Below are 288358 nucleotides of genomic sequence, written 5' to 3'. Positions count from 1 at the left end.
AAATTAAAACTGGTATGTTGTAGGGGATTTAAGTGGCAAGGTTTTGGTAGTGGGGTGGCCATAAGGGTAGCTTCTGTGAGAAGAATCCAGAAGCTGCCCCATGTTAGATAAGGGCCCAGAGCCGAGCCAATAAGTGATGTTTTTTTCCTTTTGGGAGCATATTCAAGAAATGGAAAAACAAACAAGCAAACAAACAAACAAACAAAAAACTGTTTGGGAACAGCAGCTGGGAGAGAAGGAGGGCCTGTGGTGAGGACCCATGGTGAAGCAGGCTGTCCCCCTGCAGCCCATGGTGTACCACGGTGGAGCAGGGTTCCACACTGCAGCCCATGGAGGAGACCGCAGTGGAACAGGTGGACCTGCAGTAAAGGAGGTTGTGGCTTCTGGAGGACTGCTGCTGGAGCAGGCCCCAAGCCGGAGTTGCGGCCTGTGGAGAGAGGCCCAGGCAGGAGCAGGGGATCTAGGGGGAGCTGCTGCCTGTGGGGGACCCACGTTGGAGCAGTTTGCTCCTGATGGATGGACCCCGTGGCACGGCCCCATATCTGCAGCAGTTCTTGAAGAGCTGCTGCCTGTGGGAAGCCTACATAGGATGAGTTCAGGAAGGACGGCATCCCGTGGGAGGGACCCCACTTTGGAGCAGGGGAGGAGACTGACTGAGAAGGAGACGAAGTGCGGTAAACTGACTATAACCCCCATTCCCTCGTTCCCCTGTGCCGCTCAGGGGGAGGAGGTGGAAGAGGGCAGATGGAAGGAAGGCGTTTTTGGTTTCTTTCCTTTGTTTCTCACTTCTCTATCTTGTTAGCAATAGGCAATAAATCTTAGTATCTCCCTGCTCTGAGTCAATTTTGCCAGTCACGATAATTGCTGAATGATCTCCCCATCCTTATCTCAACCCTTGAGCCCTTTGTATCATATTTTCTCCCCCTTCCCCTTTGAGGAGGGAGAGTGAGAGAGCGGCTGTGGTGGAATTCGGCTGCCCGCCCGAGTAATGCCACCATGTGTCTATAATATCGAGCATATTTTTCTGAAGACACAATCAATGACATTTGTTTATTGGCCTTATAATACTAAGTGATTCTTTTTTTTTTTTTTTTTTTTTTTTTCCTAGGGTTTAACAAATTAAAGGGGAACTTCTCTAGTTGACAAAAATATTAACTCCCTTGAGAAATTCCACTTCAAAATTTCATTTCATGGCTTAAAGACCAAATCACAGGTTCTATGTTTATTTTTGTGCCAAATACCCTCTTATAGTATTGTGGATGGGTTTTTGTTGTTGTTGTTTTGTTGTTGTTGTTGTTTGTTTGTTTGCTTGTTTTTCTCCTGGAAGTCCATCAGTAGCTTCAGAAAAAGAGAATTACGTGAATAGAATGAAAAACTTTGGTCCTTCCTGAACAAAGACTTTAAAGTTCCAGGGGCCTCATGTTTCCAATCTGCTAATGCTCCCTTCATGATTTTTTTCACGCTTCAAGGACTTTTCAGCTTCTCATGCTGCCCTGCCAGTGAGGAGGCTGGAGGTGCATTAGAAGCTGAGAGGGGGCAGAACCGGGACAGCTGACCCAAACTGACCAAAGGGATATTCCATGCCATGTGGTGTCATGCTGAACAATAAAAGTGGGGGGAGATGGCCAGGAGGACAGGGCTGCTGCTGCTGCTGGGCATTGGTCAGCAGGTTGTGAGAAATTGCATTGTACATCACTTGCTTTGGATATTCTTTTATAAATATTATTATCATTATTCCTTCCCTTTGTGTCCTATTAAACTGTCTTTACTCATGAGTTTTACATTTTATTCTGATTCTTTTCCTTATCCCACTGTGGGGGAGTGAGAAAACAGCTATGAGGTGCTTAGCTGCTTGCTGGGTTAAAACACACCAGTCCTTTTTGGTGCCCAGCATAGGGCATGAAGGGTTGAGATAATGACAGACCTGACCATAGTGTGCTAAAACAAATTTACTATAAACATTATACTAGTTTAATAGTTCCTGGTCACAGTGGATTTTTTTTTTATTATTTTTCTCTCAGATTTGTTGTGCTTGTTCTCAGATCTGTGTCATATAAGGCCTTACTTACTGTCTATGCTCTGTTTTGTGTTACTGGTCATCTTTGGGAGCTGGTTTAAGGTTATGTTGTGGTTTAGCCCGGCTGGCAGCTAAACACCACACAGCCGTTCGCTCACCCTCCCCCCTCCCTCTCTGGGATGGGGGAGAGAAATGGGAAAGTGAAGCCTGTGAGTTGAGATAAAGACAGTTTATTAAGACAGGAAAATAATAATAATAATAATAATAATAATAATAACAATGATAATAGTATTACTAATAATAATGTGTACGAAATAAGTGATGCACAATGCAATTGCTCACCACCCGTTGACCGATGCCCAGCCTATCCCCGAGCAGCCGGCTCCCCCATGCTGGCTAGCCACCCCTACATATTGTTTAGTATTACGTCAGATGGTATGGAATACCCCTTTGGCCAGTTTGGGTCAGCTGTCCTGGGTCTGTCCCCTCCCAGCTCCTGCTGCATCCCTAGCCTGCTCGCTAGCAGGACAGAGCGAGAAGCTGAAAAGTCCTTGGCTTGGTGTAAGCACTGCTCTACAACAATTAAAACATCAGCATGTTATCAGCGCTCTTCTCATTCTAATCCAAAACATAGCACCCGGCCAGCTACTAGGAGGAAAATTAACTCTGTCCTACCTGAAACCAGGACAGATATCCACCCCTTATTCCATACCATTTAAGGTATGCTCAGGTTACACTCTTTCCAATACATTCTAATTAATCACCATTTTCATCTATGATATATAGCAATCATGGTAGTGATGACATACAGTATTATATGATAATTAACATACTACAATTCAACTCATGGGCTATTCTCACCCAGTATTAAATCCCCTTGAGGTACACACCGGACCTCCCCATTCTTTTGCATTACCCACCAAGTGCATCCAGGTCCCTGAGCAAAAGCAATCCCACGAATGGGTTTGCCTTTTCCTGAGGCAGGAGTAGCCCAGACTGTTTTACCCAGCATGTTTCTTATGTGCACTACAGGAACTTTATCCCCTTCTACAGTGCGTAACAGGTTTGATTGGGCAGGTCCAGCTTGGTTGGCAGATCCCCTAGTATTGACTAACCAAGTGGCCTTTGCCAAATGTGTATCCCAATTTTTGAATGTCCCACCACCCATTGCTTTCAGTGTAGTCTTTAACAGTCCATTGTATTGTTCAGCTTTCCCGGAGGCTGGTGCATGATAGGGGATGTGATACACCCACTCAATACCATGTTCTTTGGCCCAAGTGTCTATAAGGTTGTTTCGGAAATGAGTCCCATTGTCTGACTCAATTCTTTCTGGGGTGCCATGTTGCCATAGGACTTGCTTTTCAAGGCCCAGGATAGTGTTCTGGGCGGTGGCATGGGGCACAGGGTATGTTTCCAGCCATCTGGTGGTTGCTTCCACCATTGTAAGTACGTGGCGCTTGCCATTGCGGGTTTGAGGGAGTGTGATGTAATCAATCTGCCAGGCCTCTTCATATTTGTATTTCAGCCATCGTCCTCCATACCAAAGAGGCTTTGACTGTTTGGCTTGCTTGATTGCAGCACATGTTTCACAATCATGAATAACCTGTGCTATAGTGTCCATGGTCAAGTCCACCCTTCGATCACGAGCCCATCTGTATGTTGCACCTGTACCTTGATGGCCTGAGGTGTCATGGGCCCATAGGGCTATAAATAATTCACCCTTATGTTGCCAGTCCAGGTCCACCTGAGCCACTTCAATCTTAGCAGCCTGATCCACCTGCTGGTTGTTTTGATGTTCTTCAGTAGCCCGATTCTTGGGCACATGAGCATCTACATGGCATACCTTTACAACCAGGTTCTCTACCCGGGCAGCAATATCTTGCCACAATGCAGCAGCCCAGATGGGTTTGCCCCTGCGTTCCCAGTTGTTCTGCTTCCATTGCTGTAACCACCCCCACAGGGCATTTGCTACCATCCATGAATCAATATAGAGATAGAGAACTGGCCACTTTTCTCGTTCAGCAATATCTAAGGCCAGCTGAATGGCTTTCACTTCTGCAAACTGACTCGATTCACCTTCTCCCTCAGCAGCTTCTGCAACTCGTCGTGTAGGACTCCATACAGCAGCTTTCCATCTCCGATGCTTTCCCACAATACGACAGGACCCATCAGTGAACAGGGCATATTTCTTCTCATTTTCTGGTAGCTCATTGTATAGTGGTGCTTCTTCAGCACAGACCACCTCCTCCTCTGATGATATCCCAAAGTACTTGCCTTCTGGCCAGTCCATAATCACTTCCAAGATTCCTGGGTGACTGGGGTTTCCTATTCGAGCCCGCTGAGTAATCAGTGCAACCCACTTGCTCCATGTAGCATCAGTTGCATGATGTGTAGACGGGACCCTTCCTTTGAACATCCAGCCTAGTACCAGCAGTCGGGGTGCCAGGAGGAGCTGCGCTTCAGTACCGACCACTTCCGAAGCAGATCGAACTCCTTCATATGCTGCCAATATCTCCTTTTCAGTTGGAGTATAGCGGGCCTCAGATCCTCTGTTTCCCCACTCCAAAACCCCAGGGGTCGACCTTGAGTTTCCCCAGGTTCTTTCTGCCAGAGGCTCCAGGTGGGACCATTCTCCCCAGCTGCGGTGTAGAGCACATTCTTTACATCTGGTCCTGTCCGGACTGGCCCAAGGGCTACTGCATGAACTATTTCCTGCTTAATTTGTTCAAAGGCTTGTCGTTGCTCAGGGCCCCATTCAAAAGCATTCTTCTTACGAGTTACTTGGTAGAGCAGGTTTACAATCAGACTGTAATTTGGAATATGCATTCTCCAAAACCCCATGACACCTAGGAAAGTTTGTGTTTCCTTTTTGCTAGTTGGTGGAGACATAGCTGTTATTTTGTTGATCACATCCATTGGGATTTGACGACGTCCATCTTGCCATTTTATTCCTAAAAACTGGATCTCTCGTGCAGGTCCTTTGACTTTATTTTGTTTTATGGCAAAACCGGCCTTCAGAAGGATTTGGACTATTTTCTTTCCTTTCTCGAAAACTTCCTCTGCAGTGTCACCCCACACAATGATGTCATCGATGTACTGCAGGTGTTCAGGAGCTTCCCCCTGCTCCAGCGCAGACTGGATCAGTCCATGGCAAATGGTAGGGCTGTGTTTCCACCCCTGGGGCAGCCGATTCCACGTATATTGGACTCCTCTCCAAGTGAAAGCAAACTGTGGCCTGCACTCTTCTGCTAGAGGGATGGAGAAAAATGCATTAGCGATATCAATTGTGGCATACCACTTGGCTGCCTTTGATTCCAGTTCGTACTGGAGTTCTAGCATGTCCGGCACTGCAGCACTCAGTGGTGGCGTGACTTCGTTCAGGCCACGATAGTCCACTGTTAGTCTCCACTCACCATTAGACTTTCGCACTGGCCATATGGGACTATTAAAAGGTGAATGAGTCTTGCTGATCACCAACGGAGACTCCCTGATTCCCATGCATAAGCTAATTCGTCAACTGGAGAGCCAAGGATTGATAGCACCTTACCAGCTACTAGGAGAAAAATTAAATCTGTCCTAACTGAAACCAGGACAGGTTATCATTCTGCTGTACTGTGTGACATTGTTTTACGATATGATAAAATTATATGATAAAATTACCAGTCGTGAGACTAACCTGGTATTTGTACTCAACATCGCTGTCATGTTCATACTTCAGGAACTGTCTCTCAGAAACTATTAATTATTACACTCTTTATCTTTTTTCCTTGGAAGCCAATACATGGGCTAGACAAGGCAGGACACCTCCTTCCCCCCCTCTCCCCCTCACCCCACCCATTTCCTTTACCTTCCCTTTTCCTTCAGGCTAGTTACAATAGCTCTTGAGAATTTTGAATATTCTTGGGATTTTCAAAGCAGCATGTTCCTATTGATTTGTCATCTGAATGTGTTTCTTTTTTTTATTTTATTTTATTTTTTATTTTTAAGTTAAATAACTATTTAACAAGATCAATATTACCCAGAGATCTGACCCAGGTCTGGAAGATGGAGGGGGACAAATTGTGGATGAATGTGCTGACCAACACAAGTAATATGAAGAAAATCTCCCTTGCTCCCTACAGGCCTATGTTGTGGCTGTAGAGAAACTTTCCTGGGAGTTCCAGCAAATTCAAAGAGGAAACCTGAATGTTTCTATGATTCTGTGTTTTTAAATAAAGCCTATTGGAAGAGGCTGAAAGGTGTAATTTTCCTTGATAAAAGGAAATAAAGCAAGCTTTTTTTTTTTTTATTTTGTAAGATGTCATATTTAATCACATAAGTTAACCTTACATAAATCTATGGATGACTGATTCATGGGCTTAACTATTTCATTTTGTCTTCTACAATATAAGATAGATTACACTATCTGCCAATGGGTAAACATCAGCCGATGGGAGAACAATTGGCTGACAGGTAGGGCTCAAAGGGTTATGGTAAACGGGGCCACATCAGGCTGGCAGACGGTCACCAGTGGGGTCCCCCAGGGCTCCATTTCAGGGCCAGTTCTTTTCAATGTTTTCATAAACGATTTGGGTGTAGGACTAGAAGGTGTTTTGAGTAAATTTGCTGATGATACTAAACTGGGAGGAACTGTTGACACTGTTGAGGGTGGAAAAGCCTTGCAGAGAGGTCTGGACAGATTGGAAAACTGGGCAATCACCATCCATATGAAGTTCAACAAGAGCAAGTGCTGGGTTCTGCACCTGGGAAGAGGCAACCCTGGCTATACAAACAGACTGGGGGACAAGACGCTGAAGAGCAGCCCCACAGAGAAGGATCTGGGGGTTGTGGTTGATAGCAAGTTGAATATAAGCCAGCAATGTGCCCTGGCAGCCAGGAGGGCTAACAGTATCCAGGGGTGCATCATACATGGCATAGCTACTCGGTCAAAGGAAGTGATTGTCCCGCTCTACTCTGCGCTGGTGCGGCCTCACCTCAAGTACTGTGTGCAGTTCTGAGCACCACAGCACAAAAAGGACGTGAATCTGTTGGAGAGTGTCCAGATAAGGGCAACAAAGATGGTAAAGGGCCTAGAAAGGAAGACATATGAGGAGCAGCTGAGGTCACTTGGTCTGTTCAGCCTGGAAACGAGGAGGCTGAGGGGAGACCTCATTGTGGTCTACAGCTTCCTCATGAGGGGGGTGGAGGGGCAGGTGCCAATGTATTCTCTTTAGTGACCAGTGATAGGACCTGAGGGAATGGAGTCAAGCTGTGACGAGGGAGGTTCAGGCTGGATATCAGGAAAAGGTTCTTCACCAAGAGGGTGGTCGTGCCTTGGAATAGGCTCCCCAGGAATGTAGTCGTGGCACCAAGCCTGTCAGAGTTTAAGAAGCATTCAGACTATGCTCTCAGTCACATGGTCTGAATTTTTGGGTAGACCTGTATGGTGCCAGGAGTTGGACTCGATGATCCTTGTGGGTCCCTTCCAATTCGGGATATTCTATGATTCTATGATTCTACTACCTAAATGCACATAGTTATCCTAAGCTCTAGCACTGTTAAATGAACCTTCATAATTGATTTACTATGATTTTTATCTGATCTAACAGTCCAGAATGAAACAACTGAACATAATATATCAACTATGATTTCAGTTCTCTCTCTTTTTCTTAAGAATAAGGCATTTTAGGGAATGTTGATAAGAGGAAGCCCGGAAAAGAATTTGTTTTTACAGTAACCAAAGACCAAAAAGAAAGATTAAGAAATTAAAAGAAAAAAAAAAAAAAAAGAGAAAAAAAAAGAAAAAAAGAATGTATTTGTTCATGTGATGTAGGTGTACTGAAGCAATACATGAATCTGTGAGAGTTCACTAGTCCAGAGAACTCCTTAAGTTTTCCTTCTATTATTTTATTCTGTAGAGTGAGTCCTGGGGAAAAAAAAAAAAAAAAAAAGTGAGATTTTGAGTGATATTATTGAGATACAGCTATCCCTCCACGTGTATCCCGTCGTTACTTCAAGAACGGGAGAACCCACAGGCTGTATAAAATGATAGATTAAATTACCAGTGAAAATAGTCAGGAAGATATTTAGTATGTTTTTTTCTTCCATACCAATTGCTATTTTTGTTTCAGCTTCTTGAATATGCTGACTGATAATACAGATGAATTTTCAGGATTTTATGCAACAAAAAAATTGGAAAAAAAAAAAAAAAACACACAAAAAACCCACACTTTTCCTGTAGCCATTTGCTCCTCTTCTGATGTTTCTTAAATAGGACTTGGTATGTTGCATTTGTGACAGTAAATCAACATGGTCAGATTTAGGTTAACTATTTTCTTTATTACATTGATGTATATATTGATATATGAAAGACAAAAATAATTATCACCGATACAAAAGCATGTGCAAAATGCACTGGTTTGCCCTGTACACACACACAAAAACAACTATAGATGACTGTGATTTCCCTTCCAAAATCATTGCCATGATTCTTCCATTTTAGGTATCATTCCATATTTAGAAATCTTGAAGTTCAAGATATGTAAATAAAATGCATCTAGCAGAGGAATATAATTATGAATTGCTAAATAAATGTTGTTTTGTTCCTTATATGCTAAAAAAGGGTTATTTACTCTTGAAAAAAAAATTAAATACTGACATAACTCTAATTAGCTATAGGCCAAAAGTGTTCAAGAGTGGGGCAGAGGCAGAAAATGTGTAACACATTTCACTTGAGTAAGTGTAGAGAAACACAGTAAATTTAAAAATTCATAAATGAAAATAGTTATGTTGGGATTTAGTGTCTTTGTATAATATTTAGTATCTGTGTTCTGTTAAAGAATAACACTTCACTTCAACACCAATACGGAGCTTATACTGTAAGATCACAGTGCATGATTTTCCAATGTGATCCTCATGGGAAGGGAGGAGAAATAAAGTGATCATGTTTCCCTGGCAAACCTGACTGAAAGCAATAGTTCAACATGGGTGCAATAAAGATTCTAGACAGGGAAGAAGTATAAGGCTGTATGTCATTGTGAAATTAAAATCCAACCAAAATGAAGAAACTGAAAATATTTATTCTGATATTAGGAACTGTAGCAGCATACAGTAACCCATCAAATATTTAATTCATAAGCAAATAAATTAAATTTAATTCTGATCTTCCTTAGTGCAAAGAACAATAGGGAATTAGGTGAAGTTTTCTTCCTTATATTATAATTCCAGAATTTTTGTATGACTAGTTACATAGAATATATTTCATGCAAAACAAATTATTTTATTGCATTGATTTATCTGTTGTATTTCTCAGTTAAATGCATTTTATAAGATTATATGTATGTATACAAACACTTGAAACAAGTAATCTGTTAATATGTTATTTATTCTCTCTGCGTATAGATCCTGTATGGATATCTACCTTCTTTGTTCTCATATATTTATTTCTGCATAGGAAAAAAACAATATATATATATATATAGTGGTTATTATGTGTTTTTATTTATTTATTTTCAGATGATAACTGAAATATTTTTAAAAAGAATTTGGAAACAGGGATGGATTCATTTTTGTAAATAAGTTTTGAGTATCTCATATACATAACATGGAATACAAAACAAACTGTAAGCTGGTGAAGTGAGTGAAAGTGACAGATACTCAGTATCTAGGTTGATTTACACCGAGGTCCTATTTTATTCTTTGTCATTGTCTGTGTTTGTAACATGTCTCAATCTAACATTATCTGTTCCATTAATGTGATATTTAAACTCCTTTCTAAATTATTAATGAAGATGTCAGATAAATAAGAACATTGAAACCTGCTAAACTAGTATGCCCCTAGACATCTCTCTCTACCTGATCAGTTGTCGTTCATCATTAACTATTGTTTATGGTTATTAAACTACTTTTCATGCTATATCATATGGTTCATAGCCAAGGAAATTTGATTTTTCAGAGTAATACTTCATGAGACACTTTACCAAATGCTTTGCTAAAATGTAGATTTGTTATGTTTGCAGAACTACATTCCCCTCAGTTACCAGTTATGTTATTCCCCCAAAAAATAAATTAATCATGCTTTGCCTACATTAAATAAATAAATTAATTAATAATAATAATAATAAATGTTTATTAGCCAACACTGTATATTTTTCATGATTTCATTGTTCTCACTTCAATACTGAAGTCATGCAACTGCAAAAATTTTAAAATGCCTCATGCCTATAATTCACTTTAAAATTGATTAATAATTCTTTATAATATCATTTTCTCCTGATCTAACTAAAGAGACTCATCCTATTAAAAATAAATTGGGATATTTATTCCATTTACAGGATATCAGAAATATATTTTAGTAGTCCTCTAGTACTGAATTTGTTTATGCAGCTGTTTATTTTTATATAAGCTCTACAGATAACTTCAGGACACTGTCAAATTTCTTTACGGATACACTGTGTAATGACACTTCAATTAAATATATGACCATGTGGTCTCATTCTGCTCTTTTCTTTGTGTCCCTCTCAAATGACCTCTTGAGACAATCCTTGTTTTCATTTACATTATTCAAAAATCAGCACTAACTTGTTTTATAGACACTAAAATTTTTATCAAGGCCATAATACTGTTAAAAGTGAATGCTGAGGAAATACTGTCAGATTTTTCTCCTTGTGCTATTTTTCAAATAGTAGTTAGTTTTGTTTCATTTTAATCTAGTATAGTTAATTTCTCTGTGAAATCTACAAGAGGAAACAGTATATATTATATAAAAATTAAAAAGAATAACAAAATTTTATTATCTTATTGCAACACTGGTACTTCTATTTGCCAGTTCAAACATGATATTAACAAGGAGATCCAGTTATTCCTGCTTAGTGTTAGACTTAACATCTAAATTAGGAGCTGAGTCAGCTTAAATTCCCTCTCTAGTCAAAGGAAATAGGTACAGAAGGCCTTTCCAGAAGGTACTTTTATGTCACATGCTGTCTGAACTGCTTCTTCAACATGCTTATCTCTCCCCATTGACAGGAAAGCATGTCTAAACTGACTAGACAGCACAGTTAGTTTCTGCATTTAGGCAGGAATATTTTGTGGGCTATGTTTTTTTATTCTGAATTATTCACAGGCTTTTAAGAGGAGCTCCTGGAGTCAGTGCAGTGACAATGCTTGGTGAAAGTAGCACAATAATTCTGGTTGCTGACCTATCTCTTTGATTCCGACTTTGGGCTGTTTGGGACTTCAGAGCACCTCAGATTTGGACTGGTAGATATCCTCTTCATGGGCTGCACCACTTGGCCACTCGAGCTATGTTTCTGTCCTTTCTGTCATTTTATTTGTTCTACATGCCTAATACTCAGATTACAGTAGGGTATTTTTATGGTCCATGTGCTGCCTGAGGACCTCTTCAGATCCTGGTCAATTCCTGGTCCAAGAGATGCCAAGGCTCAGGATAAGAAATTATAATATATTAATAGGAGCATGTATAATGCCAAGGTAGCCAGGGTCCTGAGGACCTTCACAGCAATACTTGTTTCCTTTGTCTTTTTTTGTTTGTTTGTTTGTTTGTTTATTTGTTTTGTTTTGGATTCCCCACTCCTGTGACAGACCACCTTTCCTTTGGCACATTGTGTGGTGGCAGGGAAGTTAATAGCTGTGAAGAAAAAGTTGAGCATGGGTACTGTTGCGTTCAAAAGTGCTTTTGAAATGAGTGCATAGCAGCTGAACCTCACAGCTTGTTGGTTTTTGATAACTTGTTTAGGGGGCTACTGTGGATAAAGAAAAAAAAAAAAAAGGCAACATAGAGAGCAGGAAAGTGGTAATAACGGCAGTTTTTCTTCTCATTTCCAGTTGTGGAGAGGCACTTATGATAATTACCAGCAAAGTGGAAAACCCAGCTGGAATTCTGAGTGATTTCTTTTTTCTGTACTTTATTAAATTGTTTTATTTCCACTAGGTTTTAGCTTGCATTAGACATAACAAGAGAGTGCAAAAAAGACAGAAGTGAAAATTGTCACAGTGGGATGCCAAAAGTAGTGTTCCTTAATCTCTATCTGGGCACACAAGTAAAAGCAGACCAGTGTTGAAAGAAGTTGAGAATCTTTAAACTCTGAGTTGTCTGATATAAGTTTAATAAATCAGAAGTACTCCTGAAAGTCATACGGTTAGGTTTACTTGTCTTTAAAATGTGCTATAGTATACTAACTTCCAATACCTAGATTTATGCCTTGGCTATCAGCTCTTTTGATTCCTTGTACTTATCCTAGATTTTGCTTAATTTCCTTTTCTTAACACTGATCTTTTACTACAACAGGTAAAGTTCAGGGCACAGGTCAACATCACTATACTGTGCATAATGAATGTTTTTAAAGTGTTTTTTTTTTTTTTCTTCTTTTTCTTTTTTCCTGGTTTGTCAAAAATTTTACTTTTAACAATTATAACTTGTCTTTCATAATTGGCATCCACTTGCTTAGTTTTTGCTGTTTATACCATTCAGTTGAATAAATTAATTTGTAATATGCATACATTAATCATAATCACTTAAGCGACACATATGTTTTTCTTTTGTGACATAACTTTAGAGTTAATAGTCTAGTTACAAACAGCTTTTCAAAGGTCTTGAGGTGCTCTTGACACCCAAACTAGGAGAATATGACTTCATAAAATGTCTTGGGGTGTCTTACACTAACTGAGAGATCCATTCAGCTATTTGTGTATTCACAAAAAGCAGATATTTAACTATACCTCTGAAACTGTATCATACTACTAATATTGGAATATACATATTTTCTGTGATGTATGAATCTACATGATTGTGTTTTTATTCAATCCCCAAAGTGCAAAACAGTAGGATTGAAGAATGTTACATGAAGATCAACTAACAGGTTCTTTAGATAAATTTATATTTACAACGACTGCTGAGAGATTGTAAAGCCCATCCACCAAGTTGGCTGGTAGCTTGAGGCTCCAACAGAAAGTGATGTTAAAAGACCTTGTCCTCCATGCAGTTGGCTATTCTTCCAAGTGAAGGGCCTTACAAGTGTTTTTGTGGTTTAGAATGAGTTCTGAAACCTCCAGAGTTTACTGCAATTTAGGCTGAACCAATTAGAAGAGGAGGATCTCCACTGTTGATATTAGAAACATCAGACTTGGATGGGAGGGTGGGGCATTTATAAATGAAGCTTTGAAGTGGTGTTTTGTGTGTGTGTGTGTGTTCCAGCCCCCTCCCCACTCCTGGTCGAGTGTGAGGTGTCCCTGCCCATTGCAGCGGGGTTGGAAATAGATGATCTCTAAGGTCTCTTCCAACCCAAGCCAGTCTATGATTCTATGATTCTATCAAAACATATTTGTTGTTAAGGGTATTCTGAGATGTTGAAAGACTAGGCAATCAAAAAATAAATAAATAAAATAAAAAATCTGTGTAATGTCTATTCAAAGGAAGATCAAATTTCAGATGAACTGATGGTACACATGATGAGTCGAATCTCGGTGTTGAAGTATAAACTGAACAGACCCAGTTGTTACAAGGGAAAAAATGACTTTTTTTTTTCCTTGGGAAAAAAACCACACACACACACACAAAAACAAACACAAAAACACCCACAGACAAAATCACAAACCTGTAATGTTAGAATAAATTCTCCAGATTATTAACTGCAATAAAATCAAACCAGCAGAATCTTATGGGTACTAAACTTGCTGCAGAGCATGACAGCTTGAGCTCATCTTATACTCAGTGAACACTGCAAAAATGTTGCTAATATCCCAGAAGCATTCAGCTGTTACTATTTTCCCAAGAATCAATTTTTTACATTTTTGGTAATTCCAAACAAAGGATGTATAAGGGAATTCTCATCTGTTATGTGAAAGAAACAAAAATACTTGGTTACCATTCAGTATGAGGGGACTCATACCGCTCATGAGGAGAAAGGACATGTGAACTCGTTAAGTTAACTTGTTAACTTAACTTGAAAATTATATTTCAGTTTTACAGCAGGTCTCATCTTGTGAGAAACATTTCTCTCCCCTCCCCTCCCCTCCCCTCCCCTCCCCTCCCCTCCCCTCCCCTCCCCTCCCCTCCCCTTCCCTCCCCTCCCCTCCCCTCCCCTCCCCTTCCCTTCCCTCCCCTTCCCTTCCCTTCCCTTCCCTTCCCTTCCCTTCCCTTCCCTTCCCTTCCCTTCCCTTCCCTTCCCTTCCCTTCCCTTCCCTTCCCTTCCCTTCCCTTCCCTTCCCTTCCCTTCCCTTCCCTTCCCTTCCCTTCCCTTCCCTTCCCTTCCCTTCCCTTCCCTTCCCTTCCCTTCCCTTCCCTTCCCTTCCCTTCCCTTCCCTTCCCTTCCCTTCCCTTCCCTTCCCTTCCCTTCCCTTCCCTTCCCTTCCCTTCCCTTCCCTTCCCTTCCCTTCCCTTCCCTTCCCTTCCCTTCCACTCCCTCCCCTTCCACTCCCTTCCCTTCCCTTCCCTTCCCTTCCCTTCCCTTCCCTTCCCTTCCCTTCCCTTCCCTTCCCTTCCCTTCCCTTCCCTTCCCTTCCCTTCCCTTCCCTTCCCTTCCCTTCCCTTCCCTTCCCTTCCCTTCCCTTCCCTTCCCTTCCCTTCCCTTCCCTTCCCTTCCCTTCCCTTCCCTTCCACTCCCTTCCCTTCCACTCCCTTCCCTTCCACTCCCTTCCCTTCCCTTCCCTTCCACTCCCTTCCCTTCCACTCCCTTCCACTCCCTTCCCTTCCACTCCCTTCCACTCCCTTCCACTCCCTTCCTTTCCTTTCCCTGCCCTGCCCTGCCCTGCCCTTCTCTTCCCTTCCCTGCCCTGCCCTCCCCTGCTCTCCCCTTCCCTTCCCTTCCCTTCCCTTCCCTTCCCTTCCCTTCCCTTCCCTTCTCTTCCCTTCCCTTCCCTGCCCTGCCCTGCCCTCCCCTGCTCTCCCCTGCCCTGCCCTGCCCTGCCCTGCCCTTCTCTGCCCTGCCCTCCCCTCCCCTCGCCTCCCCTCCCCTCCCCTCCCCTCCCCTCCCCTCCTCTCCCCTCCCCTACCTTCCCCTCTCTCCTCTCCTCTCCTCTCCTCTCCTCTCCTCTCCTCTCCTCTCCTCTCCTCTCCTCTCCTCTCCTCTCCTCTCCTCTCCTCTCTCCTCTCCTGTCCCTTTCCCTTTCCCTTTCCCTTTCCCTTTCCCTTTCCCTTTCCCTTTCCCTTTCCCTTTCCCTTTCCCTTTCCCTTTCCCTTTCCCTTTTCCATCTTCCCTTTCATCTTCCTTTTCATCTTCCTTTTCCATTTCCTTTTCTGCTTCCTTTTCCACTCTATTTTCACTTTCCTCTTCCTCTTCTTCTTCCCTTTCCCTTTCCCTTTCCCTTTCCCTTTCCCTTTCCCTTTCCCTTTCCCTTTCCCTTTCCCTTTCCCTTTCCCTTTCCCTTTCCCTTTCCCTTTCCCTTTCCCTTTCCCTTTCCCTTTCCCTTTCCCTTTCCCTTTCCCTTTCCCTTTCCCTTTCCCTTTCCCTTTCCCTTTCCCTTTCGTTCTTGTTAGCATTAAACTGTGATTCCAGTATTACAAGGCTTATCAGCCTTTTCTCTTTGATTTGCCTGGAGGAAAGATTATCCTTTTAAGAAGATCATTAGTGAACAAAACCTTTCTGAGTTGTCAGCTTCTCCTCACTGAATGCACATATAGCCTGGAATGATCATATTCTAGCCATAAGTACTTTACTTATATAACTAGATTTATGAGAAGTAAAGTCTAGTCCTGTAGTTCATCAGCACTGTCCAGTTGTCTCACTCTCTTCCTCCCTTTTTGCTGGTTTATCGCTTCTGCACATTTCTTATACATTCGTTCACACCCCTCCAGAATAAAGCAGAAGTTTCCTGCTGTGAAGCAGATCATAGTCCACTTTAGGACTACAATTACAGCATATTTTTCAGAAAAATCTAGAGCACTTGACTGTCATGCCCATTATGTCTGCTCCATTAGCTCCAATAGGAGTTGTATGTTATATATTCACATGCAGACACACAGACTTGGATGCCTTCCTCTTCAACTCACTCCACCTCAGCTACCCACATCCTAGCATGGTGTGACATGTAAGAAGCAACCCTGAAGATCCTTGGAAAAAAGCTCTTTGGTTCCTATATAAGTTGTCTGGCTTTCATTCCATATATGCAAGTGTCTTAAAATTTGATGCTATGTGTTGCTGTTGATTTTCTGCTATTGAGTTCAGGGGCAGGGGTTGTTTTTGGAGTGAACAGAAAAGTAGGGATATGTATACAGGCTTAGGTTGGCTCAAAAGTATTATTTGCTTCAGAATGCAGTAGTAATCTTCTGCAAACAACTTCTGCATAATTGAATGGATATGTGGTTTGTCTACACTGCCTCTATTTTGCTTGCATACTCTTTCCTCAAGGCCAAAGTCTCTGAGTCTGTAATTCAGAAAAGTCAAGCTGCGCATGAAGGATAATGATTTATTAAATTTTCAAAATTGATTCCACGTGTAACGGACCTGCTAGAAATAGTGAGATCAGTTGTTTGAAGTAAGGATCTTGCTTGTCTGGTTCAGTCATGACAATGACACACAATTGCTTCATCTATTGGCCAGTATGGATTATTGACTGGATTAGTAGAGTGGGTGCAAATTAAGGAACTCTTTTCTTTCAATATTTCTGTAAAATGATTGTAGTTGTTTATTTTTATTATTATTAATAATAATAATATAAAAGATAAATAAAAATAAGATTGTTGCTGTCCCTGAACAGAAAAGCCCAATGACATTCACATCTGGAGAAGCTTCACTAAATCCAAGCAACAAATTGAGAAAAATGAACTAATGGTAGAGTTAAAACAATAAATTGGATTTAAGTCATCTCCCACACTTTGACAATTTGGAATTAGAAAACTTTTGTATCACTTCAGTATATTTTATTTATTTGGCATTAAGCATAATTGCATTGTTTCAGGAATTTTTATTATTTATTTGTTTACTTATTTATTTATTGTTGTGGAGGGTTAAAAACTCCATTTCTCTGTCTCAGAAGGCATAAAAGCGGGAACGTATATTATTTAGCTATTCCCTCAACTTGTCATCTGCCATCATTCTTGACAGTAGAATCAATGAATGTTAATTCAACTTTTTATTTTGTTTATTTTGTTTTGTTTTCCAGTGAATGGATATATTTGAAACAGAATGAACACCACTGGATTTTCTTATTTCAGCATTAAAATAAAAAAGAAATACCCTCCAAAATAGTGCAGAGATTACCTGACAGGTACAGCTTGACAAGTAAATACTCAGTTATGAAACTCATTGCATTTGCCACATAAAAGGAAAAGAAGAAATGAATTATCTGTAATGCTATAGCAAATTCATTTATGTTCATCACTAAAAAAACATTACATTCACCTAAATTTTTACCATGGTAGTTGAGTATCTGAGCACCTTCACAGTAGTATGACTAATAACATCCTTTTTCAGACACTTCTTATACAAGGTACTTAAGACTTATTTTTATGTTTATGCTTTTCTCCTTTTCCTTACCTATTTCCTTTTACTTTTAAACATTCAGTCATCACATACAATTGTAAGGTTTGTTTAGAAAATATTAGGAAAATACATTCCAGATATTTGTAACGTATGATCTAAAGAACATTTTAATTCATTAGAAGAATTAATAATGAAATAATCATTATTTGAAATTTAATTATCCATAAATAGAACTAATAAGCTATTGAAATATAAAGGAAAGGTAGATAAATTTGAATATCAGAAGAAAAATGATAACATCTATAGTACATATTATACTTAAGATTTTGTGAGTACACAGAATTACTCTTACTAGCAACATGAACAGTAGATATGACCCAGACCAGAGGGACTATGGTCCCAGAGGGATCTAGACAAGATCTGCAGTGATTCTGTAAAGAATATTCCTAAAAGATAAGCCTTTGATTGCAATTAACGGCTCTGAATAGAATTCTGAAAAAAAAAAAAAAAAGAAAAAAAAAACACCACACACACCACAAAACAAAACAGAACAAAACCACCAACAACAACAACAATAAAAACTAACAAACTATTAATCTTTGGTGATTAAAAACAGGTTTTACAAAAGCTTATCTATTGAGTAGAACCCTGAGTGCTACCCACTTGTCATTGGAAAAATCCCATCTATAAGGTCATTGGGTTTTTGGGAACTTCCATGTATTCCAAGCTTAAAAATAGCTTCAGCTGCAAGTGGTAAAACTATTTAATGTGGCAGTTTTACATTTACCATCTTTCTCATTTTCCCAGAAAATATCTAACCACTTCACAGAATGAAATTATTTCTGTAGGAACCATTCATATTGTCTTATGGCAGCTAGAATATCCTAAAATCTAGTTGCTGAATGTGATAAAAATTGTATTAAATTAAAATGGCAGAGAGATCTGAACTAATTCTTGCTATATTTGGATGTTTACTTATCTCTTGATGTGATAGTTAAGATGCATAGAGTGATTGTTTAGGAGAGTACCTTTTGTTCCCTGAATATCTTCTAGAAGAAGCCCTGTAGATAGACTTGGGCTGACACTGCTGATGAAAAAGGTGTAAACAGGAGAAAGACAAAAGCATAGTTAACTGGAGCTCTTCAAGGGGCTTGATATATCACATACTTGTAGACACTGTAAACAGGTCATCACTTCTAGCCCTTAGATGCAAAGAGGATTGTACAGGCAGAGGGTTACAAGTACAGGCAAACAGATCTGATTTTTAGATAGGTTTATCATCTTTAAATGCAGCTAAAAGGCCAAATCAAGCCTAACTAAATCTAATTCTGTGAAGCTTTTCACAGAAGAAACATTAGGCTTTTCGATTATGCTTCTCTCCTTATGATGATCCTTTCTTATGATGTCTTCTCTCCTTATATATGTTCCAGTGTTTAAGCGTATTTACAACATTCCATGTAAGAGACAGAAATAAGCACGTGTGTTTTAGAACCACTTGTGGACAAATTCTGAAGCACTTCATTTGCCAGTTTTACCACTAAATTCTAGTTCCAGCAAAATTATAATAAACTATAAAAGATCACATTTTATTATACATTTCAGTGTTGAATAATATTCTTTGCCTTGTAGAAAAGTGGGTACAATAATATTTTAAGTACTGGAACATGACACATGAAAGAATGAAATTTGGTTCAAAATAATTTAAAATATTATATTCATTCTAAATTTCAATTTCCAGGATCAATGTTTAAGGAAGTGTTCTTTGAAGGGGAGTCTCTAGATTCCTTCCTTTTCCTGATTCTTTTTTAACCTTTCCTCTTTATATTAAAACAGCTCTTCAGCTGAATCAGAACTTTCTGCTGTCATGTCTTGCAGTATGTTCTCTCAGGATTTTTTTTTCTAGTTACAGTGGAGCACATTGTTATGACATATTTCTGAGTGTCAGGTAGTTTACACATAACCGGAGTGGGTGTCACAGAACCATTTTCTGTGTTCATGCTCCCTGGTTCCAGATTTGCTTCAGCTGCAGCCAACCTGAATGTTTCCATCACCATGCTATATACTTTCATGACATTGAGATGTCATGTATGTGAGAGGAAAAGTGATTGGATATAAACAATAGAACAGCTTGAGCTGGCTGCAGGTGAGTCACCACCAGTTTCAGGGCTCAAAGTCAGTGCATTATTCCCCCAAATGTTTTCCCAGAGGAAACAATTAAAGGCAGAGCATACAGCTGGTTTCTCCACAGAAAACATACTTCTGTCATCACAAATATGGTCATTACTAGGTTAGCCTACATGTTTTAAGCCATGTTGCTCTTTTTCCATTTTTGATTAAACATAGGTTAAAAAAAAAAAAAAACAACAACAACAACAAAAGATATAGACAGAACTGAACAAGGAAAACAAACAAAAACCAACAGCAGCAACAACAAAAAACCTTCCAAAACAAAGAAATCACAGCAAGATTCCAAGCACTTGTAGTCATGAAGAAATTGTTGGTTTCCTTAGTAACTGAATGCAGTTCTATATTGAGGACAAGAAAGTAATTAACCCTTTAATGTGAGATTATGCTGGAAACACGTTTAAGACTGCATGAAGTTTTGCCTATTGCTCTAGCATATTAACATTTTTAATGATAGAAACGAAACTCTGTATAGCCATCCTTTCAAGACAACTTCAAAATTCTCTAGAAACAGTGTCATATGTCATGAATGGAATACATCTAGACTTCAGGTTGTATTTGACTGTTCTGATAGAAATAGCTGTGCAGTCCTGTAATTTGATTACACTATAAGGTGACTTTCTCTCTAGTGGATGCAGCTGTTATATGTCTTAATAGTTTTTTGGAGTTATATATTATTATATTCTTTGTTTTAGTCTGCTATCATTTTTTCCTTATCTTCCATTGTGATGTTAGAGGAGTCATAAGGAGTTTGGAAATGCATTTGTGTATGAATATGCTCCTGTTTTATTAAGATTCTTCAACTGGGATTGAGAAATACATGCTTTTACACATATAATGTGATTCAGCAGTATATTTACGAATGCCACTAATTTTAAGAACCAAAACATTTTGCCAGCTTCTCAGTTACCACCTGTCATGTTGTGCTGAATGTCTGACCACATGATTTCACCATTAAAGTATAAAATTTTGAAAGCTTAGAGGTGATTGTGGTATATCACTTGTTTCAAAAATTGTTCTTATTTGTATAGGTGCTTAATTTTGGTGCAAAATTTGAACTTTTGATACTGTATTGCAAAATATTGATAAAAGATTTATGTAAATTATTGCAATATATACTAATCTCCTTAAAGGTTCTCATTCTATTTCACTGCAAACATACAAATTAAGGCTTAGTGACTGCTAAATACAATTAGATGATATTGCAGTAATGCATGTTAATTTAAATTCATGTTTAGTAGAGAAATGGTCATGTGTAATCTCTGAAAAACAAAATTAACTATTATTCAGGAGTGGACAAGTGAGTTGTGTATCATGTTATGAACTTTCTCTTTTGTTGTTGCTGTTGTTGTTCTTTATTTTTTTTAATAACAAGTAAAACTAGTTTACTTCAGCAAGGCTTGGGTAACCCAATGGACTTTCCTGGGATTTTCTTAACATTACCAAAAGATAGGATTTCACCTTCCAGACTAATATTTCCTGGTGTAGCTTTATTGACTTTATAAGTGTTTCATACCAAGGGTACAGCTGCCCCTTTTTTCTTTCATAGTTCTGTGCCAAGACTTATTAGAAGTAAAGTCAGACTCTGCTTCTGAAGCAAAGTCAGGAGGCATAACATTGCAATGTACTCTCCACTGTGAGAATCTCTCAAAAAACTTTGATCAGGCTGGTTCTAAGTCACTATATATTCATATTTCTAAACTGCAACTAACTGTCAAGATCACTGAGGTTACATATTAGGTATAGTCACACTTCTTCCCTGTCTGGCTGATGAAATCTTATCAAGGTGTAGCTCTTCAATTGTTCTATTATTTTTTGTTATTTTTATTTTGTAGTTGTTGTTGTTGAAGAAGAAAAATGTATTACAAAGGTATGCACAACTTTTTGCAAACAAATAGAATTCTAGACATTTTTTCCTATAGTCACAGACAGGATCATCTCTCAAAGTTTTATTCCTTTCCTCATATTTGAAAAAAATATCATTTGTAGTTTACATATGTTTTTTGATGTGTATGAATATGTAGGTGAAAGTCTATATGCACATCTTTTTGTTTGTTTGTTTTGTTTATTGTCTTCTAGAAAGCAATCATTTAGCACTAATGAAAAACAATTCACCTCAGAATTCTTAATTCTTACAATCTTTACAGTCAGACTGCAACAAGTGTAAAAATCTCTTCTAATTTTCAATGGAAAAGTTTGTAGTTTTATTTTGTGAGAGCACTGTAAAAATATAGCCTTCTCACTTTTATATATACAGAAATGCTTTTAGAAGACCACCTAGCTGATCCTATGATCAACTGATCATAGGAAACCCAAATTTGTACATACAAGTTTCACCTGAGGTAGCTGAATCACTTGTTCTGTGCCATGCAGAACTGGTTTAAGTTTTCTTTCATGCAGTTACCTTTTAAAGGCAAAAATGCTCACTTAGTATTTGCCCTGTTATAAAGGACTATGACTGTCATCAGCTATCTGAGTCACAGAAGGACAACCAGTGGTAACCTTATAAACTTCTTCTCTACAGTAAGTAGTGTAGTCTAAAGTAGTTAGTGGCTAAGACCATAAAAAATTCCATTGAAATAACAAATATGCCTTTCCTGTTGCGACTGGATGTCCAAGTGAAACATAGTTAATCATCTATTGGGACAGCAGGCTCATAGATAACTGCCGTGAAAACATAAACTGTACTAATGTCTGCTTCATTTAATATCCAATGGACCTCTACATCTAGAATTTCAATCTCTTCATTTACTGGATGACAGAATGTTTTACACAGCACTGTGTTTTTGCTGTTGTTGTCATTGTTTTTTTGATTTGTTTTTAATTTCATCCCCAGAACACTTCCTGGCTTCCTTTTGTATGATGTCATTTTGGTTATTTATAACTCATTGCTCCTCTCTGACAGCAGACATTAAAAAATCCCCGCTGTGGGCACCGTCATTCTCACCTATCATATTTCTCAGTTGCTGGAACCAACACACATCAGTCTGCTCGTCTCAGAGAAGCAATTCTTTTCTCTGCTGAGTCCTCTATACTTCCTAAAGTTTCTTTTCCTCTAGAGTTGAAGAAAAGGTGGAACCAGAGACTCTTGCATAATGATTAACAGAGACCACTGCCATAGGCCTACTTTCTATGAGGCTGAACTCAGACTCTCAGCCAGATCTCCTTCTGATTGTGAGAATATAGATTGCTTGGATCTCAACAAAGAAGGACATGAGAAAAGAAATATGAAGTTGTTTGTGTCCATGAAAACTAAATAAAAACAATCATTCAATCGTTTTCATGAATAAAGTTTCAAAGAAGCACATAATTTACAATATCTTTCTTAAAAAATAATAAAAACATTTTAAAAAAATAATATTATTGTCTAAAGATACTCTCTTTAGAGTACCTTAAAGATACATAGCTTGGCATGTGTTTATGTATATATGTTGTTCTGTGTGTGCAGATGGCAGGATGGATGGGGAATAGATGTACTGAGATGAGATGTACTGTGATGAGATGTACTCATCTGTACTGAGATCAGTATCATTCACTGAATGATCAATTGTAGTCAGAATTTGGATGTCAGGATTTAACTAAGGTGAATGTATTTTTAAGCAAATGCTTTTGAAGTTGTAGGCTGAAAACCTAACTGAATTCAGACATAGACAGTAAAGCAGATTCCATGATTTTACTGAGAAATAAAGATGGTACAGTTCTGGTGCCTAGTATTGACACAGTAGAGCCACTGCAGCATCTGCATCAATTACTTGACATTTTCAGAGGAGGGATTCATAGGTTTTTAAAATGTCTCCATGATGTATTACCTTCATAATGTATCAGAACATATCAGAAGGTTCCTGAAGAGAAGCAATGAAGTAAAAGGAGTATTTGAAATTTATGGTAAATCGTCTTTGATCTGAGCTAATGTCCAAGCCTGAACTTTTCAGCTTAGATTTTTGATAATTTAGCAATTACATTTATATTCAAATTACAGTTTTGAGCCAACTATGATGTACTTTCAAGTCTATCTGCACTGTGACCTGTACTGTAACTAACGTGGTGTTCCAGCACCACTCCTGATGGTAGTTTGCATCATAAGTACCTGGAGTTTAATTAGAAAAAACATCAACAATGTGTCAGTTTGGGGGAAGAGTGTGCAACAGAAAATAACAAAACATCTTTAAGCTTTACAGATTGGAACCCTTGGTTTCATAGCCTAGGAAGATGGTCAAATCCTGCCATCAGTAAGAAAATGAGCAAGATAAGGGATCTGTACCTAGAAGAATGATGTGTAAGCATGAGTGAGCCCTTTTCAGAAGTACTTGATTTCTGTAGAACTGTCAATTAATCACTAGAAGAAACAGCCAAAGCTATAAACAACCTTATTTTTTTTTGTAAAAAAATCCTCCTTGTATGTTGGCTTTATTTCCACATAAAGAGAAGGAAGTGCATGGCTCTCAACTGAAATATTACTGTTATTGTCCACTGTACCTTTTTCATTTTGGAAATAAACTTATCCTAATAGCTTTTCACTTTCTGAAGACATTCATACAGTGGACAGAATCATACTTACACATGCTATCTTAAAGCCTGCTATTTGCTAGTAGAGTCCCAAGATTATTTTTGATATCTATGATCATATCTTATTCCAAATGTGAGGCATGACAGAAATATCACAAGCAGTAAAAGTGGTAAATGACAGGTTTGAAAGTGTACCAACTACACCTGCCTTATAAGTAAAAACAAGTATTTTCACCTGTCCCAAATAAGCAACACAATCAGAACAAATAATTGACACTGTTAGAATGCTATTAAAATCTCGTTACCCTAACTGCATGACCCTTTAATATTATTAAAAGTCTATTATCATTTTTTAGCACTGTATCCCCTGGGTTATTATTCAATGCAGTTTCTTACCACATACATGTTAAAATTGTAAATCTATTTCAGACACTTTTCAGTGATGATATAAAATGCATCAAATAATCCAATAATTAAATATTTCAATAACGTGAAACTGTCCTGGTTTCAGTTAGGACGGAGTTAATTTTCCTCCTAGCAGCTGGCAGGGTGCTATGTTTTGGATTAGGATGAGAAGAGCGCTGATAACATGCTGATGTTTTAATTGTTGTAGAGCAGTGCTTACACCAAGCCAAGGACTTTTCAGCTTTTCGCTCCGTCCTGCTAGCGAGCAGGCTAGGGATGCAGCAGGAGCTGGGAGGGGACAGACCCAGGACAGCTGACCCAAACTGGCCAAAGGGGTATTCCATACCATCTGACGTCATGCTGAACAATATATAGGGGTGGCTAGCCGGGGTGGGGGGGGGCCGGCTGCTCGGAGATAGGCTGGGCATCGGTCAACGGGTGGTGAGCAATAGCATTGTGCATCACTTATTTCATACACATTATTATTATTAATACTATTATTATTATTATTATTATTATTGTTGTTGTTGTTGTTGTTGTTGTTGTTGTTGTTGTTGTTATTTTTTCCTGTCTTAATAAACTGTCTTTATCTCAACTCACAGGCTTCACTTTCCCGTTTCTCTCCCCCATCCCGGAGAGGGAGGGGGGAGGGCGAGCGAACGGCTGTGTGGTGTTTGGCTGCCAGCCGGGCTAAACCACAACAGAAACTTTTGTTTCTATGATGTTTATGTTTAATATACTTTTTAACTAAATGTTATTCTTAGGAAAAAAAAAAAAAAAAAAAAAAAGATTTTCTGAGACTATTTGAAATTATCCAACAATGTAGAATATATCAAAAGTAGAGAATATCAGAGGTAGATAAAATAAGACATAATCACAATACAACGAAAATCATGTTATAGTGAAGGACATAATATAGTTAATTCTTGCTTATATGAATGTTAAATATTTTTAAAGTATTTTACATAATTTTAAACCATTACATATCTTTCCTTCTGAAAATCTATCGAAAAGAAAGAGAGTGTATAGTCACCCCAAATGAACCTGATAAACAATCTATATGTAAACAGAGCACTGGATATGTGTCAGCTAGGACTATACATAGTACAAAATAAGAAAATAAAAGAGGAAAACAAAACAAAACAAAACAAAAACCCAACAACATAACAATAGCAACAACAACAAACAGAACTGACATTTGACTTCTAGTGTATTACCACTGAGGATCATGAGGGTATATCTTTTACCAGCAAGTGATAAGCTGACAAAAATATTTGAAGCCTTACGTCTGACATACACACAAAACTCAAATCAAACCACACCAAAACAAAGTTTTTTTTTTTCTTTTATTCTTTCTGACATAAACATTATCTCCTACCTGTTCAAATCTTTTGACAGTACTATGTAAAATAGCAAAAAGAATTCAGTCATTACTTTCTCCAGAAAGTAATACATCCTTTGCACCTTACAGTCATACCTTATTCTGCTATCTTTTTGCCAGCTGTTTGTGGGAGATTAAGCGTCATCATGTTTTAGACTGTCTCATAAAAATTGTCATAAAGGTGCTGGTACTCATACATTATCAATACATGAACATGAGTGCTGAGGAAGCTGGCAAATGGGAGGCCACTCTAAATAATCTTTGATCAATCATAACAATGGAAAGAAGTGCCCGAAGACAGGAGGAAAGCAAATATCACTCCTATCTTCAAGAAGGGCAAGGAGGACCCAGGGAACGACTGACCGGTCAGTCTCGCCACAGTTCCTGGGAAGGTGGTAGAATAGCTAATCCTGGAAACCATTTTATAGCTCATGAAGGACAAAAAAAAGTCATCAAAAGTCACCATGGATTCACCAACAGAAGCCTTGATAAACCTCTATGAATAAACAACTGCCTTGGTAGATGAGGAAAGAGCAGTGGATAGTCTTCAGTATGGCTTTTGACAAGGTCTCTATGATCCTCATAGAGAAACTGTTGAAGTGTGGGCTAGACAAGCGGAAAGTGAGGTGGTTGAAAACTGACAGAACAACCAGTACTGGGTCTCATCCTGTTTAACATCCTCGTTAATTATCTGGATGAAGGAGCAGAGTGTATCCTCTGTTTTCAGATGAAACTTGGAGGAGTGGCTGATACATCATGGTCTTCTGCCATCCAGAAAGACCTGGACAGGCTGGAGAAATGTTCTGATGAGAACCTGAAGTAATGAAGTTTGACAAGTGTAGAGTCCTGAACCTGAGCCTAGGGAGTAAAAACTCCAGGCACCAGTACATGGCCACCCAGCTGGAAAGCAGCTTTGAAGAAAAGGACACAGTGAATACCAAGCTGAACATGAGTCATCAATGTGCCCTTGCCATGAAGGTGGCTACTGTTTTCCTGAGCTTCATTAGGATTGCCATCAGGTTGAAGAAGGTGATCTTTCTACTCTACTCAGCACTGGTGAAGACACACCTGGAATGCTGTGTCCAGTTCTGAGCTTGCCAGTACAAGAGAGACATCGACATGCTGAAAGCATTGATCAAAGGGCCACTAAGATGATTAAAGGACTGGACTATCACACATGTAAATAAAGCTTAAGAGAGCTGGGACTTAAGCCTGGAGAAGAGGAGGATCGGGAGATCTTATCCATACATGCAAATACCTGAAGATAGGTTGTAAAGTTGGAGCCAGGCTGTTTTCAGTGATTCCCAGTGACAAGACTAGAAGTAATGGTCACAAACTGAAACATAATAGGTCTTATCTGAACATCAGGAAACACATTTTCACTGTGAGGGTGATGAGGCACTGGCACAGATTGCCCAGAGAAGCTGTGGATTCTCTTTCCTTTGATATCTTGGAGATACCCAAAAGCTGCCTGGACATGGCCCTTGGCAAGCAGCTCTGGATGGTACAGTTTGAGCATGAGGGGTTGGACCATATGGCCTCCAGAGGTCCCTCACAGTCTCAGTTATGATCAGCTGGGGGAGGAGGGGAGGAATAGGGGGTAGGGGGGTGGGGGCAGGGGGTTGATACTTGAGGCTCTTTTTATTGTACCTGAACAGGTAGGTCTAGACACAACCAAGCAAACTTTAAGAAGGTCAGAACCTTAAAAAGGGATGACTGTTTTTGTCTCATTTCAAGATTTTTGTTCTACAAAAATTACTTTCACAACCAGACTTATGAAGTTGAAAATATCAGTAAATGTCATAGTAAAAACATCAATATCAGAATTTTATTAATTTCTGTGTATTTTACTTAAAGAACTGGCAAGGTAGATCAGATTACATGCTTTATGCTTTCTCTTCTTTTTACTATTTTTGCAAGTTTTCTCTGAATTGCTAGACTGCTCTGTCCTACAGTTTTACAGGCTTCTGTTAAGTGACTAAATAGTTCAGATTTCTTTTTTATATGTATAACACTATCAACACTCAAGGGAAAGTCATACAACATCAGATTAAGATGCTGTATAAAACAGCACAGTGTGAATAGGCTATCTCACACTGCTCCAGTTTCAAATCTTTCATTGCCAGTTATAAGAAGTTAAAGGATACATTTTGCGAGGTCAGACACACATTGATTTGGTCTCGTGATTGTGATAGTATGTTGTCTTGTGTGTGATCTTTGTTAAACAGAAAGATAAAAAAAACGTAACTGACATCAGAAAATCACTGTGGGTGGTTGAAGACAGACACCCTTTCAGAATTATATGAAGTGGGCTCATAGATCATGTTAGGTGTCTGTGCCCATATTTGTAGAAATGTTCATATAACAAATCTATTGCTTTACCTCAAAGTCCTTTTTTTTTTTTTTGGAGGGGTTAAATTGTGTAAACTGGTTACTGTGTTACAAATAAGAGTGTGCAGGAATGTATGCATTGGAGGGGAAAACTTACTGAAAATTCAACCTTTTCCCTCATAACTGAACTCTTTGAAAAATTGTTTGGAAGTGCAAATAAAGAGGGCAATTTGATGCTCATTTTGGAGGAATAAGAAATATTTGGTAGTGGCATTAATTTTCATTGACAAAATTGTATTTTGAGTGAGTGACTCTGTGAAATGTACTTTTCCTGTCCTTCAGACTGCATGTTTGTGGAAGAGCAGTATCAAGGAGCATCCATAAGGGGTCACAGGGAATATTTTCACCTAAGTAACAGGAAGGTGGACTTTAGCACATCTAACCTCTACATATGTTCACATCTAAAGCCACATTTTTTCTAATTTTTATTTTTAATTGTTTTTGCCAAGAGGAAACTTGATATGTCTATTCACTTGATATGTCAGAGAAAGAGATAGCACCTCATCTCATTACATGTAAATCTTCATAATGGTCTTTCTGGTATGATTTCTAACAGTGGTCACAATTATGATTTGGGTTTATCTCATAGGTCTGCCTGTATTCACAAATTAGAAGTTGTTGGTTTTTTTTTGTTTTTTTTTTTTTTTTGGGGGGGTGGGACTTACCTCGTATCTGTAGTTAGTCATGTAGTATGCACTGAGGCAATCACTGGTGTGGTCAAAGGCTGTTCCTCTCCCACTATTACCAAACTAAGTCACATACCAAAACTCCACTTACAGCACACTAGAGAAGAGTGAATGCACACCCCTCCAGCAAGTAGTGTTCTACACATGCACAGGACTTTTTGAACAACAGCAGGATGATCTGGGACAGATGGAAAAAGTTCTGTTTCTTAACACCTGATAGGTATAGAAAGGCTGTAGGTGTCAGGGAAGGGCTAGAGCAGGACTGCTCAATGAGGGCCAGTGAGCTAAGGGCTGAACCATTGTGAAGCAGGACAGTGTTCCTCCTAATGTTCCAGGCGGAGCTGGCCAGGGTCATCAGGACCTGCAGGGGTACTCAGGAGTCCATACTGAGTGCTCATGACTGACATGAAGCTCATTCCTAATATGTGATGTGGTTTTATGGTCCTAGAAATACAAAGCAAAACATTTTAAATCACACCCCAGCCCCTTGTCTTTGTGCCACTATATGGTTGTGGCTGGAATAGTTGTTTTTCTTCATAATAGCTTGTATGGAACTGTATTTTGGGTTTGTAATGTAAAGACAATGTTTTAGTTACTGCTGAGAAGTGCTTAAACAGAGTCAAAATATTTTCTCTTTCACACACTGTGTAGGTGTAATAAAATTTGGGAGGGGACATAACCAGGACAGATGACCCCAACTGACCAGAGAGATATCCCATACCATATGATTTCATGTTCATCAGTAAATGATGGGGAAAAGAGGGGAGGGGAAGAGACATTTGAAGTTATGCTGTTTATCTTCCCAAGTAATTATGAAGTGTAATGAAGCCTTGTGTGCTGGGTCAACCTTGGCTGGTCACCAGAATCTCACCAGGCTGTTCTCTCACTACGCCCCCTCAACAGGACATGGGGAGAAAATTTAATGAAAAGCTCATCCGTTCAGATAAGGACGTGGAGATTTATCACCAATTACTATCACAGGCAAAACACATTCAGTTTGGGGAAGATTAACTTAGTGTATTGCTCATTAATAACAGAGTAGGACATTGCAAAACAAAACAAAACAAAACAAGCTAAAAACGCATTCACCTCATCCCTCTTCTTCAGAGGCTAAACTTCACTCTCAATTCATCCATAACTTCATACCCCTGAATGGCATAGGTCTGTGAAGAATGAGGTTTACAGTCAGTCCATAATGTTTTGTTTATGCCACTCCTTCCTCCCCACATTAGTTTTCCACCCCAGCCTGGGGTTCCTCCCACAGGGTGAAGTCCTTCCAGAAGAGAGCATACATGGGCTTTCCACAGCCTGCAGTTTTTTAAGGGAAGTACTCTACGATGGGTCCTTTCCATGGAGTTAAGTCCTTCAGGAATGGTCTGCTTCAGTGTGGGTCCTTCACAGGCTGCAGCTTCTGCTATACAACCTGTTTCAGTCTGGGTTCCTCTCCACAGGCTGCAGCCTCCTTCAGGCCAGATCCACTTGCTCCACTGTGGTCCTCCCTGGGCTGTAGGGTGACAACCTGCTTCACCATGATCCTCTCCACAGGCTGTAGGAGGATTTCTGCTCTGTCAGCCAGCCTGAAGCATCTTCTCCACTCCTTCTTCACTGATCTTGGTGTCTGTAGGACTGTTTTTCTTTCACATTTTCTCACTCGTCTCTCCCAGCTGCTCTTAAGCAACATTTCTTGCCTTTCTTAATATGCTGTCTCAGAGAAACAACCCACATTAATCATTGGCTGAGCTTTGGCCACTAGCAGGTCACTTTTGGAGCTGGCTGGAACTAACACTGTCTGACAAGAGTATTTTCTGGATTCATCTCAAAAAATGCTACCCCTGCAGTCCTTGTGCTATAGAAACCTTTCCAGGTATAGCCCATATACCCTTATTTCCTGGAAATGGGTGAACATCTGCCTGTCAGTAGGAAGTGTGGAACACATTCCTCATTTTACTTAGCTTGTGTGCACAGCTTTGATTACCTATTAAACCATACTTAACCAACAAGTTTTCTTAATTCTAACCTTCTGATTCTCTCCCCTGTCCTATTGTCGTGAAGTGAGTGAGTGATTGTGTGGGGCTGAGCAGTCTACCGGTGTTAAAGCACAACAGTCACACAAGTCATATGTACTGCAGTAGGAACCATTGTAGGAGAGATGACATGTTTTTCACAGTCCTTACAAAGATCTAAAAACCTTGAGAAAATAAAATTTATTAGGGATCTATGACAAGTTTGACTGAATAACTGAGAAAAACTTTACTACTACTTGGTTAAGATAATATATATATAATATAAATATAAAATAATATATATATAAAATATATATAAAATATTTATATGTAAAATATATAAAATCTTTCCTTTCCTTTCCTTTCCTTTCCTTTCCTTTCCTTTCCTTTCCTTTCCTTTCCTTTCCTTTCCTTTCCTTTCCTTTCCTTTCCTTTCCTTTCCTTTCCTTTCCTTTCCTTTCCTTTCCTTTCCTTTCCTTTCCTTTCCTTTCCTTTCCTTTCCTTTCCTTTCCTTTCCTTTCCTTTCCCTTCCCTTTCCCTTCCCTTTCCCTTTCCCTTTTCCCTTTTCCCTTTTCCCTTTTCCCTTTTCCCTTTCCCTTTCCCTTTCCCTTTCCCTTTCCCTTTCCCTTTCCCTTTCCCTTTCCCTTTTCCGTTCTTGTTCCTGTTCCCTCTGTCATCACTCTGGGAAATGTAGAAAATGATAACTATGAAAAGAGTAGATAACAGAAAAAATACCTTTTTGAATTTGTTTTGTTTTGTACTGTCTATTTGTGAGACACTAGTAACAAAATTAATAGTTCTGAACCTTCCAATTTGAATGTGATGAAATATCAATGGCCTTTTACATTTCAAAATGTGTAGTGTATACCTGTAACTCAGTCATACAATGTTAGTCATTTAGGGTAAGCCCTAGTTCAGGCACAGTTCCAGCTAATATACCAAACATGGCTTCCACTGTCCGGAATCTTCTTGAAGAATTTCCTTTGGCATTGAATAACACTCCCTGTATCTTCACTACAGGTGAATTTCACTTAAGAAAATAGAGACACAAGATAATTTCTGCAGCTCTCTGTTCCTTTTGATATTCATTAATGTGATATTTTCTAATTCCTTACATACTCTTTTGTGTATGAGAAGTAGATTGCTTTATGGACACTATGATAAAAGAGCCCAGAAACATAAGCTTTCAGGGAGAAGGCAGAACTTATCATAAGAACATCCAGACAAAGCCTCAATTTGTGACTAATTTTGTTAATGGGACATCCACAGTCTTCACGGAAAACTGAAGTCACTCCAAAGGTCCTGGACTCAGCAGTACTGAGTTTGTGACTTACTTTTAACAGTTATGCTAATTATTGCCAAAAATGGCATTATTACATAGTTCTCTGCTCCTCTCTATGCCTCCTGTTCTGACCCCAAGAACAGGTCCACCTGCTCCACTGTATTCTTTTCTTCTGTTCTTTCCAAACATATGACGTGGGGGTTACCTCTTTCCTGTGAGGGACTATTGGAACACTCCAGGATAATCACATACCCATTACAAATAGTGATATATTATGGCTGTGTAAAATTTTTACCTTGTGAAGTAATAATGGAGAGATAGAGCTAAGAGCAAACAAGCTTTTTTGTTTTCAGACAGGGAATGTTTTGATGGTTATCAGGTGCAAACAAAAAATATTGTCTGATTTAGAAATGCTGTTGGCAAAGGTATAAGTTCTGAAAAACAACCCACATGTAACAGAGGCTTAGAAAAATTAAAGACAGAAGGAAAACACTTTCAATTAAAGATCAAATCCTCCTTACATGTCCATAAAAGTATGCACTGCAAAAGCATAGTACAAGAAGGACAGGGCTTTCTCACTGAGATTAGCTGAGTTTAGGTATAGTCTTCTTCCACAGCACTGGGAGAAAAAACACTCTTGCTTTCTGGGGCCATCTGGAACTTCTCAAAATTCATTCAGATTAAATGAATGCAGAAGCTTTCTTTAGACTATGGCTTTGGGGCAGATTCCTCAGATGAAGACAGGCAATATAGCTATAAATCGTATTCTGGTTTAACACTTAAAAGCATCTGAGAAATAAAAACTACTTCAGCAGGTATGCTTGGAACAAGAAGTAAAACAGGGCCACCATCTCCTCTTTCCTACTTTGAAAGCTACCATAGAAGTTGTGTGGAAGGTAGTATTGTATTGCTACAAGATTCAAACTTCTTCTCCACAGGGTCAGAATAGTTTTATAATACTTATTTTTTTACATAGCTGAGGACCAAATATCTGTGTACCTAAATGTCCTCCTAACTCTTGCATTGCTGACTACCAACTAGTAAAGCGTCCACACAAAACGTTTGCAAGTGACTTACATCTCTTTGCCAGTTACGAAGTACTACAGAGATGGATTCATCCCAAAGTGTATTTGCTGGAATATTTTGGGGGAGGAAGAAGGACATACAGATAATTTGACTTTGTGTCTTGCTTGCTGGTTAGTTTACAGGTAGAATTTTTTGTCAGTATTGGAATAATTAAAATGGATAATTGAAGTCCTCTGGCTCCCAAAGAAAGTACCCAGAGGAAAGAGCACAGTAAGGCCATTGCCAGTGTCAAAGGACAGAATGTTAACGGGTTTCTCCTGATAGTACCTGAAAAGATACTACTAATGTAAATATGCTACAGCTAGACATTTCCTGAGATATTGGTCACCTACTCAGTCTATAACTGTTTATTTGACTTTTATGCATAACTATTGACTTAGCATGTTTACACAGTTAAATTTCCTACCATAATTTTTCTAAGGCTAATGGACTTAAATCAACAAGAAAAACTGACATCTTCTTTGTATTATGCTTTTATTGATAGAATCATAGATCAGTGTTACATATTCATTTGGAGTAGTAGGTATGCAGTGTACTCATTTAGAAATGTACTTCAAAATAAGTAAATATATTAGTTTTTTATTATTTATTTATTTATTTAGTGATTTGCAATAGTGGAACATTGCACAAATGAACACATTTCGGGGGAAATTTTAGCATAAATTGCCAGTATTTTCAGCAAATGCATCTTGCCATTACAGTTGTGGTATAGCTGAAAAGCAGAAATGTGACAGTTTAATGCAAAAGCAATTATATTCTGTTAGAAGTACTAAAGTGTTTTCCAGTGGAGGAGGCAAGAGTAAAAATCCCAACATTTTAATAAATTTGTTGCTTTTTTCCTTATATTTGAATCAAAAATCACAAGAACCAACCATGTCATTTGGTAGTTTGTAATATGCATGACATACATATAACTCTAGCTTGCAAACCCCTGATTTCTTTTCTTACAAAGATGCAGATTCCAAAGGTAATTTCAAACCTGTTAACAATAGATTTGGTTTTAGTTACCTGTTACTTTAGTTACATGGACCTTTTAAAAAGTACCCTACAGATTCTAAAGACAGCCTGTACAGAAACAAGGTTTCCACACAGGCCAGTTTCAATGTCTCCTGACTTCCTTCACTTCTTTTCACTTATTTTACAAGCTTTATTCTATTTGGTGCTAAGGAACTCATTATCTGATTTCCAAACCTCATCTATTACCATGATAATTCACTATAGTTCAACACTTAAATATCAAAAATATATTTAAGCAATCATAACAGACCACGCTCTACTTCATTTTTTATATAGGCAGAAAGGGTTAAACATTTAGTAACAGAAACTGGCAGAGGAAATTCAAAGAGCAATTAAGCATGTAAGCATCAGCGATTTTACCTGAATGCAAAATGCATTTCTATATTTTTATTCCATTCTTCAGCTCACCCAGTTAAAATAATTAGATACAGGCTTTTCAATTCTGAAGTTTCAGCGGTACTATGTTTTGAGTACATGTATTAAAAAGTACATGTTTTTCTAATTAATTTATTGCTTTTCTTCTAATTTCCCTGCTAATTTCATCTCTGATATCTCATTGCTAAAGGAGTATCTGCAAACTGACAGTCATGATCAAACAGATATGTAACACTCTGTGTTACACAAACAGCCTTATGAGACTGAAATTACTTTGGCAGAATATTTGGTCACATTTAACACATTTCTGTACTTTCACTGTGGCTTTCCAGAAGACAAAGTTTCAAGATAAGTGAATTACAGTAATTACTACTCATTGGAGTATGAAATGCTATTTTCAACCACAACCTCAGTATACTTTAAAATGACCACCATTAAGAAATGATAGAAACAATATTTAGAACTCATAATAGAGTTATCTATATGACAAATCTTTGTTTTTCCTTCATGATTATCAGATTTATTTTGCATGTGTTACTAAGAACAAAAGTCTGAATTGTGTTTGTATTGTGGGGAGGGGTTGGGAGGTCACGTGGTTCTCTTCCAATACAATCCAACAAGATTTCTTATGTTCTTGTTGAGCATTCTGTGATAGACAAGAAAACCTAGTAACTGTTTAATACCTGAACAATCTTTTTTTTTTTTTTTTAATTTTGTTTGTTTGTTTTACTAAGATGTGAATTTTAAGCTCTAATATTGTAAATTGAAATCAATAGTGCAATTAAGTTCATGCAATTAAGTTCAGGTATTTATTTTAAAACAGGGAAAAAAATATTTCATTATATTTATTCACACCATTTTTTTTCTTATGAATATTTAAAATTCAGTGTTCATAACATTATTCATTTGTTTAACATATTTTTATCATTTCTCTATTGTGAGTTCACAGACATTTGGTGTATGTGACAGTGATTAAATCATTATTCTTGGACAATTCTTTTTTGATTAAATTACTGTTTCATAACTGTCCTCATAAACTAATTACAAGTTCCAGATATTATGTGAAGCATTTGGAAACTTAGGCATTATATTATTTGACAGTTTCTGCTCAGCCACCACATGAAATACCTAACTGGTTTGGCCATTATATGAAATTTGTAACATTACTCATGTTTGCAATCTTTATTCCCAATATTACCATACTGAATAGAAGCTTCTTTAAGAAATATTATCCCAACAAAGTCATACTAATCAGAATATAAATAAGTACATATAAATGTTACAAAAAAATATATATATATATTCTCACACTGCCTCTCAGTTCTTGTCAAATAATTGTTACAAGGTTGGAAAAAAAATATTGGAAAAATCTTGGAAAACAAGGTGTCTTCCTTTTTAGACACTTCGTTCTATTCAGATTTTTTTTTTTTGATAAAAATTGATAAAAATTCTTCCTCTTAAAATCCTGTTCCTATTTGCTCATTATTTTCTGTACTTTGATAGAGAGTAATGACTAAACTTTACTTTCAGTATTTCTCTGAATAAAAAGTAGTGTTGAACAATAAGCTAGAACCTATTACAATTTAATTTCCAGCTGGACCAAGTTGTGCTTTTTCTAATCCAACCTGTATGTGCTCAAGGAATAGTATCTAGATATTATATCCTGAATATGGACCAGTAATGATTCATACCAATTGGAATACCCATTTGAGTTATTTTTTTATTATGTAAATTTTAATTCTCAGCCACAACATCAATATATAAACATTATAAACAAATAACAGGAAAAAAAAGTTTCTGAAAAGAACATAAACTTTGTTGGTAAACTCCTTTTCTCAGAACTTGGCATTTAGAAATTTAAAAATATAAAAGTTGAGTAATATGGTGTATCTCGATTTCTTTAGCTTGAGTGTGGTAAAATATTTTTCAATGTCAAAGAGCAAATAAACTGATATAGTGGTAGGTTTAAATTAGCATTGTTTCAGAAAAGACCATATTTAAAAAAATAAAAAAAAATCATACAGGCTATATATTTACAACTGTAATTGCAATATTATTAAGATATCTAAAAAGTTTAGAGTTTTTCTGCATGACCTTAGATGTGGAGCAATGGGTGTTCTTCAAATCAGCAATTGTAAAGGACAAGTGTCAGGTACTTTGTAATTAAACTGATGTTTTCTCATGCCATTACAGATCACTGCACATCCAAGTTTAACTCTTTATGTGATGAGCAGTTCACTTGCTTTGTTCTGGTTTTGGCTAGTATAGAGTTAATTTTCTTCCTAGTAGCTGGTATGGTGCTGTGCTTTGAATTTGTGATGAATATAGTTGTGATAACACACTGGTAATTTACTTGTTGCTGAATAGTGCTTACTTGACAAAAGTCAAGGACTCTTTAGTTTCTCATGCTGACCTGACAGCGAGGAGGCTGAGGGTGCACAAGAAGATGGGTGGGGACACAACCAGGACAACTGACCTCAACTAACCAAAGGGATATTCCGTGCCATATGACATCGTGGTGTTTGTCTTCCCAAATTATGTGTGATGAGCCCTGCTTCCCATAAAATAGTTGAACATCTGCTTGATGACAGGTAGTGAATGACTTCCTTATTTTGCTTCACTTGTACATGCAGCTTTTTCTTTCCCTATTACCTTGTCTTTATCTCAACCCATGAGTTCTCACAGTTTTACCTTGCCGATTCTGTCCCCCATCCCACTAGTGAAGAGTGAGCAAGTTGCTGTACTTCTGAGCTGCTGGGTAATCAGCATTCCTCAGAGAAACCATTCTGGGACAGGTAGTAACATAAAGAACTTCATTTTTTCCATGTGGCTAAGAATTCTGGGTTCCTTGTTGATATTATTATTATTATTATTATTATTTTGCTTGTCTAAAGACACCTTGTAGAGATTTCTTCTGCCTCAAAAAAACACACTGCTTAAAAATGTCTGAATCTGCACATAAAATGCTGAAAAATGAAGGCACAATCTACAATAGGCAATTCAGACTTCTAGGAATATCTTAGACTCATATCTTGTACTTAACATAACATGTCGAATGACCAGAAGGTTGCAGTCTCTCCTTTAACCTTTGTCTACATCCTAGAATCTAAGCAAAACAAATAAAAGTTCCATGAGATAGAGTGCTTGTAATAAGCATTATTGATGTTCTTTGCCAAGAGCCTGTCATTCTTTCCCTAAGTACCTTTTCACTATAGTTACCGCGAGCCATTTACCCCTGTGGGTTTGTGATATTTAGGTCCCATCTAACTGCTGTTCACCCATTAAGTTTTCAGTGAAGAGAGAACGTAAAAAAAAAGAAAAAATAATAATAATAAAAAAAGCTAAAAAGCACCACTGAGCCACAGGGAAATTCAAACTGTTCTGCATGCTGTAGCTTACAGAGCTGCTAAAGCCAAGAGATAACCTTCCAAATGCGATCATTGCAATCATTGCAGTGCAGTCTCCTTCAGAATGTGATTTATTCTGTTTTGTTTTATGGTGATTTGCTTTCTGTTATTTTTCCAAATGTGAATTGTTATAAAAGTAAACTAAGTTTAGAGAATATCAGGGTTTTATGCTAAAGAGAAAGTAAAAGCTGCAATAAAATAAAATTGGAAAGAACACTTTCCAGTTATGTTGCTTTCTATCTGAGCTCTCAAAGTGCATCATTAGGATTTATGATGAACTGATTTTTACAGCAATCTTGATAAGCAGACGCTGTCCCATTTTACATACAAGAACATCATATCAGAAGTCCTACATAAGCCAGAATAAGTAGTGGCTTATGCAGTCTCATTCCTCCTCCTGCTCTACTCGGCAATACCCTTGTGCATCAATAAGGTGCATACCAGACATTAAATGAGCTGGTTCAGAGAGACAAAAAAAAAAAAAAAATCACATTTTGTAAAATAACTTTACAGACAGATAGTTCAGCCAGTTAGAATCATAGAATCATTTAGGTTGGAAAAATCACTGAGATCATCAAGTCCAACCAGTGTCTCCAAGTCCACCAGTAAACCTTGTCCCTAAGCGCCACATTGCCAAGTCTCTTAAATACTTCCAAGAATGGTGACTCCACCCCTTCCCTGGACAGCTTGTTCCCATGTCTAACCACCCTTTTCATGAAGAAATTCATCTTGATGTAAAATCTAAACCCCCTCTGGCACGACTTGAAGTCATTGCCTTGTGTCCCGTCACTTGTCACTAGAGAAAAGAGACTGACACCCACCTTGCTACAACCTCCTTTCAGGTAATTATTGAGAGTGATGAGCTCTGCCTTCAGCCTCCTTTTCTCCAGACTAAACAACCCCAGCTCCCTCAGCTGCTCTACATATATTTTGCTTTCTAGTCCCTTCACCAGTTTCTTTGCTCTTCTCTGCAACATTCCAGCAACTCAGTACCTTTTCTGCAGTGAGGTGCCCAGAACTGAACACAGTACTCAATGTTTTGTTCTCACCAGTGATGAGTACAGAGGAACAATCACTTCTTTAGAACTGCTGGCCTCACCATTTCTTCTACAAGACAGTATGACATTGGCCTCACTGGCCACCTGAGCACATTGCTGGCTTATATTCAGATGGCTATCCCAATGTCCTTTTATACCAGGCAACTTTCCAGTAACTCTCCTCCAAGCCTATACCACTGCATTGCATAGGGTTGTTATGACCCAAGTGCAGCACCCAGCATTTAACCTTCTTGAATGTTAATGTACCCAGCATTTAGCCTTGTTGAATGTCATACAATTAAATACAGCCCATCGATCTAGCTGCCAGTAGAGCCTTCCTACCCTCAAGCAGATCAACACTCCCGCCAGGTTGGTGTCATCTGCAAGCTTAGTGAGGGTAGACTTTGTCCACTCATCAAGATCACTGAAAAAAATGTCAGACAAAACTGATCACAATACTGAGCCATGGGGAACACCACTTGTGACCAGCCACCAACTGTATCTAACTCAGTTCACAATGACCCTTTGGGCCTAGCCATCCAGCCACTTGTTTACCTTGCTACCAGGACATCTGTCCAAACCATGAGCAGCTTGTCTTTCCAAGAGAATGCTGTGAGAAACAGTATCAAATGTTTTGCTAAAATCCAAGTAGACAACCACAGCCTTTCCCTCCTCTACTAAGTGTATCATCTTGTCATAGAAGGAGCTCAGGTTAGTCAAGCACAACCTGTTTATCATAAGCCAGTGCTGACTAGGTCTGATCACCTGGTTGTCTTGCACATGCTGTGTGATGGCAGACACTGCAGTTCTGGCACTGCACTCGTCAGCTTATTGCCAAACCACTGTTAAGGCCCAAAGGAGAGTGGGAAAAGAAGGTAGACCAGGAGTGCAATGACCTTGTCTTATTTCAGTTTAAATTGTCATGGGACTGTACCCTGATGCAAAAAGCTCCATGCTGCAGAATAATAGGACCTTCTCCTTCTGTGTCTGGGCCAGAGAGATTGCATGAATTACACAAATTCAGGATAGAAATCAATCGGGGAGAAGATTCTGTGCCTGCCCTCTACAGTGGCTTGAGACTTCATGCTGGTCCCCAAAAGAAAGCTTCCACACCCAGTTGTCAGTCTCAGCCTCACATCTGTAATTTTTTCATTAACACTAACACTTTTAAAGTCTTTTGGTAGGTGTTATTTAACCCAATTAAAAACTAAGGAAAGTCATCATAAAATCATAGAATGGCTTGGGCTGGAAGGGACCTTAAAGATCATCTACTTCCAACCCCTCTGCCATGGGCAGGGATGCCACCCACTAGATCAGGTTGCCCAGGGCCTCGTCCAACCTGGTCGAGGTTGGACCTCCAAGAGATGGGGCATCCACAACCTCTCAGGCCAACCTGTTCCAGTGGAACATGTCATGTGAGATCTTGACCAGAAAAAAAAAAAAAAAAAAAAGGAAGAGACACCATGGATCGCCGCCCCCCCCCCCTTTTCTTTTTTTTTTCTTTGTGTGTGTGTACATCTACATTTAAATTGTATTAAAACAATTTGTTTATCAGAATCAGGACCCTTAGTTCTGCTTCTGAATCGAAACTGAGGGTATAATAACCAATTAAATATAATTTATATTCTTTAAGCTTTAATGAATCACATTTATCTGTCATGAAGGATAAGCATTTCATCACAATGTAAGGATTTTCCATTACTTTCAGGTCTAATGTTAGACTGCCAATTTGGACTGGGGCTGAGTAGTAGTTAGACCTATCTAACTACTGCCTCCCAGATGGCAAATCCAGCCATGGTCTCCACCAGGCAGAAAACTCTTGCCAAAAAGACTGTGGGAGCCCAGACTGAGTGCCAGCCCAAAAATATGGCTGTTCAGTTCTCTGGCTGCAGGGAGTGCCTGAGCCTGTTGCTGCCAATGGAGAGATAACACCTGTGAGAGGTATGAATATGTGGAGGATATGATCAGCCTGGTGGCAGAGCTCAAGGAGGAGAGGAGGAGGTGGAGAGACAAAGGACCATCAGGGAGTGTGAGCAGGAGTTAGGTTGGTGGAGCAGCTCCCTGCCATGCCTGCGAGAAAGGCACTGGGGTGATAAGCCCCAAATAGTGGTTGACCCCTTGCCCTATAGCTCTTGAGCAGAGGGAGGGGAGTTAAGAGATGGAGAGGAATGGAAACAGGTCAATGCTCAGCATCACAGGCAAGCCGCCTCCCTACCCACCTCACTTCCCCAGCTGCCTTTACATGATAGGTCTGAGGCTCTGGAGCTTGAGGGATGGGTAGGTGAGTATGTGGGGGAAGGTCCACCCAGGAGTTTGTCTAGGGCAAGGAAGTTGACTCCACATCTCAAGACTTCCTCCATCAAGAAGGAAAGAAGGGTAATTGTCATAGGCGACTTCCTTCTGAGGGGAACAGAGGGCCCCATATGTTGGCCAGACCCTACCCATATGGAAGTCTGCTGCCTCCCTGGAGCCCAGGTCAGGGACATTACCAGAAAACGTCCTGGCTTGGTTCACCCCTCTGATTATTATCCTGATTATTATCTGATATTATTACTATCATATTTATTACCCAATTACTACTTTATATTATTACAAAATATATTAACATATATATTATAACTATATATTATATAATATATTTATAATAATTTATATTATTATATTATTATCCAGTTATTATTAAGAGGGCTTTAAACTGGGTACAAAGGGGGATGGGGATGAAATGAGACTTAATAGAGATAAGCCTGGGGAAGCAATGCCAGTGTTGGGGGTGAGGGCAATGGTACAACTGAAATGCATCTATACCAATGCACAAAGCATGGGCAACAAAAAGGAGGAGGTGGAAGCTATTGTGTGGGAGGCAAACTATGACCTAGTTTCTGTCACTGAAACGTTATGGGACCACTCCCATAACTGGAATGCTGCAATGGATGGCTATAAGCTGTTCAGAAGGGACAGGCAACTACAGAGAGGAGGTGGTGTTACTCTCTATATTAGAGAGTGTTTTGATGTTGTTGAGCTCAGGGTTGGGAATGATAAGGTAGAATCCCTATGGATAAAGATCAAGATGTTGGCCAACAAGGCGGACATCCTGATGGGGATCTGTTATAGACCACCAAACCATGCTTAATAGATGGAGGAAGCATCCTATAAGCAGCTGGCAGAAGTTGCTCAATTGCCAGCACTTATTCTCATGGAGGACTTTAACTTCCCAGACATATGCTGGAAAAAACAATACAGCCCTGAGGAAGCATTCTAGGTGATTTTTGGAGTGCATGGAAGATAACTTCCTGACTCAGCAGATTAGTGAGACTACTAGGGGGGTGTCCCGCTAGACCTGCTGTTCACGAACAGAGAAGGACTGGTGAGAGATGTGGTGACTGGGACCTGTCTTTGACAAAGTGACTACAAAATGGTAGAGTTCTCTATCCTTGTTGAAGACAGGAGGGGGCTCAGTAAAACTGCTACCTTGGACTTTCGGAAGGCAGACTGAATTTTCAGGACACTGGTAAGGATGGTCTTTTGGGAGTCAGTCCTGAAGGGCAGAGGAGTCCAGGAAGGCTGGATGCTCCTCAAGAAGAAAGTCTTAAAGGCACAGGAGCAGGCTGTCCCGTGTGCTGTAAGATGAGCCGGAGGAGAATAAGGCCGGTGTGGCTGAACAGGGAACATTTGCCAAGTGTCCAGGAGAAAAAGAGAGTTTCTGTCCAGTGGAAGAAGGGACAGGCAACTCGGGAAGAGTACAAGGAAGGTGCCAGCATATGCAGAGAAAAAATCAGGAAGGCCAAAGTCCAGCATGAGGTCAACCTGGCCACTATGGTTAAAGATAACAAAAAATGTTTTTACAAATATATTAATGGCAAGAGGAGAGCCAAGGAGAATCTCCAGTCTTTACTGGACACAGTGGGAAACATGACTACTGAGGATAAGGAAAAGGCTGAGGTTCTTAATGCCTTCTTTACATCTCTCTTTACTAACCACTTATCCTCGAGGTGCTCAGCCTCCTGACCTGGAAGTCTGGGACAAGGAGCAGAAGAACCCCCGCACACACACACACAGTTCAGGTAGAAACAGTTAAGAGACCTGCTGCTCCACCTGGACTGTCACAAGTCCATGGGGCCAGATGGGATCCACACAAGGGTGCTGAGGGAGCCAGTGGATGTGATTACTGTGCCGTTTTCCATCATCTATCAGCAGTCATGGTCATCCAGGGAGGTCCCAGATGACTGGAGACTTGTTAATGTGATGCCCATCTATAAGAAGGGTCATAAGGAAGACCTGGGGAACTACAGGGCTGTCAGCCTGACCTAGGTGCCAGGAAAGGTGATGGAACAGGTCATCTTGAATGCAATCACACAACGTATGTGGAACAACTCGGGGATCAGGCCCAGTCAGCATGGGTTCATGAAAGACAAGTCCTGCCTGACCAACATCATCTCCTTCTATGACCGGGTAACCCACCTGGTGGATGAGGGAAAAGTTGTTGACATAGTCTACCTAGAATTCAGCAAAGCCTTTGACATGGTCTCCCACAGTATTCTTCTAGAGAAACTGGCAGCCCATGGCTTGGACAGGTATACCCTTTACTGGGATAAAAGCTGTCTGGATGGCCGTGCCCAGAGAGTGGTGGTGAATGGAGTGAAATCCAGCTGGTGACCAGTCATGAGTGGTGTTCCCCAGGGGTCAGTGTTGGGGCCCATCCTCTTTAATATCTTTATTGATGACTTGGATGAGGGAATTGAGTGCACCCTCATTAAGTTTGTAGACAGCACCAAGTTGGGGAGAGAAGATCTACAAAGTTGGTGAAGGGCCTGGAACACAAATCCTATGAGGAGCAACTGATGGAACTAAGGTTGTTTATTCTGGAGAAGAGGAGGTTCAGGGGAGACTTTACAAGTTGCTCTTTACGACTACCTGAAAAGAAGGTGTGGGGAGTTGGGGTTTGCCTCTGCTGGCAGATAACTAGTGATAGGACTAGAGGGAATGGCCTCAAATTGTGCCAGGGGAGGTTTAGGTTGGAAATAGGAGACATTTCTTCTCAGAAAGAGCAGTCAGGCATTGGAACAGGCCCAGTCAGGCCCAGGGAGGCGGTGGAATCACCTTCACTGGGGGTGTTTAAGGAAAGTTTGGATGTGGTACTTAGGGACATGGCTTAGTGGGTGTTATTGGTGGTAGGGGTATGGTTGGACCAGATGATCTTGGAGGTCTTTTCCAACCCTAATGGTGCTATGATTCTATGACTTCCTCAATATGACAGCAAGCTACTATCACCTGCCAGGGACACCCTGTCAACCCTGGTACTCTATCCTTACAGTCTAGTCTCCTTCATTTCAGCAACAGTTAAATAAAGTGCTTCCCAGTCTCAGGCTGGAATTAAGGAAGCCAGTAGAAAACACAGTAGTAAGAAATTTTGTTCTTTTCGTTTTAAGGAATGAGGATGAACTACCACTGAAATTCAGGAGAACCATGATTTTTACATGGAGATCCTTTCTAGAACTTAACAGTATTCATGGACAAAACAGAGGATAAATATAAAGACAGATATTTTTCAAGTAATGCTAACACCTAGCTGATCCTAAGAAGCTCTAGCACACACCTGAATAAATAATAATAATAATAATAATAATATTATACTATTGAACCTACTTGTGAGAGGTACAGATTTGGGGTTATAAACCATCAGTCTCTTTCGAAACACTTAAATTTATTTTTTATTTTTTTTTTTAGTTCTCCTATTTTCTCATTTTTAATTAAAAGCGCTCCAATACTACTACCCTTCCACCCTTCTATTTCGGCAACCACTTCTCTCCATCCCCACTATGTTTTACTTATTTATTGTCATATTTTTAAATGAACAAAGAAGAATATTGTATAGAATTACTCTCTGTCTTTGAAAGGCCCAAGAATGTATAAAAATCTTACATGTACAAAACACAGATTTTCATTATAGAAATATAAAACTAGTTATTCATAATATTGTGTCAATCATTTGAAACACCTGCAGATCCCAATTTGGACTAGATGTCCAATCCTAGGTGCATATAAGTAAACCCAAATTACCTTCAATGATTTAAATAAAGTAACTATGGTTTTCAAGGGATAGAAATGAATTTTGAGTTTTAGGCTCATTAGCATTATGAATGAAAGACACTGTAAAAACAGCCTCCATTTGTTCATTGCTCAAGTTAAACTTGTTAAGAGTCAGTTATAACAGATGGGAAGAATTGAAAACCTTAATAGGTTTTTGCAAGGTTTTAATTACAGTCCTTCTCAGTGGCTGTAATATTAATAAGACAATTACATTTTTGTTGTTAATTTTTGAAAAATAAAATATTGGTAAGCTCTGTAAATGAACATGAGAAAAAATTTATTAATTATCTATATTCCTTGCTTTAGGTTTTAGGACTACCATAAGTTAATAATAGATCTTACCTTTATATATTATATAAAATGCATATTTTCTGTTGTAAATTTTAAGGATATAGATTATACTACACTATTACACTATATTACACTAAATTGTATGTCAATACAGGCTTTCAAGTGAGTAAAACCAATATTGTTACCTATTGAAATGAAAAGGTAGAAAAATAATTTTACAGAAGTTAGTTAGAAAAAGTCCCAAAGTTCTTCTATCATTATTTAAATGGCAATATCATTTTCCTTTCTTGATCAATCAGCAAAACCAAATTCTGGAATTGTCTCCTTTAAGCCAATTGTATTCTGATTTGTTATTATTTTATTTTTTAATTCATATTCTGTGCTGTTAGAAGCCAAAACTTTAACACATTAACACACATTCAGAGAACATTTGAACATATATATTACAAGAAATTTTAATATAATCATGAAATATAGAATAGAAATCACTCTTGGGCAAGCTATTTATCTTCTTACTTACAGTAAAATTTGCAAAAGTTATGATAAAATAGAACATAACATTTGTGTTACCTGATCATATTAAAAAAAAAATTAATTAAAAGTTATTTATGAAATGTAGTAAAAGTAGCAAATCAGAGCTCTAGAATCCTGTTCAATTTTAGGAATTCATGTTACATCTCAGCACTTCATTTAGGCAAAAGGTTGCTTAAATAAGCTCAGTTTTGCATCTGGTCAATAACTATATAGATATATAGATATATCTGTATCTGTATGTCCATAAATGTATATATCAGAGTATCACAGAATCACAGAATGGACAAGGTTGGAAGGGACCTCTGGAGATCATCTAGTCCAACCCCTCTGCCGAGCAGGATCACCTAGAGCACACTGCGCAGGATGGCATCCATGTGGGTTTTGAATATCTTCAGAGAAGGAGACTCCACAACCTCTCTGGGCAACCTGTTCCAGTGCTCTGTCACCCTCACAGTAAAGAAATGCCCTCTCATATTCAGCCAGAACTTCCTGTGCTTCTGTTTTTGCCCATTGCTTCTCATCCTGAGTCAACACATATTTCAAAATTGTGTGTTTTGTTGGTCAAGACTGCTAGTAGCATTTCTGTATATACATTTGTACAGAAATATATTATATATAATGCAATATATATAATATTTCTATTTCTATAATATATATAGAAATATTATATATATATTTAGATGTAGATGTATATATAATATATATATATATATAGAAATATACAATAGGCCTTGTCCACAAAGCGTGGGTGTCTAATCTGGATACCAAAGAAAAAGAATATGTACCATTTTATATATATATGTATATATATATATCAATATAAATATATATATTTAAAATATATTTATATATATATATATTTTTTTTTTTTTTCCCCACAGACAAATGAATCACCTTCAGGGCATATTGAGAAAGAAAAGAACTAACAAAAACATTTTTGTTATGTTCTATGAAGTCTAAGGACAATGAATGCAGACACATTGTCATAGTTTTGAATGTGGCAGAAATTCTGTCAAGGTGAGGCTGTTTGTCATAGAAGTTATCAAATATTCTCAAGGTTCAGCCACTGAAGGAGCGGCTGTGTTGTTAAGACTGTCAGTTTGATGTCAAAATCATTTCAGTGAAAATCTTCAGGCTGTGAGAAAGAAGGACCTGAATCTATGTATAATGGCTTAAAGTTAAACCATTTACATATATTTTTATAAGCTTTTCTTGAGTAAAGAATAGTCTTTGAAAGATGAAAAGTACTAAAAATAAACCAGATTCTTTTAACTGTTGATTTTAAAGCTCTGATGTGGCTCACTAGCAACATAGTGTTGCAAGATCCACTGATATTTTCAGTTTCAGAAAACCGTCACTGCTGTTATGGTTCAGGAAGACAGGCAAGTAATGAATGATATTACCTGCAGCATCTTACTTGCTTTACACTATTGTCTACACTACCACAGAAAATTGGAAGTCAAAGTTCTAACAAATTCAAGACATGAGTGAATACTCATAAATTATGTAAAAGACTTGGTGCAGAAGCTAATAATTTTTGCAGAGCCCAATTAATATTGAAAAGACTGTTACAAAAAATAACATCTCATAGTTTTATAAATTCTGAATATCAAATTAGTCAAGAAGATCCTAAAGTAGCCAAAAAGATCTTAAATACAAAGCAAGTTAAAGCTCACCAGATACTTCCAGTTGCTAAAGAACGTTCTGCAAACAACAGCTTTAGAATTAAAACAGAACAAAACAAAACAACTAAGGAAAAAAAAGTATATATTATTTCTACAGACAAAAATACTATTATAGTTAAAAGCTTATTAAAAGGGGGGAAAAAAAGAAAAAAAGAAAGGATTACTGCCATCAAATTCTTATTATTTGAAAACCAATCATTTTTCCTTTCACATCTTTGGAAATCTAGCTTGCTATAAGTGTTTTCTATGACAATGGTGTTATTATGCTGTTTTGCATTGTAATGATGCTGTGTCGTAATGAATTTTGATGTCATGACAACAAGGGAACAGATGCTGCAATTAAGACCACTAAATGGAATTCAGTCCTTAAAGATCTATATATCCTGTGTAACATTTTTAATAACCTGTGTAGTATTTATGACGTTGCTGGTCAGAATAAGATCAATAATAAAAATTGGACTGGTGTACTGATGCAAGATGAAAATTGTCAGAGAAATTGAATCATCCTTTTCTTCTCTCAGGTTATAAAGCAAACTAGAGCTGATTTGCTTTGCCCAAAAATTTTCATGATGAAAAGTGGATGTGCAGATAAATCAGACTATTAGAATTTTTCTTCCACACATTTCAGATACCAGTGACAAGGTAAGCAGAACAGACAAACAAATGTATTAATTTAAATTATATCCATAACACTACATATACTGTGGAAAAGTTGTTTGTTTATGCTTGTTTGTCCTAAACCAAAGCAATATCACTGGCATAACTATTTGAATATTATTAAAGAACTTTATTTATTTTTATTTTATTATTATTATTTTTTTCCTTCTGGAGCACCCAAAAGTTTGTTAGAATGATTTCAGTTTTTAAAATGCAAAGAAGCTAATTTTCTGTCAAAACACAAAAATAGATCTGTACCAAAATTTCTTTCAATTTTTTGGTCTCCAAGTTGATTTCATAGTTCTTTCTACACAAAGATCACAAAGTTAATGATCCAACTTTGTCTGTTTACCCCACAAAAATTGTATTCATCAATGAACAGTTAAGCTGAAGATGTAAATGTGAAGTGAGATTCTTTAGATCTTATGATTTCAAAACATGGAAATTACATCAAAGTTTTAGATGAGTTTTTAAGGCAATTTAGAATAATTCTAGAATGAATCATTAAATGTTTCTTACTATTTTGTAGATGACTACTGTAAGCAAGCATTATTATGACTGTTACTACACCTACAGGTTTTAATACTTGTAGGATGCAGGGGAGCTTTTGTTAAATACTGATACAAGGAATAACAACTATTATTATTTTATTTTATTTTTATTAACTCCCACCATTAATGGTAAGCTTTCTGTTTAGACAATTACTTCTGTGAGACAAAAATGTCAATTTATCTTGACTGAATTAAAGCTTAATTAACCTTACGTTCCCTCAAGGCCACTGATCTGGAAACAGTAAGTCAGTAATTGAATATTGCAGCTACCACAAGACTCAGTTTCTTAAAACATGTGATTCATTTTCTTGAAATACTATGATAGCATAAGAGCATAACTTTTACTCTTTTTTTTTACTCTTTTACTATAGCTTTCAATCCATAAATAAAAAATAATGATAAAAAAAAAGCACGATGATTTTAACAGGAAAACAGTCTGTTCCTTTGCATAGTAATATCATAGGACAAGTTTATTTTTGTTTTCTATAACCTTAATTACCGGATTTGAATAAATTTTACAATTACATTTGTGTAGATTAAGCACAGATGACAATTTCTGTTCCACTCTGTGTTGATGTGTTGAAAAAGAATTAGCTACATTTATCTCACTTATACTACTTATATATACTTATATATATACTTATACTCACTTATACTACTACACTTATACTACTACATTTCTTCCCTGTAAAGACAACCATTAATATAAAATACACTCTCTGTTCATTAGCCTCCAACTTCTGGGGAGCATCCCACATCTGCAAAATATTATTTAGACTATTTAAACTGTCCATAGATTATGTCCATAAGCCCATTCTGGATGTATAAAAGCAAAAAAAGATATATTCCTATGATATTTCGAAGTAGCATAGTACAATTTTCATCTCTGCAATATTATTCCTTGATTCAATTAAATAGTCTTACACGTGGAATCCTATGTTAACTAGACTTGTTAGTATAAGATGCACATAAAATGTGCATCAATTGATTTCAGAAGATAAACTATGTTTCTATTAATTTAGATATTTTATTTGCCATTGTTATTTAATAAGTACAGAGAAATATAAGCTTCTGTATAACTGAGATTGGCAGTCCTCACTCCTTTTGTAAGAATCTTTGAAGGCTTTTCACTATAGATGAAACCACTTCTCAGTTTTTCAGTATTTTTACAAGTTTTGATTAGTATCAACATAAGGATCTTGACATCTTCTCATAGTGGGGATTTTGTCTTCATATATCCTTCCTTTAAAACTTTCCTGTATACTTTTTCTCACTTGTCCTGAAAAGCAAAGCAACTCCTGATAACTTAAACAGATTTTCTTTGACTCTTCATAGATAGGTTCCTAGATCTCTGTTTGTATAGACCTATACAATCTGAAAGCAATACACAGGTCTTATGCTTCACTGAAGAACTGCACTCTGAATTTCTAATGGACCTCAATGCAATTTCACCAACACCACTATTTATTATTATTATTATTATTATTATTTCCTGCCTAGAAATAGGACCTTTTGTCAGATTACATTTTTGTGATGACTCAGAATAGAGAACTTCCTTGGACAAGAAAGATCAATGTATTTTCCATTTTCTTTCCTGAAGAGCCTTATTCTCCTCATTGAATCATAATTTTAGGAGATCTGTTTTGTTAACTGGTCCTGAAACTAGACAGGATGAGAGACTGCATCTATGTCTATACTGTTAAATATATCCAAGACTAATCTCTGTCCTTGAGGCCAGCAGACATAGACCTTTCCATACCCTCCTGAATATTTATCTCTCTCTCTGTATTGAGTTTACAGGGCAAGGTTTAGGTGGTGCAGGGGTGGCCTCTGTGAGATGAGTCCAGAAGCTGCCCGATGTAAGATAAGAGACAGTTCCAGATGGCTCCTGAATTGACCCACCGATGACCAAAGCTGCGCTAATGTGTGAAGCTGGTTTTGCCACCATGACAGCATATTTAGGAAAGGAAAAATTGCTGTATAACAGCAGCTGGGAGAGAGAAGTGAGAAAATGTGAGAGAAACAACATTGTAGACACCAAAGTCAATGAAGAAGGAGGATGAGGAGGTTCTCTAGGTGCCAGAGCAGATATTCCCCTTAAGCTCCTGGAAAGGACCTTGCAGGCTGTCCCCCTGAAGACCAGGGAGGACCACAGTGGAGCAGGTGGATCTGGCCTGATGGAAGCTGCAGCCTATGGAGAATGCCTGCAGGAGCAGGCTCCTGGATGCAACCCATAGAGAGAAGCCCACACAGGAGCAGGAGGTCTGGCAGAAGGTGCACCTGTGGGGAACCCACATGGAAGCAGTCAATTCCTGAGAACTGCACACCATAGAAAAGACCCGTGCTGGAGTACTTCTTGAAGAACTACAGTCTATGGGAAGCCCATGTAGGATGAGTTCAGGAAAGAATGCATCCCATGGGAGGAACCCCATGCTGGAGCAGGGGAAGAGAGTGACCATGAAGGAGCGTCAGAGACAAAGTGTTCAGGATTGATTGCAACCACCATTCCCATTCCTCTGTGTAGTTCACGCAAAGGACTGTGGCAGTTTTACCTGTGTGGGCAGCCGAGCTCAACCACAGCCACTCTCTCACTCTCCCTCCTCAAAGGGGAAGGGGGACAAAATATGATACAAAGGGCTCAAGGGTTGAGATAAGGATGGGGAGATCATTCAGCAATTATCGCGACGGGTAAAACAGACTCAGAGCAGGGAGATACTAAGATTTATTGCCTATTGCTAACAAGCTAGAGAAGTGAGAAACAAAGGAAAGAAACCAAAAACGCCTTCCCTTCATCTGCCCTCTTCCACCTCCTCCCCCTGAGTGGCACAGGGGAATGAGGGAATGGGTGTTGTGGTCAGTCTATAGCACTTCATCTCAGCCACTCCTTCTCGATCGCTCTCGTCCCCTGCTCCAAGTGGGGTCCCTCCCACGGGATGCCATCCTTCCTGAACTGATCCTGTGTGGGCTTCCAACAGACAGCAGCTCTTCAAGAACTGTTCCAGATAAGGGTTCATACCATGGGGTCCATCCATCAGGAGCAAACTGCTCCAACCTGGGTCCCCCACAGGCAGCAGCTCCTGCCAGGTTACCCACTCCTGCATGGGCTTCTCTCCATGGGCTGCAGCTCCAGCCCAGAATCTGCTCAGCAAGGGTCCTCCACAGGCCACAGCCTCCATCAGTGCAGATCCACCTGCTCCACCAAGGTCTCCTCCAAGGGCTGAAGCATGGAACCCTGCTCCACCATGGTACACCATGGGCTGCAGGGGGACAGCCTGCTTCACCATGGTCCTCAACACAGTGGGGGACTTCTCACAGGGTACTTCTGCTTCGATGCCTGGAGCACCTCTCCCCCTCCTTCTTCACCAACCTTGGCATCTGCAAGGCTGTTTCTCACTCCTCCCTCTCTCCGAGCTGCTGTTCCCCAACAGTATTTTTTTTTTTTTTCCTTTCTTAAATATGGTCTTACAGAAGCACAAACAACATCACTTATTGGCTTGGTTCTGGCCAGCGGTGGGGCTCTTATCTAACATGGGGCAGCTTCTGGATTCTTCTCACAGAAGAATGTCCCCCCCTATGGCCCCCCTGCTACCAAAACCTTGCCATGTAAACCCACTACAAGGACATAGAAGACAGTGAACTGGGGGAAAGTATTTTTAGTTTGCTTTTAGTTTCTCATTGCTCTAATCTGCTATCAATAGGCTATAAATTACATTAAATCTTCTTATGCTGAGTTTGTTTTGCCTGTGATGGTAATTGGTGAGTGATCTCTCTGTCCTTATCTCAACCCAGGAGTTTTTTTCATCTTACTTTTTTCCCCTAGTTCCTTCTGAGAGTGGAGGTGCTTAGCCGCTCATTGGTGTTAAACCACCACACCCTCCTAAACAGATTCCCTGCTTGTAAACTGGATCTTACCTAAGTCTTGAGCTAAGCACTAAGAGTGCTTGGGAACTTGCTCACTGTGAACACCCCAAACTGTCCTAGTATTTTTCTAACTGTATAATACCAAAGACAAAAAGACCAGTACCTGCAAATTTCCTGATGCTGTCTAATTTACTGCAGTAGGTGGCACCTGCACTCAACCATGGCTGAAAGACTCATCACATGAGTCTGTCAGGCCTTCTGCTCCGTACTGCCTTGATGGCCCAATCAGGCTTGCTGGGCTGTCATATCAACATTTATGCTGGGGATGGAGACACTGATAACATTTTTATAAGTCTGCTACTGAACTGCAACAGCAACAACTCTCTTTAATAACTTTCTTGTTTAAATTACAGCAAAAAATGTTCTCTATTCTTTATGACCTTGCAGAAAAATAACTGATTGACAATTTTTGAAGGACTTTTCAATTCAGCAGTTTTGCTGTTGGCAAAGAGATTCTAAAGAAAAGACAGAGTTTTTTGCCAGACTGTAAAATGTTTCTGAATCTATTTAATGCAATTCTATTTTTTTTTTAATTTAAGTATGATTTTGTTCTAAAATAAGAAATATCAAGAGTTATTATAAGCCATTGAGAGTGACTGCATTTAGAAAGTGATTTTGTAATCTATTTTCTAATGTTTTATTTTTTGTAAGCAGTGTTAAAAAAGCATGTCTTTAAAGGCAAGATTTTTCAAACCACTGTATAGATCTGAGGAAAGACAGAACTCTGGGTCTGAAATATATACTAGCTAAAAGTATGGGAATCATAAATCTGTTTAATATTTCATGAGAAATCTAAGAAACTGTTTTCAACACATCAGAGCACAGACTGAGAAGTCATAAATAAATTGTTCCAACAATATTGAAGCTCCAGGCAAAAACTGTGGTATTGTGTCAATACAAGTCTTTGTAGGAATAGAACATCAAAATAAAGGTATCCTGTATCTTAAGTATAGCAACAGGACAGTAAGATGTCGTGCTGACTTTTTAAATAGTGTGATTGAAGACAGCTCTGCTGTCTGAACACAAAGATTTTCTCTTAAGATTTTCTGCCTATGACAGATTTAACATGTAACCAGTGTTAGAGTCCTGTAAAGGCTGTAGTTGACATCAGATAAAATTTAATCTTAAAAACTGACAGTGCTTTCTATTTTGGTTCCAGACTCAAATAAACACACAGTGCCAATTTTCAACAGCTAGATTTTCTGCAAACTTAATTGTTACGGTCAAAATGTTTATCCTGAACTATTTTTCCAACGTGGTTTAAAAACAACCCACATGGGCTGCATTTGCATTCTTATCTGAAGACAGATCTGGCTTCAGCTAGGTCAAATGTTTCTCTCCATTACTTTCACTACCCACAGTATGAATGTGGCATTTCAAGATTCAGGGATTTAAGTGGCAGATGGAATCAGTCCATTATCGTCCAACTTTTATAGGTGGCGTATCAAAGTGTGATATAACAACCTCACTTTCTTCTAAACATAAACAAACTCATAAAACCGAGGCATTTTCAGTAGTTTGGATTTATAAGCTCCTGTCATCTCTGAACCACTCTTACTGGATGCTGGGAAATAATTCATTCCAAAATGTAAGTAGTTTTTAGGAGAAAGTTTATGTAACTGAGATAAAACTATTTTGCCCTTTTCTCCCTTTAATAGTAACAAACATTGTTACTAGGTGTCCTATTGGACGTCTCACAGCCCATCATAAATTAATGTTTAGCCTCTAGTGCATAAAATGTTATAGATGATACTGGTCCCTGTTAGGAAAGCGTCTGCATGAAATGCCTACTAGTCAATTGTGGGTTTGGTTCGTTCTCTGTGAGAATATTTGCTTTAGCCACTGGACTTTTACTTCTGCCAGGATCCTGCTGATGATCTGGCAGAACACTATGATCCATGCTATTGAAAAGCCCTCATAAATCTAATGACATTGGCATGAAAGACTGCGCTCTTGCACAGGGAAGAGAAGATCATAAATAGTAGTAAGTGTACATCAAGGTAATCTTGAGTAAGGAATTACTTCAGTTTGTGTGTATGTCAAAATAACTTCTTCCATGCATGCCAAACTCAATCTCCTTCAATCCCAGTATCTTGTATCAGACTTTGCATACACATTCTCAGATGCTGTGTTGCTATCGAGCAGGTGGCTGACTAATGAAAAGACATTTAGAACAGATGCAGACTGGCATTTACAGATGCAGGCTACAATCCTGGAAAAATCTTTAAAAATAAATTCAGCCTTCTACTTTGCATCATCAAATGTGCAACATGTAGAAGACTTCTTTCTGTCATAGGTGTGAGAGGTGTAGGTGGCCTTAGACTTTCTACACGTAGATGGACATGGTAAGACTGATTCAGCAGACCATTATAGTCAGCTTTTAACTGGAGTGGAGTTTTATTTTTCATTTATCTTTGTATGTAGCAGAAATGTAGTTCTGTTTCTTAACTTTCTGAGAAAATTGAAGAAAATGAATTCACAAAAACTTAGTTTAAACTTTCATTTCTGCTGATACATTTTGCAGCATGGCAATGGACAGCTTCAAACCATTACTTCTTACAAAGCACTTCAGTAAGGATTAATCAGAAACAAAAATAATAGTGTTCAGTGCTATTTTACCTACTCAAAATGAAAATAAAAGAAAGAAAACCTAAAGCCATTCAAATACACATTTAAGGAATGTAAAGACACTAAGCTCCTCAGACTTACGTTCTTTTGAACATATGGGTCCAGTAAGATATACTTGGAAAATTGTTGTATTATTTAAAATTTTTCACTGTTTTAGGGTTTCTATTAAGTTATGTCTCTTTGTTGAAGACTTTTCAAAGGCACTTCTGAGTACAGTTCTTTGGTATATGGTGTGAAAAATACAATTAAAGTAAAACTGCATAACAGGTTAAAACAAAATAAAGTCATCAATAACAACAATTAAAATGTTCCCCCCTCCTTTTTTTTTTTTTTTTATTGCACTGATTGTATAAATATGCTGCATAAGAAATAGGCGCATATTTTCTTAAATATGTGAAACTTACTGGGATTACAGTATATGTATACACATTCATTTAAACAGAGACTTGCTAGATGATTTATCAATTCATAAAGTACAGTAAACACCATTGGAGGACTGACAAGTTATTTAAAGGGGGATTAATTAGTCAGCATTGCAAAGATAGGTCCTGGATTAGGTACAGCGCTAGAATGATAGAGCTGATAGAGACCACAAAACATAGCAGAAAACAGCCTAAAGAAGAAGAATGATGTCTGGGAAAAGTAAAAGGTAAATATAGGGAGAGAAATCGAGACATGTAAAGAAAATCCAAATTATTTCTGAAAGTTCTCTCAACTGACAATGAAGTTTGTATGAATTCATCATTTATATATACGTTCTTAAATGAAAATATATTCTTGTTGAAGAGAAATGTCTAAGCAAATAATAGATATTCATGCTGGTTGCCTCTGTTGGGCTTTGATCAGTAAGGTGGACAGTCAATGTTCTAAGGTTCTATATAATCATATCGTTTCTCTGGTTCTCTTCAAACAGTTCACATTTCACAGTGAAATGTTTTCTGATGTTGACTGCCTAAGTTTACAAACACTTCTATGAAACTTACAGTTTTCACCAGTAAAACCATATGTAGGTTTGGTTTAGTAACAGTGGGGTTCACGGCAAGCTTTTCTATTCACAGCACAGGCTTTCGATCACAGTTCACACGCACAGATTATTTTTTTTTCTGTTTTTCTTTTGTTTTCTGTTTAACTTCTATATCATTTATATAGATTTGTAGCATGTGTCTGTGTCATCTTTCATGCTTTTAGATGTACAGCTACTGGTTCTTTTCTTTGACTTTTAGTAAGTTTTAACTGTTTTAATGGTTTAAGGTTAAATAGCTATGTTAAGACCTAATGGACTCAGATACCAGAACACTTTAATCACAGATATACACAGTTTCACAAATTACACAATTTCCTTATTATGAAAGAGAGGTGATACAATCCAGCAGAAGAGTTGGGCTGATAAGTTCAGTGGTTCCAGACAATGTGCAGTGTGATAGCCTTGGCGTGATAGCCCTGAGCCATCTCTAAATGGGCTACTCTATTTTCATGGCAGAAAGCAATGTAACTCAGGTTACTGTTCTGCTAACTCGGGTCCCAGTGCAGGACTTGAGCTCTTCATGATTTCTTCTTTATTTCTTCATTATTATTATTATTATTGTTGTTATTGTTGTCATCATCTTTGGCTAAACAGTTGCAAATATCATGACAGTTAGAAAGCCTGGCACTTCAACATGGAAATTGAATTGCAGGGTTGCAAGAGAAGGCATTTATGTTGGTGTGATTGCTGTAAAGATAATAGTTCATGGAAAAATGAAAACTGTTTATGGAAAATGGATTTATGAGGTATATAACGAGGAAAACTGCTGTCTCCTGGAGGAAATAAAGAAAGAAAAAGTGGTAGTGAACCAACACCTACAAATTCTATAATTATGTAGCAAGCAATGACAGGAATCTAGCTGAGGAATCATAAGCCTGAGGAGTCATAAGCCTGGCTAGATTTGCTTTGTAATAGCCCATTGACATTACTTTTATTTGTCACTTTTTTACATTACATTTCAAATTAAGATGAAATGTCTTGGTTGCTATAATATTTTTCTTGATTAGTCATTCAGAAAAGACACCAATACTTGAGGAAATATACCCATAGGATTTTTGAAAAACACCCTTTCTAATAGGCAGTCCCTACATTCATCACCAGAAAATCCAGGGAAAGACTATGCAAAGGAGAAAGACTATCTAGATTTTAGAAAACTTCTTTCATCCCTGCACTGCACATTACTGTGTGTCATAGACAGGTTCTTAAACTTGGTTAGTGATAGAAACCTGTTTCATTTCCCAGATATTGAACTGAAAATTGATGTCCCGTCCTCCTGCTCCTCCCCCCACACCCCACCCCACCCCCCAAAAAAAAAAAAAAAGAAAAAACAAAAAAACTTTTCACACAGGACAAGTACATAGTCAGACCTATGAGATTACATAGTTCTGCTGTAAACAGTAGACTGTAGTGGCATATGACATTACAAACTACTCTTTTGGATAAGAGAGGGGTGTTTCCAATGTATCATATCCATGTAACCAATTAACCAGTTGCTATTTCAACAGATGTGTGTCAGCAATGGACAGAATAGGACAATAGTAAGAGCTTGATAACCATTTCCCATGAAAAAAATGTTTACAAACAAAGGAGATTTCAAAGAAAGATGTGTAACAATAATTGTTACTTAATGTTACCTAATGTTACAATAAATACATATAATTGAAGTGTACAAGTACAATGATCATTAAAGAGAGGGGAAAAATACAAGCCAGATGTTTTACATCTTAGTTTTATTCCATCTTGATTTCATCCTGTCTTTTAAACAATATATTTGGGTAATTTCAATCATATCAGAAAAAAATATATAATTTACAAGATAACTTTGAATTACCTTAAGATAGAAAGTGTATTTTCTTTCTTAATTTACATGAAGACATGGATGTTGTGTTAGTGAAACTAATGTAAATGTTGTTCATATAAAAGTAAACTATGTTTTCTACTGGGGAATTTGATTACAAAAATGTGTGAGTGATACTCTCTGGAGGAATGGATTCATCTTGTTCTTAATGCAGAATTAGCAGCATCTTTTCTACCGTTGCATGCTACAGCAGGCACTTTACCTATGTCAGAATGTCCTGCTCTTAATTACATGTTATGCAACTCCACTGATTTGTCAGACACAAAAAATCACTCCACACCTAGTTAAAAAGAAAACTTCAAATTGGCACATGTCCATGTCTTGAACCTCACTAAGCATTAGTCATTTGACAGAATCAGCTTGTTAGTTAAACCACACGGAACTTTCTCCCAAAGTCAAATCTACTAAGCTGCTAGTGTACCCTATGACATAAGTCAGAAGTTACCTGCAAGGCAAAAAACCACTTATTTATTTAGCACTGAGCCAATACAACTGTCATTAACAACCTTTCTTTTTTTTTTTTTCCTTTTTTTTTTTCTTCCCACCATTTTTCCTCTATTTGTAGGCTCTCTGTTAAAACAGATACTTTTTCCTTCTTACCAAAGAATATATATGCAAAAGAAAAAAATCAATATTGAATGCTAGGATATCAAATATTCAAGACACCAGAAGGGCATTAAAATCTAAACTGCATATACATATAACTTCAGAAGAAATTGCCATCCAGGGACTGGTGAAAAGGAAGAGAAGGTATGGATCTTGCTTGCAAAGAAGTGAAATAACCCAGACAGCCATGACTAATGTTGAGATAAAACAGTCATTCAATTAAAAGATTTAAGGAAGGAAAACTCCTTCATATCCTGTACCCCGTCCAAATATTTTCTCTGTCTCTCATGCTCCCCTTGAGATTTCCCTTGTCTAGGAGCCGCTCCAAAGCGGTCTACCCCATGTTAAAAAACGTGGTATTCCCAAAGCAACAGAAAGACTCTCTCTACATTCCTAGCATGGTTAATAAGCAATGTAACCCAGCAACCGTAGAGAGAAATTGTACTGGAGATCATAGCAATGAGGATTCACCTACCTTCAGACATTGACTATTTACACATTGGAAGAAAACAAACAAAAACTTGTATAGCACAGCAGAATTCAATGTTTTGGGCATATAAGTAAATTAGATATTGCTTCATTTTGCATACTCTGTACAGTTTCAAACAGTCAGAGCACTGCCACTTAGCTCCTCTTTCAAACATCAAGTTCATTTTTTTTAATACAACCGTAGGTTAAAATTTAACAGTTAATATTTCTACTTCTTCCTACTAGTGGAAAACCAAACCAAAAACCAACCAACCAACCAACCAACCAACCAATCAATCAAACAAATAAACAAACAAACAAACAAAACAAAACAAAACAAAACCAGAAAAAATGCAAGGAAAACATATAAAATGCTATGTTATTAAATACCTTTTTATTTTTATAAACCATGTTAAATATATTAAATATTTAAATACTATTAGTGTGAATATGTAAAAACAAAGTAAAAATACAGTCATGAAATAACAAAGGAGCCAGATGTCACACTGTAGATATCACATTCTTCAAGTGGTGTTCTGCAGCTACTTGTACAAGTTTTAATCTGTCTGGGGAGATAATATAAATAGAAACCAAGCCCTCAGCCCATCTCTTGCTGACTGATGTTTTGGCATTTACCAGTAGATGGCTGCAATTTCTAGTTGCTGAGATGTCTTACTCAGAAATATTCTGTTTGAGACAACTGCTGGAATTGAACCAACCACTATCCACATCTTGAAGGCTGATGCTGTTGGGCTTGTCCTGGCTATTCAACAGGAATATAAGTACCTGAAAAAATAGAAATTTATAGACTACATCCATGTTCTTTACTACTTGTAGGATTCAGTAGATATTTATATCCTCTGGCTCTCAAAGGCCCCTCTTATTCTCCTCTTATGTTTGTCATAAATTCCTCTAGATATACACAGAACTAAAAAATCTATGCGATACTCTCAAACTCAAGCAATCCACTATGCAGCCTCCTTTTTTTCTGAAAAAAAAAAAAAAAAAAAGAAACAAAAATAGTGTGTTGAAATTGATATTGGAGAGGAAACAATATATTAAATTATTTTGTTTTATCATAACCTTTTAAAATAAGAACAACATTTTAAAATAGTAATAACAATAAAATAACAACAATAACAATAACAACAATAATAATAATAATAAGCACTCCCTTCTGCTAATGTGCCTTATATCCAGTCTTTGAAGCAGCTTTTATTTTAAGGTATTTTTCTCATTTTTATCTGAGTCTGAATTTTCTGAGCTTAGTTTTATTTTAACAGTCTTGGCAGAGAAAAAAAAAAAAAAAGTGTGCTTTACCTGTATCAATGCCTGAGTATCACTCCAGCCGATGCAAAAAAATATATAAGAAAGAATAAATCAAAGAATATATCTTTGACATAACAAAGAATAAATCATGTAACTGAAGAGAGCAAAGACAGAGCTTATTGTGAATACATCTTTTTAAAAATATATAATAAACAAACAAAGAGAATGGGGACAGTGTATATGACTTACCTGAGATTTTACACTACATGTATTATTCTCTTTTCTTGATAAATCATTATACATCCTTCAGGGATATGTCCCATATTATGTGTCCTGCATGTTATCCAAGTGGATGGCTAAACTTTCTAGATGGTAGTTCTTATGGATACTAGAAGTATCTAGAAGATACTACAGCATATGGATGGAATTGAATACACGTGTAGTTTTAAATAGCAAAAACACAATTTCAGTAAGCAGTGCATAGCCACTTCTCATTATTTTTGGAGTTTTGAATGGACGAAAGAAACACTGAAGGAAATAGTGTCTCAAGAACAAAGAGACACTGCATGGCATCCAGGGGAGATATATGTCTATGGGACGTGGATGTGGCCACTAGCTGGACCATGTCAGAGCTGATAGTGAGCAGCCAAACCCCTAGGACTAGGAAAAAGAGGCTGCAGAGCCTGTAGGTGTATGTGGTGCCCTGACAGATTGTTATGTCACAAACAGAGGTCCTCTTCCCTCTTCTCTGACAAACAAGTGAAAAAACAGTTATCAATTCCATTTAATTTTAAAAAGACATTTTAAAATCACAGTCCTTATGACATTGAGCTCACATTCGAGTGTGCTGAAGTAGTTATGAAGAGTATGCCTTACTATCTTCCTTCCTTCCCCGTTTGGGGATTCAGTAATGTATTAAAACTGCACCATGTTCTGCTGATCCATGCCCTTTAGTGAGCATCTTGATGGTTAGCCCACAGGTTTATGTCTGCTTCTAAATTTTGTGGAACAGCTTGCTTTCTCAGAATAGTTGACACTGTGTAGCTCTGGTTCAGTGCTGCTCAAGTAACACTGGTCAGTAGATTCAATAGGTTACAAATTCTATTGTTTTCTACAAAGAGCACTGAAGATGGTGAACAAAATAATTCCAGTACATTCATCTTTTTTATCAGTTCTCTTCAAAAAGGGGTCAGAAAGCAATATAAAGCAAAAAGCTACATTGTATCTACAAAACATAGAAAATTTTAAAAACCATGCTTGCCCAGCATGATCACCTTCTCCCACCTCATATAGTTATTGCAAATGTGCCTTACAGCTCTTTTCCTAGTCTTCTGTTTTTCATGTATGCTCTATGTCATTCGCTCTCTACCAGAGGATTTAACTATAGTACATACACCTATTGAATAGAGAAGCTATGTATTAATACAGAAGTATAGAAAAAGAAATGATGAATGGTGACACAAAATAAGATGACTAATAGGGACACTTGTATCTGTAGTTTAAAACTTCTATGTTATAAAAAGTATTTCTTCCATGTTTCAGGATAGCTAGACTCTAGATATTCTCTGACATAGCTATAACAGTGGATTCAAAAAAAAAAAAAAAAGTGTGTGTGTGTTTGTGTGTGTGTGTGTGCAAGTCTGTGTCTTAAAAAGGGATAGGTTTAGGGATAGAAACCTGCAATATTTCAGATATTTATTTATTTATTTATTTATGAAAAAAAAATAGATTTAATGTTGCTGACATGCTTTTCTTAGCTGAGAAAACAGGAACTGAGAGAAATTTTGTTAAATGCACATCAGTTCTTAATAGTTTAATATAATTCAGAGTATTGATATTCATTTTTGAACTGTTGTAATATTGTCATAGATAGAAATGAGTAGCTGCAGTATACGCTGCTTTGTAAAAATACAAAATGATGCACTGCCATTGTCTATCATAAATGCAAAGTGATAACTGTTTCCAAATGAAAACTAAAGATAATCAAAACCACTCACCCCAGTAAACATAATTATTCATTGATAGCTTTTGCTGAAGAAAGATTATAAGATATAAGAATAATATTTGCTTTGTTTTATTTTATTTTATTTTATTTTATTTTATTTTATTTTATTTTATTTTTTTATTTATTTTATTTTATTTTATTTTATTTATTTTATATTTTATTTATTTTTAATGATGAAAAATAGAAGAATGAGTCCTTTTGAAGTCCCTAGCAGGAGAAAAAATCTCAAAAATAAAAGTAGAATTGTGAAAGTAATTTGCTCATGAATTGAATCTCAACACATTTGCTGTCCTAACTTCTTTAGATGTAAAGGTCAAATTTTAAAAACTGGTGTTTCTTGTCACTGCTGTTAGGATTTACACTATCATCCTCAGATGAAAGTCTCAGTTGACAAAAAAAAAAAAAAAGTAATTTATATATTGTATATTATATATGCATTATATATTCACTCATTTTTGAAATCATGGAACTGTCTCTGAGAAGACTGGACTAAATTTTGCATTCATTTGTAGAGCACACAGTACAGTGGAGTTAGTAACTTTGACTATAACTGATGATGACATAATGCAAATAAATGTCAGTGAAGTTTTTGATAAAATGTAAATTAATAATAAATAAATAAATAAATAAAAAGCACCATATTTGATCTTAGAAGCTTGCCTTTGCTTGTGACTTGTTAAAGTCATTTTCTTCTCTGTCTTGTCTGTAATTCTACTGCTGAAATCATAGAAATATATCAGATCAGGACTTCTTTGATTTAACGAAATGGAATTCTCTGTAGAAGGTTCTTTGTTAACGATTCAACACTTGGAATTAACTGAACCTTCACTTTTGACTTCGGGAGTTAGAAGGCAGTACCTGATACATGAACACAAAATTAAAATACAACAGTATTCTGTGAAACCACAAACAACATCCACTCTCTTTTTTATGCAGGGCAACACTAGCAAACATAAAACGAGACAATATTGTCACCTTTCTAAAAAGAATATGAAATATGAAATGAAGAAATATGACAGAAGAACCCTCTAGAGCTCTCGATTTTTAATCAGAAGATAATAATCTCTGAAACTGGATAAAGTTTTCATTAATCCTATGCATTTTTTTAATGGAATTATTGAGCAAAAAAGGTGATACATGTTCTAACTCATCCCCCACAATCCCACACATCACTTTTCAAAACATGCATATCAATTATTTTACTATGTGTGGAAAAAGTAGTCAGAAACAGTGTTAAATGAACTACATGAAGCCTTGAGACACAGTAGGTGGTTGAAGTGAGAATTAAAAATGCCATGTTCATGAAGCTCACACATTTTTAATATTCCCCTTCAAAGTTAACAATGATGGAAAGATCATTCCAGCCTTATGATATAATTAATTGCTGTAATTTCAGACTTTTCAAAAGTGAACAAGACCTTCATATTATGTTAATGAAAAGGAGTCTGATGGAGATATACATGTTCTGGGCAGTAAGTTGGCTGGGCTTATCAGGAGGGCTTTAAACCAGGTGAGGTGGGGGAAGGGGATGCACCTCTGAGTGAAGAAACCATACCTGAGAACAACATCACTCTAAATGATGGTAGGGAAATACTTGTGAACTGTCCCAGTGCAATCAGGAAGGGTTCTAGAAACATGATATGACCAATTGCCCAGATGAAATGCCTCTACACCAATGCACACAACATGGGAAACAAGCAAGAGGAATTGGAAACCATGGTGCAATTAGACAGATATGATCTGATTGCTATCTTTGAAAATGATGGGATCAATCACATAACTGGAATATTGGAATAGAGGGCTACAAACTATACAGAAGGAGTAGACAGGGAAGGAAAGGGGTGTTGCCCTCTACATTAGGGAAGGGTCTGACTTTGAAAAGTTGCCTCTAAGAAACAGCCATGGACAGGTTGAGGATGAGGGGGGTGGATTTTAAACTAAAAGAGGAGAGATTTAGATTAGAGGTTAGGAGCAGAGGGTGGTGAGGCACTGGAAAAGGTTGCCCAGAGAGGCTGTGAATACCCCATCCCTGGAGGTGTTCAAGACCAGGTTAGATGAGGCCCTGAGCAACCTGACTGAGTGTGTGGCATCTCTGCCTATGGCAGGGGAGGTTGAACTAGATGATCTTTGAGTTCCCTTCTAACCCAGGCCATTCTGTGATTCTGTGATTCTATGATTATGATTCTATGATTTGTTTTCATACAGGTTTGGACAAAATTGTTAGTGATTATGGTGCAGGTTAACTCTACTTCTGATTTTTAAGAGAGACCAAATTTTGATTGTTGGTTACAAAGAACATCAACTATGAGACTATTAATTATTTTAGATAATTCTCACACTGTTCTTCTCCAACAGAACTACTCCAATTTAAATGTTTCTAGTTTTTGTTTCTTTTCAATTTGCCTTCATATAAAAGTTCCTCTTCTACATAAGATGATCTATAATGTCTGTTCACCTAGTCATGCTACTGAATATATATACATATATATATATTTATGACCACTGAAAGTCTAGCCACACCATAGCTTCTCTGAATTTTGTCACTACCCTGCTTGCTTTCTCAAGATTTTTCCTGGAAAATATTGATCACAGAGGACTTGATACTCATTGTTTGAAAATAAAACAACATTTTGGTAAGTTTTATTGTATCATTTGGTCAAAGTTATGATGTACTTTCCATTCCTTGATTGGATAAACATATTTATAAATAGAAACCTTCAAAGAAGTAAAAGAGGATCTTAAACTCTAAGAGAGAAAAAGAGCAGTTTAAGGCTGGTAGAAGATTAGTGACTTCTGGAACATTTTAAGCATTTTTCTTTCTGAACAACTCATGTCTTGGGTGAGGTGTTATTGCTAGAGAAAACAAGCTACTGTAAGATTTACTGGCTGGGTGCACGGTTAAAATTTTATTTTCTCTTGTCACAATCATTCAAGGTAATTATGACGGCAATAGTGGCTTTGAAAAGGTGAGGTCAGATTCTCATCTGGCTCATGTATTTGCCTGTGTGCCAGGACTAAGCCAGAAGTTTGGGGAATGTCGTGTGAAGCAGTACCCCATTCCAAGTAAAATATACCAAGTGCACTGCATTTACTACTCCGTAACTTTCTGTCATCACTGCATCATTAACACAAAGTAACACTTGTTTATACTTGGTCCTGTTCTGAAGGCCTTAGTCATGTACTTGTCTGGTATATTTACTTGCATCCTTGCCAAGGTGTGCAGGAGATGTGGTATTATGAATTTTCTCCTTGCACACACTTTATAATCACAGCAATGATAGTTGACTCCAACTGTCTGTATGTCTGGTAGATAAATCTAGTGATTGCCATAATAATGACAAGCCAAGCTGAAAGGGCTAGACTTATTTGGTTCTCAAGCTAATATTAGAATCCTGGTACCAACATTTTAAGTATGAAGTAGTATTCCTTTCTCTGGCTCTAATGACAGCTCTATTGGTGTTTAGTGTCTTGACAAAAATAAATAAATAAATAAATAAAATCCTGTATTAGAGGTGAGCCTGTTTGTGTGAATTTGTATAAATGTGTAACAGAAGGGAGATATAAGACAACACAACAGAAAACAGGAACAGTAGGCCCACCTCTGACTCAAGGAGGATCAATTTTCCTCTCTGACGGCTACTGTGCAGGCACCCTATACTCCCTATTTCCCTGTGCTGTTCTGATGTTCACCTGTGGTTAATTTGCCTTCAGCACCTTGCATTTACTTTACCTCTATGTTTTATGTCTATCTCGCAGTGTAAGTAAACACCATCAAACTCATATTTTTCCTGTGGTATTTCTGAAAATCAATACAGAACATTTGGCTAAACAAGACTGTGATGATGTTACTAGTAAGTGCATACAAGGTCTAGCCTGCTTTGCAATAACTGACCAGGGGACCTCTCACCTAAGATTAATACACATTAATTTGAAACACAAATCTGTCTTGCAGACACATCAGGCATGGCTTTACACTTCTGATATCTCAGCATTTCAAAGAAGCCCACTATCTGCTCTTAAGTTATTATTCTGAGTTCTAATTGATCCTGTCTTCAGAGATAAAGTGTCTTTGGTATCTTTTTATATGTCCACCTAATATAAAAAGTTAGATAGACCTACCTCAAAGCTTAGGCCAATATGAGGGAACTTGGCAGATAAAAAAAATAAATAAATAAATAAAAAGTGAACAATCTATTTTACAGGAACAATCATTTCACCCTTGATTTAATCATTTTAGAATGTTGAAGTGCTAAACAATCTTAAATGTTTTACATAACACGCAAGAGACAGACATATTTTCATGTCTTGATCAAGAACTAGAATGTTTTTTGTAAGACACAAGCAAACTACACTGTTTGTTCTTAATGTTGTTTAGCCTGTTGTATTTGTATCTGGAATTAACTCCAGCTGAGGATGAGCATCAATTTCCATCTAATGAATTTGGTTTCATTGCAGAGTATTTTGGATTTCTTTTGTTGTTGTTGTTCCCAGATATAATTTAAAGTGCATAGTTTGACTTCTATCTCCACAGGCCACAGCATTTCAGACAGATATAATTTCAATAACAAAATGTCTTGCAACATTTTCAGTAAGAAAATGGGACAAATTTCAGCAAAAAATGTTCAGAATATACCAAGATGATATTTGGATAAGATTTTAAAATTTCAGATCAGCTTTACATTTTACTACAGTGTTGGGGTTTTGTTTGTTTGCTTGCTTGTTTCATTTCTAATGGGAGATTATTAGGAATGCTTAAATTTGTACTGAAGATAGGAAATATTATCCTTCCAATTTCTCAAAACTCAAGAAGAATGTGCTGTAAAAAATTAAATAAAACCAGATATATGAAACAGAGAGAAGGAGAGAAGGAGAAAGAAGAGAGAGAGAGAGAGAGAGGGAAAGAGGGAAAGAGAGAGAGAAGGAAGGAAGGAAAGGAAGGAAGGAAGGAAGGAAGGGAGGGAGGGAGGGAGGGAGGAAAGAAAAAGAAAGAAAGAAAGAAAGAAAGAAAAAGAAAGAAAGAGAAAGAAAGAAAGAAAGAAAGAAAGGAAGGAAGGAAGGAAGGAATATATTTTTCTCTGATTTTTTTTTTTTTTTTACAGACCACATTAGTATTGATGTGTCCGTTTCTGTTAGGTTTACTAGTATTTTTATTTTTTAAACATAATTTTATTGCTATTATTTTGATCTCTGTATTCTCGATAACTTTTTTCTTTCTTTTTCTTTTCAGAGTATGTTCTTAGAATGAGAATAAAGGTGAATTATAAACCAGAATAATAATAATAATAAGAAGAAGAACAACAACAATCTAAATATATTGGAGACAGAGGAAACAAACAAAGGAGTGGAACTATCCCTTTTTCAGAACATGAAATAATAAAGAAGAAATAGAGAGTCTTAAAATTACCAGTAGGCTGTATATAAGGAAGGGGAAAATAATGTTAAAAAAAAAATAATAAAGCAAACCAAAACAAGACACACTCTATACCTACTTTCTTCATCGAGCAATTCTACCAGCATATGTAGCTGAGACCTGTTCTAGCAGGCCTACTGCGCACAAGAAAATGTGGATATATATATATATTTTTTAATCTATGACTGAAAGTTCAAAAGTCTGTGGATAAGGTTATTCTGGGAATTATAGAAAAACACTTGAGAGACAACACAGTCTCTGGTCATAATTAACACAGGTTCACTAGACAAGAGGCTTATTTAACTTACTTAATTTTATTTTATGACAAGGTTACCCATCTAGTTGACTAAGCGAAGCCAGCAGATGCAATCTTTTTGGATTTCAGTGAAGTTTTTGATTCTGTTTCTCACAATATTCTTCTGGACAAAATGTCCAGTGTACAGCAGGAAAGTACATAATACAAGGGGTGAACAAATGGCTGATGATTCAGGCTCAGAGGATCATAGGAAATGGGGTTACATCAGGCTGGCAATCAGTCACTAAAGGGGTTCCCAAGGTCTTCATTTCAGGGCTAGTTCCCTTTAGTGTTTTTATTAGAAATCTGAATGTAGTACTTGAATGCATATTTGGCAAGTTGCAGATGATACTGAGTTAGGAGGGGCTGTTGACTCCCTCAAGGGTAGATAGGCCTTGGAGAGAGATTTTGATGGACTAGAGGGCTGGGCAATCACCAGCCACATGAAATTTAGCAAGAGAAAGTACCAGATTTTGCACCTGGGTCAGACCAATACTGTATATATATACAGACTAAAGGAGAAGAGGCTGGTGAGCAGTACCATGGAAAGGAACCTGGAGGTTTTAGTCAAGGGCAAGTCAAATATGAGTCAACAGTGTGTCCTGGTAGCAAAAAAGGGCCATCTGTATCCTGGGGTGCATCAGGCATGGCATTGCTAGCTGGTTGATGGAAGGTATTGTCACTCTGTACTTTTTGTGTCCTCACCTTGAGTACTGAGTGCAGTTTTGAGCATCACTGTATAAGAAGGATATAAAATTATTAGACAGTATCCAAAGGAGGGCAATGAAGATGATGAAAGATCTAGAGGGAAAAGTAAGATCTAGAGGGAAAGATATATGAGGAGTGGCTGAGTTCACTTGGATTTTTCAGCCTGGAGAAGAGGAGACAGAGGTCAGACCTAATCACAGCCTATAATTTCCTCATGGTGGGAGTGGAGGGTCAGACACTGATCTCTCTGGTGACCAGCAATAGAACCCTAGAAAACCATATAGAGCTGTGATGGGTCAGGTTGGATTTGAGGAAAATATTTTTCATTGAGAGGGTTGTGGGGCACTGGAACAGGCTCCCCAGGAGTGTGGTCACAGCACCAAACATGTTGGAGTTCAAGAAGAGTTTAGACAATGCTCTCAGACAAATGGTTTGATTTTTTGTGGTCCTGTTTGGAGCCAGGAGTTGGATTCTCTGGTCCTTTTTGGTCCCTTCCATCTAAGGATGTTATATTATTCTACGATTCCGTGAGTTACTTAAAAAGTAGAACAAATAAATATCCTTCTAATATTTTTTCCTACTATTAAAAAAATATATATATTCCCTCCAGCGGAGGGCCACAAAGATGATACGGGGACTGGAGCATCTTCCCTATAAGGAAAGGCTGAGAGACCTGGGTCTGTTCAGCCTGGAGAAAAGAAGACTGAGAGGGGATCTTACCAATGTTTCTAGTTAGAAATCTGTGTTTCATGAATCACTGGGCATCTGAACGTTATATACTTCAGTGCTCGACTCTCTTTTCAGATGAACCTACTACACAGTTCCCCATAAAACTACCAAACTATCTAAATAGTCACCTTTCTATTTTATGTGGTAAAACAGATTTTATGTGGCTACTTTGCTCATTTTTATAGAATTCAATAAAACAACAACAATAAAAATGCCAGAAGGTTTTTTTTTTTTTTTTTGTAGAATGTGTAAATAAACAAGAACCAGATTTTGCTGTAGCCTTGGTCTGCTACAAAAACATTACTAATACTACTGATGTGACAGGTTTAGTAACAAATGTATACAGTTTACCAATACTTTCATATACAACTAACTGTATGAAATAACTATCTTACTATTTTCAGTAGTCACTTTTCCATTTTTAGGATATATTTACATTGTCTAACTTTGAGCTTCAAGTTTGAGGAGCTGTAGTAGTAGTCTATACCCTAAGTAAATCAATAAAATCCCTAGAGTGACACATTAATTCAATTAATTTGTTTTAATATGAACATGAATATTTCTTTCTACTGAGCAAGTAGATTTGTTCTGCTATTAAAAAGAATTCACCTGACATTTTTATTATGCTACATATTGTAATAGGGAAGTAGCAGTTTAGCTATTAAGTCTGATTGGAATCAGTATTTTGCTTTACAAAACTTTTGATAAACATAAATTCAGTCTTAACTGAACATCTAAATGGAAATAAGGATGCAGGAAAAAGTATATATAGTCTATTTTGCACTACTTACACACTCGTTTTGTGTAATCAGTAAGCTTACATTTTGAAATTTCTACTTAATAAAAAATATATATATATTTTTACTTACCTAAGTTTTTCTGATAACATATACCATTTTTTTTCTTTTTCTTTTTCTTTTTCTTTTTTTTTCTTTTTCTTTTTCTTCTTAGAATCAAATATGATACTTTGTTTCTATAAAATAAAAGCCAGAGGCTTCGCTTTTTATAAATACATTAACAAACCAGCACTGATATAAGGGAGAAAAATAGAGGGAAGATGATTTTTTATTTAAAGATTTTAGAAAGCATATTTTCAATGTCATTTATGTATACATTTAGTACTTTCATTTTTCTGTCTGTATTCCAGGATATCTTTATGACAGAAGGTGTTTGTCTTATTCTGACTGTGAAGGCAAAAAATAATAAAAATAAAATAAAATGAAGCTTCCTTTATAAGACCTACTTAAGACTTTACCACTTTAAAAATTGCACTGAGGAATAGATGATGTCATTCATGTTCCTCCCATCTGTCCCCCCTCTCTTCTCCCCATCTGCCACACAAGTTCACAGAGTCTATTAAGCATTTATATTTATTAACGTGGCCTTAATTTTCAGTAGTCTGGGTATCCTAAGAACAAATACTAAACACAAATACAGGCTGTTCGCAAATGGATTGAGTGCAACCCTGAGGAGAAGGACCTGGGGGTGTTCATTGATGAGAAGCTCAACATGAGCTGGCAATGTCCGCTTGCAGCCCAGAAAGTCAACCTTATCCTGGGGTGAATCAAAAGAAGCATGGCCAGCAGGTCGAGGGAGGTGATTCTTCCCCTCTACTCTGCTCTCATGAGACTCCAACTAGACTGAACTGTGTTCAGCTCTGGGCCCCCCCCCGCACAAGAAGGTCATGGAAGTGTTAGATTGAGTCCAGAGGAGGGCTACAAAGATGATCAGAAGGCTGGAGCACTTCTCCTATAGAGCACCTAAAACAGGCTGATGGAGTTGGGTTTGTTCAACCTGAAGAAGAGAAGGCTCCATCAAGACTTTATAGCAGCTTTCTACCACCTAAAGGGGGCCTACAGGAAAGCTGGAGAGGGACTCTTTGTGAGGGAGTGTAGTGATAAGACAAGGGGAAATGGTTTCAAACTAAAAAAAAGGGTAGATTCAGGTTAGATATAAGGTGGAAATTCTTTACTCAGAGTGTGGTGAGACATCGGAACAGGTTGTCCAGAGAAATTATAGGTGTCCCATCCCTGGAAGTGTTGAAGGTCAGGTTGGATGGGGCTTTGAGCAGCCTGGTCTACTGGGAGGTGTCCCTGCCTATGGCAGAGGGGTTGGAACTGGATGATCATTAAGGTCCCTTCCAATCCAAACCATTCTATGATTCTATAATTCTATAAGCGTGCTACTGCTGTCTGAGAATTGTTGTGGGATGTGGCCTTGTTTGGACAAAAGAACAGCAGTTCTGTGTATGAGTTCACTGGGTTGAAGATCAGAGGTTGAGCTCTGGATAAACAATCTGTACAGAGATGATTGTTGTCAAATAAGTAATGTAACTGTGGGAATTAAAAATAAATAAAATTAGGAAAGAAATGGTGACACACTCACGTCACATGGAGAGCTACCTAGTAGGTAGAAGTGTCAACCAGATGCCAAAAAGGAACAATTCCAAGAGTTGATAAATAGACAATATACAATAACAACACTTCAAGCCAAACCATTAAGTCTAGTTAACATTTCTTTAAAACTGTGTCCTGTTCAGCTAATTCTTCTGATACAAAACTTTCTTATATTATTACTACAGGAGAATCTCTGCATATATAATTAGGAATAAGATTTAGAAGTAACAAAAGAGTATAGAGAAGTATCCCAACAATAAAAGAATTACTACAAAAGATGTTAGAATAAGTGAAATTAGCATACAGATGTTACATACTTGATATTTTTTTATGAAAATGAAAAATGTAATCAACTTTTATTATACAAACAATTCAGTCTGGGTTCCTGAGTTCTGGGATTTTTTTAGAGCAAAAGGCAGATTTACTGCATTTTATTTGTTTTGTTTACCTGTACTTTAATAGTTATATCAGATAAGAATTTACATTTTCACTAACTTAAATACTGCTCCAGTATTGCTGTAGTCATTTTTTTTTTAATTATTTATTATTATTTATTTTTTTATTATGTATTTATTTATTTTCCAGAAGCAGTAATTCTGATAGATTTTACATAAATAAAAGAGCAATTACATAGCATTTTAAAGTCAGGTCAGCTTTAACATTTTGGGTAGCAGATGGGTAAGGAAAAAAAAAAAAAAAAAAGTAGAAGTTAAAACAAGCAGCCCAGAGCAGTAAAGTCATGGGGGTATGGTGGTCTTACTCAGCTGTGCAGCTCAGCATGAAAAGGGCTCAAGGATTGAGATGAGGACAGGGAGATCACTCAACAATTATAATCACGGGCAAAACAGACTCAGCATAGGGAGATTAATAAAATGTATTGCCTATTACTAACACGCTAAAGCAATGAGAAACAAATAAACAAACAAAAAAACAGCCTCATTCAGGCCACATCTACCTGCTCCACCATGGGCTCCTCCATGGGCTTCAGTCTGGAAACCTGTTCCGCCATGGTACATGGGCTGCAGGGGGACAACCTGCTCCACCATGGGCCTTTCCACAGGCCATGGGGGAACTTCTGCTCTGGCACCTGGAGCCCCTCCTGCCCCTCCCTCTTCACTGGCCTTGGTATCTGCAGGGCTGTTTCTCACTCCTCTCTCCCAGCTGCTGTTATGCAGCATTTTTTTATTTTTATTTTTTTCCATTATATATGATCTCACAAAGGTGCAAACATCGCTTACCGGCTTGGCTCTGGCCAGCAGCAGGTCCCTTTGGAGCTGGTTGAAACTGGCCCTTATCTAACATGGGACGGCTTCTGGATTCTTCTCACAGAGGTCACCCCTGCATCCTCCCACTACCAAAACTTTGCCATGTAAACCCAATACAGGTGGACAGCAAATTTTCTGCCTTAAGTGGAAAAGAAAGGTCTCAGAGAAACATCTGTGGCTATATTGTTATCTCGTTTATTTAGGAAAAGTAAGCAGATTTCCAGGTAGCCTCTGACTTTGCTATAGTCAATTCTTGACATCAGTGGGAAAGGTGAGAGAGATGACAAGTATCTTGGAAGGAAGATGAGAAGAGGATGGAGCTCAAGGCTGATTTTTTTTTTTTTTTTTTTTTTTGGATTTTTAGCTCTGCCCTTTGTGCTGAGATGTAATTCTTCTGCCTGAGCATGTCCCTCAAGCTGAATGCTGGGAGAAGGACTATTAGCTAAAGGAGCAGAACTGTGCCCAGAATATTTATAGAGAAGAAACAAAATGATGTATCAGAATGAAATTTCTGTAAATTTTGCATTAAGGAATGGTTTCTGAATAAACTTTAAATAAATAAATAAATAAATGATAAGATTTTTTTCTGATATCTAGAATCATCTCAGCAAGCAGTTCCAAAACTGGCATGTAGTCTGAATTTAGTTAAGCTAGTATAATGAAATAGTTGTGAAAAGAAGCAAGCAAATAAACAAATATATACCTTATCAAGTTTCATTTATTATGCTATAAATCATTATAGGATGACTACATATGTTTTGAAAACCTGATGGCTTTTCCAAATTAAAACGTATAATGGGGCAATTGAACATATTTTGGTATTCAGCTTTCAAAATCTCATTTTAGTTTTCAGTGATATGCATTGTTATTACTGAACTGTAACTAAGGATGAAACAATATGAATACTGTGAAATTATATTGCAAATGAAGTACATTATTAAAGCTACTTACTCTGACAAAATAAGGGTAATGTGATTGTTATTTACATTTTCATTTTAACAAAGACAAAACAATCTTTTTTTGGCAGGTCCATATACATTTATTTTTTCAATGTATCACAGGTAGATTAAGACTGGGAGAGAGAAATATATTCATTGCAGTGAAAGTAAAGTAGAAATTTCAATTTTTTGCAAAAGATTTTGACCAAACACTTATTTGTAACTTTGATATCAGAATTATAAACTTCTGGAAATACAGAAAATGCTTTCACTAACACTTGCAAACAGATTTCAGAACAACTAAGATGGGTAGAAAACTTAGGAAGAATAAACATATGTCAGTCTAGATTTATCTTTTACTTCAGGTCCCTCTTGATTAATTCCAGAGTTTGTATGTAACTGGTTTCTGCTGTGTAGGAAAGGCAGGAAAGACACTTCCTGGTAATCACTGACTGACACAACTTGTACACTTTTTAATCACTCAATGTTCTTCAAATCCTTAAAGTTCACATCAGGCCCATAAATGAAGCTATATGGGTAACTTTGAGATAGATAAAGTAAATTCAAGAGATTTGGATAGTTCAGATACTGTGTAGTCTCATTTTAAAAAGGAAGAGTAAGGAAGAGATGATTTAATATAATTATTTTTCTTTTGAAAAGATCACAAAGATATACAATTTTCAGGAAATAAAATCAATAAGAGAAATAAGCTCTAAATCCTCTTTTTTTTTTTTTTTTTTTTCCTTTGCAACCAATGTATATATATCAGATTCCTTTTACAGTTTTGTTGACTTTTTTTTTTTTTGAGTCAGATGGAATTCACAGCCAATGTATATATTTTTTCCTCTTAAATAGTTTGAATTATAGAGTTTTCTTTAAGAAATGCTTGAAAATGCTGAAGTTTCCAAGAACACTCATAAATTTATCAGCTATAAAGAAAGGAACTTTTCCTCATAGTGAGTACAACTCACTATTCTAATATCACTTCATATCTGACCTAATTAAATTCCATCATATACTACTCAAGTTATAGCTACATATCCCCTCATGTAAAGTGCTAACATAAAATCTACCCTATGAAATTATAGAATCACAGATGATGTTTACTATTACAGTTGGCTAGAAACTTTAACAGACTTTATTTCAAAGATTGAGAACAAAATGGGAACGTTTTGAAAAAGTGTTGATTTTGCATATTGTAATGTGATGGTTTCTCAGTCCTGAGAAATGACGGAATAAGTTCTCTAACAGACCTCATCTGGGAGATATGAAGAGAAGAATAAGAAAAACAGATTGGGAAATTAAGAGTGAGAGAAATTGTTTTCTCTTACAAGTGGAAAAAATGATCTTTTTACATCATTTTGCCCTACAAAAACATGTAAAATATTTTGTCTTCATTCCAAAGAACAAAAGCAAATGTCTAAGCCATGGAAGTTGTTGACTTTCTGTCAGCTCCAATTGCAGCTCCAGTGTAACAAAGATGCTTAGCAAGGTATACATCTAACATTTTTTTCAGTAGAGATGATAAATGGTTAAAACTGGAGGATATTCCAGAGGTATACTAGATATTGATGTTTATTAAACCTTCCAGCAGAAACTTTGGAAACCTGCAGTTAGTCCTGCCAGCCTGACTATTCTGGAGGTGATGACATCCGGAATATAACAGAAACACGTGTTCATGTGTTACACTTGGTACTTTGAAAGTCTTTGCTCCATTGTTCTCAGGATTGTAAAACTGCTGCTTCACCAAAGAAAAATATCAGCCCTGGAAGTCCAAGACTGAATGTCAAGAGGTTCAAACTTCTCGGTACTTTTCCATATTTAGAGTCATAAAATGGTGATTCTTGATTCTGACCAACCCTAACCTCTGTGGCTGAATAGTATTTTTCAAGCAAATAGAAGACAGGTAATGCACCACAAAATCCAGTCTTACCTGGTGTTTAACAGCTTTTCTAACTGTCTCTGGCTTTGTATCCTTAGTTGATTTTATCCTTATTTAGTTCCAACACAAGAGTGAAGTGAAGCTATCCTATACCATATTACTTTAATTTTAAATTCAACTACTTTGTATTACTTCTAGTCTGGCCATTTGGGCTGAATACCTAATAAGGCCTGGGTGCCTAAATAAACTCCTGGAATGCATCTTTGGGTTTTGCTGTCTTCATAAGAAATTTAGTTCATACACTCCAAGATATCTTCGTCATGTGAATCAAAGATTGCTGTGAATCACAGAGATGACTGGGAGACTGAGTTTCAAAACACATTTTGAGCTAAGCTAAAAGCCTGTCAGAGGTGAACACTAGTTGCCACTAGTCCTAAAGTAGCCAGATGCGTTTGAAAGTTCTAGTAAATATTATTTATAACTTTAATGAAAATATATTTACAAGAGTAGCACTTCATCAGACATTTATAGCTTCACTGAAGACATCCTGGAGATACTAAATAGCTCTACAGTACCCAGTTGTGTTAGAAGGCTAACAAAAAGTACACATGTGGAGTAATATAGATTTGAATTCAGGTCATGATATGGTTGAATGTTATTTACAAAACACATTTCTGTAATATCCAGGGTAAAACACTGAAATACACAAGTTAAGAAGCTGCTATGCCTTTTCATTCTGAATTTGAAGAAAATGTTTGTCCCTCAGCTAGCAAGATCTGTTCCGAATGTTTGCATCCACATTTGTCTGGATGCTTTAAGGTGAAACAATCAATGAGCCCCACCTTAGAGATGCTGGTAATTACAGAGCATTACTGTTCTTAGAAATTAATGGAAACCTAGGACTAAATTCTATTTCAAATAGAATTTCAAGATTTGTTGCAATATTTTTTCTGTTGTTAATTTACCACATTAAAAAAAAAATCCTTACCAACTATTAAAAAACAAAACTCTTTTGTCTCAAATACTGGTCTTGAATAAGAAAAATCAGATGGTGTTTTACTCCATTTAGAAGAAATATATGGTTTTTTTTTTAATTATTGTTTTAAACCAAAAAAAATAATATTCCAGTAAATTATACCCAATTTGTTACTTCATATTATGTATTTTAAAGAATTGAACTTGAATAATTGAAAGAATGTGTTTTTGTAAATACTGACATTTTTCTCATTTCTTCCTATTAATTACATAAAATTATTCTTATTGGAATGATTTTGAAAGTATCTTTCTTTCATTGCTCCCACCTGCTTAGCATTGAATACAGACTGGTTCGTAATAGAATTAAGCTTCACAAAAGATATGTGGAAAAAAATAAAAAAAGGATTTACAATAAAGAAGAGGCTCAGAAGGAAGTAATATACAGTATTGTTTTAAACTTCTCCCATCTTATCTTGTGTGTGCTAGAGAAGAAACCTTGTCTTTATGAGGTAAAATATGCTTCAGTTTGTAGTGTTAATATTAGGTTTTCTTACTTTTGTTGTATAATTTAAGTGCAGAATAGTATGTATTTTTTATATATTTATCTTTATTTTATTAAATATCTAAATAAAATATGCATAATACTACCGTAAAATTAATGTTCGCTATTTCTTTGGATAGCCAATAATAAGTTTAAAGCTTTTTAAATGTCCCATGTACTAGTAATGGTATGCGGGAAGGCATGAAAATATGATTATGTTATACTGTAGCTGTAAATAAAAGGGAATTATGATTTTTGTAAATATATATGAACCAATTAAAGGCCTTGATAATAATTTAACTGCAGCACAGACTGCTGCATACTGTAAAGTGCACTATTTGAGATACTGAAATAACAGATTAAAATTTTACTTCAAATGACAGGACCATTGATGAACACTATAAGCACCTCCACACACTACTTAAAGACTCAATGTCCTCCATCTTTTTTTCACACACATTTCTATTTTTTTTAAGTATCCTAGGAAAGAGTAGACAAAATGGACAATTATCTAGTAATACTTACCATGAATTTTCTCCAAAAGTATCACAGTTTTCAGATTGGGACTTTCCTGGTTCGAGATCATATAAAGACATCTTTGGATTACTTCTTTTCAAGATTTTTCCTGTTACTTTTCCATTTCATGTACATTTTCACAATCTATGTTCTCCTGTAGCAGTAAATTCCACGTGTTCTATTACAAGAATTTCTTTCATCTGTTTTGAATAAATGTTGTTGAATTTGTTTTTCCCTTGTTGAATGGATGGAATATGTTGACCTTGGTAAAGACCAATGATATTAAAGAATCACATTATTTCCTCCTTCATTTGTACCTTTTCCTATTATCTATCCTAAATCCTTTTTATTTATGCTCTTTTGCAGTGATGAAATGAAACTAAGAAACCAGAGTAAAGTACAGATACTGGCATGATTAACATACCCAAATTTCAGTCTGAGAGACAATATGTTCAATCTCTATATAGATGTAATAGGAAATTAAATGACAGAGAGATAAATTTTATACTTAAAAAGAGAGAAAAAAAAAAAAAAGACACCACAAATTATGAACATGAATAGCTGGAAATTAATGTATTAATTAATTAATTAAAAAAAAAAAAAAAAAAAAAGAAAGATTTCTTGCTGTGACATTTTTTGAAAGAATCTTCCCAAAAGAGCAGACAAACAAACAAAAAACTTTTAAGATGAAAAATCGCAATGACTGGGATAATATGATATGTTGCCTAAAAAAAGAAATAAGTTAAACCATTCTAGATGTGTATTACAGTCAACTAAATATTTCAAACTGAGAACTATTTTTCTATATAATTTTGATATAGCCTCCACTAATAGTATTTGTATCAGTGCTGAAAAAAAAAAAAGTGCTATTATTGATACTTCTGTATCAATAAAAATTTGTGATCAATAAAAATTTGTGACCTACTGCAAGTTGAAAACACATCCGTAGAAATATTTAAATTGCAATAAAATAATTGTTCTGTTAGTAAATGGAAGATTTAACCATTCAGGTATGTCAGCCTGGCGTATTTTGGAATTATATTAAACTCAACTATACGGAAAAAAAAAATAAAAATCAGTAAATAAAACATACTGATACATTAACGGTGTTCTTGAGTTTTATGCAAGACACAAAAAAGATCAAAAGTACTTAATGTCTGTATTTTGTTCACTCCAATATCCTCAGATTTAGTCCAAACACATTCTTTAATTTAATTTTATTTTATTTTATTTTTGGGGGGAGGGTGTTGGAGAAGAAAAATCAGTTCTGGTTTATAGCCTTCACTGCCAGCTTTGAGACTGAGGGAAGTTTTTACAGCTGAGTTATAAACTCCTAAATATCAGCACTTATAATGGCAAGGTTGACAAGCCTTTAATTTCAACACTACCCAGTGCCAGTATAATTACTTGAAGAAGATAATAATTTCACTGTATAATTTCAGTGAGGTCAAATCCAAGTTAAAAATGTGTGCCTGGAACTTGCTAGCACACAAGGATACATATATTCTTGATTGTACTCTCACTTAATTTAGAACTGCTTCAAAAAATCAGGTGTTTTAATTTTTAGCTATATCATTATTTTCAAATATTTCCATGTCCTGACATTTTGATATTTTCTGGCCAGACTATTGAGAAAATCATGAATGACAACCCCCACCCTCCCCTTCCCCTCCCTCTTTTTTTTTTTTTTTTTAATATCATCTTAACTGCTTGGTTTTGGACCTCTAACTATTTTTTCTTCTGCTTCCTCCCTGAATAAACAGAGTATATGGTAATTTATTGAGTAATTAGGAGTTACAAAACATGTAAGTCACCCACATTTAATCATAAAAACACCCTCTTCCTTAGTTCATCATATGGCATAATCTTACTGATGTTATTGCCATTTTTTTCTCCTACAACAACCTTCTTGTTTCCCCCTCATTTCATCACCTCCAGGGAAGCTAACTTGAAATAACCTTGAGTAAGGCAACACCCTGTCTGGCTTTTGAATTACAACACCCTTCTGAATATATGCCCTCACAGAAACAACAAATTTCTTACTAATCCTACACCTCTGAGATTCAGATATAACCCTACCCCCTACCTCCACTGTACTGCAAAATCCAGGGAAGATCTCCTAGTTGTTGCTGACCATGAGAAACCTTCTTTCCTGCCTACTAAATCAAGTTTCAGACCTGTTTTCATCTTAGCACATTGTTCTAGAGAATAGCTTACTTTTTAAGCAGTCACAGTGTACTCAATATAAATTGAGTAAAACATAAATTACAATAAACACTTGATTTCCTTGATATTACCTTACTCGGATATGAAAAGGTAAAATGCAGATAAATATTATAAACATCCAAATACACAAAGAAACTTCATATATTTATGAAGGACATGTATAGACATTTGAGTAAATGAAATAAAACCTTGTTTAATCTAGTTATACAAAGATCTTTTCTAAAAAGTATATTCCTCTGCTGGTATTTGGCTGCCTTGTAGACAACTTCCTGGTCTATGTAGTCAAGGACTCTTCCTCTGTCTCACTCTACATTTCAGGCTGAATTTATCAAAAGATGTACATGGTATTTATATCAAGGTATGTCAGAGTGTGAGTTTTATACCACTCGATGTGTATTATCCATAGTGTTTGATTGATGGTTTAAATATTGCATCCATTGGATATTTGCTAGGAAATTGTATACAAAAGAAGTTGGTCCTCTACAGTGTGAACCCACCCACACTCCTTTCACTCTTTTATTTCTCTATGTAGACATAGGCAAAGACATTCTTTCTTAGATAGTTATGTCAGCTGTTATAGCTAATCTCTGTCTCAGGCTATTATACTTTTCTATCCAGTCTTTCTATTGAAACTAATTAAACTTACACCATTTGAAGATTTAGTATTGATAATTTCTCAACATATCTAACCTCACTGAAGATGTGTGTATTGCTTTGGAAGTATAGGTGCATATACTGTACATTGTACATCTATTAAAGACTCCTTGACTCAATAAATTAAAATGTGTAATTTTATGTGAAGTGTCCCTACATATTGCACATTGTGTTTTATATCTGCAAATAATTCAGATAATAATGAGCACCCAGTAGTTCTTGGTTTAGACCAAACACAAAAATCATAATTCATTTTTATATCTAACATCCCTTTGTGACTGATATCCCAAACTCATCTTAATAGAAACCACAGAAGTAAGTATAAACAAGAAATAGAAACACAGTCAAAATGTTGCTGCCCCAAAAGTCAATGACAAAACTTATTTCGATTTCTGTCACAAATTATCTAAGCATTGCTCTTTTTAAAGGAAAAAGATATATTATCTTTGTTATATTTTATGAACAAAGACAATATGAAAGTTAATTTAAAATCTTGGTTCTAACTCCTTTCATTGTTTGTGTTCACTTTGACACATGAAATCACTTGTGTTCTATTAGATAACAGAAGCAACTCTTCAGACCATTAAAATAGATATTAAAAAATATATACGAAACACATAAAACAACCCAAGTTGAAATTTAGAGATGGATACTGTTTAGCTCAAAAACAAATGCCATCTCACACACGGATATCATATGTCTACAGAATAAACACTGGCTATCCAAAGCTAGTACAAATCTGTCTCACAAAGTCAATTGCAAAATCACCACACAAGTGCTTACACACCTGAGAGCTGTTAATCAAAAGCAAACTTGAAAGATAAATAGTTTACACTCTGAAGAACTAAGGCAGAGCAAACACTTGCCATTAACATTAATATTTTTTAAAGAAATCCTAATATTTTTACTTTCTTATGCTATTTTTTTTCTTTTTTTTTCTTTTCTTTTTTTTTTTCCTTTTTTTTTTTTTTGGTGAACTTTATTAATTGGTGATGGTTTAAGTGATGACTGGAATTTCATATTTTTTTAGTATTTTTTCTGTAGTTATAGTATATTGAAGATATTGAAGGGGGAAATTAAAGTTTTTCACTAAGATGATTTAGATGGTTTGGAATAAATCTAGATTTCAATAAAATCAAAAACCTAGAAATAATGTATTAGTATTTGCTTATCCTGATTTGCGTCAGCCATAAGCCATTTTACTCAGCAAAATCTGGAATCGAAAATACTTTTGAGAATATGGCTATGTATCTCTCAGATTGGTTTTATCTCTGTGATTTTTGAAAAAAAGAAAAAAAAAAAAAGTTAGATTCATTTGGTTCAGGACAACCACCTCCATTGTCCACTTGTTTTATGTGAATGATGAAGAAAAAGAACAAATACCTCTGGCATAAACATGAGCATCTCAAATTGATGTACATATGCAAATTTAAGAATAGAATTTGATTCTTAAGGACATCCTCTTTAGTGTTAATTGTGCTTCTACTAATTAAATCAACTGTTATTGAGAATTAATATACATATATATATATATATAATGCAAAAAAAAATGCTGTTCAGGCTAGATTTAAAAGATAATAGAAATATAGATATAGAAATTAATATAAAAGGAGATTATATTATAGCAACGACGTTATTGAGTGAGAATTGTGATCTCAAGCATAAGCCTTATCTGAATAAGCAGATTAGTGAAATCAGATACATATGCTTTTGTCTTAGATTCATGGAGAGTTAAAAATACAGAGATAAGTCATTTTATATTTCAGCATTTTTCAAATTTTTATAACAGAGCTATTTTATGACTAAAAAAGGAGTTTCCCTTTGGAAGATTTCAGGAAGCTTCTCTGTCATTAAAAACTTGTATGTATTGCATATTCTCTGTCTACAGAGCAGATATGCCTGTTCGAACGTTGAATATTTTTAAGTTAAGAGAACTGCCAATAAATAGTAGATTGTGGTTAATGAATCAGTTATTCTTACCTATAATAAATAAATTGATAATTTGGTTTTCTTTTCATTTTCCGTGTAACAGGTACCCATTTAGAAATGTCCTTCCTTCCATCCCTTTCCCATATTCTACTACATTTAGATATATAAACAACAACAACAACAACAACAACAACAACAATAATAATAATACAATATAATACAATAACCAAAACAACAACAAACACACAAACTGATCACAAATGTGTGGGGGTTTTGTTTGTTTGTTTGTTTGTTTTATTTTTGTAAATATGAGGAGACAGGGCTCACCTCTGTTCATTATATATATATATATATATATACACATATATATGTTATTCTTACATCCTTAGTGGATACTGGGCAATTCCTATTTCTGTCAACCTTTCAAAAATACTAAGCACACATTTAGGAAAGTAAAAAAAAAGAAAATAGTCACAAATTGCCTACCGAAAAGAGTAATACAAACCTCTATGCACATTCCCTACAATTTTCAAAGTGCAACATTTTTTTCACACTAAGAGAAATATAGTTTTTAATCTAGAAACAGTGCACAAGCTGTAACTGTTGGTTTGTACTGTCTCCATAACAGTCGTTAATACCTAAATTATTTCTTAAACCATGTATTACCTCTCAACTTTGGGGCACATAGACCTCAATTTCAATTTGAAAAATTAATTTTACATGCTATTTTAATACAGTCATTTTCTAATAAAGAATACTTCATTCGCTTCAATCGTATAAATTAAAATGAAAAGGGAGATTTATGTTTCTTTTTATTTTTTTTCTTCCATTTTTGTAAACAGTTTCACACTGATATGGAAGGATAGACAAAGATGTCTCTAACATAGTCAAGTTAAGACAAACTTCATATACTTAAAGCATAACAGTTTCTATAGACAGTGGCACGTCACAGAATAAAATAAAAAGCATTCGACTTCATCTACTTCACTGTCCAGAGAAAAAAGATGAAAGACCATTTGAAAACGTACTTGGCTGCGATGATATTTTATATTTAGAAAACTGATCCTGACTGGTACTAAGACTCCTTATGTTCACAGAATCACAGAAGGGTTTGGATTGGAAGGGACCGTAAAGATCATCTAGTTCCAACCCCCCTGCCATAAGCAGCGACACCTCCCACTAGACCGGGTTGCTCAAAGCCTCATCCAACCTGGCCTTCAACGCTTCCAGGGATGGGGCATCCACAACCTCTGAGGGCAATTTATTTCAGTGCCTCTCCACACTCTGAGTAAAGAATTCCCACCTTATATCTAACCTGAATCTACCCTCTTCTAGTTTAAAGCCATTACTCCTTGTCCTATCACTACACTCCCTCACAAGGGGTCCCTCCCCAGTTTTCCTGTTGGCCCCCTTTAGGTACTGGAAAGCTGCTATAAAGTCTCGATGGAGCCTTCTGTTCTCCAGGATGAACAACCCCAGCTCTCTCAACCTGTCTTTGCAGGAGAGGTGCTCCAGCCCCTGGTCATCTTTGTGACCCTTCTCTGGACTCATTCTAGTACTGCCATGTCCCTCTTGTGCTGGGGGCCCAAGAGCTGAAGGCAGTACTTCAGGTGGGGTCTCACGAGAGCAGAGGGGGAGGATCACCTCCCATGATCTGTTGGCCACAATTCTTTTGATGCAGCCCAGGATGTGGTTGGCTTTCTGGGCTGTTGGCACACGTTGCAGGCTAATGTCAAGCTGCTCACCAACAAACACCCCTAAATCCTTCTCCTCAGGGCTGCTTTCAATCTTCTGGCCACACAGCCTGTATTTGTGCTTGGGATTACCCCAACCCAGATGCAGGACCTTGCACTTGGCTTTGTTGAACCTCATGAGGGTCACACAGACCCACCTCTCAAGCCTGTCCCACTCCCTCTAGATGGCATCCCTTCCCTCCAGCATGTCAACCACACCACTTAGCTTGGTGTCATCAGCAAACTCTCTGAGGGTGCACTCCATCCCACTGTCCATGTCCCTGACAAAGATGTTAAACAGCGCTGATCCCAATACGGACCCCTGAAGAACACCACTTGTTACTGATCTCCACTCGGACATTGAGCCATTGACTACAACTCTTTGAGTGTGTCCATCCAACCAGTTCCTCACCTATCGAGTGGTCCGTCTGTCAAATCCATGTCAATCCAATTTAGAGATGAGGATATCATGGGGGAAAGTGTCAAATGCTTCGCACTATTCTAGGTAGATGATGCCAGTTGCTCTTCCCCTATCAACCAATGCTGTAACCCTGTTGTAGAAGGCCACCAAATTTGTCAGGCATGATCTGCCCTTAATGAAGCCATGTTGGCTGTTACCAGTCACCTCCTTATTTTCAACATGCCTTAGCATAGTTTCCAGGAGGATTTGCTCCATGATCTTGCCAGGCACAGAGACTGGCCTCTAGTTCCCTGGGTCTTCCCTTCTTTTCCCCTTTTTAAAAATGGGGTTTGTGTTTCCCTTTTCCTGGTAGTGGAAACTCAGCTGGACTGCCACGAGTTATATGGTCAATGTTCACCTTTGTTTCTCTTTACTTATATAGACACAGCTTAAGAAACCTGTAGGTTATTTATTTATTTATTTATTTATTTATTAAATCTGTGTAAAATGGCTTCAAACTAATCTACTGGGAAAACAGATCTTTCATGTATCTAATTATTTTCTGACAATCTTTTAACAAAAATGGCTCTGTTTCCAGGAAATATTTTGTTCATGTCTATTTGGTATGTGAAGTCCAGAAGAACTTCTGACCTTCTAAACTTCTGTTACTTTTATAATTCAGTGCAGATTTCCTGTAAGAGGCAGTAAGCAAGAACACCTCACCCCAGCTAAAACTAGACTCTAATAGGAATTTTTTCCTCTTTTTTGTTCTTTGAAAACAGACTCGGGAATGAAGTGATTAGAGGCAGCTAATCATAAGGGACATATTGGGAAGACTTCCAGAAGACTTGCTAGCTGTGACCTGTCTCCTATTCAAGCTACATGAAAATCCATAGGGAGTGGCCTGAGGTATCCCTGTTATGGGCCCTCAAGAGTTTTGAGACATGCATAGGGGGAAGAGTAATTATGAGGGACTTCAAATCCAAGTGCCCCAAAATCACTGAGAAAGTCTCCATCATTTCTCCTCAGTCCAAATGCATTTTTAACCTGCAGCCTCTGAAAAATAGTGAGCATTTCTTACACTTCCTTTTATTTTTCCAGTAAAAATGTTAAAAACAAACAAACAAACAAAACAACAAACAAACAGAAACAAAGAAGTACAATTGTATTGGACTGTATTGCTTTTAGTTTCTTGCAAAATGTACTAATCTTTCTGGACCACATTTAAAAATAAATAAATAATAAGAAATATATGTATATATATATTTGTGCTGTCATATCTGAAAACAATTGATCAATGAAATCTAAGCTGTGATAGTTAAATATAAAGTTCAAAGAAATGCGTTTGAATTACACATTCAGAATCAGTCCTTAGCTGATGAATCCGATCTTATTTGAACACATAGTATGGTAACAGTATCCCTATTAAATTAATCTATTTATATATCAGTGACCAGTCATTTAAATTCATAGCTGACATACAATTTGATTCAGTAGTCTAAAAATGGTTATTACCAAGTGTCAACCAAAACAATGCAATACTTGTGTCTAGATACTAGATAATTAACTCAAAATGAACATGAGAGAAAACTCTTTTTCATCTGTGTATTGGATTGGTATTGGAATATATTGGATTGGTTCATACTAGGGATTATTCCTATTGTAAGAGATTGTAAAAACTGATGAGAATTAACAAGTCCAATATATAGTTTGTTTATTTAATTCTTTTTGTTTATTCCATATTGTAAAATATTGTTTATTTTAAATAATGTAATATTTAGAATATATTAAAGTTAGTACTATATCTTTACATAAAACCAGAAGGTTTTGAAGCAGGTTTTGCCCAGATTATGATAAAGCAGTAAAGCTAGTTGAAAAAAATATTAGCCTGTTTAATATGTAGTGGAAATTTATGCAGCCACAAGTTGTCTGTAATAAATGTTAATGGATTAGAAATTATATTTTTGGTCTTCTTCCCAGAGATGACAAACTATTAATCTGACTTAAACACATCCAGAATACTGTAGCAATTCTTAGTCAGTAAAAGCCTTAAGGGGAATTTAAATCTATTAGAATAAATGTAATAGTTTTATACACCTTAAGGCATTCAGAAAGGCAGAGAGGGAAAAACAAACAAACAAAAAAAAAAACGCTAAAATGTATTATTTATATTTACTGAATTTTAATAAAAACCTGGTGTGCTTGAATTTGATGTATATGTCTTCATCTTTTTAAAGTGATGAACATATGTGCTGTTTATCATCTTACTAATTCAGAGTTGGTTGCAAGATTTTCTGAAATACTCAGCAATACTCAGCAAAGAAGGAGAGTGGGACATCTCTCCCTTAAAATTTATTAGAACAGTGCAGATGAGAGAGTATTGGTCCCACAAAATATTCCCAGAGGACATAATGGCATGTAGCAACAGCTGCTGTGCACTAGATCTTGAGTGCTGTAAGGAGCTGTCTCCAGAAACAGGAGAAGTGGGAACTAACTTTTGTCTGCAAATTTTGAGGTAAGACCCTTACAGAGGAATCTGAGGGAAACCAAGAAGCCCATTGGTTTTGTCATGAGGAAAGAGCTGAAAATGGAGAGGTATGATGCTATTAACATTAACTTCACTCACTTGTTATGTTGCAGAGAAAAATGAACTGCTGTTCTCTTGTTGATGGCCATCCTGAAAAACCTTCATCACCTTGTTAGAAGGGCAAATGTACTCTCAGGACAGTTTCATTTATTATGCTCACAGACAGTATTTGGGGTCTCACGTATTTCTTGTTGCTCAAGCCATGTTAACAAGAACAGGTCATAGAGACTCCTAAAAATTCATATTCCAGAAAAAAAACTCTTTAGAAAACCTGATGTAAAAAAAAAAATCAATTTTTTCTTTAAAATTAACCAAAAAAATATCAGGAAATGTTATCCTGTTCCCATCTGTCAGATTACTTACGCAGGAAATCAATCTGAGGTCAACATCCTTTATATTATCAGCATTTTCAAATACATCTGTTTTACCTCATAAAAGAATGATTTAATCCTCTCTGTACGTGTTCTTTGGGATGTGGTGGTCAGGATGAAAGGCAAATAAGCTAGCTATAAAAGTCAGCCTACTCTGCTGGAAAAAAAAATAATAATAATTCGAAGAAAAAGTTGCACATGATATTCTTGGCTCTAAATTGGATTGATACTAATTTGACAGATGGACCACTCGGTGGATAAGGAATTGCTTGGATGGCCACATTCAATGTCCAAGTGGAGATCAGTAGTGAGCGGTATTCCTCAGGGGTCTGTATTGGAACCAGGGTTGTTTATCACTTTAACAATTGTTTAACATCTTTCTCAGTGATGTGACACAATCAGCTCCGGGTGGGTGCATTCTGCAGTGGAGTGAATGAGGCACGTAGAGGGGCTTCCTGAGCCAGGGCAGCCCCAAGGGAGCACAGAAACCCACCAGGATCCAGCAGCTCACACGAGAGCAGCTGAAGTGGTGTGGGAAGGGCCAGCAGCAACAGCGGCCACGCCCAACTCCTCCGTAGTTGCTAAGACACTATCCACCATATAACTCGTGGCAGTCCAGCTGAGTTTCCACTACCAGGAAAAGGGAAACACAAACCCCATTTTTAAAAAGGGGAAAAGAAGGGAAGACCCAGGGAACTAGAGGCCAGTCTCTGTGCCTGGCAAGATCATGGAGCAAATCCTCCTGGAAACTATGCTAAGGCATGTTGAAAATAAGGAGGTGACTGGTAACAGCCAACATGGCTTCATTAAGGGCAGATCATGCCTGACAAATTTGGTGGCCTTCTACAACAGGGTTACAGCATTGGTTGATAGGGGAAGAGCAACTGGCATCATCTACCTAGAATAGTGCGAAGCATTTGACACTTTCCCCCATGATATCCTCATCTCTAAATTGGATTGACATGGATTTGACAGACGGACCACTCGATAGGTGAGGAACTGGTTGGATGGACACACTCAAAGAGTTGTAGTCAATGGCTCAATGTCCGAGTGGAGATCAGTAACAAGTGGTGTTCTTCAGGGGTCCGTATTGGGATCAGCGCTGTTTAACATCTTTGTCAGGGACATGGACAGTGGGATGGAGTGCACCCTCAGAGAGTTTGCTGATGACACCAAGCTAAGTGGTGTGGTTGACATGCTGGAGGGAAGGGATGCCATCTAGAGGGAGTGGGACAGGCTTGAGAGGTGGGTCTGTGTGACCCTCATGAGGTTCAACAAAGCCAAGTGCAAGGTCCTGCATCTGGGTTGGGGTAATCCCAAGCACAAATACAGGCTGTGTGGCCAGAAGATTGAAAGCAGCCCTGAGGAGAAGGATTTAGGGGTGTTTGTTGGTGAGCAGCTTGACATTAGCCTGCAACGTGTGCCAACAGCCCAGAAAGCCAACCACATCCTGGGCTGCATCAAAAGAATTGTGGCCAACAGATCATGGGAGGTGATCCTCCCCCTCTGCTCTCGTGAGACCCCACCTGAAGTACTGCCTTCAGCTCTTGGGCCCCCAGCACAAGAGGGACATGGCAGTACTAGAATGAGTCCAGAGAAGGGTCACAAAGATGACCAGGGGCTGGAGCACCTCTCCTGCAAAGACAGGTTGAGAGAGCTGGGGTTGTTCATCCTGGAGAACAGAAGGCTCCATCGAGACTTTATAGCAGCTTTCCAGTACCTAAAGGGGGCCAACAGGAAAACTGGGGAGGGACCCCTTGTGAGGGAGTGTAGTGATAGGACAAGGAGTAATGGCTTTAAACTAGAAGAGGGTAGATTCAGGTTAGATATAAGGTGGGAATTCTTTACTCAGAGTGTGGAGAGGCACTGAAATAAATTGCCCTCAGAGGTTGTGGATGCCCCATCCCTGGAAGCGTTGAAGGCCAGGTTGGATGAGGCTTTGAGCAACCCGGTCTAGTGGGAGGTGTCGCTGCTTATGGCAGGGGGGTTGGAACTAGATGATCTTTACGGTCCCTTCCAATCCAAACCCTTCTGTGATTCTGTGAACATAAGGAGTCTTAGTACCAGTCAGGATCAGTTTTCTAAATATAAAATATCATCGCAGCCAAGTACGTTTTCAAATGGTCTTTCATCTTTTTTCTCTGGACAGTGAAGTAGATGAAGTCGAATGCTTTTTATGTTATTCTGTGACGTGCCACTGTCTATAGAAACTGTTATGCTTTAAGTATATGAAGTTTGTCTTAACTTGACTATGTTAGAGACATCTTTGTCTATCCTTCCATATCAGTGTGAAACTGTTTACAAAAATGGAAGAAAAAAATAAAAAGAAACATAAATCTCCCTTTTCATTTTAATTTATACGATTGAAGCGAATGAAGTATTCTTTATTAGAAAATGACTGTATTAAAATAGCATGTAAAATTAATTTTTCAAATTGAAATTGAGGTCTATGTGCCCCAAAGTTGAGAGGTAATACATGGTTTAAGAAATAATTTAGGTATTAACGACTGTTATGGAGACAGTACAAACCAACAGTTACAGCTTGTGCACTGTTTCTAGATTAAAAACTATATTTCTCTTAGTGTGAAAAAAATGTTGCACTTTGAAAATTGTAGGGAATGTGCATAGAGGTTTGTATTACTCTTTTCGGTAGGCAATTTGTGACTATTTTCTTTTTTTTTACTTTCCTAAATGTGTGCTTAGTATTTTGAAAGGTTGACAGAAATAGGAATTGCCCAGTATCCACTAAGGATGTAAGAATAACATATATATGTGTATATATATATATATATATATAATGAACAGAGGTGAGCCCTGTCTCCTCATATTTACAAAAATAAAACAAACAAACAAACAAACAAAACCCCCACACATTTGTGATCAGTTTGTGTGTTTGTTGTTGTTTTGGTTATTGTATTATATTGTATTATTATTATTGTTGTTGTTGTTGTTGTTGTTGTTGTTGTTTATATATCTAAATGTAGTAGAATATGGGAAAGGGATGGAAGGAAGGACATTTCTAAATGGGTACCTGTTACACGGAAAATGAAAAGAAAACCAAATTATCAATTTATTTATTATAGGTAAGAATAACTGATTCATTAACCACAATCTACTATTTATTGGCAGTTCTCTTAACTTAAAAATATTCAACGTTCGAACAGGCATATCTGCTCTGTAGACAGAGAATATGCAATACATACAAGTTTTTAATGACAGAGAAGCTTCCTGAAATCTTCCAAAGGGAAACTCCTTTTTTAGTCATAAAATAGCTCTGTTATAAAAATTTGAAAAAATGCTGAAATATAAAATGACTTATCTCTGTATTTTTAACTCTCCATGAATCTAAGACAAAAGCATATGTATCTGATTTCACTAATCTGCTTATTCAGATAAGGCTTATGCTTGAGATCACAATTCTCACTCAATAACGTCGTTGCTATAATATAATCTCCTTTTATATTAATTTCTATATCTATATTTCTATTATCTTTTAAATCTAGCCTGAACAGCATTTTTTTTTGCATTATATATATATATATATGTATATTAATTCTCAATAACAGTTGATTTAATTAGTAGAAGCACAATTAACACTAAAGAGGATGTCCTTAAGAATCAAATTCTATTCTTAAATTTGCATATGTACATCAATTTGAGATGCTCATGTTTATGCCAGAGGTATTTGTTCTTTTTCTTCATCATTCACATAAAACAAGTGGACAATGGAGGTGGTTGTCCTGAACCAAATGAATCTAACTTTTTTTTTTTTTCTTTTTTTCAAAAATCACAGAGATAAAACCAATCTGAGAGATACATAGCCATATTCTCAAAAGTATTTTCGATTCCAGATTTTGCTGAGTAAAATGGCTTATGGCTGACGCAAATCAGGATAAGCAAATACTAATACATTATTTCTAGGTTTTTGATTTTATTGAAATCTAGATTTATTCCAAACCATCTAAATCATCTTAGTGAAAAACTTTAATTTCCCCCTTCAATATCTTCAATATACTATAACTACAGAAAAAATACTAAAAAAATATGAAATTCCAGTCATCACTTAAACCATCACCAATTAATAAAGTTCACCAAAAAAAAAAAAAGGAAAAAAAAAAAGAAAAGAAAAAAAAAAGAAAAAAAATAGCATAAGAAAGTAAAAATATTAGGATTTCTTTAAAAAATATTAATGTTAATGGCAAGTGTTTGCTCTGCCTTAGTTCTTCAGAGTGTAAACTATTTATCTTTCAAGTTTGCTTTTGATTAACAGCTCTCAGGTGTGTAAGCACTTGTGTGGTGATTTTGCAATTGACTTTGTGAGACAGATTTGTACTAGCTTTGGATAGCCAGTGTTTATTCTGTAGACATATGATATCCGTGTGTGAGATGGCATTTGTTTTTGAGCTAAACAGTATCCATCTCTAAATTTCAACTTGGGTTGTTTTATGTGTTTCGTATATATTTTTTAATATCTATTTTAATGGTCTGAAGAGTTGCTTCTGTTATCTAATAGAACTTGCTGCCCAGGGAGTTTGTGGATTCTCCTTCTCTGGAGATACTCAAGACCCGTCTGGACACCTACCTGGGCAACCTGCTCAAGGGAACCTGCTTTGGCAGGCGATTTGGACCTAATGATCTCTTGAGGTCCCTTCCAACCCCTACAGTTCTGTGATTCTATGATTAAACATGAATCATTCTGCGTGCCTGCTCAAAGGTAATTAGTGGAATTTAATTAGCATCTAATTAGAATATTCCATATGAAAAATCTTGGCCTGCCAACATGTATCAGGAAGTACCCCACATCTTAAGATGTTCTTCTTTTGGCTAAAGAAGTCACATTCCAGCCTTCAAAAACCATGCTTAATTGGTTGGATTTAAAACTTACTGTTTTCCTTATTTCCTTATTATTTAAGGAATCAATGGGTGATAGCAAGAATCCAAGGTGTTTAAGTAACTAATTACTAGACTAAAGTGATAAGCAGAGTCCTAGCAATTAGAAAAGTAACATGAAGTCAATCGGTGAAACAGAGACCACTCTGCAGGTGTTACTGCAGAGACAGAGCACAGCCTTGTATTACTACATGGTTAAGGGAGGTCCTTTTATGGGATAACTCGATAAGCTGTTGTCCTGGTTTCAGCTAGAATAGAGCTAATTTTCCTCCTAGTAGCTGGTAGGGTGCTGTGTTTGGGATTTAGGATGAGAATAATGTTGATATCACACTGATGTTTTAATTATTGCAGAACAGTGCTTACACTAAGCCAAGGACTTTTCAACTTCTCACCCTGTCCTGACAGCAGGGAGGCTGGGGGTGCAGCAGGAGATGGGAGAGGACAGAACCAGGACACCTGACCCAAACTGGCCAAAGGGGCATTCCATACCATCTGACATCATGCTGAACAATTAATATGGGGTGGCTGGCTGGGTTGGGGGGGCCGGCTGCTCAGGGATAGGCTGGGCATCGGTCAGCGGGTGGTGAACAATTGCATTGTGCATCACTTGTTTTGTACACATTATTATTATTGTTGTTGTTGTTTCTTTTCTGTCCTAATAAACTCTCTCTTTCTCAACCCATGGGCTATCATATTATTATTTTTTTTTCTGATTCTCTCCCCTATCCCAGAGAGGGAGGGGAGAGTGAGCAAACGGCTGTGTGGTGCTTAGCTGCTGGCCGGGTTGAACTACAACATTCATAGGAGTCAACAATAACTAAGAATAAGATTTATCCAGGGAGCATGAAAAACCTCTAAATAAAATGGGATTCTTCAATAGATTTGAGTATTATTTTTTTTCCTTATAAAACAACAATGGTATTGATTTCTTACATGGCTGAAACAAGTTGAATAATTAATAAATCAGATTGAAGGTAGACTCATAGCAAGGGAAAAAGATGAGAACAAACAGAAATGTGGGAAAAAAAAAAAGGAAATAAAAAATTAAACTTATTTTATGATTCCCATTAAATTGAAGTCTTAAGGAACATAGCTTTATAAATGCTCCCTATGTTTATGTATAGGAAAGCAAAGAACATCCAGCTAAAAAGAGTACATTACTACTATATCCTCAGGTAGTAAAGAAATATGATTCTATTAAAGTTCAAATGAAAATATTTTTTTCCACAAACCTACATTTAACTGTATAAATGTCTAGAATCTGGCATCTGGCTGTGGTACCAAGTTTTCATTGCTACTTGGTTGAGAATTTTATTTGCTTGTTTGGGAGGGAAAGACTGTCAGTCAGATGGCAGATTTAATTTGCTGGACTAACAACACTGAAAAAAATCTTGCATGACAATATCAGCATTTATATTTAAATTATATAGCTATCATGAAGTTAACAGTATACATACTGCATATTTTATATACTTAGAAGTTATAAATCATGCATTTTGAAAAAAAAAAAGTTTATTTTTATTATAACTCAAAATTTATGAACCAGTTTACACACTAACGTCTTATGTTACCTTGTTCTGAATAAAAGAGATTTTTCTGTTAAAGGAAAACTAATTACATCACAGAATTAGTACCTACATATCATGTAGGTTTTGTTAGATTAAAATCATAATTAAACAAAATATTTCTTTTTAAACAATCCTCCCCCGTTTGAAGGTAGAAAGAAAAACCCAGGGAACTACAGGCCGGTGAGCCTCACCTTTGTGCCTGACAAGATCATGGAAAATATTCTCCTGAAAGCAAAGTCAAAGCACATGCAAGAGGTGATCTGAAACCGCCAGTACGGCTTCACCAAGGGTAAACTGTGCCTGACCAAGCTGGTGGCTTCCTACAACAGAGTGGCTGCCTCAATTGACAAAGGAAGACTGACCAATGTCATCTACCTGGATTTCTGTAAGGCCTTTGACACAGTCCCACATGATATCCTGGTCTCCAAATATGGATTTGATGGGTGGACCATTCAGTGGATAAGGAGTTGGCTTGAAGGGTGCACCCAGAGTGGTGGTCAATGGCTCTCTGTCCAAGTGGAGGTCAGTGACAAGGTTTGGCCCTCCAGGGTCTGTCCTGGCACTGGTACTGTTTAATATCTTTATCATTGACATAGACAGTGGGATCAAGTACACCCTCAGCAAATTTGCAAATGACACCAAACTGAGTGCTCCAGTTGATATGACAGAAGGAAAGGATGCCATCCAAAGGGACCTGGACAAGTCTGAGACTTGGTCCCACGTGAACCTCATGAGGTTCAACAAGTCCACGTGCAAAGTGCTACACCTGGGTTGGGGCAATCCCAGACGTGATTACAGACTGGGAGAAGAACTCATTGAGAGCAGCCCTGCAGAGAAGGACGTGGGGGTTCTGATGGATGAAATGCTTGACATGAGCCAGAAGTGAGCGCTTGCAGCTCAGGAGCCCAACTGAATCCTGGGCTGCCTCAAAAGAGGTGTGAGTGGCTAGCAGGTTGAGGGAGGTGATAGTCCCTGTCTACTCAGCCCTGGTGAGGCCCTATTTGGAGTACTGCGTCCATATCTGGAGCCCTCAACACAAGAAGGATGTTGATCTGTTAGAGCAAGTCCAGAGGTGGGCCACGAAGATGATCAGGGCCTTGTGATGGTTTCAACCAGCTGAGCAGCTGAGCTCCACCACAACCGCTCTCTTCCTTTCCCTCCTCGAAGGGAAAGGGGGAGAAAGCATAATGAAAAGGGCTCAAGGGTTGAGATAAAGAGATTAAACAACTTTATTACTTATTACTAACAATGATAATGAAAAACAGAGGCGAAGTTTTTTTTTAGAAAAATAAATGGTTAAAAATGAACCATTAAATGAAGTCATAAACTTTCTCATTATTTTTAATGTGATGTTGGTGTGTAGGGAACAGGTAATCAGAACCGTGTTTATCTGTAATTAAAAATATCTGTAATTTAAAATCGTAGCTATATTATTCAAGCCCCTGATAAAGGGGTTTGAAATGGCAAAAATATCCAGTACTAGTAAGGGAAAATCAAACAAACAAAATAAAAATAAAACCACCATAAATATGGGTTTCCAGTAGTCCACTCTTCAAATTCCTATGAATTCTATAGATCAAGAATATTGAAAGAAAATATATATATATATGTATTGCATTGTTGTTTCAGATTTCATATACATACACAAATCTTTTACAGCTAGAAAAAATACAGCTTGGAAGTCAAACTAGGGCAATAAATTGCATCAAAGAAAATAGTTAAGAAACATTAACTTTTTGTTGTTTCACAAATTGCTTATGAGTGGCTTAGAATACGTGAGATTTTTTCCTAATTAGCTCCTGAGTAATACTGGCAAATAATTTCTGGTCTCTAAATCACTTTTAAGTAGCTCATTACAATTAGCTGATATTCAAAACCCAAGATGTACTGGTTAAATTCAATTCCGTATATTAGACAGTTGGTGATTACAGGGCTTGAGAACTTCCATGTTTCACAGAAACGTTTAAGGTTGTAAAGTACCTTTGGAGGTCATCTTGCCCAACCCCTCTGCTGAAGCAGGGACACCTAGAGCAGGTTGCTCAGGACTGTGTTCAGATGACTTTTGAGGATCTCTGAGAAGGAAGACTCCACAACCTTTATGGTCAAACTATGACAATGCCAACACTCACATCATAAAGAAGTATTTCCTGATGCTCAGAGGTAGCTTCCTACGTTCTACTTTGTGCCTACCACCTCTTGTCCTGGCACTGGGCACCAATGAAAAGAGCTGACTCACTCCTCTTTACACCCTCCCTTCAGGTATTTATATACATTCATGAGATGCCCCCTAAGTGTTGTCTTCTCCAGTCTGAACAGTCTCAGCTCTCTCAGCCTCTCTTCATAGGTGCTCCAATCCCTTCATCATCTTGGTGACACTAAGTTGGACTCTTTCCAGCATGTTCTTGTCTCTCTTGTTCTGGGGGCCTCAGCAATGGACACAGTGCTCCAAGTGTGGCCTCACCAATGCTGAGCAAAGAGGAAGGATCACCTTTCTTGACCTGCTGGTGATACTTGGCCTAATGCAACCAAGAATACTGTTAGCAACAAGGGCACATTGCTGACTCATAGTCAGCTTGGGTCTACCGGGCTTCCTAAGTCCTTTTCTGTAGAGCTGCTTTCCAGCATGTACTTTGTGCCTGGAGTTGTTTCTCCCCTGGTGCAGTACTCACGAGATTTTTCTCAGTCCATCTCTCCAGCACGTCAAGGTCCCTCTGGATGGTGGTGCAGCCTTCTAATGAGTCAGCCATTCCACCACACGCCAGCCCTACCTCCCCCCCCCCCCCCCCCCCCCCCCCCCGATTTTCATGCCATCAGTGAATTTTCTGAGAATGTTCTCCACGCCATCATCCAGATCATTAATGAAGAAGTTAAACAGGATTGGACCCAAATTTTCTGTATGCCTCTATCAAAAGCGCCAGAACACAACACTTTTTTTTTTTTTTTTTTCCACCAGAAAAAATCATGAAGGCTCCTATGAAATCACAGCAACTGGATTATAATAAGCGGCCTAAAGTTATGAAAAAAACAAGAATCTTTTAGATCTTTCTGTAGAGTGAGTAAGGCTTCCTCAAAAGGCTATTCTGATCTGGAAATGTTTTATGGGATTGTGAAGGAATTAACATCTTGATGCTCCATCTTTCAACTATGTGAAGTATTATGTATATGTTTGGCAGGGAGACTGAGGAAGGCTGGGACTGAGTGTGAGTACATCTCAGGTGTACTCAAGAAATTGAGATATATTCACTTTTAGAAATGTACAGCCATGATCTCCCAGAATAGTTCTGGGAAATAGGATCTGTGGGAGAATTTCAAGGAAAAAAGGAGGTCATCCCCACCTTCTCTCCCACTTCTCACGTAACTTCAGATCCTGTTTAAGGTAATTAACAGGACATTATGATCTCTGACTTTAAATTAACTATGGGTCTTTTATATGGTTAAATTCTCCCACAAGTATGTTAAATATTAGAATATTTAGAAGAGGAAAACCATTCCTCTGCTAGCTGCAGGAAGAAACGTTATGTATAGAATCTTTTTTTAGGGAAAAAGAAAAAAAAATCTTATCTATAAAGTTAATAATTATTCATTTTAACCAAAACCTTAACGGTCTAGTAAAATAATCATTGTTATTATATATCTAGGTACTTGAAAAAAAAAGGAAGAAAATATAAAGAATGTATTGCTATTACCGAAAAAAAAAATAAAAATTAATCATCACCATTATCGTGTGATGTCCAAAATTATTTCATCTTTGTCAGAGATGAAAATAGACAAACACATATGGAAACAAAACTTCTCTCCAACTATCTTCATAAAAATAAAATACAAGAACATGGATATATAAACATACATATTTTAATAGTGCCCCTTAAAAATATTTACTAGTAAAACTGGATTTTTACTGCAAACAAAGAGTTGTATCTTTAGTCAGTCCTTTGATAACTTAGTACCTCTCGATTTTATAAAACACAGGCTATATCCCTAAGTATTATTCTGACAAAAGGGATCCCCAAAACATGGGAAAGAATTTATAGAGGCTCGCAGAAAGGATGAGTGTTTAAAGATAGAACTTTCTGAGAGCATTAGGAAAACAGAAGGAGAATGTGTGTGTGTGAGAGAGGGGTTCACTTCTTACATGCCTGAAATGAGAAGAACTTTCCTTAAGTTTTGTGGTGAGTGGAGTAAAGGTCCTTGTTGTTGGGTTTGAGCTAGCTTGCTTTTCTTCCCTCCTTATTTTCTTCTACTTTTTTTTTTTTTTCTTCTCTCTTTTGCTATGTGGAGACTTCTTAGTTATATGGAAAACTTACATTAATTCTTACGGAGGCTTTTTATATATACATACACTAATAAAAGGGGACTCAATTTAAAAGATCTGTTTGGGACAACAGTGACAGGGATTAACATTTCTCTTAATTCCATGCTGAGTCAGAGGAGTGGTAGATGGCTGCTTCTCCTGGAAACACAAGACAGGTTGCAGACATTACCTTGGAAATCCCACCCTGAGTAGGATCATCAACAACCAACATCTCTTCATAGCTCTAGTTAGCTGTCCACAGTCCACAGAAGGAGACTGTATTATCATACACAGAAGGGCAATTTCATGACTGTCCCATGCTCATCATAGGGCATGGGATATCTGAGCTGTCATGGGAGAGTGCCCGATTGATTCAGAAACAGTTGATTGCCAATCAAGTCAATTTATTCTTTATAACTACAGCTCCTTCCCAATACATCCTTATGCACTTATCAGTCTTTTCTGCTGCAGCAAATACTTGTAGGTGCCTATATTGGTCTATAAGACCTATTTACTGATTTGGCCATAGTTGGGCCTTTTGGCCTGTTTTATTCTTGGTCCAAAGTTATAGCTGTTTACAGCAGAAGCAGTGAATATTCCACATTTTTTTTCTTTTTTTTTTTTGTTTTTGTTTTTTTCTTTTTCTGCCTGTATGTGCACGAAAACTTCTCTAGTATGTCAAAAGTCTTATTTATGAATGGATAGGAAAAGGGGATTTTTCAAATCTGGTACCCCAGTGGACTAGCAAGGGTCAGCTGAGTTTTCTGAGAGTATTCAAGGAAGCAGAATTACCTTTTCTTTCTTGGCTTTATGTGAACAAAACTAGAAGAAAAATCCTTAAAGTGATCAAAGTGAATCTATTGGAGTTTAGTAAATGTGAACCTTAGGCTTTTTGAATCTCATTGGTCTTAGTCTGTTTTTTCATAATCTAAATCCAAGACACATTGAATTGATTCACTCCGAACTTGCCATTTCATAAGGAGCGCTGTCATTATTATTTGGCTTTGGTTTGGAAAAAAAAAAAAAAAAAAAAGAGACAGTATTTTTTGCCAACATTAAAGCACATTTGAAACAATTGTTTTGGTCAAATTCACTGGAGAGGCATAAATAGAAGAGTGACAGGTCAGCATGCTTGTACCCAGCAGAAGAGATGAAGTGCTGCATTCTCGTCTGGAACAGTAAATATTTCCCAGATTATTTACTGTTGTGAAAATATTTACTAGATTTAAAACAATGTTTTAAGGTAGCAGAGTTAATAGACAATGTCTAGAGAAATTGAGGATAACAGTGAATATGCTGCCACAGATATTTAGGAGTGTTCTTGAAGGTTAACTATCCATGTTCATTCTTTTATTTTTCTGTCTATTTCATATAGACAGTCAAAACTTACTTTTGATATATTCAAAATTCTGTTACAATTTAGTAAATGCCAAGAATTACAAATGTAGGAGTTAACGCAAATTTAGGAAAACCAACATAAATCAATTAATTTTTTATTGTTTGTTTTCATTCACCATAAGTTAAAAAAAAAACAGTATTTGTATAAGTTTCTTAACTAGTAATTCTGACAAATAGAGCTCAAAGATTAATACATTTGAATGGAAAAATTAAATATTTGATTACATTGGCTTATATGACAGAACATCATATGTACATATAGTGACAAAAAACAATTAAACAAAAGTCCAAATTTATGTGAGGATTAGACCATTTTTTTCTATGTGCTGATACTTTTGTTGCTGTATAGATGTATATATGTGTCAAATTATGCTTTGGTAAAATATATCATATTTTGCTTCCTTAATCAGATATTCTTGTGGGTAGTTATTATTCTTGGAGAATAAAAAATAACAAATAAGCAAATAAGTAAATAATGGAAATTGTGCATCAATTAAAAATCTTTAAAAATCTTTTTTTAAAAACTTAAGTGATATATATGTCATTCTGGTTTTTTTTTGTTTTTTGTTTTTTTCCTGATTTTCTTGTATGGATACATTTTCTTCATAATATCAACCTTTTACCAGCAGTTTTTGCTGTCATTAGCGATGCTCTAGGTGATGACTGGAGTCCTGTACAAACAATAACGGACATCTGACATGGCTAACATTCACTGCTAATTAATAGTTTCATTTAAGAAATACAATCTAAATGCATTTTCAAATATCTCTTTTTCCTTTTGTTTCATTTCCTTCCCTTGTCTTGCTTTTTGCTGTTCCTCTCATAACCCTAGCACTGACCTGATTGTCAGTGCATAAAAAATAATTAGCCTGCTATTAGTCTACGTCATTTTTTCAAATACATATTCTTTACTTTTAAAATGTAAATTTGTAACAAAAATAGTCAATGGTTTAACCTGATAAATAGGTTTCTTCTTATATGAGAATGACATTTCTGCATGGATCAAGGAACTTAAGAAATCAGTTTTCAGCATTTGTCATTCTCCAAATAAAAAGTTCTTCAGTGTCTTGTGTCCTGCCACAAGGAAGAGGATGAAGGCTTCTATCTAGAGTAGTACTCCACTTCCAGTAAAATATGGCCTCCCTATAATTTGTCTGCCAAATTTCTTTCTAGTTAGACAGTTTTCATCTTCTCATTTCTCCATCCCTGGTAAAGATTTGTTTACTTTAGTGCAAGGAAAGTTTATACAACAAAAGTACTAATCCTGACCCTAGTTACTTTAGTTACAGGCTATTTTCCTAGTGCAGGGTGAAGCCAGGACTCATGCTGCATTTCTAAGAAAGGTAAAAAATTTTCCAGTGAATTGATGACAAATGACTCAAAGTTTATATGACTTTGAGTTCAATAAGTTGTACTTGGTTTCATTTAAACCCAAAGCTGGAAAAAAAAAAAAAAAAAAAAAAAAAAGCTCCAGGGATGAAAAGATGCATGAGCCAAAAAACTAAACTAAAGAATTTCATTAGATCTTCTGGCATTGTATTAAACCCTGCTAAATATCAAGCAGCTCTAACACTCCCAGCAACTTGCAAATGCCTAAACAGGCTCTCCTCTCCTTTAGTGGGGAAAAAAATTATATAAATAAATCACTCCACAGCTGATGTTTATTACCTTAGAGACAATATTAACAGTCGGGCTACAATAAACTCCTCAATATAAGCAGTATAATCGTTATTGTATCTAAGTGTAATAGTGTGAGTGGTCCAACTATAAGAGAGCAAATGACCTGACAGCTCCTACCTACTGAGCATTACTGCCCATCACCACTTCACCAATAGCAGGCCAAGGGACCAGAAAATTCTCATTCTGCATACAGTGTCCCTTGGGAAAAACACAGTTTTATTAATTTACTGGTGGCAGTGAGAGAACAGTTGTCAAGGTGCCTGGAAGCAGACCAGCAGACTGTTGACTTAATTATGCCAGGCAACAAAGCCAACATTTTAAAGCTGTGAAAGACGGCAATTTTTTCACACTTCACCTTCCCCCCATTTTTTTTTCCTGATAGCCAGACTTAAGCAATTCAAGTTATTCAAAAATATTAAATATTAAATATAGAAATTATCATTGAGCCTCTTCCAAGTGAAAAACAAAATAAATCCACAAAATTAGAATTCAGTTACTAAGCTGTATCTTTTGTGTTAGGATTCAAAGTGAAGACATAATACTACTGCTTAAATTACTATTTTGCAATAAGTTTAAATAATCAATGTACACCATGGCCTTTTTTTTTTTTTTTTTTGATCTTACCCTGTGAGTAATACAGAAATGCAGCCATGGGGTGACAGATACTAAGTTAAAAGTAAAACGTTTACAAGTTCTGATCTCATATTGTTTAGGCTTTTATTTGCATTTATATAAATTTTTAATAATAATTTCTAATGTGCTCATAAGTGTTCATATAAGAACTAAAATGTCTTTTTTTTTTTAAAGTGGACCATATAAGGCTTACTTTTTTTTTTCTTTTTTTTTTTTATCAGAGTGCTGAGTCACCAGACCATACTTCAGATTTACCTGTAGGCCCGAGATATTTTTTTCTGTAAAATGACTGTTTTCATTGTTATGTTTGCATGACTAAAACATTTATAAAACTCATCAATTGAACAGTAGCATACACTTACATCATGTTTTATATCAGCATATCTGAGTTTTTTTTTGTTTTTTTTTTTTTTAACAAAAATATATATCAGTAATTACTATAGGGGAGAAAATAAAATTAAAATGAGTTGCTAGATTTTTTGTTTAATTCCATAAGTCTGTAATCACCTGTATATAAATAGCTGGTAGACATTCTGATCTGATATTTTGTTAGTGAAATATAAAATGTAATATTTAAGCTGTTTAACCTGTCATATAGTATATATATCACTTTTCTGAAGTATACTTCCAAATCAGATTTTCAGTATAAACACAATCATGATTTTCTCCCCATTTATATAAATAAGTCTTTGTTTAAATTTAACTTTTTTTTTTCAATAATCTCAATTTTGTGAAAGCTATTGGCTTATATTTAGAACACTTCCAATACAAAATCAACAGTTGAAATAAGCAGTCTGAATGCAGAGAACCACTTATTAAGTGGGGTTCCCTAGGGCTCCATTTTATGTTCAGTTCTCTTTAATGTTTCAATAAATGACTTGAATGCAGGACTCAAATGAATAATAAGCATATTTGTAAATGATACTGAATTAGGAGGAGCTGTTGATTCCCTCAAGGGCAGAGACACTTTGCAGGAAGATCTAGACAGACAAGAGAGTTGGGCAATCAACAACCACATTCAGTTTAACAAGAGCAAGTGCCAGATTCTGCACTCGGGAAGGGGCAACCCTGGCTCTGTGTACAGACTGGGGGACGAGAGTCTGGAGAACAGCCCTACAGAAAGGAACCTGGAGGCTTTGATCAATGGCATGTTAAGTATGAGTCAACAGTGTGGCCTGGCCAAAACGGCCAACCATGCCCTGGGATGCATCAGGCACAACGCTGCTACCCTGTTGAGGGCAGTGGTTTTCCTGCTCTACTCTGCTCTGGTGCAGCCTCACCTTGAGTGCTGGGTGCAGTTTTGGGTGCCACAATGTAAGAATGACATAAAACCATTAGACAGTATCCAAAGGAGGGCAACAAAATGATAAAGGGTCTAGAGGGGAAGACATATGAGGAGTGGTTGAAGTCATTTGGATTGTTCAGCCTGGAGAAGAGTAGGCTGAGGAGAGACCTTATCATGGCCTACAGTTTCCTCATGAAGGTGAGTGGAGGGGTAGGCACTGACCTCTTCTCTCTGGTGACCAGCAGTTCCCATCTGCAGGCAGGTGTTCAGCCAATTCCGGGAAAAGCAGGGCTCACCACCACGCATAACAGTTTCTTGGGAAGACAAATGACATCACTCCAGATGTTCCTCTTCCTTTCCTTTCTTTATCTCATCTTTTATTGCTGAGCATGACATCATATGTTATAGAATATTTCTTTGGTCAGTTTGGGTCAGCTGTCCTGGCCACATCCCCTCCAAACTTCTTGTGCACTCCCAGCCTTCATGATGACAGGGCATTAATGTTCACATTAATGCCACCAAAAAAGATATGATAGTTAAATGGGAGATCTTTACCAAGTAACTATTGTTTTGATTTTTTTTTTGCTTTGTTTTGTGTTCTGAAGCAACTTACACTGTTACATACTTACAAAGGATGATGGTTCAGACTTGAAATTTCAGGTCACTATTGAGAAAGTAAACCTCTCAAAGTTAAATAGTTAGATGTGAAATTTTACCTGCCTATGTCTGTGGATGTGATACCAGGTAATTGTAGGATAGTACAAAGTAAGAAATAAAACTCATAAATTGCTATTGGATAGGTATAAAGAAATTTAATAAACTTTTAATAATTTAATCTGTTATATTTAATAAAGGCTAATATGTATACCTAATGAAGCTTCTACAGATTTCTGGAAGAGGAAGGATAGAAAAGAAAGGAAAATTGTTTATGTGAATATAAGAAAAGTGAATTACATTTGGTGTATGGCTTGAGATTCCTGGAAAGCTGCAGGTGACTGAAATCTGGATGTTAAGATGTCTGTTAAAATATATGTCAGGATTCTTGCTTGAGAGAGTAGAAGGAGTGGAAAAGGAAACAAAAAACTGAAGAAACACTGTGAGTAATGATAAGTTGTAAATAATCACAATTATAACTCAAAAATATCCTTCCTGCGTGTGCAGATTTGCCTGGCACTTGTTTTAATCATGTTTTTATTCTGTAATATATGTGCTTTTTGAGTTCACTGGTTTTTGTTTGTTTCTTTTTATGTTTTAATTATTTTATTTTATTTTATTTTACTGGATGTCTATGCTGCAACAGAAATAGATTTTCTTTCTTTCTTCCTCTCCACATGATTTTACCAAGAAGAAAATTTTTCCAGTCAGTCATTTGTAGTTTCATGACCTCACATCCAAATTATTACAATGTAATTCTGCGATCCTGCTGTAGCATGGGGCATATAACACCTATCAGCCAGTACTTCTCTCTCTGTGGTGGAACTCTTTCCCACACAAAGATCCAGTACAGAGATTAGACAACACCTACATTTGTTTAACTGTATTCTGAGGACTTAGAGAGGTTTTACACATTTCATAAAACTGTTGCTGTCTGTCTGCACAGGAAGGAAGTTCACAAGGAAAGCATCTGACATCTGTGATCCAGAAATTATACTGCATCATTTAGAATGCTATTCTTGTTTTTAAAGCATGCCACAGTTAGTTGTTTAACATTCTGTATCTCCTGTTGTTTTCATTCAATACCTGAAAATAAGGACATGAGCATTGACAGTATCTGCTATCACAGAATCACAGAATGGTTAAGGTTAGAAGAGTGCTCTGGAGGTTGCCTGGTCCAACATCCCTGCTCGAGCAGGGACACCTAAAGCAGGTTGTCCAGGACTGTGTCCATGTGTCTTTTGAAGATCCCCAAGGAATGAGACTCCACAACCCCTATGGCCAAGCTGTACAACTTCTCAGTCACATGCACAGTAAGGAAGTGATGTCTAGACAGAACCTCCTGTGTTCCATTTTGTGCTTATTGCCTCTTGTCCTGGCACTAGGTACCACTGAAAAGAGCATGGTTCCATTTTCATTTGCATCCTGTCTTCAGGTATTTTCATGTACATATTCAGGTAATTATTAACCACATTCAGGTAATTATTCAGGTACACATTGATAAGATCCCCCTGAGACTTCTCTTCTCCAGGCTGGATATTCCCAACTCTCTCAGACACTCCTTTTAAGGGAGGTGCTCCTGAACCTTGGTCATGTTGATGGCCCTTTTTTGGGGCTTTTTCCAGTATGTCCATGCCTATAGTATGTAGGGCATTGGAAATAATGACCATGTTTGCTTAGCTTTAGAAGCATGTTTTCTAGAAGGGGCATATAGCATGTACACAGAAAGCTAAGATTTAAAGATCGGTGAGGAGCACCACTCTTAAACTGGATTTGAACTGGAGACCTCTTAGGACAGGACACATAACCATAGTTTAATCTGCTCTCAAACAATTTTTTTTTTTTTTTTTTTTTGGGGGGGGGGACGCTGGTCAATGCAAATGAAGCTGAACATTCTTTATTTTAAGAAAATGCTTTCAACATCTATATGTGTTCCCTAATTCTTTCTGAGGCATGAGTGATAGGAGGCAAACTTGAGCCTGCCTGGTCTATTCTACTCATTGAGAGCTGATACAATTTTCTTTCATTATGCTACTAAAAATACACTGTAAGAACATTCAGAAAACTAAAAAGATTACTTTTAATTCCAAATAGTTTGGTGTCAGAATAGTATATAATTGCATATACATTCTTCATTTATCTAATATCTTCATTTATTTCTGTAGAAATTATTGGTAGCTTGTCCTGAGATTTTATATTCACTTTAATTTTTTATTTTATTTTTTTCAGTAACAGAACAGAAATTTGTGGTAGCTGTCAGTTAAACAGCAAAAGGTTTGCTATTGCGTTATTGTAGCAGTTTTTTTCTTGTTTGTTAACTAAGACAAGACATATAGTTTCTGATAAAGGTAAAATGTTTGCAATTAGAACTGTTAACTGGCAGACCCTGAATTGGTATATCATCATGAGTTTTCCCCATCATGAGTTTTCTTTTTTCTTTCTGATCCTTGTAGCCTCAGAATATGAATTCATTAAGAGCTCTAGAACTGAACATAGAACACAGATGTTATTAAAAGTACAGTGGGAGTTCATTATATTTCACAATATCAGTAAGTACAAGAAAAGGTGAAAAAAGCAAGAAGAAAAATCTTATAAACTTTTACTGATACTGAGGTCTAAAGCAAGATCCAGTATTCTGAAGACAAAGACAAACAAAATTAATCTATCAAGTGAGTTTAAGTGAGTAGTGAGAAGCATAAGAAAGGGTCTGCAACTAGTTCAATTACTGAGGCTTAGGCCTATGCAATGGTACTGCAGGTTTTTAGCTTGTTCTCCTGCCGATCCGTAACCTAACCCTAATGTTTATCCAGTTCTTGCACCATCCTTCTGATTCTATTCTGCCACCTTTTCTGCAGTAAGTTTGCAGACGCTTACTGTCACATATTTCCAAATGACAGTTCTCTGGCCTTTCTTGTTGTTGTTGTTGTTGTTGTTGTTGTTGTTGTTGTTCTTCTTCTTCTTCTTCTTCTTCTTCCTCTGTAGCTTCTTCTGCTGCTGTTTCTGCTTCTGCTTCTGCTTCTTCCTTTCAGAGATGTTCAGGTACTGTTTTAAGAATTTACTGAATCTAAAATAGCCTTGAATTATAACAACAACACAAAACAAAACGACGAAAAATAAACAAACAAAAAAGCAAAGCAAACCAAAGAACCAAACAAAGTAACACCAACAAACCAAACAAAACCAAACCAAAATCAAAATCAACAAAAACAACAACAACAAAAACATGTTTATTAATTTCCAATATCAGGTTGCCTAAAAGCTTTCATGATACAGTAAACAATGGTACAAAAAAAAAACAAAATTTTATTAATTGTTTTATTATTCTAGTTTTCTGTAGCATCTTGTACTCTGCTCAAGATGTATTTTCATAATCAAAATATTAATGGGTGATCAACATATATATAGATTATACGGGAATACTGCCTATTAAATAAAATAATCAGTCATGACAGAGATTATGTGGATAGAGATTGCAGCTTTAGAAAAAAAAAATGTATATATATATATATCTGTATATAGCCTCTCAATGCCAAGACCTATAGACCTATATTGACCTACATGACAGAAAAGTTAATTACAAGTTCAGCTTCTCATAACATTTCCTTCTATACTTATGAAGAAATTGTTGTTAGTATACAATCAGAAGGAGCTATTATCTTTGATGAAGCCCAGGATGTGGTTGGCTTTCTGGGCTGCTGCCACATGTTGCAGGTTGATGTTGAGCTTCTCACTAAAAAACACCCCCAGCTCCTTCCCCTCAGTGCTGTTTTCAATCCATTGTCCACCCAGCCTGCATTTGTGCTTGGGATTACCCCAACCCAGATGCAGGACCTTGCACTTGCTTTGTTGAACCTCATGAGGGTCACACAGACCCACCTCTCAAGCCTGTCCCACTCCCTCTAGATGGCATCCCTTCCCTCCAGCATGTCAACCACACCACTTAGCTTGGTGTCATCAGCAAACTCTCTGAGGGTGCACTCCATCCCACTGTCCATGTCCCTGACAAAGATGTTAAACAGCGCTGACCCCAATACGGACCCCTGAAGAACACCACTTGTTACTGATCTCCACTCGGACATTGAGCCATTGACTACAACTCTTTGAGTGTGTCCATCCAACCAGTTCCTCACCTATCGAGTGGTCCGTCTGTCAAATCCATGTCAATCCAATTTAGAGATGAGGATATCATGGGGGAAAGTGTCAAATGCTTCGCACTATTCTAGGTAGATGATGCCAGTTGCTCTTCCCCTATCAACCAATGCTGTAACCCTGTTGTAGAAGGCCACCAAATTTGTCAGGCATGATCTGCCCTTAATGAAGCCATGTTGGCTGTTACCAATCACCTCTTTATTTTCAACGTGCCTTGGCATAATTTCCAGTAGGATCTGCTCCATTTTATACTTTTTAGGGGGAAAGTTAGTTCAACCAAAACCATAGTTAATCGAAGTTCCAAATTCTTGAGTATAATTTTGTAACGTAATTGGAAGCCACTCACCTTAACAGTAGAGATAATATCAGAAAATATGGCCTCTAAACAATACACATAAGTAGATGGCCACAGCTTCCAATGGTGTCTTGGGAAAATAGTGATATTTGTGATTTGTACAGGAAACCTTCACCCTTCAGGAGTAACAAATGAAGTCCACGATAAAGTAGATAGAGCAGGACTGCAGAGTTAATTCTAGAAATGTATGTGGACAACTGGATCAAACCTTTTCTGAGATACTAACACAGATACTAACAGAGATATTAACATCATAAATGCATAAATCTAGCTGTCAAATTATGCATATGAATCCCATCTGCTTTGTTAATACTACAACCAAAAAACAGTGTGATAAATAATAAGTCTGAAGAAAGAGTCTTATGTTTGAGGTTAAAATCTATGATCAGCATGAGACCTTGATACTCAAAATAAAGACCTTGTTCACTGCTTTAAGTAAGTTACTCTGAAGATTATTGTAATGGGAATAACATCTAGGGTCATATATCTATATGTCTGAAATATTTGTTGAAATTTAAAAGATGACATCCATCACATTCATCTGTACTTTGTAAAACAAGCAATGCAAGAGTCATTATGAAAACAGCGTAATTTGTTACTGAGGCAAAATGGCACCAAGGTCCATCTGATCTACAATAGAAAAGGAAATACAGAAAGACCCATAAGGTAGAAAAGAAAATGGACTAATTAAAAAAATGAGACAAAAAATATTTCTTCTCCATTCAGTTCAGTTCGTCTTGATGTCTTTGAAGCTAATAATGTGGTCAATAATTTTATGTCAATAATGTGGTGAAACGATGTACAGCTGCTTGTTTTGTAGTAAAAACATTAATTATATGCAAGAGGGGAACAGAAATAAATAGTAGAAAATTGCATTGTATTTATTTAGTAGATTGCATTAAACTTACTGCTTAGTAGAACAGCTTTTAGAACTTTAAGATGCTTGCCAAGTCCATAGCAAGATGTTCAGGTGAATGAACATAAATTATTATAGGTTCTGACAGCTGACAGAAACTAGAAACTGCTCTGAAGCCTGACAAATTGATGATTTCAAAAATGTTTTAATATCAGATAATCTCTACCAGGCTGAAGTTTCATCATGAAAATTCAAAATTATGGCTGACAGAATTTGAGTGGACATCACGGAAAAATTGTGGAAAATAATTTAGAAAGTAAACCCATGAAATATTAACTCTAGCTACTATTCTCAGAAATTAACAAACTAAAAAGAGGATGTCAAGATGAAATGTCAAATGGAAAATGGTTAACAGTGACACAGTATAGAAAAAATTATTCTGATTCTGATACAGAAAACAAACATTTGAAATGCTCTTGGGTCAAAACAAAACAAAACAAACAAAACAACAAATAACAACAAAAAGTTCTTGAAAACAGAAATAATATTCACCTGTTTCTGATACACAGATGAAGAAAAATGGACAAGAATGTTGTTTCTGTTGACGTAAAAAACTATCTTGAAGCACAGAAAGGTACAAATATATGAGCTGTACCAACTGGCTCTGGTTACGTTGTCAATGCCAGAAACTCAAAGGAGTGTTGAATTGGCATTTTCAGGTTTTCTAACTACAAAGATTCAATATAGATGAGGTAATGTAGGATTATGTTGTGTTAGTAAAACTGAATAATTTTAGAAAATTGTAATAAAAACACTAATAAACATCATTTTCTACAGCATAAAATACATCCATATTTAGTAGAAAATTAGTAGAAATGCTAATGTTATTAATATTAGTTATCTTTTTATGGAGGAAGTGTAATCATTGAGCAAACATGACTGTAGTTCTCATGTTAATAAGAATCATGATGATGTCCAACTAGTTTCTTTTCTGGTTTCTTCAATTGCATGATTTCCCTTTTCACTTATTTCTATTTATTTAGTTTGTGATTTCTGATGTTTTTAGCTAGTAAAAATACTGGTTTTGTAATGTCATTGTAACAGATATTTGAAGCTTTCCAATCCCTTAAATGTTTGTGCTCTTTTTTCAGCTGCAGCATTATAATTGAATAGTCTCAAAGTATTTGACTTGTGATACTTATTCTCAGTTATCACCACTTACTCATGTTAAATGGTAAAAATTAATAATCTAAATTTCTCATATAAGCGTTAGTTACAGAAATATTTTTGATACAACATCAACCATTACTAGTGTCCAAAATATATTACTTTCTGTCAGTGTGAATCAGTAAAAAATGGTGGGGCTGAACTCAGACAGTTACTGTATGTTTCTTGACCCAGTCCAAAATAGCTTTAGTTACAGATGAACTTTAACTTGAAGTCAGCTTAAAAAAAAAAAAAAAAAAAAAGAGTAAACATTAAATAAGCAAAAAAAAAAAACAAAACACTTTTTTTCATCTATTTATAGAAATTCATATTTCTTCTAAATATGTGTGTAGCAATAGTTAAGAAAGAATCAAAACTAAAAGATATAAATTGGTGTAATTGCATGTGTGTTGTATGATGTATGTAGACACTGGGAAATTATAAAGTGGATCTATTTCATTGTTGCATTAATATTTATCATATAAACTTTCTTTGACTGTGTCTGTTCACATACACAGTGATTTTATAGGAGTTGAACATCCATAACTCTGAACACTCTTGACCCCTGGCAAGTTTTTCAAGAATACTAAATTAAAGTTATTACTGCACTAGAAATTAAAATTGTTTAACACTAGTTTCATTTAAAGTAAAACATATTTCTAGGATCGTGTTGCTTAATTTCATGAGCTTAGAATATTTATTTGACTTATATTACAGCTACTTTTTTTTTTTTTTTTTGGCTATAATATAAAGCTTAGGAAAATAGCTTACTGAAAATGTCTGAAATCTGTAGCTAACTCTTACAGTGATGTTATATTGCAATAATTGCAACAATAGAGACAAAACCAACCACACGTATTAACACATAAAGAATAGAAAAGGAAAAAAAAAACAGATATGCATGCAAAACCATACACAATTTAACTGCTAGATTGCAGGGAGCATTTTCCATTTTGCCATTTTTTCTAGTAAATGTAAAAATCTCACTGACTGTTTTTATCTTAGTAATCATTTGCTTATGATTTTCTGGTGTAAAAGAAATAGACTGTTTTAAGAAATAAAAAATATTACTTAAAAATGAAAATCACGAACAGGAATTAAACTGGCTGATCATACTACCTTTAAAAAAAATCCTATATACTATAAAAGATCCCTTCCCATGCTACCCTGCCAGCATCTAATTTATCATAATTAACTGGGAGAGTTGCAAATGTCTCCATTATTTGGATAAAGGAGTGTATATAATATCTGGCTTTATCCTCTAGATAATGTCAAAGAAAGTAGACAGGATCCCTTCTCCAGTGTAATTATTACTTGGAGAAGCAGACTAAGTGTGGGAGCACAGAAATTCAAGTTTGAGCAGAGCAAACTCTTACAGAAAATGAATAAATAAATAAATAAATTCCCAGTCAGGCAATAAGCAAAATCCACATTTATTATTATTATTATTATTATTTATTATTATTAACACACATAAGCAGATTTTGATTTCTGTTGGTGAATGAGTGTGTTTCAGACGATAAACACCCAAGAAGGAAGTAATGAGCAATCTCATAAACACAGCAAGTTGATCATAAGCTTCTGTGGTATGCAAAGTAATTCTTGGGTAGAAATGAAAGAAAGATATGTAACACATGTTATGTTCATGTTGGAGGTCTCAATAACTTTATGGCTTCCCATTTGTTAAAGAAAGCTGATTCCTATTGTATGTGATATAAGGCACCGAAGTATTGAAAAAAAAAAATGGCATTTCTTCTAAAACATACTGAACTTTTTCACTCCTTTCCTTTATATAAACACATCTATACACCCACTGGTTCTGGGATGTATTCCAGCTACAATGAATTCAAAGTGAGAAATATGCACAGTTGGGTAGCTTGTAAGGTGGTTGGTTAAAGATTTAGCAGAGAAGGAAAGAAAAGGAAACAGAAAAGTCAAAAGAAGAGAGAAAAAGCAAAGGAACCCTCAAAAATGATGGAGGAAATGTTTACAAGAAGAGTTGAGAATAAACACTTGCTGACAGCAGAAGGGACAAGACGGATTTGTAATAAATAAATAAAAAGGTGAAAATCTACACCCTCCCACCCCCCCCCCCAAAAAAAAAAAAAAAAGATAAAAAAGATGGAACATAATGAATATAGGTGAAAAATTGTTCCTCTGAACCTACTTCTCTCTATTGAGAGAAGTACTCTATCTCTACTTTTCTTTTGGTTGGTTACCTATGTTTTATTATCTAGTGCCTGAATTATTAAAAACAAACAAACAAACAAAAAAAAACAACAAAAATACAAACTACCTTCTAGGATTATTCTTAAGGATGTGATGGACTTCAGAACTATGATATGACTCAGACTACATCTCTGAGTTCACTTTGAATCATTTTTCCCAGGAGTATAGTTATTCTTTTCTGTGCGTGCTCATGGAAAGTTTTTGACTATAGTGCCACATTTTTCTTATCCCCCATAAATTTTTTAAACTTCAAAAACTAACTGGTTTTAGGTATATTTAATACAATATTGACAAGTTCTCATAAGAACTTAGGAATTTTTCAGCACTCTTTACTAACATGCCAGACAAGACATCTAGCAAAGATATTGAGCTTTTGGATGTTCAAAAAATGCAGAAAAAAACTTTTGACTCTTTCTAGAGATATGTAAAATTTTATCTGTTTCAAATGGCTTGGGTACACATGAAAATGCTTTGCAGCCAAAGACTGACCTTTCAGGTCTACTCACAGGTCTTAGAATAATGAAGAATAGTAAGGGCTGCTGGATGTCAACTTCAGAACTACTGTTTTAGATGAAGACGAAACACTTCTGTTAGAAAAAACATTTCATAGGATTGTCCCATCTCAGCAATTATATATATATATATTAAAAAAAAAAAAAAAAAAAAAAAAAAAAGGAAAAAAGGAGAGTGAAATTTACCAATTAGAAGGTGAAATAAAGAAGAACCATGTCTAAGTAGAATTCATGTGTAACTAGAGCTAATTGTTCAAAGAAAAACTTTATTGGTCTATTTATAGGTATGAGTTTCATTCAAATGTTGTCATGCGACACATAAGTGATGTTATCACTATGGAAAAACTGATGCATCTGTTCTGTCAGGATTTTACTTCTTTTACTGCATGTCTCACCCATGTCAAAAGTGTGGTAGGTGGGAGCTTTAGAAATCCTTTAGAAGAAGCTAAAATATTTCTTCAGATGAGGTTTTTTGTTTGTTTTTTTCCCCTCAGCTATTTCTCAGTGCTAGTGATAGAAACGTTAGCACCTGAGACTGTCTGAAGCATTCTGACATCTGATCCAGTGGAAAAAAATCATGCAAATAACTTTGTTGTTTATAACATGCACGTAGTGGAAGTAAGGACAGATGTAGAAAGTTCAACTCTTAAATTACAGTTTCAGATTAATCAAAAGATGAAATATATACAATGATACATTTCACTTAATTGTAACTCAAGTTCAGGGGTAATATGTGCCTGTGTATATTATACATAAGACACTTCCAAAGCCAAAAGTCATGCATAAATTTATACCTTTGTAGACAATGCAAGAATTATTTCTGTAAATCAACTCTCTGTCTCAGGTAAAAGCTCTTAGTAACTTCTTTGATATTGGATCACAGGCAATGTGTCACAGCAGTATAACAAAAAGCTGATTAGGTTTCTCAATAAGAACATGACAACTATATAAAGTTAAAAACTACCTTGTTATAAGAAGATATGGTCATGCAGCTAACCATTTTGAAAATGTGCAGGATTTTCTAACTAAAGTGATGTCCATAAAACTAAGCAACCCAAGACAGTGCTCATTAAGGAGATATCCTGACTTCACTATTGGTGCTCCTCCTACCAAATCTCTTATTTCCACTGGTATTCTTATTCTAGATTGATACTTTTAGCAATGTTTAAAAGGGAATAATTTGGCAGTCTTCTGGCTGTGATGTCAAAAAGAAGAAATCAGAAAAAATAACCTCAATCAGAAAAAAAAAAAAAAAGTAAAACCAAATCAAACCAAACCACCGCCACCACCACCAACACTTCTGGATGGCAGATTTGTTAAATGAAGCAAAGAAATTTCAAAGTAATTTCTGCAGGGCATACATTGTCTGCCTGCTGTACAGATCTTTAGTGTGAAGACTCATGAACACATGACCACAACATTGTTTTTTTTTTTTCCATTTTAGAACCTGTTATCTAGTTGTCATTGCTTTTAAGAACTAGATATGTGAACTTCATTTTTTTTTTGTTTCTGTCTTCTATGAAATATAAGTTACTTTCTTGTGTAGAACAGGGCTGAAAAAAAAAAAAAAAAAAAAAAAGTCCCATCCAACCTGGCCATGAACACTTCCAGGGACAAGGCATCCAGAGCTTCTGAGGGCAACTTGTTTCAGTGCCTCACCACTCCCTGAGTGAAGAATTTCTTCTTTATATCTAAACTAAATGTAACCTCTTTTAGTTTAACGACATTACTCCTTGTCCTATTACTACACTCCCTCACAAGGAGTCCCTCCCCAGCTTTCCTGTAGGCCCTCTTTAGGTACTGAAAGGCCACTATAAAGACTTGTCGGAACACGTTTAGAGATTGAATTGTCCATTTAGCTTTTCACTTACCCCTGTGTAAATTGCTCATCAGTTTCTAGTTGACCACAAGGGACAAAAAAATAACAAGTGAAAAAGAACAAGTAGCTGTCACAGATCATAAACAGTCAAGAAATGTTGTGCAAACCATCCAAGAGGAACTAAGAATATGATCAACTCTGATAAAATTTGTTTAGTATATTTTATAAACTGTCAAAAAGAAATGAAACCAAATAAACAACAAATAAACAAAACAAGCTAAAGCAAACAAACTAAAACAGACCAGGCTATTGCACTACCTATTAGCTTTTAATTTAAAGAATTCAACACTCTGTTATGATTAGTCTTTTTTTTTTTTTTTTTCTTTTAGCTAGAAATAACAAGTAATTTATAATGGCATGAAGGAATTTGGAAAAGTATGCAATAAACTCATGCGTATCAAGGACCTATACATATATTATATGCAATCTGAATAGAGTTTTGCCATCTTTTAACATGTGGGAAATTTTGGTTCATTTGAAATTGGTGTGTATTTTGGATTTATTTGAGAAAAAAAATAAAAGAATAAATAAAGAAATAAAAAAGAATAAATAAATTGTATAAATAGAAATAATTTTTAATTCTTTATAATGGTTTATGCTTATGAAGGTTGTTAAATGGTTACAGTTAAGTAGTTAAAAGTTGTATGAGGAACTGTAAATAGAGCAGGAGGTAGGGGAAGTCTCCAGACTTGAAAAATATTGCCTGAAAAAAGTTGCAAAGATCACAAGGATTTCTCAGTGTCAGCACATAGGTCTTCTTTTAAGAACCTTAAAACACACAAAAAAAGTTTCTTCCCTCCTTTCCTTCCCTTCATTTATTAAATGAACAGAAAACAAACAAACAAACAACAACAGCAAACAAAAACAAGAATTTTCTAGACAAATTACTTTTATAGCTGAGTACAGCAGAAATACATCAGGGGTTGTTGTCAAAAGTTTGGACTGCAATGTCTGAATGAGCACAGCTTTGCATACACAGGCTGCCTCTTTGGCAAGTGAGGCTGAAGCACTCCTGAGAATCAGCAAAGCCATTCTGGAAAGCATTTTGCTGTCTTATTTTCAGTGATGGAAAAATAGGCCTACAGGTGAAGAATCCAGAGTAAAGCATATCCTTTTCATGATACTTTTGCTCCTCTGTTCTAGCTGATAGAGCCATGATAACCACAACATTTCTGCTCTGTTGTTCATAATGTTCAGGTTGTTTCAGGCCAAACAGTCTCAACTCATGGAATTTTACGTAATTTAATTTACTTTCAACTAACATAAATATTTAATTAGGGATTCATGCATTGAGAAAAGAAGAAAAGCAGTTAAACAAAAAAATTAGGGAAGCAATTTTCCTTCCTGTACTCCAGGCTCAACTTCAGTCCCCAATCTGGCGTGGGTGACCCATGGAGTGCCTTGACCTCAGGAGTGACCTTGCCTCATTGTGGATCATCCATGAACATTGCTCCTTTTCTGCCTGGGAGTACCTCCTTCCATGTCCCCAGTCATGTCTGCAATGACCCCTTCCTTTGGCATATGTCTCTTTTTCTTCCTGTTTCTCCTGTTCTATTTCCTCATCTGGGTCCAGTCCCTCAAAACTGCTACACTTCCTTAAACATGTCTGAGCTGGGACACTGGGGGCTTCCCTTTCAGGCTGCAGTTTTGGTAGTTGCTGGACTGTTCACACTAGTGTCAGACAGGACTGGAATCAGTTGGGACTGGCATAGGCCATTCTGTGGCCTCCTCCACATGGGTCACCCCTGAAGTCTCCCTGATCCCCAATATTTGGCCAAAACAGGGGTAGCCCCAAACTATTTTCCTCCAAACCTGTGGGCAACAAGACACTTCTGAGTACAAAGAGAATTCAAGTTATCATGAGATGTTATATGAAAGGGAAAGGGAACAATGAAGGGATACTCTTTTAGTCATTAAAATGGTGAAATAAATAATTAAATAAAATCGAATTTATGTTAAGACAAAGCAGGAAATCTCTTTCAAAAATAAAAATAAAAAGCCATAAAAATAAATTTAAAAAATGCCATAGATTTAGGAAGACATGGTTAAAGAAACAACATGTTTAGATGAAAAATTAACAAGAAAAAGCACCAAACTATCCATAGCTATAGAACAAGAGCTTACACTACACAGAGATGTGTGAATGCTGTTAAGGTAACACGTTGGCAAATACATGTGTACAATAATTTACTTTCTTTTGCTGCAGGGTTGTTGTCTTATAAAATCAATAAATAAAGAACAAACAAAAATTTGTTTTTTAAGATACATTAAAAAATACCTGGAGCTCAAGAGAAGAACACTTCTATTTGCAGTTATAAATCTAACCAAAACAAAGCAATATATATATATATATATATTTATAGCACTGTTCAGCTGAGTTTCTGTGGTGTGTTTTTATTTCTACCCCCTGGTCCCGTCCCCCCCCGTCCCATCCCCCCCCTTTCCCTTTTAATGCAGAAAAGGCTTTTGTAAAGACTACAGTTCCCTCTGGATCCCTCTTTTATCTGGATCAGATAAAATTCTGTTATGTATTTAGGGGTTCTTTCCTTTTCTGTAGAAGGCATGTACAGGAGAATGTTTCATGTGGATGTATGGAAATTTACAAAAAGTGTTCTCATGAGCACTAATAGAAACATAAATAGCTGTGTGCCAGCTTTCTCTTAACATATTTTAGACCAGTGCTGAATAAACATTCATGTCAAACACTGAGGGAGTTACATCTAGATTCAATAAAGAAGGAGGAAAATGTTTTCCAAGGTAACAGTTTGATTTAGATTAAATTGAACAGTGATGTTAAACCATGCTGTGTAAGTTTAAGCTCAGCATGCCATTTGAAAGGTAAAATACCCTGACCATAAGCAAATCTTATCATTTTAAGTCAGACTTACAGCACTTCATATATAATGTGCTTTATAGAGGTTTGTTGTTTGTCATGTTTTGACTGTTTGCTTGCTAGGTTAGCTGGACCTTCATATGTGCAAACACACACACACACTTTACTTAAAATGTATTTTGTCCTCTATATTCAACTAGATAGATTCACTTAGTGAGAAGTCATTTAAAAAAATGACAAACTGTAAAGGTAGATATTTTTTAGGAAGCAGAAAATTTAACTTTTCTAGTGTCTGGGAAACAGTGTCACCTCCAATAAGACAAAGTGATTGGTGCTGTGTAGGGATTGCAAGTATTTCCTAAGCCACCTTTGCAGTTCTCAGAAAACAAGAGCTCTCCCCTTCCACTTGACACTTCACATCCTGTATGGATTGTTTCACTAAAGGAGAAACAGATTAAATTGCAGCTGCTGTCACTTTTTAGCCAGGTCTGTTGAAGAATGTGGCTTTTGAAAAGTTGTATCAATACTTCTCTTTCATTATTACCAAAGCAGGCTTAACTGTCTTTGATGTTTTCTTACCAGCATCATTACAGTTTTCTAAAACTAGTGAATAGTGGGCTTTATTTAAGGTCACGTTGAAATTCCAAGTTGGAATTGCAGTGCATTGGGGGGCTGGATTGTTCATTGTTTATAATACCTTCCCTTTTGCAGTTTGTATTGAAAACAAGTGAAAGAATGGCTTCAATTTTCTTTCACAAACATAGACCAAGTTATTAACCTGCACCATTAGATTTCATAGGGTGAAAGTCAGCTCAAACATCTGTCTTTTGCTTGTCTGCAGGCTTAGCTTTCCTTGAGAGAGGGAAAAAAAAAAAAAAAAAAAAAAAAAAAGGCAGCAAGCTGATAAACCAGTTATACACATGATGCTTTGGCAGGCAGTATACTACATCTACAACACTTTATACAGGAACTTTTGCCATATCCTATTGATCAACATATCACATATTTTACTGTGTTTAATAGCTAACCAGGTTAAGGTGGTAAAATTCACTCTACACACTGTAAATACATGGACATGAGGTACTACACTCAAATTTGTGTACATTCTTTTGGGAAATCTATCTAATAAAGAGAGTATATTTAATCATCCACCCTTTTGGCACCTGTACAAAATTGCTACTCAGTTATAAATCAGATATATAACTTCTGCTGCTCTACTAATGCTAACAAAATAATAAATTAATAACAACAAAAGTAGCAAAACCCACATACTAATAACAATAAAACTGTTAGTGTAAATTGTTTTCTATATTCCTTCCTGGCTATTTTGCTGGAATAGTTCAGAACATTTCCATGTACAGCACATGAAATCTTGCCTTTTGTAAACCTGTGTGCAATTCTAAACCACATTGTGAATTGAATCAGACTTTTGCTGAGCAGTACAGATCATACTTCACATCCTGTGTCGAGGTACAGCTGTAAGAGAATCAAAATGATACTGAAAAATGGATGACTCTGCCCTAAATGCTGTGTATGCTGAAAAGGTCTGTAGAAAGCCAAAATAAACTGTTTGCCTATAAGGTGATAATAGATATCCCCTAAGAGAAAAGGAAAAAAAAAAAATCAAAATTACGTTTAAAAAGAAACAATCTCTTAGTTTTGATAGCCTCTTAACACTGGGGCTGAACTCTCAAAAGGTCCCCTGGTGAGGAAAAAAATGACTGACTCTCTTCAGGGGAGCTTTGAGACTCTAAAAATAGTGATAAAAAAGATTTCTGAGGATGTGTAGACTGAAAAGCAAATTGGAGGTAGTATTTGTGCAAGTGGATCATCTTGTTAGAGTGTTAATTACCAAGGCACACTAGTAAGGTCCTCTCTAGATCACTTACATTCTACTTAAATTTGGAAGAAGCACTAAACCCAAGGCAGTGATTTTTTTATTATTATTAATTTTTTAAATCTCCCAGAATTTATATTCCTGGTAGATGAAACATATTAGACGACTTTTCCATTTCATTTTCTTTTCATAACAATTAGAATACTTACTCATCAGGATTAAGAACACCATAGAGCGCTATGTGGTGTTTGCTGGGTCTCAGTGTCAGCTGTCTGGAAAGTCTGGTGCCTGGTTCAGAGCTAGTCTGGGCAGTGCTGGGCTGTGTGTCAGTCATTTGGCTGTACACTTCATATTGTCTAAGAAAAGAGAGAAAATTGTCTGCTTCCTGTTAAACTTCCTTCGATTAGAATCATGTAAAATCCTGAACAAAAGCAGAAAAACACTGGGAAACGTTTCAGCAGTTTTGTGACATAAGTGAATAGTTCATAAACTGCAAAATGCTATTGCTCAATTTCAGCATTGTGCAGTTTCATATTTCTAGGCTTCTTTTATATCATTATTTAATTTACATTTGTATTTCCTATATAAAACTGTGAACAAATGTGACTGTGTCCCAAAAAGAAACATAGAAAACAGACTTACAAGGATCACAACTAAAGGACAATCAAAATGAATGAGCAAATGGCTGCTTATACTAATGCTGAAAAATATTATTCTCTTTCTGGTAGTTAAGAGTCCTCAAAATGCTTTAAATAAATAAATGAAACATATTTATGTATACTGTCTTTGTCTAAAAGTTTGCTGGGTTTGGAATTTACTCTCTCAACATAATTCATTATATACCTGGATGTGGGACATCAGCTCTACTTTCAGTAGTGATTGTCAACTTCCTCATCATTGATAGGACAACAAAAAGAGGCTATACAGTGTAAAGGAAGGAGAACATTGAAAAGCTATTTAGTGTGTTATTTCTGAGATGCTTAAGCAAGTGAATTTTAATGCTTGTGTTTTTGAACTTACAGACATTTACAGTATAACTACCTAATTTACCTAAGTAATTTTAGAAACTTCATAAAATTTCTTGTGATTTTATTTTCTTCTTATTGATTGTTCAGCTGTTTGCTTCGAAGATTTTCTGTGTTTTGAACCTTGTATGAATAAAGATACTGTCACAGGTATAGCTAGGTTGTTTCACTAAGAAGGACAACACAGATGTGTATATAAGATCATTGTTAACACACTACTCTCATATATAACAATTCAACTGAGTAATTTATTCTGCTCTACGAAATCTGAAACCTAAAAACTGTTAAGATTTTTGCCTTTAGTGGTTGTTTAACAATGTTACAAATCAGTGCACTGAAAATTCATGACCCTTAAAACTATCTTATTTAAATAAAGTTTGTTTTGTTTTTTTTTTTTTTTTTTTTTTTTTTAATATCCAGAGAGGATGAAAAATAAAAGATGTTTCAGTGTTTTCTGCCTTTCTTCTGGCAGTTTTTGTTGTCTCTTTTATAAGAACTTATAAAAGAGGTGTATTGCAAATATTTTGAGGCATAATGCAAGATTACAAGATTACAAATATTTCATAGAGAAAAATATTAATTTACAGTGAAGGATAACTTATATTAAAGCTATTCCCCAAAAACTTTTTCATTATTTAGTTTCAAAATATAAATTATAGATTAGGATATAGGAATTACAATCATAGAATCATAAAATCATGCAATGCCACCTATTTAAAACATTAATATCTGTAATGTTATTACATAATTAACTTTAGTCTAAACAGGGAAAAATATAATTCTTTTAGCATTTTGGAGGGTAAAATAAAAACAAAACAAAACAAAACAAAACAAAACATAAAAATCTATGAATCTTAGCAGAGAAATCCTAACTAAGATATATTTCTTATGTACTTGAGAATTTTTATATTCAGCTAACCTAGAAACATTATAATATGTTTGGCTTCGTGATAATAACATTGAGTTTTGGAGCTAGATACTAATTTTTTAAACAAGTAAGAACAACAACAACAACAAAGAAAATATCTATACAACAATTTAAATAGTACAAAAAAAATAAAAATCCGGATTTTGAAAACACAGAGACAGTGATGATACTTATTAATAAAGATTACTTTTAGAAAGGTACATTTGCTTACTATTGCAATACTCAACTTGGACTACCAATAAAAAGGTTTTTTATTTTAATTAATAAAACCATACACTTTTAAGTTATTGGGGATTTTTTTTTTTGAAAGGATAATACTGATATTATTTAACTAAACAGCTTATTGATGTTGTTTGTTGGGGTTCATTGGCACTGTTTACAAGTGCATGTATGAAAATATCTTCTCCGTAACTCAGTTTTGCCAGTGGAAAATGGTACAATCTAAGTTCAAGTAGTAAATAATAAAAAATAGAGGTTATTGTAATTTTAGAAGATTAATCAGCATCATAAAGTAAGGTCTGACCACAAGATTAAAATTTAAACTCACAGCATTAATAGAGTTTAAAAGAGAATGTGTTGTAGCAAATTTACATTAATGTTATTGGAAAACAGGGATTTTAGAATTATTGTAGTATTGCCATAGTCATTCTTTTCAAATTGCCAACTACAAAATACCTGTATCCTATTCTATGACACAAAACTTCCCTTAGCATACAATATTTTCCAAATTAGATGAAATCCTAGGTCAAGAATATTTACTGTACTTTTGTGGTACTCGTTCTTATTTTAGCCGTTAAAGATCAGAGATTCAGAGCATGTGTTTATGGTGACTTTGTGAAAGTGATAAAGCTGCAGCCGTGGAAAACCTGAAGGAGTTCCTCATTTCTTTATTTAAGCTTGGTGTAGACATCATTCACCATTTTTCTCCAGGCATCCTTGGTTCAGTATTGCAGAGTAAAGACATTATGCTTCACAACCTTTTGATGGTTTCTTATTGATCAGTAATCTTAATATAACACACACAGCAAATTAATACACATTTGAGCTTGAACAAATTTGTTCAAGCCCTTATGGGTCTTAATATAAAGAATACCTTCAGTTCCAAAACATGAATTTGGACATTCTCAGGAGTCATATTCCTAAATTATGTAGTCTGATATTGAAGGCAAAAGAAAGGACTGTGGCTAATGAGACAATCAGAAATATGAGGAATGAACATGTAGACTGAGGTTAACTGGGAGAGGTAACTTAGATAAGGGCTGAAGTAAGGAAATCAAATGTTGCCAAAAGTAATAGAAAGAAATAACTGGCAGGAAAATACAAAATCTCTGTTAATGTCAGTACACTGTAGTGGAGTGAATGAGTTAAAATAACCATGAAGACTAGAAGACAGTATAATGAGAAGTACTAGTTCAAACAGTGGTAAAACCTGGCACAAGAGACAAAAGAAATTCAAGCCCTTAAAACTTGCCAATTCCAGCTATAAACAAAAAATACAAGAAACAGCATACACATATGTACTGGGGCTGGCTGGGATGTTAACTTTCCCTGCAGCAGCCCATACAGTGCTGTGCTCTGCACTTGTAGCTAGAACAGCATTGGTATCACACCAGTGTTGTGTCTACTGATGAGCAATACTGGCACAGCATCAGGACCCTCTCTGTAACCCTCCCAGAGCCAGCAGGCTTGGGGTAGGCAAAAAGTGAGGAAGGAACATCACCAGGGCAGCTGACCTAAATAAACCAAAGGGATATTTCATACCATATGATGTCACACTCAGCAATAAAAGGTGGAAAAAGGAAGAAGAGGGGAAGGATGGGTTCTTGTTGTGAAAATGTCTGTCCTCCCAAACAATGGCTACGTGTGTTGAGGCCCTGTTTCAAGGACATGATCAAGCATTGCTCGTTTGGGGGAAGTAGAGAGTAATTCCTTTCCTCTGCACTTCCACACAGCTTTTGCTTTTTATCTTATTTTTTTGTTTGTTTGTTCTTTTGTTTCTCCCCTTTCCCCTTCCCTTTATTTTCCCTTTATTTAATATTTTAATTAATAATATTTTTTCCTTAATAATTGCTTTTTCCTTTAATTAAATTATCCTTATCTCAACCCGTGAGATGTTTCTTTCCTTTTCTTCTTCTCCTCCTCTTCTGAGGAGGGGGAGTGAGAGAGCGGTTCTGGTGGAGTTCAGCTGCCCAGCAAAGTAAAACCACCACAACATAACACTCAAGCATAGTCCCCCAGGGACCTGGAAACAGCTTTTGCAGTGTTCTTTGGACACGTTGACTTATTTATTTGTTTGTTTGTTTGTTTGTTTATTTATTTATAATTATGTGCTCAATCAGTAGTTAGGACACAAGAGCAAGAAACTATGACAGACTGTAATCTAGGTTATCTGCAGGACAGAACAGTAAAACTGCAGTCTCGAGGCAGTCTCTTGGAATTTGATCTCCTACAATAGGAGTTTACAGAAAAAGAATAATTGTAAAAACAATGAAATCATGTAAGTGTTGGAATGTGTTTTTTTTTTACATTGTGTATTTTATAGATAACCATCTTGAAGCCAACTTCTGTTAATTTTAAGCTTATTCTTGTTTTTAATAACACAGCAAACGGAAGGATAAATCAGAAATATCTCTGCTTCTAAGGGTCTGGGAATTTGTAACACACCCAAGCACTTTCAAGAAATAGAGGAAAAAATAACACACTAATCTGTATATGATGTGAGATTGATCATGAATAGATTCCAAAAGGAATCTTGCCAGATTTGCCCCAGAGATGCGTTAATCAGACACTGAAAAACAAGTTGAAAATAATACAGGGAGTACAAAAGAGGAGACACATAAATTGAAAGTGATTGATAGAGACTGATTTTTGCTATCAAGTGTCGTACGGTTAGGAATTTCCACCAAATTTCTGTCTTAAAACAATTGTGCTCTTTTCTCTAATTTCATAAGGCCACCAGTTTTTATCTGCTTCTTAAACATCTCACCTCTTGCTCTACTGATAATATGCTGTGTCAGACATCTGCCTGTTGAGTGCCTGCAGCAATGTGTTCTGGAGCTAAATTGCTTTTGTAAATCTTTTTACTAAAATAAAATTAGCATTAGGATGTTTGTCATTTCATCTGCAACAGAATAAATATTTTATCTTCTGTCATTTCATCTGCAACAGAATAAATATTTTATTTTCTTTTCTTAAAAAGCTCATCTGTAACCCCATACATTTCCAAAATAATTTTAAAAGGAAAATAAGTAGTAGTAGTAGTAGTAATAATAATAATAATAATAATAAATCTATTTGACTTTATCTTTAATTACAATATATGCTGTATTGTATTGAGACCTTGAAATGATTTGTGATTGGAGTTTATCTAAATGCATTTATCTAAAATGCTTTCAGCTTGTTTTTATTTACTTTCCTCAAGTAAACTGTCACTTTTTTCAGATGGGTGCACAAAACATACAAAAGCAAAATAAGAATATCTTTGAAAGAATTTTCATCAAAAGAAGCCAAGGTTTTGTAAGAAAGGATTCTTTTTTTTTCCTTTTTCTTAGAGCCTCTCAGAAGCATCAGAATTCAGAATGCAAGTGATAAAACATAAATGAAAAGGCATGAAGAAGCATTTGAAGTGGGGAAAACAATCGCTTCACTTCTCATCAAACATGCAGAGAGTTTAATCTGGTGCCCTTTAATAAAGATAGGCAAGAATTTTATCTAATTATGATGTCCCTCCCAAGTCGTTAGAGAATCACTCAGTGAAGGTCAAGATTCAAGGAGCAGAGCTTTGGGCCACATCTGTTGCTGACCTTGAAAGCTGCAGGGAAACAAGAACACTATTGCTTCACAGGACATTGATTTGCAGCAAATTATTCCCAGTTGTACAAGTTGAGCCAAGCAAAAATGTGTGACCCACCAAAGATCAGTAGAAATAATACAAAAAATGAAGTATAGGTATGATGAGGACAAGCTTGGAAATAATAATAATAAAAGAACAAAGTAGCTTGTTTTATCTTTTATCTAATGGTGACATTTATCAGAAAGATACAATTGAAATGGCAGACTGAAAAGAAAAGTTTTCTTTTGTAATAACTTTTCACATTATTTTTCTTTCATTCAGAAGGAAAATAAATGAACGCAGTTGAAAGGCAAGAGTAACTGGTTTCATTATTGAATAAACTTTGCAACTTTGTACAAGCCTGCAAATAAAGCTTGGCTTAAATAACTCTCATAGGTGAGAATCATAATAAAGACAGAATTTTAATAAACTACAAAAGGGAGAATTTGAAAAAAAAAAAAAAAAAAAAAAAAGAGACCTGCATATAAAGACAAATGAGAAATCCCACTTTATAGCCTTATAATTATAATGTATTTGTATAATGGAATATTTTATGTACATATTTTATATGTATTTGTATAATGGAATATTTTATATCCTGGTATTCATACATTTTTAAATGATTTTAATTGTCTTCTTTGGTTCTGTTTTTTCTTGCCTTGCTTCACCTCGCCTCTCTTTTCCTCTCCTTGCCTTGCTTCCCCTGTCTTGCCCTTCCTTGTTTTTCCTTGCCTTGCCTCTCCTTGCCTTACCTCATCTTCTTCTATTGCTGATGTCAAATAGCACTGATATTTATTGTCTCTAAAATCATGGCTGCTCAAGTGACTGTAGTTCACCTTTTCTGATCATGAAGTTCCTTAGTTCTTTGTACAGATCTGTCTTTGCTGTTTATTTTATATACTCTGCCTGTAGGAAAATTCATCCCAGGTCTGCTTGGCATAAAGTGCTACTATTTACATGTCAGTGTGACAGATGAGGTGGGAGGCCAAATGCTATCCTCATTTATGGTTGTGAGAACAGAATTTTTCTCTCTAATGCCAATGTGGAATGCAAAGAATCACACAGAGTCACAGAATGAAAGAATGTTAAGGATTGGAAAGGACCTTGAAAGATCATCTAGTCCAATCTAGAAAGATCATCTAGTCCAAAAAAGAGAAATTTTTATGCCTCTACAGGAATTCATGGAATAGCTCTGGATAGCAATCACAACTGCACATTATTTTTTAGAAACTAGAGTAGGCCTGCTGGTATACTGTTTGGAAAGAACATAGAATGTCCCCCTAGTTGCACACAGCATATGGTTTCAATCTTTGAGTTTAATATTACCACAGACAAACTGTCTGAAAAGTAGAATCTTCATGTGTATCAAGAGTCTCACAGGTACACACCAGACAAAGTGCTAAAGGAGCAGTCTATATTGATATTAGAGACATAGAAATATATATATATATTAATTTATAAAGTTAATTGTTGAATCTTGATTATTTTGGTTTATGATGTCATGTGAATTACATAGCTTATGTAAGACATGCAAGGAAATTCCCCAAAAAATGACAGAACAAGAGCTTACTTTGGTGCATAGGTCAATGTGGCTCATTCATTACTGGGAAGCCAAAAGTGGTATTCTACTTATTTTTTCTTTCGAAGGAAAAAACTATAGAACCAATTTATTTATTTATTTGTTGGTGGGATAGGGAAGAGGAGAGGGGGAGTTATTTCTTAAATAATTAAAATCCATTTATTCAGATAGTGTTCTATTAAGAAATCGTATCTATCCATTTAATCAAAAAGAGAATATTCTCTCAACTATACATATGTTACGTATATGTATTTGCCACTATTTGACACTACATCTATTTTGTTTGGCAAATATTCTGTATTTATACCAAAATATTCATTTGAATATATACCTTCAGCATTCAGCTTCAATCAAATGTGAATTAAAAGCAATTTTTATACTATCTTGAGTCATAACTTCAGTGCAGTAACTTTTTTACTACAGGAGAAAAATAAGTTAGCTCTTTAAATGTTATTATGAAATTCTCATTAAATATTATCTGTATCTATTTCTTAAACTATTAAAAGAAAAAAAAAGTATTAGGCATACTTTTATGCCTTTAGGCTAATCTCATTCTAGTTAGATTTAAGTATTTAGAAGACATTCAATCTCTACAGCTACTTTATTAGCAGTTAATTTTGCAATATACACTTCACCATGCTAGTCCTGGTAGAATTACAACACTACTTCAAATGCCCCTTAGGTAGCCTGAGGCAAAACTTCTTGCTTTTCCTTATATTGTTGTGGTTCTTTTCCTGTATGTGTCCTACTGTCTTCTACTGAAATGTATCTGACTCCAGGTGTTCCAGTTGTTTGTTCAGACATCATTTAGTAATCCTGTTGTACTGTCAAGACTAGCTATATGAAGCATTAGTCTTCTTTCTTTTACTAGCTAAATGATTGACTTCATTAAGAGCCTAGAATGAAGCTTTATAGCTTGCACTACTTGAAGAAAAGTGGAACAGCTGTTATAACCAGCCATGCCATATTTAGTGTAATGAAATAAAAATCTAGACAGAGAGGGAAAAAATAAGGTAGCTTTTCCTTGTATTACAGCAGACATCATATGATATAATAATCTCTTTAAATGCTTACGGAATTAAGGGAACAAGAAGCTACAAACTGTGGAATTTCTAGCTCTTCTCTCTGAAGTAGTCACATAACTGAAGAAATCAGGCAAGAAAATGCAGTAACGAAAGAGGAGACCTTTTCTTAGCGTATTAAGATATGGAAAAGGAAATCATTTGAAAGTAATTAGAACAATAATGACAGAACACATTTAAACTTCCCATTATTCAGAAGGAGGGAAAGAAAAAAAAAAACTATAATTTTTATCCTACTTGCAAAAATCATCATAAATGCGCACATTTTGAATATGCGCTAAAATGTGGTATAAAAATTAATTTAAATAATTGCTTTTAATTCTACCCACCTCCCTCATCAACCATGGTCTAATACAGGAACAAAACTATACTTTCAGAAAGTAAGTGACAATAAGTGTGTTTTGATTCTGTTGTATCTTTTCAGAAAAAAAAAAAAAATTATAAGATTGTCAGATATTTAATATATATATATTCTGTTACATGAAGTTATTGTGATAATAGAACTCTAATGAAAACAAGTTAGAAAGCACCTTCAGTGCCTTACACTTTGCTTTTGTATATCAATTAAGTCATTCTTAATGTTTTCTGCACCTTTTCCTAAAAACTTACAATACTCAGCACTCTAAGGGATATATTCTAAGTGACACTAAAATCCTTCCATGTAAGTATTTTCTTTTCCACATATCTAATTCATTTGCTTTCCAAATATCTAATATATATCTCCCTCAATCTTGTATAAGTCCATTACTTCTTCTCTTAACCTTGTTGGGCTTGAAAGATGAATTTCCTCTCTCTTTGCAACAAAGATTTGGTTTATAGGTTAGATTTTTAAAACTCTCTCCCCCTTCTGTTAAATTAACCCAGATCTTTCAGACTTCCCTCATACGATAGATTTTGAAATCTCTGATCATTTCTCCTTCCCTGGGTTTTATATTTGCAGTCATCAGAAACATCACCTTGTCCTGGATATGAATATGTATATATTATATGTGATATATATTATATATTATATGTGATATATACATATCACAGAGTCACAGAATGAAAGAATGTTAAGGATTGGAAAGGACCTTGAAAGATCGTCTAGTCCAATCCCCCTGCCAGAGCAGGAGTACCTGAATCACGTCACACAGGAACATGTCCAGGTGGGTTTTGAATGTCTTCAGAGAAAGCGACTCCACAATCTCCCTGGGCAGCCTGTTCCAGTATTCTGTCACCCTCTCTGTGAAAAGGTTTTGTCTCATATTTAAGTGGAAACTCCTATGTTCCAGCTCGTACCCATTACCTCTTGTCCTATCATTAGATGTCACTGAGAAGAGCCTGGCTCCGTCCTCCTGACACTCACCCTTTACATATTTATAAACATTAATAAGGTCACCCCTCAGTCTCTTCTTCTCCAAGCTAAAGAGACCCAGCTCCCTCAGCCTTTCCTCATAAGGGAGATGCTCCACTCCCTCACGGCTCTGCACTGGACTCTCTCAAGCAGTTCCCTGTCCTTCTTGATCTGAGGGGCCCAGAACTGGATGCAATATCCCAGATGTGGTCTCACCAGGGCAGAGTAAAGGGGGAGGAGAACCTCTCTCGACCTACTAACCACACCCCTCCTAATACACCCCTGGATGCCATTGGCCTTCTTGGCCACAAGGGCACAGTGCTGGCTCATAGTCACCCTGTTGTCCACCAGGACCCCCAGGTCCCTCTCCCCTTCACTGCTCTCCAGCAGGGCAGTCCCCAGCCTATACTGGTGTCTGGAGTTGTTCTTGCCCAGATGCAGGACTCTACACTTGCCCTCATTCTATTTCATTAAATTTCTCCCTGACCAATTCTCCAGCCAGTCGAGGTTGTGCTGGATGGCAGCACAGCCTTCCAGCATGTCAGCCACTCCTCCCAGTTTAGTGTCATCAGCAAACTTGCTGACAGTGCCCTCCATTCCCTCCTCCAAGTCATTGATGAATACACTGAACAACACTCGTCCCATTACTGACCCTTGAGGGACTCGACTAGATACAGGACGCCAACTTGACTCAGTGCCATTAACCACAACCCTCTGGCTTCTTCCCTTCAGCCAGTTTACAGTCCATGTCTCTACCCAATCATCCAGACCACACTTCCTCATTTTAGCTGTGAGGATGCTATGGGAGATGGTGTCAGAAGCTTTACTGAAATCAAGATATACCATGTCTACTGCCTTTCCATCATCTATCCAATCTTTTCCTCCACTATTTCCTCATAAAAGACTATCAGGTTGGTCAAGCACGACTTTCCCTTGGTTGACTTGGTTTTCCATGTTGACTGCCCCTAAAGACCATCTTATCCTTGATATTACTAGAGACAATGCCAAGGATAAGCTGTTCCATCACCTTACCAGGTGATACCAGGTGATATCATATGATACCATAATATATATATATATATATAAAAATGTATACATATATGTATATATATTATGAAAAGGATACATCTTTCATATGAGTTTGGTTGAATCCAGGTTCCAAGGATTCTACTGAATCCAGAATTCTTATTAATAAATTTAGCATATTGTAACTGTTCTGTAGCACTAATTCTAGCTGATGCAGAAGGAGCTGTGATAGTAATATTGGATCTTTTTATGCACAAAACAGGGTGATTACTTACAAAGTGCTTTTTGGAAATCATCCCTCACCTCTGTGAGCCTCAGAAACATACACAGAAACTGCTGAATGACAATTAGCAATGGCCAAAACTGTACTACAATAGCTCTAACAGTTTAACAGTGCAATGATCCAGTTTAACAATGAAATGGTCCAGTGACAAGGAATATTCCCTGACATTGTTTAATTTACTAATAAAAATGTGGACTTTCTTTAAGGAATGACCCCAAAATTTCCTCATAAAAATGTATGAGAATATAGCATGGTGTGTTGGGTCTGGCTGGGATGGAGTTAACTTTCCCTGCAGCAGCCCATACAGTGCTGTTCTCTGCATTTGTAGCTAGAACAACATTGGTATCACACCAGTGTTGTGTCTACTGATGAGCAATACTGGCAGAACATCAGGACTCCCTCCAACACCCCCAAGAACGAGTAGGCTGGGTGTAGGTAAGAGGTAAGGAAGGGACTTCACCACAGCAACTGACCTAAACCAACCAAAGGGATATTCCATACCATATGATGTCACACTCAGCAATAAAAGGTGGGAAAAGAGAAGGGTGTGTGTGTGTGTCTTGTTATGAAGGTATCTGTCCTCCCAAACAACCACTATGTGTATTGAAGCCCTGCTTTTCCCTTTAATTAAATATCCTTATCTCAGCCTGTGTTTTTTTTTTTTTTTTTTTCCAGCATACTTTCTTCTTCCCCTCTACTTCTAAGGAGGGGGAGTGAGAGAGCAGTTGTGGAAGAGCTCAGAGTCCCAGCTGAGTAAAACCACACCAGTGCTTTTAGAGGAAAGGAAGAACATGGAATGTATTACATACAACAGGATCACACAGAAAACTATTAACAGCAAGCCAAACATGGTGACTAGCAAGTAAGCTTGTTAGATATAAGTGTTTTAATGAATTCTACTGTTATCTCAACCCTCGAACCCCACTTTGGGTGCCAAAAAGGACTGTGGTGGTTTTACCTTGCTGGGAAGCTGAAGGATAATTTAATTAAAGGGAAAAGGAAGAAAGGAAGAGGGAAACGAAACAAAACAAAACAAAAACACAAGCAAAAGACACACAGAAGCACAGAGAGAAAAGAAATTACTCTCTACTTCCCATCAATGAGCGATGTTCAGCCATGTCCCAGGAAGCAGGGCTTCAATACATGTAGCAGTGGTTTGCGAGGATAGACGTCATCATAACAAGAGCTCCCCCTCTCCTTCCCCTTTCCCACCTTTTATTGCTGTCCTGATTTCAGCTAGAATAGAGCTAATTTTCCTCCTAGTAGCTGGTATGGTGCTGTGTGTGGGATTTAGGATGAGAATAATGTTGATACTATGCTGATGTTTTAGTTGTTGCAGAACAGTGCTTACACTAAGCCAAGGACTTTTCAGCGTCTCACTCTGTCCTGCCAGAAGGCAGGCTGAGGGTGCAGCAGGATCTGGGAGGGGACAGACCCAGGACAGCTGGCCCAAAATGGCCAGAGGGGTATTCCATACCATATGGTGTCATGCTGAACAATTATTAAGGGGTGGCTGCCCGGGGTGGGGGGACCGGCTTCTCGGGGATAGGCTGGGCATCGGTCAGCGGGTGGTGAACAATTGCATTGTACATCACTTGTTTTGTACACATTATTATTATTATCCTTTCTTTTCTGTCCTAATAAACTGTTTCTATCTCAATACACAGGCTTCATTTTTTCTGATTCTCTCCCCCATCCCAGACAGGGAGTGGGGAGGGTGAGCAAATGCCTGTGTGGTGCTTGGCTGCTGGCCGGGTTACTGAGTGTGACACCATTTGGTACAGAATATACTTTTGGTTGGTTCAGGTCAACTGCCATGTTGATGTCCCCTCCCCACCTCTTGCCCACACCCAGCCTGCTGGCTTTTAGAGGGATTGGAGGGAGTCCTGATATTGTGCCAGTATTGCTCAGCAATAGAAAAAACGCTGGTGTGATACCAATGCTACAAGTGCAGAGCACAGCACTGTATGGGCTGCTGCAGGGAAAGTTAACTTCCTCCCAGCCAGACCCGGTAGACATGGATATATATCAAGAAAGCAAATAAACAAAAATTTTAGCCTAAGTGAAATGTTATCTTTAAAAGGATCCTAAGTACTACACATGAAAGATCCTAAGTACTATGGGGATAGTATTTAATAACTCTTAATATGCAAAGGGAAGTTGCAAAGAGGATGGAGCCATAGTATTATCAGTGGTGCCCACTGCCAGGAAAACAGGCAATGGGCAAAAACTGGAACACAAGAGTTTCCATCTGAATATCAGGAAAAGAAAAATCTTTACTGTGAGGGTGATGGAACACTGGCACAGGTTGTTCAGAGATGTTGTACAGTATACCTCCTTGGAGATCTTCAAAAGTCACCTGGGCATGGTCCTGGACAATGTTCTAGGTGTCTCTTCTTGAGGTGGGGGGTGGACCAGTTGACCTCCAGACGTCCTTTCTAACCATCTGTGAAACAGGAACAGAATATGTGACCTTTTGGACTCTTCTGAAGTTCCATCTAACAGATGGACTGACTTTAATCGTCATAGTTATCCCTTCTAGGTCTGTGTTTCTAAATATGCTGTTGATAGTAAGACTTCAAGAAATATCTATTGGGATGCCTCTATCAAACAAGTAAGGATGATTTTTTTATGCATTTTCTGTCCAATTTTCCAGTTTCATCAATTAGAGAGGTAACATGACTTATCACTGAAGATCTTATTTCTCATGCACTAACACAGTGCAGGAGCAACATCAAAACAAACAACAAAAACTTGGTGGTACAGGGGTCCTCTAGGGTTAAGATACAGTGTCAGCTTATATAGGGCCAATGAGTTTTCTGTATCATCTCTTAAGTTTCAGAAATGCGTTTGTTCCTGTGATGTAGGAAAGTATGAATCAAATATTTTCAGTGCTTACTTTTCTCAGTTTCCAAGTTTAAATTCCTAAACCTAAGAGGAAAAGAAACAGCCTACTCTCCCTCAACACCATGCATTTAATTACAATGTAACAAACGATTCTACATTTCTAATGGGCCTGCTACTTCAACCTCACTCTGGTTGTAAAACCATACTGTCAAAATAAACACATGGGTTGCTTTAGAACCTCCCTGTTACAGTTCCTAGTAAGTAACCAACATTTTAAAATTTCCGCTAGAGTATATATTCTTAAGTCCGTATATGGCTAATCTTTTTTTTACGGATAAGATATTTGGGGCAATTGATAACATAGGGGTAATAGGAAGTGTCAAACTAAGTAAGCTTTCCTAAAAAGAGACAGCTGATGTTTTTCTCATTTTTTTTTTTTTTCTTTTTTGGCAATTTTTAATAAGTAAGTGGCAACGTAAGAGAGTCTGTTTATGGTGTTTTAAAATAACTACAATCACCTGTCACTTATCTCAATTGAATGTTATCTGGTTTCAGTAGATCAGCTAGTCATCGTGATCATTAACCTTTAAGAGTACACAGGCTATGGTAATCAATGCCACCATTGGTGTATGCCACCTCATCTAATGAGTCTGTGTAAGACAATGAACTCTTCAACCTCCCAGTAGTGCAGTTTTTCTTCATTAACTTTCTTTGACATTTTGTTTCTTAAAAGAAGATGAGAAAAAGTGACATCTGGCACAAATCATCTTATTAAAAGGAATGCATAACATACAATTGATTGTTGAACATAGAATAAAGGAAGTAATAATTTCCAAAAAGCTCTATGAATCACAGCACAATCTGAAAACAGCTGAAAGTTTTAATAGTCAAAAAAGTGATGGAGAATACTGATCTGTTAAACATAAGAAAAACTCTGCTGTGTCTAAATAGATTATGATACCTATGTGCGATCAAATAATAGACCGTATCATAAATGGACTGCTGAGAAGAGATTTAAGAAATCTATGTCCACCCTTGATGAATTCAGTGCAGAAAACCTTTAAATACAGTTTATGTTTGAGTTTCATGTAAGCCATAAGAGGGTAATATTTTCATTCCTCCAAGGACTGCATAATATAAGAATGCATGTGGAGTTATGAAGTCTATATAAACATATGAATGGAGAATTAATCTCACCTAACAAATGGCTAGAATTAAGTCTCAGGTGCATTTAATAATCAAAGCAGTGAAAGAAACAAAACAAAACAAACAAACAAACAAAAACACTTCCAGGACACTATTCACCTTCTGTATTTTAGTTGGATGAATCACCTTCTGGAAATATCTATTTCTTTCAAGAGATTATTGATTTTATTCAACTCTTTTAATATCAATGCCTATTTTTCTGAGGGCTAAATCTGGGAAGATGAATTCCAGCTAAACATAAACTGATATTCACCTCCACTGAACTGAACATGAGCAGGTAAAAATTGTTAACAGTTTTCATAATGCTAGAGTACTAAAACTCTTTCTCTTTACATCATGGACTGATATTGTTCATTTTATAGTCAGATAGGACTGGATCAGAACATTGCAGCCCTGCCAGGAATAATTCCTGCCTAAAAGTCATATTAGTTGTCATTGTTGATATGGCTGGAATCTGACGGAGTATCAAGAGGTTTATCTACATTCTGAAGCCATGCTATAGTCATGGCACATTTGTCAAAATGATGCAGTTTCTGTATGCAGAAACACCTCTTACCAGAGGACTCCTCTTACACTGAAGAACTAGAGGAAGTAACATACTAAGAATGACATTTGCCTTCACATAAGGCATGTGTTTAACAAAACCTTATATTTAGAATCTATGCAATGAACATTGAGGAAATAGCCATTCATGTGATTCTTAGTATCTTTTGGGGTACTAAAAGGTAATTTGAGGTACACCCATGGTGTATGGATCACAATGCAATAAGTGTTATTATTGCACAACAGTTCTGTGACTGTTCAGGGTCTGGAGCAGTGTTTAGAGAACTAGAATTTAGATTACAGAAGCTTGTCTTGATCTCTGCCTACAACCTCCACTCATCTCTCATCCCATATTACTATATCAGAAAATTATACATTCCAACAACAGCTTTAATTTAAATAAGGAAGCAACCAGCTGCCAATAAGATACTTCTAAGATCCATAATTGGCTACAGACATGATAGAAAAACAGAAGTGAAGTATTGTCTTAATAGCTTCAGTTTGCATGCGAGTACTTGAACCAGGTCTGTCTTCTGATGATATGAAATAAAAGTTTTTGAGATTTTTCTCAATAAGTAAAAATATTATTATGAGTTCTAGAAACATCATTGTTGTATACATAAATACCTGCAGAAAGACCAGGTAAAATGTATCAATTTCCATTGAACATATAATTATATATGGTAGAAGTTTACAGTTCACTTCTAGTTACTATTTTGAAAAACAGTACATGGTTTACAACTGAAATAACGTTTATTATGTGAAAGTAGTTAAACTGGAAAATACTGTTACCTATTAGAAATGCAAATCAGCAAAACATGGCCAATGAAGTAGAAAATTCTCTGATAGCAATCTATGCATAAAGTTTTTTTTGAAGAGGATCATATGTTAACAGAATGAGCAAACAAAACCAAGCTATGGTCTTTGGCCAAACTCTAAACGTAGATATTATGTAACTTTATTTAAATATGTTTTATGGGATGAACATGATAAAGGATAGCGTAAAGTTTATGGAAAGATGTGTAAAAAGTATTACTGTAGAAACCTGTTTGTGAAACCCAGGATCTCTTCTGGAACTCTGACATAAATCATGTAATTCCTGTTACATGAATGCAGATCTTTCACACAAGAACACTAAAAACTACATTAGTATAGAAAAGAAAATGAGTTAAAATTCAAAGAATTAAATGAAGCTCTCCAAGATACAAACTAGACTGTAAGATAACTACCACTATTAAAGATAAACACATCCACAATCTATCCAATGATGCAATGATAGAATTGGTAGTAAAATAAATTGATTTCCATGATCAGTGAAAAACTAAATATTTAAACAAATCCTTTTACAATCCTTAGATGTAAACTAAGGAAAATAAAATGGATTTGCATTTTTCAGTTATCAATCCATGTCTGTGAGGGCTGAAACATTTTAAAACACTGATGTAATTGTAGTAGTGTCTTCACATAAAAAGACATTAAAATATTTAGACACAAATTTGAATGTGAGTGTTGGAGTTACCTTTTATTTTAAATCTGTTTTTCTGGCATATGCTCAGCTTTGTTTTAATTATAATTCCTGGTTCCCTCCTTTCAGGTAAATACTGAAATGACATCTTCCAATAATGATTTTCAAAGGTTCTAAGGCTTGTATGCTCACTCCATGCTTTTGGTAGCAGTACTAAAAGGGAAGTGAAACCAAACACTAAATAAATAAATAAATAAATCACCTTCCTGTAGTTAATTGGGAAATTCTGGGAGAATGTGACCTTCCCCAGGAAGCAAAATGAGAAATTGACAATAATCTTAGCATCTCAATACTTTTTTTTCACATATACCACAAGAAATATTAACTTTTTTTCAAAATGAGTTTCCTTTTTTTTTTTTTAATGTTTATGTTTTTACTTTCCTGTGCTTGTTAAAGATAAAATAATATGGACAATATGGAAAAAAAAATGAAATGCTCAATGTATTGTCTATTCATCTTCATTTCTTAGTTGTTATAATTTTTAAATGAGTAATAAAAGGAGACAGTTTTGACTTCAGACAGGTATCACATAAATGTCTCAAGTCTCTTGGTTTTCTACTGATTAAACATTCATGTCACTATGTTTCATCCTCTCAAAACAGTTTCTAAAGCTTCAGGCTTTCTTTCCAATTCAATCTGATTAATATTTACCATATTTACATATCATCCACTATCTAGTCTGCAGTCTAGACAACGTATCTGTGCCTTCTTCCTGGCAAAGACTATATTTTTAGACTTCATCATCAGCTTCTTAAATCAAAACAAACCAATATATGTAGCTTTGCAGAAATGGGTGAGGCTTTCACACTTATTTACCTACTTTAAAGTCTAGGAATTTTCATTAATTACCCCCTAGCTTTGATAAAAAAACCTTTTCCTGAATCTATGCATCTATTATATTATACATCTCAGTTTAATGGTCTTTGAAGTTTCCATGCTTCCAAAGACTTTCGTCTGTCACAAATGGAAATTAGCCTGAACTGACAGGGCCAGGTTACACTGGCATATCTCCATCAGTGCAGAGTTTGCTCTTTGATATTTGAAATATTGGCAACAGTTATCAACCCCAAAGAGATTTCAAAAGTGTAAAAGAGCTCTTCTATGGGCTCTACGTTTTTCAATGTTTTATCTGAAGAAAAAAATACAGATATTCATTCAAAAAAAATATATTTATTTTTCATTTCAGAGTAAAACAGGTTTTTGCAGGTGTTTTGGGTATTACTACAGCTTACGACAAGGTATTTCAGTGTATCATTAGTGAGTGACTGTTAGGCAAGAAGGCAGTTCAAACAGACAACAAAGTTCAGGAATAATGTAAAACAGGAACTCCACCATTTAAAAGCCTTGTGAAGCTGGGAACCTGCTGCCCATCCCCGTCTAGCTGGTGCTCAATGAGTTCTAAAGACACTTTTAAGAAACTCAGATATGAAATCTCTGAATGTGATATGGATCATATTCATAGAAAGATCATATGAATAATTATTAATCCCTTCATCTTAGATATGAATCACTGAATTGATACAGATCTCAATTAAGAATCTCTTCATTAATGTACTAAACCAACCTATGGTTCAAATCATCCTTAATGCAAAAGAGAGGGAATGTAGTTTTTATGAAACATTACTAAAAAGAACTTTGGTGGTGATTTGTAAACAGCTGTCATGTATTGGTGCAAACAGTGAAAACAAATAGTATAAATATGAATAAACCAGGTATGAACACCTGAAGAGATGAAAGACATGGACTCCTGATGGCTCTTGAACAAGGAGACATTTATTGCCATTTTTCTCCACTACATATACCTTCCCCTTAGCCCCATGTGCTGTCCACGCACCCGAATCTGTCATACAATTGGTTAGAGACCCTCAGACACGTGCCTCAAGCCAGCCAGCAATTGGCCACGCCCAAAGCTCATCTTTAACACTGCAGGCAAGTTATTTATCTCTACCTTGCTCAAGTGTTTGTTTCTACTGCTTATTTCCTCATTATCTCTAATTCAGGGATGTGTGAAACAGCACAAAGCCACCTGCAAATTCCTTTCCCACAAACACCCTTCAGTTTTGTGCAAGGAAGTTGTGCCTTACAGATTTATTAATCTTTAAAGATTGATAAACTTGTGGATAAAGGTGCTTTTAAAAATCTTTCAGGAGAGCCTCAAACCAATTCCTTCTAAAAAGGTAAGACCTAAGAGAGATGATAACCAAAGAATAAAGGGGAAAAAAAAAAAAAAAAAAAAAAAAAAGGAGGAGGATTAAAAATTAACATTCCAATCCTAAAACCCCACCAGAATATCTGCTAAAACTCATAATTACTATAGTCTCAGAAGATAGAAGAAAGTGGTAAAATTTTGAGGGGTAAATTTTGCTTATTTCATACACATTTATTATCACCTGTGGTGGTTTCACACTTATGGGCAACTACACTTTACCATGCCGCTCTCTCAGTCCTCTTTCAGGAGGAGAAAATATAATGGAAAAAAAAAGACTCATTGGCTGAGATAAGGACAGTGAGATTTCTCACCAATTCTTGTCACAGGTAAAACAGATTCATTATAAGGGAAATTAACATAATTTGTTGCTCAGTACTAACAGACTAGAGCAGTGAGAAATGAAAAACAAACTAAAAACACCTTTCCCCCATCCACTCTTATCTACCTCTTCCCCCTAAGTGGCACAAGGAAAGAGGGAATGGAGTTTATGATCAGTCCATAATTTTTCTTCTCTGCTGTTCCTTCATCCTCACTTTCTTCCCCTGCTCCAGTGAGAGGTCCTTTCAACAGGTTGCAGTCCTTCCCCAAATGATCCTGCATAGGCTTCCCACAAACAGCAGTTCTTCAAGAACTGCTCCAATATAGGTCCATATACCATGAGGTCCATCCTTCAGGAACAGACTTCTCTAGCATGGTTCCCCCACAGGCAGCAGCTCCCTCCAGACCTCCTGCTCCACTGTGGGCTCCTCCATGGGATTCAGTGTGGAGATATGCTATGCTGTGGTACACCACAGGCTGCAGGGGTAGAGCCTGCTCCAGCATGGCTGTCTCCACAGGCTGCAGGGGAATTTTTGCTCTGGTGCCTGAGTCATTTCCTCACCCAACTTTCACATTGACCTTGGAGTCTGCAGAGCTGTTTCTCTCACATATTCTGTCTCCACTTTCCCAGTTGTCATTGTGCAGCAGTTTTTTCCTTTCCTAAATATGCTTTCATAGAGGTTCTACCAGTGTCATTCATTGACTCAGCTTTGGCCAGTTGTGGATTGTTTTTTTGAGCTGGAACTGGCTCTTATCTAATATGGGGCAGCTTCTAGACTCTTCTTACAAAGGCCACCGCTGCAGCCACATTACTACTAAACCCTTGCCATGTAAGTCCAACATATTACTAAATTTAAATCTGAGTGCTAAATGCAGGAATATTTCATAATGCTGGGTGATAAAATAGAAGAGGCATTCAGTGTTAATAAATAGATTGATAAGGAGTGGGTAAATAAAAAAGATGATTGATGACATGGAATAGATATGAACCAGGGTACAGCTTTAGTGTGAACATCTCAAGAAAAGACATAGATAGTGAGGGGTATGGGAATTCGAGGTGGGGGGGGGGGGGAGGAGGGCAGGTGTGGAACAGTGTAGAAACTGAATACAAAATGATTATGTACTCTGTCATATGAAAGGAACAACAAAAATGGATGGCTGAAACTATCAAGCAAGAAATTTAGAGGAAAAAAAATCGTTAACTTGTGTATGTTATATAACAATATACTACACTGTGGAGCTCATGTCTAACAATGTTGCAAATGAATTTGTAAAATGTTGCAAAAGAATTGTAAATAGATTTTTAAAAGGATTAGGCAAATTCAGAGAGAACAAGTCTTGGTTATCTATTAAAAACAGAGGTTAGAAGTTAGGTATAAACTCTATTACAAATCATTGATTGTCATAGCTGGAAGAGAGTATCAGTCAAAAGACTTGTGATTACATCAGTCATTGCATAAGTCTGTGATCTATAACTCCTTATTTGCCTTAATACCTTTTTTCTCCTTCAGGCTGCAAGCAAGAACGAATTAACTAGGCGAAATCAAACTTTCTCTTGACACAGGAGAGTAGTGCTTATGCTTTTAGGGAAGAGAAAGGTGGAATAAAAACTGTGAAGCACAGCAATTCCTGTTAATAGAAGAAGAGAATTTAAACTTCGTAACTATAGTATAAATTGGTGATTTCACACTATGAGAAAATTAACGAAAACCTAGACTTCATTTGCATTTTTAATAGAGGCAGAACATGCAAATTTGACTCAAAAGGGGCCCTGAAAACTAACGATCATGAATATGTTACTGCATTGAAGTTTTTCAGGGAAGATGTACAAGTTAAAAAATATGAGAATTGCTATTCATTACAGAAAACTTGGAAAGAAGTTCTAGAAACCCCTACTGGTGTTACAAATTAGCATAATGGTGTTATAAATTATCAATTGACTATCTAATGAAACATACTCAGGTTTGTGATATTAGCTATGAGGGAATTATTTCAGATTCATATTTAAGAATGTAAAGGTAGATCAGATTTGGTATTAGCATTAGAATCTAGACCAAAATCAAGACCAAGGATGAGATAAGGAATGAGACAGAACTGTCTGGGCAGGAAAAAAAAGTACAAATGTAAGTGATACACCAACAACAGGGAAATTATTTTACATGAGTTGTCTAATCATATGCAAGTAAAAATCCATTGTTAGTAAAAAATAAAAGATGATACTGAAGAGTTTGCATGAAAGCATAAAAAACTTTTTTTTTTTTTCCTGTTTTCTTCTCTTTGTTACTGTTTCAACAACTAAGGCAACACATTATTTTATATATAAGATCATTTTGGCTAAATATGAGGTACAAATAAAATTTACCAGTCTTTCAGGATGTTTTAGTACCCTGCACAAGATCAAAAGACAAGTGAAGATGCTGTAAGACCTGTGATTGCTTTAGATAGGTGGCTCAATGATACCCAGAACAAAGGTATCATTGTGTTGCACTAAAAGAAACCCAACAGATAAATCATGTTTCAAAAACTCCCGAGTCCATGAATAAATAAATAAATAAATAAATAAAATGGACTTTGGTTTTTACTGGGCCAAATGTAAATCACACAGAATACCAGCACAGCACTAGAGTGAGAACAGCATGAGGAAGCCAGAAGTGTTTTTGTTGTTGTTGTTGTTGTTTTTTTTTTTTTTTTTTTCTGGCATGCAAGATAATCCATGTCTGACCCTTAGAAGTCGCCCTGAATTTGGATCAGAAAATTGATTATTCCCTTCAGCCTCATTCAGCATTACCTTTGAAATTTTACTGAGTGGAATTTTTAATGCTTTATCCATTTAGACAGCTTTTGTTTTCTATGTGAATTAAACCCAGATAATTGATAGCAATGGAGGTTGGCAGTAAAGAAATATTGATATTCAGGAACAGTGTTTAACTAATAACAATTCTTATGATAATCTCAAGGAAATTTCTATGAAGAGAATTGTATTCTCTTGAAACAGTGCAACTGGAAGGCATGTTCAGGACTAGAATTATAATCACGAGCAAGTTACCGAGAGTACACTTTTAGCCTAAAATCTAGATATTCTAAATCATCGTAGTCCTATATTTTTTTCTAGCAAAGTGTCAAAGACCTTAATGCTTCTGCCCCTGGTTAGTTAACAGCTAAGCTGTGTCAAACCCTGATGAATACAGGAGTAACCATTGCCCACCATCAGTTTGGTGTAATCTAAGCTATGTCATAGATCATAGCCAAGAAAGAGTTATTAATGGATATTTTTTTTTCCCATGTTTAACAAGAAAATCATACAGGCTTTTGACAGTGACAACACACAAAGGAACATTTTCTAGATAATGAAGTAATGATTAAAATCTCATTTAAATGTAAGTGTCCTGACCAGCTTCTGGAGAAGGACCTCATTATTTTGAATCCATGAAAGCACTTTCTAATCCAAAGTTTAGGTACCAAGTTTTCTTTGAAGTGTCGTTGAAGAGTTATTTGAAACTTAAAGTCTCTTCTTTTGGAAGGCTCCTTCTCTAGCTGGAGGGATTAACTGTACTCAAGAACTCCGGTTTTAAGCTAGTACTGCCCAACTTTTGGAAATTAAAGATCATCATGAATTTGTGTCATACAGGAAAGGAAAATTATTCCAACACTCATAGTTAAACTTGCAGTCACTTTTTTACATAAATTCAAATAGTAAATTCTGACCTAAAAGAAAAAAGAAAAAAGAAAAAAAAAAAGTTGTATGAAAAAAATACTTAAAAAATAAGTAAACAGGACAACATTATAAACCACAAAGAGATTTACATTCTTGTTATGGTGCCTCTTACCTTATTGTTCAGCTAGATGAAATCCATCAAACTTTAAAAGATAATTAAAATTGTGTTTATTGTGTAGTTTTAAAAAACAGTTATCAAATATTTCTACATATTCAGTCATAGCTCTTAATTTGAAAGATCTTTTCACCCGACTTCGGAGGAAAGGTAATAATAAGACAAAAATCTAAATTGTGTTCTTGCCCAAATAATGAACTGAATAATTAAATATGTTCTCAGTGCAGCGTCCTTGACTGTCTTTCTTCATATATATATGCAGCTGAATTTTTGGGGGTGTTGTCACTGAGATTTTTTTGTCCTAGTCCTGACATTCCCTTCAACACACCTTTACCCCTCCTCCCCAACAACAAAAAACAACAACAACAACAAAAACAACAATAAAAAAAAGAATAAAATGAAACAAAAGCAAAGTTCTGATGTGTTATTGCTTCACAAAGATCAGGGGGATCAAGCAATTTTCTACTAACCTTCTAGTCCATTCATCCAGTCCACACATCTTCAGTTTGGCTGCAAGGGTTCCAAACAAGACCATGTAAAGGACCCTGTTAAACTCATCATGTACAACATTCATTTTTCTCCTCTCCAGAGGGGAGCAAGGAATCTCATCATAAAAGGCAAAAAAAGTGCTCAGACTTGGTTTGTTCTTTCCAAGGACTTAATTTAGTTTGATGAGCCTATAGCTCTCCAAGTTGCTTTTCTTGTTGTCCTCAAAGACAGACATAGTATTACCCATTATCAGTCATCAGAAACCTCCTCTGATTGTCATGACCTGTCAAAAATTCAGAAAACAGACTAACAATGAGATCAGCCAGCTGCTTTTACACATTCAGGTACATCTTATCTGATATCATAGGCTTGTGTATATTCAATTTGTTTAAGTCATGGATATATATGTATATGACTATCAAGATATTAAAGTATATTCTTAGCTATGTATTGATATACATATTTAGTAATAATCACACACTATCTCTTACATCACTTTGATAATGAGTAATGTAGATTATTTGCTTTCCTGTTAGCTGGAACATTAAGCTGGCACAGAGAAGACAGTTCTACTAAAGACAGTGCTGAATTGCAAGCAGAGTTAATGAAAAACAAAACAAAACAAAATAAAAAACAGTGTGGGGAAGGCCTAACTTTGTGTTCAATTCTAGACTTCCCTAAAGGAAGTACTGAGGGAACCTGTGCCCATTTTTCCGTTTGTTCATATGTCTACAGAGCTGAGCTAAGACAGGTCATAAGCAATTGACTTACGTCTCAGGAAGCAACATTTTTCCTGTTGTTACATTTGCATAGTGTCCAGATGAATTAATCAGTTATTTTTCATCTGAAACCTCCCTGAATTTTAGTAGGTATTGTACTGACAGATATTAACAGCCTAATACTCTACTGTTAAGACCAACTTCCTAGAAAGTTATCAATTTAATATTTTCTCAAGACAAAGCAATGAGGTTAGATTAAATAAAAACAGGTATTCTTATAATAATGTGAGAAGCATAAATAAATAAATAGAAATTAACATCTTAAACATTTAAAATATGACATCTAAAATATGCAAAATATTCTAAGTGCAAGAATTATATGTTTATTGTGCCCTTAGGTCCATGACTAATTACTGATACTCTGAATATCAGAGAGAGGTAAGTAAAATTATAATTATAAAATAAATAAATAAACAAAATGCATTGATCATATCTCTCTTGTTTTCTTGTTATTTGGATTAAGTCAGACATGACATTTAAAAGATTAGACTAATACAATGTTAGATAAAACATTTTGGAATAAGATTACTGCTAAGATAATGAATGCTTTCAATATGGCTGAAACTGTCAGTAGAGATGTAGATGCAGTCAAAAAAAAAAGACAAGTCACTGTCCCCTTGCATTGTACGATTACCAAGAACAAAATGCACCAGGCAACGCCTCCTACGTCAAGTTGCCAGCTTGCTGAACAGCGAAGAACAAAGACATCAGATTCAAAACAAGCCACCTTCAAAGAATCTATTTGTTGGTAAATTTCTTGCCTTTTGCTCTTCTTATGTGTCAGTACCACTTTGATATAAACATCAGAGCATAGCCTCAAGGCCAAGTTCTTCCCCCTTGGACTGAATCTCGGGGGGGGTTGCCAGCCTGTAATGCACTACAGTAACCTTCCTTCTACGTGGAAAGGTACTAATATGGAAAGTAGGTAGGTGAAACTTGAAATGTGCTATAGCACAAGGGTGACAGGTGTACTATGGAGACTACTGTGCCAAATGAGACTTAATGCTCCTGAAAGAAAATGACAATGTCAGTGGGAGTTCAGGAATCATTTTGTGACAGGATCAAACACCAATGGTATATCTCTAAACCATGTATCTCTCTCTAAACTAATGTCATCCTTGAAAAGAATAAGAACTATTAATTAGTTGATAGCATAGAAAATGATCTGTATTCCATGTCTTGAAAGTGTTTGGTGACTGCAAAATACTACATACATTTTTCTATTGTTTTTCTTGTGGATAGAAATTTTGATACTGAGGGTAAGAAAGCTGCAAATAAGTGAATATTTATAAGTAAAAATTCTTTATTTATTTTCAAAATTATTATTTTTTTATGCTTCTCACACCTTAAGATACCTTTCAATATTCTGAAAAAACACTGAATCATAGAATCATAGAAACAATCATAGAATCATAGAAACATAGAATGGTTTGGGTTGGAAGAGACATTACAGAACATCTAATTCCAACCCCCATGCCATAGGCAGGGATATTGTCCACTAGACCAGGTTGCTCCAAGCCCCATCCAACTTGGCCTTCAACGCTTCCAGGTACGGGGCATCCATAGCTTCTTTGGGCAACCTGTCCCAGTACCTCACCACCCTCTGAATGAAGAATTTCTTCCTTATATCTAATCCAAATCTACCTTTTTTAATTTAATGCCATTCCCCCTTGTCCTATCACTAAACTCTCTGACAAAGACTCCCTCCACAGCTTTCCTGTAGGCCTCCTTTAGATATTGGAAAGTTGTTATAAGGTTTCCCTGGAGCCTTCTGTTCTCCAGGCTGAACAACCCCAAATGTGTCAGCCTGTCTTCATAGGAGAGGTGCTCCAGCCCCTGATCACCTTTGTGGCTCTCCTCTGGACTCATTCTAATACTTCTGTGTCCTTCTTTTGCTATCAGGCTGTTCTTTGATGGATTTTTCCTTTAAATTTTAGATGACTAAAGACATATATGTAAATTTTGTAGAAGTGATTTAAATTTTGTCACTGTTTTTCACATGCTTCAATTTGAATCAATGATAAGGTCATTTGTCTCTCTCTCTCTCTCTTTTTTTTTTTTTTAATTTCCTTTCCTTTTTTATTTACTTTTTTTTTTTTATGTTAAGGAACCTATGCATCTGACTTCTTACATTTCGAAGACTCACAAAATACAAAACGTATTGTCTTCTGCTTAAAAATATAGCAGATCATTGGTATTGATCATATATCTATGCACTTACAACTATTTAATTAATTGATTCACCATTGATACTTCAGGTACTAAGTAGATTGAATCCTCAGAGCTAAAGCACAGAAAAATGGGAAGACATATTTAATTTTCTTCAGTTGAATCTGTTATTTTGATCTTTTAGTCCAGTGGTTGAGATAACTAAGGGGGAGGCAGAAAATGGTAATATGGATGAAAAACATGAGAGCAAATGGTGAGTTTGGGAGATAGAAAGAAAGTAGAGTGCTGAAAGTGGGTATTAAGGTGGACCTCTTGCCCTATCTGGTTGTCAGTAGATACTCAGTGGCTTTTAACTTTGTTGGCTGCTGAGAGATGGAGTGGAGAAGTATGAAGGTAAGTAGTATGGAACTGAGTTTTTATTAATATTTTTTTTATTTTTTTATTTTTTTATTTTTTTTACCTTTTACCGGGTTAAACGTTATATCTAAACTTCCAAAAATTGCATTTAAAAATATTGTGTTCCATACTTTATGAAGGTCTCTGCAGTGGAGATTTTGTCATTGCTGATTGTAATACATAGTTTTAGAACAGATCTGCTAGGGAATTCTCAATATCCAAGTTAGCGCCTTGCCTTCCTCTGCAGTGCGTAGGAAGATACACCTGAAAAGAAGATACAGAAAAATGGTGTTAATGAAAAGTTTTCTCTGATGCAGGTGGATAGATTTTTATCCTTGTTGCAGCAGTAGCAGCAGTTCAGTAGAACAAAGAACAATTTCAGGAGTTATGAGAGAGAACCTCTGGTGACTTCTACTGGAATGAATATTGTAAATGACTGTAAAAGTCCAGCACAATGAGTAAGCTACTACACAAAGTAGACAAAGAAGAAAGATGTACTAAACAGACTTAAAATTTTTCTTTGGGTGGCACGTGTGTACTCACTTAGATTCACAGCTCTAAATGTGGTATTGGACAGTTATTTAATAAATTCATTTATAATGTGTGTGTCTATAGTTAAACAGTATTGATGCTTCCTTTGAAAATTTCACTACAATATAGGCTGCTGCTGCTTCTTTCAATGTTTTTAAATTTAGGTTTTAAACTATTATAAGTGTGCTGGCTTTAGCCTCTTCTTCTGCTTGAAGAAATATATCTTTTTCATAAGGCCATGATGTGTTCTGCAACAGTGAGTGGTCTTGAAGGTGTTCCATCTCAGAGGAAATAATTAAGTATATATTAACTAATTGTTGACTTTACAGAAGAGCAAACACTTGTATGAGAGAAAACCTGGATTAAAAACTTTTGCCATACTCCTGCCATTTTGAAGCTATTTTGGTCCCAAGGGAATATCTTCCCATAAAGATTTCTGTGACAACTTATGCATGAGGCATGAGGGAACAAAAGAAAGTCACATTGTTTGTTTTATGGGAAGATGGTAAAGACTAGATGAACAGAAGCTGGAGAATATGAAACACTTTTGAACCTGTTCAGAGCATAACTCCTAAATAACAAAATGAATTTAGTTTATAAATGAAGGACCTCCACTTTTTAACCTCTTCAGAGCTAGACTGTAGTACAGGAAGATGAGTTTTGAATGAGTAAAAGCTGAAGTTGTATGCCAAGAGCAAAAGCTAAATAATCCCCTTTCAAGAACCTTCAAAGAACATTCTATGATCAAGGCATTTTCCTAACCTTTAGTATATTTAATACAACTTAATCTTCAATGTTTACATAAATTAAGAACATTTTCAAATATTTTCCCAATTTTGAACCAAAATCTTTTTTTACCTCCATTTCTCCTTCACAGTTAGGAAGGGTAATATAGGTCCATTTAGCTCAAGTTGGACTGCAAACTCATTATCCATTAATACAGTACTTTTATCTGATGATTCACTTGATCTTTTCTTTTGTTTTGTAAGTATATTTGTCCCTTTCTGTACTGTCTTTGATTTCTGTCTAACTAAAGCTCTATCTTTCATTTGGAGACTTCTTTGTAACTTTTTGAAGTTGAAGACACTTAAATACCAGCAATATGTGATTTTAAACGTTTTGCACATAATTATTACATTATATTATTTATTTATTTATTAATGCGTTTGACCTTAGTTCTATGAGAAACAAAACCCTGTTGTGTTTGAGTGCCAGCAATCATGTAGGTAGTATTTGGAATGATTCCAAACCAACAGTTACAATAGTTTTCAACTTTGTCTTACAATTTTCATCTCCATTATGTGATTCAGGCATAACTGTTTTGGTAAGTGAATACAAAATTTTAATGTAGTTAGACTGACAGAAGAGCTTCATGAGGAAACAAATTTTTCCTTCCATACCGCAAATGTCAAAAAAAAAAAAAATCTTCCCAGACTTGCTGTGGGTATAAAGGACTGAAGAGTTTGGCACGGTTGGTAAGATTTTAGGAACTTCTGGCCTTCCCTTTTGAGACAGCAATTTGAGACAGACTCTTGAAAGCTTGAAAAGTTATTTTGCTAGTGCAAACTCTTGCTGAGTTTGCAATGGATTTGTCTTCAACTAAGATGGCTGACCACAAATGAAATCCATTGGATCATTATGTAATTGGAAAATACAAAACAGAAATCAGGTCAGTGTTCTGTACTTGAGATAAATTCCTATTTTGGCTTAATTAGGAAGTAAGCAAGCAAGCAACAACAACAAAAATAATAAAATAAATGACCTAACAGGACAGGTGAAGTTACTCTGGAAGCCAAAGAAAGCAATCCATAAACTATAAACTAAACTGGGAGGAGTGGCTGACATGCTGGAAGGCTGTGCTGCCATCCAGCACAACCTCGACTGGCTGGAGAATTGGTCAGGGAGAAATTTAATGAAATAGAATGAGGGCAAGTGTAGAGTCCTGCATCTGGGCAAGAACAACTCCAGACACCAGTATAGGCTGGGGACTGCCCTGCTGGAGAGCAGTGAAGGGGAGAGGGACCTGGGGGTCCTGGTGGACAACAGGGTGACTATGAGCCAGCACTGTGCCCTTGTGGCCAAGAAGGCCAATGGCATCCAGGGGTGTATTAGGAGGGGTGTGGTTAGTAGGTCGAGAGAGGTTCTCCTCCCCCTTTACTCTGCCCTGGTGAGACCACATCTGGGATATTGCATCCAGTTCTGGGCCCCTCAGATCAAGAAGGACAGGGAACTGCTTGAGAGAGTCCAGTGCAGAGCCGTGAGGGAGTGGAGCATCTCCCTTATGAGGAAAGGCTGAGGGAGCTGGGTCTCTTTAGCTTGGAGAAGAAGAGACTGAGGGGTGACCTTATTAATGTTTATAAATATGTAAAGGGTGAGTGTCAGGAGGACGGAGCCAGGCTCTTCTCAGTGACATCTAATGATAGGACAAGAGGTAATGGGTACGAGCTGGAACATAGGAGTTTCCACTTAAATATGAGACAAAACCTTTTCACAGAGAGGGTGACAGAATACTGGAACAGGCTGCCCAGGGAGATTGTGGAGTCGCTTTCTCTGAAGACATTCAAAACCCACCTGGACATGTTCCTGTGTGACGTGATTCAGGTACTCCTGCTCTGGCAGGGGGATTGGACTAGACGATCTTTCAAGGTCCTTTCCAATCCTTAACATTCTTTCATTCTGTGACTCTGTGATATGTATATATCACATATAATATATAATATATATCACATATAATATATACATATTCATATCCAGGACAAGGTGATGTTTCTGATGACTGCAAATATAAAACCCAGGGAAGGAGAAATGATCAGAGATTTCAAAATCTATCGTATGAGGGAAGTCTGAAAGATCTGGGTTAATTTAACAGAAGGGGGAGAGAGTTTTAAAAATCTAACCTATAAACCAAATCTTTGTTGCAAAGAGAGAGGAAATTCATCTTTCAAGCCCAACAAGGTTAAGAGAAGAAGTAATGGACTTATACAAGATTGAGGGAGATATATATTAGATATTTGGAAAGCAAATGAATTAGATATGTGGAAAAGAAAATACTTACATGGAAGGATTTTAGTGTCACTTAGAATATATCCCTTAGAGTGCTGAGTATTGTAAGTTTTTAGGAAAAGGTGCAGAAAACATTAAGAATGACTTAATTGATATACAAAAGCAAAGTGTAAGGCACTGAAGGTGCTTTCTAACTTGTTTTCATTAGAGTTCTATTATCACAATAACTTCATGTAACAGAATATATATATATTAAATATCTGACAATCTTATAATTTTTTTTTTTTTCTGAAAAGATACAACAGAATCAAAACACACTTATTGTCACTTACTTTCTGAAAGTATAGTTTTGTTCCTGTATTAGACCATGGTTGATGAGGGAGGTGGGTAGAATTAAAAGCAATTATTTAAATTAATTTTTATACCACATTTTAGCGCATATTCAAAATGTGCGCATTTATGATGATTTTTGCAAGTAGGATAAAAATTATAGTTTTTTTTTTTCTTTCCCTCCTTCTGAATAATGGGAAGTTTAAATGTGTTCTGTCATTATTGTTCTAATTACTTTCAAATGATTTCCTTTTCCATATCTTAATACGCTAAGAAAAGGTCTCCTCTTTCGTTACTGCATTTTCTTGCCTGATTTCTTCAGTTATGTGACTACTTCAGAGAGAAGAGCTAGAAATTCCACAGTTTGTAGCTTCTTGTTCCCTTAATTCTGTAAGCATTTAAAGAGATTATTATATCATATGATGTCTGCTGTAATACAAGGAAAAGCTACCTTATTTTTTCCCTCTCTGTCTAGATTTTTATTTCATTACACTAAATATGGCATGGCTGGTTATAACAGCTGTTCCACTTTTCTTCAAGTAGTGCAAGCTATAAAGCTTCATTCTAGGCTCTTAATGAAGTCAATCATTTAGCTAGTAAAAGAAAGAAGACTAATGCTTCATATAGCTAGTCTTGACAGTACAACAGGATTACTAAATGATGTCTGAACAAACAACTGGAACACCTGGAGTCAGATACATTTCAGTAGAAGACAGTAGGACACATACAGGAAAAGAACCACAACAATATAAGGAAAAGCAAGAAGTTTTGCCTCAGGCTACCTAAGGGGCATTTGAAGTAGTGTTGTAATTCTACCAGGACTAGCATGGTGAAGTGTATATTGCAAAATTAACTGCTAATAAAGTAGCTGTAGAGATTGAATGTCTTCTAAATACTTAAATCTAACTAGAATGAGATTAGCCTAAAGGCATAAAAGTATGCCTAATACTTTTTTTTTCTTTTAATAGTTTAAGAAATAGATACAGATAATATTTAATGAGAATTTCATAATAACATTTAAAGAGCTAACTTATTTTTCTCCTGTAGTAAAAAAGTTACTGCACTGAAGTTATGACTCAAGATAGTATAAAAATTGCTTTTAATTCACATTTGATTGAAGCTGAATGCTGAAGGTATATATTCAAATGAATATTTTGGTATAAATACAGAATATTTGCCAAACAAAATAGATGTAGTGTCAAATAGTGGCAAATACATATACGTAACATATGTATAGTTGAGAGAATATTCTCTTTTTGATTAAATGGATAGATACGATTTCTTAATAGAACACTATCTGAATAAATGGATTTTAATTATTTAAGAAATAACTCCCCCTCTCCTCTTCCCTATCCCACCAACAAATAAATAAATAAATTGGTTCTATAGTTTTTTCCTTCGAAAGAAAAAATAAGTAGAATACCACTTTTGGCTTCCCAGTAATGAATGAGCCACATTGACCTATGCACCAAAGTAAGCTCTTGTTCTGTCATTTTTTGGGGAATTTCCTTGCATGTCTTACATAAGCTATGTAATTCACATGACATCATAAACCAAAATAATCAAGATTCAACAATTAACTTTATAAATTAATATATATATATATTTCTATGTCTCTAATATCAATATAGACTGCTCCTTTAGCACTTTGTCTGGTGTGTACCTGTGAGACTCTTGATACACATGAAGATTCTACTTTTCAGACAGTTTGTCTGTGGTAATATTAAACTCAAAGATTGAAACCATATGCTGTGTGCAACTAGGGGGACATTCTATGTTCTTTCCAAACAGTATACCAGCAGGCCTACTCTAGTTTCTAAAAAATAATGTGCAGTTGTGATTGCTATCCAGAGCTATTCCATGAATTCCTGTAGAGGCATAAAAATTTCTCTTTTTTGGACTAGATGATCTTTCTTCTTGAAAAGGTAGTTCCTGTTCCTCAAAACAGACTCTAGTTGTTAGGCCAATTTCTATCTAATGGACAGAAATAAAGAAGAGAGTAAAATACACTCCTGGTTCTTGTTTTAGAACAGTAATTATCACAACAAATATATGTCTTTATGTACTTTTTTTTTTTACTTTTTTTTTAGGGAAGTAAGGGACTTAATAGTTAAATTTTCTTTAGTGGTTAAAATCTTTGTGGATCTGAAATATCAGCATAACATGGACTAAGGTTCCATGACAACCTTCACCCCAAATGACATTTATGTTGTGCTGTGTTGGTTTACTGAGTTGGTTTACTGAAGGACATGGTCTCATCCAACTCATATGCACAAAGGCTTTCTTCCAGAATTCATCAATAAGTTCCTTCTTCAGTCTTTCAGCCTTGTCTTGTTTCTTTTTTTTTTTTTTTTTGATTGTTGGTTAGTTGATTACTGTTTTGCTGTTATTCTTGTTTATTTTTGTTTGTTTTGGACATGTATGCTTGAATTTATTTCTAGCACCCTCTGAATGCATAGACATATTTTAATGCAAACAGACTGTGAGTTCACTTAACTTCCTTTCACACCTGTGCTATCACTAATTGCTACTTTACCTCCATGGCTGTAAACATTTATAGTCTACAATTACTCTGTGCACTAATTATCTTGAATAGCTGGTTTGGGGCAAGGGAAGAAGTCAGTGGGAATACATATATTCTCATTTTCTAGCATTGAAAATAAAGAATCTTCTAGTGATACTAAGACAGTATATGTTTTTTGTTTGTTTGTTTGTATTTGTTTTTTTTCCTTCTTAGACTTACCTTGTTTGTTTGTTGGTTGGTTGGTTATTTTTAAGCTAGCCCACTCAGGTAAGCAAGGTCTTGCATGAAAGATATTTTGTTTGCAATTTGCATAGCCTATAATAGTGAAAATTTTCTTGAAATCAGTACAAACTTTTTATTAGAATTCCCAAACTAGAAATTCTAATCCTTGACTGAACTAAGTGGCAGAGTGGGAGAACAGATTTCAGCTGTGGAGGTTAATAAGGTTATGAAGAGTTTTAAAAACTCTTGCTTCAATTGCAATTGGAAAATATGAACATCTCTGAGCAAATGTTATTGGCACTAAGACTAAGATATACTCTTATGGATCTTAAAGCCTCCTCTGATCTGAGAAAGAGGATATTTAAGCTTCTATGACTTTAGCTTGGACTCATTTATCTGTGTTTCATTTTATTCCTTAAATACTTCAGTCACCCTAGACATGTTGCAACTCCTGTTCAGACTGTCAATGTGATGTTGTCTTGCTAAGATGCCTGAAGCAGAACCTGAAGGTAATGGCTTGAAATCTCTGTCACATGCTCCACACTGTAAGGATCAAACCTGCATTTTCCTTACATTTTTTTCAGACTGCTTGTTAAGTTTAATAAGCTGTAAAGATCATGTAAATCAGACTTACTCTGAAGAGTATATTCCTAAACTAACCTTAGTTTGATAAACTCTTTTCCATACTTCAGTTTTCCTCTTCTCCATGCTTTTTCTCCTGATTTTTTATTTTTCTTTCTTGCCTTTTTCTCCAAGCAGCAACAGAATGTAAGAATTAAATACACTGAAAACTGAAACAACACCTCCTTAGATTTTATGTGAATTCCTGTTATTATTTGGAAATGATATGAATATATTTGCTAGGAGGAAAGCTTAATGTTTCTGTCATTCTCTGCACCACTTTTCTCCTAAACCTCATACTACCGCTCAGTATCTTTAGTATCTCTTCATAATAATCTTTTAAGTGTTCTTTGATGCCTTATGGCTCTATGAACTTACACAATCTGTCTTTCTGTGCACAGTGCTATATGAAACCCTGCTCTAGGAACTATCTTTGATAAATTCTTTTTGAAGCATCTGTATCTGGTACTGGTTCTACCTGACGGAACTTCAACTCTACCTAACTGAACTTTAACAATAAGTTTTGTTCCATTACTCTGAGAATTTTTATTTCTTAATTTATTCCTAGTGTACACTTCATTTTTTAACTCCTCTCTTTAATAATGCAGTGAACTTTTTTTTGTGATGTTTTTATTCAAGTTATGTTCTGTGCTTTTTTCTGGATGACTTTGTCCACAACATTTGCTCTATTCTTCTGTCATAGCACCCGAATTTGTTCTTCTTTAACATTTCCTCCTATATTTTTCATTCATGAAGTGTGCATTTTTGGCATTTCTAAACAGATCTGTGGAAACTTTTAGAAGGGATTGGTGATCAAATAAGGATTTCATTACATCATGAAATTTCCTGAAACTCATTCCATCATTTACTTTCTTCTCCTGCATATCCAGTTGGGTTGTGATACATGATGGATATGCCCACCATGCAATCTTGCGCTTTATTTTGGATCAGCAACTTTTATTCATTTTTTATAATAGTTTATGTCACATAATTATTTGTAAGTGTAACTTTTACCACTTTGGACTTAATCAACATTTTCCCTATGGTTATAACAAAATATTATAAATCTTTCTACAGACAGAAAAAACATAGTAAGTTAGTGTGATACTGACCAAAAATTAGTTCATGCATGCATGTTTGCAAAAACATGAATTCAGTCATGAACAACCATTAAAACACAAATCTACAATTATTGGAAACAATAACAAGCATAAAAGCACTTGCAAAATATTCAAATATTGAATATTCTCTTTTTCAGTTTCTGTAGTTTTCACCTCTCACAAGTATCTTTGTGTCTATCTTTCAAACTTGGCTAAATTTTTTAAAGACAAAGCATCTCTGTTTTGTTAGTATTCTTTATTGTATTGAATGATTTCAAGCTAATTTACATTATAAAATAAATATAACTAGTGGTTCCACTTCATCAGACATAAATATTGGCACAAAATTTTACATTTTGCTTGGATACCCAAATCAGCTACTAAGGAATTAAAAATATATTTGTCTTATAGCCTGCTTTCACTAGATAGCCTTTCACTATCAGAGAAAACTAACAATCCATAGCTCCATATTGTTATTACCTATTTAGATGTAGTATTTTTATTACATTCAGTTGTAAAATACATACAAATAAGTCTTTCTTTTGCTTTATATCACTGAATTTGTTGGCAGATGAAAAATTAAAACATATCAAGGTGTTTAATGTTAAGTGTTTAATGTTAATGTGTTAAAAACTCATGAAGTGTTTTTTTTTTTTCTTAGCTGCAAAGGACAAAAGAAATATTATTATAGTTTAAAAATAAATAAATAAAAGAATCTAAACTAAATCTAAAAAATAAAAGAATCTAAATAAATAAAACAATCTAGAGCTGCTAGAATGAAATAACCACAAATATTTTTTGAGAATGAATTTTCGGGATTTTTAGTGTGACGCTTTATTTCCATTAAATGGGATAAGAAAACACTGAGACAATAATCACCTTGATACCATCAGATCTTTTAAAAATCTTACTGTACTCCTGCTATATAATCTTATACCATATTGAATGGGTAATCTAACTGAATTAAAAAAAAAAAAAAAAGTAAGCTTTTTTATTTATTTATTTTTTTCTCAACATAAATTACCCTGAAAAGTTCTAATGCTGTGAGGAAATATCTTTTTTTTTTTTTTCAAAAAGGGAAAAAAAAAAAAAAAAAGAAACTGACCAAGTGACCATGACCATGAGAAACAACAACATAAGTGTTATCTGAACTACATAAAAGTAGAATTGAGGAATGATTAGGAAATCTCAGAGGAAATGTAAAAATGAGAATTTCAACAGAGTTGCAACACAAAACCATTGTTTATTTAGGTTCACATGATACATAAACAAAGTCCTAAACCTGAACTGTAACAGTTGCTGTTACTTAGGATATTTAGTATGAAATTTTGCACTAACCTGAATAGTATTTTTTGTACTAACCAATACAAAAGCATTTAGTATAATCTAGAAAAATGCCAAATACAATTGGCAATTACTGGTAATACATATGGTTCATTAAGATTTATGGGACTCATATGTTTATGTGCCTATTCGAGGGTTAGAAAAAACAAACAAAAACAATTTTGGGGTTCACCAGCACCCTGGTCATATGTCTGTGTTAGCACTGTAAAGGTAAAATTCATACTAAAGATTCATCTCTCTTAGTAGTATTCTTCTTGTTATTAATTTATTTTCCTTCTCCCTGATTTGCTGGGAGTATCTGCAGTACATGTTATAGATTTGGTAATTTGAGATTAAAAATGTATTTTTAGTCATGTTTTTCAAAAACAATAACAAGAATTACTGAATGTGACGTTCATCTGCCTAACTTTACATCAGAGAAACAAACCAGAAAACCTGCATATATCCTACACTAAATAGCCAGTTATTGTTTCAATAATATGTCATTTCTTCTGCTGTTTTTAGCTCATCAGCTATGGCACTATTGACAGAATTGTCACACAATATGTTTGAAATTTGAAACAAATAATACTTAAAGTGATATTTTTCTCTGTTAACAAAACTGCTCTCAGCACTGAAGAAGAGATGGATAATAATTGTGACAATTTATTAAAAAATTAAACCATTGATAATTCAAGGTCATGAAAGTTCACTGCAGTTTGTAAGTAATATAAAAATGACACTTTTTTAAAATATAGATTCATATGTGTATTAAGATATGATTATATTTCTGAATATATACTCATATATATATATATACACACATTATTTTAGACAGCTTCCATTTATTATTAAACAGTGGTTTGGAATTGAAAGTTCTCTTTTTCTTTGTTCTGTGTTCCATAATGCCTTCAACTGATTAGGTAGAAAATATATAATATTGCTAACTATATTTCACCTGGAATACTGCATTCACCTCTGGGCTCCCTAGCAAAAGAAGGAAATGGACTTAGTATATCAAATCCAGAGGAGGGCGATGAGAATGATCAAAGGGCTGGAACACCTCTCCTATGAAGACAGGCTGAAAGACTTGGGGTTGTTCAGTCTGGAGGACGGAAGGCTCCAGGAAGACCTTATGGCAGCCTTCCAGTACCTAAAAGGTGCCTACAGAAAAGCTGGGGAGGGACTCTTTGTCAAGGAGTGTAGTGACAGGACAAGGGGGGAATGGCTTTAAACTAAAAGAGTGTAGATTTGCATAAGATATAAGGGAAAAAAAATATATCTTTACTGTGAGTGTGTTGAGGCACTGGAATAAGTTGCCCAGAGAAGCTGTGCATGCCTAGAAGTCTTTGAGGTCGGATGGGGCTTTGGGCAACCTGGTCTAGTGGAAGGCGTCCCTGCCCATGGCAGGGGAGTTGGAACTAGATGGTCTTTAATGTCCTTTCCAACCCAAACCTTGCTATGATTTTATGATTCTATGATTCCATGATTCCATGTTTGGTTACATCAACAGGAATAGAAAACAAGTAATTGACAATTTATTAGACCAAGACCAAAAATTTTGAAAATGTTGTGTTGTCACCAGATAAAACTGCACAGGATATATAAATCTAGAGCAGAAGGCACAGAGTTCTGTTATTATTACACCACAGTTGTTATTTCTTTTGCGGTTCTTTTACTTGCACCATTACCCTTGGGTTCCAGGACCTTCATGGTCCATTTTATGTTGATTCTTAACACTACTTATAGAAATTGGAAAGATGAAGAAACATTCAGAAGTGAGCAACAAGCAGGCAGAAGCAAGTAAATTCTTTATGATGTAAGTAACTTGAAAAGATTTATGACAATGTGCTTTATATTATATTAGAATACCTCACTCAGCTCTGCCTAGAGTTCCATTTCATATATTTTACAAGGCTTGCAGTTTATCTGTTCATATCAGTAGACCTTTTTATTTAATTTTCTTAGACATTTTGACATTGAATAGGACTGAATAATGAGAGCTTCCCACAATGGATATCCTGTGGTTATTCTTTGTAAACATAGAGTTTTAGCTATTAAAGTATTCTTTGAAGCAACCTCAACGTGCATGACAGGCATCCACAATTATGGTTTTCTTCACCATTAATTAATTAATTAATTAATTAATTTTTCCTGATCTGAATTACAAGGAGACTGTTCTTCTTTTAAGAACAGCCAAATCCCATTCTCAGCCAGATTTTCAAGAATCGGAATGAAATGCTAATACTCCTTTAATTTTCTTTACAAATCTTCATCAGTTTTAAATGTGTAAGGTTCTCATGAAATTTCCATTGACATAATAAAGCCTTCTCCGCCACCAATTTTCTCAAAACAGTGTTCTACACAACTATTAAATAGCCAAACATCATTAGTGACCCAAACAACATCTGTAACAACAAATCAATAACACTTTCAGTTTAGTTTTATTTAGAATAGCAGGATATTCATTTAACACCAGTAATTTACAGACAAAGCTTTACAATAGTAAACACTTGAAAACACTAGTGTGTATATATATGTACATGAGCACATATAAATATATGGAAAGGTATCTCTCTATATATAGTTATATCTATATATACACAGATACCTTTTGTGTGTGTGTGTGTGTAAATAAATCACACAAATCAATATATATATGTAATTGTCAAAATAATCAGGTATAGTCTTAGTTAAAATTTACAAGGGCAAATGGTAATAGGACAATGGGGAGTAGTCATAAAACAATGGAAAATGATTTTAAACTAAAAGAGGGGAGATTTAGATTAGATGTTAGGAAGAAATTCTTTACTTAGGGGGTGCTAAGTCACTGGAACAGGTTGCCCAGTGAAGCTGTGGATGCCTCATCCTTGGAGGTGGTCAAGGACAAGTTAGATGGGAATTTGAGCAACTTGGTCCAGTGGAAGATGTCCCTGCCCTTGGCATGGAGGTTGGAGCTAGATAATATTTTTGGTCCTTGAATACCTAACAACAGACTAGAAAACTTTTCATCTTACCCTTAGAAGAAAAGTGAGTGGTGATAGTAGTTCACCAATTACAGAAGAGAACGTTAGTGAGCTACTAAATGGAAGAAAAGCTACAAAAACACATGAAACAAACAAACAAACAAAAACCAACATTTTTTTTAATTATGTTTTTAAAAAGACATAATTTTAAGAAACTGTGATAACATTTTTGATCTTTAATTTTCTAATTGCACATAAAATGAAATAGAATTTCCTGTCTAATTTAAACATAGCCAATAAATAAATAAATAAATTTCACCATTGCTGGAGTGAAAAAATATACATTTATAATCTTTTCCTCTATGAAATTCTTTGTCAAAAATGCAAAGGAAAATCAAGAAGGAGGGTTTTCACAACACATACACAGACTAAGCTCAAACATGAGTTGAACAAGAGGCAGCAATAGCTGTTATGTCGAAGGAAATAATATCCTGCTCTGTGCTAGCAATAGTGTTGCCAGCACATTGAGAGAGGGGATACTGCCTACTTAGCACCAGCCATACCTGTAGTGCTGTGCCCAGTGCTGGGTCCCACAGTACAAGGGAGATATGGACACACTGGAGAGAGTCCAACAAGGGCCACAACAATGATGAAGCAACAGGAGCATCTCTCAAAGACTGAGAAAACTGTGACTGTTCAGCCTGAAGAAGCCTGAGAAGGCTCTGTGGGCATCTTGTGAATCTGTATAAATACTTGAAAGGAAGGTGCAAAGAGGAGCCATTCTCTTTTTGGTAGTGCCCAATGACAAGACAAGAGGCAATGGGCACAAACTAGAACACAAGAGGCTCCATCTGAACATCAGGAAGCACTTCTATACTGTGCAGGTGACTGGCACAGGTTGCCCAGAAAGGTTGTGGAGTCTCCTTCCTTGCAGGTCTTCAAAAGCCATCTGGACACGATTTTCCTCTCTCATCTCGTCTCGTCTCCCCTCCCCTCCCCTCCCCTCCCCTCCCCTCCTCTCCTCTCCTCTCCTCTCTCCTCTCCTCTCCTCTCCTCTCCTCTCCTCTCCTCTCCTCTCCTCTCCTCTCCTCAAGAAGATTTAAAAAAAAAAAAAAGTTAAACAAACAAACAAACAAACGCACACGCATACAAATAACCACAAAAAAACAGAAACAACAGCAAAAATAAAGCAATTTCAACTATTACTATGGGTTAAGTTTTGCTATTCAAAAACAATTTAATGCTTTTCTCACTAAAATGTGTTTTCATAGAGCAGAGATGCTATTAATCACGTGTAAGTGTAATACAATCTATACTTATAACAGATTAACATTAATCAAGCTTAGAGTTTAGGTTTCTGAACTCATTTAATGTTGTTTATGTGGTACCTACTTCTCCAAAATCTAGTACTTTGTAAAGTTTCTCTTTGAGATTTTGAATTTAATTGTATGTGTATTCAAAAGGTAATTATATGCAGCTACCTGATTAAATGTTCATTCACAAAATGATTAAAAGTGTGTTATGATGACAGTTGTAGAATGTCAGGTTCAGGACTGAATGATTATCTTATCACCTGCTGATTCTACAAGTGAATGTCTATAATGGGAGTAATTTTACAGCAACACTTATACACTAATACTGATCATATATTACAGTGATTATTTTGTTGTGTCAGATACCTATTTGAAAAGAAAAAAATCACTTGCCTATTGATAAATATAGAATTAGAAAGTAAAAATGTAGACTATTTTATGTAGTTTCAAGTATTCTACTATGTTCCCACAGTGGTATGGTCAAAATAAACACTACAAGAGGCAGACCAGGGGAATTAAGGATCCTTAAAAGAGCGTTTTGTTTTTCCCTGTAAATTTTGAAAACAGAGAGGAAGGATGTTACAAAAAAAATAGTATAGCTAATTATCATATTGAAATATTAGTGCATTGCAAAAATGAAAATAATTTTTGATGTTAATAAAAAAATAGAAAATAAAGACCATTTACCTTTTGAACTGAAAAACTGCTCTTTTTTTAAGAGAAAATCTATTGCTTTTTTCAAGCAGAATGCTCAACACTTAATAACACCTATATATCTTTGATCTTAGAGCCTTATAAAACTGTGTCCTTAATCTGGCACTTATTGCAGATGAGTGACTTGTTAGATATGCAACTCCAAAGACAAATAATGGAAATCTAAAATATTTTTGTCTCAAGACTGCACCTCTTTTCTGGTGGATTCATTTTGGATCAAAATGGTTGGACCCTTACCATAGATGCTTCTGTCTTTTTTTTTTTCTTTTTTTTTTGGGGGGGGGGGGCGGGGGTGTGGGGGGAGGAACGGGGGAAGGAACTTAGTTTTCTCCATTCCCACATTTATCTGTGAAAATTCTGGATTCCCAAGTATTTTGAACATATTTGAATGCCATTATTATTATCTACAAAAAAAAAAAAAGTTATGAAAGAGAAAAGGATTCAGGAGTGGATTTTACTATTTAACATCTTCGTCAGTGACATGGACAGTGAGATTGAGTGCACCCTTAGCAAGTTTCCTGATATGGTGTGGTCGACACACTGGACAGAAAGGTTGGCATCCAGAGGGACCTGGACAATCTTGAGAGGTGGGCCTGTACAAACCTCATGAAGTCCAGCAAGGACAAGTGCAACATCCTGCATCTGGATTGGGGCAATCCCAAGCACAAATATAAGGTGGGTGGACAATGGATTAATAGCAGCCCTGAGGAGAAGGACCTGGGGGTGTTTGTTGATGAGAAGATCAACATAAGCCTGCAATGTGCACACTTTGTAAAACCAACAATATCCTGGGCTACATCAATAGAAGTTTGGCCAGCAGGTTATGGGAGGTGATTCTCCACCTCTATTCTGCTCTCGTGAGACCCCACCTGGAGTGCAGCTTTAGGGCCCCAACACAAGAAGGACATGGAAGTATTAGAACGAGTCCAGTGAGGGCCACAATCATGATAAAGGGGTTGGAGAACTTCTCCTATGAAGACAAGTTGAGAGCTGTGGTTGTTCAGCCTGGAGAACAGAAGTCTCCAGGAAGACCTTATTGAGGCCTTCCAATACCTGAAGTGGTCCTACAGGAAATCTGGGAAGGGACTCTTGTCAGGGAGTGTAGTGATAGGAAAAGGGGGAATGACTTTAAATCAAAAGAAGGTAGATTTTAGATTAGATGTTTGAAAGAAATTCTTCACTTAGAGGGTGGTGGGGCACTGGAACAGGTTGCCCTTAGAAGTTGTGGATGCCCCATCCCTGGAAGTGTTGAAGGCCAGGTTGGATGGGGCTTTGGGCAACCTGATCTAGTTGAAGGTATCACTGCCCATGGCATGGAGGTTGGAATTAGATGTTCTTTAATGTCCCTTCTAACCCAAACCATTCTATGACTCTATGATTCTGTAAATCAGTAAAATATACATAAAGACTTATGTTAAAAAGATATCTGAATTAGTATCCAAATCCCCTTGAATATAAGAAGATAAAAATTCATTTTCATTGGTGTTTTTCATTTCTGAAAAATGAAGATATTTAACAATTCCATAAATTAGCAATCTCCTGTTGCAAGAACACAGAAAGCCTAATCGATACCTGGTCAGTGGAAAGTCACCCTTTGCTAGATAATATAGAAAGATTCCCTTGTTGAAGATTAAGACCTCTTAGTTATAAAACTACTTAATTATTACAGATTATTGGAATTTGTCCTTTGCTGAACTGGTATAAAACAGAAACTGAACTTAAATTGCTTATGTAGCTTATCCTGTTTTGTTTTATTCCTTCTGCAGAACCATAAGAATGGGATGGTTTAAAACTCTTTGCAACTGACCATCATAAAATACCACTTTTTGAGTCTTAATCTTAATTCATTTATACCTTCTTAAATCAGAAATGTTACTGTGGAAATCAATTGATTTGTACAAGATTTGTGCAACAGAAAAAATCTGCCAAGAAGGAATGCTTGGTTTAGTTTTATTTGGTATGGTTTTACTTGTAAATATAGCAGCTAATCTGGTAGATATTATCACATGACCTTTCCCTGCTGGTATTTTAAAAATTATTTTTATTTTTATTATTATTATTATTTTTTACAATCACTAGGCATGGCCCCAGATAATTAATTATATTAGCCTGGGGAAGCTACTTTGGTACAATTCTCCAGCTAATGATATTCGCAGTTTGAGTGAAATAGGGACACTGTCAATGAATAAGAATGGGAAAGCCATAGTAATTTCATCCACTCTGAGTTCTTTTTCCTAAATTAAGAGGGTTATTATCAAACTCTATCTATACTATCATGGGGTTTAAACTTTATTGAACTAATTAGGATGAAGCTTAAAATTACTTGCTGACCAACTTGGTGAAACAGCTGCCTTTTTTTTTTCTTCCCCTTTATGGAATAAGATGGGGAAAACATAGGCAATTTGAGTATAAAAGTTATTATCAATAACATACACAAGGCAGAGACATGTTAGAAAAGGTTGAGTTGTTGAGGTGACCTGCATGGAGAAACTTGTATTTTCTGAAAAGGACTGGGGCAAGCATTTACATGACGTAAAGTTTGTTGTACTACTGAGAAACAGAGGAAAAAAAAATATTTATTTTGAATAGAAATGCCAAAAAAAAAAAAAAAGATGTTCCACTGTTTTTATACTACTTACCCCATGAGTTTTACAAAGCTTTTAGTTAAAAAAAAATGTGATGATATTTACTCACCTCTCAGAGCAGCTGTGAAAGTCTAATGCACCTCACTTTCCTTCTGAACAACTTTGTTCAAACTAGAACAAATTCCCCAATATGTAGCCATCTTTTCCAACATGTAGAATCATTGGATGGTTTGGGTTGGAAGGGACATTAAAGAACATCTAATTCCAACCTCCATGCCATGGGCAGTGATACCTTCAGCTAGATCAGGTTGCCCAAAGCCCCACCCAACCTGGCCTTCAACACTTCCAGGGATGGGGCATCCACAACTTCTAAGGGCAACCTGTTCCAGTGCCCCACCACCCTCTAAGTGAAGAATTTCTTTCAAACATCTAATCTAAAATCTACCTTCTTTTGATTTAAAGTCATTCCCCCTTTTCCTATCACTACACTCCCTGACAAGAGTCCCTTCCCAGATTTCCTGTATGTAAAGAGTTCCTATTTAAGCTTTAATAATGGGAATGGGGTGTGTAGGATTCTTGCTACTACAGAGAAAGAGCAACCAAAAAGATCAATTTCCCTAGAATCCCTATATATTTTTATAAATTCAAAGACTAAAAATTCTAGTTTGCTCCCAAGACTTCCTAACTAGTATTCAGGGAGAATTAGGCCCCTTTAAAAAAGACTTTCAAATTCTAGTCAGTTGACAAAAAACCTATGTAATCCAGGAAAGAAATACAAGTATAAAACGTTTTGTTATCTTTTAAATAAGCATTCTAAGGAAATAGATGATAATTTATTTTGTCCCACATGGATCCAAATTAAATCTGGGAAAACAGAACGAAAATAAAACAAACAAAACCATCAAACTGGAATCCTTGTTTTTCAGACAGCTTTGAATGTGACCACTTTATGTCAGATTAAGGTTCCCAATTATCACATATTCGTGCATGGTGACCATGACTGCATAAATTATTCATCAAATTTTGTCAGGAGCCAATGTGACATTTGTTAAAACAATTATAGGAACGTTTCTAAAACCATACTTTCAGAATGTATCAATTTATAAGATAAAAGGTGATAAACTTCCTGGCATTTCAACATCAAATGCCTTGTCTGAAGAGCAGTGAAAAGTCATTTGATACTGAAATATTAAGGTTATATAAAAATATTACTAAGTATTTCCTTCCTTCCTTCCTTCCTTCCTTCCTTCCTTCCTTCCTTCCTTCCTTCCTTCCTTCCTTCCTTTCTCTTTCTTTCTTTCTCTTTCTTTCTTTCCTTCTTTCTTTCTTTTCCTTCCTTCCTTCCTTCCTTCCTTCCTTCCTTCCTTCCTTTCTTCCTTCCTTTCTTCCTTCCTTCCTTCCTTTGTTTTAAAATTTGAGATGAAGTGTGTTTTTTGTTGTTGTTAGGTGTTTGTTTTTTTCTTTCAGAAAAATAATGTCTGCACTCTCTAGACAATTGTTGTTTTTTTATTTTATTTTATTTTATTTTTTTCAAATTAAGGACTCACACTTCATATCAAATAATATCTAAAATTTTCAGACTTCCTTTATAAAAAATGTAATGTGTTTTCAAAGTAACCAATTGTAAATGGAGTGTGCTGGGTCATACTCCTTTAATGTATTAAAATGTTATATTATAGATTTTAAAATGGATAAAATGTTTCCTATCAGTTTGAATAGTGCTTAATCAACTCAAATGTTCAACATTTCTCTGAATTAGAATTAATGACACATTTCTGAAAGAAAGGATTTTCCCTGTTTTCTAGTTAAAGATGAATAAGGACTTTGCAAAAGCATTCAACTTTGTTTTTATATACTGCTTGTTATTATAAGATATAAACTTTCTGAAATCGTTCCCATTAATGATTCATTTGGCATCAGGAAGTAGGAGCCATTTCCTACTGGAACATAAAAATAAAAATTTGATAGAATGCTTTTGAGATAGCTGTGAGTGAATGGATGTTGACTGAACAAATATTTAAGAGGGGAAAAAAATCCTACTGGAAATCAAACTGCAGACATTGTCTAACTTAAACTGAGACTCTACATTCTACACTCTGTGCAGACAGAGGGGTTTTATTTTTGTTTGGAACATGTAGTTCAGTATACAATCATTGAAAATGAAATGTCCATAGAGGAAAAAATATGTAATAACAATGTACAATATATTAGATATGAGACACTGCAAAGTACATTATTCTGTCTTGATCTTGCTGTAATAATTCCTAGCAGAAAGTTCAGGTAGGGCAGTGTCCTGGTTTCAGTTAGGACAGAGTTAATTTTCCTCCTAGTAGCTGGCAGGGTGCTATGTTTTGGATTAGGATGAGAAGAGCGCTGATAACATGCTGATGTTTTAATTGTTGTAGAGCAGTGCTTACACCAAGCCAAGGACTTTTCAGCTTCTCGCTCTGTCCTGCTAGCGAGCAGGCTAGGGATGCACATTATTATTATTAATACTATTATTATCATTCCTCTTATTACTATTGTTATTATTATTTTCCTGTCTTAATAAACTGACTTTATCTCAACTCACAGGCTTCACTTTCCCGTTTCTCTCCCCCATCCCAGAGAGGGAGGGGGGAGCGTGAGCGAACGGCTGTGTGGTGTTTAGCTGCCAGCCGGGCTAAACCACAACAGGCAGAAAGATGAAGTGATCAGGGTAGATGTCTAGTAGTCATTAATGGGAGCTATAGGGAAGTGACTGCTTGTGAGCAGCTGCAAGTTGCTGACTGAAGGATTTGGGTGAGTGAGAAGAAGAACAATGAATGGCAATAGAATATAGATTAGAGGAATACATAATGGAAAACCAACACACCTTATATATGGATGAGAGTGGGAAGAGAAACAGCTATGTGAAAAAAAAAAAAAGAATATTTACTGATGTTGAAACTCTAGGGAGTAGGAAATTCGCTAGATAAATGAGGAATTAAAATAGACATCGAGGAATGTCTGGATGAGGGGATTTCTGGAAATTTCTGAAATTTCTGGATGAGGGGATTGAGTGCACTCTCAGTAAGTTTGCAGACGACACCAAGTTAGGTGCGTGTATTGATCTGCTTGAGGGTAGGAAAGCTCTGCAGGAGGATCTGCATAGGCTGGACCAATGGGCTGAGGTCAACTGTATGAAGTTCAACAAGGCCAAGTGCCGGGTCCTGCACCTGGGGCACAACAACCCCAAGCAGCGCTACAGGCTGGCAGATGAGTGGCTGGAAAGCTGCCTGGCAGAGAAGGACCTGGGAGTATTGGTTGATAGTTGGCTGAATATGAGCCAGCAGTGTGCTCAGGTGGCCAGCAGGTCTAGGGAAGTGATTGTCCCCCTGTACTCAGCTCTGGTGAGGCCGCACCTCGAGTACTGTGTTCAGTTTTGCGCCCCTCACTACAAGAAGGACATCAAGGTGCTCGAGAGAGTCCAGAGAAGGACAGCAAAGCTGGTGAGGGGTCTGGAGAACAAGTCTTACGAGGAGCGGCTGAGGGAGCTGGGATTGTTCAGCCTGGAGAAGAGGAGGCTCAGGGGAGACCTTATCGCACTCTATAGGTACCTTAAAGGATGCTGTAGCGAGGTAGGGGTTGGTCTATTCTCCCATGTGCCTGGTGGCAGGACGAGGGGGAATGGGCTAAAGTTGCGCCAGGGGAGGTTTAGGTTGGATGTTAGGAAGAACTTCTTTACTGAAAGGGTTGTTAGGCATTGGAATGGGCTGCCCAGGGAAGTAGTTGAGTCACCATCCCTGGAGGTCTTTAAGAGATGTTTAGATGTATAGCTTAGTGATATGGTTTAGTGGAGGACTTGTTAGTGTTACGTCAGAGGTTGGACTGGATGATCTTGGAGGTCTCTTCCAACCTAAACGATTCAGTGATTCTGTGAAGAAAAAGTGTATTGGAAGAGTACCACAATGAAGAGGGCTAGTAAAAGGATGAATGCTGATGATGAAACCAGAAAAACAGGGTTAAAAAATGGATACTTATAATCACAGAATCACAGAATGGCCTATGTTGAAAGGGACATCTAAAGATCATCTAGTCCAACTCCCCTCATGAGCGGGACCACGTTGTGCAGGACGGCATCCAGGCAGGTCTTGAATATCTCCAGAAAAGGAGACTCCACAACCTCTCTGCGCAACCTGTGCCAGTGCCGTCACCCTCACAGTAAAGAAGTGCCCCCTCATATTCAGCCAGAATTTCCTATGCTTCTGTTTGTGCCCATTGCTCCTCGTCCTTTTGCTGGGCACAACTGAAAAGAGGCTGGCTCCATCCTCTCGACACCCTCCCCTCAGATATTTATATATATTAATGAGGTCTCCCTCAGTTTTCTCTTTTCCAGCCTAAACAGGCCCAGTTCTCTCAGCCTGTCCTCATATGTCAGGTGCTCCAGTCCTCTAATCATCTTTGTAGCCCTCCTCTGGACTCGCTCCGGTAGTTCTATGTCCCTCTTGTACTGGGGAGCTCAGAACTGGACACAGTTCTCCATATGTGGCCTCATCAGGGCTGAGTAGACGGGGAGGATCACCTCCCTTGATATGCTGATGGCAACACTCTTCTGAATGCAGCCCAGGATACTGTTGGCCTTCTTGTCCACAAGGGCACATTGCTGACTCGTGGTCAGCCTGCCGCCCACCAGGACTCCCAGGTCCCTCTCTACAGAGCTGTAGAGCAGTATGTGGAGCTGTACTCCAGCAGGTCAGTCCCCAGCCTGTACTGGTGCTTGGGGTTATTCCTCCCGAGGTGCATTTGTCCTTACTGAACTTCATGAGGTTCTTCTTGGCCCAACCCTCCAGCCTGTCGAGGTCCCTCTGAATGGCAGCACAGCTATCTGGGGTATCAGCCACTCCTCTGAGCTTTGTGTCATCAGCAAACTTCCTGAGGGTGCACTCCATTCCATCGTCTTGGTAGTTGATTTGTAAGTTAGTTGAACACTGGACCCAGTACTGACTCCTGGGGGACACTGCAAGCTACAGGCCTCCAACTAGACTCCACACCATTAAGCACAACCCTCTGAGCTCTGCCATCCAGCCAATTGCCAATCCACGTCACCGCCTACTCATGCAGGCAGCACTTCTTGAGCTTGTTTATGAGGATGTTATGGGAGACAATATCAAAAGCCTTGCTGAAGTCAAGGTAGACCACATCCGCTACTCTCCCCTCATCTACCCAGCTAGTCATCTCGTCATTGAAGAGTAGCAAATTGGTCAAACATGATTTCCCCTTGGTGAATCCATGCTGACTATTTTTGATCACCTTCTTATCCTCCACATGCCTGGAGAACGAAGCATGGCTGAAAGGAGAAGAGTAGGAGAGAATAAGTTAACTTGTTATATATATACACTGAATAGAATGTATGCATCACTTTGTTACAATCAATTAATTTGTTCAGTTTATCTAAATAATATGAAAAAGCAAGTATACCAAACATTCCAGGATACAGTTTTGGTGCAATAGGTGTTACAATGCATTCTAGAAAAATGACTGAGTTTCATCTTCGAATAGTAATAGCCATGAAGAAAAATCATATAATTACAGGTTAATTAACATTGTTAATTTAAAATGTAAATTATAACAAGAGAATAAGAGAGGAAAAGCTCCCTTGTGTTGATATGTTTTTTTTCTATTTTTTTTTCTTTTTGAGAACTGCTAATCACCTTTAAAATAAAATAGAAAAAAAAAAAGTATTCACTTCAGAAGTGTTTTTATGACTAAGAATATCTATTTATTTATATTTTAAATTACTGTATAGTACCAAACTATTTTAAATAGTATCACAGAGATGGCTTCACCAAGGGTAAATCATGCCTGACCAATCTGGTGGCTTTCTACAATGGAGTGACTGCATTAGTTAACAAAGGAAGACCAATTGATGTCATCTACCTGGACTTCTGCAAGGCCTTTGACACGATCCCACGTGACATTCTAGTCTCCAAATTGGAGAGATATGGATTTGATGGGTGGACCATTCAGTGGATAAGGAGTTGGCTTGAGGTCACACCCAGAGAGTGGTGGTCAATGTCTCTGTCCAAGTGGAGGCTGGTGATGAGTGGTGTCCCTCAGGGATCTGTCCTCAGACTGGTACAATTTATAATCTTTATCAATGACATAGATAGTGGGATCGACTGCACCCTCAACAAGTTTTCGGATCATAGAATTATAGAATCGTTAAGGTTGGAAAAGACGTTCAAGAGCATCTGGTCCAACCATCCCCCTATCACTAATATCACTATGGGCCTAAGGACCACATCCAACCTTTCCTTAAACACCCCCAGGGAGGATGACTCCACTACTTCCTTGGTCAACCCATTTCAATGCCTGACTACTCTTCATTCCTTCATGAAGAGGGTGGTCAATTATTGAAATGGGCTGCTCAGGGAAGTGGAGGAGGTGCCATCCCTGGAGGTATTTAAGAGAAGGGTGGACGTGACACTAAGGGACATAGTTTAGTAATGAGATTTCGTAGGTCAGGCTGATGGTTGGACTTGATGATCCTGAAAGTCTTTTCCAACCTAGATGATTCTATGATTCTGTGATTCTACCCTTGGGATTTTATCCTTGGAATTTACTTACTGATGACAGGGGAAACTTTCCTACCCTTCTCCTTACACTTCATTGGAAGGCCAGGAAAATTTGGGGGAAAAGCTATAAAAGAATCCATCAAAATGGGGGAAAGATGACTGCTTCTTCATATCTATAGAATCATTAAGGTTGGAAAAGACATCCAAGATCATCTGGTCCAACTGTCCCCGTACCACCAACATTACCCACTAAACCATGTCCTTAAGTACCACATCCAACCTCTAACACCCTCAGGGATGGTGATTTCACCACCTCCCTGGCAACCTGTTCCAATACCTAACCACACCTTCTGAGAAGAAATTTCTCCGCATTTCCAACCTAAACCTCTTTTGGAGCAACTTGAGGTCATTTCCTCTGGTCCTATCACTAGTTATCTGTGAGAAGAGGCCAACCCCCAGCTCCCCACACCTTCCTTTCAGGTAGTTGTAGAGAACAATAAGGTCTCCCCTGAGCCTCCTCTTCTCCAGACTAAACAACCTCAGTTCCCTCAGCCTCTCCTTGTAAGACTTGTGTTCCAGATGCTTCACCAGCTTTGTAGCCCTTCTCCAGACATGCTCCAGGGCCTCAATGTCCTTCTGGTACTGAGGGACCCAAATCTGAACACAGTACTTGAGGTGCAGCCTGACCAGAGAAGAGTACAGGGAGACAATCACTTTCCTGGTTCTGCTGTCTACACTATTCCTGATATAAGCCAGGATTCTGTTGGCCTTCTTGGCCAACTGGACATACTGCAGGCTCATGTTCAGGTGAACAAATATGACAGATGACACCAAGCTGAGTGGTGCAGTTGATACAACAGAGGGAAGGGATGCCATCTAAAGAGACCTGAACAAGCTTGAGAATTGAGCCCATGTGAATCTAATGAGGTTCAACAAGTCCTAGTGCAAGGTGCTGCACCTGGGCCGGGGCCATCCCAGGTATAAATACAGACTGGGAGAAGAATTCATTAAGAGCAGCCCTGCAGAGAGGGGCTTGGGGGCTCTGGTGGACAAAAAGGTCAACGTGAAATGGCAGTGTGCGCTTGCAGCCCAGAAAACAATCAGTATCCTGGGCTGCCTCAAAGAGGCCTCAAAGAGCAGCGGCCAGCAGGTAGAGGGTAGTGATTGTCCCTCTCTACTTGTGAGGCCCTTGTGAGGCCCTATTTGGAGTACTGCATCCAGGTCTGGAACCCCCATCAAAAGAAGGATGTGGGGCTGTTAGAACAGGTCCAGAGGAGGGCTGCGAAGATGTTCAAGGGGCTGGAGCATCTGTCCTATGCAAATAGGCTGAGAGATCTGGGGCTGTTCAATGTACAGAAGAGAAATCTTTCGGGTGACCTCATTGTGGCTTTTCAGTACTTAAAGGAGACTTATAAAAAGATGGAGAGCGACTTTTCTATTGGTCAGTTAATGACAGGACAAGAAGGAATTGTTTTAAACTAAAAGAGGGAGATTTAGAGTAGAGATTAGGAGGACATTCTTTACTCAGAGGGTGTTGAGGCACTGGAACAGGTTGCCCAGAGAGGCTGTGAATGCCCCATCCCTGGAGGTGCTCAAGTGTGGGAGTGTGGCCATGGGGGTCGACAAGCCCCATAGTTGGTGATAACATCAGACTTAACGATGAGGCCATGAGGAATGTAAAGAGTTTAGAAGGAACAAAGAAGGGTGATTCAGAAGATGCCTTGCTGTCTGGACTGCTTGTTCTCCAGCTGTTAAGACATGGAAGTTGCTGGGTGTTTGCTGTTGCCAGGCAAAGGTGTTTGACCAATGAATAGTTAGTGGAAAAGTACTGCTGTGGAGCAAATGGTATAAGAAGGGAGCCTGTCCTCAAGAAGGAGTTGAAGTTATGACATCAATAAAGTAGTAGCAGTTACTGATCCTGAAAAGAACCCTGGTGTCCATGTGGTCTTTACGCCACATTCAAGACCAGGTTAGATGACACCCTGAGCAACCTGATCTAGTGGGTGGCACCCCTGCATAAGGTGGGGTGGGTGGTGGGAGGGATGTGGCGGGTGGGGGGGGAGAAGGGTGTTTGACCTAGCTGATCTTTGAAGTCTCTTCCAACCAGAGCCATTTCTATGATTCTATGATGATTTTCTTACTGCTTTTCATGTCACTACCTATGGCCTTCATTTCTGTCATCTTGTTGTAGGTTCTTCATTGAAACACCTGGCTGAGGAGTGGAGGCATTATAATCTCCTTGTACAGTATCTGAGATGTATTAACTTATTGCTTTTCTACAGATGCAGCTTAGTTCAGTTGATCTTCTAACTCAAATGGTTCAAGTCCAGTTGGATGAGTTTGGTTCCGTTATCCTAGGGATGCATGTCTTTGTAGAAAACAAGGAAAAATTCACAGCTGTTATCACTACACAGCTTTTATCCTGCTATTACATTCACCAGTTTCCTAAAAAATGGCCGTAAACTTGGATTCATGTATTTATACTTAAGCAGTTAAATAACTGATAACTGATTTGATGTTAGTGAGAGCTGTTCCATTCTCATATTTATGACTTTTTCTGTTTGTTTATTTGTTTGTTTGTTTTTGTTAGGTTGCTTCCTTATTTAGCAATCTAACCTTATCTATCTTATATGGGAAAAATTACCAAATATGTTTTGGTTCTTGCCTGACCTTTCAGCCCTCACTGTAGTTTCACAAAAAAAAAAATATTTTTCAAAAGGACTTTGGCTTCTAAGCACCTGAAAGCAAGTGTTGTCTTTTTTTTTTTTTTTTTTTTCTTTTTTCTTTTGGAGTTTTAAGCAAGTGAAATAACAGAAAATTTACCTGGCTTTCAGTTAATTAATAATTACACAGCTGTGTTAGAAGAATTAGCTTATGAGGTGCAAATAGAAGGAATGTAGAAAGCAGAATGAACTGGAAGAATACAGGAGTGAAGGGAAGAGAAAATCTTGTCCTGCCACTGTGCTCGAAGTGGAATTTGAAAGCCTTCTGGTGTCCTGAAACTCATGTTTCAGGGTCAGCTAGGGGTCAATGTTTGGTTGAAATGAAAATTGTCAGATTATTTACAATAGTTTCACCTAAGAAGAGGGATGGAATTAAAGGTAAGGGAATACTTAACCAAACAAACTAGAAAGTACTATCTACAAACTGTAATAGTCAACAGTAAGAGTTTCCAGCAAAAGTAACTGAGAGAAAACTTTGTCTTCTGTCTGAAGGAAATTCTCCTCTAGTTCAAGCTTTTGTAATTTTCTATGATTTTCTGTCATCCCTCAATGACCAGTCAGGATGCTACACAAAAAACAATGTTTTCTCAGAGTGTGTTTCATCCTTATCCCATTTATACAGCAAAGCATAATAAAGAGACTCTCTGGTATCCCTACTTTTCATCACAGTGAAGTGCAACTCCCCAAAGATACACTAAATTATTAAAAAAAAAAAAAAGTTATAAAAGATTATCAGTTTTTAATAGTAATTACTAGTCTAGACCTTCTTTTTTAATGAGATCTGGGGTATAAGTAGAACAACCAAATCACCTAAAGGGATTTCTGTGGCATCAGATATTGTGAGTTCTTGGAAGCTTTTTTCCCAAATAAACAGTAATGTATTTTGTTCTTACAGGAGGAAGTGAACTATGGCTATGATATTCTCATTGTCAACCTCTGCATTTTCTTTCAGTCAAATAAAGCTTGATGTTTATTTAGTTAACACAGCAAAGAACTGAGTGGTCCCTTTCTATGTTATTGTTCCTTTAAGTCCTTTTGAACAAAAGAAAAAGAAAAAAAAAAAGTGCATGAGGTGACTTGACCTTGGCTTTTTCTAGTTTAGGTGCTTCATTTATTTATTAAATGGATGATTTGAGAAAACTATTTGGAAACTACTTAAAAGGTAGAAACATCCATTGAGAAAATAGAATTAAAATGATTATAGCAATTACTGTTGTGAAAACTGGTTAATAAAACCATGAGGGGAAAAACAAACAAACAAAAACAAACAAACAAACAAACAAAAACAAACAAACAAACAAACAAAACAGTAGGGGAAAATATAACCTTAGAACCTTAGTACCTTTGGGCCAATTTTGTTTTAACATAAGGCTATCTGAAACCATTTTAAAACACCTGTTAAATAATCTAATGACCTGGAAATACAGAATGAATTGCCAAGTTCATGTTATGAGCCTAAGTCTGTTTCAATACATTCCCTACCCTCTATATACTGTTATGTTATAAGTATGGGAGAAAGTAAGGAGTTTCTATAAAATGGGCTAGACATTTCTGAAATATGATTGAGAAAAACAATTTTTTATGAATATTATAACATGCATTCTTACACTGCTTGTATGGAAACATGTTATTTTCAAATTGAAGAGAAATTGTAGTTATTCAATGAGGTGTGACGGTGTAACAATATAATAAAATGTATAATTATACTTTCAATTCTCTGCATAACCATTTTCTACTGATGTTTTTCCACAATGGTATTGTCACTTTAGAAGTAGGTAAAACCAGGCTTTTAAAAGCAATATTTATTTAATTTGTTACATGTATATCTTCCTGTATTATGTATATATATATATACATAAATCCATAAAGAGAAAAATTCAAAGAAATAAAAATATCTACATCTATTATAAATGCATCTATTAATGTGTTCTGCTCCTGCTGATTTTGCTGATTGTGTTAAAGATCTTATTGATTTTGATGAAGAGCTACTAAACTCAGAGAAGCAGGATGATAGAATAAGGAGAGTATGGCATGATCCAGAGCAACATCTGTACTTTTTTTTTTTGTGTGCATAATTTACTGGATTTTTAATGTGCTTTAAAAAACATTGAAATGTATTAAAAAAAAAAAAAAAAAAGAAACACATTCTGTGTGTCTTTTCATCCTTTTTAGACACATCTTTATACAAATATCAAATAAAAGCAGAACAAATTATGATATTTTTATCTCAGCTCTACCTTGGGTAACTCTATATGGGCCATTCTTGTCATTATGGTTTAACTTGGCAGACAGCTGTGCACCACAGAGCCATTTACTCACCCTCCCCCCACAGTGGGATAGGGGAGAGAATTGAGGGGGGAAAAAAAAAAAAAGGTAACATCTTTTGGGTTGAGATAAAAACAGGTTATTAGGACAGGAAAGAAATAATAATAATAATGATGACAATAGTAATAATAATAAGGTGTACAAAACAAGTGATGCACAATTCAATTGCTCACCACCTGCTGACTGATGCCCAGCCCAGCCCTGAGCAGTGGTCTCCCGCACCCTGGCCAGTCATCCCATATTAATTGTTCAACATGACATCATATGCTATGGAATATCCCTTTGGCATATTCTCATCCTAAATCCAAAAGCAGCACTATACCAGCTACCAGGAGGAAAATTAATTATATCCTAACTGAAACCAGGACACTTGCACCAGGCATAAGTGAGATAATAACTGATTCTTCTATAGAGAAATGAGAAGATTAGATAATTTTTTTAGGGAGTATCATCAGCAACAATATTGTCAGTTCCTATAAATATCACATTAAATACCACAGTTCTGTTATTTAAAAACACTTTGATCATACAGAACTTGAGTCACATTGTCCTACTTGCTAACAAATAATTGTGCCCCCTCTACAAGAAAATAGGATTGTTCTGTGTGTACTCCAAACGCCACTTAGAGTGCTGAATCCTTCAATATGACTTTGAACAATGAAAGGGTAAAAATATTTTCTGATTGCATATTGCTTCCCCCCAAAAAATCACAGAAATAGACAAATAAGGTGGTAGACCACCTTACTTCCAGTAACAATGTAGACTTTCTTACTGAAAAGCTGAAAGCTTTACTAAACTTTAAAGACAGCTTGAAATACGAGGATCCAGTCAGCATCCTTCCACACAGTTTAGAATCCCACTACAAAAATATCACTTCAGTAATAATAATAGTAAAGATAATAAAGAAAACAAACAAACAAACAGACAAAAAACCCACACACACTACCACCAACCATCTAACCAACCAACCTACAACATCTGTATTTCTGTTGCTCACATAATTAATTATAAAAATACTGAGTGGTTGGAAAGCTGCCTGGCAGAGAAGGACCTGGGAGTATTGGTTGATAGTCAGCTGAATATGAGCCAGCAGTGTGCTCAGGTGGCCAAGAAGGCCAACAGCATCCTGGCTTGTATCAGAAACAGTGTGGCCAGCAGGGCTAGGGAAGTGATTGTCCCCTTTTACTCGGCACTGGTGAGGCCGCACCTCGAGTACTGTGTTCAGTTTTGGGCCCCTTGCTACAAGAAGGACATCAAGGTGCTGGAACATGTCCAGAGAAGCGCAACAAAGCTAGTGAGGGGCCTAGAGAATAAGTCTTATGAGGAGCGGCTGAGGGAGCTGGGGTTGTTTAGCCTGGAGAAGAGGAGACTCTCAGGGGAGACTTTATTGCACTCTATAGATACCTTAAAGGAGGCTTTAGCAAGGTGGTGGTTGGTTTATTCTCCCACGTGCCTGGTGACAGGATGAGGGGGTATGGGCACCAGGGGAGGTTTAGGTTGGATGTTAGGAAGAACTTTTTTACTGAAAGGGTTTTTAGGCATTGGAATAGGCTGCCCAGGGAAGTGGTTGAGTCACCATCCCTGGAGGTCTTTAAAAGATGTTTAGATTTACAGCTTAGTGATATGGTTTAGTGGAGGACTTGTTAGTGTTAGGTCAGAGGTTGGACTGGGTGATCTTGGAGGTCTCTTCTAACCTAGATGATTCTGTGATTCTGTGATTCTGTAAACTGATATTGTGGCATTATATTTTCATTTGTAATTGGAACTCAGCCAAGTTTGGATGGTACCTGTGTAAACCAATATATTATTTCATAATTTGTCATGAGTATGTGTCTTCAAGGATAAAGCTTGTCTGACCAGTTATGGTCATCAGCAACGCAGACTGCTAACCCAAAGCTTTCTGTTCTAGACTCCCTTTGCAATTACTAGACATAAATAAACAATTCTAAGGTATGAAGCATCTCTGTACTATACCAGGGAGATAGTAGGTAAAATATCTTTTATTTTTTTTCCTCAACCAACTTCTCTAGCTTTTCCCCAAAAAGCCATGAGGACCTGAAGATAAAGTGCTAACTCATAATTTTTTTTCAGGCACTCAGATTCTGTCTACAATACAGATAGCATCACATTATATTCAACTAGACTCTTCATGTGATCTTCTGACATGCTTGAAACCAGTATGATTTAGCTTATACAGAGAGAAGAGAGAGAAACCTTTTTTTTTTTTTTTTTTTTTTTCTTTTTTTTTTCCTGGCAAAACCATGTGTTAACCATGTTGGCCTGTCAACACCTAGTATGCTAAAGTAGTATGCTAGTTTTATTCTAAAGCATTCTGGTGTAACCTGGGCAACTTTCCCAAGCTGCCAGGTGGAAGAGGTGGAGAAATGTAGGTGTTGGAAGACTATAAGCCAAATTGTGTCAACTGTTTCTTACTGTATATATATATATATATATATTAAACTGAGGAACTGTAAAATTGAAATGGAACTTTCTTGTTTTAAAAATAAATAAATAGATGTTGAACATTTTTTTCCTCTCAGGAAGTGTATGTGAAGAAATTTAAACCTACCAAATATCCTGTCAGGGAATGGAGAACAGACATAACAGTTCCTGGTGTTTAAACATTTTTTAATGTTTTTTAAATGATGAGTGGCAAAATCTTGGTACTTCTCCTTCCTCCATCTAATTCTCAGTCATCACAAAGTTCTAGTTCATCTGTATTACTTTCACATATATTACTTTTCTATCTGATATTCAAAACAAAAAACTGAAAAAGATTGTTGTGATAGTATTTCTGTGTTAGCTTTATTTGTGCAACATTACAATCATTCTAGTTTCTGACCAAAGAGTGGCTGATATTAGAGGACATGCGTGAAAGTTATCAGCCCCTTTGCAATCTCAAGCATCTCCCTAGATCATTTCTCTAGAGATGAATTAAACTTCCCTATTGATTCTAATAATTCTGTAGTTCTATATTTGTTAAAAAATATTTTAACTGCCATGTAATTTTTACTGAGCAATTAACAAAGTGAAAGATGTATAACTGACAGAAAAATCATAGTGTAATATTCTAATAATCTCTTTTATCTAATATTTCACTGTGGTATTACATAAGAAAAAAATAATAATGAATTTGTTCAATATAATATCAAAAAAGTAAGCAAAATAATAAATGTAACAAGATTAAAAGTGCAATGTAATTAAACAAATTTTTCAGTCCCTAGCTGAAGAGCTGAAAGAGACAGTAAAAATAATATCTTCATTTATAATACATTTAGTGTCCTAAATATAATAGTGAATGTCTATGCAGTATGGTTTTGTCAGAGTCTAGGCCTACAGCCTCGTTATTAAATCATGTTATGCATCCCGAAGTACACACCCGCTCACATGTAAACTTGTTTTACATCATATTCAGAAGAGATCTTAACAAAAAATAAAAAAATAAAAAAAATAAAAAATAAAAAAAATGAAATGGTACATTAACAAAAGCATTAGTATTGAAAGTAAATCTTGATTAGACAGAAAGGCTCAAACATTCATAAAAATCCTTATATGAAGAATGCATTACAATAGACTAACATAGACATAAACTATGCTAGGAAATAAATGTTGGAGTTAATGACATGAATATTGTGGAGGTGTAACTTCAAGGTTATTGTGATTCATAATACCTTCATTCAGCAGAACATTTTAACAGTTGAAGATATTCCTTTGGACCATGTAAATGTTGATTTAAAATCCCTAAAAGAAATGAGAACTGTATTTCAGTGCTGACTACTCAGAGAATAAGTGGGACATCTCTTTAAACTGTTATCAGCCTTGTGAACATTTTCTGTATATTTCTAGGCAAAGTCAAATCCATTAACTTAAACCACCCTCAATAATATTATTTAGTTTATTTCACTTTTTTGATAATGGGCTACAGTTTTTCAGTTATCACTTCTGTACCTGTAGGATAAACTGATAGCTGAGTACGTCAGTCTCAGAAGATCTGTCCCCTTTTGTACTTAAAACAATATGTGTGATGTTGGGGTGCATGGAGTCTGAGGTTGCGGGGGGCAACTGAGACCACATAACTGAGTAAATGATAACTGAAGCAAATACAATGTCTATAAATATAATTTCTATAAATATAATTTCTAATGCCTGGGGGGGGGGGGGGAGGAGGGCGGGTGTAGGAATGATTAACCATGTTGCTTTATAATGTTATTCACTAAATCTCTGACCTATTGAAGTCTAGGACCATGATTCCTTTGACTTGAAATATTTTGCATTAAACTGAAGAATATTTGTAGCTTTTTTTTTTTTTTTTTAAATTTGCAGATCTCAAAAGGAGGTTTTAACATAAATATAAAAAGCCATCTTTAGTTCCTAATTTCTAGGATAACATTAATTATTGCTGTTGAAACCCTTACATTAAATTCCATCGTTACCACTGCGACATTTCCTGGCTTTAATAATTAAAGCAAACAGCATAATCCTTATTATTTAAATTTTGTTTTAATACAAGAAGTATAATCCTTTTATTGTAATACAATAACGACTTATTCACACTTTTATGAGTGCATCTAATGAAATACTGTAAAGCTTTTTATTCAAATAAAACTTTTATATATTGATCAGATTTAGAGTTTTTTGTCTTTCTTACAATTCTGCATGAACAAATTGCATTTTGTGCAAGGTTTCCATAAATGTGCTCTTATTTGATGAGCAGTAAAATGATGAGTATACATACCTGTATTTATCACCAATTATTTATGTTTTATGGTTTTAATTATAAGGAGCAGTTTTTGTAGTGACTGCAATACAATATTCATATGCAGAATAGACTTAAAAGAATTAATGTGCTTTTAAATTAGACTACAAATTAAAAGATATTTATCTAGCATTAATATTAGGTATCACTTAGGGGAGCTGAGATATATTTTTATTGCAGAATAGACCAGAAAGTAGAAGTTACATTTCACTGTTAACCGACTGTTACATGACAAGTAAACAAGTTTAATCGTGTTATTCACCTCATTGACTTTAATGATTCAATAATAAGGGTAATAGACACCTCAGGACCAGATGGCTTAGCGAAAAAAAAGTCCCTGTGAACTACTACTTTTTCATCTCAAGTATCTGATAAATATGTTAAGTCCCTGCACTGTGATGACAGTCTGAATTTCCCACCAGCTGGCCAGTTGCTCTGCACAGTGGGCACTATCATCCTCAGATGAATGTTGAATTATCAGCTCCATAGTGAAGTCAGTACATTCTTTTTTTTTTTAGTGATTTCATATAAACATTATAATGATTGACATATATGATAAGTTGATAAGGTTTTCTCAGTAAGGTTGGGTCATGAGTTAATATTGAATTCAGTATGATTTCTGCTCATAACAGTGCTTGTCAACCACATGCATTAGCAGTATGGGTTGATTGTGTAAAGAGAGATTGGGGATAGAGCTACCTGTCACCAAGCTCTTTTACTACCCCAGCCTTTTGCTCAGTACCCTGCTACCTCAAGCAGAGTCTGCACATGATCATGTCTGCCAGACATTTCAAGCATAAAAGCACTGTTTATTTCTAGCTGTCATCTGTGTTACTGCAAGAAGAGTGCTTAAGAACCCCACCCCTTTCCCAGAAATGTCAACAAAATGGACAGGTTGATTATCTACAGCCTGCATCAGCCAGCACTGTTCAGATCTGACGAAGTATACAGCCTACTGTCTGCCACTATTCCTTGCTTTTGGCCATGATGTTTTTCTAGCACTCCTATTCTTCTCTACTTAAATATTACATTTGTTTCTGCCTCTGGCTGTTCAAAATCCGATTGTGGTAGAGCCTAACAAGACAAAAAGGGTTCTTTTTTATTGTTTGTTTGTTTGTTTTTAATGTGTGTGTCTATGAGTTTCTTCACAGAACATTATTTGCTTTCTGTTACCTGAGTTCTGATTTGTCTTTGTAAACAAGACAATACTTGGTCCTGTATCCAAAAGAAATTCTTTCCAGAGTTTGAAAGAGAAGCTGAAAATTTTGTAATCAAAAGAGAAAGGAGAAAAAATAAAGCAGGTGTGTTTGTCACTTCATCAGTGGAAAAGTGATTCTGAAACACAAGACAATTCTGAAAACCTTTGGTAATCTAATTTCATTACTATTCAGATGCATATATTAAACCAAACTGGAATTCCTCAACAATTAGTAACATCTAAGTTACATTAAAGTGCTAGAAAATCCAGAATAAAAGACTTCAAATAGCACTATAAAACTTTATCTCAATGTATTTGTTACATTCTATTTATACCACTTAAAGGCACAGTAAGTTTTTCAGATGCTATCAAAACAATGAAGAATATTACTCTTTTCCTATCATAATAATATTTTCCCATGACTGTGCATAATGCAACTTATTCACATTACGTCCTTTTTTTTTTCCTTTTTTTTCTTTTTTTTTTTTCTGCGATGTATTCACACATAGCCTTATAAGAGGATGCTACTGTTCTTGAGTATAAAAGTCCCTTGTTTAAATAAAGAGAAAATGAAACAATAATTTGGGGTTCTTAATCACAGAGATGCCTCTATTCACATACCTTTTTATGAAGTATATATGAAGCTAAAAAAAAATACATTTGAGAAATAAAATGTTTGCTAATAAAAAAAGTAACAGGAGCACACAAGTAAAAAAGAAAGGCAATATGAGGAAGTATATAAATACATAAAAAATAATATTCTCAATATAATAAAAAATCAATCCAAAGGTACACCTCTTGTAGCAAGTGAAGTGTAAAAAATAATAAATAAATAAATAAAAACAAAAAAAAGAGGTGGAAATAGAAAGACCAGTAATTTCAAATCATGAAAGAACCAGGAATATTTTTTTCATTTATGCTATGACCAAAAAGTCTGTGAATAATGGATTGCTTATTTACTTGGATATCAGAAGCTGAAACAACTGGTTAAGATGTTCAGAAGAGAGGCAATCTTCTGTATGAACCTTCATCAAAAGAACAAAAATGATCTCTACTCAAGTGTATGAATTAAGGTGCAATGTATAAAAATTGTGATGGAACTAACTGATGAACTGATACCAGGACATACTGAGTTTATTCTTCAGCACTTTACAACTGCATGCAAGGCACACAAGCTAAATGGTGCAGAACAGTCCTCTTCTCCACAGAGGACTGACATTTTCTACAGTAGTTAGCAGCTAGTACTGGAATTTCTTCAGTGCTATGTGTTTCTATGACCCCCCACGTTCTATATTTCTTTGTTTGTTTGTTTTCCAGTTCAGTGTGCTTTACAGTAGGCGAAGTCTATACAGACCAGATGGTTGTGTAAATATGAGAATGAAGTCCTTACTGAATGAAATAGTTATATGTATTTTATGCTTGTGAATCCTTTTGGAGCATGCAGGGATGATGGCTCTACAGGGAAAATGCTGGAAAACTGCATGGGATAGCAAATAAACTTTTTTTTTTTTTTTTTTCTCCTGTATGGTCTTTAACAAAAACTCCTTAGAAGAAAAATCCAGAGAACCACATCTAGGCTTTGCTTTGTAGGATTCAGTTCATTCGCTCCAGTAGTCAGCTAAAAGGAAATTAACATTTACACAGTGTGAATGACTGGACAACCAGGACCTAGAAGCAAATTAGACATCTACATTGTCTTGCAATGTAAACTAATACAAAAGCCAATTAATAACAATATATTCAGGTTAGAATTTCATACAGCCTTTCTGTAAACAAAGGATTAATCCAAAGAAATGAATGAAGTGAACTTTTTATATTGGTAAATCACAAAAATATATTGTTAGCTTTGAATTTGGGCTGATTTGGTAGGAAAAGGCTTTGGGATTGATAAATGGCAAGGATTCATCCCAACAAAATCCCAAACAAAATGAGAGAGGATCAGAACCACTCTTTCTTTAGGAACTCAATAGTTAAAATACCTCTCCAGAATGACATTCTGAAGAGTAATAGCGCCTCTGAAGTTTCCTGTCTTTTCTACTGTCTTTTATACTAGAATTAAACATGTTCTTTGACAAGCTTCATCTTCACTTATAGTGAAATGCAAAAGTACTCCATGGTGTGCCCTATATTCTAGTCTCCCAGGCACCTTGATTAGGCATCACACAGAAATGCACTGTAACCCTTTTTTGAAAACCACCTGTTTTAACCTCTCTCTTCTGATGCTCACATGGAATTTCCTTTACAGGAAACCAGGGCATGGACTGCAGAAATCAATGTCTTATTCTGATATGGGCTCTATATATGCACCTACATTCTGAAATGCTCTTAAGGACCACATTAGACATCTTTGTCAACCAAACTCATTTCAGAAACAACTTCCACTATGGCTACTAGGGCTCAAGGCATCAGATTTTCTCCCGCCACAGTTGTCTGTTCCATTCTCAAACCCTTTCTTTTTTTTTTTTCAGGATTCACCTGGTCCCATCTGGGTTGGGAAACTGACTTGAATTGAAGCTGACTTTGTTTGTGTGCTTTAACCTGAGTGATCATGAAGTTGAAGGCTCACGGAGTATGGTTCAAGCCCCTTCCATTACGAAAGCTTAATCATTTATTCAAAGTGCAACAGCAAACTTTTGGTTTGGTGCTTACTCTTACTCACATAAAGTTTAATAAATTTTAAACTTTAAAGTGCACAGGTTAAATGCTTTAAGATATTAAAAATGACTGTCATTTTTATTCCATTCTTGTTCATGCATTCTTTTGTTTCTTTGCAAGTGTTTGATATTAAAACTTCACTCTCAAGTACCCTTCAGTGTCACAGTTCAGAGAAAGGTAATTTCTTTTCAGGAAAAATCAAATCAGTCAATCTGAACTTTTTTCCAGCTATTGCATCAAAGATGAATTATTAGAAATGCCTTTGCCACAACTCTTGATAAGTAAAGAAAACAGTACCTGGATGAGTAACTAATGGAATATCATGTATGCTATGACTAGATGAAGTAACCTAATATCTAAAATGTCAAAGTTTGCCTTGTTCAGCCTTTTCCAGTTATCGTGTGCATGCATGTGTGTGTGTTCTATGCACCCAATACTGCTTATGTAGTACTTTAAAAAATTGTAATCTGTTTTTTGTTGGTAATTAACCTCAAAGACAGATGTTAATTGCTCAGTTGTTTTTGGAGATTCTGATGGGAGAAGTTAAAGCTGGTGGACAACCAGAAAGTATAAAACGACAACTCTCCAGAGTCAATAAAGGGAACTTCTATGAATGTTTTCCAACATTTATTTGACAGTATATTAATTTTCTCCTTTTAAGAATGCATTCCAAAAAACAAGTTGCTATTTCAGATATTGTAAGTTTACATGAATATGTGATATTTCTATATATTTATGAGATAAGCTTTTTTTTTTTTAATGTTTCTTATTATAGTATTTATATTTAAAAGAGTTTGTTTAAACTCTTGTGAATATGTAGTTCTGAGTGAGAGATTTTAATTTGTTTTTAGTGATGGAAAAGCTTTTTAAAAACACACAGTTCTGGGTGGCCAAGTATACTCAATATGTCATTGAGTGGTACTATTACTGATATAACAGAAAACTGAACAGATTTAACAGATGATATCCAGAAAGTCAGATAATAGCTTATCTTCTAAACTAGTGGCATTATGTTTTCTAAGTGGTAATGGGCATGCCTATGTAACATGAACAGAAATAAACAGAAAGCAGCTGAATCTTTTCTTCCAAGGGTACCTTTTTTTTTTTTCCCCATGAACTAAGTTAGATTTAGAGGAGGACTGTTGCCATTCATGAGTGGACTGAAGGTCCAGATTTAGACTTAAAGTATTTATATCATCTACTTGTAGGCACTAACTCTTTTTTATGACCTGTTATTCAAATGAGATTTTCAACAACTGACAGAATTTTATTTACGTAAATGGACAGACAGATAGCGAAACTGCCCCAAAGAACCTAACATAATTAGTTTCAGTACCTATTATAGCATTGCTGTTTTTAATACGGGCTGCATTTTCCCAAACCAATTTTCCATATTCATGGCCTTACATCTTGCTGTGATTTTATAGAAAGCTGCTAATTAGTAAGAGATTAATTTGAATTTGTCTATTCCAATCCTATTTTATGGTAGCCAACAGACCTAATAATATTGCTAAAGTGAGTCATCGGAGAATTCAATTTTATGATTATAGTTAATAATGAAAGCCCTTTATCCCAAAACTTTTAATGTTGAGCCATATCCACAACATGTAGAAAAAGTATATTAACCTACACTACTGAATTCAAAACCTAGAAAGCCAGGAGATTGTATTCCGAATACGAATACTTTATATACTGAAAGTAAAGTAGGTTATACATACTATGTGCAACGTTGCCTCCACTTAAGCTGGTGAGGCAGTGGGATTTTCATTATGATATTTGGCAGCGGAATTTTCATCCTGATATTTGGAATGGCAAGGGAGGATAATAGACATGGGCTGCAGTTGCCCATGAATTCTTGCTCGTGTTTCCCTGAAGACAAGCTATCTTATTCCTGTCCCATTTTCCCGAAATCATTCCCTCTGACCTAGGCTCCAACTCTTAGAAATTAACTCAGTGCGTGGCTGAGAATCCTTAAACTGGCCCTATCTGTAGCATGTTAGACAGAGTCTTCATCTACCAGTTTAGTTAATACTAGTTTCATTCAAGTAACTTTTCCAGGTGCAGTTTTCTTCTCCTGTATTAAAATACATAGTATGTTTCCACTGAAATGTCATTTTCTAACCTGACTTAGCTGCGAAGGACAACATAATCTACAGCTTTCATTACACAATCATCTGTACCATGGTTCTGAGACATACTTACTACATGCAGAGATTAATACTATGATTATCAAATCATACAAAAGTTATACACAGTGACCAGCTGGCAGAAAACCACTAATAGAAATATATATACATATATATTATAGTATATATATATAATACTATATATATATATAATATTTATAAACACTATGTATATACAAGTCTATGGGGCCTGATGGCATTCATCCCAGGCTCCTGAAGGAATTGGTTGATGTAGTTGCCAGAACTCTCTACATCATATTTGAAAAGTCTTGGCTGTCAGGCAAAGTCCCTGACGACTGAAAAAAATAAAAAATAATAAATAAAACACACACACACACACACACACACACATTTTCCTTTTTAAAAAGGGTAGAAAGGAGGATCTGGGGAACTACAGACCAGTGAGGCTTATCTCTGTGCCTGGCTAGACCATGGAAGAGAACCTCCTGGAAACAAAGTCAAGGCACATGGAAGACAAGGAGGTGATCTGAAACAGCCAGCATGGCTTCACCAAGGGTAAATCGTGCCTGACCAATCTGGTGGCTTTCTACAATGGAGTGACTGCATTAGTTGACAAAGGAAGACCAACTGATGTCATCTACCTGGACTTCTGCAAGGCCTTTGGCACAATCCCACGTGACATTCTAGTCTCCAAATTGGAGAGATATGGATTTGATGGGTGGGCTATTCAGTGGATAAGGAGTTCATAGACTCATAGAATCATAGAATATCCCGAGTTAGGAGGAACCCATAAGGATCATTGAGTCCAACTTCATTGTCTTGAAGGCCACACACAGGGTGGTGGTCAATGGTTCTCTGTCCAAGTGGAGGCTGGTGATGAGTGGTGTCACTTAGGGGTCTGTCCTCGGACCTGTGCTGTTTAATATCTTTATCAATAACATAGACAGTGAGATCGAGTGCACCCTGAACAAGTTTGGCGATGACACCAAGCTGAGTGGTGCAGTTGATACTGTAGAAGGAAGGGATGTTATCCAAAGGGACCTAGACAGGCTTGAGAAGTGGGCCCACATGAATCTAATGAAGTTCAACGAGCCTAAACGCAGGGTGCTGCACCTGGTCTGGGGAAATCCTGGAGAGATTAGGAAAAGAACTCATTGAGAGCAGCCCTGCAGAGAAGGACTTGGGGGTTCTGATGGATGAAAAGCTCAACATGAAATGGCAGTGCACACTTGCAGCCCAGAAGGCCACCTGTATCCCGGGCTGCATTAAAAAAAAGGAGTGACCAGCAGGTCGAGGGATGTGATTGTCCCCCTTTACTCAGCCCCCAGTGGGGTGAGGCCCTGCTTGGTATACTGTGTCCAGGTCTGGAGCTCCCAGCACAAGAAAGATGTTGATCTGTTAGAGTGAGTCCAGAGGAGGGGCACAAAAATGTTCAAGGGGCTAGAGCAACTCTCCTATGAAGATAGGCTGAGAGAGCTGGGGCTGTTCAGCCTACAGAAGAGAAGGATCCGGAGTGACCTCATCACAGCCTTTCAATACTTAAAGGAGTCTTATAAAAAAGATGGCGAAGGACTCTTTACTCGGGTAGATAATGACAGGACAAGAGAGAATGGTTGTAAACGAAAAGAGGGGAGATTTAGAGTAGAGGTTAGAAGGAAGTTTTTAACTCAGAGGGTAGTGAGACACTGGAACAGGTTGTCCAGAGAGGTTGTGGATGCCCCATCCCTGGAGGTGTTCACGACCAGGTTAGATGAGGCCCTGAGCAACCTGATGTAGTGGGTGGCGTCCCTACCTATGGCAGGAGGGGTGGAACTAGATGATCCTTGAGGTCCCTTCGACCAAGGCCATTCTATGATTCTACAATATTTAAAAATAAAATAAGTGGAAGATTGGAATATATATATATATATATATATATATATATTTGATGATTTGATGAGCAGTATTCTCAACATGTGAAGGAATACTTGCAAAGAACTGCTGTAGTATTATTTTTAATTATTTTAAGCATACTTGCGATGACCGTGTTCATATTAACTGTTACCTATGTGTTCAGATTCTACAATTATTTTTGCAAAGTAATATATAATTCACTGGAGAAGATGTAAACTCTTTTCGTTGCTGGGTTAGATGCTACTGCTTGGGTGGAAGTTAATAAATGTTCTGCTGCAAATGTTGACATTGAACTATTGCTTCTATAGAATGAGAATGACAGGGTTTTTGCTATTATTTATAGTATTTTTAATTTCAAAATATAATGGAAATAAATACATGTGGGAATATAAATCTGGTGTATATATTTAGGCATATAAAGATAGGTGTACTATATATGTATAAAAATACCACAAATGCGTATTTCTTAAGAATTGCTGGGAATATAAGGAGTGCCGGGAATGCAGACCGTCCCCATGTGCTCAAAGTTGAGCCGGCATGGAAGAAATCTGGCCTGGCTGAACATAGAGATGTGGCTAGATCTCAGGAAGAAAAAGAGGGTTTATGACCTTTGGGAAAGAGGGCAGGCCACTCAGGAGGACTATAAGGATGTTGCGAGGCTGTGCAGGGACAGAATTAGAAAGGCCAAAGCTCATCTGGAGCTCAGTCTGGCTGCAGCTATTAAAGATATCAAAAAATGTTTTTATAAATACATAAACACGAAAAGGAGGACTAAGGAGAATCTCCATCCTTTACTGGATGCGAGTGGAAACTTAGTGACAAGAGATGAGGAAAAGGCTGAGGTGCTTAATGCCTTATTTGCCTCAGTCTTTAGCAGCAAGGCCCGTTTTTCTCTGGGCACCCATCCCCCCGAGCTGGTGGAAGGGGGTGGGGAGCAGAATGTGGCCCTCATAATCCATGAGGAAATGGTTGGCGACCTGCACTTAGATGTACGCAAGTCGATGGGACCAGATGAGATCCACCCGAGGGTATTGAGAGAACTGGCTGAAAATATGACCAAGCTGCTTTCCATCATTTATCAGCAGTCCTGGCTATCAGAGGAGGTCCCAGCTGACTGGTGGCTAGCAAATGTGATGCACATCTACAAGAGGGGCCAGAGAGTGGACCCGGGAAACTATAGTCCTGTTAGTTTGACTTCAGTGCCAGGGAAGCCCATGGAGCAGATTATCTTGAGTGTCATCACGTGGCACTTGAAGGGCAACCAGGCGATCAGGCCCAGTCAGCATGGGTTTATGAAAGGCAGGTCCTGCTTGACGAACCTCATCTCCTTCTATGACAAAGTGACGTGGCTAGTGGATGAGGGAAAGGCTGTGGAAGTGGTCTACCTTGACTTCAGTAAGGCTGTTGACACCGTTTCCCACAGCATTCTCCTCAAAAAACTGGCTGCTCATGGCTTGGACTGGCATATGCTTCATTGGGTTAAAAATTGGCTGGGTAGCTAGGCCCAAAGAGTCATGGCGAATGGAGTTAAATCCAGTTGGAGGCTGGTCACTAGTGGTGCCCCCCCAGGGCTCAGTATTAGGGACATTTCTCTTTAATATCTTTATCAAAGATGTGGATGAGGGGATCGAGGGTACCCTCAGTAAGTTTGCAGATGACACCGAGTTAGGTGCATGTGTCAATCTGCTCAAGGGTAGGAAGGCTCTGCAGGAGGATCTGCATAGGCTGGACCGATGGGTTGAGGTCAACTGTATGAAGTTCAGCAAGGCCAAATGCCGGGTCCTGCACCTGGGACACAACAACCCCAAGCAGCGCTACAGGCTGGCAGATGAGTGGTTGGAAAGCTGCCTGGCAGAGAAGGACCTGGGAGTACTGGTTGATAGTCGGCTGAATATGAGCCAGCAGTGTGCTCAGGTGGCCAAGAAGGCCAACAGCATCCTGGCTTGTATCAGAAACAGTGTGGCCAGCAGGGCTAGGGAAGTGATTGTCCCCTTTTACTTGGCACTGGTGAGGCCGCACCTCGAGTACTGTGTTCAGTTTTGGGCCCCTCACTACAGAAGTGACATTGAGGTGCTAGAACGTGTCCAGAGAAGGGCAACAAAGCTAGTGAGGGGTCTGGAGAACAAGTCTTACGAGGAGCGGCTGAGGGAGCTGGGGTTGTTTAGCCTGGAGAAGAGGAGGCTCAGGGGAGACCTTATCGCACTCTATAGGTACCTTAAAGGATGCTGTAGTGAGATGGGGATTGGACTGTTCTCCCACGTGTCCAGTGATAGGACGAGGGGGAATGGGCTAAAGTTGCACCAGGGGAGGTTTAGGTTGGATGTTAGGAAGAACTTCTTTACTGAAAGGGTTGTTAGGCATTGGAATGGGCTGCCCAGGGAAGTGGTTGAGTCACCATCCCTGGAGGTCTTTAAAAGATGTTTAGATGTATAGCTTAGTGATATGGTTTAGTGGAGGACTTGTTAGTGTTAGGTCAGAGGTTGGACCAGATGATCTTGGAGGTCTCTTCAACCTAGATGATTCTGTGATTCTGTGACAATATTTTAAACAGAAACAGAAAGACGTTATAAAATATACTGTGATAAAGCTCAATAATTAAGTTCCTTTGGAGAAGATTTTAAGTGGCAATACAAATAAATTATATTGGAAGACTTAACTTCACTTTTCAGCTGCAAACGGGTTATATTTATTTCTTTATTGAGCACAGACAGCTAGTATACTTGTCCATTCGACAAGGAAACATAGGCTTTTATAGACTTGCAAATAGCCATTTTTCCATGTATGCAACAAGTCTAATACTTCTGCCTTGTAACTGGCTTAGTGAACATTTCTAGACAAATTTGGAAATGCCTCACAATTTGCTCTCTTTCTGGATAATGTCAGGAAATCCAAACAAGTGGTTAGTAGTAGAAAGGTGCCATGTCTCAGAAACTACTACAAAGAGAATGAGTTATTACATTTACCATATAATTCTTTGGGTTCACGTTGTGCAACTTCAAAAGAAGAAATGCTACAAAGAAAAATAAATTTGTATGGTGGCATGTGTTATGCAACTTTGTTCTACTGTAAGTCAGTGAGATATATAAAGTATTACTTCTATAAACATTTTTTTTGAACACAAATACTATTCTGATGCTTACCTTCCCCTTGCATTTATGTGTCAGAGTTCAAACTTTCATATAACCCAAACATTTATTGTTTGCATTTCATTATTTATTTATTTTACTGCATTTTATGGTGTAATATATTACCATAAGACAATCTATACACAATATTAAGTGCTGTAAATTATTGTAAATAGAACAACACATCACAAAGTGATGCTGAAAATGTCAATCATTCATATTTCCTAGTTCCCAGACAAATGTTCTTTTCCTTGAGCTCATGATGCATGATGTCGGGAGACTTTATTTATTTATTTATAATTCACATACCTGGATTTAAATTATCCTGTTGTTTAAAACCAACATGTATACATGAACACACACAATGAAATATGCATGTGGATATATACGTAGGCAATTGAATGAAAAAAGGTTTTGAACTGGTGGAAGTAAATCAAAAAGCATACATTGTTCTTTACTTAAATTGGTCAAGGCCATAGCATAAACTAATGAAGAAGAATGTATGAGTAGTTTTGATAGGTTTTAAATACTGATCCTGTGCAACACCATTAAGCTGAGCTGATATTATTACCTTTTCTGTAATAACATCATTATATAAGTTTTAAGCACTTCTCCAGGGATATCAAAATTGTCAAATCTTTCTAAGGTTTCCTGTTCTGTGGCACTAGATTGAGACTAAAGTTATACCTTTTTTTTTTTTTTTTTTTTTTCCCTGCTTTTTGTTGTAATTTGTCACCAAAAATAGAGTTTGACTTAAAAAAATTCTTTAAAAATGCCTCAGATTTCAGTTGATCTAAGCATGTTCCCCTATATCCATTGTGTCAACACTGTTGACTTTAAGTCCATGTCTTCAATGCACTAGCGTGGGCAGGAGCTGACAGCCCTGCAAACAGGCGGAGGCTTTGTGCAGAGCTGCTAATCAACTCTGTTCAACTACAGATATTAGTTAGGGAATGGGTAAATTAGAACAACATATTTGCAAAATGTCAGATCTGTTTGTGTTGAGACAGCAAGAGCTACTTCTGAGGGAGATTAGAGATCGGATGAGGTTCTGCGAAGGAAAAGAAACAGATAATTCAGTGAAGACTATGCACTAGAAACATAGAGCAAAATATAATAAAAGCAGCACCATCTCAAAGCAGCTCAATTTAAGACAAAAAGTCAGAAACTTTGCTTAAGTCAAGAGAGCAACGGATATACCAAGTTATAGTATACCAGCAAAGGATTTGGACTACAAAGTCTATGTTTTACGTGAAGTTGCAGATTGATTGAATCTTGCTTCATAAACAGACTGGATTATTTATTTATTTATTTATTTATAGTAAAAGGAAACAAAGCATGTGCACTTCAAATGGAGTATGAATAATATATATCTTAGAATGAAAAACATTTTTGCATATACAAATCAGATTAACTATCTTTTAATTGTTTAAAAATCTAAGAAGATAAATAACCAAACTGTCCCAGCACTAACACGTTTTATATTGAGTGTTGAGTTGACAGCTATGACACAGCTACTAATTGTGCTTACGAAATAGCTGTGCTGAACCCACAGGCATAGGGACCTGGAGCAGAGGCAAGAGCTGGTAGCTGGCTGATAAAAGGTGAGGTGGACATATTCCCTTCCTTATAATCAGCTCTCACTGATCACCAAGACCACCAGTCTAAAGGAAATGAGGTAGATTTCCCAGGGCAGAGTGGGAGCTCAGTGAGATAGTATGAAGTTCTTAGACCAAAGACATTTTTTTTTCTTTAGACTTGAAGAGGAATATAACTCAGCCCTTTTGAATTGGTTAATGCTGTTCTAACCTACAGATTAAGTGAAAGGCTGTTAGATTCTCAGACTACAGAGGAAGTCTTAATAGCAAGGCATCTAATTTTTAAGGGCTAAGCATAGGCAGGTAAATCTGAACCTTAGCATTCATCTCCTAACTGCATGGCTACCAAGTGAATATTTTCTCCTCCCAATACATGTATCATACCTGTCCTGCTTTTGGAAAAACATATCAGAATATAAAAATACTAGCATAGATTAGACATTTCAACAAATCCTTCCACCTTAATTCAGCATAGATGAGATCTCAGCTGAGTTATTTGTCTGATTTTGGACTTCACATTCAAACAAATATTTGGACCAATGTGACGGAGTCTAGAATAGGGATACAAAAACAGACAAATATAGAAAATTTCTTACGAGGGATATCAGAATTCAGCTTGTTTAATCTGAAGCGCAGAAAACTAAAGGGAAACAAAACAACAGCCTTCAAAATGTGGAGGACTGTTGAAAAGAAGAAGAAATAAACTCTTCTTCAAGGGGAGAGGAAAAAGGAAATAGGTTAAATTGCATTGAAAGGGATCTAGGTTAGACATGAAAAAAAAAAAAAACCTTTCTAGTCATAAGGATATTAAGCAATGGAATTGATTGCTATGACAAGGTTGTGGAATCTCTATTTTTAGATGCTTTTAATAGCAGGTTAGATAAATATCTGTCAGGAACAGTTTAGATACAGTGACCCACTTTTCAACAAGGAATGCAACAGATGAATTTCTGAAATGCTTCGGACATTTTTCAGCCTTATTTTCTATGACTCGCTACATATCAAAATATTATTATTGTTAATAATAATAATAATAATAATTTACAAATTAATCAACAGAGAAATAAAAATAAATCTATCATTCAATCATTACTGTTGCATTCTTTTTAGTGTTTCTTTTCTTCATTTTTTTTTCCTCTTTCTATTAATATTTTCAAATAACTCTTCTCTTGTTTACCAAATACCATCTTTAAGAGGTGTAGAGCAAAGCTGCACATAACTGTTAAGACTGAGTGGGACTCTATAATTTAAGAACAATAATTCTTTATGTATTATATAGTTGTTTCACTTTGGCAGAGGGAAAGGATATTGTTTACAACATCAAATTCAAAATAATCCAATAAATAGAGTAGCTGAAATTTATACAATATGAAGCCTTTTAAGAATAAGTGAAATAATTTATATTTTTTAATTGTAATAGTACTTGTCCCAGGTTTATCCCTGTAATAAAAGCTTGGAATACCAGCCTTGCAAAAGTTTTCTAGTTAATTTATATTGTTTAAATGCATGATTATTCTAGAATGTTGGATTAAGAAACTATAGTTTCCTTTATGATTAATTTTAACTCAGAACACATACAAAACCATTTATCAACAGACACATTTTGACACCTGATAAAATCTGTTCATCCACATTTTTTTCCTCAAACATACTTGTATAAACATTCTCTAATGTATAAAATATGGCGGTTCTGCATAGCCTTGAAAGTGAATGAGGTATTTTATTCAGCTGATGAGATATGTTTTATTTTCCCAAAGAGAATGACCATATAATTTATGTTATTTATGCAGAACAATTCTGCAACTCCACATTTCAGTATTCAAAAGAAAAATGAAAAAAAAATAAAGACATAGAGGTGGTTTCTTGATGCTCAAGCGTCCACAAAAATAAATATATATGCAAACATATATGCATAATTTAAAAATGATTTTGTCAGTAAGTTGTTCTCATAAAAGTACATTATAAAAAATTATCACCAGCACAGGAAAGCAAAAGACAAACCTATCCTTCACACAGTAGCAGATCTATTACTCTCTTTGCAATAAATATACCATACAGTAAAACCCCTAGATACTATTCGTAAAGAGTGTTGTATTAATCACTTCAAATAAACCAGTCAGAGTGATTTCAAAATTCTCTCTCAGCCTAAAAGAATGATTCAGGACAGATGTTTATAATCATCATCTCTTCTTATTAATTTTTTCCAAATGTATTTTCCAAACGAGGTACCTAAGAGTCTTTGGTTTTAGTTAAAGGAAGTTCAAGTCAGATTGATGTTCCAGACTTTAAAAAACACTTCTATGAGAAACCTCCTCTGACAGAAATTTTAAAATCTGGAAAAAAGGGCAGTTCTGTATGGAAAACAGCAACATTTAACAGTCACAATGATGGTTAGATTAGGGTTGAGTACTGTTTTATCTGGAAAGTAAAACAAAGTTGAGGAGTAACTTATGCATAGGAAAACTGATAGCAGAGACTGATTGCCACTTACTGGTAGTAAAATGTTTAAAGGTTGCAATTACATGTTACAGCTTTCCAAGATTAACTATTATATTAATCAGCACTTGTCTTATGATTTTCCAGACATTTAATAAGAAGAAGAAGAAGAAGAAGAAGAAGAAGAAGAAGAAGAAGTCAACAGAAATGAATTTTAATATAATGGCGAAACTAATTATGTCAGTTATTTAGATTTGTGATTAGTTATAGTCCTTGACAAAATCAAAACCAATATACTATATCTGAATACCAGAACTTTTCATTTTAATTTCAAAATAAATTTCTAATTGACTTTTTTCCAGTTGAATAAAACAGTTAACTCCAAAATTTGCCACTTTAAAACTTAAGTAAACTGAAAGCAATAAATAAGTCATTAAAATGTAAAAGTTTCAGCAATTTGTCTTTTATTTCTGAAGAAGATATAAAAATTTTAAGACAGAACAATTCATCGTATAATGTTCACTTTATAGTTGAAAGTTAATTAGCAACTCAATGATATTTGGGCAGGTAAAACCGTTGGAGATATGGTTACTGTTGACAAGACTATATTTGGTTACTTGTAGTACAGTATTATATAGTAAAACAATGATGTTAAAAACAAAAACAAAACAGAAAAAAACTGATGTACATTATTCTGATTGTGAGACAGAGTACAAGCCTAAGAGACATGATCAGTTGCTAGTGATGACTGTCCTTACACTTAATGAAGTATAATGCAATGAAATTACTTCATATATGTGTACGGCATATACAGCAAAGAACCCTATGATGGAAACTTCCAGTAGAAGACCTGAGCTGGTCAATCCCAGATGCTGACAGCTATCTGTGGGCTAGATTCCTTCACTCAGCTTCGCCATGTTCATTTTAAATATTAGTATTCTCTGCTCTTTGCAACACCCATCTGCTACTTCTTTCACTGTCAGAATGTGCTTGTGTACCTTGGCCTCTTTGTTTTCAAAATCTGGAGTAGAAGTGAAAGTTTGTATTGATCTACAGTTTATGTAATTATATGTACCAACATCTACCACTATTAAATTACTCTGCTAATGTGATACAAAACTACATGTAGGGGATGGAAAGTGAATCAGTTTTCAGTAAAATATCACTATAAATCAATGTGCATAGAATATTTTTTTTCTTCTTTTCTTCTTGTGTGTTAGCTATATTAAGAAAGTAAGTTATATCTGTTTTGTTTGGTACAAAACATCCCATAAAATGTTTTTACAGAATAATAGATTTCAGTTTGTCTGTCTGTCCACAACATCACCACCACCACCACCCACCCCCCCAAATCTGAAGTGCTTAGGTTTCCGACAGGAAGTGTTAACTCTGTTAAAGATGGAAATTTTCCATTTTAAAAAGGCACATTTCCACCTAAGAAATTTTGGATTTTTCATTAATATTATAGCTTATTGTTACTATAACAGTAAAAATGAAAAAGTGGTGCTTTTTTGCAGTGATTAATTTTATCTACTAGAATGTAATAGCAATCTGTTTATCTAATCAGAATTCTTATTGTGGTACCTGAACCATGTGTGTGTTCTAATTTTACATAAATATGTCAGAATATTCATGTGAATTTATTCTAAGCTAGTTAAGCTCAATGCATTCCAAGCATGTAAGATACAACATGTGGATTTCTGTTCTCTAACCTTTATGAACACTTGCACATGTTCAGGAAAGCCCACTGGATAAAATTTATGTATTGCTAATGATTTTTATTGGCCCCACGGCCCAGAATGGTGGCAAAATGCCCAAGAATTTGAAAGAATCCTGTTTTTACTTAGTCAGAATGCAGAGACATAAAAATAGAAAGGTCTTGATAGAAGTTTGAGTGCATTCTAACTAGACAGAACTGAGATTGCCTGTACTGTATAGCCTTTTGTCATCCCCTTTAAGGCATTTTTCAGGGGTTATCTTAATATATTAAACAATTATGTAAAGACAGAGTGATATCCTTGAGTTCAAATCTTTCCACAATTTCTTGGAGGACCTGGAGAGGAAGATCCATATTAGCATAAATTGACAGGGAAGTAGAAAAATACTAGATCCACCATACCTATTTCTTCATGTGACACCATTTGAAAATCTCTCCATTGGAACTCAGTATCTTAAGGATGCTGTCAAAATTTGTGGGGACAGAAAACATATTATTGGAACTGAGGAGAGACAGCTTTCTACAGCACAGTCACCAGTGGCTGACCCTGAGGATGTTAATGCAGATGTTTGTTCAAAAGTTAATATTGCTTCAAAGAGCAGTAAAGTTTGTCGTTTCCTTTCTGCAGCTGCAATTGGTTCTGTAAACCAAATAAGGTTTAACAAAAGCAAGTGTAGAGTCCTGCCCCTGGGAAGGAACAACAGCATGTATCAGTACAGGCTGGGAGGCGACCTGCTGGAGATGAGCTCTGAGGAGAAGGACCTGAGGGTCCTGGTGGATGACAGGTTGGCCATGAGCCAGCAGTGTGCCCTGGGGGCCAAAAAGACCAATGGGATCCTGTTGTGCATTAAAAGGAGCATGGCCAGCAGGTCAAGAGATGTGATCCTCTCCCTCTACTCTGCCCTGGTCAGGCCTCACCTGGAGTACTGTGTCCAGTTCTGGACTCCCCAGTACAAACAAGACAGGGATCTCCTAGGAAGAGTCCAACAGAGGGCCACAAAGATGATACAGGGCCTGGAGAATCTCCCCTATGAGGAAGGGTTGAGAGACCTAGGTCTGTTCAGCACTGAGAAAAGAAGACTGAGAGGGGATTTTATTAATGTTTATAAATACCTGAAGTGTGGGAGACAAAGGGATATGGCCAATCTCTTTTCAGTGGTTTGTGGGGATAGAACAAGGGGCAATGGCCACAAAATGGAGCACAGGAAATTCTGCACCAATACGTGAAAGAAATTCACAGTGAGGGTGACAGAGCACTGGAACAGGCTGCCCAGGGAGGTTGTAGAGTCTCCTTCTCTGGAGATGTTCAAGACGTTTCTGGACACCCACCTGTGCAACTTGCTCTAAGGAACCTGTTTTGGCAGGGGCGTTGGACCCGATGATCTCTTGAGGTCCCTTCCAATCCCTACAATTCTGTGATTCTGTGATTCTGTAACTGTACAGCTAAGAGGGAGGAATCAACAAATGACATTTTGTTTTCTATAAGAGTTTTGCTGACAGGAGGTGGAGTCTAGTAGCTATGTAAGAGCATTGGAGAATCTCCCAAGTCTCTAAAGCCTCACAGATGTCATTATGTCTCACAGATTTCCAAAACTACTGAGGATAAGGAAAATGCTGAGGTTCTCAATGCCTTCTTTGTATCTGTCTTTAATAGCCAGACAAGTTATCCTCAGGGTACTCAGCCTCCCAGCCTGGAAGTCTGGGACAGGAAGCAGAATAATACCCCCCACAATTCAGGTGGAAACAGTCAGGTGGAAATCTGCTACTCCACCTGGACTGCCACAAGTCCATGGGACCAGATGGGATCCGCCTGGAGGTGCTGAGGGATTGGCGGTCGTGATGGCCAAGCCACTTTCCATCATCTGTGGTCATGTTCAGCCAGAGAGGTCCCAGATGACTGGAGACTTACTAATGTGACACCCATCTATAAGAAGGGTTGTAAGGAGGATCCTGGGAACCACTGGCATGTCTGCCTGACCTCAGTGCCAGGGAAGGTTATGGAACATATCATCTTGAGTGCAATTACACAATATATGCAAGGTCAAACCCAGCCTACACGAGTTCATGAAAGGCGAGTCCTGCCTGACCAACCTCATGTCCTTCTATGACTGGGTGACCCACCTGGTGGATGAGGGAAAGGCTGTTGACATAATCTAACTAGACTTCAGCAAAGCCTTTGACTGTCTCCCACAGTATTCTCCCAAAGAAGCTGGCAGCCCATAGCTTGGATACATACACTCTTTGCTGGGTTAAAAACTGGCTGGATGGATGAGCCCAGAAAGTAGTGGTGAATGGAGTGAAATCCAGCTGGTGACCAGTCATGAGTGGTGTTCCCCAGGCGTCAGTGTTGGGGGCCACCCTCTTTAATATCTTTATTGATGATTTGGATGAGGGAATTGAGTGCACCCTCAGTAAATTTGCAGGCAACGTGACAACAAGCTGGGGGAAGTGTTGATCTACCAAAGGGTAGAAAGGCACTGCAGAGGGACCTGGACAGGCTGGATCGATGGACAGAGGCCAATGGGATGAGGTTCAACATGGCTAAGTGCCAGCTCCTGCACTTTGGCCACAACAACCCCATGCAACAATACAGGCTTGGGGCAGAGTGGCTGGAAAGCTGTGCAGAGGAAAAGGATCTGGGGGCGTTGGTCGATGCTTACCCACACAGGAGCTGTCAGTGTGCCCAGGTGGCCAAGAAGGCCAACAAAATCCTGGCTTGGATTAGGAATAGTGTAGACAGCAGGACCAGGGAGGTGACTGTCCCCCTATACTCTTCTCTGGTGAGGTCGCACTTCAAGTACTGTGTTCAGTTTTGGGCCTCTCAATACAAGAGAGATATCAAGGTCCTGGAGCATGTCTGGAGAAGGGCTACAAAGCTGGTGAAGCATCTGGAACACAAGTCTTACAAGGAGAGGCTGAGGGAACTGAAGTTGTTTAGTCTGGAGAAGAGGAGGCTCAGGGGAGACCTTATTGTTCTCTACAACTACCTGAAAGGAAGGTGTGGGGAGCTGGGGGTTGGCCTCTTCTCACAGATAACTAGTGATAGGACCAGAGGAAATGACCTCAAGTTGCTCCAAAAGAGGTTTAGGTTGGAAATGCGGAGAAATTTCTTCTCAGAAGGTGTGGTTAGGTATTGGAACAGGTTGCCAGGGAGGTGGTGAAATCACCATCCCTGAGGGTGTTAGAGGTTGGATGTGGTACTTAAGGACATGGTTTAGTGGGTAATGTTGGTGGTAGGGGGACAGTTGGACCAGATGATCTTGGATGTCTTTTCCAACCTTAATGATTCTATAGATATGAAGAAGCAGTCATCTTTCCCCCATTTTGATGGATTCTTTTATAGCTTTTCCCCCAAATTTTCCTGGCCTTCCAATGAAGTGTAAGGAGAAGAGTAGGTCGAATCACAGAATCACAGAATCATCTAGGTTGGAAAAGACTTTCAGGATCATCAAGTCCAACCATCAGCCTGACCTACGAAATCTCATTACTAAACTATGTCCCTTAATGTCACGTCCACCCTTCTCTGAAATATCTCCAGGGATGGCACCTCCTCCACTTCCCTGGGCAGCCCATTTCAATAATTGACCACCCTCTTCATGAAGGAATGCTTCCCTATATGTAATCTAACCCACCCCCCCCGGCACAACATGAGACCCTTTTCTTGCTTCCTATCACCTGTCACTTGAGGAAAGAGACTGACATCCTCCTTGCTGCAACCTCCTTTCAGGTGGTTGCAGAGAGTGATGAGGTCCTCCTTCATCATCTTCTTCTCCAAGCTAAACCCTAAATCCCTCAGACACACCTCATATATCTTGTTTCCTAGTCCCTTCATTAGGTTCCTTGCTTTTCTCTGAACTCACTCAACTCAATAGCCTTCTTGTAAGGAGGGTCCCAAAACTGTTTACAGTGTTTGAAGTGTGGTCTCACCAGTGCCATGTACAAAGGGACAATCACTTCCCTAGTCCCCCTGGTCACGATATTTCTGATGCAGACCAGGATGCCATTGGGCTTTTGGCCATCTGAGCACATGGTTGGCTCATGCACAGTATAATTCAAAACACAAGCAGACAAAATAAATAAATAAATAAATAGATAGATAAAGTAAAATACAAGGAAAGTTACTGAGCCATGTAGCAAAGCATAACTACAGGAAAAGAGATGAACAATCATTTTCTCAGGAAAATCTATACAATTATTGAAATCACACAGACTGAAACCAGTTTGATGTGTTTAAAAGATGATTTTGCATACTGTATGGGGGATTACTTATTACTGAGATGGACTAGAAGATTGTCACAAAGAGCAAGATAAAAAATCTGAGTTAGTTGTTAATCTACCTATCTCTAACCTATATTATATAGAACCATTTTTCTCCTATTTATTTATCAGTCCAAATTTGACCTTAAATGTAAAAATTATATGCATCCTAAATTTTCTAAGTATGAACTGCCCCATAGAAGACAACACTGAACAGAAACATAGTGTTCATTTTTCCTATATTAGCATTGAAATTGACTGGTCACAAAAATTAGAGGATTATTGCATTCATAAACATATCTCCTTGAAATGTCTTTTGACACTTTCTCCAAGGTCTTAACATTGTGGTATCAAAAGCAATCCAGGTAAAGAAGGAATATTAGGCAAAGAGGTACCTCATATAAATTTTCTCAAAAGGTTCTTGAAACTTAATACATTTTTTTTTTTTAACTTTTTTAAAGAAAACTCATAGTAATATGACAGCCTTTGAAAATTTTGGCAGAGATAGTCAGAACGGTTACCTGTGTCAATTGCCTTGGTTTAGGCTACTGATGTAGATATTACATTTTACCTAGTTCCCTGAAATCATCAGCAGCATTTATGAATTTAAACTTATGTATACAATGCAATGTAGACTGGGATAGTCTTATTGTGCTTGGAAATCATCAGGAAGGCCAAGAGTTATACAAAATTTCTATGCTGGTTGGACTATTATTTCTCTTCTTTCAGGGAGCACTTATTGACTCCAGAGTATAAAGTGGTTCTTCCGCTCAGAATTTGGTTTAGAAAACAGCAACAACAACAACTGGGTATTTATATTACAGTTATGGTTGTCAGTTATTAGCAATTGATATACTTTTCTCATTTTTTATGTTCATATTTTGTGACTTCATTATGTGAAGCAAACCACTAGCAAAAACATAAGTAATAAAAAAAAAAAACACCTCTAAAGATTCACTGTATTTGAAAGTCTTTAGCAGAACTGTGCTTTTTCCTCTACTAGAATCTAAGCTTTCATGTTTAAGCAATAACTCTAAGCAAGAACACAAAAAGTAATTTTGTTATTAGCAAATCATATCATTCATTGTGACTAAAAATGTAACATTTCACAGTAATTTAAATTTGGGAAAAAAATGGGAAAGATTTGGAACATTTAAGAAAATACTTCTTAGTTCTCCTGAAGTCTGTCCCATTTACAATAGGACTAACAAAACAAGACTAGTGTGATATAAAGGAATAATTATTCATTATCATAATTAGTAGTATTATTACTATAATTGTAATTATTATAAGTAGAGGCAAATAATTCACAAATATCTGTAAATCTTTTGTTTTAATTGTATTTAAAGGATGAAAAAGTCTTAAAAATCAAGTGACATCTACGTTATCTAAATATATCACACAAAAAAAAAGGAAAAAATAAATCTGGGAATTCAGGATGGCTTTTAAGATAAAATAGGGAAGAATAGTAAAGGAGTCACATTCTTGTTTCACAATGGAACTACTGTATAAACTTATACAAACTGAAATTTCATACACTTAGAAGTTTTTCTTATTTTCTAATATCGAGAGTGAAATGAAAATATATTCTTATATATTAATATTACTATTAATTACTATTAATTAATATTAATATTGATATTGATAATGATATAATACTATTATTAACAATAATTTTATTAATTATTATTATTATTATTATTACAGAAGTAGTGGTGGGATTCATTACTACAGAAATTCTGTGAACATACACTGCTCAGTCCTTAGTACTCTTTATAAGAAGTTAAGAACAATAAGAACAACTCACTTGATCAATTTTAAACCCCATATTTTAGGATGAAATGAACTGCAAGTTCTTCTTGCTAAATATTAATATAAAAAATAGTCTAAACATTACTATCTCAGTTGTTCTGATAACTACCTACATACCTAGGATTTCAGTATTAATAATATAATTATCAATATTTTTAGGCTTAATTCTTCTTTAAAAAGAATGAAAATATTTATTCTTTTAAAATGAAACAATTGTGTTGTCAGATACATCATTATAAAATTAAAGTAAAAAAAGTAATTCTTTACTACTAGAGGAAAAATAAATTGTGGATGATCTTTCTCTTAGTAATTAAGTTTAGCCCAGTGCCATTTCACTCAGCACTTTGATGGTGCAATATTGTTGGCCCAAGTGCTTGGTTGGTCCAAGTGCAAACCTGTGCACCAAGTGCAAGGTCTTTAATCTAGAATGGGGAAATCCCAAGCACAAATACAGGCTGAGTGGAGAATGGACTGAAAGCATCCCTGAAGAGAAGGGCCTGGGGGTGTTGGTTCCCAAGAAGCTCAACATCAGCCTGCAATGTGCACTTGCAGCGCAGAAAGCCAACTGTATCCTGGGGCAAATCAGAAGAACCATGGACAGCAGGTCGAGGGAAGTGATAGTCCTCCTCTACTCTGCCCTCATGGGACCCCACCTGGAGTACTGTGTTCAGCTCTGGAGCACCCAGCACAAGAAGGATGTGGAAGTATTAGAACGACTCTAGAGAAAGGCCACAAAGATACTCAAGGGGCTGGAGCACCTCTCCTATGAAGAAGACAGGCTGAGAGAGTTGGGGTTGTTCAGCCTGGAGGAGAAGGCTCTGGGGGGACAGTATAGTAGCATTCCAATACCTAAAGGGGGCCAACAGGAAAGCTGGGGAGGGACTCTTTATCAGGGAACGCAGTGATAGGACAAGGAGTAATGGCTTTAAACTAAACAAGTGCATATTTAGATTAGATATAAAGAGGAAGTTCTTTACTGTGTGGATGGTGAGGCACTAGAACAAGTTGCCCTTAGAAGTTGTGGATGCCTGTAGTGGGTTTACGTGGCAAGGTTTTAGTAGCAGGGGGCCATAGGGGTGGCTTCTGTGAGAAGGATCTAGAAGCTGCCCCATGTTAGGCAAGGGCCCCGCTGCTGACCAGAGCCGAGCCAATAAGTGATGTTGTTTGCACCTCTGTGAGAGCATATTTAAGACAGGGGAAATAAATAAATAAATAAATGTTGGGAGAGTGAGAGGAGTGAGGAACAGCCTTGCAGGCGCCAAAGTCAGTGAAGGAGGAGGGGGAGAGGTGCTCCAGGCGCTGGAGCAGAAGTTCCCCAGTGGCCTGTGGTGAGGACCATGGTGAAGCAGGCTGTCCCCCTGCAGCCCATGGAGTACCACAGTGGAGCAGGATTCCACGCTGCAGCCCATGGAGGAAACCACAGTGGAGCAGGTGGACCTGCACTGATGAAGGCTGCGGCCTGTAGAAGACCCCTGCCAGAGCAGATTCTGAGCCAGACCTGTAGCCCATGGAGAGGAGACCACACAGGAGCAGGTGACCTGGCAGGAGCTGCTGCCCGTGGGGGATCCAGGTTGGAGCAGTTTGCTCCTGAGGGATGGACGTCGTGGTTCGGACCCATATCTAGAGGAGTTCTTGAAGAGCTGCTACCTGTGGGAAGCCCACACCGGATCAGTTCAACAAGGACTGCATCCCGTGGGAGGGACCCCACAGCACAGGGGACAAGAGTGACTGAGAAAGAGCGGCTGAGAAGAAGCGCTATAGACTGACCATAACCCCTGTTCCCCTGTTCCCCTGTACCTCTTGGGGGGAGGAGGTGGAAGAGGGTGGATGGGGGGGAAGGCGGTTTTGGTTGGAAAATTAACCCTGTCCTAACTGAAACCAGGACACTTTTCTTTGTTTCTCGCTTCTCTAGCTTATTAGTGATAGGTAATCTTACTATCTCCCTGTGCTGAGTCTGTTTTGCCCATCACGATAATGACTGTGCGATCTCCTCGTCCTTATCTCAACCCTTGAGCCCTTTTCATCGTATTTTCTCCCCATTCCTCTTTGAGGAGGGGGAGTGAGAGAGCGGTTGTGGTGGAGCTCGGCCACTCATCCGAGTAAAACCACCACAATGCCCCATCCTTACTTCCAACCTGGAAGTGATTAAGGCCAGGCTGAATGGGGCTTTGAGCAACCTGGTCTAGTGGGAGGTGTCCCTGCCCATGGCAGGGGGCGTTGGAACTAGATGTCTTTAAGGTCCCTTCCAACCCAAACATTCTATGATTCTGAGATTCTATGGAAAGGAATGAATGAAAGAAGGATATTCTCAGAAATTTATTTATTTTGAAAATTTTCTCTAGTGTATTAAAAAGCCTTGTTTAGCAGAGATCGTGCTTGGACAAAGAGTAATTACAGCAAATTAATACCTGAGAAAATATGAGTAATCAAAATGGTTCTTTAGAGTAAAGAAAGATCTTAAATTTCTCATATAAAAGGTTTATATAATAAGCTCCAACTAAAATGTAATGGTAATAATAATAATTCTTATAAGAATGTGAGATTCTGTTTCTTCTAAACTTTTAAAAGGTAACAATTTAATTTAAGCTTAAAACAAAAATCACGAGTGGCAAGATGAGTATTAATTTAGCCCTTCAAATAGTTCTCAGAACCTAGGTTTGTGACATCACTTCAATTTTTTAGTATGTCACTTTATTCCTAGATTATAATTGTGTCTACTTGCCGCCTAAAAACATTTATTTTAATGTATATTTTGACAAATTTATTTTATAGCTCTCGTCCTGTCACTGAACACAACTGAAGAAATTGGCTCCATCCTCTTTACACCCTTCCCTCAGATATTTATATATATTAATGAGGTCTCCCCTCAGTTTTCTCTTTTCCAGCCTAAACAGGCCCAGTTCTCTCAGCCTGTCCTCATATGTCAGGTGCTCCAGTCCTTTAATTATCTTTGTAGCCCTCCTCTGGACTCGCTCCAGTAGTTCTATGTCCCTCTTGTACTGGGGAGCTCAGAACTGGACACAGTTCTCCATATGTGGCCTCATCAGGGCTGAGTAGACGGGGAGGATCACCTCCCTTGATATGCTGATGGCAACACTCTTCTGAATGCAGCCCAGGATACTGTTGGCCTTCTTGTCCACAAGGGCACATTGCTGACTCATGGTCAGCCTGCCGCCCACCAGGACTCCCAGGTCCCTCTCTACAGAGCTGTACTCCAGCAGGTCAGCCCCCAGCCTGCACTGGCGCTTGGGGTTATTCCTCCCGAGGTGCAGGACCCTGCACTTGTCCTTATTGATCTACATGAGGTTCTTCTTGGCCCAGCCCTCCAGCCTGTCAAGGTCCCTCTGAATGGCAGCACAGACATCCAGGGTATCAGCCACTCCTCTGAGCTTTGTGTCATCAGCAAACTTCCTGAGGGTACACTGCATTCCATCATACAGCTTATTGATGAATAAGTTGAACACTGGACCCAGTACTGACCCCTGGGGTACACCACTGGCTACGGGCCTCGAACTAGGCTGCACCAATAAACATAACCCTCTGAGCTCTGCCATCCAGCCAATTATCTATCCACCTCTCTGTTCACCCATCTAGGCCACACTTCCTGAGCTTGTCTATGAGGATGTTATGGGAGACAGTGTCAAAAGCCTTTCTGAAGTCAAGGTAAACCACATCCGCTGCTCTCCTCTCATCTACCCAGCTAGTTGTCTCATCATAGAAGGCTATAAGATTGGTTAAGCATGATTTCCCCTTGGTGAATCCATGCTGACTATTTCTGATCAGCTTCTTATCCTCCACATGCCTGGAGATGACCTCCAAGATGAGCTGTTCCATCAGCTTTCCAGGGATGGAGGCAAGGCTGACTGGCCTGTAGTTGCCTGGGTCCTTCTTGCCCTTTTTGAAGACTAGTGTGACATTGGCTTTCTTCCAGTCCTCAGGCACTTCTCCTGTTCTCCATGACCTTTCAAAGATGATGGAGAGTGGCCTAGCAATAACATCATCCCGCTCCCTCAGCACCTGTGGGTGCATTCCATCACGTCCCATAGATTTATGGATGTCAAGTTTGCTTAGATGATCTCTGACCCAATCCTCTTCAACCAAGGAAAAGTCCTTCTTTCTCTGGACTTCTCTTATCTCTGAGGTCTGAGATTCCTGAGGGCTGATCTTAGCAGTAAAGACTGAAGCAAAAAAGGCATTCAATAACTCTGTCTTCTCTGTATCCTTTGTCACCAGGGCACCCACCCCATTCAGCAGCAGGCCGACATTTTCCCCAGACTTCCTTTTCCTTTTCCTCCAGAGTCTTTTTTCTAATTGTGACATAATTTCTAGCAGCTTAGCAACAAGACCCTCCCTGCACTTTTATTCATAGCACAAATGATCCCAGACAGATACAGTGAAGAAAATAGGCACGGTATTTATTCCTGTAGAAAAATGTATTCCTGAGAACTGGAAAAGATCAATTCACTCTGCCTGTTGCAGAGAGACAATATAAAGCAGTCATGATCTGCATACAGCTTAAGGAAATGTCTTGTGACTTGTTTCAACAAAACAACAGTTATTCAAGAAATAAAACGTCTTAACACAAATTGCTTTCTTTCAGAATTAGGAGGTATACAATCTGCTTATGACAGATACTGTGTTTTTATTACTAGCCTTGGACAAATTTATCTAAAGGGTATGTTTAGTAAATGTTTTTTAATGCCTTTTTTTTTCTTTTAATTGAAAAAGAAGGATGGGGCTCTACTCAAAGAATGAAAATTTATCACAATTAAGTCATGATAATGTAATAATAAAAGATCATATTACAGAGTCATTTTTAGTTTCATCAGTCCTTGGTAAATCTACAGCTCAACAGAAGAGAAAGCAAAATGTTAAAAATTATAGACACTATAGGTTATTAAAATTTTGCTTCTTACAGAATCGTTTTAAAAGCAAGAAATATATTTTCAGATTTTTTTTTTTAAGAAAAATGAGAAAGAAAAGAAGAAAGGAAGAAAGGAAGGGAAGAGAGAAAGAAGGAAGGGAAGGAAGGAAGGAGGGAAAGGAAGGAAGGAGGGACTGTTTGTCTATATTTTCTCTTCTTAAATTTCTGTGTAATGAAGTTATATGGCTTTCCAGTTTGTATAGTTAACTCTGGTCAAAAAAAAAAAAAAAAAAAAAAAAAAAACAGAAAACATAATGGTAATCAACAATGTAGAAATGCCTGACAAATAGTTAAGTTTACACTTTGGAAAAAAGTTATTTCTAACTTTTTACAATGTCATGTACAAAATAATAACAATTTCTTGGATAAAACAGTCACTTAAAGATGATCACTAATCCTGACCGACTTTAAATAGCATACTCTGCTAAAAAAAAAAAAAAAAAAAAAAAAAAAAAAGTTGTTGCTAAGTAGAAACATAGCACCTAATGATTGTTTCTAGTTAGCCAATTACTGACAGAGCATTTTTTTTTTTTTTTGGAAGTGTTGGCTCAACAGCTCTGGAATTCACGTCAGCTGCTGTTAGCTGAGCTGTCCTTCTACATAACTGAAGCAGATGGCAACTACTTTTAGCTGAGGAAGCAAGACAGCATCAAAAATTCCTTGCACATTTTCTCATATGTTGCAAATTTTTGAGTAGATTCTCATGGGCAAGCTGTAAAAATGTTGTGCTGGATTGACAGTCTGAGGGGACAGGACACAGACAATGCTGCCTACTTTGAATAAAGAGATTTGTTAAGAGTCTAGTATGCATGCATATCTGACCACCTTCTAAGGAAACACAGTAACTGATAATTCGCCATTCATGTTGGGTGTTCCTGCAAGACAGCTTTAGCCTGTTGCTATCATTCCCATTTTGGTTAATAAGATCTGAAATAATTTATATATGTGTTTACTGATGTATTCTGTAAATGTCATGCTCATTGAGCAGAAAGTTCTCATAAAACTGATGATTCAGTCATCATATGCTGTCTTCACCTACCAGCAGCAACACATTTTAAATGTTGTAGAGAATTTTGCTAAAATCATCAAACAGTAAGATGGTGACCAGACCTAGAAGTGACAATATACTAATGTTTCTTAGTGTTATCTGTGTGGGACATATATGGAAACAGAATTGGATTATTAAGTAAGAGACCCTCAAAAATGAGGAAACTAAATCACACTAAGGCATTTCACTCTTCAAGTTCTGGGGGAAATAAATAAATAAATAAATAAAATAAAGAGATACTCAATTCATTTAAATTAAATTTTTCCTTGTATCACTGGTTTGACAAGCTTTTCTTCAGAAGGTCACCTTGTCAGGCTGCTTTCTACATTCTCTAATAGCTCTAGTACTGATGAAACACAAGCAGGCAGTTGACCAACCATCGTGACATGAAAAGAAACCTTGCTCGCACAGAAATCACATATTGAGGTAATATAGTCTTAAAGAAAGGTGGCTTTAATAAGGTATTCTCTTTATACTGGAGGCATTTTTTTTAGATTTATGTCCTGCAGACTATGATGACAACTGAATAATGATTGCACCAGACCCCTATATTAATAAGATTTAATATGGAAACATTTCCAGAAATGTGTTTTTTGAAATATTATGAGTCAAAATCTGTTCCTCTGAAGCTGAATCTCATCAACAGTTTTTATGAGTTTGAATTCAAAGAATTATACATAGTATGCAAAAAAAAATTAAAAAAAAAAATAGTTAACTAGTTCTTACACGTACAGCAGATATATGGTTACTATGCCATACTCCTGCTACAGAAGCAGATTACTGCAATAAATTTCTTTTCTAAACCTTTTGAAGTTTGCATTTTTGGTGTTAAGAATATAATAAAATCCATTCACTCTGCAGATGTATTACATTGTAAATGCCAAAATTTTTTCCTTGAAGTACCATCTATGTTGAAAAGTTTTGCAAAGATAGAAATTTCTAAATCAGTATTTACATGACTGCATTAAAGCAGAAATTTACCAAATAGTAACAATTTAGCAATAAGTCAATAAATTAAACTTTTGTTTGCTCCCCAAATCAATATGCATAAATCTCCTAAATAGCCTAAATATTTTAATGCTCTAAGAAAGTACATTTACAATCAAATTATTAAATCGCTTCACTAACTGCATTTTTATGTGGGTAGTCTCATTCAAGGGAAGACATGGAGTCAAATATCTTGTTTGCTACTATGTCTTTAAACTGTAGACTTATCTTGTATTTTTTGTATTTGTTTTCCCCCTATGTATGTTGTATTATGTTTTATCTCAATGTAGAGTCATATAAGGATAAACACTAAGGGTTGTAGACTGTGTCTTCACATTAGGACACAGTCTGGGTGGTAAGCTTATTTTGGGTTCTATATGTAATTATATAAGACTTAATCTTATGTCCTCATTATTGTGACAGATTGTTTCTAATCTGAGGTTAATGATTTTGTGGGATTTCTTTCAGTTTGGTTCAGGAGGTAAAATCAATGCTGTAATTGTAAATTAAACTAGTTTTAGCTTCTCTAATACCCACTCTTATGATTGTCAACAAAGAAAAAGTTAATTATCACTTAAAATATCTCAAAGGGGATAGTAACTTTTTTTTTTCATGTCCATTAAAAAACTTCCAAAATAGTTTGAAAATTTTAGACAGCAAGTGAGAGCAATAAACTCATCAGAAATTAAGACAGGATGCCCTGAGATCCTTTCAGTTAGATTGGTGTGGCAGAGATGTGAAGCAGATTTATATATATATATGTAATTTTTTTGCTAAAACCTAAGTTCCCCATCTTCTTTTTATCCCTGAATACCAATTGCAAACAATACCCCCCCCCAAAAAAAAAAAAAGCAAATTTATTTTTTATTATATTCATTTATACTTAAAATCAATTTTTAAACATAGGATGTATAAAATTCTCTTTTGTATATATATATATATATTTATCTATATAGTGTTATTTATATATAAATAAATACCATCATACACCAAAATGAACTCACACAGGTAATTTGTAAGGATACCAGTATTCTTCTTTTTTTTTTGTGAAGAGCTACTTCTATAACTTTTCAATGTCAGTCCATAACTGGAAAAGTACAAAAAGTTGAAAAAAAAAAAAAAAAAGCCTGGAAACAAAATCCATACCTCTATTGGACAGTAAAACTTAGAGTTTTACAGAACAGAATGGCTTTAAAGAACACTACTCTTTTTGTCTCCCAGACCCATTTACAGGAGAAAAATATCCTACAGGAAGTGTCCCGGTTTTGGCTAGGATAGAGTTAATTTTTCTTTTAGCAGCTGGTATGGTGCTGTGTTTTGGATTTAGGATGAGAACAATGCTGATAACACACTAATGTTTTAGTTGTTGCAGAGCAGTGCTTACACCAAGCCAAGGACTTTTCAGCTTCTCGCTCTGTCCTGCTAGCGAGCAGGCTAGGGGTGCTGCAGGAGCTGGGAGGGGACAGAACCAGGACAGCTGACCCAAACCGGCCAAAGGGATATTCCATATCATATGGTATCATGCTGTCTGGCTGAGGCTGGGGGGACCTCTGCCTGGGGACAGGCTGGGCATCTGTCAGTGGGTGTTGAGCAATTGCACTGTGCATCACTTGACATTCTATTATTATTATCTTCATCATCATCATTACTTCTCTTCCTTTTCTCTCCTATTAAACTGTCTTTATCTCAACCCATTAGTTTTCAGTTTTGTTTTTTTTTTTTCCTCCCAGTTCTCTCCTCCCACCCCACTGTGTATGTGTGTGTGTGAGCAAATTGCTGCATGGAGCTTAGCTGCTTGCTGGGTTAAACCACAACAGGAGGTAACAATCTAACCATCTGTATCTTTGCTAATATTTCATTCTACTCCACTGTAGTTTCTTCTCATGTTGAATTGATTGCCACAAACAAATACAACTTGAAACCACTATTCTGAATTTGCATTTAGTTAGTAGTGCATCAGTTCCATTTCAGATCTGATAAAAAGCCCTCTAAACTGTTTTTCTAGCATCATCAGGATTTCCAGAGATGTCAACTTCTCAAATTTCTATTTTTATTGAAGCACAAATATAGCTCTAAACACTAATAATTTCCCTAAACAGCAGCAGCTATAGAACAATTGTAAGAGTCTTTGTGGGAAGAAAAAAAAAAAAAAAAAGTCCAGTTGGCACAATAATTTAAAACTCTTTAATGTATAAATCATAGAATCATAGAACGGTTTGGGCTGGAAGGGACCTTAAAGACATCTAGTTCCAAACCTCCCCACCATGGGCGGGGACATCTCCCACTAGACCAGGTCACTCAAAGCCCCATCCAACTTCTCAAATATGGAGAGAGGCTTAGCAACTACCTTCATCTGTTCCTTCAGGACCCGTGGATGTATCTCATCAGGTCCCATGGACTTGTACACCTTCAGGTTCCTTAGATAGTCTTGAACTGATCTTCTCCTACACTGGGTGGTTCATCATTCTTCCAGTCCCCGCCTTTGCCTTCTGGGGCCAAGGCCATGTGGCTAGAGCTCTTGTCAGTGAAGACTGAGGCAAAATAGTCATTAGATACCTCAGCCTTCTCCATATCTTGAGTGACAAGGTCTCCCATTTCCTTCCAAAGAGGGCCCACAATTTCCTCAGTCTTCCTTTTATCACCGATGTACCTATAGAAACCTTTCCTATTGCCCTTGGTGTCCCTAGACAAATTTAATTCTAAATAGGCTTTGGCTTTCCTAACCTGATCCCTGGCTGCTTAGACAATGTCTCTGTATCCCTCCCAGAGGACCAATTTAAACTTGGTCAGGAGGTCCTTGCTCATCCATGCAGGCCTCCTGGCATTTTTGCCCAACTTCCTCTTTTTTTGGGATGCATCATTCCTGAGTTTGAAATATGTGATCCTTGAATATTAACCAGATTTCTTGGTCTCTTCTTCCCTCCAGGGCTTTGTCCCATGGTACTCTACCAAGCGGACCCCTGAAGAGAGCAAGTCTGCTCTCCCAAAGTCCGGGGTAACATGCTTGTTTATTCCCCATGGTATGTGTGTTAGCATAGAGACATTTGAGTTGGGCCTGATGAAGCTGAGTTACTGGCTGACATGACTGGACTTCCTTTGTGTTGCTCTTTGGGTGCTCTCCTGCTGACCCTCAACCCTTCTCCAGGCACTGGCATCAAGCTATGAGGAGCAGGATGGATTGAGATTCCCTTCCCCAGCAACTCTAATTTAAGCCCTCTTCACCAGCTTGGCAAGCCTACAACCAAAGATATTCCTCCCATTCTCTGACAGGTGGACCCCACCAGCTCCCAGCAGAACAGGTTTCTCAAACAAGTCTCATTGTCTAAGTAGCTGAACCCCTAGCTGTGGCACCAGTCCTGCACATCTGTTGATTTGCCAGATTCAATAGGTTCTTTCAGTCCCCTCCCCTTTGACTGTCAGGACTGATGAAAAAACTACCTGCACTCCTGAGTCTTCTACTGTTGTTCAAGGACTCTGTAATCTGTCTTGACACTCCTAAGACCTTGGGATGCATTGTTGGTGTCCGCATGAAACAGCAGTAGCAGATAATAGTCCTTGGCAGTGTCTTGGTGACATCCCTCTCAGAAAAGAGTGTCCTACTGCTACCACTCGTCACCTTTTCTTAGTGGGACTAGTTCTTATGCAGGGAGCAGACCAGGCTGTCTTACCCAGCTCCACCCTCCCTGCAATGGGTCTTTCCTTTTTCATCTGCAGAGGGGTGAAGTGGTTCTGTAAGGGCACCTCAGGCTTTGGGGGAAGACTCTTCCTCCTGCTGGTCCTTGTTGCCAGCTTCCATGCCCCTGTGTTATTGGCTCTCCTCCCTTCTGTGAGTGTTGGTGAGGGACTTTGCGGCTGTTTGGATGTGGGCTGTTGGTCCCCTGCAGCCTGTTCTAGGATCCAGCTGTCTAACTCCTCCCCAGCCTCTCTGATGCTACGCAGCTTTCTCACTGCCTCTGGCAGCTCAGCCACCTGCTGCAGAGGGTCCTTCACTTGGGCACACCTTTTTCAGGCAGGTCTGCTGCATGTCCCTGCTCCAGGGGAAAGATCTAGGCATTTCCAGCAGCCAGAGGTCTGCACTGCAGCCTCACCCCTCTGGATGAATAGCTCTGTCTGGATGAACTCGTCATTCACTGCTGAGGTAGATGGTGCACACCATGCAGCCAGTGCCACAGCCTTTACCTTGGTATGAGTGCTCACCATTCTGCCTCAAGGATCAGGAAAGGTGCACACTGGTGGCCTATGCAGATCTGGGTGCAGGGTTAAGTTGTACTTGGTGCCTCCCGTTTGGCCAATGAATGGCTCTCCCTTGTGGTGTACCCTTCCTGCACGCCCTCCCGCACCATCACGCCTTCCTTGGCTGAGGTGCCATACACTGTTTGCCACACTCCTGGTCACTTGCACTCCCCAGGGGCTGCTTGTGGAGGAGTGGGGGGTGGAACTTACTGCTGTAACAGCAATAATATAGAGGTTTATTTAGATGTACATGTGTATATGTCTTTGTGTCTAAATAGAGGGGTTCTTCATTTTCTTAGTACAGTAGTGTGCTCAAAACTATAGAATATGTATCACAAATAACATTTCTCAGTACGCAACATTTTTCTTACAGAAATACTTTGTATTACTATTAGCTTTGGTCACTTTTAAATTTGTGTTAATATTATACTTAGGCTCTTTAGATCTATTCCCATAGAATTCAATAGAATTCTATGGATTTTCACTAACATAAATAGAATAATTTAAATCCCATAATATTATTGTAGATTGAGTCTTTTTTTTTTTTTTTCCATTGCTTTCAGTGGAACAGCATTAACAAAGATGAGGGAAAAAATATTTAAACTGTGCAAGAATAAAACTTCCTAGTAGCACAAACCCATTTTGCTATTAAACACACGCACACAAACCTTAAAACAAGCCAACCTTAAAGAACCTTAATGAAAAACTTGATGTTCTAAACCTCTGCTGCCTTATATAAACTACTAAAACCTCACATTTAAATTTAATCTAACAGGCATTGTTAGATTAACAACATTGTTAGATTAACAACTCTTTTTTTAACACTGAATTTGAAAATCCCCTTTATGGCCCTTGTTTTAACATTTCCTTTACAAGACAAGATTAAAGTAGGCACCAAGAGCAAAGATATGAAAAGGATTTAAATAGAGGTTGTGAATTCCATTAGGTATCCCCAAATATTAGAATGTGTAAAAAACAGAACACACAATCTAATCACCTCCTTTATCTGGATCAGTGAATGCAGTCCTCTGTATGATAGCTATTTAACATACCATAGAGCTTTAGCATCCTAATATTATCCAGTTATTAAGAATCCATTTTCATTCTTGTTGACTGGTTCTTTTTTATTTTTTTATTTTTATTTTTATTTTTATTTCTATTTTTATTTTTATTTTTTTATTTACTTTAAATCTCCTTTCCATAGAAAGAAATTTGTGTATGGCTCTTTCTAGAAATTTACATTGATACCTAATATTATTCATAAATAACTGTGGAAATATCAGTATCTATAGGTGCTTATTATATACATTTTTTAGGTAATTTCATGATAAAGGGACTCCGAAAGAGTCTCTAAGTCTTATACACATACATGCATGCATACACATAGACATGCAATTCAATTTCCCTCCCATAAAATAGACATATTTCACCTTTTTCTTCTACTGACTATGATTATTTGATATTAGAGCTATAAGCTGCCCATCTTTCAATAATTTTAAAATCTAATTCAGGGGAAACTTGAAATATAAAATGTGACAAAGGCCGATTACTGTACCCCTCTACCAAAGCATGGAATTAGATAAAGACAAGAGTAGGCTAAATGTCAGGAAACAGAAAGGGCCTGGACAAGACAGAAATGGGATAAATAAAGATGCATTTTAGAGAGAGAAATAGGGAAATTGAGAAATAGGCACAATGTTAGGAAAAAAACTGAATTCAAGAGAAGCAAGATAAAACTGTTGATACTTTCTGGATCACTTGATAGAAATCAATGTTGTTTTAAGTATTGATTAGAAGATATAACTGATTGTTAACTGCTGATGATTTTGTACTAAATAAATAGGACCCAAGGGAATGGTGTCAAGCTGCAACACAGGAGGTTCAGGCTAGATACCAGGTTCTTCAATGAGAGGGTTGTTTTGCACTGGAACATGCACCCCAGGGATGTAGTCATGGCACCAAGCCTGTTGGAGTTTAAGAAGCGTTTGGATTGTGCTCTTAGTCATACGATCTGAATTTTTGGGTAGACCTGTGTGGTGTCAGGAGTTGGACTCGACATTGTTATAGGTCCCTTCCAACTCGAGATATTCTATGATTCCATGAAATGATGAAACCTCTTTCTCAGTTTCCGAAGAACAAAACTATGTACAATAACAACAACAAAAAAAAAAAGTGCTATGAAAAACAATACTATCAGATTCAGGAATCAAAAATTGTACACTATCTATGGTCCAAAGGGAGAAAGAGATAACTATTAATGTCATAACTGCGTAAACAGAATTGAGAGTGATTTCTGGCTGCTTTTTGTTTAGGCACAAGTTAAGTGAAGGTAGTCTCAGGAGAATGGAGTGGGGCTTATGTGAACATATGTACATATGAATATTTATATTTTTCATTTATTTCTATTAATATATATATATAAATCATAGAATCATGGGTTGGAAGGGACATTAAAGATCATCTAGTTCTGACACCCCTGCCATAGGCAGGGATGACACCTACTAGATCAGGTTGCCCAGGGTCTCATTATAACCTCACCATGAACAGCTTCAGGGATGGGGCATCCACAACTTCTCTGGGCAACCTGTTCCAGTGCCTCACCAACCTCCGAGTGAAGAATTTCCTCCTAAACTCCTAAAAACAAACAAACAAACAAAAAAAAAAAAAAACAAAAACAAACAAACAAAAAAACACTAGTTTAGATTAATCTCCCCTCTTTTGGTTTACAGAATAACAGAATCACACAATCACAGAATGTTAGGCATTGGAAGGGACCTTGAAAGATCATCTAGTCCAATCCCCCTGCCGGAGCAGGAATACCTAGATCACGTCACACAGGAACATGTCCAGGTGGGTTTTGAATGTCTCCAGAGAAGGAGATTGCACAACCCCCCTGGGCAGCCTGTTCCAGTATTCTGTCACCCTCTCTGTGAAAAGGTTTTGTCTCATATTTAAGTGGAAACTCCTATGTTCCAGCTCGTACCCATTACCTCTTGTCCTATCATTAGATGTCACTGAGAAGAGCCTGGCTCCGTCCTCCTGACACTCACCCTTTACATATTTATAAACATTAATAAGGTCACCCCTCAGTCTCTTCTTCTCCAAGCTAAAGAGACCCAGCTCCCTCAGCCTTTCCTCATAAGGGAGATGCTCCACTCCCTCACGGCTCTGCACTGGACTCTCTCAAGCAGTTCCCTGTCCTTCTTGATCTGAGGGGCCCAGAACTGGATGCAATATCCCAGATGTGGTCTCACCAGGGCAGAGTAAAGGGGGAGGAGAACCTCTCTCGACCTACTAACCACACCCCTCCTAATACACCCCTGGATGCCATTGGCCTTCTTGGCCACAAGGGCACAGTGCTGGCTCATAGTCACCCTGTTGTCCACCAGGACCCCCAGGTCCCTCTCCCCTTCACTGCTCTCCAGCAGGGCAGTCCCCAACCTATACTGGTGTCTGGAGTTGTTCTTGCCCAGATGCAGGACTCTACACTTGCCCTCATTCTATTTCATTAAATTTCTCCCTGATCAATTCTCCAGCGAGTCGAGGTTGTGCTGGACGGCAGCACGGCCTTCCAGCATGTTATCCACTCCTCCCAGTTTAGTGTCATCAGCAAACTTGCTGACAGTGCCCTCCATTCCCTCCTCCAAGTCATTGATGAATATATTGAACAACAATGGTCCTAGTACCGACCCTTGAGGGACTCCACTAGATACAGAACTCCAGCTTGACTCCATCCCATTGACCACAACCCTCTGGCTTCTTCCCTTCAGCCAGTTTACAGTCCACGTCACTACCTGATCATCCAGACCACACTTCCTCAGTTTAGCTGTGAGAATGCTGTGAGAGACGATGTCAAAGTCTTTACTGAAATCAAGATACACCACATCCAGTGCCTGACCATCATCTATCCACCTGGTTATGTCCTCATAAAAGATTATTAGGTTGGTCAAGCACGACTTTCCCTTGGTGAAGCCATGTTGACTGCCCCTAATGACCCTCTTATCCTTGATATGACTAGAGACAATGCCAAGAATAAGCTGCTTTATCACCTTAACAGGGGTGGAATTGAGGCTGACCGGTCTATATTTACCCGGGTCCTCCTTCTTGCCCTTTTTGAAGACTGCAGTATCATTTGCTTTCCTCCAGTCCTCAGGCATCTCTCCTGATGCTCATGACTTAACCATAGATGATGGAGAGTGGCCTAGCAATAACTTCTGCCAGCTCCCTCAGCATCCAAAGGTTCATCCCATCAGGACCCATGGACTTAAGGATGTCCAGCTTGCTTAATCGGTCCTTAACCCAGTCCTCATCAACCAAGCCAAAATCCTCCTTTATTCCAACTTCCTCTGGGACCTAAAGAAACACTTAGGCAAACACCTCCTACCCCTCACCAGGGTGCTACTCCAGTCAAACTAGACTCTTCCTCTGCTTTGTAGTCACAACTTCCCTTCATTTTGCCACACATTATATTCAGTCCCTCCCTATCCCTTTGGTGAAGTGACAAGTGGCACAAGAATTTGTGGTCTGCATGTAATAGTTTCTTTCTGTTGCTCCTTGATTATTATTTATTTTCCTCCATTGCTTCTTAATACTTCCCTTTCCTGGCATGGGTCTCCTAAATTTCCCTCACTTGGAAGGAATTCCTGCCCTTATCATGGGTACTCCAGAGGTTGCAGTCCCTCAGGGGCATCCCTGCTTTGGTGTGAGTCACCCGTGGCCTTGGAGGTAACTCCTCCGTAATAGAGTGTTTCCTTCCAAGGTGATGTCTCCAGCTGCCTCCTGCCCTTTGCAGATGCTGCTCTTTCTTATACAGGTTTAAGTAGGGGTGCCATAAACTCCTCTGATGGATTGAAGGTCTGACATGCAATGGGCTGCTTTGATCTGTTTCAAAGACTTTAGGGACCAGCCAGGACTGGCACAGGGCATTGTCTTCTCCCACCCACCTCTGAAGTGCCCAATTACCAAAAATGTACCCAATACAAGAAAACAATTCATAGTTATAACAATGGAGTACATACCCAACTCCAATATGGAAAGTGATGCCTTCTCATGTAGGCTTGGTGAATTAGTGAAGGAATGTGAATGGTGACAGAATGTTTTGAATTTGGTCTCTCTTGAGATTTGGAGCTTGTGAACAACCAGCCTATTCATAAAATAAAGAGATTGTATTTGTTTTCAGTTTGCAGAACTTGATGGGCTCAGGAAATATGGATTCTGTCTACTAAACAAAGTCACTTTGCACCATTCCATTACAGATTCAGTTAATCTCTTTGGAAATCAGTAACACCTCTAACCTATACTTGCACCTCAGAAAGAGATTTGTGCCTGTTCAACCCTTTGAAAATGCATCCTTAAATGCTTTCACACTCAGATGATGTTTTCCAGTGATAAATTCCTGCCAAACTAAATATTTCTGTTCTGTAGAGTGAGATGGGTGTTCAGAGTTAACTACTAATCTGATCATTTCCAGGTTCTCAGTTTAATATGATTTATCTACCTGAAAGAAGCAGTATGGTTGTTATCAGCCACCACTAATGAATGCATGAAAATGACACAGTATGTACTTCTACTGGCCAGTCATGTAGTCTAAATATAATCATATAAACCACTGGCACAGTTCTGGTACTCTTTGAGCCGTGATGACATGAAAAGTTGCTAGCAGATATGAGTGTGCAGATTTAGTATAAAAGAATGTCTGTAAGCCAGCTGGCCTAATGTTTGTGCACTATAAGGGGGTCAAAGACCTTGTATGGTCTTAATAAATAGAATCAACTGACTTCATATGTATTTTGGCACTAATATGTGGCCTATGGCATCATTTCCTGAGCTTTAGTATAATATTAATAAAAAGGCTATTCCAAATTAGGTCCAAATCAGTGTTATGGTGGAGAACAGTTTTTTTCTTTGCTTATTCAGAAAATAAATAAATAAATAAATAAAGTGGAATACAGCACAGCTGCTTATGGCATTACGCCAAAATAGCCACACAAACACAAATCCTCAAGTTGAAGCATGCTTCAATTTTATTTATTTCTCATTAGTTTGCTTTAAATCACTGATTTCTCTGGGAAGGAAAAAAAGTGAAAAGAAAAAAGAAAAAAAAAATCTGCCCAGGCCAGAGAGATGAATTAAGCACATGCCAACAATAAATCCAGGTTTACCCTTTGGATTTGAAACACCCTGAATTCATTACATTTGTTTGTGCAGCCACTGTTAATCTGTTGTGACAACAAATTAAAGTCTGATTCAAATTAAAGCAAATCACAAAATAATTAGAGGTTTTTCTCTCTTATACCGCCTTTCAGCTCTTCATCTATTAACCTGGCTCGGGTTAGGGATTCACAACCTGCCATTTGAAGCTTCAAAAGTTTTATCTGTTAGGCTTTCCTTTTGCTTTCATTGCAGTATCTGTTTCTTTTGTTGTTGTTTGTTTTTTACTTTTTCCACAATATAATGTGAAGGACTTGGACGTTAACCACTGCTTGACCTGCTATCCTTCAAATAATCATAGAATCACAGAATGGCTCAGGTTGGAAGGGACCTTAAAGATCATCTAGTTCAACACCCCCTGTCATGGGCTGGAATGTCACCCACAAGATCAGGTTGGCCAGGGTCTCATCTAACTGCCTTGAACACCTCCAGGAGTGGAGTATACACAACTTCTCTGGGCAACCTGTTCCAGTGGCTCACCACCCTCTGAGTGAAGAACTTCCTCTTAACATTTAATATAAATCTTGCTTTTTTACGTTTAAAACCCATCCACTTTGTCCTATTATTATCTGTCCAAAAAAAAAGTCACTCTCCATCTTTTTTATAAACCCCTTTTAAGTATTGAAAAGTTGCGATAAGGTCACTCTGGAGCCTTCTCTCCTTTAGGCTGAACATCCCCAGCTTTCTCAGCCTTTCTTCATAGGAGAGGTACTCCAGCTCTCTGACCATCTTCATGGCCCTCCTCTGGACCTGTTTTAACAGCTCCTATCCTTCTTGTGTTGGGCACCAAGACCTGGATGCAGGACTCTAAGTGGAGCCTCAGAGGGGCAGAAAAGAGAGGACAATCCCCTCCATTGACCTGCGGGCCACCCCTCTGTTGATGCAGCCCAGGATACAGTTGGACTTCTGGGCTGCATGTGCACAATGCTGGCTTATGTCAAGCTTTTTGTCCACCAGAATCCCCAAGTCGTTCTCTGCAGGGGTGCTTTCAAGTTCTTCTCCCAGTCTGTTCTCACGTCTGGAGTTGCCCTGGCCCAGATGCAGCACCTTGCACTTAAACTCCTACTTTAGGTGTCAGAGGAAAACATACCTCTTAATTTCTTCTTTAGTGGCACTAAGTACTTGTTCCACACATTCATTATTGATTTATTTGTAAATTTTTGAGTTACTCTGAATGACATCTTTTGAAATAAATGTTTCCCGCTGTAATGCATTATATTCTATAAATAAGCTGCATTATGGCTCAGTGTGCAGCACGCCTACTCACTGATGCACTCCTCAAGAGAACCTATATTCCTGTCTTATTTACTATTTTATTACTTTTTTTTTTTTTTGGCCTTAGTAAATATTAAATCCAAATTTGTATTTAAATATGGAAACATGAATATGGAAGTGGTTATGTAAAGTGTAAGATGTTAAAATTCTATATCCAAGACATTTATTAATCAATAAAATGTGCAGTCCATCCTTATCCGAAGTATACAACATATCTATGTTTAAAATAGATCCATGTTTAAGCCCTATTTTGAAAACAAACAAACAAACAAACAAAAAGTTCATAAGTCTTTTCAAAACCTTTTTAACAGGGATGGATTTCATAGAGCAAGTTTTTGTGCTTGTGTATGAGTTTGCCATGGCTGAGAGGGAACAAAGCAGCTTCAGTTTCAGCATAGAATCATAGAATATCCAAGTTGGAAGGGACCCACGAGGATTACCGAGTCCAATTCCCAGGTCCCCAAAGGATCAACCAAAATTTAAAAAATAAATAAATAAAATAAGATATGTGTCGTAGAGCATTGTCAAAATGCTTCTTGAATTCTGTCAGGCTCAGCACCATGACCACTTCCCTGGGGAGCTTGCTCCAGTGCCTGACCACCCTCTTGGTGGCCTTTTCCTGAAACCCAGCCTGAAACTCCTCTGTCACAGCTCTATGCTGTTCCCTTGGGTCCTGTCGCAGGTCACCAAAGAAAAAAGATCAGCACCGCCCCTCTGTTCCCCCCTCATGAGGAAGCTGTGGACCACAATGAGGTGTCCCCTCAGTTTCCTCTTCTCCAGGCTGAACAATCCAAGTGACTTCAGCTGCTCCTCATACATCTTCCCCTCTAGAACCTATAACATCTTTGTTGCCCTCCTTTGGGCACTCTCTAACAGTTTTATAGCTTTCTTACATTGATAGGTGAAGTGGTAGAATGGTTATCCTACCACAGCTGCTTTTATTTCATGTGGTGAAAAATAATTCCTCATCTTGTAAGGCAACGCAAAGAGAGCATGTATGACATACTGCCTTAGCTAGCTATAGACACCACATTTGGGCATTCTTTTACATAGAACTAGTGTAAGTAGCTTTCAGGAACACACCATGTCCTTTGTGGATAAGAAAATATTCTCTATTCTGCAGAGTTCTTAATACACTGTTTCAGTTTCTTGTTGAACTAAGTGCTATTTGATTGCCATTGTGGTATAGCCAGCTTAAAACACACTTGGAGAATGAGATCTAAAAGTTATGGGTAAGCTATCAAAGTTGATCAATACCTGATTTTTTCATCACCTTGGACTGAAACTAGTTAGACCAGTCCCACATTCTTTTTGGTTAAGCTGAGTCAACCTCTTATTTTATTATTATTTTTTTAATCTCCCCCCACCCACCTGCCCTGGAAATTATATTGGATTAGAAGGGTGGGGCTTTATTCCTAAACATAGTTTCCCTGTGCCTTTTCATATGCCATAATGTAACCTATGTGGACTCCAGCTGCCACTCCAGACTCCCCTATCAGCCAAGTGTAGCTGTTCCAGATCCTCTAGGTTGTTGCACTGGCTAGCTGAAGCCTATTCTGCATACTGTAAAATGATTAAAATAGATGCCTATGTTTAGACAAATGATTTCCAACATGTTTTTAAAAACATTTAGAAGTAACAAAGAAGTGATATTGCTAGTGACCTTATCATTAACACAAATGCCAGTTTGGGAACCATGTAGCTTTCCAGCAGTTCTTTTCTATCATTTTGTTATTACTAAGGTATGACTTATTGTGACTTGTAGATGAGGAAAATTTTAAACATACACAGAAAAATAAGAAAGCTGCAGAAATCTAATGAATGATGCTTTACAAAATGCAAAAATCTGTTGAAACACATGCAAGACATGCCTTTTTTTTTAGTTTCTCAAGTTGCTTGAGGTCACACATTATTATATTATCAGCATCCCTGCTAAATCACTGGATTTACAGTAAGGACTTAAAAATGATGTCTTATAAGACTTAGATCTTAGTATGTAACACAGAGAATGCAAATGAAAACAAAAGATTTTTGTTACAGACTTGATTCTAGGCTTTTTGAAGAAATGAGAAATACAGTGAGAGTTAATATAATCACCTTCTACATGTAGACTGCTACATATTCTTGATTCTTTTTATTCCTTTTCAAAACATTTGAAAAAAAAAATCTTCACGTGTACCTGCAATGCAGTATTTTCAATAATAAAACTACAGAATTTGATTTACTTTGGTACTCATTTCTGCAGCAACACATTTCTTAAAGTTACTCCATTTATGGAGAAAAATGTTTTTAGGGATACTGGCTAACACACGATAAGGTGAAAAAGTGGCTTATCTCTCACAAGGAGTACAATTCTGAAGATTAATTAACAAATTAACAGTGCTTGTAAGAACACCAAATTGCTTCATTTGCTTTGTAAAAACATTTTTTTTGTGCCCCGGGGTGGGGGGTGGGGGTGGGGGGGAGGAGGGATGGGGCGGATGGACACTGAAAAGAAGACAATATTGGATTTTTAGTCATGCAATAAGTGGATTAAAGATTAGCAGTAAGCTATCTAAACACATGCATTTCAGACGTTTGAGTAAACCATTTGATAGTGCTCTGAGCAAATGAAGTATATAATTCTAGTTTTAAGTTCTTTACTAGATAATTGTTTTGCACTCTCTAGAATTCCTTATTATGCTAGGTTTTTATCAATTCATTCAATAATTAATAATATTCCTGGAGAAAAGATGGCAGGTCATTCCAAACAATAGGACAAAATAAAAACCTTCCTGGCTATAAATTCTCTTGTAAACTTCTCGTAGTTTCTCCATTCTGTTTTCTACTTACCTGCCAATAATGACAATGAAGTACTATAAATAATGTACTGAAAAATATTATTACATTAAGAAGATTATACAGATATTTTCTGGTTATCTAGTTTGAAGTCCAGCCCAACGGAAACAAATAGAAATCTGGATGTTCTCTTTGAGAAATTGTAATGAAGTTTTATGGACCGTGTATCTCCCCAACATAGCAGGAATATTAACAGTGATGTCAGCACTTTGTGATCCCAGCCACATTTAACATTAAAGTTAATTGCTGTGGTTTTGTTAGAGATGAAGTTAAACAATAAAGAATTGCATAGGGAGAAGAGAAACATATAAAGTCTAGCTTCATGTGTGGTGTTTTAAGCATGGTACAACTCATTCTTTTTTAAATCACATAACATGTTGATATGAGCAGAGGAGATTCAGAAGGCAAATTAGAATCATAGAATCATTAAGGTTGGAAAAGACCTCCAAGATCATCTGGTCCAACCATCACTCTACTACTAATGTCACCCACTAAACCATGTCCCTAAGCACCACATCCAACTTTTCCTTAAACATCTCCAGAGACAGTGACTCCTCTGGACAACCCATTCCAATGCCTGACTACTCTTTCTGAGAATAAATTAAAATATGATCTCCTCCTTTTTTATCTACTGGTTTGTATGTGTAATTCCACTAGGTAGAGGTAGAAATGAATATGCCACCAGAATTCCACTGTCATAGAAATTGTACTTTTCTTTCCTAGCTTTGTTTATGAAATATAAATGTCTATGACTAGGTTTATAATAAGCAATCCTGTAATAAGCAAGATGAGTTTTAAGTAACAGTACTGAAAACATATTTATCACCAAATTACTGGAATTTAGAACAGTTATTGGAGAGTGATTTACTACTGGCAACAGATTAAGTATATTAAGTAGGGTATATCATAAAAATAACAATAATAATAAAAACACTTCTTTACAACTTGGTCCATACCCACTAAAATTAATAGAAGTGTCTTCAGTGAAATTAGTTTTCCTACTGTTAAAAGCAAGGAAGATTTATTTCATGTGTCCATCTTACATACTTTACTTCTTCTTAAAGGGTTCAAAATAAGTAGAATCAAGAAAACAGAAAAAAAATGCATTTAAGTGTCTCGATTCACTCTTTTCAAGACCACAGAGTACTGTGGGGCTTTCATGTGAAGTGTAACATGGCTCTACTCTATTTGTCTCTGAAGTTATTACAGAGATTAGTAAAATAGAAAGAATTCAAGATCTGTAGAGTGCTTGTGCTCTCTGTGATGTTTCTAGTACTCTCTGGTGTTTCTAATATTCTGTGTCGAACAGGACCATAGACTAGCCAGTAGTATAAAATACCTATACCAGAACATAGGTTTTTGATAACTATATTCTTTGGTATATAGGTATCAAATAAGATATCCTTTTCTTCTTTCATGTAATAACTGAATAAATAATATTAAACACTGAGATCCAGATTTGCAATCCATTTTATATCTTCCTTTTCCATGAAATGAAATGATACTCTGACTCTGGAGAAAGATGCTATTGTTTTTCTACATGTGCTATTTTTTCACAATCATACATGAGGACATCCTTTAGTTGTGTTAACAAGTATTTTATACATGAGTGAAATCCCAGCACAAAACAAAATAGTCATAGCACTCCGTATGAACAAAATATTTATTTTCTATGTTGGAAATATTAATATGGTTCTGTATTAATTATTTATTTTCCAGGCAGCTTGGCAGGACGGTTTTACACTTCAAATGTTTTGATTATTTTAGTCCAACCTTGAATACTCATTTGCTTCTTACTTTTGAGGAAAGGGAAAGATCTGTACCCATGAGCCAACAAGAAATAACATATTACTAATGATGATAAGAATAATAAAGTTGATTTGACAAAGCATTTTCTTTTGTCTATAAAATTATTTTTGTAATTCTGATATACAGCTTTTATAAATTATTTTTTTTACTTTTTACCATAAGAAGGCATTCCAAAATTAACAGAGATTTTCCTAAATAACAGCATAGCAAGCAAAACAGAAAGATTTTTGTTTTTGCTAAAACTGAAAATAAACTAGGAATAGTTTAATTGAATTTCATCAGCTACTATATAATTATAAAATAAATAATTACAGTTTATCACAATTCAGTTTTGTGTGTGCTAAAGTAGAACAACCTATGTGAAAAATACACTGTGTATACAACTTTCAAAGTTTAGTAAAATGTGACTTTTTCCATCTGTCTTCCAAAACTAATAAAAGTATACCTATGGCTACATTAAAAAAGAAAAAATGCAAACTACCATCTATTATACCATCTGTGGAACAAAAATAAATAAATAAATCCTTCAGCATTATTTTTCTTCTACACTTAGCTCATTGATTAACCTATCCTTAAGAAAGAGCTTAGGTTTCTTTTATTTTTTATTATAGTTGTTTGCAACATTTTTTTTTCAAATCTTATGAAAAGTAAGACAGTGATGCTTGTCACAACTTGCATGACAATTCTGTAACTAAAGCATTTGTCCACAAAATTTCAGTCCAAGATCAGCAACATGTTCTGACTTTCAGATCAGTGCACTAGAATGGAGAGATCAGCTGCCCTTGTCCTTATGGGGAACTTCAGCTTGCTAGATGTCAACTTGGAATATCACACAGCTGAGACAAGTCCAGGAGATTTCTGAAGATCCTTGATGATAAATTCTTGGTACAGGTACTAAGAGAGTTGACTGAGAAAGGTGCCCTCCTAGACCTGTTTCTTGTAAACGGGGAGGGTCTTGTAGATGAAGTAGTGACCACCTTGGTCATAGTAACCATGAGGTAGATGAATTCAAAATTTTTGGTGCTAGGAGAAAATTGTTACCTAAACTTCAACCCTGGATTTAGGGGGAGTAGACTTCAGACTTCTCAGGGAACTAGTTAGTGAGGTCCCCTGGGAAACTGCTTTTGAAGACATTGGGATCCATCAGTGCTGGTCGGTTTTTAAGCACCACCTCCTAAGAACATAGAACAGGCAATTCCAAAATGTCAGAAGCCAAGCAGGAGGAGCAGAAGGAGGGCTTGGCTGAGCACAGATCTTCAACAGCTTAGGCAGAAAAAAAATAATATATATATATATATATAGTCTTGGAAAGCAAGGTCAGGCAACATGTGAGGACTACTGGGATGCTGCTCACCTTTGTAAAAAGAGAATCTGGATGGCCAAAGCTCAATTAGAGTTGAAGCTAGCCATTAATGTGGGGGACAATAAAAGAGGTTTTTTAAAGTATGTTAATGGGAAAAGGAGGACCAGAGCAAACATTGATCTGACACTTGATGAGGATGGTCACCTAACAAACAGGGACATAGACAAAGCAGAGATATTTACTGCATTTTTTTGCCTCTGTCTTCAACACCAGTGATGGGTTCTGGGACTCCAGCTGCCTTGAGTTGGAGGACTGTGACAGTGGGTCATCCTCCAGTCATCCTTGAATATGTGCGGGATTTGCTACTCCACCTGGATTCATATAAGTCCATGGGGACTGATGGGATTCATCCCAGGGTGCTCAGAGAGCTGGCTGATGTTGTTGTGGGACCTCTCAATTATTTTTCAATGGTCTTGGGTATCTGGAAAGGTCGCAGTTGTCTGGAAGCTGGCAACTGTGGTCCTAATTTTCAAGAAGGACAAGAAAGAACATCCTAGCAATTACAGATCTGTCAGTCTCACTTCAGTGCCTGGTGAAATTATGGAGATTATTCTAGGAGTTACTGAAAAAAAAAACCAACCTGAAAGACAATGCAGTCATTGGTCAGAGCCAGCATGGGTTCACAAGGAGAAGATCATGTCTAACAAATTTAATTTCCTTTTACAAGACCACCCATCTAGTTGACCAAAGGAAACCAGTTGATGTAATCTTTCTGGATTTCAGTAAAGCTTTTGATACTGTCTCTCACAGTATTCTTCTGGACAAAATGACCAGAATACAGTTAGATAAAAGCATAATAAGATGGTTGAACAATCGGCTGAAGGGTCAGGCCCAAAGCGTCCTTGTAAATGGGGTTACATCAGGATGGTGACCTGTCACTAGTGGGATACCCCAGGGTTCCATGTTAGGAACAGTCCTCTTCAATGTTTTCATAAACACTTTGGATGAAGGACTTGAAGTTTTTTTTCAGAAAGTTTGCAGGCAATACCAAACTGGGTGGAGCTGTTGACTCCATTGAGGGTTGTGAGGCCTTGCAGAGAGATCTGGACAAGTTAGAGAGCTGGGCAATCACCAACAACATAAAGTTTAACAAGAGCAAGTGATGGATTCTGCACCTGGGAAGGGGCAAAACTGGTTATACATACAGACTGGCAGACAAGATGCTGATCATCCCCACAGAAAGGGATCGGGAGGGTTGATCAACAGCAGGCCGGCATGAGCCAGCAGTGTGCCTTGGCAGTCAGGAGGGTCAACCGTACCCTGGGGTGCATGAAGAACAGCATTGCTAGCCAGTCAGGGGAAGTGATTGTCCTGCTCTACTCTGCACTGGTGTGGCCTCAGCTTGAGCACTGTGTGCAGTTTTGGACACCACAGTAAAAGAAAGCTATAAAACTGTTAGAGAGCATCCAAAGGAGGGCAACAAAGATGTTATAGGTTCTAGAGGGGAAGATGTATGAGGAGCAGCTGAAGTCACTTGGATTGTTCAGCCTGGAGAAGAGGAAACTAAGGGGACACCTCATTGTGGTCCACAGCTTCCTCATGAGGGGGGAACAGAGGGGCGGTGCTGATCTTTTTTCTTTGGTGACCTGCGACAGGACCCAAGGGAACAGCATAGAGCTGTGACAGGGGAGTTTCAGGCTGGGTTTCAGGAAAAGGCTTTTCACCAAGAGGGTGGTCAGGCACTGGAGCAAGCTCCCCAGGGAAGTGGTCATGGTGCTGAGCCTGACAGAATTCAAGAAGCATTTTGACAATGCTCTACGACACATGATCTTATTTTTATTTATTTTTTAAAATAAAATAAATTTTTTACCCCCCCAGTCAAAAAAAGAAAAAAAAAACAAACACAGAACTCTTAGGCACTTATCTGAAGTGAACTGACTGCCCTTAGCCAGAGCTTTTAGGTAAGTTTTAAGTTCCTATAGTTTAGTAGGATCTAGACCCTTTTAAATATTACATATGCATAACAAACATTCAGTGACTGACAAGAGAAGATACATTAATGTGCATACTTAGTATAACTATGTATAACTCGTGGCCTAAAGCACAGCTCATCTTTTTATATAAAAATGCTAAATTCTCTTGGAAAGGGAAGCGTTTTTGGGAGAAAAATTGATTAACTTTAATCAAGTTCCTACCAACAGTTTTTCTTCTCCTTCTTTCTCCTTCTCCTTCTCCTTCTCCTTCTCCTTCTCCTTCTCCTTCTCCTTCTCCTTCTCCTTCTCCTTCTCCTTCTCCTTGCCCTCTCTCTCTGTGGGCACCTTTTTACTAGATTAAACCACCATGGTAATGCGAGAGATTCTTCAGTAATTGTATTGGCACAAATGGCATAGAAAAATGTAAGGCTTATTATTTAAAGAGATATATAAAAAGTAATGACAATAAAATTAGAAAGCAAGAAATTAGTTCACTCTTTCAGAGCCAAACTCAAAATCCATTTTTGAAAAAGCTATTAATTCAGCCGTAATCTGAAGCTCATAAGAGCTCAAAATTTCTAAGATGGAAATATTTATTAGACAGCTCAATATAGACCAAGCATTTTTCAATTCCTTTTCTTGCTGTTTTTTCCCAAATGTCTCCATTTTGGCCAGCTGAGCTTTTGGAAGATGACACCAAGGAAAGACTGGAGGTCAAGGAATGGCAATCATGTCTGAACAATTCAGAATGGAGCAGTAACTGTAATGATGCTTCCCATAAGTGAGAAGACTGGGCTAGAGCTCATTCAGAGACCTTTGTCTAGTGCTGAACTGTGCCGTTTAAATCTTCTGCAAGCCATTTTCCTATTAAAAATATCCAGATCCAAAGTTTTATTGCTTTCTGAGTTGACAGGATTTGCTACTTATTTTGGAAAAGTTGTGGAATTTTTGCTTTGGAAATGTAGATAATGTTTTCTTTCTAGTGATTTAAACTGGCAACAAAACATGGCTGTAAGTATGTAACAAGCATTAGTTCACCCTTTTGATCCTCTGAGAGCTAATGTGGCAAAACCACTTTTAAAATCAAATTGTCTCCAGCAACTTCAATCAATCAATTTAAAGTGCTTTTATTTATAACCTGCACTTAATTTTCCTCCTGTAGGCAAATGAAAAATAAATCTATTGGAGGCTAAAGAGGTTTGTGAGCCTGCCCTCTCTCATTAAGAACTTTATTCCAAAGTTATTTATGATACCTCTCTTTCCCTTCTCTATTAAGAAAAACTTATACTATTAACTATTTTCTTGTGACTTTGTTTTTGTTTTCTTCCCAGTCACCCTTCATTGCTGAGAAAACTAAAGAGCCCTTAGTCTGTAACTCCAGAAAGCACTGTCTACAGACTTGTAACCAAAACATAGGCCTGTGATGTCTGTAAAATATAAATACACTAGTTAAGATACAAAAAAAATGAGCTTGTCTTGAACTCAAATAAAACCGTACATAGAATCATAGAATATTTTATGTTGGAAAATTCCTCTAAGACCATCAAGATCAACCATTAACCTAACACTGCCAAGTCTATCACTAAACCATGTCCCTAAGCATCACATATACATGTCTTTTAAATACCGACGGGGATGATGACTCAACTACTTCTTTGGGCAGCCTGTTTCAATGTTTCACAACCCTTTTGGGAAAAAAAAATTCCTAATATCCAACCTAAACCTCCCCTGGTGCAACTGAGGCCATTCCTTTTGTCCTGTCATGACAAAGAAGGGAGAAGAGACTGACTGCTGCCTCACTACAACCACCTCTGAGGTAGTTATAGAAAGCAATAAGGTCTCTCTTGAGCCTCCTTTTCTGTTGGCTAAATACGGTTCCCTCAACCATTCCTCATAAGACTTGTTCTCTAGAACCTTCACCATCTTTGTTACCCTTCTTTGTACACTCCGGCACCTCGATGTCTTTCTTGTAGTTAGGGGATGAAAACTGAGCACATTATTCAAGGTGTGGCCTCCCTGGTGCCACTTACAAAGAGACAATCACTTCCCTAGTCCTGCTGGCCACACTATTTCTGATACAAGACAGGATGACATTGGCTTTCTTGGCCACCCTGGTCACATTGATGGCTCACGTTCAGCCAGCTGTTGACCAGCGCCCCCCGGTCCTATTCTGCTGGGTAGCTTTCCAGCCACTCTTCCTCCAGCCTGTAGCATTGCATGGGGTTGTTGTGCCCCAGTTGCAGGCCCCAGCACTTAGTCTTTTGAGCCTCATTTAATCAGCCTTGGCCCATTGGTCCAGCCTACCCAGATCCCTCTGTGGATCCTTTCTACCCATCAACATTCCCACCTAACTTGGTGCTGTCTAAAAAACTTAATGAGGGTACACTTTATTGCTTTATCCAGATCATTGTTAAAGATATTAAAGAGAATTGTTCCCAAAACTGGGAATGGGGAATTTTGGGAATTGTTCCCAAAACTGGGGGGGGGGGGGGGGGGGGGGGGGAGGGGCACTCCACTTGTGACAGGCCTCCAAATGGACTTCATTCACCACAGCTGTTTTTCTTTATCCAGCAAGGTGTATGACCATCCAAGTCATGACCAGCCATTTTCCCCAGGAGAATGCTGTGGGATACAGTGTGAAAATCTTTACTAAAGCCTAGGTAGACAACAACTTTCCCCTTATCCACTAAGTGGGTCACCTTGTCAAAGAAAGAGATCAGGTTCGTCAGTCAGGACCTACCTCTGATAAAACCACGTTGACTGGGCCTGATCACTTTGTTCTGTATATCCCACATGGTGGGACTCAAGGCAATCTGCTCTATAATCTTCCCCCATCAACAAAGTCAGACTGACAAGCCTGTGGTACCCCAGATTGTCCTTCCTATCCTTTTTGTAGATGAGAGTCACATTTGTTAGCCTCCAGCCACCTCAGACCTCCCCAGTAGCCAGGACTGTTAATAAATGATGGAAAGCAGCCTGGTGAGCACTTCTGACAGCTATCTCAGTACCCTTGGGTGGATCCCCTCTGGCCCCATAGACTTGTGTGCATCTAAATGGATTAACAGGTCACTATTTTCTCTTGGATTATAAAGGCTTCATTCTGCTCCCTGTCTCTGGAAAGATCAGGGAGCTGGGTACCCAGAGACCAACTGATCTTACTACTAAAGAATGAGGCAAAGAAGGCATTGAGTACCTCAGCCTTTTCCACATCTCTTGTCACTATGTTTCCCCCCACAACCAATAAAGGATAAAGATTCTCCTTAGTCTTTCTTTTGTTACTAATGTATTTCTAGAAGTATTTTATATTGTCTTCAATGGCAGTAGCCAAATCAAGATCCAAGGGAAGTCCCTCTTAATAATAAAAAAATAAAAGGGAGCCTTTCTGTGTAAGAAGGGCTTTGTCTCTTCTAATTTACTCCCTGAATACATAGCCTTATGACATATCTATAGTCCTCTTGAGTGGCCTGCCCGTTCTTTCAAAGGCCATATTTTTTTTTTCCTTTTTTTTCTATTTTTTTTTCTCTGAGCCAAAGCTCTCTGTTCAGGCAGACCTGTCTTCTTCCCCGATGGCTCATCTTTTGGCACGTGGGGACATCCTGCTCCTCCACCTTTAAAATTTCCTTCTTGAAGAGTGTCCAGCCTTCCTGGATTCCTTTGCCCAGCTCTGTGGTACTGTATACTCCCAGCTAGTTTAGAATATCATTGTTAAATACTAGCAGTTCTATATATGTAGTGATGGCTGAAGATGTGTCATAATTGGCCATAGCATTAAGTGTGTTTATAATGAATGAATTTGGGAGTTTAATGTTGAAGATTAAATCTGGCCTGATTCTTCCAAACACTTCTATCATAGCAACCTTTAATTTCCTCATTGGTACATATTTATCTAAATCTATGTATCTATATCATTTATATCTGTATCTACATCATCTACATCAATATCTATACCAACTATATCTGTGTCTATGTGTATCTACCTATAGCTATAGCTATAGATTTAGATATATAGACTTAAACAGAACTATACAGATATATGTAGTTGCAGAATTCTCTTAATTACCCCATCCTCAGCTTGTGGTAGGCTGGGGTATTAAACATGTTAAACTCCACTGTTCTGGTTCACTGAGTGGAGTGCCTTGAATTTTATGTGAATTATGGTATCTATCACCAAAACTTTTTGCATGTCACAAAGGAAGGGCTGTCTTCCTGGCTCCATGCATATCTTATTTTCGGGAAGTGACATACTTCATGACCACATATATCACTGTTAAGCTTCCAGTCCTGGAAGCCACAAACCTAGAGCATACTCCAGTGGCAGGTCTGATGCCAGTATTTATGAGGTGTCTCAACTTGACTGAATGGAAGAGATGAGGAGGAAGTCAAGCAATGCATCAACAGTTAAAGAAAGAGTAAAGAAAAGGGGAACTGTTGATGGCTGTGGAGAGGGAATGTTGAAAGACAATCAGTATGTCTAAGGCTGGAGACGGAGAAGGAAAACTGTTTGAGAAAACATGAAAATAGTTTTATGTGTTTTAAAATGGTACTGGTATGTATGCTTTTGTAAATTGTTCCTCTCTTAGAACTAGAACCAACCCTAAGTGATTTCAGGAACTAAAAGATTCCACTTGTATCTGTTTTGATTAAAGGAGTCCCTGCTGACCTCACAGAGGTGATGTACCTAGACCTAGAAGATGGTAATTGCACACAAAGATATCTGATCTGCAATCTGAATTAATTTCTTACTGCTTTTCATAGAATCATAGAATGTCTTGTGTTGGAAGGGACCTCAAAGATCATCTAGTTCCAACCCCCCTGCCTTAGGCATGGATGACACCTACTAGATCAGGTTGCTCGGGGCCTCATCTAACCTGGTCTTGAACACCTCCAGGGATGGGGCATCCCCAACCTCTCTGGGCAACCTGTTCCAGTGCCTCACCACCCTCTGAGTGAAGAATTTCCTCTTAACCTCTAATCTAAATTTCTCCTCTTTTAGTTTAAAACCTTTCCCCATCATCCTGTCATTATCTGATTAAGCAGAGTCGCTCTCCATCTTTTTTATAAGTCCCCTTTAAGTACTGAAAAGCCACAATGAGGTCACCTTCTTTTATTTATGCTGAACATCTCCAGCTCTCTCAGCCTTCCTTCATAGGAGAGGTACTCCAGCCCCTTGATTATCTTTGTGGCACTCCTCTGGACCCACTCTAACAGATCAACATCCTTTTTGTGGTGGGTGCTCCAGACCTGGACACAGTGGGACCTCACATGGGCAGAGTAGATGGGGACAGTCACCTGCCTTGACCTGCTGGACACTCCTCTTTTGATGCAGCCCAGGATGCACTACTTACTCATGTTGAGCTTTTCATCCACCAGAACCCCTAAGCCATTCTCTGCAGGGCTGCTCTAAATGAATTCTCCCAGGCCGTACTCATGTTTGGGATTGCCCCAGCTCAGGTTCAGCACCTTGCACTTGGACTTGTTGAACCACATGAGATTCATGAGATTCATACCCTTTGGATGGCATCCCTTTCTTCTACTGTATCAACCACACCGCTCAGCTTAGTGACATCTGAAAATTTGCTAAGGGTGCACTCAATCTCACTGTCTATGTCGCTGATAAAGATGTTAAATAGTACTGGTTCCAGGACAGACCCTAGAGGAACAACCCTCATCACTGGCCTCCACCTGGACATGAAGCCATCGACCACCACTTTCTGCATGAGACCTTCAAGCCAACTCCTTATCTACTGAATATCCCACCCATCAAATCCATCTCTCTCCAATTTGGAGACAAGGATGTTATGTGGGACCATGTCAAAGGCCTTACATAAGTCCAGATAGATGACGTTGGTCAGTCTTCCTCTATCAACAGATGTAGTCACTCCATTGTAGAAAGCCACCAGATTGGTCAGGCATGATTAACCCTTGGTGAAGCCATGCTGTCTGTCTTGGATCACCTCTTTGTCTTGCATGTGCCTCGACATTGCTTCCAGGAGGATCTTTTTCATGATCTTGCCAGGCACAGAATTGAGGCTCACCGGTCTGTAGTTCTCTGGGTCCTCCTTTCTACCCCTTTTAAAAAAGGAAGAGATCTTTCCCTTTTTCCAGTCACCAGGGACTTCACCTGACTGCCAGGACTTTTCAAAGATGATGGAAAGGAGGTGCTATTCTGCAGGAGCTGACCTTAAAGCCTGTATGGTTGATCAAGTAGAAACACAAAAGAGTTGGGGGAGGACAAGAGTTGGGGGAGGACAGGATCAATAAATCTCTTCTCTGCAAAGCACTTAGAAGATTGTGATCTGATCCTGGCTGAAAAGATCTGTTGTTGTGATTTAACCATGGCAGGCATTTAATTATCACACAGCTGCTTGCTCAGTCTCCCTAGGTGGACAGGGTAGAGAATCAGAAAGTAAAACTGAGAACTCATGGGTTGAGATAGAAAAAGACCTACATTTTACTAGGTAAAGCCAAAGCCACACATGCAAGTAAAGAAAACAAGGAATTCACTCACAGGCAGATGTTCAGTCACTTCTAGGAAAGCATGGCTCATCACAAATAGTGGTTTCTTGGGAAGACATATACCATCACTCTGAACATCCTCCTTCTTCCTCCTTCTTTCCCTTAGCTTTTACTGTTGAGCATGATGTCAGATGGATTATCCTTTTGGTTGGTTCGGGTCAGGTGATATGGCTTTGTTCCCCCTCAACGTCTCATGCAACCCCAGTTTCCTCGGTGGCAAGACATCTAGAGAAGCAGAAAAGTTCTTGACTGTGTAAACAGTACTCTGCAACAATGAAAAATATCAGTGTGTTATCACCACTATCCTCATCAAAAACAAACACACACACACACAAAAAAAAAACAACTTAACAGCATCATATGAGCCTCTGGGTGGAAACTCTATCCCAGCCAAAACCATTACACCTGCATTTTTTAACATCATCATACATGTGTAAGAGCTATCAATAGCTCTTAACTATAACAACTTATAATAACTTAATAACTATATAATGACTCTTAATAACTCTTAACAACTCTATTAATAGCTATATTATTGTCCAATAAACTGACCTAGCTCTCTAAAATAAAAAAGTAGCAGTTCTTTACACAGATATAGACCCTGCTGGATGTCATTTGAATAGTATATGGATACCCTCAAAGCTGTACTGGGTCTGGCTGGGATGGAGTTAATTTTCCCTGCAGCAGTCCATACAGTGCTATGCTCTGCACTTGTAGCTAGAACAGCACTGGTATCACACCAGTGTTTTGTCCATTGCTGAGCAATGCTGATATAGCATCAGGACTCCCTCCAAACCCCCATATTACCATGTGATGTAACACAGCAATAAAAGGTGGGAAAGTGAGGGGGAGGAAGGGGAGTGGGGGTGGTGGTGCTCTAATTATGAAGACATCTATCCTCCCAAACAACCGCTACACATATTGAGGCCCTGCTTCCACGGGGCTGAAAGTGGCCAAACATCGCTTGTTAATGAGAAGTAGAGAATATACATTTTTTCTCTCTCTGTGCTTCTGCATGGCCTTTGCTTGTTGTTTTTTTTGTTTGTTTGTTTTTTGTTTGTTTGTTTGTTTGCTTGTTTTCCCTCTTTCTTTTCCCTTTAATTAAATTATCTTTATCTCAAACCTTATCTCAAACCTTTTTCTTCTTCCCAGCATGCTCTCTTCTCCCCTTCTTCTTCTGAGGAGGGAAAACGAGAGAGTGGTTGTAGTGGAGTTTAGCTGCCCAGCAAAGTAAAACCATTACACTCACAAAGAAAATAAAGAATTAATTCGCTACTTCCCATTGGCAAGCAGATGTTCAGACACTTCTAGGAAAGCAGGGCTTATTAGAAGTTTTCTTATTGTTGAGTATGATGTCAGATAGACCAGAACATCCCTTTGGTCAGTTGGTGTCAGCTGTGCTGGCTCTGTCCCCTCCCAGCTTCTTGTGTACAGCTAGCCTACTTGCTGGCAGAGCAGTATAAGCAAAAACAGAACAAACAAACAAACAAACAAACAAACAACAACAACAACAACGTAATTCTGTATAAGTTGTATTCAGAAACAGCTAAAACATTCATGTGTTATCACCACTATTTTCATCAAAAATCCAAAACACAGCATCATACAGGACCTCTGGGAAGAAAATAAACTCTATTCCAGCCAAAGCCAGGACAGCCACCTAGAGCCAAATGCCAAAAACAACGTCCAGAAAGGAGTGGACTTTTTATATTTCTACTGTATAAACTTCTGTAGTGTGTAGATAACACATTATATATATATACTTTTAATTCTGTATGAGTATTTAGAGAAAATATTCTTCATTAGCCACATATAAAAGCCTTACAAACATTTAAAATAAAAACTTTTAAATAGAACACTAAATACAATGAATTAGGTTTTTGCATGGTGCAGAACAATATAATATTTATTCATCTATTCCAAACATTTGAAATTATGAATCCTTTTCTATTGGTCATTTTTTTTAATTTATTTTTTATTTTATTTTTAAGGAAAAGTGTATTCTAAGATGAGTTTAATTAAACAGGGAAAAAAACAATTGGTGAAAAATGATAAAATGATGAGGATTATCTCTTAATGCATACACTGTTTCTGATGAGATTTACACAATTCTTTGCCTTTGTTTATCAAGTCAGATTATTATTATTTCTCTGCTGAATTTCCTTGTCGGAAATCAGCTGTATCTGTTGCAGTGGAGATAGGTCAACATATTTTACAAATCCATTTACAAGAAGAAATACAAGCAGTAAAGAATTTAATAGAAATGTTTATTGATGTGGCTAACAAAATCCTCTTACTTTACATTTTTTCTTTTACTTTTAAATTTGTTAAATAATTACTTAAAGTACTTCATTTACTAATATGTTGGTGACATATGTTATTCAAACATATGTTGACCAGTACAGGCAAACTTAGCCCAAAACCTACTTTTCAGTTTTCTAGTGTATTTGAAATGTTTACTTGTTGTTGACTGGCATGTACGTCCCAGCCCTGATGTTATTAGGGCTGGATGTTAATATTATTAATATTAAATAATAAAGCTGATGTTAATATTATAAATATTAATAGGTCTGTTTTTTTGATTGATTGCTTATTATAAAGTGGTCAGCAGGTTCTGTACAAGCATTTTAAGTACATACATGCTATGCAAATTAACTTCCTAAGCCAGTAGCAGGTTTAACTGTATTCACATCTAGAAAATTTGTAACTTATAACCTCCCCCCCCCTCCCCCCCCAAATCACTCTTCTCATTTTATCTACTTCAGATATTGCTTGCTGTCAGATTCAATGATAATATGAACTAAGGTTTAGTGTAGGTGGAATTGTCATTGCAGGTTTTCCATATTTGACATTTTCTTCATTTTTTTCTTCTCTTGAATATAGAAAGTGACAAATTATTAGAGAGAGAGAGAGAGAGAGAGGGAGAATCTCTCTGCATGATCCCCAGTACAAAAAAGACAGGGATCTCCTGGGAAGAGTCTAGCAGAGGACCACAAAGATGATACGGGCCTGGAGCATCTTCCCTATGAGAAAAGGTTGAGAGACCTGGGTCTGTTAGGCCTTGAGAAAAGAGGACTGAGAGAGGATCTTACCAATGTTTACAAATATCTTAAGTGTGGGAGACAGAGGAATTTGGCCAACCCTTTTTCAGTGGTGTATGGGGATAAGACAAGGGGCAAGGGACACAAAATGGAGCACAGGAAGTTGTGCACCAACATGAGAAAGAACTTCTTCACAGTGAGGGTGACGGAGCACTGGAACAGACTGCCCAGGGTGGTAGCTGAGTCTCCTTCTCTGGAGATATTCAAGGCCTGTCTGGACGCCTATCTGGGCAACCTGCTCTAGGGAACCTGCTTTGGCAGGGGGGTTGGACCGCATGACCTCTTCAGGTCCCTTCCAACCCCTACAATTGTGTATCACTGTGATTGAATCACTGTGATTCTGTGATTCTCTGATACGTCATACCAAAATGAGATTGCGAGAGGTTATATTCTATAGCACGCCTTCCTACAAACTAAAGCACAATAAACATATAATTTGGACTGTTTTTCCGCTGCTCAACATTTCTCAAAGTTCAGGAAAGAACTTTGTATGCCTATATATGCATTATAGTTTTTGTTTGTTTGCTTGTTTATTTGTTTGTTTTTGTTTGTTTAATTAAATATTAATCTTTCTGCCTTTTGGGAAGGAAAACAAATGGTGTAAAAATATGAATATTATCTTCTCTCTTTTTATTTTATTTTATTTATTTCAAAGATTAATGTAAGAAAGCAACCTGCCTCATAAGTCCAAAAGTAAACATATTTGGTGAGACTTTTGTTTTGCCTTTAAATGGAAACCATAACTTGTGTGCAATATCACTTAATCTGCTTTTCTTCTGAAATCAACATCCATACATTAGTGATTTCATCCAGGAACACTGGAGAAATAAAAAAAGTATAACTTTCTTTTCAGCAGTATCTGCCTGTAAGTAATCAAACTACAGGGAAACAAACAAACAAATAGAACAACTTAGTTGTTCCTTTTTTTGTTTGTTTGTTTGTTTTTGTTTTTTTTTTTTTGAGATCAGGAGAGATTAAATTAGACTAGATAAATGATACAATTTGATAGATTTTTCATGCTTCCCACAATTATTAGTAAAAACAGCAAAGGGAGTTCTCTTCTCCCCTCTGGAGACAGGAAGAGAGCCAATTATGTAGCAGGAAACTGACAAAGGATGACTTTCTCTATGTAAGTTACATGGAAAAAATTCGTGTTCATTGCTTATTATATTCCCTGAACTTTGAGCAAGAAACCAACAGTACACCAGTTCTTATATAGTACCAAGAGGTACTCAGTTTGCGTTATAGTATACAGTTTTCATAATAGTTCATGATCATGTCTCTGCTTTTGTTATCATCATGGATTAGTCAACTTTTCTTCTTATTTCTGTTTAGTGACAAATTGCTACATGTTGCCTCACTTTCCCAGTGAAGGAAATGGACTCAAGAAACTCTCTTGCTGATGATACTGTTTTGGCTCTCTGAAGGTTGAATTCCCTCAGATATTTGCAAATACCCCATCATCTTAATGAACATAACAGTCTAATTTCAGAAGAAAGGGGTGGAGAGAGATATGCAACACTCTTCTACTTCCAAGTTGTCTTCCAGACAGACTGAATGTACTGGTCATAAATTCATTTCAATTCTTGAATATACTCAAACATACCATTATACTTGGATTAATGTAATCATCTTCATATGTTAGCTGGACAGAAATCTAAGTGAAGAAACAGGTAAAAATACTTTCTTATCTGTGGCTTCATAACTATTTGTGGAAATCTTCTAAATAGATGGACTATGGATCAGAAAATCATAGTGAAAAAAGCTCTTGTGAGAGTGAATCTAATTTGACTCTCAGTAAAGAAAAAAGGAATGAAGGAAAAAAATAATATATGCATATATATATATTAGCAACTGAAAGTATCTAGGTATCTTGTAGCTTATAGGAGAGTGTGTGTGTGATAGCTATATATATATATATTTCCTAAAACATTTTATGTTTATATGAATAATATAGTGTCTTTTTAGATATACATTTTTCACAAGCATAATCTCACCATATCTTACTTCACATCTCCCTTGCCTCTTCAAACCATATTTCTTTACACGTTCTGGCAGATGTCATGCCCAAAGTCAATGAAAAATTTAGTAAATTGATACTTCAGATCCCAGTCCTTCAAATAGTTCCATATAGCTGGATAAAAATTTAGGTACTGTATGATGTTTTAAATGACATAACTGCTGAAAATAAGACTTAGTATATAAGTCTTTATTAGTATAAAATAAATGATGTATACAATAGGAGCACTGCAAAATAAGAAAAAAAAATGAATGTAGGTTCAAACAACAACAACAACAACAAAGATTAAGCTGTTATTTTGTAAGAGAAAACCCCCCCACACACACACATGAAGTTAATTTGTGTAATAATTGAGTGGTAGATTCAGAATTTGGCCCAACTCAGCTGTGTGCACAATTTCGAACACATTTTTCAACTATAATGGATGATTCTGATTACATTGGTCTTCTATGGTATTCCACACGTTGCACCTCTATGTTTTTTTTTTTTTCATATCTGTTTTGTTGGGAAGAAAATGGGCTTCAGATGATATAAAACAAGCAGAGCAGAAATATCATTGGCCTGGACTGACAAAAATTTAGTATGACTTGTAGTTCAAAACACAAGGTCATACGTTTAGAAACTAATGGACTGATAAGCAGGTGGTGCTTTCTGGGAACTCATCATAAAAGAATTACATCAGATGAATCATCACAGAATGACTAATGTTGATCACAGGGTAATGAAAAGACAGATTTGATCTTAAAGTGTTTCAGGGAAAGCTTTCTCAGTAGGCAGAAGAAGTATTCCTGTTGGCTCATAAGATACTTATGATGTTTCTTCTGGAATACCACATGTTTTTATGTGACTTAGATTCAGGAAACTAAAAGAGGTGAATATATTTGAAGACATTAAAGTGTGAACAGAAAAAGAGAACAATCTGGTTATGCTAAGAATGACCAGAGATATAAACAGAGATTTTAAGATTTACTAAAAGTGAGGAAAATTAGTGGTTTGGGAATAGATGGGTGTGGATTGTTTGTGAATAAATTTAGGCTAGACATTTACAGTCATTGGAATCATGAGGTTCTGATGTGAGTTTTTGGTGGGAGCACTAGAGTCAAAAAAAAGTTGTCTTGTTTGAAGATGGATCATGACTGATACACCAGAAGGAATATACAGTGTAACTATTCATGGAAGCAGAGATCTGGATTCAGTCACTCAGGAGTTTTCTTCAAAATACAGCTTTCTAGCCTGAAGTATGAACTAAATTTATATCAGCCTAGTCTTCTAAAACTGTCTTCTGATGCCACCTTTATTTCCAAACTTCCCCAGTTGCTTCTGCAGCATTATAATAGGTTATTTCACCTGCAAATGAGATTCAGAATGCCTAAAAATTGTCAGTACTTTAAATGCTTATGAAGGACTTCACTGAATAAAAAATAGCACCGTTTCAGCATTAAAATTCAGAATCAAGTGACACTTCACACTTTAGACTGTTAATTTTAACAGAGTTATGCGGTTATCTTTAAATATGCAGAACAGAGACAGTGATTTTTGCACATTCTACAGAAACAAGTATGAGATATCTTAATCAGGTGTAAAAGTCTATGATAATCTATCCCCTCTTTAATTTTGTTAACATGATACATTAGAGTAATTGATGCTATCATGGATTATCTACATACAGTTCTCATAACAGAACTTGTTGATATATCCATCATTCTTCTAAAATCTACTAATTCTGAACATGCTAAAACAACATTGAAGAAACAGGTTTGCTAAATAAAATAACATTAACCAGAGAGTTTGCAGATTTCTCAGCTCTTAAAATATCTAATCAAGAAAACTACACTGATGCATTTTGGCACCAGAGTTATAAATTATGCATAACACAGCATAACATTAAAGCATTAACATAATTTAACAATACCAATTTATCAGTTGCTAAGTGAAAGAAATAAAAGTGTTATATCTGAGTGTCTTGACTTGATTCACCTAGTTTGCGCATTTAACATTTGTAGTAATAAGAATAATCATTTAAAATCTTTGTGTTTTTTTTTTTTTTGCTAATATGGCCTTACATTTTTCTTTAGCTGTTTATATATATATATTCAAGCTTTCATTTGTTGTTTTTCTTATATGTGTGTATATATACATATAGGTGCAGCTGACACATTAAGTGATGCTCTTTTCTAACCTGCAACACTGTATATTTAGCTAAGACTGGTTGCTTTAAACAAAAAATAAAATCAAATTTAATTCTGATATTTGTGTAAGTATTGAAATACATGTAACAGATATCATTATCAAAGATACTTCAACTACTTTAGCTAACAGTCAGAAGAATAAAATAGATAACAGTTATCTTCATTCATGATGATTGTCATTCTAATTATATTCCTAGTGGTTTTGAAATCTCAGCTGATTTTTTTTTTCACTTCAGCTTTCTAGCCAGTAATATCAAAAAGGGTATGGTCTTGTGGGTTTTCTTGCAGATTGGAAACACAGAACTTGGATTGACATAAGAAATTCTGAATATTCATCTGATCTGTAATATTTACATATTTTGTGGTATTGTCTCATTTAGTCATTAGTTACAAATGTACCACTGGGAAAGACTTTTTTGTTACACATTTAGGCATAGTAAATATGTACAATATGCCTGGAAGTGATCTCTCAGGGTGTGTAACATCACCTTATGTTGCTATGCTCTTAGAGCACCAGATGAACTGCTATACTAAAAAAAAAAAAAAAAAAAAAAAAAAAAAAGACAACAAAAACACACCTCCTCTTTACAAATATAAGTAAACAGTTTTATGGAGGAATTCTTTGCTGCTGAATGATTGTTCTTAATGTTTGTGTTGTACGAGGGTAGTTTTGTGTTTTGATGTATGAAACTTGAAATATAGCAATAACAAAATATGTGTTCCGTTCATATCTGTCTACACTTATTTTCATTTTAAATGAAAGAGAAAAAAAAAAAGAAAAAAAAACCTTTCATAACAGCATAACAAAGACCAAAAAAAGGTTAAAAGCCATTCATTTATACTGTATTTTCTCTACAGAAAAAAAAATAAAAAAATCATAAACTGCATATATCCAGAGTACATACTTACAGTTAACAATTGTGATTTTTATAATCATTTAGGTCATTCAGACTGTCTACACTAAAGAACACAAATTTCAACTCAGCATCTTCTACAGCATGATAAAATAATTTTATACTGCTTGCTCTTCTCTCAGACACACATATACTCTTTATGAGTCTATATGAGTCTATAAAACTAATTAAATATTTTTATGCGGGAATGCAAATAAAACACATGATTATGTGCCCTAACTAAAGGTACACTCCTGAAAAACACTTTTCCTGAATAAGAAGTCCTCAGTGTATATCCTTGTTGTAAAAGCCTTCAATATTTTTATTCAAAACTGTTTTTTTTATGTTTTTGTTTTTGTTTTTGCTTTTGTTTTGGGAATTCTGAGAAAAAAATCCACAATGCCCTGATCAATATGCAAAAGTCATGTTCCTTCCTATTATTACTTTATGTAAGGCTCATGACATTTATATCCTTTTCTACACAGAGGGCAATTTTTTGCAGGAGAGGTGGTGACAAGCCTGAATTGTCACTTAGTAGATGGGTAGGAATTTCCTTAGGCAGAAGAAGGCACTGAACACAAATCTAATTTGTTGGACAAACAGTATAACTCTTTCCATATTACACAATGTAGGCAGGAGTAACCGTCAAAATAATTACAAGCTGTTGTAATTTGAAACAAACAAAAAACAAACAAACAACCCTACTCATCTTTATATAAAAGTTACATTGCAGTCTTAAATAAGATTGGAAGTTCAAGGGAGGGTCAGAATTTCAAATATGATTTTCTTTTGGACTCTCTGAATCATCCATTAGGTATATCTTTTCATTAAAGATGATGTCTTCTGTGGATCTAAAAGTGTAGGTGTCGGTATAGTTGAAATTTAGGGTTAAATTCCCTCACATTGGTATTTAATTCAGCTTCCAATTGGTGTACAAGGCAGGAGAAATAAATCCCTGAAAGTACATTTACTGAAAACAAATAAAAAAACAACAAAAACAACAACAAAACACATAATCATAACTCTTAGATGGATCCAATTAGGCAAGATGAATGCACAAAGAATTAATTGAGGTTCATAAGTCATGCTTTTTAAAATGTCACTTCCCAAATGAGGCACATGATATTATGTTCCACGTAATCAAATCTGAGACTTTAGTAGATTTTGGCATTAGAAACAAAATATGACCACAGAAAATTCTAAATTAAATATATATATATATGTATAGTTCCATATTCAAAGTGTACTTAAGGAAGTGGAAAATGACACTTAGGTTCACAACTGAAGTGCTGAGAATTAAAAGAAATATTCATTAATCAGTTTAGAAAGTACTCTCTGTTCTCTGCACGTAAGATTAAGAGTGTTAGGGAAGATGATGGCATGGTCATATATATAAGGATGATGAAATCAACCATGGCTGTAGAGCATCATTAATAAATTTTACAATTTACAAACTTCTGTCTACTTCGCTTTACTATCTACCTATCTATCTATTTATTTATTTATTTTAATGCAGTTTTGACAAATAAACATATGCAGGTATATTATCCAGGAATATGTATACGGAAATACACGTGTTTAAATCTCCATTATTTCTGAATTGCATTTATTAGCCCTAGTGATTACAAAAAAGCAGACAAACTTTGATCTAACACTGAGTTATAGGCAGCACTGGCCATAAGGAATGGAAGCTTCAACACATTTCACTGTCATAGAGAGTTATCACTACTTTTGGTGGCAGTTTCCAACGTAACTTGACATATAACACTTAATAACCATTCCAAATAGAGCTAAGTGATCTGGAGTAAATATCTGGGAGTTTTGAATTGCAATTTCATACCTGTAACTGTGGCAGTCTGATTAAGCAATAACTTTTTTTTTTTTTTGATAGCAATGCAATGGCCTTTAAGTGTTATGTCAACTATACAAATTTTACAAAAATTACAACAGAAATTCTAAAAAAAAGGTCTAAAACCAAGTCACCTGTCTACTCCACTGGTTTTATGTGGTTTGTCTGCCCAAGGGCAAAAATACATTAGCCAAATTTTCATTTGGAGTACTAACTGTACTGATACTAGTGGAAATTCTTTAATATGTAGTTGAGGATGCTGCTTCTGACACAGGCAGTGAATTAACAAAAAGTCCTAAACTAAATTAGAGCAATGAGACTTGTTTTTTGTAATCTGAAGTAGAATTCAAAAAGCAAAGTATTTTTGGAAAAGAGGAACTGAAAAACTGAAATTGAATAAAACCTTGTGTTACAGTAATCTTCTTACAGGCTTTGCACATTGAGATGGCACCTTTGCTGTAGAGGTGTATCAGCTAGTGGAAGAGTTGCTAAACATACAAGCACGTGTGTTTAGAAATCTTTCAAACCCAATTTACATATATAGGACAGATTGTCATTACTGAAATAAGGTACACCCTCCTCCTACACATTCACACCTTAAGTATTAGCTATGAATATTTATATAGCATTGTTTTACAGATTCACACAGGAATATTGAAATTATTGAAGGGAGATAAAATACTAATTAGTTCCCTTTCATATTTAGACTTCTATTTAAGATAGTGGAGGTTTTAAAATCCTAACACCACTGCAAATAAAGCTATATCTGTGGCAGACATGATTAAAATGAAGGCGCAGAAAAAAAAATGGTAGAAGTCAAATTTGAACAAGTTGAGCTTTTTTCTGGTAACTATAACTTCTTTATATTAAATGTGGACAGCAGCTGCATGGAACATGCTCATACAAAAGCATCACCAATTCAGGCTCAGAAAGATTCTACTTATCCCCTGCAACACACAATCTCTTGTGTTGTTTTTATTAATTTAATTTGATATTACTAGTTTTGTTTGTTTGTGTGTGTATCCACATTTTCTGAAGTGCCAGGGGGTGGAAACTGCCAGATTGCTAATGTGAGAAGAAATGAGCCACTGTTTGTAGCAATATTATCATTCATGGAATTTAAAGTTGCAGACAGTAATCTTATCTGGAGTATTAACTTCTAACAGCCTAAAGGTGTAGCTTTGTTTTTGTGACAGGTTAATTGTTAAAGTGCTATTTGTGACACCTTCTTAATTTTCTTTGACTTACTCTGCACCTTCAAAGTTTTTGAACATCTCTTTCTCTTCAGTGAGAAATAAGTACATTGCACATGTTTTGGTTACACTGTACAATAATCTTAGCTATGTTAAAGCTGTTCCAATAAAAGTAAAAGTAAAAAGTAAATAGTTCCAATAAAACCAGCCTGGAAAAGTCTCTAGGGAGATTTGGCCTTAGATTTGTTAGATCAGCTTATAAAGCCAGGAGAGGGAAAAAAAAATAAAAAAAATATATATTTTTTTAAAAAAAACAGGCATGGTATGTTTTGGGGCACACCAGACCTTTTCAATTCTTATATCCCAATATCTTCATATCTGCTAAAATAATCACTACTACCACTATTTTAATAGTGAATCTGTGAAACATCTAGGCACTTCAGTACTCCCAGAAACAGAAAAATAAATTATTAGTCTATTCTAAAATAATAATAATAAAAAGGCTTTGCGTTGTATATATTTAACAAAACATTGTTGGTTGTTTCTTTAATGACTCATGTTTTTCATTTTTACTCCATAATTATTTGTCTTTTAAGATATGGCATGATTGTGAAGCCACTGAATTCTAAAACCTGAAACAATTATTTCTAGGTTCAAAATCCTTTATTTATTCAGAGAATGATAACTGTTGTAAACTGTTTTAAAGACGTAGTTGTGTGGGTGCTTATATTATTAGCTGGCATCACAGTAACTCATTTAATTTGTTACATATTCATTTGCTGTTCTGTAGATTTAGTGATCTCTGTCAGTATATGACTTTAGATCTCTTAACTAAAGATGTACAATTCCTTTGTAGGTAGTGAATTGTGGAGTATCCTATATCACCAGATTTACTAATTTCTGAGTTATTAGTGTGGTCAGTGTAAAAGCTTCCAACATATCTATGAGAAACCATAGTTGCATATAAACTGATCTGAAGTTTGGAATATCTTGGTAATATGAGCAAGGTTGTTCTGTACCATAATTAAGCCAAACACATACAGTCTTTATGTGAAATGTGATGTGGCTGAGAAAAGAAGGACATGTTCTGATAGCATGTTCTGCTCTCATGGATATGGAAGTTTTTGTCCTCTGTCCATTGCCAGAGAATGGGCTACATTTACCTCCTATTCTGAAAGTTTCTTCAGTCAAAGTTCTGCTAGCAGTAGCTGAATAATTTCCTTTTTTACTTGTTCATAGTTTTGAACATGTGGCTCCTGGCTTTGATTTGTTTCAATATTAGGAAAGGAGAAGCTATCCAAATATGTTTCAGGAAAAAAACAAATATGCTTCAGGAAAACAATAAGTGAAACATTATTTTGAATTATATTGGTGTAAAGTAGAATTAGATCCTAGTTAAACTGAGAGGATTAGATCTAAGTTTACATCTCAATACTAGAGATAAATATTTTGTTAAATATTCCCTAAAGCAGATCCAGGAATTTGTTTAGTCTGTGAATTTACCATTCATCCATTGATCATTCAATGTATACCACTGATCATTCAGATTCAATTGATGAATTATATTGATTGAAATTGCTAACAAATTGTTCAGAAAGAGAAGGTGTGATATAGCCATATTATTTAAATCTCTGACATGCAAAATAATAGAATAGTTATTTTACATAATAATAAAATATTTCAAAATAACAAAATATTTGAAATACTTTATTATTCCCTGATTTTGATGGGTCAAAAATATTTTCTCTTCTACATTTACTCCTCTCTTCCCATATGAAATCAAGTCAAAGAAAGAACAAAAGCAAGAATATGCAAGTTATTGAATAAACTCAGATGGTTTTCATTTTTTAGCTAGCGCTTTTTTATTATTATTATTTTTTGTTTGTTTTTTAAACCATCTATTTTCAGTCCTGGGTCTGGTACATTCTCCTTTTTACTTGACCTTATGAACTTTACAAATATTTATTTTAGCTTAAAATTTTTAAAAATATCTTTTTTTTTTCCTTTTTTTTTCTCCTATTTTTTTATTCTGCGTTAGGATATCCTGAAAAATCACTTTTTATTTTATTTTATTTTTTCCACATCCTTTAAGAGGAGGACTGAGAGAACAGCTGTAGTGGAGTTTAGCTGCCCAGCAGGGTAAAGCCACCATAAAAGGTAACTTTAAGTCACAACGATTTCATTTCAAGAAATGTATGAAGGTCCTTTCTGAGTTTGCCTATATGAAGGTACTAGGTATAGGTACTCTAAAAGATGTGTATAGTTCTGGTGGTTTTACTTGGGTGGGTGGCCAAGCTCCACCACAACCGCTCTCTCGCTCCCCCTCCTCTAAGAGGAACAGAGAGAAAATACGATGAAAAGGGCTCAAGGGTTGAGATAAGGATGAGATCACACAGTAATTATTGTGACAGGCAAAACAGACTCAGCATAGGGAAGCTAGAGAAGTGAGAAACAAAGGAAAAAACCAAAAGCACCTTCCCCCCCATCCACCCTCTTCCACCTCCTCCCCCCAAATGGCGTGGGGGAACAGGGTAACGGGGGTTATGGTCAGTCTATAGCGCTTCTTCTCAGCTGCTCCTTCTCGGTCACTCTCGTCCCCTGAGCTGTGGGGTCCCTCCCACGGGATGCAGTCCTTGCTGAACTGATCCGACGTGGGCTTCCCACAGGCAGCAGCTCTTCAAGAACTCCTCTAGATATGGGTCCGTACCACGACGTCCATCCCTCAGGAGCAAACTGCTCCAACCTGGGTCCCCCACGGGCAGCAGCTCCTGCCAGGTCACCTGCTCCTGTGTGGTCTCCCCTCCATGGGCTACAGGTCCGGCTCGGAATCTGCTCCAGCAGGGGTCTTCCACACGCCGCAGTCTCTGTTGGTGCAGGTCCACCTGCTCCACCGTGGTTTCCTTCACGGGCTGCAGCGTGGAACCCTGCTCCACCGTGGTATTCCATGGGCTGCGGGGGGACAGCCTGCTTCAACATGGTCCTCACCACAGGCCACAGGCGACTTCTGCTCCGACACCTGGAGCACCTCTCTCCCTCCTTCTCCACCGACCTTTGGCGCCTGCAAGGCTGTTCCTCACTCATCTCACTCTCCCAGTTGCTGTGAGGTGCAGCATTTTCTTCCCTTGTCTTAAATATGCTCTCACAGAGGCGCAAAACAACATCACTTATTGGCTCAGCTCTGGTCAGCAGTGGGGCCCTTACCAAACATGGGGCAGCTTCTAGATCCTTCTCACAGAAGCCACCTCTATGGCCCCCTGCTACCAAAACCTTGCCACATAAACCCACTACAATAGTATACTGGTTTAAGCTGGGTTGTCAAAATTTAGACATATTTTTGTTTGTAGGTCTAATGATGAAATATGCCTTCAAATGATTTGAAATAGCTTTTTTTTTTTTTTTTTTTTTTAATAGAAGTCCAAAAACTTGCTTTTGGTTTTAATTTAAAAAAAATAAATAAATTCTGTTTTGAAGGAAGTATACCCTTCCTTTGCCCAATTTTGATTGATAGAGAGGTGAAGAAAAGGAAAGATGATCTCACCTTTTCAATTATTTAAATTTAATAGATGTTAATAACAAATATATATGCTTCTATTTTATACTTTACTCCCCATTTCAAAAAAAAAAAAAAATACTTGGAAAGATCCATTAAATAATTATGAAAAGTGATGCAGTGTGGAAAAAAATTTATTTTTCAATAGAAGTATATTTCATATTAGCTCATTTTCAATCTCATGCTAACATTCTAATTGTTCACCAAAGGATTATAGACATTCTTAAAACAAAATAAAATTAAATAAAAAATCTGTAGTTGCAAGTATTATTATGAAAAGAAATAATTCCTTTGCATATTATAGATATTAAAGATCCCACTGAACTGATCCCAGCAAAGTTCTTTTTTTTTTTTTTTTTTTTTTTTTTTTAGTTATATTGAGTTATTTTAGTTCACCATACCAACATTAGGCAGGCAGATATTTTAGAAAAGGAGACTTATACTGGAAGTTAGATGCCAGAGAGGCAATTGTAGAGTATCTTATATGGTGAAAAATGTTACTGTGAAGCAACTCAAACCTCAGATTTCCCCTGATTGTAATGGAATCTTAAACGTATTTGTAGGCATAGAAGAGCTTCATTCAGTGTATAGTGTCTCCTCACACCTGAGTACTTCTGTTTTACAAACCTCCCACAGATCCTGAGTGACCATGTGGAAATCTCAGGTATCCTAGGGTACCTTAAATAGCTCCAGATGAATATAGGAATATACACAACTGAACTGAGCTCCTATTTCCATTAAATTTAATAGGAACCCAGACACTTAGCTTGTCAGCTAAGCCAACTTTTAGATGTCCGCAGGTCAATACTGTTATGCAGGGCTATAAAGATGCTGAAGGGTCTAGAGGGGAAGACTTCAAGATCAGCTGAAATAACTTGGTTTGTTTAGCCTACAGAAGAGGAGACTGAGGGGAGACCTCATGGCAGCCTACTGTTTGTTCACAAAGATGAGCATCACGAGGGGTAGGTGCTGATCTCGTCTCTCTGGTGACCAGTGACAGGATCTGAGGGAATGTCATGAAGCTGCAACATGAGAGGTTCAGCTTGGATATCAGGAAGAAGTTCTTCACTGAGAGGGTGTCTGGGCATTGGAATAGGTGCCCTAGGGATGTGGTCACAGCACCGAGTCTGCCGGAGCTCAAGAAGAATTTGGACAACGCTCTCAGACATTTGGTCTGATATTTGAGTGGACCTCAAATTCAGTGGACTCTGCGGACCAAGGAGTTGGACTCAATGATCCCTTCCAGCTCGGGATATTGTACGCAAGAATACCGGAATCAGGATTTCAATCTGTATCTCAGGATAACCCCTTCAGCACTATAATCAAAAATTGTATTTTGGTCCTAAGACTGTCATTTGTGTTTGAGGTAATAAATAATTACCATGAAACCCAACTATTAAGAATTACAGTAAAGTATAAAAAGATACCATTAAAGAGAAGAAAAGAAAGATGAGTCCCTTCTTAAGTTGTAGTTTAAATGTTTCAAAGACAAAGAGAATGTATAATCAGCTTCTCACAAAGTACTGCCAAGAAATGTTGACTGTACAGCTGGACTGATCCAGACTGACATCAGTAGCAGGAGCATCCAATAGAATCTTTCAGGAAACTAGATATTTTTGGCAATAAAACTATAAATATGACTAGTTATACCAGTTCTTATATAAAAGTGGCAGGCGGTCTTCACATTTTTTAACGACATTATCAGTTGAAAGCAATCCAAGTGGTGATGAGCAAAAGAGAGCACCTGCTTTTCATTGATAAACACATACTGCTCAGTGCATGAGTTCCTGGATAAAGAAACATGTGTGTGCTTCTGTAATAACTGCCTGTTTAAGTAATGTCTGGGAAAAGAAAGTAGTGAACAATCAGATCAACATGACTAAATTAAAAAGAGACTTTCATGCTGAGTATGTATTTAAAGGATAATTTGTCTTGCCATTTTTTAATCTTTATCAACAATAGCTGTTTCTACAAGGCTTTATTCCTCAGCTCAACTGCCCCTCCTACTTTACCATTCAGTAAGACTTGATTTGTAAATACTAAAAAGGCTTGACATTAGAAAGACTTATTTTTGAAATTAAAATATTGTAATGATAGAAAAGAATGCAGTGTTACCAGTCACATAAAATAAACACTTCAACATTACAGCAACCATGTTCCTTTTTCTAGCAACGTGCCAATTAGGTCCTAGACTGAAATAATACATGCGAATCTTAAACCATAAAATAGAAATTGCCATTAAAATTGAATGAAAAGATTAGAGGTATGTGAAACACGTAAAATTGTCTACATCTTTTCTTTTCTTACAAAATTTGCCAATGGCTGAATTTGTGAATTCTATTAAATTCAGTATTGAATATTAAATCATAGAATCATAGAATATCCTGAGTTGGAAGATATCTACAAGCATCACTGAGTCCAATTCCTAGCTACCTCCAGAACCACCCAAAATCAAACCATATTTACAAGACTCTTGTCCAAATGCTTTTTCAGCTCTGGGATTCTTGAGATAAATATTATTCATATTATTATAACACCAAAATATATGAAATACAATTTAGGTAAAAATATTACTCTTCACAGCTGAACTCATGCACATTGATTATTTTGCCCTCAAACTTCAGAAAAAAATAATTATTGGGATTAAAATAAACATGAAAAAAAATCCTTAAATTATTAACTGAATTTCAACAAATAACCATAATTTGAAAGAGTTAAAAACAAGTATAATTTAAAGGAAGCAGATGTATTATAATGGAAATTATAGTTCATTCTTCTAGGATAGTACAAATCATGTGTATTAGTATTTCTCAGGTTATCACCTTTCAATTAACCTGCCAAGAAAGTGATAAAGAGATGATTTCTAATACTGAAAAGTAAAATTTCACACAATAAAATTTCCTGAAGACTTGTAAACAGTCTGAAAATGGTTGAATCTATTCTGTATGGTAACACATGTAAATGACAGTTCATCCATAGATTTATAAAAGTATTTATAGAAATACACATAGAAAGGAATAAATTTTACCTCCTAACAGATCATTACAACTCAGATTATTTGTAAAAAATCCAAGCATGCAAGCAAGTATACAAACAAAAACAATAACAACAACAAAAACTCTCATAAAAATGAATAAAAGTAAGGAAATGAAGATTTAAATACAGCAGTCTTATTTTTAAAGTCTTTGTGTTTAGGTCTTTGGATACTGAAATATTTCATTGTCATGATATAAAATCAAATGATCACTATACTATTCTTTTACCATTTCTGGATTGATTAAATGCCTGGACTTAATGATCACACAGCATTATGAATTAAAGCCAGCTCAGTTGGGTGTATTTTAAAAGATTCTTAGGAAAGCATTCACAGTATTATTAAAGAATTTATTTCTCTTTGTGAAAGGAACTTTAAATGAACTTCTCTGTTTGTCTATGATATAAACATATAAGTGTAGTCAAGTCTACTCCACCCCAAATAGTAGAATTATTACCCATCTATTACCAACACCCATACTGTTACCAATCGTATTTTTTTAAACAAATAAATAAATAATAATGAAAAAGTCTTCTGAAGACATATACTGTTTTGGAAAACTATGAAACTATTGCCTAATGTAAGTATGGATGTTCTTATGAAACATATGAATATTAATTTTATTCTTTTTAGTCTCATGGCCTCAAGTAACTTGTGGTAATAATTAATACACATTAATTAAGAGGATAGAATATTTGGTAGAATTTTAAATTGTTTTACTTTTTCAGTTCAATTAATGTCTCCATGATCTTACATTTTATTGACTTAGTCAGAAGTCATGATCTACCTATTTGCAACATACACCTTCCATTAGCTACCTTATATTACATTTTATCATGCATTCCAGAGTAAAGAATACCAGTGTTTTTACAGTGAAACATTCTATTACTCTGCTTACCAAAAAAAAATATGCATAAAAGAAATCAAAGATCTAAGATGCTTGAACTAGGCTGAAATTAATCTTTTCAGCTGAAATTTTAAATTTTTATAGAAATTAATTGTTGTCTCTGTTGTTATTTTCTATGTCAATCTTCATGTGTGCTAATTATGTTTGATAAATTCTCATCCTGTCAGTTCCAATTCTCAAATGGATCACAGTGAAGGATCAGCATTGTGTGTGGTTGACTCACATTGTCAGTATTAAAAGTTGGTTGTTGTGTTAATCTTACTTGTTTTGTGTACATCTTCTAAATGTTCTCTGATTTTGACTAATGCAAATACACTAAAAAAAAAATTTTTTTTGAAACATATTCCTTTTTTTTCCCCTGTATTTTCATTTCTAAATATTTTAATATTCACTAAATGCATCAAATTATAGGATAGTGATGAACTATGGACACTACATTATGAAACAAGGAAGTAAAGGTATCAGCTAAGTCTGCAAAGTAATCTTTGCTGTATTACATCTTTCATTTGAAGTATATTACTTTTCTTACTCAGGGGAAAAGAAGGAAAAAAAGCACTTGGACCTAGAATTTGTGATCTGACTTTACCAGGCTTTTCTCCTAAAGAAAATAAAACAAAATAAAACAGAATAAAACAAAACAAAAAAAAAGATAGGATCAGACTCCCTTAACTGAACATCAAGAGGGACTTTCTGAAAGTCTGAAGTGATTATATCAACAATTCTCTTTTTCACAGTGCTCTTGCTGACAAGCAGAAGATTCCAATGTGGCAGTTGTCAAATGCTTTTGATTGAATATGCTATTTGGGAGCCAAAACACATCACAAATACATATTGCAATTTTTCCCCTTTTCCCATCCTTTCCTACTTCTGTCCTCTAACAAGACAGATTTTTCAACACATTTCCCTTCAAAATATATTTATAGACACGGAAAAGAGTTGTGAAACAGAATTGGTTTCCTCTCAGCCATTGTATCTAGTATAGTATCTACCTTTTTATTTTCAACAATACAGTTACAGGCATTCTTTGGCTTTCCCATTTATCAAGAGATTGTTTCAGGTCTGTGGACAAGCAGAGAAGAGCATAATGTCACCACACCCATGTTTTTCTTCAGTGGAACTTTTTTCAAGTACAGTACTTATTTAGTATTATTTTTAAACTATTCGAGATTTTTAACAAACCTTTGCATACATATCTATAGGATTTTAATTTAAATTCTGATTATGAAAGCAAATGTCCTTTTTTTCTTTTTTTTTTTTTTTTTCCTGTGAATACCTGTCATATGGTAGATTATAATACAGAGTAAAACAATACAGAGTAAAACTGAAAATCTGATCTCTAAAAGATAAGTTTGTTTGTTTGTTTGTTTGTTTTTTACTTTGCAGACATGATGAAGAATCTGTCTTTTCTTGAGGGAGTTAAAAAAAAAAAGGTGGGGGAGGTTGAGGTATGAAACAGCAATTTTAATACTCAAACATGACTGGTGGAGAAGAAACCTATTAAGAATTATTAAGTCTAGCTTGTGAAGAGCTTGTCTGTTCATGCTGTAGAGTTTGTCTTACCAGCTTTATTTTGTCTTACTAACTTTGCTTTTTTTAATTATATAACACATAAGAAAACTAAAACTGCCTGTTATCACAAAATAGTGATATTAATCACTATAAGTGATCACTATATCACAATAGTGATACAATACACTGAGATTTATTTTTACCCTCCATATCAGAGTAGAAGGCTACTTAAGAATTATTACTGTAAGTTTTTATTGCATTATTTTCATCAACCTCTTTTTTGTTTATTCTTGGCAGGTAAATTGATTTTTTTTTAGTATTTAAAATATCAGGGAAGCATATATTTTTTAAATCAGATGAGTGGAATAAATTTACTTAGTTTAGACAGTTAGTGGTAGACTCACATGTTTTACACTTCAATGTGTTATCACTTACAAGGAAAATGCAAAGTACTGAATTTATTCTCTCTCTTTTTTTTTTTTTTTCCCACTATCAAAGTAATCTCAAAGATTTTGTTAGAATCATACACAATTTAAACTCTTGCAGTGATAAAAATACAGTAGTTTTGATTTATATATTTACTTACTTAAAAATTAAAAATAAAATAAAATAAAATCATGGTTGTATGAGATATTTACACAGTCCTTTTAATCTGAGAACTAACCCCTCAAAGGAATGGAGATCCAGATATAATATTTTTCAGAGTGCTAATGTTAAAATGAATGAACAACAACAAAAATGGTTGTTATTAATATAATGATTAATTATAATTTTATAACATAAAAATAAAAGAGGGAAAATGCACACACACGGAGAGAAATGTAGAGTCCTAATTTCAGTACTATAACACAATTGCATTTCTACTACAATAAATAAATAAATAAATAAATAAATTAAAATATTTAGAACTTAGCTATGCTACTGCTATAGAGCTGATATATGGTTATGATGTTATGGTGATATGTTCTTCTGATGTTCTCCTTACTACATTGTGCTCTCCTCTTTTGGTCAAACATTTTTTGATACCATTTGCTTGCTTTCTAAATTCTCCAGTGTATCTCAGTGGATATTTTAATAAGGCTCTGCTGTTAAACTAATAAAAAGTACTATAAATAATAATATAAATAAGAGGCTTATAAATTGCTGCTGCAGATGTTCAGACTATTTATAGTAGAAAAATATGCAAATGATCAAGAAAAACTTGATTGGATAGATCAGTATCACCACTGAGTATACTGATTTTGTAAGGAAATCAGCTGAACATGCACTGAATTATATTTTTATCCTAAGATCTTTCCATAAGTAAGATAAGACTGGTATTGATCCAGTTTATAGTGGTCAAAGAATAGGGAACACATTTCCTCTTTTTACCCGATGCCAAAGGTTAAGGAGGTGATTTATCTGACTGAACTACACATCTTGAGTGCACTGTTTTCAGAACATGGTATATTTATGGACAGTATTATAGAATTTAAAAACACCAGAAATAATTTATATTCATTGCAAGCATTGATTTTTGACAGTTTTTAAACAGTCATAAGCTTCTAAGATTGTTCTGCTACATTTGTGTGGCAGTTTTGAAGACTTCCTGCATTGCTCTTTTAAGCTTTCAGTGATGATACTCAACTTGCTCAACACAAAAGAAATGATTTAGAGAAAAGACTGGGTTATCAATCATTAGTCAGCCCTGCAGGAACATATCCATTCATGGAAGAAATAGCCTCAACAATCCCATCTCCCACCATTTTCCAAAGCTATTTACTGGATTTGCTTTTTGTATTTTCTTCAATGATAAAATTTCTCCTCAGCAGCAAGCAGATAAACCATTACTACCTTCTATTTCAGTTCTGATTCCGGTATGGGATAGGAACTTCAATTTCTTGCTTTGTGTGTGTCTTGACCATAGGCTATTCTGAGGTATCTTCTGAGACATCCAGAATGTCTTTACTATTAAAAGGACCATCAACACATATCAGCTACAGACCTGAAAATACTTGGAATATGCTCACAGAAGTCTGCAGTATTGCTAAACAAGACTGCTACGTCATGTAATAGAAGTGCTTTTTAATGCCCTGAAAATCTAACTTCCAGTCAGCATTGTGTAATCCATGAAACTACATCAGACTTCAATGGGGACTTTGTCGGTACATGTTCAATAGTCCACTGAGTGACTTTGGGAAATAGTATAGTCTACAATACCATGATGTATATTCTGTAATGGTGAGTGATTTCTTTTACCAGTTGTGTTGCCTCTTGGATACTAATTTGTTTCAGTGTTTCTCTGAGATCCTAGGAGTAACTTTGTTGAAAATATGTGCATTTTAATTAAAAACATTATTTCTTGAATGTTTTACCATATATGTAGAAGAATCGGCACAACTGGAATTTTTAGCAACCAAAACCTCTCTTATTTTTGACTAAGACACCAGGAACAGCTCTGATATATTACCAGGGATAAGTATTAAGTGATGTCATAAAATGAGACATATGGTAACAAATGGTACATTAGATGCATATTAGCAAATAATAAAATCAAATGGTGTGTATCCAATCCAGCTTCTGAAAAGAGTTTTGTGGCTGAATACACATTTTTTCTTTTGATGTCAAATTTGGGCCCCTTAATATAGTTCTAGATACTGAACACATTACAATAATATAAAAGCTAGTAATTGACTGGTATTTTAGTATATTGTCTGATTGTGGGGTTGATTCTCAAACGACAGTAATTGGAAATTAAAATATTGCAAGGGGCACAAAAATAGCTATCAAGTATAACTCATTTCCACTTTGGCTGCTGGGGGAGGAAGAGAGAAATAGAAAATATTTGAAACAGTTCCAGAGGATTTGAAGCAATAGCATGAACAAACATAATTTGATTAGAGTCAGTCGGTATAGGTTTAAGAATGGAAACTCATGCTCAAGCACATTAAAAGGTCTTCAAAGATATTACTGTCATGAAGTTCTGAGTGACTTTGGGTGATGGTAACAGGATATGGATCCTTTCATCTCTGGGTCATGATTTCAAATTTAGCTGAGGTTAATGGCAACCAAAAGTTATCTTATGTCTGCTTAGTGACCTGTGTGAAATAAGCTGTGGGTCTTCTTCATATGTTTCTTGGGCCATAGACCACTTCAAAAAGGCAGCCTCACAATTGCTGCTCCTGTTGTCAGTCTTAGCAATGAAAGGCCTGCACAGGCACGCAATCTTCACTCCCCTCTGACGTACGGAGGTTATCTTTCTAGGTCAAGACAGAAATTCTTCTAACAGTGATTTAGCTGTACCTGTACAGCGATGTGAACAACCTTACTGAAGCACTGTATTACAAAATGTATGTATTTTAAAATATAAAACACTAAAAAAAAAAAAGAGCTAAAAGTTTGTGGTTGGTTGGTTGGTTGGTTTAGGCTGTATGAATATTTTCTCAAAATAATTTCACATCTAAAGTCATAGTGAATATTACAGATTTAACAACAAAAAAAAAACTAGAATATAAAACTCATCTAGATATGGAGATGAATGTGTCTTGTAGAAATTTATCAACACAACATAAAAGCATAGTCTTTTTCATTCAGTATATGCACATATATATATCAATATGTATAGTAACAATAAAATATAATCTGTGCAGATGTGGTACCCATAAAGCATACCCTAAATTTATCAGCAAATACATACTCTACAGATATTTATTAGCTTATTAGTAATAAGTTAATAATGACAGGTTTTTTTTCTGTTGTTTTTTTTTTTTTTTGAGGGAGGGAATGTTTTAGGTTTGTTTTTATTTAAATTTTTTGTTTGTTTGTTTTAATTCAAGTTATGAATACACTGATCAAGAATAGTAATCTGAGATTGCAGTGACTGGAAAATGATAATTCAAACCAACGTTGATTTATTTATTTATTTACTTGCTTATTTATTTATTTCTTAAAGAATAATGCCAAATATGACTGCTCTGGTCTCCAGCCCCAGCCCAGTTCATGTTTCCATCTACAGAGTTTTATCAGATTGCTCTGAAGTCCAGAAGAGTTCTCCCCAAAAAAACAACGTGACATTTTCTCTCCTCCTCCCTCTGGACTCTCAGTGCCACAATTCCTGGACTCCAATCACAAAGTCAGATATGACTGTGGAGGAAACTTCTTACATATTTCTGTCCCCAGGTATCACTTCTGTGACAGGCATCAAGTCAGGCATACCTGATGTTGAAAATTACCTCACAATAGATAGCTCCCGAGTAAAGATGCAGTATTACAATGGTAAGTACTAAATTCAATGACTTGTATATGATCATTGCAGAAGTAGATATGATCACATGCAGGAGCAAATTTCAGAGAGAGATGTACGACAGCCTATGTAGGTTAAAAACTGCTTAATGCCAGACAGCATGTCAATTTAGATGTATAAAAAGCAGTTAATGCAAATTTAACAGCTGAATGCACTGGAAAAAAAAGCAAACTTGATGAAAAATATCTTGTTATAGTTCTTTTAAGCATATGAATATTTTAGCTGTCAGGATGCAGGTTTAAAAGCTGATAGGCTAAAGAATCTTGTTTAAATTACTTTTGCTAAACAGATAAATAATTCCCCTCTTAAATGTATCTTTCAAACATGGACAATTTTATTTATTTATATATAATTATATATATATATGTATATATTATATTATATTACATTACATTATATATTATAATATAATTTATAATATATTACATATATTATATTACATTATATAATATATTTTATAATATTTCATGATATATATTATATATTATATAATATATATTATAACGATTATATGATATAATATATATATACATATATACACGTATATATTTCCTATCTCAATAAAAACAGTTACTACAAAATTGAGGAGAAGCACCAATTCCAATTTCAAATATAGTAAGAAAGGTGTACAGCAAGGAAGTGGGTTGCACCAGTCCAGTGAAAAGATCCAGTGTGGAATCTTATTACTAATTTTCACACAAATATACAAAAAGTAATGCAAGATATATATATATATATATTGCATTACTTTCATATATATACTAATATATTTATTTATTTGTTCATTACTTATATATATATATAAGTATATATATATATATAAGTAATGAACAAATAAATAAATTAGTTGTCTTAGTACTGGGCTGATTAAGCCTACTACTATTGTTATTACTTTCTAATATGAAGTTTCTTTAGTCTTCATTAAGAAATCCTTTATTCTTTTATTTTTAGGATCTCCTTTCATCTGGGCTTTCTATTTGAAATCATTTCCACTGATCCAGTCATACAATAAAAGATCACAATGTTGGGTTTACAAGCATCTAAGTACATGAAATCTAATACAAAAAAGAAGATATTTTGTAAAATACTGACAGTGAAAAAAAAAAAAAAAAGAAGAAAGAAAAAGGAGACTTTAGACTTAGGGTTGTATTTAATTGTAATATATGGGTGATAAACTGCAACTGGATAAATCATATACTGGATAAAACATATGTGAACAATACTTCCTCTGTCTCTTTCAGAGTGGAGAGACCTCATTTTGACCTTTCAGTATTTAAAAGGGCCTTATAAAAAAGATGGAAAAGGACTCTTTACTTGGGTAGATAATGATAGGACAAGGGGGAATGGTCTAAAAGAGGATAGATTTAGACTAGACATTAGAAGGAAATTCTTTACTGTAAAGGGTAGTGAGGCACTGGAAGAGGTTACCAGGAGAAGTTGTGGATACCTTCTTCCCTGGAGGTGTTCAAAGACAGGCTGGATGGGGCCTTGGCCAACCTGATCTAGTAGGTGTCATCCCTGCTTATGGCAGTGGGGTTGGAGTTAGATGACCTGGAAAAGCTTGAGAATCAGGCCCACGTGAACCTCATGAAGTTCAACAAGTCTAAGTGCAAGGTGCTGCATCTGGGCCAGGGCAATTCCAGACATGAGTACAGAATGGAGAAGAATTCATTGAGAGCAGCCCTGCAGAGGAGTTGAGGGTTCTGGTGGACGAAAAACTCAACATGAGATGGCAGTGCATGCTTACAGCCTGGAAGGCCAACTGCATCCTAGGCTGTATCAAAACAGGAGTGGCCAGCAGGTCAAGGGAGGTGATTGTCCCCCTCTGCTCTGCCCTTGTGAGGCCCCACTGGGAGTACTGTGTCCAGGTCTAGAGCCCCCATCACAAGGAAGATGCTGATCTGTTAGAGTGCATCCAGAGGAGGGCCACAAAGATGATCAAGGGGCTGGAGCACCTATAGTCAGACCAGATGATCTTGAAGGTCTTTTCCAACCTTAATGATTCTATGATTCCTACAAAGAAAGGCTGAGAGAGCTGGGGCTGTTCAGCCTATAGAAGAGAAGTCTCCGGGGTGACCTCATTGCGATCTTTCAGTACTTAAAGGTGACTTATAAAAAAGATGAAGAGCGACTCTTTGCTCAATCAGATAATGACGGGACAAGTGGGAATAGTTTTTAAACTAAAAGCGGGGAGATTTAGAGTAGAGGTTAGGAGGAAATTCTTCATTCAGAAGGTGGTGAGGCACTGGAACAGGTTGCCCAAAGAGGTTGTGGATGCCCCATCCTTGGAGGTGTTCAAGACCAGGTTAGATGGGGCTCTGAGCAACCCAATCTGGTGGGTGGCAAGGGGGTTGGAACTAGATGATCTTTAAGGTCCCTTCCAAACTGAGCCATTCTATGATACGGTGATTCTATGAAAACATATGCATTGGTTATGATTTAGAAGTATAAGGAACATAGTTTAATCAGGAAATGAAAAGTAAGCAATAGAACAGAAACATTTAACTAGAATTTTCAGAAATATTTCACTAAAATGATAATAACCACATGGAATTATTTGCCACCAGGGTCAAAATGACAAACGTTATTAATCAGATAAGAGAACAGACCATTTTCTGAAGAGGAAGGAAAATGGAGATAAAAATGACTTTTTAACCCTGCTTTTCAAGTCAGCTTTTCCACCCCTAAGAACCTTTTTTATTATTATTATTATGACCAGGTGGTTGCCAGGTTATTATTATGACCAGGTGGTTGCCTGGTCATATCTTGCCAAAATATGAAAATGCACATCATAAAAATACTACACATGGACTTCTTTATTTTTTTCCAATTATATTATATACAATACACAAGTATCATAGTTTTATTATAAATAATTAGAATATTTTACAGTTTTACCATTCTATGTCAGCATAAAAGGCCAATGATTAGATTTATTTATAAAATAAAATAATCTGAAATTTCAACTCTAAAGTGTTTATTTTAATTATTTTATTTTATTATTTATTTATTTATTTTTGTAATAGACTCCTTTTGATCACATTGCTGTGTATAGGTTTAACAGAAACATCAAAACTCATTTCTGCATTGTAAACCTCCCTCTACAACCTTTCAAAGCAAATATTTACTGAGTTTTTCACAACTTCAAGACTTTTAATCAAAATTTCCTTTAATCAAAATTCCAGTTCTTTATAGAAGGAGTTATAATTCTTTTGTTCACATTAGTATGATGTTTTACTAGATGTTTTCGTTGCCATCAGAAGGAGAGTGTAATTCTAGGAATCAACCTATTTGCCTCTTTCTTTGATTTTGATCAGCTCAGGTTACACTCAAATAGTTTACATTTTTTTAAACCTTTTGCATAGGTGCATCCATGTCAAATGTTCTTCACTCTAGTTGCATAACAGAAGAAATGTCCAAGTTCTCCTCAAAGAACCTTGTAATAACATATATGTATATGTATATAACAATAATATACATTACTAGTATGTGCACCAGCAGCACATGTTATTCTTTAACAAAATATAATATGTATACATTCATAAATTCAGATTTTTAGTTTTGGCAAGTTAAAAGTGAAAGGGGGATGATTCATCCCATTATCATGGTGAGTAGGACAAGTTTTAGTCTGATCTGTAATTCATAAACAATTTGTATGTAGAGCAAACTAGTCTATATTTCCTTCTTTCTTTCCTTCTTTCCATCTTTCATTTTTATTTCCATCCTCCTTCCTTCCTTCCTTCCTTCCTTCCTTTCCTTCCTTCCTTTCCTTCCTTTCCTTCCCTTCCTTCTTTTTCTCTTCCCTTCCTTCTTTCTTTTTCTTTCTATCCATCTACATCCTTCCATCTGTACCAACACATACCTATACCAATATAGACAGGTCATTAGATATATAGACATAGAATAGAGTCATAGAATGATCGAATCATTTAGTTTGGAAAAGACCTCTAATATCATCAAGTCCAACCATTAACCTAGAACAGCCAAGTCTACCACTAAACCATGTCCCTAAGCATCACATCTACATGTCTTTTAAATGTAAATCCCATCTCAGAAATGGTGACTCAATTGTTTCCCTGGGCAGCCTGTTCCAATGCTTCACAACCCTTCCAGGGAAGAAACATTTCCTAATTACGAACCTAAACCTTCCCTGGTGCATCCTGAGGCCATTTCTTTTTGTCCTACTGCTTGTTGCTTGGAAGAAGAGACTGACCCCCTGTATTGGGTTTATGTGGCAAGAGCTTGCTAGCAGGGGGGCTGCAGGCATGGCCTCTGTGAAAAAAAGTCCGGAAGCTGCCAAATATAAAATAAGAGCCAGCTCCAGTCATCTCCAAAAGTGACTCACTCCTCAGCCAAAGCTGAGCCAATAAGCACCTGTGTAGAATTAAGAAATGGAGAAAACTGCTGTGCAACAGCAGCCAGGAAAGTGAGGAGCGAGAACCAACTCTGAAGACGCCACGGTTAATTCAGAAGGGGGAGGAGGTGCTCCAGATGTCAGAGCAGGAGTTCCCCTGCAGCCTGTGGAGAGGCCCCTGGTGGAGCAGGCTGTCCCCCTGCAGCCCATGGAGCAGATCTCCATGCTGCAGCCCGTGGAGGAGCCCCCGGTGGAGCAGGTGGGTGTGTCCTGGAGGAGGCTGCGGCCCATGGAGAGCCCCAGCAGGAGCAGGTGACCTGGCAGGAGCTGCCCCCCTGGGGGACCAATGTTGGTGCAGTTTGCTCCTGATGGATGGACCCCATAGTACAGACCCATATTGGAGCAGTTCTTGAAGAGCTGCTGCTTGTGGGAAGCCCACTCAGGATCAGTTTGGGAAGGACGGCATCCCGTGGGAGGGACCCTGTTTTTGAGCAGGGGAAGTGAGTGACCACGAAGGAGCAGTGCAGACAAAAAGTTATGGACTGACCACAGCTCCCATTCCCCTTTGTCTCTCAGGGGGAGGACGTAGAAGGGGGGGAAGGTGTTTTTAGTTTGGTTTTATTTTCTCACTGTTCTAATCTGCTAGTGGTAGGCATTAAATTATACTGATCTCCCTGTGTTGAATCTGTTTTGCCCATAACGATAATTGGTGGGTGATCTCCTTGCCCTTATCTCAGCCCTCGAGCCATTTTCATCATCTTTTCTCTCTCTTTTCCTTTGAAGAGGGAGAGTGAGAGAGGGGTTGTGATGGAATTTAGTTGCCCAGCAGGGTAAAAACACTGAACTCCTACCCACTACAAACTCCTTTGAAGTAGTTGTAGAGAGCAATAAGGTCTCTCCTGAGCCTTCTTTTCTGTTGGCTAAATAACCCGTTTCCTCAACCATTCCTCATAAGACTTGTTCTCTAGAACCTTCACCACCTTTTCTTTGGACATACTCCAGCACCTTTATATCTTTCTTGTAGTTAGGGGATGAAAACTGAGCACTATTCAAGGTGTGGCCTCCCTGGTGCCTCTTACAAAGAGACAATCACTTCCCTAGTCCTGCTGGCCACACTATTTCTGATACAAGATAGGATGACATTGGCTTTCTTGGCCACCCTGGTCACACTGATGGCTCATGTTCAGCCAGCTGTTGACCAGCGCCCCCCGGTCCTATTCTGCTGGGTAGCTTTCCAGCCACTCTTCCTCCAGCCTGTAGCATTGCATGGGGTTGTTGTGCCCCAGTTGCAGGCCCCAGGACTTAGCCTTGTTGAACCTCATTCAGTTTTCCTTGGTCCATCTATCCAGACTATCCATATCACTCTGTAGATCCTTCCTACCCCCGAGCAGATCAACATTTCCACCCAACTTGAATAGATAAGATGAATGGAATTTGGTTTTAATTATTTCAGTCTGTCACAGTACATAAATCCTACTGCAGCATTTATCATAGAATGATAAATAAATGAATTTACACAGAATTATTATTGCCAGCAAAATGTTAAATAATAATCTATGGAGATTATTCTATATAAATCTATATTAATCTATAATAATCTATGGAGAGCTGGTTTGCAATAGTTGCCCATTCTTAAGGTGTTCCTAATTAAGAAAAGATGCATATATGTGAAATAATTTCTTAATTATACTTTGTATAAAATCTCACTGTTTCAACAGACAACTGTTATATAAAAACAAGATGTGAGTTATCTATCTATCTATCTATAGTTATCTATCTATCTATTTGGTGTTAAAATATAATCCACACTACATTAAATAAGCATTTTCCCCTTGGATTTTTTGTCTTTCTCCCTGTCAAAACACTTTCATAATTCTGATATGGAATTCTTCTAATCAAATATTCTTTCACAACTTTTTTGACCATGCCTTGCAGTAATATCTTGTCCTTCATTCACTTTGCAATCCACTTGCGCCTGTTTTATTTGTTCTTCTTCATGACTTGGTGGAAGGAGCAATTCTAAACATTTATGATACATGAAGTCAATGCAGAAACTCAGACTCTTATTTCTGAAATGCATTAGAAAAACATTTATTTACAGAATTTAATCTACTTCCTGGAAACTTCCAGTCAGTGCAATACAGTGGGATATTGTGGCAGAATGCTGCAAGTTGTATAATAGGTAGCAATCGCATTTCACAGAGAAACTGATTTCTTGATCTAACAGGTCTTTTCCATATCTATGATAGTCAAATATACTGCAATCAAACCATTTCAGCATGCTGTTAATTGATCTTGCTCTCTATAATTCTGTCTCTGTTTGCACGCATGTGTGTATTCATGTTGTTTTGTGTAAAAGTAAAGCATACCTTGCTTCAACATTTGTACTTGAAACTATATAATGCTTGGTAATGCAAAAATGATTCTCTATGCAGGTTCCAATATCATAATACTTAATACTTCAACTTTTGTCAATACATTCTCTTTTATATATCCCTAAGTCATACTTGCTCATGGATGTTGTACATATGCACATGTATAATATGTGCATGGATAGTGACATGGACAGTGAAAATTAACATTGTAACATGGACAGTGAAATTGAGTGAAGCTTCAGCAAGTTTGCCAGTGACACCAAGCTGGGTGGTGTGGTTGACACGCTACAGGGAAGGGATGACATCCAGAGGAATCGGGACAGGCTTGAGAGGAGGACGTGTGTGAACATCATGAGGTTCAACAAGGCTAAGTGCAAGGTTCTCCATCAGAGCTGAGGCAATCTCAAACACAAATACAGGGTGAGTGGTGAATGGATTGAAAGCAGCCCTAAGGAGAAGGACCTGGGGGTGTTCTTTGACCAGAAGCTTGACATGAGCCTGCAAAGTGCACTTACAGCCCAGAAAGTCAACCATACCCTGGGCTGCATCAAAAGAAGCCTGGCCAGGTTGAAGGAGGTAAGTCTCCCCCTCTGCTCTGCTCTTGTGAGACCCCACCTGGAGTGTTCAGCTCTAGCCCCCCAGCACAAGAAGGACACGTAAGTATTACAACGAGTCCAGAGGAGGGCCATGAAGATTACCAAAGGCCTGGGGAACCACTCCTGCGAAGACAGGCTGAGGGAGTTGGGGTTGTTCAGCCTGGAGAACAGAAGACTCTGGGGAGACCTTATAAAAACCTTCCAGTACTTAAAGGGGACTACAGGAAAGACGGGGAAGGACTCTTTGTCATGGAATGTAGTGATAGGACAAGGAGTAATGGCTTTAAACTAAAGAAAGGTAGATTTAGATTAGATATTAGGAAGAAAATCTTTACTCAGAGGGTGGTGAGGCACCAGAACAAGATGTCCAGAGAGGCTGTGGATGCTTCATCACTGGAATTGTTCAAGGCCAGGTTGGATGGGGCTTTTAGCAGCCTTATCAAGTGTGAGGTATTCCTGCCCATAGCAGGTGGGATTGGAGTTGGATGATCTTTTAGGTCCCCTCCAACCCAAACTGTTCTATGATTCTATGATGTGCAAAAGACAATAAAATATGAAAACCTCTATTAATAATACTTGCTGCATTTTGAAATGTTATAGTAGCCCTGAATAAAGTAATGACTCAGTCTGTGCTGGCCATAGTACATAAATGTTAGATATCTTTCTCTCATTAAAAAATTGACATGGTGGCTAATGAAAGAATTTACTTTTTATTTATTTATTCATAAGAATTTACTTTTTATTTATTTATTCATATTGGACTGCATGGTTAATGGAACACTTGCTTAAAAACAAAGAACCCTTCACTACTGCTTACTGTTTTCCTCATTTGTCTTACATGCTATCAGCAAGAATCAGCTTTCTCTGTGCAAAAATACCCTAGCTGCTTATCACACAGATGATATGCAAGAAAAAAAAAAAAACCTCTGCATTTGTGGGCACAGTCTTATCTGTGACATACAGAAACACATGAAATATCAAAATAGAAATGCATCAACATTAATGCCACTGAGAAGTGAAACATGACCTGCCACTTTGATTCAGAAATCACATGACAGCAGTTCTTCCTGTGTACAGAGAACAAATATATAACTTTGGCAACCAGGCAGAGTTGCTGTTTTCTCAAGTCACAACTATTAATTACTTTATAATCTTTGTTGAATTTCACTGTACTTGCATTATGGCACATAAAACTGAAGGCCCTATTTCCTTGTTTACATTTTCTCTATATCAAGTATGCAAGATATATTTCTTCATAGACAGACAATTGTCTTTCTCCATTTTTTTATTCCCTTCCTGTAATGAGCTTTTTCGTAAGTATATTATATGAGTAGTTTTAGATAATAGATTTTCCATAACTAGCAAGATCATTTTTACATGCCTTTCTCCTTGTTTTATGAAATAATATGGTGTATTTGAATGACAGATTTCTCCTGTCAGTGTGAATGCTAGTTGGGAACTGTACATGTAGTTGAAAACCATGAAAAATCACTGTATTTAAACTGTTATTACAGTGCTTCATATTTAATATACTTGCCCAGACATTCCAAAATTATAAGCTTGTATTCTGGATTTTGATCAATAACATCACAAATGAGCAAGAGCAAGTGAAACAGAACTGTCAGGGACTTGTAGTCTAGTCTAGTTCTGTACGGACTTATGCAAGGAAGCATAGTCCAGGCAGCTTTGTAACTAACTGTTACAAATGACTGAATATTCTATTCATCTCATCATTTACTTTAGTCAAAGATAGCCCTTGTTTTCCAAGAAATAATTCCAAGAAAACTTAATGAATTATTTTTTTCTCTTCTTATTGCATTTTTTCAATAGTTTTTCAGTTTGTTTGTTAAAGATTATAGCAATAAAGAATATAGAGGATCAAAATCCACTAACAGCTGAGGATTCCAAATGCAGGATCAGCACTGATTACTAACTGTCCATGCTATCGGGATCTTGTCTTATTTAAGTATATTCAGTTTTTGGTAAGGAGAAAAACAGACCATACATGGTTTAATTTTCTCCCTTGGCAATCATCAAACCTTATCCTTTTCTAGTGCATAACCTTTAGAAAAGACATAAAAACTGACTCTTGCTCTCCCCATTCAAAACATAAGCACTTTGAAGTCAAACCCTATGACTTTTGGGTAGCCTACACTGGGTGGGCTAACTGTTTTTGCTGCTCTATACTTAATAAAAGTCTGTAGTAAGAACCATAAAGAAATGTCCTTAAGGACAAGCAAACAATTATTGTAAGGATAACTAAAAGCATGACACTGCCATTCTTAAAAGGATTTTAGTAATCTAATGCTTAAATTGTACAAAATTTCTTTTTCAATATATAATTTTATAAAATGTTATCTTTCTCTCCTTTGACTTCCACTGCCTTATAAGATTACTTCCTCGCCCTCAATTTCTGAAATCTGTTTGGTAGCATATAATGGCATTTTGGGAAAATACATGTTGCTTTTTGTGTCCTTTCAGGCTATTAATCATTAGTAACCTTGCAGTCAAAGTTAGTTCATTAAATATGCATGCCTTTTGGTAATCCAATGCCTAATATATATTACAAACTTTGTGCACTAACAGTAATTATATTCTGTTTAATGGGTTTTATAATTGTAGTACCATCTTAGTATGAAATTCTAAAGATATCAGTTAAACAAATTCTGCCAAATGATTGCTCAGTAATAAGCATTGGAGAAAGAAAAGAGTTTAATGCATTAAAGGATGAACTACATAGGGAAATGAATTATTAAGACTGATCTTTATTTCAATCTGACAAAGAAAAAAAGAGATGAGGAGAAAAATATATCACAAACACCTGAAAATATCTGGGCACTAAAATGTTATTCTATAATTCACATGTCCTCGTGGCACTAAGCATAGTGTATTTTAAACTTGTTAAAGCATGTTTGTTTTTTGTTTGTTGTTTCTTTGTTTATTTGTTCGTTGGTTGTTTTCCAAGTATAATTGTGCCTTTTGAGAGTTAGATAACCAAGGATGTCATGATTTTAGCTGGGATAGAGTTAATTTTCTTCATAGAGACTCACACAATGCTGTATTTTGATTTTTTGATGAAAAAAACAGTGATAACATGTTGATGTTTGTAGTTGTTGCACAGCAGTGCTTACACAGAGCCAAGGATTTTACTGCTTCTTATGCTGCCCTGCCAGTGAGGAGGCTGGGGATGCACAAGAAACTGAGAGAGGACAGAGTCAGGACAGCTGACCCAGACTGACCAAAGAGATATTCCATACTGTATGGTGTTGTGCTGAACAATAAAAGCTGAGGTAAAGAATGAAGAAGGGGAGGGTGACGGGTGGGGGGGTAGAGGGGGTGGGGGGATTGGAATTCAGAGTCATAGTGTTTGTCTTCCCAAGAAACCATTATGTTTGTTGAACCCCACTTTCCTGGAAGTGGCTGAAAAACTTCCAGCTGATGGGAAGTAGCAAATTAATTCCTTGCTTTGGTTTTCTTGTGCATGCAGCTTTTGCTTTACCTAGTAATCTGTCTTTATCTCAACCCATGCGTTCTCTCACTTTTACCTTTCTGATTCTCTCCCCCATCCCACCTGGGGAGAGTGAGTGAGCAGCTGTATGGTACTTAGCTGCCTGCTTGGGATAAACCACAGCAAAGAACGAACAGAATACTCTTGGTGGAGATCTCAATAGCAGATTTTCTATTTTCTGCAAATTAACTACAGCAGGAATATTTACCAAAAAAAAAAAAAAGTTCAATATCAGGAAATATAATATCTCAAGTGACTTTGATCTACTTGTTTTATGCTGATAAGCCTTCAATAATGAGAGCAATACAGTTACTGACTATATATATATATGTGTGTGAAAACACAAACAAGTATAGACCTTTATTTATGGGACTTTTTTTCTCTGTACTTAAACAAACTTTCATAGACCATGATGTCCTGTCAGCAAATATCTGGCATGCTTTAGAATTGATTTAGGAAACTTGTCTGGATTAGAGCTGGCTGTAGCAAGTTGTGTGGTTCAGGTGCATTGGTGAGGATACACTTTCAGTTATAAAGGTTTTCAGTACATTTACTTATGGCATTCAGGAACATCACTGACATAGAGCAAAGCCCATGAAATTTGAGAATTTCCAGAATTTCCAACACATTACAGGTGATGAGTGATCACTGAGATTCAAAATGATATGCTGGCATCTAACATCTTAAATTTCCATGGTGCAAGAATATCTTTAAGATTCTTGTTAGGTTGTTATAAAAAGCATGTTTTTAAACACACAAAAGAGTATAGAAGAATAAGGGCTGTTGAGGGAACCAAATAAGTACCTATCATAGCCCAACACAGGAGAGCCATCAGCCCAACAAAGGCTCTACCATGCACATAAACACAGGGTTGCACAACAGCAGACAGGGGAACCCAATAAACCCGCAGATATGACCCTCAGCTTGGTCCCTCCTCAGACTGTCCCAGGAGAGCCTCCAGCCGCATGGATGAGGAGCACACACAACACCATGAGTCAACGGGAGCAGCTCTCTGGAGCACATTTTGGATGGAGGTGTGTTACTGCCCACAGGGTATGGGATGTTTATGGAAAGCATTTTGGGATTGGGCAAGACTTATTATAACATGTTTAAAGGATAAACCAAACATAAAGAAAGAGAGGGATCAAGGTAGTTTGGGAGGAACAGGTGTAGTGAAATTCAGAGAAAAGGAGATAAAAGGAGCATATTGCATGAAAACAGACTGTTGATCAGTACACTTGTCTGGCCATGCCCAGCACCTGATCAGTACAGTCTGTCCTGTTTTCTTATTAAACTCTTTTCATAACTATTTTCATGGGTGACGGGACTTCGTTCTCTCTCTGTGTATCAGTTTGGTCCAGCAACTAGAGTGGGTCTGCAACCTTGGTAGCCCATATGTTTAGATGTCAGATACTGTGGGGATGGGGAGCTGGGTGAATGGGGGATGGGGCAGGGACCCATCTGCTGGGTAAACTGGGTGTCTAAGGCCAGCTACTAGAAGGATTTGCGCTACACATGCCTATATATTTCTATTTACAGACCTTCTCACTGATCAGCCAGAGAGGGCGACAGGAGTTTTTGTGCTGTGTTTCTGTCCGGGGTTGATATGGCTGAGCATGATAGCTATATTTATGCGTATATACAGTATATAAATACATATACAGTATATGCACACTATATGTATGTGTTTGTGGCATGTTTATTGGGAATACTTTCTCAGACTGACTCCTGTTGGGCCTGGGGGCATACAGCTTCCGCAGCCTCACTTCTCATATTACTAGATTCAGCAACTCCGTAACAGATGAGAGGTCTCATTTTTTCAGATTTAAGTTTAATTTTCTTAGAAGAACATATTATCTATAGGAAGAGCTTGTTCCCTTGGGCTTGAAAATGGTCATCAGCTCCTTAACCCAACAAATTACTGTTTGAAATTACTGTTTTTGTTGTTGTTGTTTGTTTGTTTTTGTTTTTGTTGGTTTTTCTTTTTGGGGGGATGGGGGGCGCGATTGAACAAACTACAAATTCTGACAGATGTATTCCATACTACTTGGAAATTTCAAGTTAACAGGTTCACATATAAGTAAATGTTTATACTAGCATTTATCGTGAGCTTTTCTTTTGAAGAAATATTTCTAGATTGTTTTGAACCTAATCTTCTCCTACAGTGAATTCTTACAGTCCCTGCCTTTGACTTCTGGGACTTGGACTATGTGGCTTCAGCTCTTGCTACTGAAAGCTGAGACAAAAAAAAAAAAGGAGTACCTCAGCCTTCTCAATATTTTGGGTAATCAGGTCTCGCATTTCCTTCTGGAGAGGGCCCATAATTTCCCTAGTCTTCCTTTTATCACTGGTGTACCTATATGTCCTGGTTTCAGGTAGGACAGAGTTAATTTTCCTCCTAGTAGCTGGCAGGGTGCTATGTTTTGGATTAGGATGAGAAGAGCGCTGATAACATGCTGATGTTTTAATTGTTGTAGAGCAGTGCTTACACCAAGCCAAGGACTTTTCAGCTTCTCGCTCTGTCCTGCTAGCGAGCAGGCTAGGGATGCAGCAGGAGCTGGGAGGGGACAGACCCAGGACAGCTGACCCAAACTGGCCAAAGGGGTATTCCATACCATCTGACGTCATGCTGAACAATATATAGGGGTGGCTAGCCGGGGTGGGGAGGGGGGCCGGCTGCTCGGGGATAGGCTGGGCATCGGTCAACGGGTGGTGAGCAATTGCATTGTGCATCACTTATTTCATACACATTATTACTATTAATACTATTATTATTATTATTATTATTATTATTATTATTATTGTTATTTTCCCTGTCTTAATAAACTGTCTTTATCTCAACTCACAGACTTCACTTTCCCGTTTCTCTCCCCCATCCCGGAGAGGGAGGGGGGAGGGTGAGTGAACGGCTGTGTGGTGTTTGGCTGCCAGCCGGGCTAAACCACAACACTATAGAAGCCTTTCTTCTTGCCCCTGATGTCCCTGGCCAAATTTACTTTTAAAAAGGATTTGGCTTTCCTAACATGATCCCTGGCTATTTGTACAATGTCCCTGTATCCCTCCCAGGTTATCTGTCTTTGCTTCCACCTTCTGTAGGCCTTTTTCTGTGAGTTTGGCCAGACCTTCTGGCATTTTTGCCCGACTTCCTCTTTGTTAGGATGAATCACTTCTGAGTTTGAAGGAGGTGATCCTTGAATATTAACCAGCTTTCTTGGGCCCTTCTTCCCTCCAGGGCTTTGTCCCATGGTACCCTACCCTGGAGAGGAGATTTCTTCTGTAAAGAAAAAATTAGTAGTTAGAGAAGGTAGAGAGAAGAGCAACTAAACCAAACAAAGGAACAGAACAGCTGTTTTTTTAAGGAGAACTTGAAAATTCCAAGACTCAAAGCTTGAAAAGGAGAAGGACGAGGAGGCATATTAGTAAGATTTAGAAGCAAACAAACAAAGAAACAAACAAACAAAACCAGGAAAGCAATGGGTAAGATGAATGCAGAACTGTTATTTCCAAGATCCCACAATACTGGACATAGAGGGATCTCATTAGAATTATAGAACAACTCAGGTTGGAAAAGACCTCAGAAGATCATCAGGTCCATCTTTTCATGTAAATGGGAGCCTAGATGAAATAATCTGGCATCCTATTCAGTTGCAACTTGAAAATCTCCATTGATGGGTGTTCTACCACATCCCTACGGAGTTTGCTCCAGTGATTGATTGTTCTCATAGTAAAAATATTATTTCTTATACCATGATGAAACCTCACCCCAGTGCATCTTGTACCCATTACTCCTTGTCTTCTCCATTTGTCTCTTTGAGAAGGGAAAGCCACCATCCTCTTTGTAGCTATCCCCTAAACACTGGAACACTCTGATAAGGTTCACCTTGAACCTTCTGTATTCCAGGGTGAAAAGACCTAACTCCTTCAGTCTTTGTTCACAGGGCAAGTTCAACAACTTCTCAGTCATCTTCATGGCCCTCCTTTAGACCCTCTTCAGTTTGTCTACTTTTTTTTTTTTCTTTTCTTTTTCATTGTGGAAACCAGAACTGCACAAACTGGACATGGTACACAGTACTTACTGAAGCTAGTATAACATAAACAGATATAAAAGTACATAAAACACTAGGCAGTAAAATTCTGTAATTTATTGCTGTAGAATTTTGCAGGTGTAGACTATATCAACAGGTTCTAAAGTGGAATAGCATAGATAGCAAGTACATAGATATTAAAGTGAATGCATGAAAATGTACCTTATATCACCCCAAATTTAACTACTGTGGATAATAGAGTTTACACAGGAATGGACTGCTGTTCTGAAATGGGATTTCCCACTGTCATTGTTGGAAGAAGGACTAAGTGGATTGTTACTCTGACCCCAAGAACATTTCTTACATTCCTATTTTTATGTATTTCTGTCAGGTTCAAGAGTCAATTTTCTTAGGTTTTATATAGATGCATTCTATAAATTTTTGCCTGAAGGTCCTCATTCTGCAGTTTTCTACATGAAGAAGGACTTTTCGGACTTTTGTAGTTAAAAAAATAAATAAATAAATAAATAAATAAAAAAGACCCAAGACTGTTAAAAGTTTCAGAAAAATAAAATGATAATTAAAGAAATAAGATCCAAAAAGGAATTATAGTTTATGGTGACAGTTAATCAACTTAGCATTAGCAGCATTAAGAAAATATCAGAACAGGAAATATTGTTTAGAACTACAGTCTTAAAATATAACATTAAAAGCATTTTAGGCATTTGCTAGGAAATAGCCAGAAACTGTCAATAGATTTATATTTAGAAGATTCTTTAAAGTCATTCAGTAGATTCTTCCAGTTTGGTCTCAGTGTTTAAAGAAAGATCTGCCGTTAGGCTAAGTAGTTTGAGAAAATTTTGTTTCCCTGGGGCATGCAATAAAATTGTTTACTGTTCACCATTTCTACTTTAGACACCCTTCAGAAAAATAAGAATTTATAGTAAATATATATTACTGTTAAAAGATAAATTTAAAAGATTGTTCTTCCTTGACCTTGGACAAAATCATGAATTTGTTTAGAGAGAAAGACCTCCATCAATTAATAAAACTTATTAATTGGCAAAGAAGTTATACAGAAAGTTATTAGGAAAAACATTTCCTTCACAGTATGGTTTTGCTCATCCCATCGCTTGTTACCTTTTAATTTCAAAACAGAATTAAGCAAAAAGTTCAGCTAGCTAGTATTAGGTAGGTTGTTTTTAGCCCAGGTATGAAGAAAAAATAACAAATATATCTGCTTTCTATCCATAAAATAAGACTAGAAAGACAAGTTTTGATGTTGTATATATAGTGATTCAGTGCTTATAAGTCTATCTGAAAATCACCCTCATGTTACCCATTTCTCTACAGAAGTATCATTTAAAGCAAATGACAGCCAATAATATCATTTTAAAATAAATGCATGATTAATATCTGTAAAAATTATAAATTTAGAAAACAGTTGTGCTCTGTGAGACATTGATACAAAATGTAAAATTGTCTTAGCTCTTAGCATGGGCAAACATTTATGTAGCTGCAGCATAGTGCTTCTGATACTATTGCTTTTTTACTATTAAAGCAAAATCTTTGGAAGTGTCTCCTTATACAGAAGTCCTCTGGTTGGGTGTAAGACAACATTTGAAACTATAAGGGATACTTTTAGTCAGTGATGATTGCCAATTGTTCCCAATATTCAGAGACTCTAAAATTAAGCACATAGATATTTTAAGGTGAATACTTTAGAAAGTCTCTCCTAACCTGAGAGAAGTCTGGAAAACATGGGCATTCACAGCCCGTTGTGTGAGCAGAATCTAAATTAAATATTTAAAGATATTGTCTCGGTCTGCAGGTGCAAAAATGGTATTTAAAATCTGTAACTGTCCCCAAAACCACTCTCAGAAAAAGTAGATGCCCAGTTTAAATAATCAGAACTAATAACTGTTACATCTGTAACTTCTGTGATTTCATGATTGCTGAAAAGAAGTTTTGAATGCATCTTTTTCTATGCAAATTCAATGTGAATATGTCTGTTTATATGCAAATAAAACAGAATATGAAAATGGATTTTTTAAAAGATGATTCACTTTTTAAATATAACTCCTAAAACACACAATAATATCTTTGTTCTTTTCATGTAATTGCTATAATTTCTTTGAAAATTTCCATCCATCTTCTATTGGATGCTGGGTATAGCTTAGATAATAAAATCTGTTAACACAAAATTAAGGCTAGCATCAGAAGCTTGCAAGCAATTTTTTTTTTTTTGCAAAAGTATCAAAAGTTGTGAAAAATATAGGGATAAGAACTTCAGAGTTAAAGGCAAAATTAACATTTCAAAGCAAGAAAATTTATGGTTAAGCTTCCTAAACTAACTAAACCCTTTCTCCTTAGACATCCCACTTATATTCCCCTTTCTTTCTTTCTCTCTTCAAGACATATTATTCTTGGGTCTAAATTTCCTGAAAGAACCTTAAAAAAGTCTAAAACTCAAGCAGTGAGTGTTCACTTTTATAGATTAATGCTAAGCATGTGTCACATGACATAAAAGCTGTCTCTGTATTCTGTGCATTGAGTCAGCATTTTTCATTGCTTGTTACATATTATTCTTAAAACAAAACAAAACAAACAAAAAAAAAAACCAACACTGGAATACCCAGTGCTCCTCAGGACTAAGCGGTAAAGTCCAATTTTTTCTCAGGTTAATATTCCTTTAAATAAAAGGCAGCAATCTGAGCATGTTAACCCATGTTTAAGAACTTAGTTGGACTGGAGAGCAACTCTTCTGTAGAGGAACTAGTTTTTATTCTTCAAAATAAACCCTGCCAGAGCAGGATGACTCCAAAAAACAGAATAGGAAAAGGATGAGATTTTTCACACTTCTGTCATGTAAAAGAAAGTCCTCTAAGTCTAGAGCCCTTTTATACACAGTGAATCACCTCCAGAGAGTAAATGATTCTGTAATATAGAAAGAAGTGTGGCTGATGGACCAAATCAGTGAATTTCTGCTCAAACAGATTCTAGCTTAGCCCAGAGCCTTGTTCAGCCAAGTTCTGAATATAGCCAAGGACAGGCTATTGGTAATGCTCACAGTGGAAAATGTTTTCATGGTGTTTCACAGGACTTTCCCTTGTGACCACTGCCTTTCCTCCAAGAACAGTGCACCTCCAAGAAAGCCTGGCTTCATCTTTTCTGCACTCTCCTATGAAGTAGCTGAAGACGGAAGTAATGTATCTGCTTCCCATCCCGTTCCACAAGTGATCAAACCTAGCTTCCTCAGTCTCTATGGAGGAAATGCATCATATACTTAAGGCCCCACTAGCCATCTTGGTACAACCCCCTCAGGGATACTCCTCATATCCACTGGAACATTATACCTGTTATTGCTGACCACAACACTGAGCCTATTACTCCAGATAGATTTCCAGTCTATGCAGTTGTCTTCTCACTCTCTGAAGAATGCTTTGAACTTAGGTCTCTCACTTCTTTGAAAATTGCTTTATGCACACATACTTTGTTCATACACAACAGAATGTAATATATAGATTAAATAGATTAAGTATATCTATGAATAGATTTAATAAAATATATTTTAAAATAGTTATCATAACCTTCTCCTAGGGTAATGACCTGTCTCTAACAGGCTTGTGGCCTTTTTGATGTCCAAATCACTATCTATGTGAAAAAATATCTTTCATTTTAAGGTAAAATGTCTCATAAAACATATGTACAAGTTTTAACTTAATGGTGTTTCAACTGTCTCTCACATCTTCAGGCATATGTCTGCATGAAGGTTTTTGATTATACTGACTTAACATTGCTAACTGCAGTACCACTCAATCTCTAGGTTAACGAATGAACAATCTCCAGGTTAAAACTGAAATAAAGACTTCATTGTTTTGATTATAAAATCGTAGAGTACTAAAACTCCGATGAAAAGAGGTTTACTTTTTTTGGATGGAGAAAAAATAGAAAAGAAAATAACTTAACTTGGCTCCCTTTTAAAAAGAAAAACAGTATTTTTTTAAAGGATTCCAGCCTCAAGTATATTTCTTAATAGATGAGAAATATGACTTCTCCAGTAACTTAGTTTCAAGTATCTATCTAATAATTTATCAGCAGGAACTAATGAACTCCCACACTGTACCATTTAATTTAGGTTAAGAAAACATACACTAAATTGAAAATCATCCGTACAGTCTATATCATCCCTACAGTCTATATTTGAAGCACAAATGAAAACTTAAATATGGAGCTTCTATAGTATACAAACTCAATAAATAAACTACATATTTTAAATACTCTACTGATTATCATAAAGCTGACTGAGAAACACTGAAATTGCCTCTCCCTTACATTACAATACTCCATTTACTTTAATGCATTGTCTCAGTGTTGCATTGATATAAAGATGTTTGAAAATGGTGCCTGTAATCTACATTTTTGATCCGTTTAAAGAGCTGCTGGCTTCAGCAGAACATTAATGCAAATCTAATGTACCTGCTGGTATGATTAGCTGAATCAAATGATGGCATTTAAGTAACACCTAAATAATCTTAATTAGGATCTTCAGCTCATCTTAGCACTTGGAACTCTACAGATGGATAGTCTTAATTATCAGCCTTTTGATTAGGATAACAGCTCTAATCAAGATGATGTGCTTCTGATAGACAGCGTATCAGTAAATTAATGACTGTTGTTAAAAGGAAAACATAAGTGAAAAACAAGAGCTGTCTGCTATCTGGAACATGCTAAAAGAATAAAGTCTACAATATGTGAAAAAAAAAATTTTTTGTGGGAAGAACATAAGTATTCACATTTGGTATGTGTGGAATTGAGCCAATAATAACGCCTACTCCCAGTTTTCCTCAGTCTACTCCCCCACACTAAATATGCCTATATGAGTTCTCTCTTGCACAGTCACAAATCATGAGTAATACAAATTAGTTTATAAACATTCCTTTTTGACACCTTGTGATTTTATGAAAATCCAATGGACACAGGGTATTTGAACCAATGCCAGTGAAAAGGTTCCATATGTAGGTACAAGTAAAAAATGGCTTGTTAGTGAGTGCTGTTCATTTGAAATGGAGGTTATAAATTTAAAAGTATTACTAGATCATAAGACACACAAAACCATATATGAAAATGCAACACTTTCTTGAAGCCAAGCTACATGGTGTAACTTCCACTTCTGAGACGTTTCATCATTCACCACCAGAAAATTAATGTAAATGTTGGACTAATTAAGATATCAAAGTTTTATCCAATATCTGGTTATTGACATTATGAGTTAAGTGTTTAAAAATATATTAATTAATCCTAACGAAGGCAACCATATATTTTATTTATATATATATATATCAGTAATTGTTTTTAGGAGTTATTTTGCATTAGCAAATAAAGGGGATTTAAATGCCAGCTCTTATGCCTAGTCCAGGTCATTGTACTGAATGATTTCTCACTTGGTTGTGAGAGTAAGATCCACTGGGAGGGGGCGGGGGGGAAGGGGGCGGGGAATGTTTTCAACTTTAGAAGAGTATCTTGGGCTTCTCTTTCTGATGCACTCCTATTTCCTTACTGAAATAAGCAAACATCACTACCATAGTTTGGAAAAACAAACAAGCAAACCAAAACAACTGCACACAGAGAAAAAGCAGTATCAAAGTGGAAGACAGTATCTGGAGATGAAAGAAAGGTATGTTTTTGGGGAGGAAATCAGTAAGCTAACAAAAGTGACTTATTCAAATAAGCTCTATGACTTATTTCATAAGCTCTATGACTTATTTCTATTTCTGTACGTGCACTGGCATATCAATGTATTCTTTGAGTATTTAAAGAATTTGGTGTGAGAGAAGGGTAAGGGGTTTTCACTCTTATGTTTTATTTTCGTAGAACATTGACAAATCCGTGCTACCTCTACAAACACATTGAATGGAAACCAAATGCTGTACAGAGAGTGATCTACCTCCTGTAATCAAACTAATCTGGCATACCATAACATTTAATGAGCTTATCTGATTAGGACTGTCTCCTGTCATATGACCTGAGAAACGCTGTGTTTAGACACATGAAGAAGAATGTTTTCAGGGACAAGTGACAGTCATATATGTTTTTGAGAGATAAAAAGGGGAAAAAAAAAAAAAAGAAAAGAAAAAGTACTGACACTAGCATCAGATGGCACTCTTCCTTAAATAATCCTTAGAGAAAATATTAATGAAGACTCAGCATGTTCTTGATCACAGTGGAAGACCTCACCTTAAAAATGGAGGAAAGCAATCAGACTAACCTAAGAATGTTTCAAGAACATAAACAGTGATGGCTTCCTAGTGATGCAAGATTGCCATTTTAAATAAGCAAATGCATGATATACTTATATAAAATATGAAATCAAAGAGTTCCCTTCAAACTGTACACATCTTATGAAATTAATTTAGTTGAGATAAATTTATTTTGGGGAAAAGAAAAAAAAAAAAGATCTTATAGTTTAGATAATTTCATGCAGCTGTCTCTCCTCCCTCATAACCCTTCCCCATCTACTTCCCCATCTAGTCCACAGATCTTCCAGCTCAGGGGGCTGGGTGCCCTGAGAACAAGTGGCCTTACTAATAAGGATTGAAGCAAAAAAAAAGACATTAAGTACTTCAGCCTTCAGCTTTCATCACTGTGTTTACCCTCACATAGAATTTAGCTTTGTGCTTTTACAAAATGGAAGAACAGAGGAGACAAACTATTTGTAACAAACTATTTCCTCTTATTCTTATGTACATATTTCTAAGTATATTGATAAATTATTTAAAATTAAGATGTTATAATCTTGTGAACTGTATAGAGCATGTACATTCCTAGAGGAGATAAGTTAGGAGTTTAAAGATACAAATGCTTAAATCAGTTTAAGAAAATTTTAAAAAGAAAGTTAGAAATAGTTTTAATATGTTGAATAAACAGTAATATGTAGTTTATTATACCAGCCATTAAATAGTATCTAAAGTGTATCTATTTTATGCATCATACAACCTATTTTAATTAATTGATTTTTAATAAACATTTGTATAGTGCTTGATTTAATGTCAGTTACATGCCTATTTGAAAGTAAACAACTATTACCAATTTACATTTATAAAGTAGGGCCCCAATCCTGTAAGTGTATCCGCATGTATTCTAGTACCAAATTGTCCCCAACAGGACGCCACAGAAAACAGAAGAGAGATCATGTAAGTCCAAAGAAAGGTTTTGGTATGTTGCTATTTATAATAATAATAATAATAATAATAATAAAATCTTATTCCTTGATATCTACCATACATTCTTGCCTGGCATTCTTTATCCACTACCTGAGAACGAAAGCTGAAAAATCATAGGCTGGCTCCTATGGCTTGAATACAAGCTATTACACCCGCTGCCCTCCCCACCCCACAAACTCTCTGTATGTTCACTGTTACACGAGTGAGGCTCTGCTATCAGGTGACACTTTCTGAGTATTTTGTATATATTTATGCCTGCATTTTAGTGGTTACATTCACATCTAGGCCTGTAGGTCTAGACGTAGCCCTCCTTAGAGGGCTGCTTCATGTTCATATTTAGTGTGCTTTTACTTAAAGGACTTAAGTTTGCAGTTTCTGATGATATACAAATCTTTAAAATAATGCCATTTTGTGTCACTAAAGGAGACGAATTATTAGAGAGGATCAAATGAAGAAGGAAGAAGAAGAAGAAGAAGAAAGAAGAAGAAGAAGAAAGAAGAAAAGAAAAGGAGAAGGAGAAGAACAAGAACAAGAAGCAAAAAGAAAGGGTAGCAAAATAACAAGACCCTGAATGAGAGTTGATTTTGAAATTGCTCATCATTTGCCATGGTACTAATTGGTCTCTATCTAAGACTTTTCAATTAAAAATTATATGCTTTTCTGCTGTAGGTTATTGCTATCAGTTAGTCATAATAATGACATTTCTAAAGGAGAATTCTTATCAGTGTGAACACTGAGTAAAGTCATAAAATCCGCCCTGCAAAAAACACTTAAAATTATTCAATGTTTCAAAAGATATATATATATATATATATATATTTTTTTTTTCCTTAGGTTAGTTACACAGCTGCTTACCAGTCTTGTGGTTGCTGACACGAATAACACAATTCAAGATGTTTATGCTTTAAAGCTACCTTAGAAAGGTTAACCAATGAAATTTTAATGCCATGCAAAACTAACATAGAGGTGGGAATTAACCATTCTTAAAAATTATGGAAATAATTTCTTGTTTATCTTTACTCCAGAAAACTACAGTATTTTCATTTATTTTCTGTTCAGGTTTTTAACGCAGATTGGGATAATTAAGTATCACTTTAAGACATATTAAGTAGAAGAAAATAAACTGAGGTTAGTATGTAAAATGCAAAAAATATTTTTTAAATATATCTGCAACACAGTAAAGGTGTTTGACTTAAGAGTAGATCTTTGATGCAGACAATCTGAGCTAACATGATGCATATTACTGGATCATAATATTGTACAGATTAAACTGCTAGTGATCATGTCAATATAAGCATATTTCTCAGATTATGCACTAAAACTTCCTGATTTACTTTCAGCTGAGTGATGTGCTATATTTATTTGGCATTATTTAGCCCTTTTTAAACACTAAGCAGTGAATTTTATAAAAACTTTAATACTTTTATTTGTTATTAGGGTTCATTTTATAATGTCTTTGTATGGAAAGTAAGTATATATATTATTAACTTTTATATTTTTGAGGTTTACCTGAAACTTCATTATTCAGTGTCTAGATTTTGTTAGACATTCTTAAATGTTATCTTTGAAATATTCTTCACTGAGTTTTTAAAATGTTCTGATCACAAAACTGCAAGAGTAAAATGATGTCTAAGGACATAAAAGTTGAATGTGAGCTAAATGTCATTAGACTCCTGTTGATCCCCTGTTTACCTGATTCCTATGTTAATCTTTTTTTTTTTTTTTTCTTTTTGTTATTCCTGGAATGAAGGAAAAAATGTCTGAGGTATTGAAAAATGAGTTCAAATTCAAGAGTGTCTGTTCAAGAATTCATATAGACATCAGGTCCTTTTTCGTGATGTAGCTCTAGTGCATCAGTGAGAAAGGCTTGGAGTTATGTTCATTGTGGCACATGCTCAATCACATGTAGGCATTCAGCTTGAACCCCAAACCATTCTGCTCCCTTCCCTCTTGTCTTTCACATCAAGCAAGAAAAGAAGTAAGAAACTCAAATTATTCACAACCCCTGTTGTCTAAGATTGGCTGAGGGCAGACCTGAACCATGCATATAAAATTATCAATTATTGTCCAAACTGAAAAAATGTTCCATTGCTATAACTACATAATATGCTATGTGACAATATGTTATGCTACTATTACAATAATAATCTTGCAGTAACTGCAATGGATATTACTATCAAAAGTGGCCTTAAGCACGGACATCATTTGCAATGTACAGCTGGCCAGAAACAACAATTGCATTTCAAGGAAAAAAAAATAAAATTATATATATATATCCTTTGTATTAAAAAAAAAAAAAAAAAGTTATTTTTTGTATATATATATATATACACATATATAATATATATACATACATATATAAGTATGCACACATACATTCCACCTACCTGTGAAACTATTTAATAAGTCTCTCTATTCCAGTCCCCACATAGTCACAAATGACCAAATACATCATTATACTGTAATAAGCATTAGTTTTCTTTTCTTAGCTGGTATAACAAGTTTCAAAACAAGATTCAAGCACTTGTTTTGCAAATGATGCAATAAGAACTTGATTGAAAATTTCATTTAGATAGACTGTTCCACACTTTATTTTGAAGGGGATGAAACCAAAAACAAACAAACAAACAAACAACAAAAACACACAAACGAACAAATGAAAAACTTTCCCAAATTCAGTCGTACTGAAAAACATTTTTTTCTGTGAAACTGAATTTGTTCATGTCAATGAATCATCTTTTTCGACTAAAGAAATACAAAGTTATGTTCTTAAAAATTCACATTAGTTTCAATATAGTCACTTTTGTACTTTTAAAAATTGAACATCCATTAATAGTCTCTAATAATGAGTCAAGCAGCTCATGCAAAGCTAATTATAAAATCAACCATTACAATGTAGTAATAATGAAGATAGACATAACCACTGTTGACTTCCATTAGATTCTTTCCATTTGTGAACTACTGACAAGTCCTATCCTTAAAATTTCAAATTTATAAAATACTTTGCAAAATTTGTCTAGAAAATAAGTTGATACATTCGTGATTTTTTCTGTATATTTTTAATTGAAACTTACAATAAAAAAATTGCCACTTGTATAGGATTTTATTTAATTACCCATTCAGTTCAGCTATACTTAAAGACTCTCATCTTCATTTTGATCCTTGAGCTAGTTTATCATTTTTTTAGCTGCTTAAACCAGAAATAAAAGGAAAACAACAGCAATGACAACAAAATCCACATTATTTACTTCCCAAAGCTTTTAGCTTCAAAGCTATATACTTGTTTAAAGTTCAAAATGTTCTTATTAATTTCAGAAAAAATTGTTTCTGAACTCCAAATATTGGAAAGTTAATCTTGTGCAAACAGGCCTTGACACTAATTGGTTACAATACCTATCTATGATAATAAAATGTTAACAGGGAGGACTTAAGAGTGTCAATTGGTTTTATCAACAGCTAAATGCAATCTGAGGAGCGTTCAAGTTTATTTTGTTTGCTTGGCTTTTGGACAGGAGAAAGGATGAAAGAAAGAAGGGAGGGCACATATACCAAAACAAATATGTTATAAAAAATCTAACTTTAGTAAAATTACAAAGCCAACTATTTAATTCTGTCATTGAACGGAAGCCCACACTGTCAGATGCTAAGATACATGCTTAATGTCAGAGAAATAATTTAGATAAGTCATCCAGTGACTGGGAGGAACAGGGGCAACTCCTTCCCTGTCTGCAAATGTTCAAAGTCAAAAGACCTATGACAGTGAACAAACCACTGGAAATTATAACTAGTTCTAGAGAGATGCTGGGAAAGCATGACTGCTCAATTAAGTGTCTAAGTAGGAGGAGAATGAAGATTGGAATTTTAACTTCCTCTTACAAAAGAGAGTTTAAATCATGGATCTCCCACTTTCTGATCTCTTTGGAGACATAGAGAAGGGTGTCTGTTGCTGCCTGGATGTCTGTTGGCATCCAGAAGGAAACTTGCTCACAAAGAAGTCCCCTCTCCCCCTTATCTCCCTCTTTCTCTCTTACCTTCTCTTTCCCTCCTTCTCTCCCCACAAAGCAAGGTTAAGTTCTGAAGGAAACAGTTCTGAATCAACAGCTGAGTCCTCTGTTTCTACTATGCAAAATAGGGGATACCCATCACAAATAAGTAAAATAATGTGATTCTGATAAAACATTTGTGATGAGAAATTTCATAAGAAAGAGCCCAATGATATCTTCATCTCTCTAATGAAA

The sequence above is a fragment of the Cygnus atratus genome, chromosome 1 (assembly GCF_013377495.2).
Source record: "Cygnus atratus isolate AKBS03 ecotype Queensland, Australia chromosome 1, CAtr_DNAZoo_HiC_assembly, whole genome shotgun sequence".
NCBI classification, from domain to species: Eukaryota; Metazoa; Chordata; class Aves; order Anseriformes; family Anatidae; genus Cygnus; species Cygnus atratus.
The sequence above is the reverse complement of the archived record's forward strand: the minus strand, read 5'-3'. Positions refer to the sequence as shown.